The sequence below is a fragment of the Podarcis melisellensis genome, assembly GCF_964234715.1.
Source record: "Podarcis melisellensis genome assembly, chromosome: 1".
NCBI lineage: Eukaryota > Metazoa > Chordata > Lepidosauria > Squamata > Lacertidae > Podarcis > Podarcis melisellensis.
The window spans coordinates 4543597-4760259 of record NC_138528.1 but is presented as its reverse complement, the minus strand read 5'-3'; the positions used below and the strand labels follow the sequence as shown (position 1 = coordinate 4760259).

Here is a 216663-nt window from a genome sequence, read left to right as displayed (position 1 = left end):
TGTCATCCCTGTTCTACTGGAACAGCCAAGGTCATCCTTGCCGTCACGAACTGATAAAGGAGAGGGCTCTGAGCACTTGTTTATACAGCCTGGTTTTTGTTTATACATTGACTCAGAGCTCAAGTTAATGGATTTTAGCTAAGGAAAAATAGGGATTTTGGTGCCCGTTTCAAACTGCCTGCACAGTCAGTTTTGGGTTTGGGAAAGCCATTCCTCCACTACAGAGTAAAAATTGGCAGGCAGAAAGTACATTCCTGGTTTTTCCTTGACAATCAAGGCTTGTGTTTGGTGCCTTTTAAATTTGAAGGCTCTGCTGGGACTGCATCCATTCTGGAGGTTCTCCTGGTTGGATCCAGTCTCTGCAGAACGTGGGGTTTTCTGACAGGCTGTTCTGGTCCCGGGGGGGAAGGTACTGTTACCGTAGCCAAAGTTCAGTCCTGAGGCACTAGCCTGGTAGAAGTTCACAAGATGAGAGGCGAGGTCCGAAACAGGGAGCCGGGCGGGGTAAGGAACACTCAAAGATCAGAAGCAGAAAGCCGGGCGGGGAACAGGAACGCTGGAAGGTCCGAAGCAGGAAGCCGGGCAGGAAACAGGAACACTGGAAGGTCCGAAACAGGGAGCCGGGCGGGAACAGGAACGCTGGAAGATCAGAAGCAGGAAGCCGGGCGAGGAACAGGAACACTGGAAGTTCAGGTCTAGGTCCGGGTAAGAGCAGGTACTCCACAATGACGTTGCTCCCGCAACCTGGGACTGGGCTGACTGACCTTTATCTTCTCTAAGGCCGGGGGCGGCCCCGGCCCCCAGGAGCCCCGCCTCTCCTGGCCTTAAGGCGAGCACTCCTCCTGGGAGCAACCAGTTTCCTTCGCCTCTCTGCCCTAAGCCTCTGTAGTTCAGGAGAGGCCGAAGGGTTACTGGGCCCCGGGGGAGGCTCACCTGTAGACACTGAGTCCTCAAGCACCTCTGGGGCCAGAATGGTTTCACCTGGTGCCTGCTCCTGAGGATCTGACACAGGTGCGGGCTCCTCAGAATCTAGGCCTTGCCCCAGTTCAGCCGGCCCTGGAGGCGGGGACTCCTGTGCAGGCGGGGATTCCTCTGGTTCAGCCTCTGAATCGGAATCCCAGGCCATCACACTGGCCCTCGTTCCACACAAGCCTTCTGAGAAGGGCAAAGCACCCACAACACGTAACACAATAAGAATATTATCTATAACACAATTTAGAATGTTATCAGGATCATACTGTGATCCCTGATTGGCTGGGAAAGAGGAAGGAGATCCACCCAGGAAATAAAAGTGGGGCAGAAAGCTGCAGGTGAAACAATATTTGACAGCAACACATAGCCTTGAAGAAATGTGGCTCTTAAGGGATTCCCTTCCACACACACCAAGAAATATCCCCCTCCTTCTCAAACGCTCTAATTGCTACTCTGATTAAACTAGGCAAACGTTAGTAGACTACTGCCTATTAATAGTCTTCTTCTGCATGCAAAGACAGGCTCCCGTGGATTGAAGATACAAGACCAATAGGGAGGTCAATGATCAATAAGGTGGTTTCTGCATTGAAATATACTCGGAGTCGAGAGTGGATTTCATGCTCTTTATTCAGCTCATAGTGGTGAGGAGGAATGGAAGTTCCCCCACAATATCTGCTTTATATACATTATTTACACAATGGGCCCCACGTGATTGGCTAATTCCAGGATTCTCCTGTAGGCCAATCGGGTTGCGGATTCACTTCCACCTGTAGCTGGATTGGGTGGCTCCTGTGGACCAATCAGACTGCTGCATTCTGGATCCTATTGTTCTAGGACCAATCAGACTGCTGCATGCTGGATCCTATTGTTCTAGGACCAATCAGACTGCTGCATTGTGGATCCCATTATTCTAGGGCCAATCAGACTGCTGCATTTTGGATCCTATTCAACTCAGTACATAACATGCATATTTTGTAGACGGAAGTGAGGGGCAGATGGGGCTTGTCAACCTGGGAAGGGAGCTGACTTAGGAGAAGGAAAACTCTGATCCTAAACATCCGCTGCCTTGAGGGATATCTTCAGGAGAAGGAAAGGTTTTGGAATAAACCATACCAAAATCCAGAGTGGAGTTCCAAAGACCATGGGATGGCTCCATGTACACCCCCTTCCGGCAACTCCTGAAGCCCAGCTAGTGTCAAACATCTTGCCCTGCTTTCCTTTGGACCCCATCAGCGAGGCCAAGAGGGGGGTCTTGTCATCCGGGCAGCACCGAGGTTTGTGCCCCAAGGAGGTCTCTTCAGTGCTGCTAAACACAGCAGTTTGACTTCACCCCCGGAAGCAAACTCCATTGCCTCTTGTGGCAGGCGGTTGCCAGCCTATTAATGTGTCACAAGAGCCAGGAGAGGGCAGCAGTGCTCTTACTATCCTGGAACAAATCCTTTGCCTGCCTTCTGTTCCCCTGAAAGGGGCCTATCTGTGCCAAGAAGTTTTCACAGAGCTGCCATTTAAAATTTCTTGCAATTAGTGAGTGGAATGTGGCCTGCACAGCTTTAGCAAAAGTTGCTAAGGGGCTAAGCACCATTAAACTCTCCAAAGGTCTTACCTTTGAGTAGATTGTACAGCATTGCACCGTTAGACCTTTGCCTCTAGGTAAGTCCAGGAGGGACGCGGGTGGTGCTGTGGGTTAAACCACAGAGCCTAGGACTTGCCGATCAGAAGGTCGGCAGTTCGAATCCCCATGACGGGGTGAGCTCCCGTTGCTTGGTCCCTGCTGCTGCCAACCTAGCAGTTCAAAAGCACATCAAAGTGCAAGTAGATAAATAGGTACCGCTCCGGTGGGAAGGTAAAGGTTCACCAGAAGCGGCTTAGTAATGCTGGCCACATGACCCGGAAGCTGTATGCCGGCTCCCTTGGCCAATAAAGCGAGATGAGTGCCACAACCCCAGAGTTGGTCACGACTGGACCTAATGGTCAGGGGTCCCTTTACCTTTACCTTTAAGTCCAGGAGTGCAGGGAATCCATTATCCTGGAACTAATCAGTTCCCTTCTCCAAGGGCCAATGCTTGTATGGTCAAAACTGCACCATTCACCCGCAAGAGAGAGTTATAGAAAAGTCAGAAAAACCCAGCCATTCACAGTAGCACACAAAATATTTGGGGGCCGGGAAAATTCACCAAAGAGCACGCAAACCCTCAACAGCCCAATCAGGAATGAGCATGCTCAGTGGCCAACGATTGCTGGAAAGATAGTTGGAAAACCACAGAGGAGAGGGAACGGAATGGAGTCGCCTGGAAATGGGCATAGCTGAGTGGCTGGCTGGAGCCAGAGCCCTCCATGCTGTATTCATTTGAGTTCAGGTCCCACTTTTCTGTCGATGAATCCATTTTTCAGGCAGAGAATGTCATTGCTTATGAAACCAAGACACCACATCTCAGGCAGGCTGATAAAACTCCAATGTTTGTGCTGATTGACAGTTGGGTGGAACAAAAAACAAAGGGAGAGGGGGAATGGAATGGAGTGTCCTGGAAGGGTAACAGGGTGCCAGCCACACAATATTGTTCCGCACTCATACAAAATTGATCTTTTACTGAGGCAGCGCCTACCCTCGGAACTCACTGCCAATTGACATAAGGAAGGTGCCTTTGCTATATTCTTTTCAGCACCTGCTTAAAACACTTTTGTTTAGGTAAGGCTATCCAGGCATGCAGGACGTGGGTGGCGCTGTGGTCTAAACCACTGAGCCTAGGGCTTGCCGATCAGAACGGGAGCTCACCTCGGGACGGGGTGAGCTCCCGTTGTACGGTCCCTACTCCTGCCAACCTAGCAGTGCGAAAGCACATCTGTGCAAGTAGATAAATAGGTACCACTCTGGCGGGAAAGTAAAATGTTTCCGTGTGCTGCTGTGGTTCGCCAGAAGCGGCTTAGTCATGCTGGCCACATGACCCAGAAAAACTGTCTGCAGACAAACGCCGGCTCCCTCAGCCAGTAAACCTTTGTCCAGGCATGCAGATGTTGGTGTGTTTTAATCTCTCTTTAGTTTTAATTGTTTTTACTTGGGTGTGTTTTTATTTATTTATTTAAGATTTCTTGGTTTACAAAAGTATGTGCAATGTCTCTTTTTTCGAGTTACATTTTCTACAGATCAGTTTCATTTGCTGAGACATGAGGGTTACATTAGGAAGAAAAGGGGGGAAGAGGTGGAGGGGGCCATGGTGGGTGGGGGTGGGGGTGGATGGCGATATTTCTATTTCGCTTAATGTATGTGTGGGGTTTTGTGTCAACATCATTTGTGCAGGTTCTCTTTGCTATTGGCTTGTGTTCCTTTGGTGGTGAGAGAGGTTGGGGTTGGCCATGGGTGTGGTTGTTCGTTTGTGATTGGCTGTGTTGAACTTTGTTTTCGTGTGTGAGTGGGGTGGGTGGGTGTTTTGGATCAGGTTAGCCATTTTGATCCATATGCTGTTGGTGGATTCTTGTCGTTGTCTTGTTGGGCTGTGTATGTGATAAAGGGGAGCCATACCGGGGTAAAGGCGTCTTCTTCTATTTGTCCCCGTGTCAGTTTCAGTTTATTGGTTAATTTTTCTAGTAAGGCTGTTTCCCATACTATTTGGTACCATTGGTCCATGCTTACTCCTGACAGGTCTCTCCAGTGTCTGGCTATGATGTTTCTGGCTGCTGAGAGTAGGTGGGTTATGAGTTCTTTGTGATGTGAGTGGGCATTTTTGTCTTGGAAGATGTTTAGTAGGCCCAATTCTAGGGTGATTTCTAATCCTTGGACATTATTAACCATTTTTATTGGCCATTGTAAATCACTTAGAGGTATGTGCATTTTGTTCAACCAACCAACCAGTAAACAGGACAACTCAGTTATACAAGGTCTTGATATAGACCCACTTATAAGAATAATAATAATCATGTTGTTGTTTAGTCGTATCCGACTCTTCGTGACCCCCTGGACCAGAGCACGCCAGGCACTTCTGTTTTTCACTGCCTCCCGCAGTTTGGTCAAACTCATGCTGGTAGCTTCGAGAACACTGTCCTACCATCTCATCCTCTGTTGTCCCCTTCTCCTTGTGCCCTCCATCTTTCCCAACATCAGGGTCTTTTCCAGGGAGTCTTCTCTTCTCATGAGGTGGCCAAAGTACTGGAGCCTCAGTTTCAGGATCTGTCCTTCCAGTGAGCACTCAGGGCTGATTTCCTTCAGAATGGATCAGTTTGATCTTCTTGCAGTCCATGGGACTCTCCAGAGTCTCCTCCAGCAGCAGAATTCAAAAGCATCCATTCTTCGGCGATCAGCCTTCTTTATGGTCCAGCTCTCACTTCCATACATCAGTACTGGGGAAACCATAGCTTTAACTATACAAACCTTTGTTGGCAAGGTGATGGCTCTGCTTTTTATTTATTTATAATAATCATAGTAATTTATTATTTTTACCCTGCCCATCTGGCTTGGTTTCCCCAGCCACTCTGGGCAACTCCCAACAGTATATTAAAACCACGATAAAACATCAAACATTAAAAACTTGAACGTAAGAGGTGGGTCTTCTCTGTGGTGGCCCCAAAGTTGTGGAACTCCTTCCCCATAGATATGTGTCTGCCACCCTCATTGCACAGCTTTTGGAAAATGTTGAAGATACCCCTCTTTCCCTGGTTTTTGACACTTGAGGTGAATATTTTTGGGACCCACCTTTTTAAAGAATATAAATAAATTGCTATTTTATTTAAAATTGCATTGGAGAAGTTTTAAAAAATAGCAGCTGAATGGGAGCCCTGCTGGATCAGGCCCAGGGTCTGTCTTATCCAGAGTCCTTCCCACGGAGTGGTCAGCCAAATGTTTCAGGGAAGTTAACGTGCAGGCCATGGAAGACAACAGCTCTTTTCGCTCAGAAACTAAGCGGCTCCTCCGGGCTGACATTGTTCAAAATATTGCACCATCCCTATATGTAAATGGTCTTGTAATAAGTCTTGTCGAACACTGCCGTCGATGACTCGGTTAACGGAGAGGCGATATATTTCCGTTCCAGCTGGCAGTGTCTGCCGCAAGCTTCAAAACAGGCAAATGAAATACAGATTTGCAAAACGGAGAGGGATTGTTTGGAGGGAAGAATGGAAATCTCTCCAATTCATGTATCTTATACAAGTTCATAAATTTGGGTTTCCAGTGCCAAAAGCTGATAGCTCTGCTCAAACCTACACATTTGTCTGTACAGTGGGCTTGCATTTTACATGATGGTTCAGTTCTGGGGGTCCGCATGCAAATCGTGCAACGTCAGGAACCTCCGGGAACCCCCAGCCCACCTCGTGCCATGAGACAGAGGGCTGCTTACCAGGGTCTGGGAAGGTCAGGCTAACCAGAGATGCTTCCAAAGTCCTTGGCCCCAGTAAGTGAGTAAAAGCTCCTGAATGAGGTGAGATGGGATTTATTTATTTCCCCCCACCCCCGTATAAACTGTCTTCTCCTTGGCGATCCCTCTTAGCAGAGTAAGATTGTCTTCCATAAACACAGTCTTAAAAGTGAATCCGTAAGTGACTGTGGAGGCCAATTCTGGATCCACACGTCCTTCCACAGTGGGGACATTGGTTCCCGGGCGGGAGTTGATCACGGTGTGGATTTGCCAAGCGTGCCTTCCTCAGCGTGTTTCTCCCTTGCGTCCTGAGTTCAAGTGTCTTCAAAGTCCATGACACGTTTGGAAATGGCTGTTCTCCAACTGGAGCACTCGCAGGCCAGTGTTTCCCGGTTGTCGGTGTTTATACTACATTTTTTTAGATTTGAGATTCTTTAAACCTCTTTTGTCAACCACCAGCACTACACTTTCCATTCTTAAGTTCGGAATAGAGTAGTTTCTTTGGAAGACGATCATCAGGCATCCGCACAACATGACCGGTCCAATGAAGTTGATGTTGAAGAATCATCGCTTCGACACTGGTGATCTTTGCTTCTTCCAGTACACTGGTATTTGTTCGCCTGTCTTCCCAAGTGATGTGTAAAAATTTTTCGGAAACACCGTTAATGGAATTTTTCAAGGAGTTGGAGATGGCGTTTATTTGTGGTCCATGTTTCACAAGCATACAGTAAGGTTTGTTGTACAATAGTTTTGCAAACAAGCATTTTGGTTTGGTCCTGGTCCTCAAACACTCTCCACTTCAATCAGGAGAAAGCTGCACTCGCAGAGCTCAGGATTTCACATAAATTGTGACCAGTAAGTGAAAGTGGTAGGAAAGGGAATGTTTCATTGCACATGTCCTCACGTCAATGAGATGATTTTGTTAGCTGCAACTCAAAGGGAATTATTTTCTTTTTAGATTTTATTTTAAAGATTTGTTTATGTAAGGCAACAGACATCATCAAGACTGCCCCCCCCTCTTCCTTTCCCCTCCTGGCAGAACCCAAGCATAACCCATGAAAATAAATGCATGCGTTAGAAAAGGAAAATCACTTCCAAATGATATTTTGTATGTCTGGAAAGAAAAATGGTGGAATGTCTGAAAAATTATTGTAAGCAGCTCAAAACATTAGAAGGATTAGAATAAATTTAGTAGTAGAATTAAAAACTGAGGGGGGAAATTGTAAAAGAAATAATAAGGAATAATTAGAATAGGCAGCAGTAAAAGAAAATTGAAAAGAACCATGGAAGGGGGGAATTCAGTGTTAAGCATAAGGTTTGCTTTCTTTGATGTGTGTGAATGTTGTAAAATTGAAAATGCTAAATAAAATTTAAAAAAAAAAAATCATTCCTTGCATTCCTAGGAATTATTTTCTAAAACCTCATTTCAGTCCCAGAACACAAATTAATGCCAGGCCAACTTCTATAACCGTGACCAGAAGTGACTGGTCCCATCTGGTCCCATCTGACAGCTAAAGAAGATTGGCAAGTCAAATTAATGGAATATGCTGAAATGGCAAAAATGACAATGAAACTAAGAGAAAGAGGCGACAATGAATTTAAGGAGGAATAGAGGATGTTTTGTTGTGTATACAGTGGTACCTTGGGTTACAGACACTTCAGGTTACAGACGCTTCAGGTTACAAACTCCACTAACCCAGAAATATTACCTTGGGTTAAGAACTTTGCTTCAGGATGAGAACAGAAATTGCGCGGTGGCAGCAGCTGGAGGCCCCATTAGCTAAAGTGGTGCTTCAGGTTAAGAACAGTTTCAGCTTAATAACGGACATACAGAACGAATTAAGTTCTTAACCCGAGGTACCACTGTATACAGAAACATTGTACAGAGGTTAACACATTAGCAGGATTTTAGGCCTGGAAACGATGCCTTATGAGGAACGGCTAAGGGAGCTGGGCATGTTTAGCCTGGAGAAGAGGAGGTTAAGGGGTGATATGATAGCCATGTTCAAATATATAAAAGGATGTCACATAGAGGAGGGAGAAAGGTTGTTTTCTGCTGCTCCAGAGAAGCGGACACGGAGCAATGGATCCAAACTACAAGAAAGAAGATTCCACCTAAGCATTAGGAAGAACGTCCTGACAGTAAGAGCTGTTCGACAGTGGAATTTGCTGCCAAGGAGTGTGGTGGAGTCTCCTTCTTTGGAGGTCTTTAAGCAGAGGCTTGACAACCATATGTCAGGAGTGCTCTGATGGTGTTTCCTGCTTGGCAGGGGGTTGGACTCGATGGCCCTTGTGGTCTCTTCCAACTCTATGATTCTATGATTCTATGATTCTAGGACTACTTGTAATTTTGTTATGAATAGGTAATTTAAATGGTTTTCAAACTTAACAATGGACATGCGATATGTTGATAAATAATGAAACCAAGGAAGGGACTAGGGGGAAGTTCAATTTATTTTGTTTTGTTTTGTTTTGATTGTGTATTTTTGTTGTTTTTATTTTTGTCGTTCTTGGAAAATTAATAAAATGTTATCAAAAAAAACGAAACAGAATTGACTTGTCCCTTCAATCCATGCTCCCTTTATAGCCTCATCTCAACATCTTCGTCATTCTGGACTCACAGCTGTCCATGGAGGCGCAAGTCAAATCTGTGTCCAGGGCAGCCGTTTACCAGCTCCATCTGGTATGCAGGATGAGACCCTATCTGCCTGCAGACTGTCTCGCCAGAGTGGTGCATGCTCTGGTTATCTCCCTCTTGGACTACTGCAATGCGCTCTATGTGGGGCTACCTTTGAAGGTGACCTGGAAACTGCAACTAATCCAGAATGCGGCAGCTGGACTGGTAACTGGGAGCGGCCGCCGAGACCATAGAACACCGGTCTTGAAAGACCTACATTGGCTCCCAGTACGTTTCCAAGCACAATTCAAAGTGTTGGTGCTGACCTTTAAAGCCCTAAACGGCCTCGGTCCTGTATACCTGAAGGAGCATCTCCAACCCAACGTTCTGCTCGGACACTAAGGTCCAGCACCGAGGGACTTCTGGTGGTTCCCTCACTGCGAGAAGCCAAGTTACAGGGAACCAGGCAGCAGGCCTTCTCGGTAATGGCGCCCTCCCTGTGGAATGCCCTCCCACCAAATGTCAAAGAGAACAACAACTACCAGACTTTTAGAAGACATCTGAAGGCAGCCCTGTTTAGGGAAGCTTCTAATGTTTGATGTATTGTAGTATTTTAATATTTTTTTGGAAGCTGCCCAGAGTGGCTGGGGAGGCCCAGCCAGATGGGCGGGGTATAAATAATAAATTGTTGTTGTTGTTGTTATCCGTGTGATTGTGGCTTTGCTCCCGGTCACGATAATCCGCCCTTTGCTTTAATTCATCCGGGATCTATCTGAACTTGATCGACTGCCCTGTCACGTCCTTGCCTGTGGACTTTTCACACCTCCACTCCCTCCATCTGTCTGAATCGAAGCTCTTATCTACTTGAGGAAACAACGAGAATCTGCAGTGGGACTTGTCAGCAGACGCCAAAGTACAGCTACAATTGCCATTAGCAGACCTGGGCAGAGATCCAGGGGGCTATTTGGGTAAGTCCAGTGGGGTTTCCTGCTCCATCCTCTTAAATCAAGATGACGGAGATTGAACTCCAAATTTGCTGCATGCAAAATGATTGCTCTATCACAGAGCTGTGCTTGGGGAGAACCTCTTAGCTTCAAAACTGATTTGCCAAGTAGCATAAAGGACCACCATCCGTGGAGCAACAGCTTAAAGCAGCTCTCCACTGCCTGTTGCTCTCCCAGTATTTTTAAATATACAGTGGTGTCTTGGTTCTCAGACTTAATCCGTTCCGGAAGTCCGTTCCAAAACCAAAGCATTCCAAAACCAAAGGCGCACTTTACCATAGAAAGTCATGCAAAACAGATTAATCCATTCCAGACTTTTAAAAACAACCCCTAAAACAGCAATTTAACTGGACAAAATACAAAGACTTATTAGAAAATAAAACTCCGAGGTGGCTTTCACCCTTGGAAGCTAAGGCTTGGAAAAGAGCCAATATGGAAGCCTACTGGCCGAAATATTGGGAACTGTTAGAAAAAGATGGGGACAACTGGAAATTGCAGAGTATGGAGAAAATGAAGGATAAAGTGCGAGACTGGTTACATTACGCTCAGATTAAGGAAATTTTTAAAAGTGATAAAAAGCTAGGATTCCAGGTGGAGAAATCGAAGTTGGAGACAGAGCTGTTAGAACCTAAGACTAAGGTACTTTCAAGAATGTATAATTTGCTGCTGAAATGGAATACGCAAGACGAAATGGTTAAGTCGGCTATGATAAAATGGGCACAGGACATTGGGCATAACATTATGTTTGAGGACTGGGAAAGGTTGTGGACCACTGGGTTGAATTTCACTGCATGTAATGCTTTGAAAGAAAATGTAATGAAAATGATATACAGATGGTACATGACCCCAGTTAAACTTGCCAAAATATACCATTCGTCTGATAACAAATGTTGGAAATGTAAAGAAAATGAAGGAACAAAGAAAATGAAGGAACAAGCCTCTGGTGGACTTGCCCTAAAGTGAAGGCCTTCTGGGAAATGATATATAACGAGTTGAAAAAGGTGTTTAAGTATACCTTTACCAAGAAACCAGAGGCTTTTCTTCTGGGCATTGTCGACCAGAAGGTGTTAAAGAAAGATAGAACATTTTTCATGTACGCAACAACAGCAGCAAGGATACTACTTGCTAAGAACTGGAAAATTCAAGATCTACCCACACTGGAAGAATGGCAGATGCAACTGATGGACTATATGCAATTAGCGGAGATGACCGGCAGAATCCGAGACCTGGGAGAAGAAAGGATTGAAGAAGATTGGAAGAAATTCAAGACCTACCTGCAGAAATATTGCGATTTAGTGGAATGTTAAGAAGGATGCTTGGTTATAAATAATTGGCCATCATTAAAATAGATTAAGAATTGATATTTAAGCATGTGGTTATAGATTTGGAAATAAGATGATAATTTGCTTGACAAAAATTATTAAAGATGTAAATGGGAGCGGGAGACGTGAGGAAGCTCAAGAATATTATGAAACTTTGTTAAAACAAAGCAATAATGTTTATTATTATTGTATTCTCTTTTTTAAAAAACCTTAATAAATATTTATAAAAAAATAAATAAAAATAAAACAGCAATTTAACACAAATATCTAACGAGACCACTGATCCATAAGACGAAAGCAATAAACAATGTACTGCCGTCACACAATCAGTAGCTGAACTGGGTTCCACACAGTCACAAAACCAAAACGAAAAAGCCGCAAAAACAAAAACGCAAAAGAAATAGCAAAAACAGACAGACCTCAGCGTAGCACTCAAATCGGAAGCGTGGCACTCAAAATGGAGCATGTTTGGCTTCCAAAAAAAGTTCTCAAACCGGAACACTCACTTCTGGGTTTGCAGCGTTCTGGTTCCAAGTTCAAGTACCACGGCGTTTGAGAACCAAGGTACCACTGTATACTACAAGTCCCATCATCCCTGACTAGTGGCAATGCTGGCTGGGGTTGATGGGAGCTGTGGTTCAAAACATCTAGAAGACAACAGATTGGGCAAGACTGAGCTAAAGCATGCAGCAACCACGTGTCAAATTCTACAGAGGAGGTTGTGAGACAATCCAAATCTGGTTTAAAGATGAAGAACTCTAAGGAGGAAGATAAGTTAGGAGGGCTTGAAGTTCCTCAGAAACAGGAAATAGCTGGTCACCATTTTGCTCCACACTATGGTGAGATAAAGACTTAGACCATGTCAATTTAAAAAAGAATCTTTTAAGTTTTTCTCCTATGTTAACTCACGTGGAAAGGCTTTATTGAGTAATGAAGTGACTTGCCTATTTTTCTTTTTAAAAATATATGTGATAGTTAAATTCTGTGTTGTATTCTCAATTATTTGAAATTTTCCCTCCCCATTTCCCCCCCCCCCTGTTTCTGCATGCATTTGCATTGGTTATGCTTATCACTTTTGCTGTATTTTGTATGATACACACACACACACACACACTGTAAACTGCTTTAAAGTTTTATTACATTCAAGCAGGGCTATCAGTGGCTACTGGAGGGATGCGGGTAGCATTGTGGTCTAAACCACTGAACCTAGGGGGTCCCAATCGGAAGGTCAGTGGTTCGAATCCCCGTAACGGAGTGAGCTCCCGTTGCTCGGTCCCTGCTGCTGCAAACCTAGCAGTTTGAAAGAATACCAAAAAGTGCAATTAGATAAATCGGTACCACTCCGGTGGGAAGGTAAACGGCGTTTCCATGGGCTGTTCTGGTTTCGCCAGAAGCGGCTTAGTCATGCTGGCCACATGATCCGGAAAAACTGTCTGCGGACAAACTCCGGCACCCTTGGCCAGTAAAGTGAGATGAGCGCCACAATCCCAGAGTCGTTCACGACTGGACTTAACTGTCAGGGGTCCTTTAAAGGCAAAGGGACCCCTGACCATTAGGTCCAGTCGTGGCTGACTCTGGGGTTGCGGCGCTCATCTTGCTTTATTGGCCGAGGGAGCTGGCGTACAGCTTCCGGGTCATGTGGCCAGCATGACTAAACCGCTTCTGGTGAACCAGAGCAGCGCACGGAAATGCCGTTTACCTTCCCGCCAGAGCGGTACCTATTTATCTACTTGCACTTTGAGATGCTTTTGAACTGCTAGGTTGGCAGGAGCAGGGACTGAGCAACGGGAGCTCACTCCGTTACGGGGATTCGAACTGCCGACCTTCTGATCAGCAAGCCCTAGGCTCTGTGGTTTAACCCACAGCGCCACCCACTACCTTTTTATCAGTGGCTACTAGACAGAATGGTTCTGCTCTTCTTCCACAGTTGGAGGCAGTGGTGCTTCTGAATGCCAGTTCCTGGAAACCACAGAAGGAGACAGGACTCTCGGGCTCAAGGCCTCCTTTGCAGGCTTCCAACAGGCATCTGGTTGGCAACACTGACAACAACATGCTGGACTATGTGGGCCACTGGCCTGCTCCAGCAAGCGCTTAGGTTCTTCGGTGTTGTATACAAAGGGGTGTGAGGAGCAGCTCCGGTTGGAAACAGCGGTTTCAGCTCTCTGCAAACTTCTGGAGAGGTTTGCAGTTCATCGCCTGCAGTCAAGAACGCCTTCGTTGCAAAGGCAGGAAGAGAGCAGATCCCCATATGTTCGCCTTGATGAATTGGCATGGTAATTTGCTCGGTGTGGCAGAAAACGCCGCACTTTCCCGTTCCTGTCTCCCTTTACGACTTGCACATCCTCCGAGGACGTGGCCAAGGTCAGGTGTGCAATGGTGAGAGACTGGGAGACTTCGCACGTACTGCACCACACAGAAACTGGATGGGAAATAAACTGGATGCCACAGATCTTTTAGGAACACAGTGCAGAAGCTGACCTCTTAATTCAAGGACCAAGTAATCTTCAGATCAGAATATGGAACATTTAGCATTTTGGATTGCACCACACACTTCTAGGGGTTCCGCATAGAATTGTTGAGCTAGAAGTGATGCCCAAGTTCCAAACCCTTGCAATCTAATTGTGCTGGGCCTGGGGGTAACCTGTGAAACACGGTCCAGGATCAGACCAGAGATTCCACTGGGAGTCAGCCCGACAGGGCCAAGGCAGGAAACCAGGCAAGGACAGGTACAGGATCTCAGGCAGGATCTGGCATACAGCAATGTTGCTCCTGCAACCTGGGGTGGGGTAACGGCCGGTCCTGATCCCCCGGCGACTCACCTCCCTGTTTTGCCCAGAGGTGAGCACTCCTCCTGCGAGTACTCAGGTCTCTCCTCCTCTCAGACCTCAGTCTCTGCAGCTCAGGAGAGGTCGGTGGGTTACTAGACCCAAGGGCCGCCTCAGCCTCCCCTGACCCAACCGGTAGCGGAGCAGCTGTAAGTGATGGCCCAGCTGGAGGCAACGAGGTCATCCCCGCATCTGGAGCCAGAGCAGGCTCAGGCCCCTGACTCAGCCCAGCTGGCACTTGTTGCAGGGGAACCTGTGCGGAATGGGGCTGTTCAGGATCAGGCCCCAGACTTGGTTCAGATGATGCCTGAGGCAAAGGATCCGGTGCAGACTGAGACCCCTCTGGGTCCGAGCCCGAGTCCCAGGCCATCATACTAATGAATATTTGTTTAAAAACCTACAATGAAGGAGAGTCCACCACCTTCCAAGGAGGTCCATTCCACTGTCAAACAGCTTTTACCACCAGAAAGTTCTTCCTAATGTTTAGCTGGACTCTCCTTTCTTGTCATCTGAGTCCATGAGATCCTACCCTCCAGAGCAGCTGAAAACACACTTGCACCCACCATCCATGAGACAGTCCTTTGGATATTTGAAGGTGACCATCACAGCATTTCTCAGTCTTCTCCAGGCTTATCCCAAAATCCCTCAACCATTCCTCATAAGGCTTGGTCTCCAAGTTGGTTTAGTTGTGTCCGACTCTTCTTAACCCCATGGACCAGAGCACGCCAGGCACTCCTGTCTTCCACTGCCTCCCACAGTTTGGTCAAACTCATGCTGGTAGCTTTGAGAACACTGTCCAACCATCTTGCCCTCTGTCATCCCCTTCTCCTTATGCCTTCCATCTTTCCCAACATCAGGGTCTTTTCCAGGGAGTCTTCTCTTCTCATGAGGTGGCCAAAGGATTGGAGCCTCAGCTTCAGGATCTGTCCTTCCAGCGAGCACTCAGGGCTGATTTCCTTGAGAATGGATAGGTTGGATCTTCTTGCAGTCCATGGGACTCTCAAGAGTCTCCTCCAGCACCAGAATTCAAAAGTATTGGAGCCTCAGCTTCACGATCTGTCCTTCCAGTGAGCACTCACACGTTGGGATACAGTCAAGTAAACCTACTATACCAAGGGTCTACCTCTATAGAATGCTTTGTGTGGCTTAATCCAGCGCTGAATGCCCAGGTGCGCCAAGAACGGGCGATGCTCAAGTGCCTTGTTGGCAGATGGCAGGGAAATGTCTTGGGTAACCGCCCGCAGAGCTCATCCTTTGTGTTTGCCAGGTGACTGGGTCAAGACAGACAGGTTTGGACTTCGCAAGAGCGCGTGAGTCATGTTGTGTCATCTTCTAACCAGGTGAATGAATGCCTCTTTTTTTAGGATCACTAAGGCAAGGCAGAACCTGCTCTCCAGCAGACAAAACTGACAGCGTGCAGGGTGGTTTTATTGCCCTGGGTAGTAAACTGGCTTGGCTCTCTGAGGATGCTCTTGCAATGGAACCCAACCCATGCAGTCAAGTCCTAGTTGCTATCAGCAGATGCCTCCAGTGACAGCCATATGCTGTGGCTTTCATCAAGAGGACATCTAGCCCAGTATCCTGTTCTCATAGTGGCCAAGCAGATACCCCTGGGAAGCCTGCAAGTAGGACCAAGTGTCAGGGACTGGACTGAGGAGGAATGGTATTGATTTAGAACAGTGGTTTGCAGAAGGGCATAGTCCAGAGGGGAAAATACTGGGAAATACTGGGTGACAGACAGCCAGAAAAGGAAAAGTCAGTAGAGAGACAGCTGGCAGATTCGGTGTCCTTGGACCGCACTCCTGAATCCCCCCTCCCTTCGCTGAAGACTAGACGGGCTTGGAAAGTGATAGAACAGAAAGCACAACGGCAACAAGCTCAGATTACCCAATGTAGCAGTGACATAGATTAATGGGGACGGAGGGGGTAAACCTTTATTAGGAGCACCGCCATTTTTAGAGAGAGATGCATTCCTTTGTCTCTCACCATGATTATTAAAGAACTCATCTGGTAAGAAGGCTCCTTTCGTTTGATCTGCTTATTTACTGCCACTGGGGGAGGGATCTGATCCCCCAAAGCCTGACACCAAGTCATGCAAGGATCCAAGCCATATTGGATTGTGTGATGACTATCAGCTTGAAGGAGAATTAGACAAATTCACAAAGATTAAGGCTCTCGATGGCTATTGACCATGATGTCTATGCTGTGCCTCATAGGCGTCAACTCCTAGGGACCGAGGTTGGGGGCTGGGGGCCCGCAAAGTTGACGACCGTTGCCATTCAAATGGGAAGGGTGTGCTGCATCTTATGATTGATTATGTGGGGTGGGGCTTACCTGGGGCCCCCAATGTTTTATTCAAGTTGCCCCCCCCGCTGCGCCTCCACAGTTGGAGGCAGCAATGCTTCGAAATGCCAGTTGCTGGAAACCAAAAGAGGGGAAAGTGTTCATGTGCTCAAATTCTGCTTGCATGCTTCCTGGAGGTATCTGGCTGGCCACTGTGAGGAGGAGGAGGAGAAGAAGAAGAAGAAGAGGAGGAGGAGGAGGAGTCTGGATTTGATATCCCGCCTTTCACTCCCTTTAAGGAGTCTCAAAGCGGCTCACATTCTCCTTTCCCTTCCTCCCCCACAACAAACACTCTGTGAGGTGAGTGGGGCTGAGAGACTTCAAGAAGTGTGACTGGCCCAAGGTCACCCAGCAGCTGCATGTGGAGGAGCGGGGAAGCGAACCCGGTTCCCCAGATTACGAGTCCACCGCTCTTAACCACTGCACCACACTGAGAACAGGATACTGGTCTAGATGGGCCTTATCCTGATCCAGCAGGCTTGTCTTGTGTTCTTATGCTAAGGTTACCAGATTTTTTTCAATGAATCACTTTAATTAATTAATTAATTAATTACACAAATACCACACGTTCGGGACGTTGATGCTGCAGCGATGGCAGTGGCAGAGGAGCGGCCGCCACCTTGACCTCAACCGTCACGTTTCCCCTCCCTCCTAAGCTTCTATCTCCTTTCTCCACGAGCCTGGGCAGACCCTGAGTTGTTGGTTCTTCGGTGGTGGTGAAGCGGTGCGCGGTGGGTCAGGCATGGAAGGCGGAGAAAGAGGGCCGAGAGCTGCGGCAGTGAGGCTCGGGCAGCGCGATGCCTCCCTTCCCATCGGAGCAGCCCCAATCCCACTCCTACTTGCGTGCAAGCAGAAGGGGGCAGGGATCTCTCAGGCAGCATGATGCCTCCCTTCACAGCTGAGTTGCTGGGGTCAGGGAAGGTGGAGGCAACCCGGAAGCTGCATCTTGGAACCCCTGCACCACCATCATATGGGGACTTCCCAACAGCTCCTGAAGCCAGCCAGAGCCAACTGCTCCTGGCTGCTTAGACAGCCGCTGCTGCGTTTCCCGGGGACATTAGATGAAATCCGGGGACATTCCGGGGATGGAATTTGTCCGGGGAATTATTCGCAAATCCGGGGACTGTTCCTGGGAAATGAGGACGTCCGGTAACCCTATCTTATGCTCCCCTTGTAACCACAATGGCTATATTCGAGGCAGTATGCTTACAAATTCCAGCTGCCGAGAATTGCAAGTGAAGGGAATGCCTTTGCGCTCAGGTCCTGCTTCCAAGTTCCCCATCTGGTTGGCCACTGTGAAATCAGGATGATGCCCTTGGCGTGATTCAGCAGCCGGGGTTTCTTAAGTTCTCAAATCACCTCCTCACTCATTGCTCCACTTCAAGATAAACAGCCAAGGCACCACGAGCAAACAGAAGAGCTTTCGGGCCTTGCATCAATTTCCAGGCAAACCATGTAATCTCGCAAGTAACTGCTAGTCATACCATATATCTATCATTGGGCTCTCAATGACTGGTTGTCTTTCTCAAAATTATGCTCTGGTGGAGAGTTTTCGGCTGTCAACAAACCAGCTGTGTTTACTGATTTCACCACAATGATGCCATTGCAGGTCCCACCCATCCCCCCTCAATGTTGTAATAAGGATGCCCTGCTGGGTGTTGACTTTAGGACATGTGCTCTTCAATGGGGGCAGGGAATGAAGGCTTCTCCCCCTTTGAAAAGGACTTTGACAAACCACCTCAATTATCTTTCTTGGATGAGCAGCTGCAGCACCCAAGCTGAGCATTTCATCATCATCATCATTTATTCTTTATACCCCGCCCATCTGGCCGGGCCTCCCCAGCCACTCTGGGCGGCTTCCAACAAAATATTAAAATACTGTAAAGCATCAATCATTAAAAGTTTCCCTAAATAGGGCTGCCTTCAGATCTCTTCTAAAAGTTAGATAGTTGTTTATTTCCTTGACATCTGATGGGAGAGCATTCCACAGGGCGGGTGCCACTACCGAGAAGGCCCTCTGCCTGGTTCCCTGTAACTTGGCTTCTCACAGGGAGGGAACCACCAGAAGGCCCTCGGCACTGGACCTCAGTGTCTGGGTAGAATGATGGGGGTGGAGATGCTCATTCAGTACCTTTCCATTGCAAACCATTTCTTTCTTTCTTTTAAAAGGATTGGATTTCTGGTACGTAATGAAAAATATATAGCATCCCCCAATCCTCAAACCATACAACAAGAAGAAGAAGAAGAAGAAGAGTTTGGACTTGATATTATTGTAAACAAAATCTGCCCTTCCCTTATGGGGTATCCAAGAGCCCATATAGAGTCCTTAAGTGGGTTCTCTATCAGCAGAAATAAATAACAGAGGCCAACCAGAGAATATTGAGAAGCAAAGCAGCTAGTAAACCTGATCTTTATTAAAGCTGTTGCAACAGGGTGCTCCCCTCACACTCAGGAAAGTAGGAGGACCCAGAACCCAGGTGTGCCTGCCTTTATATAGACATTTTACATTGCCCACCCTGGAGCTCAAGACCACCCCTCCATACATCATACATCCATCACAGAAGGGATGTAACACAAGACCACCCCCCAAAACATCATACCTATATCACAGAAAAGGTGGTCTACAACAGAAATTTGAACATTGTTGTTTTTCCTGTCTGCCAGGTGATCTGATAATGCCTTATCTGATTGCCTTTCCTGGTAGTCTGCCCATTCCTTTGAAATGGTGATTACCCAATTCCTGAGAAAATGGGAAGGTTCCCTCCCTCCTTGCAGAGAAAACATTTGATCAGTTTGGGAGTCAAAATGGTTTCAGAATGGTCCTCCTGTGTTGCTTCAGACATGTGGTTTATATATTTATGTACGTGTTTGCTCAGTACATTTATGAACATTTATTATATATCTAAGACCTTAAAATTCTTATTACACCTCAAGTCATACAAGAAGAAGAAGAAGAGTTTGGACTTGATATCCCGCCTTTCACTCCCTTTAAGGAGTCTTAAAGTGACTAACAATCTCCTTTCCCTTCCTCCCCCCCAACAAACACTCTGTGAGGTGAGTGGGGCTGAGAGACTTCAGAGAAGTGTGACTGGCCCAAGGTCACCCAGCAGCTGCAGGTGGAGGAGCGGGGAAGCGAACCCGGTTCACCAGATTGCGAGTCCACCGCTCTTAACCACTACGCCATGCTGCAAACTGCCCAAATGCCCAGCATAGAGGTTCTTGGGGAACAGTACAAAAATTGCTCTATCCACTACAGGCAGACATTCCCAGAGAGGGACATATAAGAAAAGCCTGCTGGATGAGGCCAATCTAGCCCAAGGTCCTGTTCTCACAGTGGTCTATTCTGCCTTGGCCAGAACTCACCTGGAGTTCTGTGCCTGGTTCTGTGCACCACAATTTAGGAAGGATATCGACAAGCTGGAACGTCTGCAGAGGAGGGCAACCAAGACGATCAGGGTTCTGGAAACCAAACCTTATGAGGAATGGTTGAAGGAGCTGAGTATGCTGTATGGAAGTGAAAGCTGGACCATCAAGAAGGCTGATCGTCGAAGAATGGATGCTTTTGAATTCTGGTGCTGGAGGAGACTCTGGAGAGTCCCATGGACTGCAAGAAGATCAAACCTCTCCATTCTGGAATAAATCAGCCCTGAGTGCTCACTGGAAGGACAGAGCCTGAAGCTGAGGCTCCAAGACTTTGGCCACCTCACGAGAAGAGAAGACTCCCTGGAAAAGTCCCTGATGTTGGGAAAGATGGAGGGCACAAGGAGAAGGGGACGACAGAGGACGAGATGGTGGGACAGTGTTCTCGAAGCTACCAGCATGAGTTTGACCAAACTGTGGAGGCAGTGGAAGACAAGAGTGCCTGGCGTGATCTGGTCCATGGGGTCACGAAGAGGCGGACATGACTAAACCACTAAACAACAGCAACAGAGAAGACTGAGGGGTGATATGAGAGCCATCTTCAAATATCTGACAGTATGAGTTGTTCAGCAGGGGAGTGTTGAACAAGCTGGCTTGAAACTCCCACTGTTGGCATCAGAGGCTCCACAGCCACAAATACAACACAATAGAAACAAGACTTCCAGCCAGGGATCACCTCCAGAAGAAGGTGCCTGCAAGAGGCATTTCAGAACTGTGCTTCCTGCTTTGGAACACAAGATACTTCTCTCCTGAAATATCCAAACCAGCTTAATGCATCTGGGCACCCTTTGGAGGTCAAAATATCAGTGCTCCAGTCCTTATCACCCAGAGTGATGATTCAGGTTCTGCATCACACATACTAAAAGGTTATTCACACTCGCCTGCCATGTCTGGACTTAGCAGCAGTCAGGCATGCAAGTTCTTATCAGGCAGATGCTTCCAGACTCTTCCTCTCAAACGAGCAGCACATGTGAAAAGGATCTAGGAGTCTTGGTTGACCACAAACTTGACATGAGCCAACAGTGTGACGCGGCAGCTAAAAAAGCCAATGCCATTCTGGGCTGCATCAATAGGAGTATAGCATCTAGATCAAGGGAAGTAATAGTGCCACTGTATTCTGCTCTGGTCAGACCTCACCTGGAGTACTGTGTCCAGTTCTGGGCACCACAGTTCAAGAAGGACACTGACAAACTGGAACGTGTCCAGAGGAGGGCAACCAAAATGGTCAAAGGCCTGGAAACGATGCCTTATGAGGAACGGCTAAGGGAGCTGGGCATGTTTAGCCTGGAGAAGAGGAGGTTAAGGGGTGATATGATAGCCATGTTCAAATATATAAAAGGATGTCACATAGAGGAGGGAGAAAGGTTGTTTTCTGCTGCTCCAGAGAAGCGGACACGGAGCAATGGATCCAAACTACAAGAAAGAAGATTCCACCTAAACAGTAGGAAGAACTTCCTGACAGTAAGAGCTGTTCGACAGTGGAATTTGCTGCCAAGGACCATGGTGGAGTCTCCTTCTTTGGAGGTCTTTAAGCAGAGGCTTGACAACCATATGTCAGGAGTGCTCTGATGGTGTTTCCTGCTTGGCAGGGGGTTGGACTCGATGGCCCTGGTGGTCTCTTCCAACTCTATGATTCTATGATTCTATGATCCTGTCTGCATCTGCTTTGGGACCGCAGAGCAGGATGAAAGCCCCCTCCAGGACTCCTGCTATCAGCCAAGTGGAGGGCAGAGGTTGCCATGAGGCTGAAAGCCCCTCTGCCTTCCAGAATGAATATCAAGGCAAGGGGAGACCAGCCTGGTCAGATCCATCAGTCAGAGATCTCACTAGATTCCCCTCACCAGATTCCCTCCTTGCATTGTGTTCCCAGTTAGGAATGTGTCACTGGAATAGTGTGGCAAGTTCCTGCCCCCCCCCATGTAGAAATAATGACACATGACACAATTATTAAGGTTAATGGGCTAAATAAGGCCACAACTTTTATTGGTTACAGGTAATGAGTGGTATTGGCTTAGGCATTGGTCCTAACCAACTATATCCGACTCCAGCCCGTCCGCTTGAAGTCCGGGAAGGGTTAACCACCAGTAGGGGGAGTCCTGCTGATGCACATCAACTAGGAACTCCCCCGGGGTCACCAATAGGGGGCGTGCTTTAGGCCCTCACCTCCCCAGGCTTTGGACAGGGCCACGCCCCCAGAATCCTTTAACGGACTACCCTTCAATATGTAGGGCAGGTGATGGTGCTACCTCCCCTTTCCCCATCTATAGAACTATTCCAATGCCTAACCGCCAATACCCAGAAAGTTGTCATGATTTGCTACGTGGTAGGCGAAAACCAAGTGGCTGGTGCCAGTTTGCCAAGTGGAAAAATTCCTACCAGGCCCCTGAACGGTGACCAACCGAGGTCCATAGCAAGGTCAAAGGAAGCAAATCTTTTTTCTTTTTCTTTTAATAATATACTTTTTAATTTTATTTTCAATGCAAAATTACAACAAAAATTACAAACATTGAATCCAAAATAAAACTATACAAACAACAAAGAAAAACAAAACACGAAAAAGGAGGGGAAAAGCACACAACTACAAATAAAACCATATCTTTATTCTAATCTAGTCGTTACATACGCGCATGCGCAGACGCAGTGAATCGTGACCTGCGCACACGCAGACGCGGGTTGCGTTCTGCTCATGATGCGAACGGGGCTCCAGAACGGATCCTGTTCACATCCAGAGGTACCACTGTATTTGCAAAGTAGGAGCTGACTACAATTAAATCCAGAGCCCCCTAGTGGCTAAACTATGTTGATGACGTTATCCACATGCTGCTCAACAGTGGGGTAGGTGTTTATTTTTATCTCCAACAGAGCTTTCCCCCCTTCCTTCCTTCCTTCCTTCCTTCCTTCCTTCCTTCCTTCCTTCCTTCCTTCCTTCTCTTTCTTTCTTTCTTTCTTTCTTTTTCTTTTTTTCTTTTTTGCTTTGGTCATGTTCAGAAACATTTGCAAACAAGAAGGGACAAGTCGGACGAAGGGGAAATGAAATGCAACATGCTTTTATAAAGAATTTACAGCTCTGGTTTAAGCGTGGAAAAAAAGAGAGAAGCAGAATGTGGAAACTTTCGTCCCTTGAACGATTCCCTTCCTTTTCAAAAGCCACTTGTGTTTGCAAATGCTGAAAGCTTCTTATCGGCATGGAAGGTTTAAACATTAATAAGAAACACAGAGACTGCTTTACAGTTTCCTAACCTTTTGAACTTTCCCCCAAAGCCGCAGGAGCACTCGCTGGTGTGCTCAGACATTATTTCTCTCTTAAAATGTAACATTTCTATGCTGTGGCTTTGTTGAATTTCATAGAATCGAAGAATTGTGCAAGATGTAGGAATCTTTTTTGGCCTATATGGGACTCGAACCCAGAGCCCTGAAATAAAGAGTCTCATGCTCTGCTGACTCAACCATTGATCATTTTGATGAATGCTTTCTGATATTTTATGACGTTTTTCTGATATTCTGAATTCTGATGACATTACTGAATCCTGGTGAATTCATCATTTTGAATGAATTTGCTGTTTTTTGCTTTATTTATGCGCTGTTGTGCTTGATAGTTGTAGCGATTGTACTGTCTGTTCTTTTTTTTAACGCTACTGCAATCGTTGTGAGCCGCTTTGAGTTTGGCATTTGTCACTGGAAAAGTGGGATGCAAACATTCAATCGAATCAAGTCCATTTCCACTGAATCAATTTCCATTGAACTGCCTCAATGGTCTGTCCTGGATTACATCTGTAGAACTTGGGCAGTGCCAGGTTTACGTATAAACTAAACAAGCTGTAGCTTAGGGCCCCACTCTAAAATAATTAAAGGGGGAAAACAACCTGGATGTACATTTCCAAAATATAAGATAAAAAATAAAAATAAAACCTGCATACAGCAACAGTGTTTTGTGTTGTGTAGGCTCCTATGATGTAAGTCATGGATCCCGCCTGCTAGTCTGGCTCCCTAAAATATCACTGGTTTGCTCCTTTCTGTATATAGGGTGCCCACATTCTGCATGGACTGGTTGCATGCCAACATGGGCAAATGGATTTAGATACCTATTAGGTCCATAAATTACCATATAGCATATATTCAACACAAAAAACAGCGACAATTTGTTGTTGACAGCTGGACATATAAAGGACCCCATTACCTTCAGTAGCTTAGGGCCTCATCAAACCTAAATCCGGCCCTGGCTCTCCTGCTTGTGAATTATGTTGCTGGAGGAGACTCTTGAGAGTCCCATGGCCTGCGAGAACATCCAACCTCTCCATTCTTAAGGAAATCAGCCCTGAGTGCTCACTGGAAGGACAGATCCTGAAGCTGAGGCTCCAATACTTTGGCCACCTCATGAGAAGAGAAGACTCCCTGGAAAAGACCCTGATGTTGGGAAAGATGGAGGGCATAAGGGGACAACAGAGGACAAGATGGTTGGACACTGTTTTTGAAGCTACAAACATGAGTTTGACCAAACTGAGGGAGACAGTGGAAGACAGGAGTGCCGGGCGTGCTCTGGTCCAGGGGGTCACGAAGAGTCGGAGACAACTAAACGACTAAACAACAACAACATTCTGCATGGACTGGTTGCATGCCAACATGTGCAAATAGGCTTTAGATACCTATTGGGTCCATAAATTACCATATAGCATATATTCAACACAAAAAACAGCGACAATTTGTTATTGACAAAGGACAGCTGGACTAATAATAGTAATAATAAATTTTATTTCTACCCTGCCCTTCCTGGCCGGAGCCAGGCTCAGGGCGGCTAACACCAGTAAAATTACAATAAAAACATAATAGGGGGAAAAGCCACCAATTTGAAATACAGGTTAAAATGCAATTTAAAATGCAGCCTCATTTTAATAATAGCCCATAGATCAAAACCATAAGGGGAGGGAAGACATAAGGGTCAGACCAGGTCCAAACCAAAGGCCAGGCGGAACAGCTCTGTCTTGCAGGCCCTGCGGGACTTGACATCTTTCCGCATCTTCCCTAGTCTCTTATGACAGAGCGTTCCACCCAGTCGGGGCCAGTACTGAAAAGGCCTTGTCCTAGTTGAGACCAATCTAGCCACCTTATGACTTGTGACCTCCAAAATGTTGTCATTTGTGGACCTTAATTTTGTGGGGCAGACCAGGAGAGGCGATCCCGTAGGTACGTGGGTGATAGGCCTACGTTACCTTCAGTAGCTTAGGGCCTCATCAAACCTGTATCCGGCCCTGAAGTTTGGGAAGATAATAAACATCGCCTCTGAGAACTTGGAGATGATGAAGGATTGGGCCAATGGATGGCTACTGGGCACTGTCTATGCCCTACCTGAGCTGTCAGATACCGTATTTTTTGTACCATAACACTCACTTTTCCTCCTAGAAAGTAAGGGGAAATGTCTGTGCGTGTTATGGAGGAAATGCCTACGGGTGGCATGCCTACGGATTTTCCTCTTCTAAAAACTACGTGCGTGTTATGGTCGGGTGCGTGTTATAGAGCGAAAAATACGGTACATTGTTTTTCCAAATCAAAGCAAAGGAAGAAAGGGAGAGGGTTGGACTCGGATGCCGCCGGTCTTTGAAATACCACTTTTCTATTTATAACAGCCACACTGCAGGCTGCGCTTGTGTGTGAGCTGACATATCTTTCTCTCGGCCTCACCAGGGAGCCTGCTGGGAGTCTATGCCATCAAGCCAAATCTCCCGGGAACCGCAAGGAAGTCTCGTCCTCAGCTCTGTGCGTCAGGACAGCCAGTGCCTGTTGTGAGCCTCAAATGCACTTTGGGTTCAACGTGGAAGTGCCATTTATTTCATGCGCCTGCTATTCCCAGAACGTGAGCGGCGACGCCAGCCGTGACTGCTTTAGGACCATGAGGCAATAAAGAAATTTGGATGGATCACAAAATGCTATTTCTTTTTTTAGATATATAATTTTTTATTGGTTTTACATTTTAACTTTAACCATTTCAAACATTAAAATACAAGGTTCTTTTGAACCTTTGGCCCTCCTAACCTCCCTCTATGAGTTCCGTATTTAATATAAAGTTTTCTACATCTTTTACCCATCTGTTAAGGTAAAGGGACTCCCAACCATTAGGTCCAGTCGTGGCCAACTCTGGGGTTGCTGCGCTCATCTCGCTTAAATGGCCGAGGGAACCGGCATACAGCTTCCGGGTCATGTGGCCAGCATGACCCGGCTTCTGGCGAACCGGAGCAGCGCATGGAAACACCATTTACCTTCCCGCCGGAGCGGTACCTATTTATCTACTTGCGCTTTGACGTGCTTTCGAATTGCTAGGTTGGGACCGAACAACGGGACCGAACAATGGGAGCTCACCCCCTCACAGGGATTCAAACTGCCAACCTTCTGATCAGCAATTCCCATCATCCCTAGCTAACAGGACCAGTGGTCAGGGATGATGGGAATTGTAGTCCCAATTGCTTCAGGTTAAGAACAATTTCAGGTTAAGAACAGACCTCTGGAACGAATTAAGTACTTAACCCGAGGTACCACTGTATATATGGGACGTGGGTGGCACTGTGGGTAAAACCTCAGCACCTAGGACTTGCCGATCGCATGGTCGGCGGTTCGAATCCCCGCGGCGGGATGCGCTCCCGTCGTTCGGTCCCAGCGCCTGCCAACCTAGCAGTTCGAAAGCACCTCCAGCTGCAAGTAGATAAATAGGGACCGCTTACCAGCGGGAAGGTAAACAGCGTTCCGTGTGCTGCGCTGGCTCACCAGATGCAGCTTGTCACGCTGGCCACGTGACCCGGAAGTGTCTGCGGACAGCGCTGCCTCCCGGCCTCTAGAGCGAGATGAGCGCACAACCCTACTGGCCCTTTACCTTTACCTTACAACTGTATTATTATTATTATTATTATTATTATTATTATTATTATTATTATATGACCCGGAAGGTGTCTACGGACAAACACGGGCTCCCACGACCTATAGAGCAAGATGAACGCCGCAACTCCAGAGTCGTCCCCAACTGGACCTAAGGGTCAGGGGTACCTTTACCTATAGTCAGAATGGCTCATCTTATGTTCTTACACTCTTAAAAAACGTGCTCTGCTTGTCCTGAGTTTGGATGCTCCTTTGAGCATCATAGAATCATAGAGTTGGAAGAGACCACCAGGGCCATCGAGTCCAACCCCCTGCCAAGCAGGAAACACCACCAGAGCACTCCTGACATATGGTTGTCAAGCCTCTGCTTAAAGACCTCCAAAGAAGGAGACTCCACCACACTCCTTGGCAGCAAATTCCACTGTCAAACAGCTCTTACTGTCAGGAAGTTCTTCCTAATGTTTAGGTGGAATCTTCTTTCTTGTAGTTTGGATCCATTGCTCCCTGTCCGCTTCTCTGGAGCAGCAGAAAACAACCTTTCTCCCTCCTCTATGTGACATCCTTTTATATATTTGAACATGGCTATCATATCACCCCTTAACCTCCTCTTTTCCTCCCTCCTCCGTACAGTCTAGATTGGGGGACTTTATCTGGCTCCCGAGTCGCCTTGTGGCTCAGCGCTGAGCCTAATGACAGGCTGGAGAGTCTGCCTTAATGGAAGCTTCCCTGGAGGGATGGCGGAGAGTAGACGGACCACTTTAAAAATGAAAGGGACTCATTCATAATGGAGGAGCCAGATGGGACCCTCCCTTCCTTCTGCTCTCTATTATTCATGCGGTAATGACTTCGGACTGCAGGATCTCGGGGAGGTGATCAAAGCCGAAAGGTTCAAGTGTCTATGTTTACACTTAGGCAGACACGCGGCAAGGAATCCCCCATCAGGGTTACCCACCATTTCCCCCCCATCTTAGTTCATGAATCCATTTTGTCCCGTTTATGGATCTACGATTTTTACCCCCAAAAAATTCCAAATAAAAATGCATATTTTAATATGTATTTTGAACCTGCTTTCTCATAACAACAACAACAACAACAACAATTTTTTATACCCCCCCTCCCCAGCCAGAGCCAGGCTCAGGGCGGGTAACACCAGTAAAATTACAGTAAAAACATAAGGGGGGGAGACCCAATTTAAAATACAAGTTAAAATGCAATTTAAAATGCAGCCTCTTTTTAAAAGTAGCCCATATATCAAGACCATAAGGGGAGGGAAACATAAGGGTCAGACTGAGTCCAAACCAAAGGCCAGGTGGAACAGCTCTGTCTTGCAGGCCCTGTGGAAAGATGTCAAGTCCTGCAGGGCCCTGGTCTCTTGTGACAGAGCGTTCCACCAATTCGGGGCCAGTACTGAAAAGGCCCTGGCCCTAGTTGAGACCAATCTAACCACCTTGCGACTTGGGACCTCCAAAGTGTTGTCATTTGTGGACCTTAAGGTCCTCCGCGGGGCATACCAGGAGAGGCGGTCCCAATGTATTTCTAAATGTATTCTCCCCCCCAAAAAAAAGTACAGGTTTCTAAATGTATTACCGCCGTAAAATATGCATGTTTTATATGCATTTCGGTACAGGGCTTTTGAGCGAAAAAACTTCAGCACAAAACCACACTAGCTAGAACTCAGACTAGCCATCTAACAAAGCCGAATGTTGTTTCGTTCCTTTAACAGGGAATGGGGAAAATTTATAATTTATCTTAAAAACCACTGTAAACAGTTAAAATTGTTAGCGGGATTGCAATACAACTTGTAACGAAGAACTATGAATAGAATGGAGATATAAAAATTTGGATTAAGGGGTATTTAGAAGCAGCATGATGTGGGCTACCAGCACCAGCAGCCTCAATAAATAACTTAGGGGGAAAATCCCCAGATATTGTCAATCATCATCAGCAGCAGCATCATAAATTGTATTTATACCCACCCTCCCAGGCCAAGGCCGGGCTCAGGGCAGCTAACACCAGATATATAATACATTAAAAACACAAAATCAAACAACTGATTAAAACACAGCTCAAAATCACAGTAAAATGAAAATAAAATTAAGTGGCCAACCCACCAACTTGACGTGAGTCCACAGTGTGATTGTTATTTAAAAGCCTAATAGTTATTGGCTTCCATCCAGCTCTCAGGTTTAACTGGTTTGTGGATCAGATTGGAAGAGGCTCATTATACAGTATACAGTCTGGGAGAGCTACACAAATGCATTTCGCGAAGGAGTGCAGATCCCACGCAAACAGCACAAATAGGTGCTGTTCAAGCAAGGAGTTGTTTGGGCTGGGGAGACTCGGAAAATGGTTGCCCCACATATGGGGCACTCTAAAGCTACTTCGGGGACGCGGGTGGCGCTGTGGTTTAACCACAGAGCCTAGGGCTTGCCGATCAAAGGTCGGTGGTTCGAATCCCCACAACGGAGTGAGCTCCCATTGCTCGGTTCCTGCTCCTTCCAACCTAGCAGTTCAAAAGCACCTCAAAGTGCAAGTAGATAAATAGGTACCGCTCCGACGGGAAGGTAAACGGCGCTTCCGTGTGCCGCTCTGGTTCGCCAGAAGTGGCTTAGTCCTGCTGGCCACATGACCCAGAAGCTGTACGCTTCTCCCTCGGCCAATAAAGCGAGATGAGCGCCGCAACCCCAGAGTCGGTCACGACTGGACCAAATGGTCAGGGGTCCCTTTAACCCTTTACCTTTACCTAAAGCTACTTCACATTAAAGGGGGAGAAATCTTCATCATTCTGGGGGAAAGTGACAAGTGGGGTGTCACAGGGTTCTGTCCTGGGCCCATTGCTGTTTATAAATGACTTGGATGAAGGAATTGAAGAAGAAGAGTTTGGATTTGATATTCCGTTTTATCACTACCCTAAGGAGTCTCAAAGCGGCTAACATTCTCCTTTCCCTTCTTTCCCCACAACAAACACTCCGTGGGGTGAGTGAGGCTGAGAGACTTCAGAGAAGTGTGACTAGCCCAAGGTCACCCAGCAGCTGCATGTGGAGGAGCGTGGAATCGAACCCAGTTCACCAGATTACGAGTCCACTGCCCTTAACCACTACACCACACTGGCTATCCAGTGTGAATTGAGGGGATACTCATCAAATTTGAGGATGACACCGAACTGGGAGGGGTAGCGAATGCCGCAGAAGAGAGAATCGAGATTCAAGATTACCGTAACAGATTGCAGAACTGGGCACAAGGTAGCAAAATGAATTTCAATAGGGACAAATGTCAGGTTCTGCCCTTAGGCAGGAAGAAAAGGATGCACAAATATAAGATGGGGGACACCTGGCTTGCCCAGTGCCGGATTTATGTATAAGCTAAACAAGCTATAGCTTAGGATCCCACTCTCTTGCCCCCCCCCCAAATTTAAAGGATGTACATTTCCAAAATATAATATTAAAAAAAACAAATAAAATAAAACCTACATACAGCAACAGTGTTTTGTGTTGTGTAGGCTCCTATGATGTAAGTAATGGACCCCGCCTGCTAGCCTGCTCCCTCAAATATCACATAGAAAAGGCCCCATTACCTTCAGTAGCTTAGGGCCTCATCAAACCTAAATCTGGCCCTGGGCGTGACAGTAGTATATGTGGAAAGGTTCTAGGGCAGGGGTCCCCAAACTAAGATCCGCAGGCCGGATAAGGCCCTAGGGACTCGTTTATCCGGCCAGCGGTGCCCCCTGCTGCCCACTGCCGCCGCCCACTCTTACAGCGCTGCACTGCGCAGCTGCCCACGTCCGGGTCGGAGGAGCACTGGAAATAGCTTGCGCGCATGCGCAAGCATTATTTGCGCATGTGCAAGCGTTATTTCCGGTGCACATCCAGGTCGGAGAAGGTCTGTGCACATGCGCACAAGCTATTTCTGGTGCTCCTCCAACCTGGAAGTGCGCTGGAAATAGCACATGCGCATGCGTATGGGCACATGCTCCCCCGCCCTCCGGCCCGCCACGCGATCGGCGCTGGAGACACCGGCCTGAGGCGTGGTAATTTTGCTGATCCCTGATCTAGGGGTCTTAGTGGAACACCACCTTGACATGAGTTCACAGTGTGATGCAGCAGCAAAATAACACAAATGCTATTCTGTTGTTGTTTAGTCATTTAGTCATGTCCGTCTCTTTGTGACCCCCTGGACCAGAGCACGCCAGGCACTCCTGTCTTCCACTGCCTCCCGCAGTTTGGTCAAACTCATGCTGGTAGCTTCGAGAACACTGCCCCACCGTCTCATCCTCTGTCGTCCCCTTCTCCTTGTGCCCTCCATCTTTCCCAACATCAGGGTCTTTTCCAGGCAGTCTTCTCTTCTCATGAGGTGGCCAAAGTCTTGGAGCCTCAGCTTCACGATCTGTTCTTCCAGTGAGCACTCAGGGCTGGTTTCCTTCAGAATGGATGGGTTGGATCTTCTTGCAATCCATGGGACTTTCAAGAGTCTAGGGAAGTAATAGTCCCACTCTAATCTGCCTTGGTCAGACCACACCTGGAATACTGTGTCCAGTCCTGGGTGCCACAATTAAGGAATCTGAAAAGCTAGAACATGAGCAGAGGAGGGTGACCAAGATGATCAAGGGTCTGGAGACCAAGCCTTATGAGAAATGGGTGAATTGACCCAATATTTATTGAACTGCTCAAATAGAACAACAGAGCGTAAGATGAGCTTGCTGGATCAATCCAATTGCCCATCTCATCCTGCATCCTTTTTCTCACAAGGGCTAGCCAGGAGCCTGTGGGAAACCCACAAGCAGGATTTGACCCAAAGAACCCTCTCCCTTCCTGTCACTTTCAGCAACTGGTGCTCAGAAGCGTTCCTGGAGAACATTGCCATCGGTAGCCATTCCCTCCCTGAATTCGTCCAGTTCTCTTCTAAATCCATCTTTGTATCCTCACTAAAGCAGTTCCGCTGTTCAGTGCTTGTTATGTACTGAGTTGAACAGGATCCAGAATGCAGCAGTCTGATTGGTCCTAGAACAATAGGATCCAAAATGCAGCAGTCTGATTGGTCCTAGAACAATAGGATCCAAAATGCAGCAGTCTGATTGGTCCTAGAACAATAGGATCCAAAATGCAGCAGTCTGATTGGTCCTAGAACAATAGGATCCAGAATGCAGCAGCCTGATTCGTCCTAGAACAATAGGATCCAGAATGCAGCAGCCTGATTGGTCCTAGAACAATGCAGCAGTCTGATTGGTCCGCAGGAGCCACCCAATCCAGCTCCAGATGGAAGTGAATCCACAACCTGATTGGCCTACAGGAGAATTCCGGAATTAGCCAATCATGTGCAGCCCATTGTGTAAATAATGTATATAAAGCAGATACTTTGGGGGAACTTTCATTCCTCCTCACCACTATGAGCTGAATAAAGAGCATGAAATCCACACTCGACTCTGAGTATATTTCAGTGCTACAAGTTGTGTCTGCGATTGCAAAAGTGACGAGGTGTCCCAGTTTCTCCAAAGCTGATCCCAGCCGTTCCGGGAACAAACTTCAGCTGGGATGATGGAATCGCCCAACAGCTAATGTGTTTACTTATTGCCAATTACTGTGTCATATTTGCTAATGATGCTGCAGAACCGGGGATGGAAATATAACAGCTCGAGGGGAAATGGCACAAAATGGGACTTGAGGAAAACGTCTCAGGAACAAAACTTGATACGTCATGAGCAGTGCCCAGCAGGTTCTCTTGAAAGCAACGGCAAAGGAGTTGAAAAAGAAGAAGCTGAGAGCCGCGTTTACCTTGGCTCCAGCTACAAAGGCTGCTGGGGGTGAAGGGGCCAGAGACCATCTTTGCTGGGCGTCTTGCAAGACCTGCCCCCTGCTTTGCTGGCTTGTTTCTACCTGGCCTGGGAAGGTCCTGGGGCGCTGAGTGACTCCAGCCACAAAATATGCTGCTGCTGTTGCAACAACAGCAGCAAGAATACTCATCGCAAAGTACTGGAAGACACAAGATCTATCCACTTTGGAAGAATGGCAGATGAAGGTGATAGACTATATGGGTCTGGCAGAAATGACCGGCAGAATCCGAGACCAGGGAAGAGAGACGGCGGAAGAAGATTGGAAGAAATTTAAGGACTATCTTGGGAAATATTGTAAAATTAATGAATGTTAGAATGATGTTGGTTTAGAAATTAAGTGGTTTTCAGCTGTAATGATTAAGTAAAAAGAAAAGAAAGGTTGAAAATTAAATGAAAATTAAGGGTGAGGATTTCCTGAATTAATAATTAGAATTGGAATACAAAAAGAGGAGGTATGAGGAGGTCTGGGAAGTAAGGTATAAGAAAACAAGGGAATGAAATTTTACTTGTTTTTAAATTGTTTTTAATTTTGTATTTTTTTATATTTGATATGTTTTTTGTTTGTGTTTTGATTTTATTATTGTTTTTTCTGTATAATTTTTGAAATGCTAATAAATATCTTTAAAAAGAAAAACAACAAAAGATGCTGCTGTTGAAGGACCATCTCCAGTGTAATGGTACACTGGCTCCCAGTACGTTTCCAAGCACAATTCAAAGTGTTGGTGCTGACCTTTAAAGCCCTAAACGGCCTCGGCCCTGTAGACCTGAAGGAGCGTTTCCACCCCCATCGTTCAGCCCAGACACTGAGGTCCAGCTCCGAGGGCCTTCTGGCGGTTCCCTCCTTGCGAGAAGCCAAGTTACAGGGAACCAGGCAGAGGGCCTTGTTGGTGGTGGCACCCGCCCTGTGGAGCCACTCTGGGCGGCTTCCAACAAAACATTAAAATACAGTAATGCATCAAACATTAAAAGCTTCCCTAAACAGGGCTGCCTTCAGATGTCTTCTAAAAGTCTGGTAGTTGTTTTTCTCTTTAACATCTGGTGGGAGGGCGTTCTACAGGACGGGTGCCACTACCGAGAAGGCCCTCTGCCTGGTTCCCTGTAACGTGGCTCCTTGCAGTGAGGGAACCACCAGAAGGCCCTCGGCACTGGACATAGCGGTTTGCCATTGTCGCCGCTCGAGTGCCATATGGACAGTACCTCTGCTTGCGGCTGTAGTGGCGAGCGACGGATCACACCGCCGTCCATACGGCGCTCAAACGGCGCCTGCAACAAACCGCTTTGTACAGCGCATTTGCAGCATCGTTACGTACAGTGCATGTGTGCAACACTGCACATGCGCTGTACATAGCAGTTTGCCACTGGCGCCGGGTTGCCTTCTTGTCACCCGCCTTCCCAAGCAAAGCACCTGGGGCGCACCGCCCCCGCCCCCCCCCCCCGTTGCGACGCCACTGACCACAAATACAGCCCAAGTACAGCACACTGGCTCACTCATAGGTTGGTTTACGGCACTCGGTCAGCTGAGCAGGAGGGTATCTGTGCTCTGCATAGCAGCTCAGTAATAAACTGACCATTTTGCAAAAATGAAAAATCATTTTGCGGACAGGCTTGTATGTTCCCATTTTGGAGACAGGGAAGCTGAGACCAAAGATGCCAACTTGCTCAATTGCACATCGGGTCCTTTTTGCCAGGAGCGGCAATTCTCCCAAATCAAAGCCCAGCCCTCCACCCATTACTTCACACTGCCTTTCCCCTGCATCTCCAGGCTTCATGCACGACCAGGCTTTGTATTCCAGAGGCTGTTGCGTAAGTTCCTCCTCCTTGCCATAATTTAAATCCACCCCCCCCAAACCATGGGAACGGCCTGTGTCAGCCAAACCGAAAAAAGTATCCACAACTCTCTCTGTGCAACATAAAACTGTAGTTGTCTTGAAGCTGTGTGTGTTTTGGCTCAGCCTCCTTGGCCTGGGCCTGAAACCAAATGGTTTGAATTACTGAGCGCAAGATGCATTGCATATGTGCCTGGATTGCAAGCGACTGGCTCTTGTTTCAAAGGACAGAGCAAAAAATGTCCTCTTCTTTGCACGCCTGGGCTGGCCCCGCTGCAGGGCAGAATAAGCCAGCTGCTTCGGGCGGCGGGTGTTGGAGAGGTGGGCAGCAGCAGGGGGGTGCAGGAGCTGTGTGTTTTCCCTCCAACCTCCCCTTCACCCCGTAAATTAGCTTACAGCCTCCAGGTGCAGCAGAGAACACTCTGGACTCAGCTTGTTGTTGTTTAGTTGTTTAGTCAAGTCCACCTCTTCGTGACCCCCTGGACCAGAGCACACCAGGCACTTCTGTCTTCCACTGCCTCCCACAATTTGGTCAAACTCATGCTGGTAGCTTCGAGAACACTGTCCCACCATCTCGTCCTCTGTCATCCCCTTCTCCTTGTGCCCTCCATCTTTCCCAACATCAGGGTCTTTTCTAGGGAGTCTTGTCTTCTCACGAGGTGGCCAAAGTCTTGGAGCCTCAGCTTCAGGATTTGTCCTTCCAGTGAGCACTCAGGGCGGATTTCCTTCAGAATGGATGGGTTGGATCTTCTTGCAGTCCATGGGACTCTCAAGAGTCTCCTCCAGCACCAGAATTCAATGTCTTGCATGGCAAAGGGGCTTGAATAACTCAGAGAAGCCGGACTCAGCTATACAGCTACAAATAAAATGTTTTAAGTGTGTTGTAAAGTGCAATATACAAATGTGACACTAGATGGTGACAGTGAGCTATGGGAAATTCAATCCCCACAACGGAGTGAGCTCCTGTTGCTCGGTCCTGGCTCCTGCCAACCTAGCAGTTTGAAAGCCCGTCAAAGTGCAAGTAGATAAATAGGTACCACTCCGGTGGGAAGGTAAACGGTGTTTCCGTGCGCTGCTCTGGTTCACCAGAAGCGGCTTAGTCATGCTGGCCACATGACCCGGAAGCTGTACGCTGGCTCCCTCGGCCAATAAAGCGAGATGAGCGCCGCAACTGGACCTAATGGTCAGGGGTCCCTTTACCTTTACCACTGTATAAACACTGACAACTGGGAAACACTGGCCTGCGCTCCAGTTGGAGAACACCCTTCGCCAAAGGTGTCATGGGCTTTGAAGATGCTTGAACTCAGGACGAAGGGGTGAAACACGCTAAGAGGAAGGCACGCTTGACAAATGCACACCGTGATCAACTCCTGCCCGGAAACCAATGTCCCCACTGTGGAAGGACGTGTGGATCCAGAATTGACCTCCACAGTCACCTACAGATACACCGCTAAGACTGTGTTCATCTTACTCGGCTACGGTGGGTGGGGTATTATAATTATTTTCATCGGAGAACTGTTGCAGGGCAGGGAACCAACCCCTCCTGCCAAGCAGTGGCATAGGAAGGGGGGTGCGGTGGGTGCGGTTTGTCCTGGGTGTCATCAGTGAGGGGGTGACAAAATGGCAAAAATATGAGTTTTTAAAATAATTTTGGGGGTGGGGCTCACGAAACGTTTTAGTTAACAAACACAATGAAATGCAACTTGCACTGGGTGCCACACTGTGGGGGCTGGCACTTATCACGGGCCTGCAGCGTGCCCGAGCCACGCATCTCTCCTGGGAGTGACATGATGGTTTGGGTGCCTGCAGGCTCCACAGTGCCTGAAACGGCGCATGGGGCTTGCGTCTGCCCATCACCTCTCCCTTAGCTGCCCTACAGCTGAGGGGGGGCAGTGGCACCCTGCCCTGGCTTGCTCCGCCCCCAGGTACAGGGCGTGTATGCCGCCCTGGGCACCAGAGCGGCTAGCTACGCCGTTGCTGCCAAGGCCTTTCAATTCAACCTTCCTAAACAGAAGGCAGGGAACAATTAATAATAATAATAATTTATTATTTGTACCCTGCCCATCTGGCTGGGTTTCCCCAGCCACTCTGGGGGGCTTCCAACAAAGGTTAAAAATGCATTAAATTATCACACATTAAAAAGCTCCCTGAACAGGGCTGCCTTCAGATGTCTTCTAAATGTCAGGTAGTTGTTTATCTCTTTGACATCTGATGGGAGGGTGTTCCACAGGGAGGGCGCCACCACCGAGAAGGCCCTCTGCCTGGTTCCCTGTAACTTGGCTTCTCGCAGTGAGGGAACCGCCAGAAGGCCCTCGGCGCTGGACCTCAGTGTCCGGGCAGAACGATGGGGGTGGGGACGCTCCATTAGGTATACTGGGCCGAGGCCGTTTACGGCTTTAAAGGTCAACACCAACAATTAAGACTTCCGGGGGGGGGGTAGAGGGTGATGGAAACAAACATTTTAGTAACGGTGCCCTTTGCCAAAACGCCGGGGAGAGGCCTTGGACAGTCTGTGCCTTGGACAGCTCTTTCTCCTCCAAAAGTGAAGAAAACAGTTTGGTGGCAAGTCAGTTTTGTTTATTTGGCTGTGCATGATTTCTATTGTGACACTCACCATATCTCCCGAAGGATCAGGGCGTGGGGTGCTTTTGAAAAGCACCATCAAAACACCATCGTTTCCTGATCGTTCCCAGAGGCGGAATCGCATCTGTGAAGTGGGGTGTCGCAGAAATACTCATAACAAAGTACAGCTGTACAGTGGTACCTCTAGATGTGAACGGGATCCGTTCCGGAGCCCCGTTCGCATCTAGAAGCAAACGTAACCCGTGTCCGCGGGCCTGCATGTGCGCGGGTCACGTTTTGCCACTTCTGCGCATGCGCGCGACGTCATTTTGAGTGTCTGTGCAAGCGGCAAAAACTGGAAGCAACGTGCTCCATTACTTCCGGGTTGCCACGGAGCGCAACTCGAATGCGCTCATCCCGAAGCACATTCAACCCAAGGTATGACTGTACTTTGGTATTTGAACGGCTTGGCTCCCAAACAAATCAGCTCCCAAACGCCGGAAACCTGGAAGTGAGTGTTCCGGTTTGCAAATGTTTTTCGGAAGCCGAACATCTGGTGGGGCTTCCGATTGAGTGCAGGAAGCTCCTGTAGCCAATCGGAAGCTGTGCCTTGGTTTTCGAACAGTTTTGGGAGTCAAACAGACTCCCGGAATGGATTAAGTTTGAGAACCAAGGCTCCACTGTACAGCACTTTTAAGTTTAGTGCAAGGATGGGGGAACAGGTACCTTCCAAGCATCATTCAACTCCAAATCCCACCAGCCCCACTCAGCCTGGCCAAGAGCCAAGGGTGATGGGAGTTGTAGTACACTCCTTTGAAGTGTTCAAGTCCTGTTCAGTCCAGAAAAAAAACATATAGCAGCAGAATGGGGAGGAAGCATGTTTTTTCTGATTTCTCCTCCCTCACACTTCTCCAGGGTCCCAAGCCCACCAAAGCAGTTTTTTTGGGAGGGAGGGGGCGTGCTGGATGCAGTGAGGGGGCGAGAAGAGGAACTGGCAAGGATGATCTCCCTTCCCTTCTAGCGACAGGAGCCTCCTCTGGATCAAAGGAGTCGTCACAAAGGAAGGACGTGCTGTTGGATACGATCCAAGGCGTTTCGTCACGTACATTATTTCGCAACAAACCTGTAAGGTAGGCCAAGGTACTTACCCCACATTTCGCAGCTCGGGAGAATGAGGTTAGGAAAGAGCAGCCTGACTCAGGACTGATCCTGCTCTGAAGCAAAACGCAGGATTTCCTCTCGGCGCAAACAGAGCCTTCAAAGGAGCTATTCCCTTTACACCCGGAGCGCATCAGGGGAGCAAGGGGTTAAACTGCCCCTCCTCGCTCTTGCTGAATTCCTGATATTAGTTGGACACCCTCCCCCCAAGGGATGCAATTTGCATTTGGCAAAGATGCATTTAACCTCCATGGCTTTAAAAAAAAAAAAAAAAGGAAAAACATTTCCAATGTGTTTTATCATCTTAGTTTTCACACCTTTGAAGGGACAATTGCTCCCATTTTACAGTAATTAGAGAGGCAAATAGTGACTAGTTCATGGGAAAGCTGTCCCCACACAGTGCACAGGTGAGGAAAAACCAGCTAGGTTTTTTTTTTTAAAAAAAAAAGAAGAGACTGCAACAACCTGCTATAAACTTGACATGCTTCTGCAAAACTTTTCCTTGAAACTTCCTTCCCTGCTTTTGGAAACCCTACAAGGAGGTCTCCAGAGGCAGATGTTAAGTCGGTGGCTCTGGAAACCTAATTGCTTAATGCTAGAGAAATTAGCAAGCAAATGACTGCTTAGGGTGACTTTTGTGGTTCTCGATCTCGTTGCAAGCGGGGTTCGGATTGAGCATGCGATCCCGGGGTATTAGACATGAAGGGGCTGCGATTATCCATCTGTCATCGTGCGACTCTGCCTCCGTACAGTATGAGGCTCATCAGGACCAAGCAAACCACATTCCTCCTCGGCTCCTTAATCCCAGCTGCTCCTCAACGTCTCTGGGGAAGACGAGTTGCAGCTTGATTTGAGGCCGATCTGCACTGCGGGAAGCCAAGCCCGTAACAGGCTCCCCACATCCCTGTGCTCGTGTTGGGTCAGGTATGCAGCCCATGTCAACATATTGGCTCTGTTCCCCCTACATCCACACACACACTCCCCATTTCAAATAGGGAAGCATCCAGGCTCCCTTGCCTTGAGCCTCACCTCCAAAACCAACCAACTTCAGATTCCTTCCCAACCCCCATCTTCTATGCTTCAGAGCTGCCTCCTTCACAGCAGGTAAGGACATGTCTAGCGAGGCTTTGGAAGCCAACCAAATCAGGGTAGGTCTCTTAATAGTACAGTAATTCCCAGTGAGTAACACCCTTGCCTTTGCTAGCAGCAGAGGCTGGAGTGGGCGTCTTCTGACGCCTCCATCCTCTCAGCCGTTTCTGTCCTACCAACCACCTCTCAGGCGACCGAGTCGAGAGGACGTTGTCCCCTGAGGGACATCTGAAAAGCTTCTCTCTTGGTGGCCATGGCTCTCCATCTCGCTCGACTGGCGGTCTGGGATTAAGCATGGAGCGGCAGCGAGGACCCGGCACCTAAACTGCTCTGGCGCCAGGTAGGGAACGATTTCAGGGCTTTGTTTTGGAAAGCAAGCAGGCCGGAGGTCTTCGCGCACAGTGCCTTGTTCGCATCCCGTAAAGATGAGAGATGCATTTCCTTCAAATCTGATGACATAAACACTAGGCAGAACTTTCTGGTGGTTAGAGCTGTTCGACAGTGGAGCAAACTCCCCTCGGAAGGTGGTAGGGTCTCCTTCCTTGGAGGTTGGGTGGCCCTCTGTCATGGATGCTTTATCTGAGATCCCTGCCTTTCAGGGGGTTGGCCTAGATGACCCTCGGGTGTCCCAAGTCTACAACTCTCTGATAACCCAGGAATCCAAATCGAGCAACTTCACTGACAGCAGGGGACAAAGCTGGCATGAAGGGTCAGTTAGGGAAATGTAAAATTTATTTCATAACTCAATTTGGTGTGCCCGTTCAGATTTAAAACTTATTCTGAATTAGTGATTGCCTTTGGGGGGAAAAGCAGGGTTTGCAAATCGTCCGAGGTAGTAAGGCTGCAAGCTTCCAATTAATTTGTGCAATTAATTTGATGAGTGGCCCCATACGGAGCCCAGCTCCTGTCTCGTTTACTGGGTTAGGAAGCACAGCTACAAACTAGACATTCACTAGGCACTGAATACCTTTTATTTCATATTTGCAAAGCCTGTTTGTGCAGGCAGATGTTCCTCGTTGCTTTACTTTCTGGGTAACTGCTGGTGCACAGTCAATGCATGTCCCCTTCTGCTTCTGACTGGTTACATCTAAGCAATATTTTCAACGGCTGTTTGAGTGGGATTGGGGCCCAAAGCTCAAACTGAAGATTTAAATTTGCTCCTAAGGCCTTTTAAATGTTTCTGTGGGGGGGTGTGAAGTATTGGTTTGTGTTTGTTCTTGGTTGCATTTTGCATTTTGCGTTCTCATTTTGTATTTTTATGTTGTGATCTTCGGATGAAGGGCGAAATACAAATTTAATAGGTTAATTATAATGGTGGTGATGATGATAACATAGGGCAAGGCTCCAAGTTTCATCTAATCTGTGGGTTGCCATCTGATTGGATGTCATTCTGATCCTGATCTGATTTGAGGATGTATTTTAATTGATTGTCTGATTTTATGTTAATTTGTTATACATTTGATGTTAGCCGCTCTGAGCCCGGCTTCGGCTGGGGAGGGCAGGATATAAATATTATTATTATTATTATTATTATTATTATTATTATTATTATCTCTTTGAAAGTCAATGTTGGGGATCTTCTATAGTGATGGAAGAGGTCAGATGTCTTGGAAGCCCATTTTGACTCAGATATACAGCCTGGCTAGGAATCATGGGAGTTGTAGTCCAAACATCTGGAGAAAGGTTGTTTTCTGCTGCTCCAGAGAAGCGGACACAGAGCAATGGATACAAACTACAAGAAAGAAGATTCCACCTCAACATTAGGAAGAGCTTCCTGACAGTAAGAGCTGTTCGACAGTGGAATTTGCTGCCAAGGAGTGTGGTGGAGTCTCCTTCTTTGGAGGTCTTTAAGCAGAGGCTTGACAACCATATGTCAGGAGTGCTCTGATGGTGTTTCCTGCTTGGCAGGGGGTTGGACTCGATGGCCCTTGTGGTCTCTTCCAACTCTATGATTCTAGGATTCTATGACTCAAAGTTGGTTAAGGCTCTCTTTACCAACCTGGAGGTTATAGCAGGTTATAGAGCCAATGGTGTGGCGGGCTAAAACCTGGGAGGCCAGGGTTCGAATTCCAACTCAGCCAAGAAGCTCTCCCTGGGCCAGTCCCTGCCCCTCAACCGAACCTGCCTCACAGGATTGTGGTGGGGATTAAATAGAACCGTAGAGGTGGAAGGGACCCTGAGGGTCATCTAGTCCAACCCCCTGCCATGCAGGAATCTTTTGCCCAAGTGGGGCTCAAACCCACAAACCTGAGACTAAGCGTCTCATGCTCTACCGGCTGAGCAGGGATGAGTTTGTGGTGTTGTTTGCTTACAAAAAGGACCAGTGTACCTACCAGCTTTCATTGGAAAGAAATAAAAGGGAACTCTGAGGCAGTTCAGACAGAAGAATGACAATATAGTGCCGTGAAACCAGTTCAGTGTGGGGCTCAAGTCCATGATATGCACAAGATATCATGAAGTGTTTGGATGTCTCTTCGATGCTCTTGCGATGTTGCTGAAGGTTCTGCAAGCGAAAAGTCTGAATTTAACTTACGGGCCTTCATTATGTTTTTATTCCAAAAGGACTCCTGTCCCTTCAAACTGTGCAGTATTAATATCTGAGTAGAGTAGAGAACGATCAAAAGTTAATTATCAAGCTGGAAAAAGCTTTTAAGTAGCCCCATGGAATCTTCGGCCCAGCGCAGGGTTCGAACCCACAATCCTGTGATTATGAGTCTCGTGCTCTACCGACTGAGCTAATGAGGAGGGAGAGAACCACCTTGAGCTCCATAGGGGAAAGGGTGGGGTATAAAAGAAAGAAAGAAATGTATCGTATAATGTCACATTCCCAAAGTTCATGGAACGGGAACCTAAAGGTTGACCTGTCATGCCTTAAGATGATCTCAAGCTTTCTGAATTCTCAAAAGGACACATTTTTGGAGATTTAATACTGCAAATAAAGTATTTTTTAATTGAAAGTTTATTTAAATGAACAGGTTGGACAGTCAGTGACTAGGTTTTATGGGGGTCTCATGTTATGGAAGGTGATGGGTCGGGGAACCCCCCAGGTTGGACCATCAGAAAGCCCCACTGCCACGATCACAAGACAAGCCATGGAGTTCTCTTCCTTTGAATTTTTCCAATGTGGAAGGCAGAGAATTGGCACTCAGCAGAAATCTGGATTTTGCCCACATACCTTCTGGTCCATAGCTGCAAGGCTATGAGTAGGTTATGACTGGATCCCATCCACCTATTTTAAGAAACACAAAACAGGCCTCTTGATCTATTTTGCTAGGGTGAATTCCATTGCTGTTGGAGCATGCGGTCACCCAGGTGGTGCGTCAGAACAAAAACACAGTTTCTTTGCAGCTACTGGGATAAAACAATGTTGTTAACAGATGCAAATGCTGTTAGTCACTTCAGGCAGGCAAGGTCTGACTCACAGGCCAACATGGGGTTCGGTCGGTCTCTCAATGCAAACCTACCAGATTTGCAGTGCCGTTAACAATACAAAACACGTCTTGCAATTGAATGTTGAATTTGAATTTTGTGGTGCAATTTGAGATCCAGAAAATGCATGCAAAAATGTGTACGTTAGGGGGAAGTCTGTGTGAAATGCGTATATTCGTGAAAATAGCATGTGAAAATTTATTGTATAAGAGGGAAACTCTGGCAAAAAACCCACACCACTGTGTAGTGAAATTTAAGGGTGGGAAGGTATACTGAAATGCATGCCAATTGTGCTGTCTTTAAAAAATAAATCAATCACATACTGATGCGGAAATCAGGTGAACTGAGTTGGAGAACTGAGAACAGAAAGGAAACTGAAATGGACAGATTTGCCCATTCCTAATCGCCATCTGCCAGAAAAATTCCCCTGGGCATCCTGAACTGTGATGAAAGGCAACTTTGGCCGGCCTGACAGCCATTCTGCTCCAGCACAGTGCTGATGGCAAGCTCTGAGCTCGTAAGGGATTTATTCATGCAAATGCAGGACATCCAAATTAAATTTCTCTTCTGGGAAGGATCTGGAAGAAACGTCTCTGGGATCTGGGCTTGCAAACTGTCTGGTGCCAATTTCTGAACGCCTCGCTGAGCTGCATGCTAGAGCAGCCCATAATTGCCAGCTTGGGAAGACCTTGCCTGCAGGAAAACATCCCAGCCCCTTAATCTTCGCAGGGTCCTAGAACCATCTCCCAGTTTGTCAACAACCTTAGTCAAGCTTTTCGCACCTGCAATGCTGCCTTTCCCTGTCAGGCTTGTGTTAACGGCTAAGGGGAGCGTTTTCCAGCGAACAATATATATATAATTTTTATTAGTTTTCAGTTACAATAATTCAATAATAGCCTCATTATAACAATGCCAAATTAGAGTACAATTGCTAATGCCAATCATTCAGACGCCACATTATATAATTTAGGTGTCATGTCCCCCCTCATGCTAGAATTGATGGCTTGATGATTTACTGTATTTTTCGCCCTATAGGATGCACTTTTTCCCCTCCAAAAATGAAGGGGAAATGTGTGTGCGTCCTAAGGGGCGAATGCAGGCTTTCGCTGAAGCCTGGAGAGCGAGAGGGGTCGGTGCGCACCAACCCCTCTCGCTCTCCAGGCTTCAGGACGCTATCCCCCCTGTTATGTAGTGTAGTTGTTGATTGACTCCCCCTCTGCCTGGTTCCGGTGGTAGAACGATAACACCCCCAGCCCGGCAAGCTCCGGGAGCGATGGCGAGGTTGAGCGCAACTTCGCCATCGCTCTCGGACCCGTTCTGGGGGCTGGGGTCGGGGGAAGCTCAGGCTTCCCCCGCCCCCAGTCCCGCAAGCTCCGGGAGCAATGGCGAGGTTGCAGAACCTCGCTTTCGTTCCCGGACCCCCAGCCCCAAGGCTAAAAATGAAGCCAGGACAGCTAGCGGGATCCATCTTCATTTCTTCATTTCTGCTTTCCAAAATCTTATTAATTTCAATTACACTCCAGTCAAAAGAGCAATCCCTTATACAACAACTGCAATATTAATGACTTCCATCCATATTGACACATTAGATGATTTATAAAGCTACAGGTGAAGCATTCAAACTATATTCTTGTTCTTCCCGTGTGTGGCAATTATTCTGTCCATGATGTTTCTTCCTGTCCTTGTAAAATATTATGTCTATCTTTTCCTGGTTGTTGCTGTTCTCCATCATGCCTTGGTAAGCAGTTGAAGGATGGATGGCAGCTAACAGATTAAGGTTGAATCCTGACAAGACAGAAGTACTGTTTATGGGGGACAGGAGGCGGGCAGGTGTGGGGGACTCCCTGGTCCTGAATGGGGTCACTGTGCCCCTGAAGGACCAGGTGCACAGCCTGAGAGTCATTTTGGACTCACAGTTGTCCATGAAGGCGCAGGTCAATTCTGTATCCAGGGCAGCTCCATCTGGTATGCAGGATGAGACCCTCCCTGCCCATGGACTGTCTCTCCAGAGTGGTGCATGCTCTGGTTATCTGCCGCTTGGACTACTGCAATGTGCTCTATGTGGGGCTACCTTTGAAGGTGACCCGGAAACTGCAATTAATGCAGAATGCGGCAGCTAGACTGGTGACTGGGAGCGGCCGCCAGGACCATATAACACCGGTCTTGAAAGACCTACATTGGCTCCCAGTACGTTTCCAGGCAGAATTCAAAGTGTTGGTGCTGACCTTGAAAGCCCTAAATGGCCTCTGCCCAGGATACCTGAAGGAGCGTCTCAACCCCATCTTTCAGACCGGACACTGAGGTCCAGCGCTGAAGGCCTTCTGGTGGTTCTCTCCCTGCAAGACGTGAGGTTACAGGGAACCAGGCAGAGGGCCTTCTCAGTGGTGGCACCCTCCCTGTGGAATGCCCTCCCATCAGATGTCAAGGAAACAAACAACTACCAGACTTTTAGAAGACATCTGAAGGCAGCCCTGTTTAAGGAAGTTTTTAATGTTTGATGTTTTATCGTGTTTTTAATATTCTGTTGGAAGCTGCCCAGAGTGGCTGGGGAAACCCAGCCAGATGGGCGGGGTATAAAAAATACAATTATTATTAGTAGTAGTAGTAGTAGTAGTATTTGGGTGGAGGATGGAAATCTATATGGGTGTGATTTGAAAACCCTGGCTTTTGTGTGGCCAAAATATAGCTGCATTCAAGAGTCATCTGAGTTATTTGGTCCATTTTTGCACCTGGCCCCTACCCTCCCTGCCACGCGGCCCCTGGAAAGCTGACCTGGACAGAATGCGGCCCTAAAGCTGGAAGGAGTTCCCCGCCCCAGGGGAAAACTCTGCCAACTAGCTGGGGCAACGCCGTGTCTCCATGGGAGGCAATTGCAGATTGCCTGGTGAGCGTCTGCCTGCACCCAAACAACATATTGCTTTGCCTAATGAGCCAGGCTGGAGCCAGCTGCTCTGCATTTCTCCCTTTAATTGACTCTGCAACTTTATATGCCGGCACAGAACTCGAGGAAGCGTAGCATTCTCCCGTCCAGACACTAACCAGACCAGACCTGCCCAGCTTCAGCAGGCTGCGGGGCCGACCCGTCCTGGTTTGCCGCCTGAGGCCAAATGGGACAGTGCTGCCTCCCCTCTGCCGCTGCCTTGCCAAAGCCTCACTTCCTGGGGTTGTGTGGCTGGGGTGGCTTCCGGCCAGTGGCGTAGCGTGGGTTGTCAGCACCCGGGGCAAGGCAAGTAATTTGCGCCCCCTAACCCATGCATTAGGGACGCGGGTGGCGCTGTGGGTTAAAGCCTCAGCGCCTAGGACTTGCCGATCGAAAGGTCGGCGGTTCAAATCCCCGCGGCGGGGTGCGCTCCCATTGTTCGGTCCCAGCGCCTGCCAACCTAGCAGTTCGAAAGCACCCTCGGGTGCAAGTAGATAAATAGGGACCGCTTTCTAGCGGGAAGGTAAACGGCGTTTCCGTGTGCAGCTCTGGCTCGCCAGAGCAGCGATGTCACGCTGGCCACGTGACCCGGAAGTGTCTTCGGACAGCGCTGGCCCCCGGCCTCTTGAGTGAGATGGGCGCACAACCCCAGAGTCTGGCAAGACTGGCCCGTACGGGCAGGGGTACCTTTACCTTTACCTTTTAACCCATGCATTTGCGCCCCCTAACCCATGGATTTGCGCCCCCTAACCCTAACCCCCAGATGTTGCGCCCGGTGCACCCCCCACGCTACGCCACTGCTTCCGGCGAGACCTTGCAAGTTCTCACCAACCGCTCGCCAGACTCTCATGAAATCTTGCAGAGCTCTGGGATTTCTCCTGGGACTGCTGTCCCGTGGGATTCTGCCGCCAAGGTGGACTTCTTCTTCTTCTTCCTCTTCTTCTTTGTGATTTTAAATTTTGTACATTTCAATAACTTTACCATCATTTTAACATTTCAAAACTTGCTTCCTTCCCCCTCTTTCTGTGGTTCCTTACATCTATTTCCCTGCATATTCCAAATTAAGTTAATTTGAAGTTAGGTTTATTCATTTATTCATCTACTTTAAATACATACTGCGGGTTATTACAATAATCCTGCCAATGTTCTTATCTGTTTACTGTTTATTTGTAAATATGCAATAAACTGTTTCCACTCTTTTCTAAAAAGTTCGTTATCTCGATTTCTTATTTTCCCAGTAAGTTTCGCCATTTCTGCATATTCCGTAAAGTTTTTGCGTCCATTCTTCTTTTGCTGGGACTGTTTCACTCTGCATCGTGAGCAGGCCGTCCCTGGCAAGCTGGGGGCATCATGTGCCCTCGGACGGGGCCCCGGTCCCCTGTTGCGCCTCCCCTCTCACATTTTGCTTTATGGATCATAGAATCATAGAATCTATGATAGAAGAGACCATAGAAGAGACCCCAAGGGCCATCGAGTCCAACCCCCTGCCAAGCAGGAAACACCATCAGAGCACTCCTGACATATGGTTGTCAAGCCTCTGCTTATAGACCTCCAAAGAAGGAGACTCCACCACGCTCCTTGGCAGCAAATTCCACTGTCAAACAGCTCTTACTGTCAGGAAGTTCTCCCTTTGCCCAGTGCTGAAAACTTTGGCCGGCCACCTTCCTCCTTACATTTTAATCAGGGTGCCAAGCCAGAAGGAATTTAGACTCCTGGCTGTTCAGGTGACGTGACAAGCAAGTTTGGAACGGAAGGACAGGCTTGAGCATGCCAGAGTCGGGGCAGCTGGAGTTCTGTGTTTTGCCGTGCCTTCCTGAGGGCAGGAGACCTCGAAGAAGAAAGGGGCTGCTTGTAGGTCAAGGAGATGGGGTCCAGAAAATCGGGGAAAGAGGAAGAGGAGGAGGAGAGAAAGAAAGGAGGAGGCCTGGATTTTTATTTATTTATCTTGTTTTCTTTTTAGCTCCACAGCTTTTTATCCTACGTTTTATTAAGTTGTCCAAAGTTTAACACATATATTTCAATACGTAGTAATTTTATTTCTTTGTTTTGTCAGCTTCCATGGTCTTTTCATTTCTCTACCTCCACTGCACCCTATCTTCTCTCTCTTATACCACAACAATACTACTATAATCTCTAATTTCTTCTGCTGCTCATAGTCCGAATCCTGCTGGCTTGTTCATCATATTATAGTATTTCTTTTGTCCGAAAAAGGCTCCTCTTCTTCCATGAAACAATCCTCATTAAGTTCTCTTATTTTGTCTGTTAACGTTGCCAATTCCACATAGTCCATCACCTTACCTATCCTTTCTTTTTTGGTGGGAAATTCTGCTTCTTTCCATTTTCGAAAGGAAACTTTTTAGCTCTACACTTTTTCCACCTTAGACAGGGGACACAGCTACATTAGTAAAAAAAACACTTTGAATGTGTTATGAACATATAATACAACAGATGGCGTCGGAGAGCAAACTAATTTTCGATGTGATTTTTACATAGTGTTTTCTTTCCTTTTGTTATAATGATTTAATTTCTGACTTATTTATAGTGGGGGGTTTTCCTGTGCGTAGATCCACCCAGGTATGAGGACTCTGCACCCCTTTCAGTTTTTGGTGGACTCAAGCTCCCATGATCCCTGACCACTGGCCTTGCTTCTTGAGGCTGATAGGAGTTGGAGTCCATGAGCACTGGGAGGGCCACCAATTCCCTGCCCCTACCTGGGGTGAATAGGCAGGTCTTGAACTGGGCTCTGCCCTCAAACCTGCAGCGCAGGCAGGTCAGGCAGGCTCAGGCTGCTTCTCCATCTAACTCCATATAGTCTACTCTGACCGGCAGCCGCCTTCCGGGGCTTCAGGCAGACATTTTCACACATCACCAGGATTCAAAAACCTGCACGGCCGGCCCTCCCCAAAGCCATGCAGCAGGGACAGGAGCCCTGAAGTGTTGTTCCATCAGGATGATGGGAGTTGTGTTGTTGTTGTTTAGTCGTTTAGTCGTGTCCGACTCTTCATGACTCCCTGGACCAGAGCACGCCAGGCACTCCTGTCTTCCACTGCCTCCCGCAGTTTGGTCAAACTCATGCTGGTAGCTTCTATGACACTGTACCACCATCTCGTCCTCTCTCATCCCCTTCTCCTTGTGCCCTCCATCTTTCCCAACACCAGGGTCTTTTCCAGGGAGTCTTCTCTTCTCATGAGGTGGCCAAAGTAGTGGAGCCTCAGCTTCAGGATCTGTCCTTCCAGTGAGCACTCAGGGCTGATTTCCTTCAGAATGGAGAGGTTTGATCTTCTTGCAGTCCATGGGACTCTCAAGAGTCTCCTCCAGCACCAGAATTCAAAAGCATCAATTCTTCGGCCATCAGCCTTCTTTATGGTCCAGCTCTCACTTCCATACATCACAACTGGGAAAACCATGGCTTTAACGATACGGACCGCCAATACAGGATGAGATGGTTGGACAGTGTTCTTGAAGCTACAAACATGAGTTTGACCAAACTGCGGGAGGCAATGGAAGACAGGAGTGCCTGGCATGCTCTGGTCCAGGGGGTCATGAAGAGTCAGACACGACTAAACGACTAAACAACAACAACAATATCCTTGTCCTTATGTGTGTTATTTCCCATCGAGGGGGTGGCTTTGGGGTCTCGACTCGCAAGTGTGGTCCCGCCCTGCTGAATTAACAGCAACCTCGTCCACGCAGAGGCTGTTGCAAAAGACTTTGTGAAGCTTCCCTGCTTTCTTCCTGCCTTCCCTCCTGCCGCGCTACTGCCGTCCCGCCACATCCCTGCTGGGTTCCTTCTCCTGGTGCATTGCAAGGAATGTCTGTGGGCCGGTTTTGTTATCATTGCTTTGCTCAGAAAAATAGTCAATGTATAGAAGCCGTGGAGCTGTCCAGAGAGAGAGAGAGAGAGAGAGAGAGAGAGAGAGAAATAAAAACATGAGGTGTGACATGTGGAACTGAGTGCAGGAGGACGAGGTTCTCCCCTTTTAGATTATCACTATAATGATTGCTGGACGCGGGTAGTGCTGTGGGTTAAACCCTCAGCGCCTAGGGCTTGCCGATCGAAAGGTCGGCAGTTCGAATCCCCGCGGCGGGGTGCGCTCCCGCTGCTCGGTCCCAGCGCCTGCCAACCTAGCAGTTCGAAAGCACCCTCGGGTGCAAGTAGATAAATAGGGACCGCTTTCTAGCGGGAAGGTAAACGGCGTTTCCGTGTGCTGCTCTGGCTCGCCAGAGCAGCGATGTCACACTGGCCACGTGACCCGGAAGTGTCTTCGGACAGCGCTGGCCCCCGGCCTCTTGAGTGAGATGGGCGCACAACCCCAGAGTCTGGCAAGACTGGCCCGTACGGGCAGGGGTACCTTTACCTTTACCTTTATAATGATTGCTATTATAATAATAATTATAATAATTGTATAATAACTAGAATATGAATACACACACACACCAAAATGGCTTCTAAGCAGTTTACGACCGTGAAATCAATCTATAATTAAATGCACGAGAGCATGAAAACGTCCTAAATTAAAATATACGATTAAGCGAACACTTTAAAAGCATAAAAATGAAAGCATTACAAAAAGTTAAAATACAGTTAAAACAGTAACATTGCAAGTTAGGGGAAATGCTTGCTGGAAGACTTGCGTGTTCAGGAGCCGACAGAATGCCAACGCCTCCGCAGGAGAGAGGACGTTCCACAACACTGGTGGAAAAACCCACCCCAGCCCCAGTGTCGTCGAATCAACGGGAGAGTTGGAGGGCACCCCAAGGATCATCTAATCCAACCCCCAGGAATGCAGGAACGAAACTGGTTGCGCTCCCCGAAATCCATCTCTGATTCGAAGTGCTTTATAAACATGTGCTTAATTTCCCCATTTTTCAAACTGTACATTATCAGCTTTCCAACAGCACACACACAAACAACCCAACTCCACATTTAGTGCCCAATTGCACACTAAAAAAACACAACAACAACCTTGATTCCATTCTGACACCTTTCCTCCCAGATCAGGGTGGTATTGTTACAGACTCATCACTTCTTTGCATTTCTGAAAAGCAAAATTCTGGCTACGGGCAGAGCTGGCCTTAGACCAGAAATGGTGCCCCAGGTGAGACTGAACTTTAGCAGATTCCTTCCTCCACTTGCTCTGCTTCTGAATACCTGAATATTTTGTTATTACTTTTATCGCCCATTTCACAACTTTCACGCCCAAGATGCATGCATGATTTATCCCTGCCAAACAAAAGAGGATAAACTGGAACAGTGGATTAAAATCACTCACAAGCACCTGCCGCTTGCTGGATGTGTCAAATTTTCATGCAAATTAAAACAACAGCAACAACGCAAGGCTAACATTAACCCAGCGCGAATCATGCAGGACCAGTCTAGCAAACGAAGGTGTCATATTCGCCCAATTTGTTTCAGATCTTCGGAGGATAGTTACGCAGGGAGTGAGGACAGGAGAGGAGAAAGTTGGTTTGCTTCGCATTTTAAACATTTGAAACACAGCCGCTCTCTGAAATTCACATTCCTTTTAATTTTGTGATGTGGTTCTCTGACAAAGCAATGTGTATATTAGGGTGATGTGTGCATTTTTAAAAAATGCATGTATTTGTGAAAATGACATCCAATAATGCATTAGATTAAGGGGAAATGTTTTGCGGGGGAGGTGTACTAAAATGAATTGCAGGGGGTTGGAATAGATGACCCTTGGGTACTTCCAACTCTAAAAAGGTAAAGGTAAAGGACCCCTGGATGGTTAAGTCCAGCCGAAGACCACTGTGGGGTTTGGCACTCTTATCGCTTTTGAGGCCAAGGAAGCTGGCATTTATCCACAGACAGCTTTCCAGGTTGTGTGGCCAGCAGGACTAAACAGCTTCTGGCACAACGGGACACTGTGACGGAAACCAGAGCACACGGAAACACCGTTTATCTTCCTGCCACAGTGGTATCTATTTATCTACTTTCACTGGTGTGTTTTGGAACTGCTAGGTTGGCAGGAGCTGGGACAGAGCAACAGGAGCTCACCCAGTCACGGGGATTTGAACCGCCGACCTTCTGATCGGCAAACCCAAGAGGCTCAGTGGTTTAGACCACAGCACCACCCGCTCTACGATTCTATGTTGATACATCTTTTTTGAGGACACTGCTTTAATATATCAAAAATCACAAAGCAATGTGAACTGAATTTCAAAATGGAAAGATGAGAAACTAGGAGACAGTCCCAGGACAGGGAAGCTCCAAGCATGGCGCCCTTGGCAGTTGCATGGATCCAGCTATTGAACTTTAAGTTAGGGTTACCAGACGTGATTCCTGAGCCTCCCCCCGATCTCCTGTCCCCTTCCCCCTTTGTTTTGACTGATCGGGGGGAGGCTCGGGAGTCGCGGCCGGCCAGCCGTTGCCCAGTTTTTTAAAAACTCTGTGCATTTATGTTTCACAGGGTGCAAAAAAGGGCTTTGCACCTTTATACAGTGGTACCTCTAGTTAAGTACTTAATTCGTTCCGGAGGTCTGTTCTTAACCTGAAGCACCACTTTAGCTACTGGGGCCTCCTGCTGCTGCCGCACCGCCGGAGCACGATTTCTGTTCTCATCCTGAAGCAAAGTTCTTAACCCGAGGTACTATTTCTGGGTTAGCGGAGTCTGTAACCTGAAGCATCTGTAACCTGAAGCGTATGTAACCCGAGGTACCACTGTACAATGTGCATGTGTGCTTGGGCTCAGGGTCTTTTGCCTCACCATCCTCACTACTGACTCCCTGTTGCTACTCAGCTTCAAAAAAAAAAAGTGTCCCCGGATTCACTGAAAAAAATATCTGGTAACCATACTTTCTTTAGAGGCGAGAGAGTATTGAAGAGACAAGCTTTCAACATCACAAGTCCAGCTGATTCCAGCTTGATATCTCTCTCTCTCTCTCTCTCTCTCTCTCTCTCTCTCTCTCTCACACACACACACACACACACACTCAATTCCAACTGCTATAAACTTCCTTCTTTATCACCTCCTCTGCCTCCCCATCTCCTCCACTTTCTCCTTGCTCCAGTGGATATCTCATTCAAGAACTGCCCCCAAGCTATCGAGACTCCATCCCCTGCCATTATTTTCCCAGCGATGAAGCATCAGCCGCCACCACCGTCTTAGACTATTAGCCAGCGATCTGACTAACAAAGCCAGATGCTGTCATTATTTATGTGATGCCACTCACAAGGCCTGGGGCAAAGGTAGATCTGCAAAAGCCACTGGTGTTGAAAGGGGGGGGGGAGGACTGTCGTAACTTCCGCCAGCACTTTCTGCCATATAAAATTGCAAAGTGTTTTGAGGACTGTCTGTTTTGGGTGAAATTCTAAGATAGGGGGAGATACACTGTAAGGCTGTTAACATTTGCCCACTCACAACCCAGGAGGTTCAGACCCTCCGAGTGCTTCTATTTTCCAAAGATAGTCCTGGATTTTCAGTAATCCCAGTTTCTGATTTGATCCAGGAATGTCCCACTTTGGCCGATTCTGGCATTGCGGTGCTCATCTCGTTTTATTGGCGGAGGGAGCCGGCGTACAGTTCCCTCAGCTAATATGCAGAATTCTGGTTGGCTACTTCGAGAACGCGGGTGGCGCTGTGGGTTAAACCACAGAGCCTAGGACTTGCTGATCAGAAGGTCGGCGGTTCAAATCCCCGCGATGGGGTGAGCTCCCATTGCTCGGTCCCTGCTCCTGCCAACCTAGCAGTTCGAAAGCACATCAAAGTGCAAGTAGACAAATAGGTACCGCTCCGCCAGGAAGGTAAATGGCATTTCCATGCGCTGCTCTGGTTCGCCAGAAGCGGCTTAGTCATGCTGGCCACATGACCCGGAAGCTGTACGCCGGCTCCCTCAGCCAATAAAGCGAGATGAGTATCGCAACCCCAGAGTCGGTCACAACTGTACCTAATGGTCAGGGGTCCCTTTACCCTTTACTTCGAGAACAGGGTGCTGGACCACCCTAATCCATCAGGACTTTTTCTTCTGTTCTGATTGAATATTGCTGTGAAAACTGATGGGTTTCCTTGCATCCGAAGTCAGCTTTCAAATTTGGTAACCAGAGGGTTTCGGTTTAAGAGATCTGCCAAGCATAACCCGTCGTCTCTGTGACTGGGGATCTCTTGGAAAGAGCCGCAGAATGAGAGGGTCGCCTGAATGAGACAATGGGCCATTGAGTTTGCAAGCCATTTCAACCACCAGATGGGTCTCAGCGGTGGCTCCGAGCGCAATTTGTTCCGATGGCTGAAATGTGCTTGTTACCTTGAAATATCCTGGTGTTTTCTTCTCAAGGCATTTTAATTAAGTGCATTCCTTCCTTGGGTTGAAGAGACAGGAAAGATAATGCGTGCTCAATATTAGGAAGAGCTTTCTAATTGCAAGCAGGGAAGGAATGAGCTTCCAGGGAAGGTTGTGGTGAAGGAGAAACTTCAAACATCTCCAGAGAAAGGATGGGTGGGAAATTGTTTGAAACAAGGGTATCATCAAGGCTGTGATTCAGCTGGAGGGCGGAATGAGGCTTCTCAAACAGAATTTGGCTTCCTGGGAATGGATTCAACTTCCTTTTTCCTTTCTTTCTTTTTGAAAGGGACTTTTCTCACCCTTATAGAGGTAGTAAAGGTAAACGGACCCCTGACCATTAGGTCCAGTCGTGACCGACTCTGGGGTTGCAGCGCTCATCTCGCTTTACTGGCCGAGGGAACTGGCGTACAGCTTCCGGGTCATGTGGCGAGCATGACTAAGCTGCTTCTGGCGAACCAGAGCAGCGCACGGAAACACCGTTTACCTTCCCGCCGGAGCGGTACCTATTTATCTACTTGCACTTTGACGTGCTAGGTGGGCAGGAGCAGGGACCAAGCAACAGGAGCTCACCCCGTCGCGGGGATTCGAACCACCGACCTTTTGATTGGCAAGTCCTAGGCTCTGTGGTTTAGAGCACAGCGCCACCCGCGTCCCTTATAGAGGTAAGGTGGAGGTAATTCTGAAGGCCATGTATATGGACAATCTCTGCTGAAATTCCCAGTGTTTGGCAGTATCAGGTCTTTATTATTTTATTCACATAATACACATTCTTTACAACAGACAACTCCAAAATAAAATCATATATAGCAAAACCATGTTTTCAGTGGTTGGCATTACATTGGTCTATGTCCCTCTGTACCACCAGCAAAGCTCTGGTAGATAATGCAGAAACAGAATGCAGGGGAAAAGAGAGGTTGCTTAACTGTGGCTTGCACAATTTATGTCGGTTGCAGAATCCTGCTTTTCTAGGTGCAGAATTTGGATTACCTGTCTGGCATTTATGGCGTTTTGCTTGCAAACATGAAGGGTTAAACCGAAGTAGCCACGCAAGCCCTATGCACTATGACCCTTTGTGTGGTTGCTACAGTGTTCTGAGGGGTTACAGCTTTCAGAAACCTCTATAAACCCTGGGTCATATGTTGCAAGGAGGTTCTGAGCACATTCGCTCCTTCAGACCTTCACATAAATTGTGTGAAAATCTGAGAAGCACATCAGGGACACTGTGGGTGAGTCTTGCCTGTGCACTGCCACCCCCTTTCCCTTCCCCCCCAAAAAACTTTTTATTCATTTTATAACACAAATAAAGAACACAAACAAAAAAAACCCCAATACAAACATCTTCTTGTCATATCCTTATTTTTCTAAACATTGTTAAGTGCTTCCCCAGGTCCCACCTATCTGATTTTCATTTTACTTCATCTTTAGCAGTTTTCATATATCATAGTTTCTAACCATCTTTTTTTTATATCACACTTAAAATAACTTCACATTTTATCACTTACAAATAATACTATTTTTAAATACACTATCTTCAACTTCTAACCCTACAGCCTAGATCCACTTCCAAAGCTATTCAAAGATTTAAATATTAACATATTTTTTTCAAATATTCCTTAAACTTCTTCCAATCTTCTTCCACTGGCTCTTCTCTCTGGTCTCGGAGTCTCCCGGTCAGTTCGGCAAGCTCCATATAGTTCATCATCTTCAACTGCCATTCTTCGACAGTTGGTAAATCTTGTTTCTTCCGATTCTTTGCTAGCAATATTCTCGCAGCTGTTGTGGCATACAGAAAAAAAGTAACATCCTTTTTGGGGATTTTACCACCCCCACTATACCAAGTACAAAGGCTTCTGGTTTTTTAATAAATGTGTTTTTCAACACTTTTTTTCAATTCATTTTAAATCCTTTCCCAGAGGTCCTTAACCTTGGGGCACGTCCACCACATGTGGTAGAAGGTTCCTTCTTTTTCTTTACATTTCCAGCATTTATTATCGTGAATATGATACATTTTTGCTAACTTCACTGGTGTTAAATACCATCTACTGCTGCCCCCTTTCCTGGTTTAAACCTTTCTCTTCTCAAGCAAAGGCCTGACTGTGGCACCTATTTAATATCTATTGATCGTAATGGGCACGTGGTATGGAATATCAGGTTTCAAGCAGGAGCTGGTCTATGCAGCAGCATGTCTAGGGGTTGGCTAGGTTGGCCTCTGCAAAGGGCCCAGTCCCAGGGGGAGTGCCAGAATTGTGCCTCTCCACTCTGGCTCGGATTGGCTAGCAGGGAAAACAGTGAGCGGAGGGAGGGAGGGAGGGAGGGAGGGAGGGAGGGAGGGAGGGAGATGGATGGAGGGTGGGGTGAGGTGGGGAAGGCAGAACAGAGCAGGAAGTCACTGGCAAAAGTCGACAAAGAGCAAACTTGTTGAGTTTCTGGTCCATGGTTTCTCCCAGCTTCAGAGGTGGCAAAACACCTCCTTGCCAAGGGCGCAAGGGGTCCCAATACATCTCCGTGCCAAGGGCGCAAGAGAGCCTCAATACACCTCTTGAGTCTATGTTATATCTATGGTTCTGTCAGGGCAGAAATCCAGAGCTTCATTCAGCAAAAAGGGCAGGAGGGTCTCCAAAAATAGCAGCCTTGGATCATCACCTTTAGACACAAGGGATGCAGTACCCATGGCCATCTGAAAAGGTGGGGCCTGTCAGACTATTAAGTCCAGATTACCTAACTGCACCACTGGATGTTGTTGTTGTTTAGTCGTTTAGTCATGTCCGACTCTTCGTGATCCCATGGACCAGAGCACGCCAGGCACTTCTGTCTTCCACTGCCTCCCGCAGTTTGGTCAAACTCATGCTGGTAGCTTCGAGAATACTGTCCAACCATCTCATCCTCTGTCCTCCCCTTCTCCTTGTGCCCTCCATCTTTCCCAACATTAGGGTCTTTTCCAGGGAGTCTTCTCTTCTCATGAGGTGGCCAAAGTATTGGAGCCTCAGCTTCACGATCTGTCCTTCCAGTGAGCACTCAGGGTTGATTTCCTTCAGAATGGAGAGGTTTGATCTTCTTGCAGTCCAGGGACTCTCAAGAGTCTCCTCCAGCACCAGAATTCAAAAGCACCACTGGATAGAGGACCTAATACAGAAGTTCTCCCCAGATGTTGCTGGACACCAACTTCCAGCAACCCCAGCCAGCAACGCCAATGGTCAAGGACGATGGGAGTTGTAGTTTAGCAGCAGATGGAGGGCATCCCATTGGCTACTCCTGACCAATGAGGCTTGTTCCTTCCATCTTAGAGAGTCTCCGGTTTCTTCTTGCGGCCCTCCAGCTTCCAAGCTCCTGCATCGAAAAGAAGGAGCAGTCATCCCAAGAGAAGTGTGCCGTGAGTCCCAAAGCGTGCTGTTTTCTGGCAAGGCAAACCAACCCAACTGGTCTTCCCAGTTTGGGGGAAGGAGGGGTTGGCACCTCGGGCAGCCGCCTCAGTGTCACCATGAAGACATTAACATTCCTCCGAAGCGATGGCGCTGGAGTTTCTGGCTGCGATGGAGAGCTTGTGGTTGAAACGCTGTAGAAATGCTGTAGCTGAAATGTGACGCAGAACGCAAATATCAGACGAGCTTGGCTGCTCCAACGGACCAAAGTTTCCCTCTGGTCCAACACCTGTTCTCCCAGTGGCCAACCAGAGGCCTAGACGGGAATCTCACAAGCAAAACCCCACAAGCAGGACTCCCCATCTGCGATTCCCAGCAACCAGTCTTGAAAGGCACACCCACTCTGCCAGACTGGGAAGACCAGTTGGCCAGCTCCCTTGAGAAGCTGGTGGTATCTCAGCACCCCAGGAGGCTCGCCCTTCATAGCTGCCCTGGGCAATCCATTAGCAAAGTCCTACCTAGCCCAGGCAGCTCACACAAGATGTACTAATGGACACCAACTTGGGTGGCTTTAAAAGAGTATTAGGACGCGGGTGGCGCTGTGGTTTAAACCACTGTGCTGCTTGGACTTGCCGATCAGAAGGTCGGCGGTTCGAGGCCCGGCAATGGGGTGAGCTCCCATTGTTTGGTCCCAGCTCCTGCCAACCAATAATAATAATAATAATAATAATAATAATAATAATAATAATTTTTTACTTATACTCTGCCAGAGCTGGGCTCAGGGCAGCTAACACCAGTAAAATTACAATAAAACATAATGGGGGGGAACAATTTAAAATACAGGTTAAAAAAATACAATTTAAAATGCAGCTAGCAATTTGAAAGCACGCAGTGCAAGTAGATAAATAGGTACCGCTCCGGTGGGAAGGTAAACAGCATTTCCGTACGCTGCTCTGTCTTCGCCAGAAGCGGCTTAGTCATGCTGGCCACATGACCCGGAAAAACTGTCTGCAGAAGTGGACAAACGCCGGCTGCCTCAGCCTGTAGAGCAAGATGAGCGCCGCAACCCCAGAGTCGTTTGCGACTGGACTTCACTGTCAGGGGTCCAAAAGAGTATGAGAAAAGATTTGTGGAGGAGGGGGCTCTCGGTGGCTACTTGAGACTAGGACAGTGGACTAGATGGCCCAATGGCCTGATCCAGTAGGATCTTCCCATATTCTTAAGTACTTCACCTCCCTAGGTGTCAGGGACTGGACTGAGGAGGAATGGTGGAGACCACCCACCCATTCTTGAACCTTCCAGAGAAGAGGAGGGCAGTAATGATTTAGAATCATAGAATCATAGAGTTGGAAGAGACCACAAGGGCCATCGAGTCCAACCCCCTGCCAAGCAGGAAACACCATCAGAGCACTCCTGACATATGGTTGTCAAGCCTCTGCTTAAAGACCTCCAAAGAAGGAGACTCCACCACACTCCTTGGCAGCAAATTCCACTGTCGAACAGCTCTTACTGTCAGGAAGTTCTTCCTAATGCTTAGGTGGAATCTTCTTTCTTGTAGTTTGGATCCATTGCTCCGTGTTGCGGCAGTGGTTTGCGTGTCAAGACCCCGAAGCCAGCCCCTCACTGAGAAATAACAGACACAAGGACACAGTTATTAGGTTAATGTTATTGGGCAAATTTGGCCACAACTTTATAGATTACAGAATGTGAGCGGTACAGCGGTACCTCAGGTTAAGTACTTAATTCGTTCCGGAGGTCCGTACTTAACTTGAAACTGTTCTTAACCTGAAGCACCACTTTAGCTAATGGGGCCTCCTGCTGCTGCCGCACCGCCGGAGCCCGATTTCTGTTCTCATCCTGAAGCAAAGTTCTTAACCTGAAGCACTATTTCTGGGTTAGCGGAGTCTGTAACATGAAGCGTATGTAACCTGAAGCATATGTAACCTGAGGTACGACTGTATTAGCTTAGGCATTGAATGGACCCGACTATATCTGACTCCTGCCCGATGCGCAAGAAGTCAGGTAAAGGTAAACCACAACCGGAACGGGGAGCCTTGTCGATGCATACCAACTTGAGCTCCCCCTGGTGTTTCCGTTGGGGGTCGTTTCATGGCCCTAGCCCTGCCCTGGGCTTCAGACAAGATCCACACCCCCAGATTCCTTTAACGAAATACCCTTCAGCATGGAGGGGCAGGTGATGGCCACACCTCCCCTCCCCATCACAAGGTCAAACAATGCCTAACCACAACCCTAACAAAGTTGTGACCATTGCTATGACGTAGGCGAAAGCCACATGTTGTTGTTGTTTAGTCATTTAGTCATGTCCGACTCTTCGTGACCCCCTGGACCAGAGCACGCCAGGCACTCCTGTCTTCCACTGCCTCCCGCAGTTTGGTCAAACTCATGCTGGTAGCTTCGAAGACACTATCCAACCATCTCGTCCTCTGTCGTCCCCTTCTCCTTGTGCCCTCCATCTTTCCCAGCATCAGGGTCTTTTCCAGGGAGTCTTCTCTTCTCATGAGGTGGCCAAAGTCTTGGAGCCTCAGCTTCAGGATCTGTCCTTCCAGTGAGCACTCAGGGCTGATTTCCTTCAGAATGGATCGGTTTGTTCTTCTTGCAGTCCATGGGACTCTCAAGAGTCTCCTCCAGCACCATAATTCAAAAGCATCAATTCTTCAGCGATCTGTCTTCTTTATGGTCCAGCTCTCACTTCCACATGGCCAGTGCCAATTTGCCAAGTGGAAAAATTCTACCAGGCCCCTCAATGGCGACGAACTAAGGCCAGTGCCTAAACCTGCAAAATAGGGAGGGAGGAAGCGAGCCAAAGAGGAAGTCCTCCGGCTCACGCCTCTGATTAAATGGTCCCGGCCACACACACCCTGGCCAGTGGATTGGTTGGCCGGGCTTTGACGTGGCTGGGAACCCCCTGGGCAATGGGGGGCTAAGTCCCCCGCCCCCGGAGGGGAGTGGGTGGCCACGCGGGCCACTGCAACTCCTCCACACTGGGAAGTGGAGCGGATTTGAGGAAGGTGACAGCCCAGAGATAGGTGAACAGAAGGGTTGGGAGGGGTTGGGAGAAGAGAGTCGGGGAGACAGAGCAGCCAGCTGACACGTTATCACTGGAGAGCATTCCTGGTCCCCCTTCACCCAGAACTCTGCATGCATTGAATAGTGCAAGAGCAAAAGACTCCATTAAGAGAGAATATTATGAAAATGATTTACAGGTGGTACATGACCCCAGTCCAGCTTGCAAAAATCTATCATTTGCCCGATAATAAATGTTGGAAATGTAAAGAAAATGAAGGTACATTCTTTCACCTTTGGTGAACGTGCCCAAGGATTAAGGTTTTCTGGGAAATGATCTATAATGAAATGAAAAAGGTATTTAAATATACCTTCCTGAAGAAACCAGAGGCCTTTCTCCTGGGCATGGTCGGCCCATTGGTGTCAAAGAAGGATAGAACTTTCTTTATGTATGCAACAACAGCAGCAAGAATGCTCATCGCAAAGTACTGGAAGACACAGGATCTACCCACTCTGGAAGAATGGCAGATGAAGGTGATGGACTATATGGGATTAGCAGAAATGACCGGCAGAATCCGAGACCAGGGAGAAGAGTCGGCGGAAGAAGATTGGAAGAAATTTAAAGACTATCTACAGAAACACTGTAAAATTAATGAATGTTAGAATGTTTTAAGAGAATAGGGAAAAAAAGGTTTAGAAGCAGGTTAAAACTTATTGATAAGGATTTGCTGAATTAACAATTTGAATTGGAATACAAAAAAGGGAGGTATGAGGAGGTCCGGGAAACAAGTTAATGGAAAGTAAGTTCTGGAAATTTTGTGTGTTTTTTTAATTATTCTTATTTTTGTATTTCTTGTTATTTTTTTCTTTTTCTTTTTGATTTTTCTTTTTGTATTAATATTGAAAACTTTAATAAATATCTTATAAAAAAAGAAAAGAAAGGAAGGGGGAGAAGCTCAGTTGGAGCGACCTTCTGAGTGGTTGTAGCTCCGTATCTCTCTGGGAATCTTGAATAAATGCATTGGTAAGACGTCTCGTTTCCTGCTTCTGGCATCCAGTCGTGAGGGGAGGGGATTCGTAATCCCTCGAAGTCTGACACCGGGTGAATGGAAAGTCAAAATCTTGTATCTGGTGGGAGGTGAACATAGCCAGCTTGCAACCTCTGGCCAAGACACACGCAGATGATTGTGTGAAAAGGTCCTTGGTTTGACTCCAACATGGAGTCTGGACTCTGAACATTGAAAGCCAAGCTTGGAATCCCTGCCCAACCAAATAACTCACTAGGTGGTCTTGGGTGTGTCTGCCTCTCTCTCTCCCTCTCTCTCTCTCCCGCTCTCTTTCTTCCTCTCTCCCAATTTAAACTACCTCCCAGGATGCTTAAAGGATTAATTACACAATAACTGCAATTTGCATTGGAAAGCACTCTAGAAATCTATCCAGAATCCGTTTCCCAATGTTCTGTCACACACTAGCAGGACCAGGAGAGAGAACTGTGCGGAACTATGTAGAATCATAGAATTGTAGAATCATAGAAGGGACCCCTAGGGTCATATCTAGTCCAACTCTACATTTGGGCTGACTGTAACAGAGGTGTAAATCAAGACGTAGTTATGAATGGAAGCCGGTTATGTACTGAGTTGAATAGGATCCAAAATGCAGCAGTCTGATTGGTCCTAGAACAATAGGATTCAGAATGCAGCAGTCTGATTGGTCCTAGAACAATAGGATTCAGAATGAAGCAGTCTGATTGGTCCTAGAACAATGCAGCAGTATGATTGGTCTGCAGGAGCCACCCAATCCAGCTCCAGTTGGAAGTGAATCCACAACCTGATTGGCCTACAGGAGAATTCCGGAATTAGCCAATCATGTGCAGCCCATTGTGTAAATAATGTATATAAAGCAGATACTTTGGGGGAACTTTCATTCCCTCCTCACCACTATGAGCTGAATAAAGAGCATGAAATCCACTCTCGACTCTGAGTATATTTCACCACCTGTGATCCTAATAGCCTGAAAGGAGAAGTCGTACCTGTGAAGAGAGGACTTGTTGCACCCTCCTTATTTAGTTTTCCCTTCATATATCCCCTGTGCGCAGATATTTTGGGAGACTCAGATATCAAGAAATGCCATTCTGGCTAACAGAAGCCTTCAAGGATTGACAACATCAATCAATCACGTAATCATTTTATTTGTATGACGCCTTTACAAAGTTAAAACCAAGGCAGCTTACAATAGATAAAAAATTACGGAACTACAAACCTAACAAAAGTAGTCCTAAACAATAAACGTCCCTTTCTGCTCAAAAACAGAAGAATATTCCCCCTGCCACTGTAAAGATCTCGTTCTCTTGTTATGAAGGCAAACAAGGGTTTTTTTTGCTATATCTTTTCAAGTCGCTGCTTGTGAACGACTTTGGGGAAGCTCTCCAAAATTTAAGCAGGAAAGGGGAACTTGACAGATAGGGAGTACCGTATTTTTCGCTCTATATGATGCACTGGACCACAAGACGCACCTAGTTTTAGAGGGGGGGAACAAGAAAAAAAAATCTCCCTGTGCACCGATCCCTCTCGCTCTCCAGGCTTCAGCGAAAGCAACGCGAAGCCTCCGGAGTGCGGAGGGAGCGCTCCCTCTGCACTTCAGAGGCTTCGCATTGCTTTCACTGAAGCCATGGAGCCTGCATTCGCTGCATAAGACGCATACACATTTCCCCTTAATTTTTGGAGGGGGGAAAGTGCGTCTTATAGAGCGAAAAATACGGTACTCTACAATTCTGTGGTTCTGCGCTTTGCAACATGTGGCCACCCTAATTTCAGGCCTGCCAGACCCATTTTCTGACCGAAGCTCCATTTTGCAGGCATGTTTTCCTTTCCCCATCTGCTTCCCATTGCCGAATGACTCAGAGGGCTGGCTTTTCGTCAGGGGAATATCCCTGCCAGAACTGCCAGCACCCAGCTTGAGGGTGACAGCCTCTGCCATGCTGCCCCCTCCCTCTCCCCTCGTGAGTCAACACCGGCAAGCGTTGCACAAGAGCCTTCCAAGGCCAAAGAGAAAGGGGAGAAGTGCAAACAACATTACTCAGCCCCCAGGAACGCCAGGATCCGTTCCCTCCAAGCGCTCGCCCTCTTCGCCTTCCTTCCTGGAAGACTGGCTGGCTCTGTGCCCACCAGGTGTCCCGTTCCCCAGAGGAAGCCAAAAGATTTTTCCATCGCTCTTGCCAGCAAGTTGCATCTGTGCTCTGCCATGGTTGTAGTATGACTCATGCAACACGTTGGCGACTAATATACACACAATAATTACCGAAATACAGTGGTGCCCCGCAAGATGAATGCCTCGCAAGACGGAAAACTCGCTAGACGAAAGAGTTTTCCGTTTTGGAGGTGCTTCGCAAAACGAATTTCCTATGGGCTTGCTTCGCAAGATGAAAATGTCTTGTGAGTTCCTGCGGGGGTTTTTTCCTTTCCCCCCTTTTTTCTAAGCCGCTAAGCAGCTAAGCCGCTTATCCGCTAAGCCGATAAGCCGCTAAAAGTCGCTAATAGCCGCTAATAGCGCTAATAGCGCTAAACCGCTAAACCGTCAATGGGCTTGCTTCGCAAGACGAAAAAACCGCTAGACGAAGAGACTCGCGGAATGGATTCTTTTCATCTCGCGAGGCACCACTGTAATTATACATTCTTTATCAATCTTCTGAGAAAAATAGAAAACCTTGTGCAAAGCCACAGAGACCTGTGAACTACCCAGCCTAAGATGAACTTAGAATGTCTGATTTCAATGGACTTCAACGTGGTTGATTTCAACGTGGCTTTGTTGTGAGCAGCCTGGCTTGGTGGGGGGGGTGTCCTTTCCTTTCCTTCCCTCCCTCCCAACCTCCAGCTCTGCGACGGAGGTATGAAGAGTCCTGTCATCATCTCTTGCTAATAAGTAGGTGAGCCAGAGTCTGGGTAGCTTGCTCAGCCAGGCAGAGAAGAGTCTCAAGGCCAGACAAATGAATAAATGCACAGGTTTATTCAAGATGAATCAGACTTATCTAAGCAGAATGGGCTTGGCCCCGGCAATTTGCAACCCACTAACTAGGCAGGGTGCCTTTCCTAGAGGAGTCGAGAAGCTTTGAAGATCTTTCTCATGGAGGCGATTGTGGGGAACCGTCAGGCGAAAACACTTTCCCTCCCTGGGCTGGGTGGGTGAGCAGAGAAGGATTTAGGGGAGCGTGACCGGTTTACCCACACTGGGTGCCGAGTCGAGAGGGTGTCACGGCGCTGACTTAGAATGGAAGGGAAGAGATGGGGGAGCGCCAAATTTTGGTGTCGCACGGGGAGCCCCTGAAATTTGAAAGCACAAATTCTGCTAGGCGTCCCCTGGAGGCTGCCTGGTTTCTGATGTTGGGGGTCTGGCTCTAGGGCAGTGGTTCCCAAAGTGGGGGGGATTACTGGGGTGGGGGTGCTAAGAGGCAAGGGGGCAGCAAGGGGGGCAGCAAGGACTATCAGGCTGTGAGAAGCTGGCATCTCTGGATCCAGTTACAGTCATACCTCGGGTTGAAGTAGCTTCGGGATAAGTACCGTATTTTTTGCTCTATAAGACTCACTTTTTCCCTCCTAAAAAGTAAGGGGAAATGTGTGTGCGTCTTATGGAGCGAATGCAGGCTGCACAGCTATCCCAGAAGCCAGAACAGCAAGAGGGATCGCTGCTTTCGCTGCGCAGCGATCCCTCTGGCTTCTGGGATTCAGAATTTTTTTTCTTCTTGTTTTCCTCCTCCAAAAACTAGGTGCGTCTAATGGTCTGGTGCATCTTACACAGCGAAAAAATAGGTATTTTTGGGTTGTGCGCTGCGGCGACCCGGAAGTAACGGAGTGTGTTACTTCCGGATTTTGCCACTCGCGCATACGCAGACGGTCAAAATGACGTCACGCGCATGTGCAGAATTCGCGAAAGCGAGATGAGCGGAGCAACCCCATAGCCGCCTTCAACAGGACTTAACCGTCCAGGGGTCCTTTACCTTTCTGTGATTCCACATGCAAATCTAAGGCACAGTGATGCTCAGACAGTATTGGGCACCTGGTGGTTCAGAGAGGAGGCAGGTACTGGCAGCAGGACTATTGCTGAATGAAAGTTGGGTACCAGCCCTAACCCTCAGCTTCATGCAATGCCCAGGACTTGTAGTGCTATGAGAGAGAGAGGAAAAAGCTTCTCTCTAGATGTGCCGACTTGGCCCCCAGACTGCGGGTGTCCAGCGGTGCGCATGCTTGTGTTCATGCATGCATTTGCAGCTTGGCCTCCTTCTGCCACCACTGCTCTCTGGCACCACAGTGCAACTGGGCCAGGGCCTCTGCAGCAACAGGAGCAGGGCAGTGGGGCAGGGTGGCAGGGCATGGGTGCCAGCAGTGGGCAGCGGCAGCGTAGGGCAGAGACCAAACGTGATGGCCGGGCACCCACAGTAGAATTTTCGTGGGTGCCCAGATTGCAAGTTGTTTTTATATGCAATGACAGCAGCAAGAATATTAATGGCACAAAAATGGAAGCAAGAAGAACTACCGATAAAGAAGAATGAAGGACGAAGTTGATGAACTATGCAGAATTAGATAAAAACAAGAAGGATTTGAAACCAGAGATTCTTAGAAGACCGGAGTAAATATATGAACCATTTGAAAAGTAATTGTGATGAGCAAATTACGCTAGTAGGACTGCAAGAAGTTTTGTAAGGTGGATTATTTGAAATGCTGCAAGAAAGACTATGAAGAGAATTATAGTTAAAGATAATTAGATGCAATATAGAAATTAAGAAATGCAGAATAAGTGATAAAGAACAGGAAATCATCAGAGATGTTGACGGAAATCTAAAATACTATATAAGATGAGAAGATATGTTGAATGAAGATATGTTGAATGTGGAATTGATATGTTAAAAAAAATAATAAAAATGTATTTTTTTTAAAAAAGAAATTTTGTGGGTGCCCAGTCCCCCAGAGATGGAACCAGTTCTTTTCCTCTCCTGATTTGCATGTTTCTATCAAGTCTTGTCTCCCTCGCCTTTACTCTTTCCACTCTGGCTCCGTTTGGAGGAAAGAGCGCCGTGGTGTATTTGCAGGATAATGCAAGGGCACGGGAAAAGGGTGCACTGCACAGTCTCCAGAGTCGAACAAGCAGAGGCTGGCCTCTCCTAGCCTGCCTTTCCTGTATCTGCTCCCAGGAGAAAAGCTTCGCCTTCCCCTCCCCTTCCCGCTCTGAGCTGCACAGCCCAAAACGTTTGTCACCGGGAACAAGTTGGGCTTCTTTCGCCTTAATACGACATCAAGGCGCTCCACCTTGGGGAGGAAGAATGTGCAGGTATGACCAGTATACACCCAGCCAAGAAGAAGAAGAAGAAGAAGGGGGAGCTTGAGTTGGCAACCTCCGGCAACAGAGAACCTGGCACTGTTTCATCGTCACTCGGCGAACAGACAGGTCAGGAAGCAGCAGAATCCCAACCTGAAGGGAAACGGTCAAAGGCCGAGGAGGAAGAGCGCTGGATCCCACAGGGCCCCACCCAAAGCAGCAGTGGAGGAGAAGGAATGGCATGGCTAGGCTTGCCGAGACCCAGGTGTTTGACAAGGACATCAGATTGTGTCTTTTTCTCTGCTGAACGAGGAAATGTAGGGGGGTACACAGAGGTCAGGGCATAGCATGAGTCTCATTTCAATCAGGCAGGAAGACAAATGCATGGAAGGTCAGGTCAGGTAAGAGGACACAGCTGCAAAATGGAGCTTCCATGCTCAGAGGAAGTAGACCAGAGAGGCTGGGGATAAACAGCTCCACACTTCTTCTTCTTCTTCTTCTTCTTCTTCTTCTTCTTCTTCTTCTTCTTCTTCTTCTTCTTCTTCTTCTTCTCCTCCTCCTCCTCCTCCTCCTCCTCCTCCTCCTTCTTCTTCTTCTTCTTCTTCCTCCTCCTCCTCCTCCTCCTCTTCTTCTTCTTCTTCTTCAGCAATCACTCATAGCCGAGTAAGATTGTCTTCCTTGAACACAGTCTTATTGTAGGCCAATTCTGGACCCACACGTCCTTCCACAGTGGGGACGTTGGTTTCTGGGCAGGAGTTGATCCCGGTGTGGATTTGCCAAGCGTGCCTTCCTCCTAGCACGTTTCTCCCTTGAGTCCTGAGTTCGAGTGTCTTCAAAGCCCATGATACCTTTGGTCAAGGCTGTTCTCCAACTGGAGCGCTCCCAGGCCAGTGTTTCCCAGTTGTCGGTGTTCATACCACATTTTTATACCACCATCACGCCAACCTGAATGCGACATTTGTCTGCATAGGGACAAAATGCACTAGCGAAGGCCTTTGTGATATACAGATATTTTATAATGAGAAATTGGTTAAGGAAAAACAAGTCCCGCAGCTACCTGCAACGGTTCGGCATCAGGTTTGGTCCTTAGTCATTCGAAGAGTGACAAACTGTGTACTGGTGTGAGGCAATCTCCATTCATGATTGTGGACCTGGACCCACTGTGTTTTCTTGTGGACCATAGAATCATAGAACTGTAGAGCTGGAAGGGTCCCTGAGGGTCATCTAGTCCAATGCCCCCGCAATGCAGGAATCTCAACTAGATCATAAATAACCAATGGCCACCCAAACTCTGCTTAAAGACCTCCAAGGAAGGAGAGTTCATCGCCTCCCGAAGGAGACCATTCCATTGTCAAACAGCTCTTACTGTCAGAAAGTTTTTCCCATTGTTTAGCCGGAATCTCTGTTCAACAGAGGAACGGTCTCCATCAAAAGGTGGTGGGGTCTCCTTCATCGGAGGCTTTTAAGCAGAGTTTGGGTGGCCATCTGTCATGGATGCTTTAAAGCCCTACGCAGCCTAGGACCCACGTATCTAAGGGACCGCCTCTTCTGATATGTCCCGTGGAGGACCTTAAGGTCCACAAATGACAACACCTTGGAGGTCCCAGGTCGCAAGGTGGTTAGATTGGTCTCAACTAGGGCCAGGGCCTTTTCAGTACTGGCCCTGACTTGGTGGAACACTCTGTCACAAGAGACCAGGGCCCTGCGGGACTTGACATCTTTCCGCAAGGCCTGCAAGACTGAGCTGTTCCGCCTGGCCTTCGGTTTGGACTCAGTCTGAGCCTTATGTTTCCCTCCCCTTATGGTCTTGATTTATCAGCTACTTTAAAATGAGGCTGCATTTTAAATTGCATTTTAACCTGTTCAATGCTACCTCGGGTTACATACGCTTCAGGTTACAGACTCCGCTAACCCAGAAATAGTACCTCGGGTTAAGAACTTGCTTCAGGATGAGAACAGAAATCGTGCTCCGGCGGCGTGGCAGCAGCAGGAAGCCCCATTACATAAAGTGGTGCTTCAGGTTAAGAATAGTCTCAGGTTAAGAACGGACCTCCGGAACGAATTAGGTACTTAACCCAAGGTACCACTGTATTTTAAATTGGTTTTTTTCCCTCCCCCCCCTTTCCCCCCTATTATGTTTTCACTGTGGTTTTATTGGTGTTAGTAGCCCTGAGCCCGGCTCTGGCCAGGGAGGGCGGGATAATATTATTATTATTATTATTATTATTATTATTATTATTATTATTATTATTACTTGTCATTCCTGCATCCACGGGGTTGGATCACATGACCCCTGGGGTCCCGTCCATCTCTATAGTTCTATGAGTCTTCAGAGAAAATGCACATAAAAATGTATCTATTCACAGAGATAATGTAAAGGGGGAGACTGTTTCACACAAATGTTCTGTTCCTGTTCTGCCCTCTTTCGGGTCCAAAAGGACCCGTGTGGCAGCAATCGCGTGTCAGTTGGTCGTGCCTAAAATTATTGCTGCCTTTCCAAAAATGCATGATTTGTGTTGCTTGCCCAAACAAATTATGATAGGAAAGATTTATGCACTTTGCAGAATCAGTGGCGTAGCGTGGGGGGTGCAGGGGGGCCCGGCCGCACCGGGCGCAACACCTGGGGGTTAGGGTTAGGGGGCACAAATCCACGGGTTAGGGGGCGCAAATCCACAGGTTAGGGGGCGCAAATTACTTGCCTTGCCCCGGGTGCTGACAACCCACGCTACGCCACTGCGCAGAATACAGAACTTTTGGAGAAATGAGAATGTGTACAAATGTGGAAATGTCGTAAAGCAGACTTTCGGGTGGGGAAATGGGGAAGGAGGGGGCACTGCAATTGAGATGTTTGCCCGCCCCTCGTCTCCTCTAAGCTGGCCAACGAAACATCTCTGATCTCCCTCTGTTTACATCAGGGGGCGACAGCAAGGCTGCGGCCTTCGAGGAACGCTGCAGTTTTAGCCTCCTTCTAAGAAAACCCAGCAATTGTCTTAAGGCAAACAAAAACTTGCAGAAGCCGTAATCAAAATCTCGGAGGCGAGCGCTAGACGCTGCAGAATTCATAAGGGAAGTAGGCAACAACATTGTCAGTGGTATCCAGGCGTGCGGGACATTCGAAAAGCCAAGGCTTTTATATTATTCTACTTATCCAAAATAACTTTAAGACAAGAGCCCTCTCGAGGCAGCTTGCAATTTAAAATCCTTAAAGCAATGGAAAGTGAAGTGAAGTGAAGTGAAGTGAAGTGAAGTAGTGGCAGAAGCATTCCACTTCAATATTTACCATCTATATATACCCTGCTCTTCTGGGCTAAAAAGGGTCCCTGAGCAGCGTATGAAGCTCAGTAGTACGATAGTCCTTGCTCTCAGGTTTGGCATCTAAAAGACACACACACAAAAGGAAAATGGAACTGGGAGGGAGGAGGAAAAAGGCAAACTCAGGCACCAGATCTCAAAGTCGCAAGTATGATCATTATTATTTATTGAATTTGTTAGTCCCTTTATCTTGCCCAGAGCATCCCAAAGCAAATTACAAACAGCTGGGGTGGAAACAGGCTATGTGATGGGATTACTGCTGCTAAGCAACAACAAGAATAATAATAATTTATTATTTATACCCCACCCTTCTGGCTGGGTTTCCCCAGCCACTACTGGAAACTATATGGGTGAGTATGTGTGTATAGACCAGGCATAGGCAAACTTGGCCCTCCAGATGTTTTGGGACTACAACTCCCATCATCCCTAGCTAGCAGGACCAGTGGTCAGGGATAATGGGAACTGTAGTCTCAAAACATCTGGAGGGCCGTGTTTGCTTATGCCTGGTATAGACACACAGATGGGCGGGGTATAAATAATAAATTATTATATTATATTATATTATATTATATTATATAATATAATATTATATTATATTATATTATTATAATATAATATTATATTATATTATATTATATTATATTATTATACTATATTATATTATATTATATTATATTATTATATTATATTATATTATTATATTATATTATATTATATTATTATATTATATTATATTATTATATTATATTATTAGTAGTAGTATTACCTCCAGCAATGCAGGAATCTTTCGTCCAACGTGGGGCTCAAACCTTGAGATTAAGTGTCTCATGCTCTACCGACTGAGCTACCCCAGCAGGATGAGATTATGGTACTATTTGCTTACAAAAAGGACTGGTGTACCTACCAGCTTTCATTGAAAAGAAATAAAAGGGAACTCCGAGGCAGTTCAGATAGAAGAATGACAAAATAGCACTGTGAAACCAGTTCAATGAGAAGTTAAAATATCTGTTGCATGCTCAGAAGCCCTCTTAAATGTCAAGGAAATGGTAAGTTTTCAGACGCCCAGAGCCAGGAGTCTGTCTGATCTCCATGTGGAGCCTGTTTTGCTGAGATTCCTGCATGGCAGGGGGTTGGACTAGATGACCCTTAGGGTCCCTTCCAGTTCTCCAATTCTGTCATTCTAATATTCTGCCACAGAGACGCGGGTGGCGCTGTGGGTTAAACCACAGAACCTAGGACTTGCCGATCAGAAGGTCGGCGGTTCGAATCCCCACGACGGGGTGAGCTCCTGTTGCTCGGTCCCTGCTCCTGCCAACTTAGCTGTTCAAAAATATGAAGTGCAAGTAGATAAATAGGTACCGCTCTGGCGGGAAGGTAAACGGCGTTTCTGTGCGCTGCTCTGGTTCGCCAGAAGTGGCTTAGTCCTGCTGGCCACATGATCCAGAAGCTGTACGCCGGCTCCCTCGGCCAATAAAGCGAGATGAGCGCCACAACCCCAGAGTCTTTAATATTCTGCCACAGAGATAGCTGTCCTCTTCACCGTGAGATGTGCACCTGCAGCCTTCCGTGCAGTTAGCAGGGCCTCCTGCAGAGATCACAGCGAACGAAACGTGGCTGGGGAAGATTAGCGATTTGACTGGGTGAGGGGAGCGTGTTTGGTACTTCTCTGGAGAGATCTGCTCTTCTCCAGATCGTGTCTATAAGGCTTTTTTTGCAAGGAAACAACGCTTCTTGTGAAAGTCACAAAATGGCAGGGCAGGTGGCGTATTATCTGGGCAATGCATTTTTATATATGTTTTTACAGAGAGAGAAGAGACATTTCTGATGACTTCAGCAAGTTGTGGCAACGCAGAGCCGGAATATGAGACTAGGGACTTGCAAGAAACCTTTTGACGTTGTTGTTGGAGAGAGTAATAAAGGAAGATGGATGGTGTGACGAAGGCTTGTGGCATTGTGTGTGTGTGTGTCTACTCCAGCCTCTTCCAGGTGCAATTATCCCTGTCAGTCAATGTCTGTGTTTTAATGCACCCAGAATTAACTTTGGATATGTAGGCAAACATCTCCCGGGGATTTGCAGGAACACACACCCGTTCCATTCCCTCTTAATCAACAGGCGTCGTCGCTATCAATAATGCAGCACTCGGCCGACGGGAGCAATTGCAAAGGAGAAGGGATGCATTTTTCATTAAACGTGAGTGCGCTGCCGGCGCGCGAGGAAGATCTGGCAGCAGGGTGAATCACCGCACAGGCTCGTCCACAGAATTTGCAGCGAAATTTGAAAGCAAGGTTGTTGTTTTCCGTTGGCATCACGTTTCATAAGACTGACACTAGCATGTGTTAGCCGGAAGGGTTTGCCAAAAAATAAGTACTGCTCCCAAAGCTGATTTTGCATCTTTGGGGAATACATATCATTGCTGCTGCAGTAATTCTCTGTGTGTTTGTTGGGGCGTTCTAGTGTGCACCCCTAAGGGAATGGTCTGTGTTGCCTGGGAAATCAATGGATGAAATGGCAGAAGGGTTCGGTGAGCGCAAAACACACCTGCCCTCAACACTTCTCTGCCAGATTTGCGCTTCTAGGTTTGCCTCACGTGGATCAGCCCTGCGCTACAGAAGAAGAGTCGCTTTTGACTACATGAACCTCATTCCAACTCTACAATTCCATGATTTGGGGATCCCAATTGACGGTGATGCATTGGGAGCTGGAGACACAACATTGTGCTGGTTCCACACCAGTTTGCAGAGTGGTTTCCAGAGACCTGTCCTGGTGGGTTGCTGCTTTGCTTTGCATGGGAACTGACCTGTGTAGCCCCAAACGGCTCAATCTTGTCATTTCCCCCATGCGATTTAACTGTCAGCATCGCCCTTGAGCCACCGGCTGGGCTCAGCCACTTCAGCCCCGACTGGGCCAGGCGAGCTGGGGTAGCACTTCCAGAGACCTTCTTCTGCAGGAATAAGTGCTGTGGACTCACAACTCAGAGCTGTGAGCACCGAATTCACTTCCAGAAGACAGCCGTTTCCAGCAGAGTATAGCAGAGCATAAATCACTTGGACGACAGCGCTGAAGAATATCTTCTTTTATTCACTAACAGCTACTGTACTATACAAACTATATACATATGGAGACGCTGGACTGCACTGAGTGTTACAGCTGCTTTCCGCAGGGACCTTATCTACACAGAGATAACACTCAGTCTCCCCTTTTGAAGTGAGGCTGGAGCGGAATACAGTATTGTCTCGGACTACTGCAATGCTACATGGGGCTACCTTTGAAGGTGACTCGGAAACTACAACTAATCCAGAATGCGGCAGCTAGACTGGTGACTGGGGGCGGCTGCCGAGACCACATAACACCGGTCCTGAAAGACCTACACTGGCTCCCAGTACGTTTCCGAGCACAATTCAAAGTGCTGGTGTTGACCTTTAAAGCCCTAAACGGCCTCGGTCCAGTATACCTGAAGGAGCGTCTCCACCCCCATCATTCTGCCCGGACGCTGAGGTCCAGCACCGAGGGCCTTCTGGCGGTTCCCTCATTGCAAGAAGCAAAGCTACAGGGAACCAGGCAGAGGGCCTTCTCGGTAGTGGCGCCCGCCCTGTGGAACGCCCTTCCAGCAGATGTCAAAGCGATAAACAACTACCTGACATTCAGAAGACATCTTAAGGCAGCCCTGTTCAGGGAAGTTTTTAACGTGTGATATTTTACTGTATTTTTGGTTTCTATGGAAACCGCCCAGAGTGGCTGGGGAGGCCCAGCCAGATGGGCAGGGTATAAATAATAAATTATTATTATTATTGTCAGGGAACTGCCATCGGAGCTAGAGGCGGAGGGAAGGCTCCAGAGGGATGCCGGAGAGGGTCCCAGTAGGGAGAGAGGCAGCCCATCTGCTGGGGAAGGAAATCAGCGTAACACCAGTGGAGAAGGGGGGCAGATGGGGGAATCGGAGAGGAGGCTCCAGGACTCTTCGCCGGAGACCAGCGGGGAGAGCACGGGTCCTCCGCTGCCGACACCCTCCCTGCGCAGGGAGAGTAGGAGGAGACTTGGCGTCAAAGAACTTCTTTGCTGGAAGAAGTTCAAGAAACGCCCACTGACGGATTCTGCCAGCGACTGAGACAGCCACAAAGTGAAAGGCTGTCCAGACAGAAAGGGTTCAACCAGGTAACCTAGCCAGGAGTGGCGGCAACTTACACACGAGCAACCCCTAGAACCATTACACGTATTTTTCGCTCTATAGGACGCACCAGACCACAAGACGCACCTAGTTTTTGGAGGAGGAAAACAAGAAAAAAAATATTCTGAATCTCAGAAGCCAGAACAGCAAGAGGGATCTCTGCGCAGTGAAAGCAGCAATCCCTCTTGCTGTTCTGGCTTCTGGGGTAGCTGCACAGCCTGCATTCGCTCCATAAAGACGCACACACATTTCCCCTTACTTTTTAGGAGGGAAAAAGTGAGTCTTATAGAGCAGAAAATATGGTAAGTAGCAAGCACAATCTGCCCCCTCCTCTCTGGAAAATCAGCAGATTCTTGCAATGGGAGGGGTGAAATCTCCTCATTAACATCTATCAGGGCCAGATTTAGGTTTGATGAGGGCCTAAGCTACTGAAGGTAATGGGGCCCATTATATGTCCAGCTGTCCTTTGCCAACAACAAATTGTCGCTGTTTTTTGTGTTGAATATATGCTATATGGTAATTTACACGATATATGCTATATGGTAATTTATGAACCTAATAGGTATCTAAAGCCATTTGCACATAACAAAATATGTATTTTATCAAAGTTGTTGTTGAACTGAAATACAACTGGAGCGCTCACAGGCCAGTGTTTCCCAGCAGTCGGTGTTTATACTACATATTTTTTTTTAGATTTGCCTTGAGAGAGTCTTTAAACCTCTTTTGTTGACCACCGGCATTACGCTTTCCATATTTAAGTTTGGAACAGAGTAGTTGCTTTGGAAGACGATCATCAGGCATCCGCACAACATGACCCGTCCAAAGAAGTTGGTGTTGAAGAATCCTTGCTTCAACACTGGTGATCTTTGCTTCTTCCAGTACACTGGCATTAGTTCACCTGTCTTCCCAAGTGACGTGTAAAATTTTTCGGAGACACCGTTGATGGAGTCTTTCAAGGAGTTGACGTTTATAAGTGCTCCATGTTTCACAAGCATACAGTAAGGCTGGTAGTACAATAGCTTTGCAAACAAGCATTTTGGTTTCCCTGCTACAGCTGTTCCTGCAGAGGACCTTGTCTGTGGTGAAACTCCATCTATGGAATGACACCTCTTGCACCAATGCCCTTTGTTTTTCATGGGCAGGTGAAGACACACCTCTTTGCCCAGGCCTCTGAAAGGTGGTGAGATGCGCTGAGTTTGTAATTACCTGTTTTCGCAGAGAGTGCTGACTGCACTAATTACTGGTTTTCAGGCTTTCATGTGGATTCGGTTTTTGGTGTTGTTGCTACATAAAGGCTTACTGATGCAGGGATTCCTGCCCTGGGTTGGCCCGCTGAAGGATGGCTGACGAACACCGCAAATAAATAAAGGCAAACGTCTCTCTTGCAACCTCTAAATCAGCTAAGATCAGATCCGGGAATGACTCTTTGGGCAGAAAGACAGAAAAATTAGCTGTCTTCAGAGTAGGCTGCCTGTTCAGGGCCTTTAAGGAGGAAGGAGAAATCTTCATCAATACACATTTTGATGTCAACCTCCTCAATTTATGCTTTCTGGAACATGCATAACCTCTAACATTTCTTGGATGAAAATAGGGACATCCTGTTGTTGTTGTTGTTGTTGTTGTTGTTGTTGTTGTTGCTGCTGTTGTTGTTGTTTTGTTTATTCCCTGCTCATCTGACTGAGTTGTCCCAGCCACTCTGGGCAGCTTCCATCATTTACAAAAACACAATTAAACACGAAGCATGAAAACTCCCCTATACTGCCTTCAGACAGCTCGGGGGTCGGGTAACTCCATACCCTCCAACATTTCTCTGATGAAAATAGGGACGTCCTCAGGAAAAGCGGGTGGTGCTGTGGTCTAAACTACTGAGCCTAGGGCTTGCTGATTAGAAGGTTAGTGGTTCGAATCCCTGCGCCGGGGGTGAGCTCCCGTTGCTCAGTCCCTGCTCCTGCCAACCTTGCAGTTCGAAAGCAAGCCAAAAAGTGCAAGTAGATAAATAGGTACCACTCCGATGGGAAGGTAAACAGTGTTTCTGTGCACTGCTCTGGTTCGCCAGAAGTGGCTTAGTCCTGCTGGCCACATGACCCAGAAGTTGTACGCTGGCTCCCTCGGCCAATAAAGCGAGATGAGCGCCGCAGCCCCAGAGTCGTCCGTAACTGGACCTAACGGTCAGAGGTCCCTTTACCTTTAAGGAAAAGTAGGACATTCCAGGATCAAATCAGAAACTGGGACAGCTTCTGTAAATCTGGGACTGTCCCTTGAAAACAGGGACACTTGGAGGCTCTGAACACGTGAACCAAAACACAGCAATTCTGTGAAACCTGAACTTCTCTGAATTTTGCGATGCTACTTTCCCCACAAAAATAAGTATTAAAAGGCATGCTTTTATTAGACAATGGAGGGTTGATATTGAGACCTGTATTTTGGGACTTTTTAATACGTGATTTAGAGTTAGGGGTGAGCATTGGAGGGGGTACTTTTCGTTTGTTATTATGCTGTGTATTTTTGTGTTTTTATAATGCAAACCACCCTGTGATCAGTTGATGAAGGGTGGTATAGACATTTAATAAATAAATAGTAACAACAACAACAATAACAACAACAACAACATATTATTATTATTATTATTATTATTATTATTATTATTATTATTATTATTATTATTATTTCCTGATAATACTCAATTATTCAAAGTGGTTAAAACAAAAAAGTGATTGCAAAGATCAACAAAAGATCTCTCCAAATTGAGTGAACAGGTGGTAAAATAGCAAATGTAATTAAAAGCAAACAAGTGTAAAGTGAAGCATCTTGACACAAACATTTTTAAATTTCACATGATTTTAGTTTCACATTAAAAAATAATAATTTCACATTTAAATGTGAGCCTACCTAATTTGCCCCCTTTCAAAACAACATGAGAACCAAAAAGACATCCATCCTTCAAAATTTGCACATTTTGCAGTACAGTTTCCCAGCCAAGTGGTTATGCACATAACCTATTTGTGACAATCACATGCAAAAATGCATTCTATTGGGGGATATTGCTTTGCAAGCAGGTGTGTCTTAAGCAAAATTGCATGCCCAAATATGTATATTAGGAAATATTTGTGCGGAAATGCTAGCAAAGTTTCACGAGGACCTTTCCGATATAAAAATAAAATAATCACATGCTGATCTGGGGGTGTGAAGAACTGGAGTTGATTGGAAGAATGAGAAACTGCAGTGGCGTAGCATGGGTTGTCAGCACCCGGGGCAAGGCAAGTAATTTGCGCCCCCTAACCCGTGGATTTGCGCCCCCTAACCCTAATCCCCAGATGTTGCGCCTGGTGCGGCCGGCCCCCCCTGCACCCCCACACTACGCCACTGAGAAACTGTGAGAAACCAGTTTTGTCCCTCTCCAGTGGCAAACTTCAGTGAGGGCAGCACACCGAGCAAATACCTGTTGCTCTGCGGCCTGCAAAAGGCTGTCTTTGCACTGAGTGAAATGATCGATTGTGCTTATCTGAGCCATCTTCACAACAGCAGCAGCCGTGGAGCGGCTAGACAGAGAGGCGGGAATGTTTGGAAGACCACCCAGGGCATATCACCTCTGCTTGCTACTGAGCAAGGAGCAGGCAAACCAAACATTCAGTGGAAATAAATTAAAACATTGTCCAGTAGCACCTTAGAGGCCACCAAAGTTTGTTCTCTTTTAAGAACGAAGCCCCAAACTGGTGCTCAAGCTGTCCAGGAAAGCCAGCCTCTGCCTCCTCCTCCTCTGTCCCTTTTCATTGCCCTTACTTTGATTGCCACAATGCTGAATGTGGGAGAGCACTCTGCACATGCTCCAGGACATGCATTCTTCTCTGTTAGTTATTTAGTTATTTAGTTAGTTATTTCAAGACCAGAGCGTGGCACTGAAAAGCAGATCGCAGGCCAAGCATTGCTGAACTGGCCTGTTTGGGGACCATTTAAGCCATGGGTAGGCAAACTATGGCCCAGGGGCCGGATCGGGCCCAATCGCCTTCTAAATCCGGCTCATGGACGATCCGGGAATCAGCGTGTTTTTACATGAGTAGAATGTGTCCTTTTATTCAAAATGCATCTCTGGGTTATTTGTGGGGTCTGCCTGGTGTTTTTAAATGAGTAGAATGTGTGTTTTTATTTAAAATGCATCTCTGGGTTATTTGTGGGGCATAGGAATTTGTTCTTTTTTCCCCCCTTCAAAATATAGTCCGGCCCCCCACAAGGTCTGAGGGACAGTGAACCGGCCCCCTGCTGAAAAAATTTGCTGACCCCCGATTTAAGCCCTTAGTGGAAATCTGAAAGGTGTTTCAGGAATGATGTATCCAAATCAGTAAAGGTAAAGGTAAAGGGACCCCTGACCGTTAGGTCCAGTCGTGGCCGACTCTGGGGTTGCGGTGCTCATCTCGCTTTATTGGCCGAGGGAGCCGGCGTACAGCTTCCGGGTCATGTGGCCAGCATGACTAAGCCGCTTCTGGCGAACCAGAGCAGCGCACGGAAACACCGTTTACCTTCCCGCCGGAGCGGTACCTATTTAACTACTTGCACTTTGACGTGCTTTTGAACTGCTAGGTTGGCAGGAGCTGGGACTGAGCAACGGGAGCTCACCCCATCGCAGGGATTCGAACCGCCGACCTTCTGATCAGCAAGCCTAGGCTCAGTGGTTTAGACCAAAGCACCAACCGTGTCCCGAACATCCAAATCTGGTTCCCAGTACGTTTCCGAGCACAATTCAAAGTGTTGGTGCTGACCTTGAAAGCCCTAAATGGCCCAGCATACCTGAAGGAGCGTCTCCACCCCCATCGTTCTGCCCGGACACTGAGGTCCAGCGCCAAGGGCCTTCTGGCGGTTCCCTCACTGCGAGAAGCCAAGTTACAGGGAACCAGGCAGAGGGCCTTCTCAGTAGTGGCACCCGCCCTGTGGAACGCCCTCCCACCAGATGTCAAAGAGAAAAATAACTACCAGACTTTTAGAAGACATCTGAAGGCAGCCCTGTTTAGGGAATTTTTTAATGTTTAATAGACTATTGTATTTTAGTGTTCTGTTGGAAGCCGCCCAGAGTGGCTGGGGAAACCCAGCCAGATGGGCAGGGTATAAATAAATTATTATTATTATTATTATTATTATTATTATTATTATTAATCACTAGGCTTGTTTTATTTAGCTATTAGATGATGGTTAGTTATATGTTAAAGGTCCACCCCTCCTCTCTGGGTTACAGCAAGCAATTTTCTCTCTGCCTTGTCAGCCAGCATGCTTTGGACCAGGATGTTCAGTCCTGTCCGAGGGAAGAGAGTGACATTAGGCTATTAAAATGTAACGCTGCCCATCGTTTCAGGAACATGCTGTCATCGTGGCTGACAAAAGTGCATTCCTTGCCTTTGAGCTGTAGCGTATTCTTGGCAAGTGAGCTGGATTTCCCGAGGGCGCGCAGGGCAAGGAACAAGACCCAGCAATGCAGGCGACGTACTGTCACGCCTGCTAAATATAGATAATGCAAACCAAATTAAAACGATCGCGAGCCAGTTTCCACCCAGCACGATTTGGGTGGGTGCCTGGCTTGGCCCCATCACGTGGGAGAGTTGCAGGTCAATTAATTAATTGCAATAATTCAGGCTTAGGTTAAGGTGTCTGCTGGAGAGTCCAGTTTGGCCTGCAAGGGCATTTCCCACAAACCACACCCACCTGTCAATCACCTGGCATCACTGAAAGGCACCAAGAGGCAGGGCTCAAGCCTGTTTACCAGCAGTTTTCCTGCAGAAAAAGGTTGGGGAAGCAGACCCCCTTCCCCAAACCCCACTGGTCAGATGCAGCAGGTGGCTGGGATCCCCTGTGAATCAGTCACCTGACATCAACATGTCAGCTGATTGATCGGCGGGGAGCCCTGCCTACCTGTCAGAGTAAGTGGGGGTAGGGAGGAAATATCTTTTTTTATATATAATTTTTTATTAAGTTTTTCTTTTACAAATGATTTTGACAACCATGTTTACAAATTTAAAATTTTTGAACTTCCACCAGCACCTCCCTCAATCATCCATTTTTCATATCTGTGTAGTATTGCCGATTTGATATTAACCTTCCATCTCAGTTTCATTCTTACAATATACCTTGTATTATCACAAAGCCTCTTTAAAACCCACTAGCGTTGTCTGTTCATCACATATAGTTTTCAGATATTCCGTAAACTTTCCCCAGTCCTCAATGAATTTGTGATCTTTCTGATATCTAATTTTTCCAGTCATTTTATCCAATTCTGCATAGTCCATAAGTTTCATTCTCCACTCGCTCAAGGTCGGTAATTCCTCTTGTTTCCATTTTTGGGCCATTAATATTCTTGCCGCTGTAACTGCAAGGGAGTGAAGATCTGGCCTGCTAGATCAAAATGTCCTGTCCTCCATTTCCATATCAGTTTGGGATCTTTTTTTTAAAAATCCTCATGGCAATTCATTAGCATTTTAATGTGAATTTATCGTAATATACACACATCTGCAATTTGGCCTAATGTGCCCGTTTTCGCAAAGCAGTTTCCCCTAATATAATGTCCAGGTTGGGCAAACAATTCCTGCATTGCACTATATATATATATATATATATATATATATATATATATATATATGTTTTACATAAAAGTTAAACACCATAAACATGACATTTTCACACATTAAGAAAAGGGTTATTTCGAACCTTGAGACCTCCTTCCTTCATGAGTTCCAATTCTTTTTAAAAATTCCTGCATCTTTTACTGTAATCTATCTGTTATACTGTAATCTATCTGTTATACAACAGCAGCCACGAAATTAAGAGACGTCTGCTTCTTGGGAGGAAAGCAATGACAAACCTAGACAGCATCTTAAAAAGTAGAGACATCACCTTGCCAACAAAGGTCCGTATAGTTAAAGCTATGGTTTTCCCAGTAGTGATGTATGGAAGTGAGAGCTGGACCATAAAGAAGGCAGATCACCGAAGAATTGATGCTTTTGAATTCTGGTGCTGGAGGAGACTCTGGAGAGTCCCATGGACTGCAAGAAGATCCAACCTCTCCATTCTGAAGGAAATCAGCCCTGAGTGCTCACTGGAAGGACAGATCCTGAAGCTGAGGCTCCAAGACTTTGGCCACCTCATGAGAAGAGAAGACTCCCTGGGAAAAGACCCTGATGTTGGGAAAGATGGAGGGCACAAAGAGAAGGGGATGACAGAGGACGCGATGGTGGGACAGTGTTCTCGAAGCTACCAGCATGAGTTTGACCAAACTGCGGGAGGCAGTGGAAGACAGGAATGCCTGGCGTGCTCTGGTTTATGGGGTCACGAAGAGGTGGACACGAATAAATGACTAAACAACAACAACATCTGTTATACAGTGTAACCATAGTATCCAATATCCATGTTACAAGTGTCATTGTATTCCTGCCAGTGATTTCAGCTGTTTACAGTGATCTCTCAAATACAGTGGATGCTCAGGTTGTGAATGTGATCCGTGCGGGAGGCACACATGCAGGTTGCGATTCAGTGCTTCTGCACATGCGCAAAGCGTGATTTAGTGCTTCTGCGCATGCACAAGCGCCGAAACCTGGAAGTAACCCATTCTGGTACTTCCGGGTTTCGACGCATCCGTATCCCAAATACATGCAACTTGAAGCGTCTGTAACCCAAGGTATGACTGTACATTAGAAAGTTATTCCAGTCTTTTAAAAATACTTGGTCTTCCTGATTTCTGATCTTTCCCGAACAGAGAAGAGTGGCAGACCAAGCTGGTGGAATATGCAGAAATGGCAAGATTCCTGCAATTGCAAGTGGTTGGACTAGATGACCGGCAAAAGCATTTGTGCATGTGTCACAGAGGGAGGGTCTCGAGGGATGGATAAAGAGGGCAGGGGGCCTCATTTGGCTCAATAACTACTTCGCATGCCGGTGCCCCATTGATCCAGACCTCCCAAGCATCCGTCTGGTAAGTCCTGAAAACCTCAGCCAAGAAAGCTTTTTTAGCTCTTTGTGAGGTTGTTCACCCCCTTCAGTCTGGCTCTCCAGAGCTCCTTCTGTGCACACAGCACAGCCTCATATCTGGGGCCCATAATCACCACTTTCGCTTTCGGGTCCTTTTATCTCCCCGCTTCTGCTGCTGGTGGCTCCTCCCCACCCATGATATCTCTGCCGCCTTTCAAAACACGATCCAGACCCACAGCCCAGCTGGCGCTCTCTGAACTGGCCACCTTTCCATCCAGCTCTTTGATGCCCTTGTGATGTTGCTGAAGAAAGTTCTGCAAGTGAAAGTCTGAATTTAACTTACGGGCCTTCATTTTGTTTTTATGCCAAAAGGACTCCGTTTTTATGTATCCTGTCCCTTCACACTGTGCAGTATTAATATCTGAGTAGAGTAGAGAATGATCAGCAGTTAATTATCAAGCTGCAAAAAGCTTTTAATATAGCTCCATGGAAAATCCCCATGTTAAAGCTTTTTCACCAATACATAGCCATTCCCATTTCTGTGTGAATTAAAGCAATTATCCTTAACAGTTCCTGCCTCCAAGAGTGTAGCCATGCAGCTAGTACAGTCAAACCTCGGATCCCGAACGCCTCGATTTTGGAACATTTCGGCTCCTGAACACTGTAAACCCAGAAGTAAATGCTCCGGTTTTCGGATGTTTTTCGGAAGCTCCTGCAACCAATCGGAAGCCGTGCCTCGGTTGTCAAACATTTCAGAAGCAAAAAAAAGGGCTTCCAAAAGGATTATGATTGACAACTGATGTTTGACTGTAGCTGTTGAGAGCCCTATCCCCTATTGACACCCATTTCTCCTTCCACTTTGGCCTTCAGTCCTGCCCTATTCACCGCCATGTGGCCCCTGGAAGATTGCTTAGAAGAAAAAGCGGTTGTTGTTGTTGTTGTTTAGTCATTTAGTCATATCCGACTCTTCGTGACCCCCTGGACCAGAGCACGCCAGGCACTCCTGTCTTCCACTGCCTCCCGCAGTTTGGTCAAACTCATGCTGGTAGCTTTGAGAACACTGTCCCACCATCTCGTCCTCTGTCGTCCCCTTCTCCTTGTGCCCTCCATCTTTCCCAGCATCAGGGTCTTTTCCAGGGAGTCTTCTCTTCTCATGAGGTGGCCTAAGTCTTGGAGTCTCAGCTTCAGGATCTGTCCTTCCAGTGAGCACTCAGGGCTGATTTCCTTCAGAATGGAGAGGTTTGATCTTCTTGCAGTCCATGGAACTCTCAAGAGTCTCCTCCAGCACCAGAATTCAAAAGCATTCATTCTTCGGAGATCAGCCTTCTTGATGGTCCAGCTCTCACTTCCATACTTCACTACTGGGAAAACCAACAGTACCTCTCTCCAACTAAATTGTTAAGGATGTACAAAACAGGAAACAAGAATTGCTGGAAATGTGGGGTGAAAGAAAGCAATTTCTTTCACATGTGGTGGTCATGTGGTAAGGTAAAAACATACTGGGGAAATATATACAATGAGCCAAAGAAGATCTTTAGATATATGTTTTTGAAAAAGCCGGAGGCATTCTTGTTAGGAATGGTAGGAGAATATATAGTTAAAAATGACCAGGAACTGTTTTTATATGCAACAACAGTGGTGAGGTTACTGCCAGCCCAGGTTTGAAAACAGCAGCATTTACCAACAGTAGAAGAATGGCGACAGAAGGTAATGGAAGATGCAGAAATAGCCAAAATAACGGAAAATTCGACAACAGGGCAAGGAAACATTGCAAAATGAATGGGAAAAATTTATGTTGTATATAGGAAAGATAAGATGAAATAGTAAAACCAGTAGAATTGGAAACAAACCTCATAATGGGAAAGTTTAAGAAAAGTGATGGATAATGAAAATAATAAGAAGCAAAATGTATAAGGAAACTAATATAAATAACAGTAGTGGTAAATGAATACAGAGAGACAACAAGAATTGTATAAACATGACAACTTATTTGTTTATGGATACACTATGGACAGGGACACAGGTGGCAGTGTGGTCTAAATCACTGAGCCTAGGGCTTGCAGATCAGAAGGTTGGCAGTTCGAATCCCCATGATGGGGTGAGCTCCCGTTGCTCGATCCCTGCTCCTGCCAACCTAGCAGTTTGAAAGCACACCAGCGCAAGTAGATAAATAGGTACCACTCCGGCAGGAAGGTAAACGGCGTTTCCATGTGCTGCTCTGGTTCACCAGAAGCGGCTGAGTCATGCTGGCCACATGACCCAGAAGCTGTACGCCGGATCCCTCGGCCAATAAAGTGAGATGAGCTCCGCAACCCCAGAGTCGGTCACGACTGGACATAATGGTCAGGGGCCCCTTTACCTTTACTTTTTACACTATGGACAAATATAGAAAATGAATCACAATATATAAAATGGAAGAAAATAATGCGATAAAATTATATGTGATATAAAAAACCAGAAGAAGGAAGGAGGGAAGTCAGCTCTGAAGAGCAAGTATAAATGTAAAATGTTAGTTATGTTGAGTTATGACACTCCTGCAACACAGGCAGGCAGCTCTCGACACAGAGACCCACGGAGTCTGGGCAAAGACCTAGAAGCGTTTCTTGCCAAGCCGGTCCATAACACCCACATGCCCGGAGCCTCCTGACTCAAGTCCTGGCAGCGGGTTCCTCAAGGCTCCACGGCAAAAGTGCCACCCGGAAACCAAGTTGGCAAATTGGATCTGGGAGAACGCCGAGCTGGAACAGGCTGTGTGAGCCTAATTGCACTCTTTGCATGATAATTAGACACTAATGGCTTATTAAAAGCCATCAGCAAATGTTTGCTTTGCCCCCCTCCTTTCCTTAAGACGGAGACCCTGCACGTCACAGCTGCTGCAGCAACATGACTAACGCTTGCGTATATTTAAAGGACAATTAATGCATAATAATAATAATTTTTAAAAACCTACATTTGCCCTGCCTGTTCCATCAGCAACCAAACACAAGCTCCCTTCCTGAGCTTAAAATTTGGAGGGGGTGTGATAAAGTTTCTTGTCTCCCCCTTTAAAAGACGGGTCAACCAACCAAGAAAAATGCCTGTATTTTATTTTATTTTATTTTTATTGATTTCCCATTTGCAAAACAAATATCCAATATCAATACTAAACATTAGTTTTCATTCTTCCCCCACCCCACCCCCCGTTGACTTCCTTCGGCTTCCATTTCTGGTTTTTTACATCAAATGATGAGTTCTGCTGCTTATATATAATACTATGTTATGGAAGTGAGAGCTGGACCATCAAGAAGGCAGATCGCTGAAGAATTGATGCCTTTGAATTATGGTGCTGGAAGACACTCTGGAGAGTCCCATGGACTGCAAGAAGATCCAACCTCTCCATTCTGAAGGAAATCAGCCTTGAGTGCTCACTGGAAGGACAGATCCTGAAGCTGAGGCTCCAAGACTTTGGCCACCTCATGAGAAGAGAAGACTCCCTGGAAAAGACCCTGATGTTGGGAAAGATGGAGGGCACAAGGAGAAGGGGACGACAGAGGACGAGATGGTCTGATAGTGTTCTCGAAGCTACGAACATGAGTTTGACCAAACTGAGGGAGGCAGTGGAAGACAGGAGTGCCTGGGGTGCTCTGGTCCAGGGGGTCACGAAGAGTCGGACATGACTAAACGACTAAACAACAACAAATGTTATCTCAAAAGTGCTTGTATTTTTTGAAGTCGTTTCCAGGCACCAGGCAAAGCTCTCTCCCCGGTTGGTCTGTGTGCAGAGGGAGCTGTTCCTGAAGTGCCCACGCAGTTTGTTCAAACGGTTTCTTAACCGGCCTCCATCGAAAGGTTTCAGGGTTGGCGTGGAAGAGTGTGTGGCAGCTGGTGTTCGCTGGGACTGGTAGGGCGGAAGGCGGGAGGCCAACAGCAGGTGGCGCCAGAGCCAATGGCAGGCGGAGTCAATGAAGCGCTCATCTAGGCTTCCTTTTGTACCGCATTTCTCAGCACAGGTCCAGGCTGCATGTCTGGGTGTTTGGATGTCCATCTGTCCTGGATGCTTTAGCTGAGATTCCTGGACCTTCTGTATCCATCTTCTTCTTCTTTGGCGATCCCTTGTAGCCGAGTAAGATTGCCTTCCATAAACACGGTTCTAACAATGAGTCCGTAAGTGACTGTGGAGGCCAATTTGGGATCTACACATCCTTCCACAGTGGGGACATAGGTTTCCGGGTGGGAGTTGATCATGGTGTGGATTTGCCAAGCGTGCCTTCCTCCTAGCACGTTTCTCCCTTGCGTCCTGAGTGCGAGTGTCTTCAAAGCCCATTCCTTCCAGTAGCCCCTTAAAGACCAACTAAGTTAGTTCTTGGTATGAGCTTTCGTGTGCATGCACACTTCTTCAGATACACTGTTGATCTTGTTTTGACTAGTAGCCTGTAGGTTGGAAAGGTTAAAGAGTTTCTTGTTTTTCTGTTTTTTCAGTAGCTCCAGTTGAGAGTGGTAAATGTTTTGTTTTTCCTTTTGGAACTCTTGCCAAGCTTGGTGGTTCCTGATAGAGTTGTCCAATACAAGGAGTTCCTCCTTTATTAGCTTCTGTTTAGAGTAGAGAACGCTGATCAGATGTTTGAGCAGCTTCTTAGAGAAAGTGTTGCATAGTTTTCTTGCATATTCAGTGGGATACGTGGATTGTAGAGGGTTCTTAATTTTAGACCCTTGGGTATAATGTCCAGGTTCTTGCATTTAGTAAGAAAGAAGATATCAGTCTGTACCTGTGCAAGTTTCTTGGTGAGGTTGATGGACTTCCATTTCATGCGGCTCAATGTGGTGCCTTCCATAGTTCCAGTTACAGATAGGTAGCCGTGTTGGTCTGCCATAGTTCAGTAGCACCTTAAAGACCAACTAAGTTAGTTCTTGGTATGAGCTTTCGTGTGCATGCACACTTCTTCAGATACACATCTGAAGAAGTGTGCATGCACACGAAAGCTCATACCAAGAACTAACTTAGTTGGTCTTTAAGGTGCTACTGGAAGGAATTTTTTTGTTTTGACTATGGCAGACCAACACGGCTACCTATCTGTAATTCAAAGCCCATGACACCTTTGGTCAAGGCTGTTCTCCAACTGGAATGCTCGTAGGCCAGTGTTTCCCAGTTGTCGGTGTTTATACTACATTTTTAAAGATTTGCCTTGAGAGAGTCTTTAAACCTCTTTTCTTGACCACCAGCATTACGCTTTCCATTTGGTCCCTTCCTTCTCTATGCAGTGGCGTAGTGTGGGGGGTGCAGGGGGGGCCAGCCGCACCGGGCGCAACATCTGGGGGTTAGGGTTAGGGGACGCAAATCCACGGGTTAGGGGGCGCAAATTACTTGCCTTGCCCTGGGTGCTGACAACCCATGCTACACCACTGTCTCTATGTTTCTATGATTTTCCCAGGACCTTCTGTATTCATAGCAAGAGCTCTGCCACGGAGTTTGTTTGTTTTTTAAGATATTTATTAGAAATTTTTTAAAGAGATACATAAAAACATATAAGAAATAAGACAATACAAAACATTACAAAACATAAAGTATAGAGTATAAAGAGTACATAAAAAAGAAAGAAAAGACATTTTTCTTTTGAAGTTCTGAGTTTCTTAACCCTATTTCCTGGCTTCCCCGCACCTCCCTTCCCTGTGTTCCTGTTTACCATCAAATTCAGCAAATCCCTGTCCTCTTTCAAATCCCATTATCTGTTAAGATATTTAAATAAGTCTTATTTCCATATTTTCATCCCTATTAGATTCCTTATTACATAGTCATCACTTATTCACTAATGCCATATTATTTTATATCTCACATCGTTTTAACCTTCATAGATTTTATAATGTGTCTGCAGGTAGTCTTTACATTTCTTCCAGTCCTTTTCCACCAGATCTTCACCCTGGTCTTGGATTCTGCCAGTCATTTCTGCCATCTCCATATAGTCAATTACTTGCATCTGCCCAGAGTTTGTTGAGTCTACAAACAGACTCTCGCAACCAATGGGCCTCGGAGTTCAGCAAGGACTGCCTTTCTGTATCTCCCTAATCCCTCATAAATATATAATACCCCTTTGCAAGAAGGGAAATGTTGTTCTGTTTGGAGCAGCAGTCCATGAATAAGAGCAGCAAGCCCATCAACACTTCATATCGATCCAGCGCTGCAGGGAACGGTCAGATCGAAGAAAGGAATCTGTTCTCTCCCCGGCTGCTGGGGGGAGGCTGCTGCCCCAATGGTGCTGTCGCCGCACCATCACTCATAATTATTATCAGAACACATTTGCAAAAAAAAACCCACTTCTCGACGCTGTTGCAGGAATTTATGTATAGGTTGGGGGGGTTGCCCCTCCAGCAGATATCATGCACATGCAGCCCACTACCAAAATCAGCACAATCGCTTTTGTGACTTTTGTGATTTGTCCCCACAAAACACTTCGTCACAGTTTCTTCCTATCTATTCAAAGGGCCTCTGCTGCAGAATACCAAATGTAAGAATTCGCTGATAAATGTCTCTATGTACTGGCTCACTGGGAAAACTTCAGAAATTCATATAGATATGTGAGCTCAGCTACTCAGCAGCCCCTCTGCCTGAGGGATAATCCCTGGCATCCTGATACCTGAGTGCCAGACAGGTAGCCATTCCAGAAATAACAAACCCAGATCAAGACAAATGGTGGGAAACAGGGAAATGTAAATATCTCTTTTGTTACACTTGATGGGTGTTTGGTGGAGGGCAAGGAGAACCATGAGGCAGGGTCCAGGATGCTCAGATTACTGCCACCAGACCTCCCCTTTCATGATGTAACCGTGATGTATTAGTGATGTAGTTTGGGGGGGGTGTAACATGGGGATCAGCAGCTAATAAAAGTTTGGGGGCTCTTTTGTTTGGGGCTTCCATCTTGTTCCACCATGTGGCAGGTGGGAGTCCTGTCGCGACAGTCTTCAATAAAGACCAAGCCTACTGGCTGCTGTTTTGCTCTGGTATTCCTGGCTGGTGTCCTTGTTTTTTGTCCATGGGAGCCCTCAGATTTCTCCGTTAACAATGCAAAAGATGAAGCATCATACATTTGGAAAGTAACGCCAACCGTCCGAAAGCAAAATAAATAATTATAATTCGGCGGCCTGTGCAGGAACGAACGTACAAAAGGAGGGGTGGCTTATGGGGAAAATGCGCCATTCTAAATATGACAGTTAAAAAAAGAGTTTTGGTTCTGAAATGACCCTGCTCTGTGATTTAAAAAGCCCCAACACACACACACACACACACACACACATATCCTGGCAGCCCTCCCATTTGGTTCCATCCACTCCCCTTTCCCTGCTGGAATGGTATGATCCCAAGGTCAGGACCACATTCCAAAGGCAGGTAAAAATAAGCATTTGGAGAGGGGCAAACAATGATTCACTGTTGCACATATGAGACAGTTTCCTAGCAGGTCACAAGTACAGCAGTCAGGAAGTGTGTGTGTGTGTGTGTGTGTGTGTGTGTGTGTGTGTGTGTGCATGTGAGTGGGATGGAAAAGTCTTCCGACCCTGGAAAGTCTCAAAGAGACCAGCCAGTGTGGTGTAGTGGTTAAGAGCGGTGGACCCGTAATCTGGGGAACCGGGTTCGCGTCTCCGCTCTTCCACCTGCAGCTGCTGGGTGACCTTGGGCCAGTCACACTTCTCTGAAGTCTCTCTCAGCCTCACTCACCTCACAGAGTGTTTGTTGTGGGGGAGGAAGGGAAAGGAGAATGTTAGCCGCTTTGAGACTCCTCCGGGTAGTGATAAAGCGGGATATCAAATCCAAACTCTTCTTCTCTGCTTGGTCTGCTTGGAAGCAACTCCGCAAAATTGCACTCCGTAAGTGTACAGTCATACCTCGTGTTGCGTTTTCTTCATGATACATTTTTCCAGGTTGCGTCCCACGGCGACCCGGAAGTACTGGAAAGGATTACTTCCGGGTTTCACCGCTCGCGCATGTGCAGACACGCAAAATGACATCACGCGCATGCACAGACGCAGCGAATCACAACCCGCACACACGCAGACACGAGTTATGTTCTGCTGATGTTACGAACAGGACTCCGGAACGGATCCCGTTCGCAACCAGAGGTACCACTGTATTTGGGAATAATTCCACATCGTTTTACTATAGCCCTCAGTTCAGTTGCATGCGTGCAAGCAACAACTGCTGCACTCTTCCATGCAGCTATTTAAAAAATGTGATTCCCCGCATCCTCATTCTGTTCGCTGGGGGAACCTCAGGCCAGTGACCCTCTCTCAGCCCAGCCGCCTCTCAGGGTCGTTGTGAAGATGAAAGGGGTGGGAAGTGGAGAACCATGGAGTAAGTAACAAACGTAATGGGTGATAGCAAACAAACAATTCTTTAGTTCTTAAGGAAGGATCCAAAAATGCTCCTACTAGAAATTAAGTGCTCCTTCCAAAGTATTTATAAACCTCAATATTTTTTAAAGAAGCTGTAAGTGGGGTGCAACTTCAGAACAATGAGCAATAGCATTAAAACAAAAGGAGTTATTGCCAAACCGATAAAACAGTATGATAAAAACATAAGAAGAAAAAGGAATTCGGGGAAAAGGAAAACAGGGTCTGGTCTTATGGGTTAGGGAAAGCCTGGTGAAAAAGGTATTGCTCAATTATTTCTCTGCATTCTTTCTGTCTGTTTTGCTCCTCCAAAGAGGGGCTGCACTCTGCAGAGTTCTTAGAATTTGCCGTAATGCTGAAGCGATGCAGTAATTTCCAGGAATAATTAGGCTGCGACATCTCGCCCGTTGCAGAACATGAGAAGAGCCTGTCTGCTAGATCAGACCAGTGGCCCATCAAGTCCAGCCCCGTTCTCACAGTGGCCAACCACACGACTGTGGGAAACCAGAAACCAGGATCTGAGCCCAAGAGCAATTTCTCTTCTCCTGAGGTTTCCAGAAAGCAGCATTCAGAAGCATCCCTGCCACTGCCTCTTCCTGCCACGCAGCTGCCCTGTTTTGAGTAGCACACCACAAATTTAAAGCAGGCATCCGGTCTCCGATTGGATCCCAGAATGTCCTATGCAACTTCCTTGGGCAGCCCTTGCCAAGAAGCACAACTTCCTGGGGTCTGTTGCTCCGCCCACCTCTGCCTCCGGCCCCGCCCATAACTGCCAGGTGGCCCTCAGAAGGTTGCAAAGAAGGGAGTGTGGCCTGTGGAACACCCTCCCACCAGATGTCAAAGAGAAGAACAACTGCCAGACTTTTAGAAGACATCTGAAGGCAGCCCTCTTTAGGGAAGCTTTTGATGTTTAACAGTTACCTCGGGTTACATGCGCTTCAGGTTACATACACATTCCGCTAACCCAGAAATAGTGCTTCAGGTTAAGAACTTTGCTTCAGGATAAGAGCAGCGGCAGCAGGAGGCCCCATTAGCTAAAGTGGTGCTTCAGGTTAAGAACAGTTTCAGGTTAAGAACGGACCTCTGGAACGAATTAAGTACTTAACCCGAGGTACCACTGTACTTTGTTGGGGAAACCTAGCCAGATGGGCGGGGTATAAATAAATTAATAATAATAATAATAATAATAATAATAATAATAATAATAATAATAATAATAATTTATTATTTATACCCCGCCCATCTGGCTGGGCCTCCCCAGCCACTCTGGGCGGCTTCCATAAAAACCAAAAATACAGTAAAATATCACACTTTAAAAACTTCCCTGAACAGGGCTGCCTTAAGATGTCTTCTGAATGTCAGGTAGTTGTTTATCGCTTTGACATCTGCTGGAAGGGCGTTCCACAGGGTGGGCGCCACTACCGAGAAGGCCCTCTGCCTGGTTCCCTGTAGCTCTGCTTCTCGCAGTGAGGGAACCACCAGAAGGCCCTCAGAGCTGGACCTCAGCGTCCGGGCAGAATGATGGGGGTGGAGACGCTCCTTCAGATATACTGGGCCGAGGCCGTTTAGGGCTTTAAAGGTCAACACCAACACTTTGAATTGTGCTCGGAAACGTACTGGGAGCCAATGTAGGTCTTTCAAGACCGGTGTTATATGGTCTTGGCGGCCGCTCCCAGTCACCATTCTAGCTGCCGCATTCTTATGATTATGATTATTATTATTATTATTATTATTATTATTATCTCGTTGGTTTATATAAAGTGGAGCAAGCCTTGCCGTTTCTGTTTGCAGTCACTTCCCTAAGAAGACATGGCCTTTCGAGATACATTCTCCTGTGCAATGCAAACTCCTGAGCTGCTGCGTCAATCTCAACAGGCTGTAAAAACACCAGGTTCGAGCTCCGGCTTGGGTGTCCACATACCCAGTCAGCAAATACACAGCAAATGTTTTCGGCACAGCCCCATTGCCTGCGCATTAGTCATGCTTCTGCGGACTGAGCCCAGGCCTCCAAGGAGTTGCTGGCAGCGGGTGGCAGAAAGTCTGAAAATGTCCCGGGGCATTTCCAAAAGCCGGCGCAACTGGCATAGGAGCCCTGGCACTGTGAGAGATGTGGGGAATCGCTGGGGTGGCGATCCCAAAGGCACATGAGCCAGTTGGCTATTTGCAGAGCTTCATGTGCCCATTGAGACAGGGCCGGATTTAGGTTTGATGAAGCCCTAAGCTGCTGAAGGTAATGGGGCCCTTTATATGTCCAGCTTGTTGGTTTCTGCTTCCCTCACTGAGCAGCAGAAGTGCTTGTCACGAGACAGGTTGTTTACATTCCACAGAGTCTGTACTGTTGGGTTCCCACGGGAACGGGAGACTGGATGTGACGTACACTGGTTTCCTGTTTTTCACTGTTCTTTGCAGTTTCAGTTTGTGTTTCTCTCTGTGCTTTAGAGGAGAGATGATGCATTTCTCTGCTCCGGCAGAGGGAAAATGTTTTTCTGTAACTTACCAGCTTTGAACTGTAAATAAAGTAGTATAGAGCATGTTGGCTCATACTTTTCATCATTCCGCTGTGCACTGGACACTGCTTATCTCCAACATTTGGTTCCGGGCCCAGAAAAATGCAGTGTTTTGAGATTGGGCTTCAGAAGTCGGGCTCCTGGCAAAGGAACAAAGGAGCACAGAGACGAAGTGCCGGCAAAGCATCGGAAAGCAGCAGAGAGACGGAACGCACGGTATCTGCTCTGCGCGTCAAAATGATTGATGAAGGTATGTGCTACTGCTCCGGGCAGCCTGCCAGCTTCTAATTAATGGCTTTATGGCTGGACTTTGAACTTTTATAGCCGGTTTTGCCGCGGCACAGGCAAATGGCTCAAAGGGACGCTATGCTGGGGGAAAACGAAAGTAAAGTGCTGTTGTTTCAAAGCAGCTGCAAATGTGACGCAGCAGGAATTAGGACATAGAGAAAGCACTTGGGGACTTTCGCTTTTGAACTTGCTTTTGGAATGCAGTTTGAAACAGCTGCAGATAAGCAACGTAGCATACAGAAAGGCGCAGGCTCAAAGGCAGAGGCTGTTTTGAGATTGCCTTTGGATTGAAGCAGCTGTACACAGAAGCAGCATGTATACAGCAGCTTGATTTAAAGCAGCATAGATGATGCAGGAGGCAAATGCCAGAGTCATGATGGCTAGCTGCAGAAGGCTGGATGAGGCAAGTGGGGAATTTCATACCACTGATCAGCCAAATGCTCAACTCACAGTAGCCTGTAATACTGCCATGATTCAGAATGGAGCAGATCGGCGGGGTGATAGCTGCATGGGAAATGGGGAGACTTCACAGACGTCATCCCATAGTGCAGTGGAACCACCAGATGGCGCCAAAGCTTTGAAGGCAGTGAAATGCTACTCGTGTGGACGTCTAGGCCATATGAAGAGGGAATGCAAATATCCCAGGGCCAAGACAGAGCAGCGCAGCGAAAGCTCATCGCGTGGAAAAGGCCGAGGCAAAGGCAAAGGTCCGGTGTCCAGGACAACGCAGCACAAGGCAATGGTCTCACGCTACGCTCCAAAGGTTACAGAGGTTGCAGAGGTTGCAGAGGTCCAGAAGACGTCTAGATTTTTCTTCGTTGTTGATTCAGCTGCAACGCACCACATGTGCAACGATAAGCGACTGTTCGTGTCTTTTACACCGCAGGAAGGTGCGATTCACCAGGCGGATGACCACACAATCCCCAGTAAAGGCTACGGAACTGTTGTTCTTCACAGTTTGGACTTATCGATACAGGATGTTCTTTATGTGCCGGACGCGAAACATAATCTGCTTAGCGTTGGACAGCTGATGGAGCGGAAAATAGACGTTTCCTTTACGAACAATAAGTGCATCATCACCAAGAGAAATGATTATCAATTGTACGCTGAATTTGTTGATCGTTTGTTTCTTTTGTATTATGATGATGTTGTGCAGGATGACACTTGTTGCATTGCAGGTTCTAACAAAAGTTTGCATGCAGATTGTATTCATGCTTTTCACAGAAAATTTGGACATTTGCATTTTGAGGCAGTATCTAAAATGCCTGCCTTGGTTGAAGGTATGACTATTAAACCCTGCAGGTACCACATGAAGTGCAAGGCATGCGCAGCAAACAAGGTGAAAATGGCTGCGAAAGGTAAGGTGTCTAGTAGGCAAGCTACAGAACCATACCAGGTTGTTCATGCTGATTTGGTTGGACCACTAGCGCCCTCTTTGGGTGGGAATAGGTACTTCATGGTTCTCATTGATGCATTTTCCAGGTATATTTTTGTGTACAATCTCAAGCAGAAATCAGAGGCTTTTCCTAGGTTCAAGGAATTCTGTGCTTGGTTGGGAAATGTGCATGGTAAGAAGATACAGATTCTTTTCACCGACCGGGGGGGAGAGTTCACTTCTCAGCAGTTTGAAGCTTTTCTGGCTGAGAAAGGAATTCAACACGATTTGTCTAGTCCTCGCTCGCCATGGCAGAATGGGCTTGCGGAACGAGCAAATCAAACATTGCTTCAAGGGTTAAAAACCTTGCTGCATGATGCAAATCTTCCAGAGAGTTATTGGGCCGAAGCTCTCTCATGTTTCACTTACAGTTATAATCGCAGGTTATCTTCAGCGATTGGTTGTACCCCCTATGAGAAGATGTTTGGCAAGAAGCCATACATCAAACACATGAAAATTTTTGGTTCGGACATGTGGGTTCACTCACCACAACACTCCAAGTTAGACAAGCGTGGATTGCATGGTATCTTTCTAGGTTATCAGAAAGGGTCTTACAGAATAATGATGACTGACTCTAAGGAAATTAAGCTCACAAGAAGTGTTGAGTACAATGCCAAGTGGGGGGAGAATGTGGGAATTTTCCAATGTTATCCTGATGACAGTGATGAGACTGAGGATAGTCAAAAGCAACCGCAACAACCCACACCCACTGATGAAGGTTCTGATTCTGAGTCTGAAACTGAATCAGATGATTCAGAGGATTTCAAGAGTGCGAAAGCCTCTATGCGACCCTCTGAAAGTTCTGATCAAGAATTGGAGGAACCATTGTTCACAATAGGTCACTTTTCTCCTAAGAAGGAAGAGGAGAGTGTTGAAGACTTAAGGCTAATTCGCAGGTCACAGAGAACCACAAAAGGCAGACCTCCAAAGAGATTTGCTGATGAGTTTGCTAACATAGCAGTAACAGCTGTTAAAAGCTCCAAGAAGGTTTTTGAACCTTCAAGTTTCCAAGAAATCCAGGATTTGGATTCAAAGGAAGCTGAGCCATGGTTAAATGCCATGAAGGCTGAGCTTGATTCCTTGGAAAGGAACAAAACATGGGACCTAGTTCCAATAGTTCCAGGAATGAAATTGCTTGGAAGCAAATGGGTCTTCAAAGCGAAGACTGATCAAAATGGCAAGATAGTCAGACACAAAGCCAGATTGGTAGCCAGAGGATTTGCACAGGTACCAGGTGAAGACTATCACGAGACCTACTCACCTACAGTGAGGTATGAGAGCATTAGGCTTATGCTCAAGCTAGCTGCAGAGGAAAATCTACACATTAGTCACCATGATGTGAATACAGCTTTTCTGTACGGATCTCTAAATGAATCACTTTATATGCTTCCACCTGATGGCGTACAGGTAAAACAGGGATTTGTTTGTGCTCTGAAAAAGTCAATTTATGGTCTCAAACAAAGTGCACGGTGTTGGCACACAAAACTCACTGAAGTATTGTTTTCTCTAGGTTTTAAGCAAGGGAAAGCTGATCCATGTGTATTTGTCAAAGAGGAGGGGCAAGAGAAACTGTATTGTTTGTTTTATGTTGATGATCTTTTATTCTTTTGGAAAGATGTCACAATGTACAATAACGCCCTAGCTCAACTGAAAGAGCACTTTGACATGAAAGATCTTGGTGAGGTAAACAACTACCTATCTCTGGAAATAGAGAGAGATCAAGATGGTAACATTCTAGTACACCAGTCACGGAAAATTGCTGATGTGTTAAGCAAGCTAAACCTGATGGATGCTAACCCTGTAGACACTCCGATGACAACAGGTTATCAGGTAGATGACACTGAAGAAGCATTTTCTGACACTACACTGTACAGAAGTGTGCTAGGCAGGCTAAACTTCATTGCCAGATGTTCAAGACCAGACATTGCTGTTAGCTGTAATTTGCTAAGCAGACAAGTCAACAATCCTACTGTTAAGGATTGGAAAGCTCTGAAACGCATAGCGCGGTATTTGAAAGGCACTATGCATTACAGACTGAGATTTAACAATCAGAAGTCTGGTGGTCTTGAGATATTTGCAGATGCAAGTTTTGGAAGTGACACTACAGACAGGAAAAGTACGTCTGGAGTTTGCTATAAGTACAATCAGGGTCTATTTGATTGGTCGTGCAAGAAGCAAACAACAGTTAGCTTAAGTACTTGTGAAGCTGAACTGAATGCACTGTCTTATTCACTTAAAGATTGTGAATGGTTGTTACAATTGTGCAAAGACATGAAAATTCCTGTCAAATGTCCAATCCAGGTTTACCAGGACAACAAAGCATGTTTGGCTTTGCTGAATTCTGAAGGTTGTAAGCAAAGCACGAAGCACTTGCAATTGAAGGTGCAACATGCTAGGGAACGTATTCAGAAGGGACTCGTAACGGTGTCCTATATGCCAGGTAATGAAATTCCTGCTGATGTATTGTCCAAGATTGTATCAAGGGATCAACACTGTACCTATGTGCAGAAGTTGGGTTTGTACTGATATTGTACGAACACGCTGCCCAGTGATGTTCACAGAAAGGGGGAGGATGTTGGTTTCTGCTTCCCTCACTGAGCAGCAGAAGTGCTTGTCACGAGACAGGTTGTTTACATTCCACAGAGTCTGTACTGTTGGGTTCCCACGGGAACGGGAGACTGGATGTGACGTACACTGGTTTCCTGTTTTTCACTGTTCTTTGCAGTTTCAGTTTGTGTTTCTCTCTGTGCTTTAGAGGAGAGATGATGCATTTCTCTGCTCCGGCAGAGGGAAAATGTTTTTCTGTAACTTACCAGCTTTGAACTGTAAATAAAGTAGTATAGAGCATGTTGGCTCATACTTTTCATCATTCCGCTGTGCACTGGACACTGCTTATCTCCAACACAGCTGTCCTTTGTCGACAACAAATTATCGCTGTTGAATATATTGTTGTTGTTTAGTCGTTTGGTCGTGTCCGACTCTTCGTGACCCATGGACCAGAGCACCCCAGGCACTCCTGTCTTCCACTGCCTCCCCCAGTTTGGTCAAACTCATGCTGGTAGCTTGGAGAACACTGTCCAACCAGCTCCTTTTTTCTAGTTGCCTTAGCAGACAAGAATCTTAAGCAACAATTAGGGGTGGGGAGGGGGAAATTCAGTCCATAAGAAAATAAGAAGGGCCTGCTGGATCAGGCCAGGGGCCCACCCACTGGGACACGACAGAGGTGTAGGAAAATTATGCATAGAAATCCGTACCAGGGAGGAATGGCAAGACAAGCTGTTGGAATACGCCGAAATGGCAAAACTGACTGGGAAGCTCAGGAACCAAGAAGACAAAAACTTCAATAAAGTATGGGGGGGATTATCATTTATATAGGAGACCTCTGTAAGCAGACGAAAACATTAGCAGGATTTTAATAACACTTGTAATGTAGCAAATAACATGGATAATATAGAGAGATTTTAAATATGGATTATGAAACAATATGCAGTTGAAAATGTTGACAAAAGGACCCTTTTAGGGGACGATGGGAGGTCTCGAGATTCGGAGAAATCTCTAAATATGGATATCTGTTTTGTATTGTTATAACGTTGCACTTGTAAAATAAATAAAAAAAAATTTCAAAAGAAAAGAAAATTATGCATAGATGTTTGGGGAAACGTGGTTCACATTTAAGGGCGAGCTTTCTTAATTTGGCCTTTTCAAAACAATATGAGAACCGGAACGCTCCCATCCTATGAAATTTGCACTTTCCCGAATTTTGCAATGCGGTTTCCCACTCAAGTAATGTATATGAAAACTCATCTACTGGGGTGTGCAGTGTGAGAGTCTGTTGCTGATCAATTAACTGCTTAAAAGCAAGACGGTTCTTAAAAGGCTTTTAATCGATAGCCACACTTCTGTTCCCACTAACAACCTTTTTGTTTTCCCCAAAATAGGTCCTTGGTGGCCTCCGAGGGAGAGGGCAGAACAAGTGCAGGAGAGGAAGACTCTCGTGTGGGTGTCTAGACGGGGCAAAAGCTTCTTGCCTGCGACCCCCGTGGTATATCTCAGCCTTCCGATTCATCCCTCTGCCACTGAATAAAAACACCAGCCGAGGGGACTCCTTGCAAAGCCAGTCAACAGGTAGAGGCTGCTGATGCATGGAGGTTCGTTGCTAGCCTGGGGCGAGAAAGAAGAGCTAGTTTGTGAAAGAGGCTTTGCATGGACTTCATCCGATTTCTACGTATACAGGTAAAGCATTTTTTTTGCAAATATTTCCACCACCAATCCCTGCCCCCTCCCCCACAAAAAAACAGTGGGGGGGGCACAGTTTTGCAAACGGGTGCAGAAAATGTGGAGAGCTGAATGGGAAAACGAGAAACCGCGAGAAAACAACACAGGCAGATTTTGCAAACTTGATGTGGGGAAAGCGGAGAGCTGAATTTAATAATGGGGGAACGAGAAGCCGCGAGAGAGCAAGACCACAAATCGGGAGCTGGCCTCTGTAAAATAGGACACAAATCCACACACACACACACACCCAACCAGGCTGACCACAAGTGACAGATAAAGAGAGTTCAGAAGGAGGCCTCCGGATCTGATCCCAGTCACCCCCCACCCAAGAGGGTCATAATGAAGTCCTGTGTGTTTTGAAGTGAATGGATTTTTTACAGCGAGTTGTAGGGGCACAGCCACTCTAACACACACACACACCCCGCACACTGTGTTAAGCACCCTCAAGGGTTTAGCTAATGGAAGACATGGAAGCGAGATAAGTGCTCCCCTAAATCTCAGCGTGGGCTTTCTGATTCCCCGCCGGATGGCCTCAGGGGTCCCCCTTGACTGTCAAGTGGATTTCGCTTGGCTGGGAGACAGAAGGGCAGTCCGAGAGGCACTCTGAGGATGCCTTGTCCATCAAAAACACCGTATTTTTCGCTCCTCAAAACGCACCTGACCATAGGACGCACCTAGTTTTTAGAGGGGGAAAGCAAGGAAAAAAATATTCTGCGCAGAGCATGTAAGCGGCTCTCACTTTCCTTGCTTTAAACCCTTCCGTCCCTCCTCCCGCTTCGCTGAGAAGCCAGCCGAGCAAGAGCGATAGCCACGCAGCGCCTCTTCTGCTGTGATGGCCTAGGATTTGGACTCGGAAGCTGAACCTGAGGAATCCCAGCCTGCACAGGAGTCCCCGCCTCCAGAACAAGCTGAGCCGGGGCTGGGGCTTGAGCCTGAAGGGTCCTCACCTGTGCTGGATCCTCAGGTGCAGGCATCAGCTGAGTCTGCTCTGGCTCCTGAGGTGATGGAGGACCCATTGCCTGCAGGTGCTCCACTCTCAGCCCCATCAGAGGAAGCGGAGGTTGCCTCTGTGTCCGGTGACCCTCCAGCCTCTCCTGAGCTGCAGAGGCTCAGGGCAGAGAGGCGGAAGGAACTAAGTTCCCGCAGGAGGAGTGCTCGCCTCCAGGCCAGGAGAGGCGAGTCATCCGTGGACCGGGGCTGCCCTATGACTCGGGGCAGATAAAAGCCAGCCAGCCCCAGTCCCAAGTTGCGGGAGCAACATTGTTGGTAGCCTGTTCCTGCCTGCACCCTGTCCTGCTCTTCTGCCAGAGTTCCTGACCTCACCCGACTCCCTGCCTTGGACCCAGCTTCAGCCTTGACGGAAAGCCTCCATACCACACCCTCGACCTCGGACTGGACTCGGACCTCGCCGCACAGTTAACCCTTGGGACCAGCACATCTGGCTTCCCAGCAAAGCGGGATGAGGGACAAAAGGGAGCCCTTGCAAGGGAGCACTGAGCAGACCCTGGCAGCGGCTCTTGCTGGCTTTTCCGGGAGGTGGGAAAAGGGACAGAGGGCAGCCTGTCAGCCCCCTCTCCCTCCTTGGGGAAAAGCCCCCAAGAGCCACACACACGCTCAGCGCTGAGCAGAGCCTCCCGCCTGCATTCGCTCCATAAGACGCACACACATTTCCCCTTACTTTTTAGAAGGGAAAAGGTGTGTCTTATGGAACGAAAAATACGGTAACCCTCTCCTGCCCAGAAGCGGAAGAAGCATCTTGGGCAACTGGGGCGGTGCGCCAAGGAGTGGGACAAAGCGCCCATAGGGGCAGAACGGGGCATGTGGCGCCCTCAGGGAGGGATGGGGCGGGGCACGCTGTGGGGCCTCAGCTGCCCTACACCTGCAGGCCCCACACCCGCCATTTTGTCACCCCCGTCAGGGTGACACCCGGGGTGGCCCGCCCCTCCCACACCCCCTTCCTCCACCCCTGCTCCTGCCAGCATCACTTTTTCTTGCTCTCTGCCTGTCTTGACATCTTTGTGAACTGCAGATGTTTCTCAAACGGAGCTCTTCGACGTGGCCTTTTACCCCCCTTCCTGCCCCAGCCAAACGGCGGAAAGCCAAGCAAGAAATGCTCACCCCAAGAGCTGCGGCGTTAAGCAGCTTGGCAAGGGTTGGGGGCTGCCTGGTTGGCACTGACCCACAACAGGGCCTTTTTAGTCATGGCTCCCCAGTTGCAGAATACCCTCCCTGATGAGGTGCACCTGCCTGCTTCGTTACTGATATCCAGGAAAATTTTTGAAGCATTCCTGTTTAACCCAGGCATTTGATGGCCAAAAGACACTGTTTCCGGAAACCCTGTGATCACTGGTCGATACATGGTTTTTAAACCGTTTCTAGATTATTATTTTTAAATGGGCACCCCACTGGCGAAGGCTGAAGTAGAGCTGGCCGAGATGGGATCTCCCCTACAAAATGAAGAAGGAGGCTGGATCTAGACCCATCCAAGAAGCGTTTCAGTTTAAAGCGCTGTAAATTTAAACAGGGAAAACAGCTAGAGGAAAACCAGGACTCCACATCGCCATCTGGTGGCACAGTGTTATATCACATATACAACTCATATAAATCGCTTTTTCTTTACCAGTCTAGCTGAGTTCAGAATCTGAATAGCTTGAGCCAGGAGAGGGAGAGGCAGATTGGTCAGTTTGGGTTTCTCGTTTCTCCAATTTTAAGTTCGGACCTCCACATTTTCTCCATCAGTTTGCATTAAAAAAAAAGTTCTTATGGAAATCCACCAGCATTTCAGTGGCAGTTTTTCCTAGTACACAGATTTTTGTACGCAATCTTGCCTCATGTACGCATATTTGGAAAGCAATGTTTCCTAGTGTAGTGCATTTTTTGCATGTTGTTTTCAATAATATATGCATTTTTCATGTGCACTTTAGCGCAGTATATTCATTTCTGTAAGCTGTATGTGGTAGGAGATTGCAAAATTCAGAGAAGCGTGCATTCCAGAGTTTTGGTTTGTGTATTGTTTCAGAAAGTGCAAACGAGGTAGATGCACCTTTGGCTGTGAAGTGAAATGAATCTCTCCCTCACCCCCAGCCCAGAATTATAGCCAGCAGCTGTTTGTTCCTGCAGATGAACTTTTGTTCTGCATTTGCAGATTTAGCATAGCGCAAACCCCAAAGGGTTGGTAGTGGCAGAGAAAGGCTGTATTTCAGGTGAATGACAGCTCCAGCTATGTTCGAGTTTTGAGACACACCAACTCTGTCTATTGGCAACCCTTATTTTCCCTTGTGGGTTCCCATTGCATTTGGGGGGGGGGTATAAAAGAAGGAAAAGAAACAGATTTCATCCAATATCTCATAAATGGGCACGTGGGTGAATGTTTCTTATTAATCCAGACTATGATTGAGGCCTCAGCACTGCACTGTGCTCCATTTCAGCAGCAGTATTCAGGTTGCAGTGCTCTGCACAGTTACTTGGGAGCAAGTAATTTAGCTGTGATGTCTGCATTGCAGGCGGTTGGACGAGATAAGCCTAAGGGGTCCCTGCCGGTTCTGCAATTCTGTGGTTTTAGTCCCACTGAACTCCATGGAGCTTTCTGGGGCGGTCATTTCTGCACCAGCCAGAAAGATGACTGACGTACAATTCCGCCTGTGCTCATTTATGTGCTAAAGGTGCGCAGCCTGGGAGTCTGTTTGGACTCACAGCTGTTCATGGAGGTGCAAGTCAACTCTGTGTCCAGGGTGGCTGTCTACCAGCTCCATCTGGTATGCAGGCTGAGACCCTCCCTGCCCGCTGTCTGTCTCGCCAGAGTGGTGCATGCTCTGGTTATCTCCCGCTTAGACTACTGCAATGTGCTGTACGTGGGGCTACCTTTGAAGGTGACCCGGAAACTACAACTAATCCAGAATGCGGCAGCCAGACTGGGAGCGGCTGCTGAGACCACATAACACCGGTCTTGAAAGACCTACATTGGCTCCCAGGATGTTTCCAAGCACAATTCAAAGTGTTGGTGCTGACGTTTAAAGCCCTAAATAGCCTCGGTCCAGTATCCCTGAAGGAGCGTCTCCACCCCCGTCGTTCTGCCCAGACACTGAGGTCCAGTGTAGAGGGCCTTCTGGCGGTTCCCTCCCTGCGGAAGCCAAGTTAAAGGGAACCAGGCAGAGGGCCTTCTTGGTAGTGGCACCCGCCCTGTAGTACACCCTCCCACCAGATGTCAAAGAGAAAAATAACTACCAAACTTTTAGAAGACATCTGAATGCAGCCCTCTTTAGGGAAGCTTTTAATGATTAATAGATTATTGCATTTTAATATTCTGTTGGAAGCTGCCCAGAATGGCGGGGGAAACCCAGCCAGATGGGCGGGCTATAAATAATAAATTATTATTATTATTATTATTATTATTATTATTATTATTATTGATGCAACAATAAAATAATTGCTAGAATTTACATACAAATGCAAAATATCTCGCCGTAGCAGGAAGGTGAGCAGGTGAACTGCGTGCTTGCTATAGGATTGCCAGACCTCCAGGGTTTGCCTAGCTCTCTCCAGGTAGAAGAGGGAGAGAGACAGACAGACAGACAGACAGACAGACAGACAGACAGACAGACATGTGTGTAACTGGCAAGCTCCAGGCAGGCAGGCGGCAGCAGCAAATTATAGCACAGTCTCTTTCGCTCCCTCCACCCGTCTCCCAATTAACCTCCATCTCCAGGGTTTGGCAGTGGAAGGGAATGCAGAGGATGAGTCTCCAGAGACTGACCCCAGGAGCCACCCCTGGGCATCAGGCTGGGTGTGATGGCCTGGGACTGGGGCTCAGACTCGGAACCAGAGGAGACTCAGTCTGCACCAGATCCTTTGCCTCAGGCATCACCTGAACCAAGTCTGGGGCCTGATCCTGAAGAGCCCCATTCTGCACAGGTTCCCCTGCAACAAGCACCAGCTAGGCCGAGTCAGGGGCCTGAGCCTGCCCTGACTCCAGATGCGGGGATGACCTCGTTGCCTCCAGCTGGGCCATCACTTACAGCTGCTCCACTACCGGTTGGGTCAGGGGAGGCTGAGGCGGCCTCTGGGTCCAGTAACCCACCGACGTCTCCCGAGCTGCAGAAACTGAGGTCTGAGAGAAGGAGAGACCTGAGTACTCGCAGGAGGAGTGCTCACCTCTGGGCAAAACAGGGAGGCGAGTCACCGGGGGATCAGGACCGGCCGCTACCCTGACAAAGATAAAAGGCTGTTGGACCCCGCCCCAGGTTGCGGGAGCAACATTGCTGTATGCCAGATCCTGCCTGAGATCCTGTACCTGTCCTTGCCTGGTTTCCTGCCTCGTGTCCTGCCTTGGCCCTGTCGGAATGACTCCTAACGGAACCTTTGGATTCTGGACCGGCCCTGGACAGCGTTGCACGGGTTACACCCAGGCCCAGCACACTGGGGGCCTGAAATCTTAGGGTTTGGGATGCTCCTGACCTGGCAGTGCTGGCCTTTTCTCCAGCTTCTGCTCAGTTGATGGACAACGCCAAAGGCCTCTTGCAGGACTCAGCGTGCTTTGTCTTTGAACGGGACTTTGACCAGATAGCCCTTCAAACAGAGAATAGTCCTCCTCAGTGTAGGTATATATATATATTCTTATATATATAAGAATATATATATTCTTAAGTACGCGGGTGGCGCTGTGGGTTAAACCACTGAGCCTCGGACTTGCAAATCAGAAGGTCGTTGGTTCGAATCCCCGCGACAGGGTGAGCTCCCGTTGCTCGGTCCCTGCTCCTGCCAACCTAGCAGTTCGAAAGCACGTCAAAGTGCAAGTAGATAAATAGGTACCGCTCTGGCGGGAAGGTAAACGGCGTTTCCGTGCACTTCTCCGGTTTGCCAGAAGCGGCTTAGTCATGCTGGCCACATGACCCGGAAGCTGTACGCCAGCTCCCTCGGCCAGTAAAGACAGATGAGCGCCGCAACCCCAGAGTCGGCCACAACTGGACCTAATGGTCAGGGGTCCCTTTACCTTTATATATATTCTTAGTTAAAAGAAATGCTGAGCCCTTCAGCCTGTGGAGTCATGCAGGGAGACTGCTCCTTGCAAGTCGCTCGCGATGTGATGCTTCGGAGAAGGAGAAAGCTCCTGCAGTGAGTGCCTGAAGCTTTCATATATATAACAGAGCAGCTCCCTGGATTAGAGCCCAGCGTTCTTTTCTTTTTCCCCCCTTTCTAATTTTAAACTAAACCTTCCTTCCTGTAAACACACCACTGCTTGTCTCGCTCTCGCTTTTCCTCCTGCCTCCTGTGTTTGAAAACTGCTGGTATATTCCAGTCTTGGCCAAGCTGGTCCCTTCCAGCTGTTTTGGACTATGATTCCCATCAGCCCCATCCATGGCCTGTTGCTGGCTGGGGGGCTGATGGGAGTTGTAGTCTATTGGGAGCCAGCGTGGGACAGTGGTACCTCTGGTTACATACTTTATTCATTCCGGAGGTCCGTTCTTAACCTGAAACTGTTCTATTTCTGGGTTAGCGGAGTGTGTAACCTGAAGCGTATGTAACCCAAGGTACTACTGTATAGCACATGGGTAGGCAACCTAAGGCCCGTGGGCCGGATGCGGCCCAATCGCCTTCTAAATCCAGCCTGTGGACGGTCTGGAAATCAGTGTGTTTACATGAGTAGAATGTGTCCTTTTCTTTAAAATGCATCTCTGGGTTATTTGTGGGACCTGCCTGGTGTTTTTACAGGAGTAGAATGTGTGCTTTTATTCAAAACACATCTCTGGGTTATTTGTGGGGCACAGGAATTCGTTCATTATTTTTCTTTTCAAAATACAGTGGTACCTCGGGTTAAATACTTAATTCGTTCTGGAGGTCCGTACTTGACCTGAAACTGTTCTTAACCTGAAGCGCCACTTTAGCTAATGGGACCTCCCGCTGCTGCTGCACTCCCGGAGCATGATTTCTGTTCTTATCCTGAAGCAAAGTTCTTAACCTGAAGCACTATTTCTGGGTTAGCGGAGTCTGTAACCAGAAGCGTATGTGTCAGGGGCTCAGGAGCAGAGGCACAGGGGAGAGAGGAAATGGAGAGCGAAGGGGAAGAATCTGAGGGCAGCGTAGGGGAGTATGAAAGTGGCCCGAGAGATTCCATGAGTCTCTCCAGCGAATCAGAAGATTCCCAGAGGGGGGCGCCGACGGCCAGGGCAAGGGGGGGTCCCAGGGGGGACACACCAGAAGCAAGGGGCCAGCAGGGACTCCCAAAGCAGCAGCGGGAGATCAGGACCAGCTTCCCCACCAGAGCGTAGTGGGAGGGAAGAGTCACATGTATCAGGGCCAGCTTCTCCTCCAGCAGGGAGAGAAGATGAGTCAGGGCTGACCACGCCTCTATCGGAGAGTGGGGGAACGGAGGGGAAGTCAGGTCCAGCTAGCCTCCCCGAAGGGGGAAGCAGTGACAGGAGCAGTGTAACGGTCAGGAGGAAGGTGGCCGGCTGGGCGCGCGCGCCAAGTTCAAATGTACAGGCGCGCGGCACAGCAGGAAACCCGGATTGGGAACCAGGTCCTAAAGCCCGCCGGAGGGAGGGGGAAGACTCAGGGGACTCCTCAGCGTCAGAGTTTAGAAGAGGCGAGACCCCAGCGGACAGGCGGGCCCAGAGGAGAAGAGAGCAAAGGAAGAGGTGGAGCAAGGCTAGAGTCTTAATCTGGTGTCTGGGGGGGAGGAGATTCAGACGGAGCTTCAGCGGTCTAGAGTTTGAGACGTAGAGCTGCGCCCCGCGGCTTTGAAATCGAAACTGAACTTCAATAAAGACTTTTGTAAATAGTAACGCACTGGCGTTGGTCCTTTGTGAGCTGGGATCTCAGGCAGCTCTGACAGTATGTAACCTGAAGCGTCTGTAACCCGAGGTACCACTGTATAGTCCGGTCCCCCCACAAGGTCTGAGGGACAGTGGACCGGCCCCCTGCTGAAAAAGTTTGATGACCCCTGGTATAGCACTTACGAGTGTAGGACTAAGACCCAGGAGACCAGGGTTCGAATCCCCACTGAAGCGCACTGAGTGATCTTGGGCCAGTCACTCTCTCTTGGCCTGACCTGCCTCACAGGGTTGTTGTGGGGATTAAATGAGGAAAGAGAGAACCATTTAAGCAGCCTTGAGCTCCTTGGTGACATTGGTGGGATATAAATGCAATAATAAATAAAAATAACCCACTAAAGCGGGGGTCAGCAAACTTTTTCAGCAGGGGGCCAGTCCACTGTCCATCAGGGCTTGTGGGGGACTGGACTATATTTTTTGGGGGGGGGGATGAACGAATTCCTATGCCCCACAAATAACCCAGAGATGCATTTTAAATAAAAGGACACGTTCTACTCATGTAAAAACACACTGATTCCCAGACCGTCCGCAGGCCAGATTTAGGTGATTGGGCCGGCCCCGGCTCCTGGGTCTTAGTTTGCCTACCCATGTCCTAAAGGGTATTACAATGGTTACTCCCTTTTGTAGAGCAGCCTTCCCCCAACGTGGCACCCTTGATATTTCGGACTACAACTCCCACCTGCCCAAACCAGCACAGCTAATGGGCAGAAGCGATGGGATTTTCTGCTTTGAATCTTGGATGAGGCCCTTTTGAATGAGCTCCCATTGGAGATCTAGAGAGGGCCAGCAATGGGGTGCTTTTGAATTTACTTAAAAGATTTCTTGACCGCTTGATCCCTGAGTTTTCCTTTATCGGATCTGGCTGGTGTCATTGTCCAAATTATGCACGATCTGTTCTGATTTTCTGGAGATCTAGAGAGGGCCAGCAATGGGGTGCTTTTGAATTTAGTTAAAAGATTTCTTGACCGCTTGGTCCCTGAGTTTTCCTTTACCGGATATGGTTGGTGTCATTGTCCAAATTATGCACGATCTGTTCTGATTTTCTGGTTTTAAAAGTTTTTCAAAAACGTCTCTTGAGAACCACTGTGAGATTGATAAAAGTGGTAAAGGTAAAAGTAAAGGTACCCCCTGACCTTTAGGTCCAGTCATGGCTGCTCATCTCACTTTACTGGCCAAAGGAGCCGGAGTACAGCTTCCGGGTCATGTGGCCAGCATGACTAAGCCGCTTCTGGAGAACCAGAGCAGTGCACGGAAACGCCGTTTACCTTCCCGCCGGAGCGGTACCTATTTATCTACTTGCACTTTGACGTGCTTTTGAACTGCTAGGGTGGCAGGAGCAGGGACCGAGCAATGGGAGCTCACCCCATTGCGGGGATTCGAACCACCGACCTTCTGATTGGCAAGTCCTAGGCTCTGTGGTTTAACCCACAGTGGTAGATACGTTTTAATAAACAAACAAACGAATCAATGCAGCCCAATTAACGGGTCAGACTGATCACTTCAGAAGTGGCTGGTTATTACAAAAAGTGTTGCTAAATAAAAAGGCAGGCAGGCAAACATGCTCGCTTTATTTGTTTGAGTTACCCCTTGGAATACTAGGCTTGCAAGCGTTGTACACAGGTTAACACATTAGCAGGTTTTTAAAATCACTTCTAATTTTGTTATGAATGGATAAGAAGTAATTTAAGTAAGGTTCCAACTGAACAATGGACATGCAGTATATTGATAAATAACGGAACCAAGGAAGCGACTAGAGGGAAGTCAATTTGTTTTGCTATGTGTCGTTTGTGTATTTTTATTGTTTTTATTTTTGGAAAATCAATGAATTGTTATACAGTGGTACCTCTGGTTACATACTACTTAATTCATTCCGGAGGTCTGTTCTTAACCTGAAACTGTTCTTAACCTGAAGCACCACTTTAGCTAATGGGGCCTCCCGCTGCCGCCGCTCATCCTGAAGCAAAGTTCTTAACCTGAAGCACTATTTCTGGGTTAGCGGAGTCTGTAACCTGAAGTGCATGTAACCTGAAGCGTCTGTAACCCGAGGTACCACTGTATTTAAAAAAGGGAATCCTGGGCTTGCAATTTAACAGCAGCAGCAGCAACAACAACAGCAACAGATCTCGATCAACCGACTCTTGTTTCTTCCACCGATCAGCAGCTCCAATTCCCCCTGCGCCCCCCCCCACGGCAACAGGAGGGGGAGCCAGGGTGCCTCTGAGCGCGTGCAGAGCGCCCTCCCTCCCACTCCCCCGCGGAGCAAACCCCTCCGCCTCCTGCCCATCTCTGGGGTTGAGAGGATGGGGCGAGGGGTCTCCCGAGCGCCTCTCCCTCCGCCCGTCCCACCGACTCCGCACCGGCTGCGCAGCGAGTGACGCTCCTCTTCAAAGAGTGCGGCAAGTTGGGCGCGCGGAGGGGGCCGTACCAAGCAGAGGGGGGGAGTCGAGAGGGGGGAAAGCGGCGGGAAGATGCCCCCCCTTTCCCCCTCACGCTCTTTCTCTCCTCCTCCTCTTCCTCCTCTGGCCCAAGCGAGATGAAGAACCTGAGCGTGTGCGAGAGAGAGCGAGGCCGGCTTTCCGCGGGCGCGGCTGCCCGGGCCACCCCCGCGGCGGCTCTTGGTACGGTCTGGCTTTCCTCCCCCCCCCCCCAGTCCATGTGTTGCGAGCGCAGCAGCGCCAGTCGGCTGCCGGGCAGCGCGAGGGGAGGAGCGGACGAGGAGCTGCAGCTGCGGGAGCGGCGCGCGCGGGAGGCTCGGACGGGCAGCCGGCGAGGGAGACGCGGGAAGAGGCGAGGTGAGCGGCGGCGGCAGCGCCGGAGGGGAGCCGAGAAGCGGAGGCGCCCCTCCAAACTCCCCTCCTCTCGGAATAAGGGGGTCCCGAGCTCCCCCCTTTTTTCCTGCTTCTCTCCCGGCTCCGAGGTTGGGGTCCCTTCGCTCAAAGTTGGAGGACTTTTCCAAGCTGTGGGGCTGGGGTTATTTTTTTTGGTGGTGGGGGTTGCGTTTCTGTGGGGCGCTCAGATTTGGAGGCGAGCGTTCAAACTCGAGGGGGTCTCCCTTTTGGGAACCCCGGGTTGTTTGGAATCAAGGGGGGTGCTGCTTTTCTCTGGGGCGGCAGCAAAGCTTTTTGCAACCCCCCTCCCACAAGATCGGGGGCTGGGCTTTCTTTGGAAGGGACGCGGGGGGGGCTCTAACTTTGTGCCTTCGGAGAGCCTTTTTGCACGGGGAGTTGTGGGGCAGAGTGGGGGGCTGGCAGCTCATCCAGCCAGGATACAGCGCTCCCCCCCCCCATTTGTGTGCCTGGAAACAGAGTTGCAATATGTGGGGTGCCTCTGTGCCCCCCACGAATAGGCTGTGCCCTCCCCCCAAATTGTGTGCTTGGAAACTGGGTCTCTGGAAACAGAGTTGCAATGTGTGGGGTGCCTCTGTGCCCCCTCCAATAGGCTGTGCCCCCCTCCTCCAATTTGTGTTCCTGGAAACTGGGTCCCTGGAAACAGAGTTGCAATGTGTGGGGTGCATCTGTGCCCCCCTCCAGTAGGCTGTGCCCCTCTATTTGTGTGCTTGGAAACTGTGTCTCTGGAAACAGAGTTGTAATATATGGGGTGCCTCTGTGCCCCCCCTCAGAATAGGCTGTGCCACCCCCCAAATTGTGTGCTTGGAAACTGGGTCTCTGGAAACAGAGTTGCAATGTGTGGGGCGCATCTGCGCCACCCCTACCCTCCCCATAGGCTGTGCAGTCGCTTGGCTGGACTCCTCCGGTCAAGCAGCCAGGGGAATACGCCGAATTTCCTTCTGTCTCCGGCTTGCTTGGATCAGCTGTGATGGCGCATACTTGGGTGGCATCCTTTGGCTGCCTGGAGTTCCATGGAAATAGAAGCCCACGGAGGAGCATCTCTGCCACGATGCTTCTGGCTCGAAATCCTTCCTCCCAACGGGATGGGGCTTGGCTGAGGTGGCTGGGGGCTCGGAAACGGCCTGTGGGTGCCCCCCAGACGCTAGAAACTCAGATACAGGTATATAAGCCATGCGCCGATTGGCTCCTTAAAACCAGGGTTGCAGCCACCAAAACGCAATGCCTAGTTGCTAGTTTGGGGGCCAGACAGCTCAAAAGTCATCTTTTTCAATACATTTCGCTTCCTGAAATTTATTCTGATTGTGCTGACAAAATACAGTCATACCTTGTCTTAGTTGACAAACAAAATCGGTTCCCAAATGCCGAAAACCTGGAAGTGTGTGTTCTGGTTTTCAAACGTTTTTCGGAAGCCAAACGTCCGACACGGTTTCAGATCGAGTGCAGGAAGCTGCTGCAGGCAATCAGAAGCCGTGCTTTGGTTTTCGATGGTTTCAGGAATCGAACGAACTTCTGGAACGGATTAGGTTCAAGTACCAAGGTGTGGCTGTATCACGAGTTCTACAGGATGTGGCGTAAGCGTGTGAAAACAGTCTAGATCCCATGTTCCCCAGGATTGTGCCTCCCGGGCATCTTCACTTGGTCACAAGTGGCCAATTGTTGTTGTTTAGTCGTTTAGTCGTGTCCGACTCTTCGTGACCCCATGGACCAGAGCAGGCCAGGCCCTCCTGTCTTCCACTGCCTCCCGCAGTTTGGTCAGACTCATGTTTGTAGCTTTGAGAACACTGTCCAACCATCTCGTCCTCTGTTGTCCCCTTCTCCTTCTGCCCTCCATCTTTCCCAGCATCAGGGTCTTTTCCAGGGAGTCTTCTCTTCTCATGAGGTGGCCCAAGTATTGGCTTCACGATCTGTCCTTCCAGTGAGCACTCAGGGCTGATTTCCTTAAGAATGGATGCGTTTGATCCTCTTGCAGTCCATGGGACTCTCAGGAGTCTCCTCCAGCACCAGTCAGGTGCAAAATGCGCCTGGCAAATTTCGAACACTGCTCCCACCATCCCTGACTGTTGGCCATGCTGGTTGGGGCTGTGGGGTTTTCCCCATCCTGGGTTTAATGCTCATGACATTTTGGGGCTCAGTTGTGGCATGGAAAGCCTGTTGGCGGACAGTGTGCAAGGCTGGGCACCAATTAAATGGCGCTGAATGTGCGCATAGGGTTAGAATAATTGCAGCAGGGAGCCCCCTTTTTCCGTCTGTTATTCTCACCCCCCACCCCCAATTCTCAACAGCTTGGTGGAGTTACACCAGCAGCCCTTCCCCTTTGTGTTTTTTGGGACTTGGTGACCATGCTGATAAGGGAGAGGGATGATAATGTTGCAGCACACATGGACCCCGAGGGATTTTTGGAGACTCCAGGACTGGCCCTCTGATGGGGAGATAAGGGGAGTTATTTCCACTTGTGATTTGTAAGAGTTTGAAGGGAAAATTGGTTGCAGGGCTGGGTCTGCGTTAAGACCGCACTCTGCTCTAGTGTGCCGGGCCAAAGTTTTGCCCTGCAAATGACCCTTTAATGCAAGTAGGGCTTCACTCTGCACCAGGGATGGGGAAAAACCCTGGCTCTCCAGATGTTGTTGGACGACGACAAGCATCAGCCCCAGCCACAGTGGCCAAAGGTCATGGGAGTTTTGCCTCTCCAGATGTTGCTCCAAATTCCCCATCGCTGCTCCGCATCTAGAATGCAGAGTTCAACTTGTTGGTTTTAGGTGTTGTGCAATAGTCCTGAAATATCTGAGATCCTGGTGCAATCTTGCTCGCCAAGACAGATCACTTTTAGCTGCCCTATAGGTTGGGTGCTGAGGTTTATGGGATGGTCTCCCCACCTGTATCAACTTCTGTAAGCAGCAATATATTGCGTTCAGTTTTGGGGGAGCTTGGATAATGGAAGTTTCTATAAACCAGGTGGTCCCTCCCACCTGGATTCCCTAAGTCAGTGTTTCCCAACCTTGTGCCTCCAGATGTTTTTGGCCTACAACTCCCATCATCCCTAGCTAGCAAGACCAGTGGTCAGGGATGATGGGAATTGTAGTTCAAAAACAGCTGGAGGCACAAGGTTGGGAAACACTGCCCTAAGTAGCCTTGGGCAAAGCACTGTCTCAGCCTCCAGCTAACCCCCTGCCTTACAGGGTTGTTGTACCGGCGACGTGCAAAGTGCTTGACTTGCAAAGTGTAGTAGTAGTAGTTGTGGATGTTGCAGTCTTTGGAAGTAGGTGGTTGGGCTAGCACTGAAAGCACATTTCTCCTCTGTGGAATGATAGTATGTGTGCAAGTTAGCCTGTTGCATCAAAAGCAACAGAGTTTTGCAGTAACCTAAAATGAAGTTGGCATTTTCCAACCAAGAAATACCAAAGGGATGCCCCATGTGACATTAGAAGTTATTTGAAAGTTTGATTCTGTCCATTTGGGCATGAATCGAGACAATGGTTTCCTGTCCCACTACAAGTGTTAGCAATGATAAGATAATTGTGCCAATTACTGCTATTGTGATCAGTTGGTGTGCTTGTTTTGCCTACATTTAAGCTTTAGTTGAGTTGCCACAGTTGGTTATTTTCTGCATTCCATTGCTATTTGAGTCTGTTTTACATTCCCCATTCCCCAGTGTAAATTTTACACACATGAACATGCCTCTGTGAACTGAGGATAAGACTTCATGCACCTGAGGGAGTGGACTCTGACCTGCAAAAACATCTGCTAAAATACAATACAGTCATACCTCGGATGTCGAACGGAATCCATTCGACTTCCAAAACATTCGACTTCCAAAGCGAGGCTTCTGATTGGACGTTTGGCTTCCTAAAGAACATTCAAAAACCGGAACACTCACTTCCAGTTTCTGATCGTTCGGGAGCCAAAACGTATGAGTTCCAGGGTGTTTGAGAACCAAGGTACGACTGTATAGGTGTTTTTTATATTGTTTTGCACATTGGGGGCAGAAAGGCACAATTAATAAATACTTTTGCTAATGGCCATAATAATGATGGCCCCAGATTAACTTCTGTGGCCCCCACTGCTAATTATTATTTATTTCATTTACTTGTCACTTTTCTCACAGTGGCTCAACTGTTAGACACACAGCAAAGCTGAAAAACCTATAAACCTATAAGCCTTGTTCCGCTACTACAGTGGTGCCCTGCAAGACGAACGCCTCGCAAGACGAAAAACCCGCTAGACGAAAGAGTTTTCCGTTTTGGAGGCGCTTCGCAAAACGAATTACCCTATGGGGTTGCTTCGCAAGACGAAAAAAATCTTGCGTCCCCCCGCGGGTTTTTTCCGTTTTTTTCGCCCTTTTCTTAAGCCGCTAAGCCGCTTATCAGCTGTTCCGCTGATAAGCCGCTTAACAGCTGATCGCTGGAAGCCGCTTGACAGCTGTAGCGCTAATCCGCTAAGCTGTCAATGGGCTTGCTTCGCAAGACGAAAAAACCGCTAGACGAAGAGAATCGCGGAACGGATTCTTTTCGTCTAGCGAGGCACCACTGTACTATGCTAATAAGATCTACTGTCCTGTGATATCATATATGAATTTGTACTACTGATGAAGCCCAAGACAGCAAAACAAGGCTAATATTCCAGAAATCCTTGTCTTAGACTCTGTGAAAGGATTCTGTGGAACTGCAACAACCTTTCATGTGGATTGTTGGACTCTATGAACAGGCAGGTGGAATAGACATTTTCACATGTACGGACCTTATGCATAAACTGATTAGAGAAAGAACTGATCCACTGGGTCTTCTACTTTTTATGAGCTACTTCTGTTGAAATCTGCAATTCAATACAATGAATAGCATACTGTATATTATTTTTTCAAACGTACAGCCGGTTACATCTTGTGTGTTTATTATTTATTTATTGGGTATTTGTATGCTGCAGGTGAGAGATAAGAAACTTCAGGGGTCCAGAGACCAGATGTGGCCCCTTAGACTTTATCTGTTTGACTCTAGGAACTCTCCCCAGCGGCACTTTTCTCTAACCAAGCTGTCGTCTTTAAGAGTTCTTGCCTGTCTGGAATGTGGCCTTGAACTCTGTTGAATGCTACTTGCTTGCCAGATTGGACGGGGGAGCGTGCAAGTTTGTGTAGAGACTAGCCTGCTGTGCAAAGGTGAAATTCCCAGGTGTGGCTCCTCCCACTTCCTGGCCCCACCCCCGCCCACCACTGGCATGGGACCGCTGGGAGATGACCCAGAGGGAATGCAGTTCTCAGGCTGAGAAAGTTCCCCCATCGCCGCTGCAAGTAACTCTACCAAAGTACGTTGTATTGTGCACAGCTGTGACAAGGGCCTTTGCCTAGTCCTCAGGGCAGTTCTTCTGGCCAAGCCCAAAGGAGCGAAAGGTTGCAGCTGGTCCCTGCCCCCTATATCCCCTCTGCTTCCTCATGTCCTGCAATGTTGCTCAGTTCTGTTTTCAGGTGGCAACTGTGCTGACTTGGCGATTGATGCCACACATTCATTAACCCGCCCTCCCAAAAAATAAATCCCAAGTTCAGTAAAGCAAAGTGGGGGTTTTTGCTGCTTGCCTTGTGAAGGGTAGATCTGGGCAGGGTTTGCTTTTAGAATCATCAAACTGTAGACTTGGAGGGTGTCACGGTCCGATTCTTGGGCGGTCGAAGTCCCGGCTGGGGACGTCGGGACCGGGGGCAAGATGGCGGGGTGGGAGCAGGAACGGGAGTCGGGAAGCCAGGAGTCAGGAAACCAAGAGTCCGAGGGTGAGGAGGCAAGGAGTCACGAAGACATTTAAAGGCAGCCCTGTTTAGGGAAGTTTTTAATATTTAATGCTGTACTGTTTTTAACATTTGATTGGGAGCCGCCCAGAGTGGCTGGGGAAACTCAGCCAGATGGGCGGGGTATAAATAAGAAATTATTATTATTCTCCCTCCACAGGGGCAGAGTGCGATGGCGGTTTCACCAGCGATATACCGCCGAGCGAAGCTGTCATCGCGATCTGTCCCTCCATACTGGCCCTGGGCCATATATCGCTGTATCTCCCAGGCCTATGCCTCCAGCTTGACAATATCTTTCCTAAACTGAGGTCCCCAGAGCTGGGATGGTAACTCTCCATCTTGTGAAGGCATCAGCAGCTTCCTAGCACCGGGGGAACATTCTGCAGTTGTAGACCGCATGGCTGGATATGCTAACTGGCCCTGGACCTAAAGCGCAGCTAGGATTTAAAATGAATTTGAAGGACTGCAGTCTTGAAGTGGCTTCTGTTCCCAAGGCAGGTGTCGAAGGGGCCGTTCCAGAGCTAGCAGATTGCAGACTGCAGGGCTTGTTCGTTTTTTATTGGATTAATAGATCATGGCAAAAAGGAGCCCTTGATGAAGATTAATAGGAAGAAAAGGGGTTCCCACTGAGAAGAGTTAATATCTAGTTATTTTACCAGCAGGGAACTTCATCCAGGAGCTGCCAGCCAAATGCTCAGGAACTGGAAGTGTGTATTTGTGTGTGTGTGTGTGCGTAATTGGTTGGCAAGCAGGTTTGGGTTGTGTTGCCTGATGAGCATCTTTGACATCTAATCTCCAAAACTCGGGGCAATTGCATGCAGGACAGGGAGAAGTTAAGCACATTTTCCTGCTATAACTGCTTTGCAGCTGCACAGTGGTCTGTGTTGAAAGGGGGGGGGGAGGAAGGGAACTGTTGCAGTGAATTTATATATTTAAGAAATGCAAATGTGTATCACGTTGGATGTGTATCATCCAACTTTACCAGCTGGATTCCTTGCATGTGAATTTGGGTACAAAAAAGAGCTTCAATCCCATATCCTGAAGAAGACTTGTCCGTGCTGATGAAAGATACAAGGCTATTTTCCTTTTCTTGTAGCTTGTTTTGGTCATTGTGGCATCATTTTAAAGCTTCACAGCTACTTCGAAAAATGGACAGATTCTTCTGTATTTATCTCTTCCTACATTTGGCCTTCAGGAGAGTATTTTTACAACCGAGCCTTTTATTTTCCATTAGGCTTCATTTTCTGGTGCGCCCATCGCGTTGTGATTCATTCTTCCCCTCTTTTTTTCTGGTGTTCCACTTCCAAGAGAATTCTGGGTTGTGTTTGACTTCCTCCTCCTCCTCCTCCTCTCCCTCCTTTCAAAATTCATGTTTTCGAGAGAGCACTGAAGGGGAGGAAGAAAATCCCAAATCTGTAAGCAATTATCCTATTACATGCAAGGCAGTCCTATGGAGAGTTTAATTCAGAGCAGATGTAGAAAAAGGCATGTAGATTCCAAATTTCAGATGATCTCAACTCCTTCCTCCCCTTTTTATTTTCCAAATGCGCTCGAAACTGGACGGGGTTTTACAAATCATGAAGAGGTCTTTTTTCCTTTTCAGAAACGCCCTTTTAAGATCTTCCACGTATCGTGTGAAATGTTTGTAATGGGGGCCTTTGTCCTGTTCCCTTCTCTTGCCACACACCCCTATCTCCCAAGGACGTTCCACATGTAAATGTGGTCTGCATAAGGGACGGGTGATTTTTGTCAACTTCAGTCTTAAGGACTCCATTCCTCTTCATTCGATATACAAGTTTTTGTACATGATTTTGCCTTGTAGACATATTCTGGCCAACAGTTTCTTCCAAAATAGTTCACTTTCACCCCTCTGACGTGTGAATTTTGGTCCGTATACACTGCTTTACATGCACTTTTTGGTTGGCGAACTGCAACCCGAAAACTTTGAAGAAGTGTGAATTTGGAGGGATAGCTGTGTTTCTATAAATGTATTGCTTCAGTATTTCCACCCGCCATCCCTAGGCCAGAAGCACATTTTTGTTTCATGTCCTTGGGCGATGCCTGTATTTTTTTCCCTGTTGCGAATCTTGCATCTCGGAGCATGTGGACGTTAAACTTAAATACGATTGAGGGAAATTTAAGAACTGTTTTATTGACTGCCTTGCAAAGGAAGCATTGCAGCGCTGTTCAGGGGTTGCCTTCAACCACAAACCTTAATCGCCCTTTCCACCAAAATCTACCTTCAGGAAAGTCTGCTAAGCAGGGATGCTGGAGACAGTAAAGCTCATGTAGTCCAAAATCCCGTTCTCTCAGTGGCCAGCCAGAAGCCTATGGGATGCCCCCAAAAATTATCTCTGCATCATTCTCTCCTCTTGAAGTTTCCAGCAGCTCATATCAATTCAGAAGCATTTTGAGACAGACAGTGGAGGTAGGAGAATAGCCATGATGGCTAGTAGCCACCTGTAGCACTTTCCTCCATGAATTTGTCTAATCTTCCTCTAATGCCATGTTTCCCAACCCCCGAGCAAGACGTCTGAAGACAGCCCTTTTTTAATGATTGACGTTTTAATGTATTTTTAATCTTTTGTTGGAAGCCGCCCAGACTGGCTAGGGAAGCCCAGCCAGGTGGGCGGGGTACAAATAATAAATTATTATTATTGGGTCGCCAGCTGTTTTCGGACTACATTTCCCATCGTCCCTGACCACTGGTCTTGCTAGCTAGGGATGATGGGAGTTGTAGTCCAAAAACAGCTGGAGACCCAAGACTGGGAAACACTGCTTTAAAGCCCATCTAGGTTGGTGGCCTCTATTGCCTGCTGTGGAAGTGACTTCCATCGCTTAACTGTGCACCACATAAAGTACTTTCTTTTAACTCTCTGTAATCCTCCAATATCCAGCTTCATTGAATGACCACCAGTTTTAACGTTAAAGAGAGAAAGGGAAATACGTCTCCGGCCGCTTTGTCCATGCCATGCATTGTAAAACCAATGTTGACTCTTTAACGAAGCATTCATTAAAAAATCAGTATGCAAAGCTGAATTAATTGTATGCGCTTTGAACTTGCTAAAGGTAAAGGGACCCCTGACCATTAGGTCCAGTCATGACCGGCTCGGGGGTTGTGGTGCTCATCTCGCTTTATTGGCCGAGGGAGTTGGCGTACAGCTTCCGGGTCATGTGGCCAGCATGACTAAGCTGCTTCTGGCGAACCAGAGCAGCGCACGGAAAAGCCGTTTACCTTCCCGCCAGAGTGGTACCTATTTATCTACTTGCACTTTGATGTGCTTTCGAACTGCTAGGTTGGCAGGAGCAGGGACCGAGCAACGGGAGCTCGCCCCGTCGTGGGGATTCGAACCGCCAACCTTCCAATCGGCAAGCCCTAGGCTCAGTGGTTTAGACCACAGCGCCACCTGTGTCCCCTTGAACTTGCAAATGTAAGAGCAAAACTTTTTTCAATCTGTGCGAATGCATTGCCTCGGCCTCTCCGATTCTCCCTACCAGAGGCCTCATTCCTCCAACATAACGGCATCTGAGAGGGCAGCTGCTTGAAGAACGATTGGTGGTGGTCAAGAGGAAACAGGAAATACCCCATCAAAGAGGCACTTCCTCTTCAGGGCCTTTGAGAGTTGCTGTCATTGTTCTGGGGCAGTGGGCATTTCCTTTTCCTGTGCCAATTTGCTGCCGGCATGTCTGGACTATCGGCAATCGGAACGAGGGTTCCTCTCCTCCTGAGAAGGATGAATGAGAAATTTGGTTAAGATTGCATTTAAAGGCAGACTTGCCTGCTTCACCCTTTTTGAAATAACGTGCGCCAAAACTCAACCATCTTTCGAAATTTTCATTTTCTGAATTTTGCAATGCAGTTCTCCAGGCAAGGAATGCATACAGAAAATGCATATACTTAGGTGGACAGAGGTGAAAATATTAGCCAAAATAAGTGCACAAAAATGCCGTTCATTGGGGAAAATTGCTTTGCAGAAACATGCACGTTAGATGAAATTGCATACAAATTCCCAGGACTAGGAGAATTTTGCAGTAAAATACTGATGAATTTTTATGTGGACCGTTGCTTAAGAAGAAGAAAAGCAAACTATTGTAGGAAACTGGGGGATTAAACCTAAGACTGGACATGTAGAGAAAAAACTAAATTGACGGATTCATCCATTCTCACCTCCTTCCCACTACCGCTGTGGGAATTGTGGCCTTTGGGTGCTGCAATTTAAATGCACACTTGAAGAAGCAGCTTTAACCTTCAGTCTGTGGAAGGGAAATGGAATTGCCCTTGTATATGGTGCTCTAGAACTTCACCGTCCAAAAAGAGGAAGTCTCTGCTGCAAGGAGCATGCAATCTCTGTTTTGATAAAGGGGACAGAAAAGAGATGAATGAGCTCAGTTCCTTTCTGGTGAATCCAACTGCTAACATTGGCAGCAAAGACATTCAGCGGTGTGTGTCTCCTCTCCCCCCCTCCCCCCCCCGGTTGGGTGTTATCTCTGCTGTAGCCTTGGGACCGGAAGCCTTTAAATCTTTTTCATTGTTCAGATCAAATCTCTCTAACTGGAGCTCTGAGCACATGAAATCCCGTTGGGGTCGATGCCACTGCTTGTGTGCTGCACAGCTCCTGGAATGCTCAGCTTTGGTTGAGTCCAGCAGGGAGCAACAGTATCGGGGAAACAAACGGTTAAAGAAGATCTCTTGGCATCTAGCTGTCATGGACAGGGAATTTGAACAAAGGAAAAGACAACAGAGGTTGATTCTGTGATGCTCAGGAGGATTTGTAATGAACAAACAGCCCAGCAGTTGGAGGAGCACATTTAAAGATAGATAGATGATAGATTGATTGATTGATAGATAGATAGATAGATAGATAGATAGATAGATAGATAGATGATAGATAGATATTCAAGGACGACAGGAGCAGAGTGTGATTAATAATAATAATAATAATAATAATAATATAATAATAAAAATTATTATTTATACCCCACCCATCTGGGCCGCTTCCAACAAAACACTAAAATACAGTAATACATCGAACATTAAAAGCTTCCCTAAACAGGGCTGCCTTCAGATGTCTTCTAAAAGTCTGGTAGCTGCTGTTCTCTTTGACATCAGGTGGGAGGGCGTTCCACAGGGCGGGCACCACTACTGAAAAGGCCCTCTGCCTGATTCCCTGTAACTTGGCTTCTCGCAGAGAGGGAACCGCCAGAAGGCCCTCCGCGCTGGACTTCAGTGTCCGGGCAGAACGATGGGGGTGGAGACACTCCTTCAGGTACTTCTAAAAGTCAGATAGTTGTTTATTTCCTTGGCATCTGATGGGAGGGCATTCCACAGGGCGGGCGCCACCACCGAGAAGGCCCTCTGCCTGGTTCCCTGTAACCTCACTTCTCGCAGGGAGGGAACCGCCAGAAGGCCCTCCGCGCTGGACTTCAGTGTCCGGGCAGAACGATGGAGGTGGAGACACTCCTTCAGGTACACTGGACCGAGGCCGTTTAGGGCTTTAAAGGTCAGCACCAACACTTTGAATTGTGCTCGGAAACGTACTGGGAGCCAGTGTAGGTCTTTCAAGATTGGTGTTATGTGGTCTCGGCGGCTGCTCCCAGTCACCAGTCGAGCTGCCGTACTCTGGATTAGTTGTAGTTTCCGGGTCACCTTCAAAGGTCACCCCCTTTAGAGGACAGTGTTTGTGAATTGCTATCTGAGCAGAGATTGAGGGGGTTTGGCTTAGGTGATTCGTCCCACCCCCAGAACAGATAAAAGTAGAGCTGGGGGGGGGATATTTGTAGGAAAGGGAAACCAGGATATTCTTGGTTTTGTGCAGCCGCTTCCTTAAATGGCAGGTTGAATCGCCTGAGGCCTTTTTAAAGTTTCAAGTGGTTGACTGAGGTATGTAAAAATGTGTTGGAAGAAGGGGGTAGGTGGACCTTTTGCTCTTTTAAAAAGAGAACTTGGGAACTTCCATCCAGTGAGACTGATTGATAGCCGAATCTCGCCCAACCAACTTGCAATGCAGGAATCTTTTGCCCGGCATGGGGCTCGAATTCATGACTCTTGAACTTAAGAGTCTCATGCTCTACCAACTGAGCTGTCCCACATGTGGAACAGAGGAAAGTTGTTTTTCACAGAAGGAGCCATAAATTAGGAGGCTAATTCACCAGTGAAGTGAGAGCTGGACCATCAAGAAGGCTGATCGCCGAAGAATTGATGCTTGTGAATTATGGTGCTGGAGGAGACTCTTGAGAGTCCCATGGACAGCAAGAAGATCAAAGATTCGGAAGGAAATCAGCCCTGAGTGCTCACTGGAAGGACAGATCGTGAAGCTGAGGCTCCAATACTTTGGCCACCTCATGAGAAGAGAAGACTCCCTGGAAAAGACCCTGATGTTGGGAAAGATGGAGGGCACAAGGAGAAGGGGACGACAGAGGACAAGATGGCTGGACGGTGTTCTCGAAGCTACCAGCATGAGTTTGACCAAACTGTGGGAGGCAGTGGAAGACAGGAGTGCCTGGCGTGCTCTGGTCCAGGGGGTCACGAAGAGTCGGACACGACTAAATGACTAAACAGCAACAACAATTCACCAGTGGCTATTCTGTTTCTCTGTGGCTGGAGGCATCAAGCCTGTTGATTCTAATTCCTGGTGGACAGAATTGACCCCTCTGTTAGGCTGGGAGACTATAACTGGCCCAGGGTCAGCCAAAGAGCTTCATAATGGCCCATGCTAGTCCATCATCCTGTTCTCACAGTGACCAACCAGATGCCTGTGGGAAACCCACAATCAGGATTCGAATACAAGATCCCACTCCCTGCCTGTGGTTTCCAGCAACTGGTGTTCAGAAGCATTGCTGCCTCCAACTGTGGAGAACAGGACCGCCTTCATATGGCCGACGTAGGATCTGAACCCGTGTCTCCCAGGTCCTAGCCCAACGCTCTCTAACCACTCCAACCACGCTGATGCGTTTCTTCATGAAAACCCCTTCCCACTGGATGCAAGGCCCAAGGCTGCTTTCTGCATTGTGGTCGGCGATCACAAGCCATGCCTCCTTTTCCAGTAAATAAAACCCCAATAAAACACTTAATTCAGAGCTTGGAGGTAGTTGTCTGGGCAGCTATACAAGGTTGGCTTCAGGACGTTCTCCTCCTGGGCCAGCTGGAGACAAAAAGAAACATTTCAGCAAAAAAATAATAAAATCCTCCAAGGAAATTTGAGTCATCTGATTTAATTCCATTCCCCCCTCATGGAGGCCGGTTCTCCCATGTTTGGGAGTTGGCAAATGGTTTTTAATTAATTGCATTTGCTGCATAGCTGCCCTGTTCCCTCACAGCAGGGCTGCGCAGTAGCAGGGCAGGCCAAACATTTTCATGCAGCGTGATTAAATCGGAAAGAGTCCTCCGTTACATCTAGGAATTGGGGTGTCCCACATGCCCTGCTTTGCAGAGGGCAGCTGAGCTTTTGAAAGGCTTTAAAAAAGATTTTTAAAAGGATCCCAAGAAGGGAGGCTTTCAGGGGCCCTGGCTTTCCCATCACCAGGTTCCCTATCACCTGGACAGCAGGTAGGGACACCCCACAGCTGGCCACAGTCTTCCCCACTAGGGAGAACGTGCATTGCGTTCTTATGTAAACTATGGCGATTCTTCCTAAGTTTTGCACCTGTGCGTATAAATTGGCATGCATGCAATTTTCATGCAGACCTGAGTCCTCTTTCTCGATAATGCATTTTATCTCTTTTTGGATGTGCAATTAAGGGATGGATCCAAAACTACAGCGAATGCTTTTGTTCCGAATGTGAGTTATTTACACGACAGGCTCAGCCCGGTTGAGGAGTTGTTCATCTCTGAGGATTCATGGTTCTATAAAACAGGAGCAGCGGGACCAATAATAATAATAAGAATTTATTATTTATACCCCACCCATCTGGCTGGGTTTCCACAGCTACTCTGGGCAGCTTCCAGCAAAATATTAAAATACAATAATTCATCAAATATTAAAAGCTTCCCTAAACAGGGCTGCCTTCAGATGCCATCTAAAAGTCAGATAGTTGTTTATTTCCTTGACATCTGATGGGAGGGCGTTCCACAGAGAGGGCGCCATTACCGAGAAGGCCCTCAGCGCTGGACCTCAGCGTCCGGGCTGAACTATGGGGGTTGAGATGCTCCTTCAGGTATACTGGGCCGAGGCCATTTAGGGCTTGAAAGGTCAGCACCAACACTTTGAATTGTGCTCAGAAACGTACTGGGAGCCAATGCAGATCTCTCAGGACCGGTGTTATATGGTCTCGGCGGCCACTCCCAGTCACCAGTCTAGCTGCCGCATTCTGGATTAGTTGCAGTTTCCGGGTCACCTTCAAAGGTAGCCCCACGTAGAGCGCATTGCAGTAGTCCAAGCGGGAGATAACCAGAGATGCACCACTCTGGCGAGGCAGTGCACAGGCAGGGAGGGTCTCATCCTGCATACCAGATGGAGCTGGCAAACAGCTGCCCTGGACACAGAATCGACCTGCGCCTCCGTGGACAGCTGCGAGTCCAAAATGACTCCCAGGCTGCGCACCTGGTCCTTCAGGGGCACAGTTGCCCCGTTCAGGACCAGGGAGTCAAGTGGATCATATGGTACAGTCCACCCGAACCCCACCAGCAGAATGTGTGCTATTCTTGCACCTTCCACACTTGTATCAAAGAAACACAAGGAAATTGCCTAGCGGATTGTGCCCCGTATTAATTTGCGGGAGGGAGCATCATCTAGACTTTCTCTGTCGGGTCCCACAAAAATGTCCCACGTTGGCCGAGATCCAAGCCATTCTGTGCCTCAAGCGAAGAGCAGGTGTGCCAGGAAAATGTACCTGTGCAGCAAATCGTTCCAGATGGCTAGAGAGAGAGTCCTTTGCCTTTACATCCCTGTTGCTTTTCTTCGAGGTATAGAATATTCTTAGCCAATTAGGGCCATTTAATTCACAGTTTTGCTGTGTTTTGGGGAGCAGGCTTTGATAGAAATTTATAAAACAATACATGGCACGGGGGGGGGGGACTTTTCTCTCCCTCTCTCGCAACACCAAAACTCATGGACATACAATGAAGCGGAGCATTGGAAGATTAAGGACAGATAAACAAATTTATTTGGGCAGCACATAGTTAAACTCCCCCCCCCCAGGTCAACTTCACTTTATTCCCCACCCCAAGAAAGGCAACAACCCCTCAGTTGCATATAAATGGGCAAAAACAAACCCCGAACGAACACACATGCAAAACCTCAAAACACAGAACAACTGTTAAACAAGTATATCCGAAATCTTCCCATTCACCCCACTAGAGGCAAAAGAGTCCTAGCAGGGCAAATAAGGAGAAGAGTCGTTTGCTATCTTTTCAAATGAACTATCACTCAAGGGAGGAAGCAACCCAGAACAGACCCTTTGACGTTGGGTAACCTGCCCCACGGCACGTGGGTGGCGCTGTGGGTTAAACCACAGCCCTGCTGATCAGAAGGTCGGTGGTTCGAATCCCCGCGACGGGGTGAGCTCCCATAGCTCGGTCCCTGCTCCTGCCAACCTAGCCGTTTGAAAGCATGTCAAAGTGCAAGTAGATAAATAGGTACTGCTCCGGCGGGAAGGTGAACGGCGTTTCCGTGCGCTGCTCTGGTTTGCCAGAAGCGGCTTAGTCATGCTTGCCACATGACCCGGAAGCTGTATGCCGGCTCCCTCGACCAATAAAACGAGATGAGCGCCGCAACCCCAGAGTCGGTCACGACTGGACCTAATGGTCAGGGGTCCCTTTACCTTTACTAACCTGCCCTGCTTTGGACCACGACTCCCAACAGCACCCAGCCGGTGGGAGTTGTAGTTCAGCAGTTGGAGGAGCACATAGTTAAACTTTGGAACTCTCTGCCACAGGAGCCAGTGATGGCCAGCAGCCTAAAGGTGTCTTTAGAAGAGGATTGGACATATGGGCGTCAAAGCCTACTAGCTATGCTCTGCATCCATAGTCAGAGGAAGCAATGCTTCTGTGTTTTTTTTTTTTAAATGATATTTATTCAATGTTTCAAATATACATGGAAAAAAGAACAGTATGGAAAAAAGAACAGAAAAATACAGTATGGAAAAAAGAACAGAAAAATAAAAATAAAAATAAAATGCTTCTGAATGCCTGTTCCTGCAAACCCCAGGAGGAGAGGTGCCTTTTGTGCACGGATCCTGCTCGCTGGTTTCCTATAATGGGAATCTGGTTGTCCACTAAGAGAACAGGTCTACGTGGGGCTACCTTTGAAGGTGACCCGGAAACTGCAATTAATCCAGAATGCGGCAGCTAGACTGGTGACTGGGAGTGGCCACCAAGACCACATAACACCGATCCTGAGAGATCTGCATTGGCTCCCAGTATGTTTCCGAGCACAATTCAAAGTGTTGGTGCTGACCTTGAAAGCCCTAAACAGCCTCGGTCCAGTATATCTGCAGGAGTGTCTCCACCCCCATCGTTCAGCCCAGACACTGAAGTCCAGCTCCAAGGGCCTTCTGGCGGTTCCCTCACTGTGAGAAGCAAAGCTACAGGGAACCAGGCAGAGGGACTTCTTGGTGGTGGCACCTGCCCTGTGGAACACCCTCCCACCAGATGTCAAAGAGAACAACAACTACCAGACTTTTAGAAGACATCTGAAGGCAGCCCTCTTTAGGGAAGCTTTTAATGTTAAATGCTGTATTGTTTTTAACATTTGATTGGAAGCCGCCCAGAGTGGCTGGGGAGACTCAGCCACATGGGCGGGGTATAAATAATAAGTTGTTGTTGTTGTTGTTGTTGTTGTTATTCTGGACTAGATGGGCCATTGACCTTATTCAGCAGGCTCTTCTTAAGAACCAAGATTTGTAACTTGGGGTAAGGGAAAGGGCTGAACTCGCTTGCCTCTGTGGTCAGGAATATCTTCTGCACAGGATTTGCTCCTCCTTCCGTCTGTGGTGGGGAGTTAGGAGACGCTCCAGATGCCTGGTGGAGGGAGGCAGGAAGTGGGTCTCCAACCAACCACAGCCTCCTTCCTCCCCCTTCATCCAATTTAGCTTTGGTAGTTTAGGGAAAACCTGAAGGCCGACTTGGGGATTGGGGAGAACGGCGGTCGGCTTTCTCGTGAGTAAAGTGGTGCGCAGCGCCTGTATCGCTGTGCACAAAACAAAGGGAGCTGAGGACATGCCGGATTTGAAAGCACAGCACAGAGTCTTGGCTTCAAACAATCGCCTTCAGATGGATTCCTTCTGAAGAACGTTCCCAGGAACGCTGAGCCAAATTCCTTCGCAGCATAACTGTGTGGCTTTTTCCACTGACATTTACAACCCAGATGTCTCTCCGTGTTGAATCTTTTTGAGTCTTCCTCCCCCCCCCTTCTCCTCCCCGTCTTCCCTTAACACATAGTGCATTCGAACGCTCCAGAACTTCAGCTCTCGCCATGTCCTTCAAACATACAATGTGTAACTTTTCTCTCCTTTGTGGAAAGCCGGGTGCTGTCCCTGCAAAACAAGGGTCAAGTTATGTGATAGGTAAGGGTAAAGGGGCCCCTGACCATTAGGTCCAGTCGTGACCGACTCTGGGGTTGCTCATCTTGCTTTACTGGCCGAGGGAGCCGGCGTACAACTTCCGGGTCATGTGGCCAGCATGACTAAGCCGCTCCTGGTGAACCAGAGCAGCGCACGGAAATGCCGTTTACCTTCCCGCTGGAATGGTACCTATTTATCTACTTGCACTTTGACATGCTTTCGAACTGCTAGGTTGGCAGGAGCAGGGACCAAGCAACGGGAGCTCACCCCGTCGCGGGGATTCGAACCGCCGACCTTCTTATTGGCAAGTCCTAGGCTCTGTGAAAACAAAAAAATTTCCTTCCAGTAGCACCTTAAAGACCAACTAAGTTAGTTCTTGGTATGAGCTTTCGTGTGCATGCACACTTCTTCAGATGCACTGAAACAGAAGTTTCCAGACCCTTCTATATAGTGAGAAGGTGGGGAGGGGTATTACTCAGAAGGGTGGTGGGAATGGGTGATTGGCAGATAGCTGTGATGAGCCTGTTGACGACTCTTAACGACTGCAATAGGTTAAGGTTAAGAGTCGGTTAAGAGTTGCACACCTATTGCAGTCGTTAAGAGTCGTTAAGGAATTTTTTTTTGTTTTGACTATGGCAGACCAACACGGCTACCTATCTGTAACTAGGCTCTGTGGTTTAACCCACAGCGCCACCCGCGTCCCTTCGAGTTACGTGATCCGACATAGTAAAACCCACCTCTGACCTGTTTTGGGGATCTGTTCTCTGGGCATTCTGAACTTTCTAGCCCTTTCTGACCCAGGACTGGAGAAACTGCAGAAATGCCTTGTCTTTGTATGTGCCTATCCTATTCATTCTGATGCAAAGCTCCAGCGGCAGTTTATTCCGATTTGTTTGCGGGGAGGTTAGATGCAAGAGAGAGCATTTATCATGTATTCATCTTGGTTTGCTTGTTGGGGGTGTTTATATGTCTTTCCTTTAGACAGTCGTTCATCCATTACTTTCCAAGCATTATAGTCAATGGCAATTTTAGGTGCGCCCAATATGTGTGTGACTGTGCCGAACCCAGAAACGACCTGTAAATATTCATAAAAAGGAGCAGGGAACAGGGTATTTGTGGGCTTTTTCAATGGTGTTTCAAATACACATGATTTCACTTAAACGCTTGGTGCCATGGAACATAACCCCCCTCCCACCCACTCCCTGGTAAATTGAGAGTTGCCTGTACATAATCACTTTCCTAATATCTAAAAGTCTGCTTCTTCTTTTAAAACGGATTTGTTGCAGTAGGACAGCAGTCCCCCAATATATACATTCACTATTCAGAATAGCAGTTTGCACAGCCAACTAAAGCAGATAGCAACACAGTGAATTTCAAAACGGTAACAACAAATTGTACATTGATCCAAAATCCAATTAAGGCAATGTAGTTTAATTTAATTAATTCAACAAAATGAATGGACTTGATCCAGTGATGTCAGGTTTTTCAAAGGTGGAGACTCAGCACTGCAACAGGAGACTTAGGAGTACATTCAGTTTGGCGCAGGCTCCAGCACTGGCAAAAAGGACCTATTTTAAATCCTGGAGAAACGAGGTTCCCAAATTTAGCCTGGAACAGGAAACAAGCGGCAACGTTTGGCCCAGGACTGTTTGCGACAGCAGTTGTGGCCTCGCTGGCTATGGGGGACCCGACCAGATTCTTCTCTAATCTCCCAGGGTCAGGCAAGCATTTCTCCATGGAGAAAGCAAAATGTTTTGTGCTGCGTGCGGTAATGAAAAGAGTCCAGCTTCTACTTAACAAAATAAATCTGAGCAGCTCGCAGCTGATGCAGAACGGAAAACCCTTGCAGTTTTTTTTCCAGCTCTTCTCCCCCCCCCCCCCCGCCCTGACTTGTACACTTGAAGGGTGGTTGAGTGAGGAGAGAAGAGGGCGAAAGAGCAGGGAGGGTTTTTTCGGGTGGTTTTTAAGGAGGCAAATGTGGAGTGGAAGTTGGTAATATCAACCCCGCCGTGTGGGAATCCCTTGCAGACGACCCTTGCAGTGACTGGAGACAGAGCATCCCTGGTTGTGCATCCCTGACCACTGGTCCTGTTAGCTAGGGATGATGGGAGTTGTAGTCCGAAAACATCTGGAGGGCCAAGTTTGGCCATTACTGTTCTAACCTCTCTTCCACACTGGCCCCAGGGACTGAGAGAGAGAGACCCCTCCTGAGGCTTTTCTGTTAGGGATTACGTATGGGGAAAGACCTGCCAAAGAAATTTAAAAACATTTTTGTATGCGACAACGGCGGCAAGAGTCTTAATAGCACAAGGATGGAAGAATGAAGAAACTCCGACGAAAGAACTGTGGCAAGAAAAATTGATGGACTATGCAGAATTGGCAAAACTGACGCACATACTACATGACAAGAATAAATGTGACTTTAAAGATGAATGGGAACCTTTGACAAAATATTTGAAGAAACAACAATATGAACTGGACTCTTTGGCAGGTTTTGAATAAACACTCACAAAATCTTTATTGGTAATATTTGTTGTTGTTTAGTCGTGTCCACCTCTTCGTGACCCCCTGGACCAGAGGACGCCAGGCCCTCCTGTCTTCCACTGCCTCCTGCAGTTTGGTCAAACTCATGCTGGTAGCTTCGAGAACACTGTCCAACCATCTCATCCTCTGTCGTCCCCTTCTCCTTGCGCCCTCCATCTTTCCCAACAGGGTCTTTTCCAGGGAGTCTTCTCTTCTCAGGAGGTGGCCAAGTCTTGGAGCCTCAGCTTCACGATCTGTCCTTCCAGTGAGCACTCAGGGCTGATTACCTTCAGAATGGAGAGGTTTAATCTTCTTGCAGTCCATGGGACTCTCAAGAGTCTCCTCCGGCACCAGAATTCAAAAGCATCAATTCTTTGGCGATCAGCCTTCTTTATGGTCCAGCTCTCACTTCCATACATCACTACTGGGTTATATACTGGGTCATACATAGTAATAGACAGACAGATAAATTAAGGATCTTTACAATTTTATAACATGCAGACAAAAATACATGTTGAGAAACCAGAGATAGGAGCAGAGGGAAGTCGGGGGGGATGGGAGGGGGGCATATATTGGGGGGGGGAATGGGGGGACGACAAGGTGGATGACGTATTTTTGTTAAAAGTATTGTGTTGAAATTCTTAATAAAAATATTTTTTTTAAAGAGAGAGAAAGAGACCCCTGCCAAAGACCCAGGATGACCGCTGCTGGGCACTAACACAGAACTAGGTTGACCAATTTTCTGACTCTGAATGAGCCAGATTCAGATGTTCCCGAGGGCGAGGCAGCTGAACAAAGTCTCCTAATGTAGCAGAGCTACAAATGTAAGGAATGGCTCTCTCTCGGCCCTCATCCGCTCTTGTTTTTCCTCTCTGTTCAGTGATGATGTAATCGGGCCTCTGTATCTGGGAGCCCTTGTCTCAAGGGAGCCCCCTTGCAACGTCTGGGAGGCTGTTCTCTCTGTGTAAACCTGCAGAGATCTCTGGATAAAAGAGGCTTCTAGCGATTATTTGTTTCATCCCCGCGTCCGCGATTATGGCATGAGAGAAGCCGTAAATTCAAGGCCCGACTTATCGGGGTGTGAAGGGTCTGTGGAAGCTGTGGTCCCTCCAGTTCTTGATGGACTACAAAGCCCATCATCCCTAGATCACCACAGGCTGATGGGAGTCCGACAACATCTGGCGACGCTACCAGTTCTACATCCCCAGTAAAGGGTGGTAAATTTTCTCTCCCAGTTCCTTTGTTTCCTAGTGGAACAATATTAATTGCAATATGTTTGTAGGACAGGACATGGGTTCCATTACATGATCCAGATTTTCCAGTACTTTCCCCACAGTAGGGCAGAGAAATACTTATCTGAGTTGAATCCACCTTTGTTTTCTACAAAGCACTTATAGAATCATAGAATAGAATAGAATCATAGAGTTGGAAGAGACCCCAAGGGCCATCGAGTCCAACCCCCTGCCAAGCAGGAAACACCATCAGAGCACTCCTGACATATGGTTGTCAAGCCTCTGCTTAAAGACTTCCAAAGAAGGAGACTCCACCACACTCCTTGACAGCAAATCCCACTGTCGAACAGCTCTTACTGTCAGGACGTTCTTCCTAATGCTTAGGTGGAATCTTCTTTCTTGTAGTTTGGATCCATTGCTCCGTGTCCGCTTCTCTGGAGCAGCAGAAAACAACCTTTCTCCCTCCTCTATGTGACATCCTTTTATATATTTGAACATGGCTATCATATCAGGGACGCAGGTGGCGCTGTGGGTTAAAGCCTCAGCGCCTAGGACTTGCCAATCGAAAGGTCGGCAGTTCGAATCCCTGCAGCGGGGTGCGCTCCCGCTGCTCGGTCCCAGCGCCTGCCAACCTAGCAGTTCGAAAGCACCTCCGGGTGCAAGTAGATAAATAGGGACCGCTTACCAGCGGGAAGGTAAACGGCGTTTCCGTGTGCAGCTCTGGCTCACCAGAGCAGCGATGTCACACTGGCCACGTGACCCGGAAGTGTCTTCGGACAGCGCTGGCCCCTGGCCTCTTAAGTGAGATGGGCGCACAACCCCAGAGTCTGTCAAGACTGGCCCGTACGGGCAGGGGTACCTTTACCTTTACCTTTATCATATCACCCTTTAACCTCCTCTTCTCCAGGCTAAACATGCCCAGCTCCCTTAGCCGTTCCTCATAAGGCATCATTTACAGGCCTTTGACCATTTTGGTTGCCCTCCTCTGGACACGGTCCAGTTTGTCAGTGTCCTTCTTGAACTGTGGTGCCCAGAACTGGACACAGTACTCCAGGTGAGGTCTGACCAGAGCAGAATACAGTGACACTATTACTTCCCTTGACCAAGCCCTGCTGAAATATACTCGGAGTCGAGAGTGGATGTCATACTCTTTATTCAGCTCATAGTGGTGAGGAGGAATGGAAGTTCCCCCAGAATGTCTGCTTTATATACATTATTTACACAATGGGCCCCACGTGATTGGCTAATTCCAGGATGCTCCTGTAGGCCAATCAGGTTGCGGATTCACTTCCACCTGGAGCTGGATTGGGTGGCTCCTGTGGACCAATCAGACTGCTGCATTCTGGATCCTATTGTTCTAGGACCAATCAGACTGCTGCATTCTGGATCCTATTGTTCTAGGACCAATCAGACTGCTGCATTCTGGATCCTATGTTCTAGGACCAATCAGACTGCTGCATTCTGGATCCTATTGTTCTAGGACCAATCAGACTGCTGCATTCTGGATCCTATTGTTCTAGGACCAATCAGACTGCTGCATTCTGGATCCTATTGTTCTAGGACCAGTCAGACTGCTGCATTCTGAATCCTATTGTTCTAGGACCAATCAGACTGCTGCATTCTGGATCCTATTGTTCTAGGACCAATCAGACTGCTGCATTCCGGATCCTATTGTTCTAGGACCAATCAGACTGCTGCATTCTGGATCCTATTGTTCTAGGACCAATCAGACTGCTGCATTCTGGATCCTATTGTTCTAGGACCAATCAGACTGCTGCATTCTGGATCCTATTGTTCTAGGACCAATCAGACTGCTGAATTCTGGATCCTATTGTTCTAGGACCAATCAGACTGCTGCATTCTGGATCCTATTCAACTCAGTACATCACATAGTTTCCAGACTACGAAGTCAAATTTTCTGGAGGGGAGATGTAAGAAAACCCCCAGAGATTGGCACTTCTGCATTTGCTTGTGAGCAGAGGGCCCCTATACCGTAAACTGCATGAAACACCTAGACCCAGTTATTTAGAGAAACCTTCAGTGGTGGTTTGCTACCCTCAGGGATACAGATAAGATTAAAAATGTGTTGTGTGGTTCAGAGAGGTCTGTAATGTTTACTACAGCTAAATTCCCAGCGGAGGCTGCTCAACTTACACAGGGTCACACGGCCTCCTCTGAAACTTAAGAATCTGTTCATTATACATTTTGGGTTCATGTTTCTTTTTGAGTGCAAACTTGTACTTGGTTTGCCTTATTAATAAATTTGAATACGGGTTGTACGCCAGAACAGATACAGCCGTCTCTGGGATTTACAAAGGCTATTGGAAGGTCATATTCAAATAGCCAGATATAACATCCATAGCAACATTGCGTTTTCTAGGCATGAGATTTGCTTCAGATTTTGATGTGTCTGTGCTTAGGTTGGCCCCGTATTTCCTGCTGGAGTTGCCACTTCGAAACTCTGAAAGCCTCCGAGTTTCCAAACAAGGGTGTTTTCAGTTCTCCCCTTTCCGAGATCTGCCTCCCTTTGTTGTGCTAAAGCTCTTTTTGATTCATTAATTCCTAATTGCCTAATTACAACTCTTTGGTATTAAGTAGCGCTCCTGGATCTCGTTTAGCTCCTTTGATCCATTGATCTCGGAGTGAAAAGCCTGGAACGTGTAATTTGAGGGCGTGTGGGTTGCAGCGATTTGCCCAGAGTCTCTGCTATTGCAGTCCTAAAAGGTGCCAGCAACTATAGGAGAAAAACACTGCTTTTCTGGGACCGCTTCGTATCTGAACAGAGGGGAACGATAGTGTTCAAGTGCTCCCCACATGTAGAGAGCTAGCACACCAGGGAGAGAGATTCTAACTTGGCCTTCTCACTTAACTGCTAGCTTTCCGCAGACAAGGTGGGCTTCTGTGCCGGAGCCAGCAAATGGACTGTATCAGGCTAGGTAGACAGATGCTCTGAGGACCCTTTTATTACAATCCCACTTCCAGATGTTTAAGGGTGAAGATACCCTTTTAGAATGTGGTTCTTTTTTTGGAGGGGTTATTGGGTTATTTGTTTTCGTTTTGATTTTATATGTTGTGGTCTTGTTTGTGAACTGCCCCGAGACCTCCGGATACAGGGTGGTGTATAAATTGAATTATTATTATTATTATTATTATTATTATTATTATTATACTGTTTCGTTTCCACTTGGGGCAGCTTCCTGCTGAAATCTGTAACTTTCTATCCCACAATTGTTCCGAGTTTGTTTGGGCTTTTTTTGGTCACACTGTAACGCAGGAGCGCCCTTCCAGGTGGAAATACTGCAGTAACATTGGGGAAGTTGCACAGAACAATCCATAAAGCTGAATGGTGGACAGTCCAGTATAAATCGGCTGCTAACGTGCTATTATCAGTGACTGGTTCACCACTGTGGGAACAGGGTGCACAGCCCGTTAATGAAGATTATTACCCCCCAAAATTAAAAACAGTAGCAATTCATTGCAGGTGTGTGTGTATGTATATGTATGTATGTATGTATGTATGTATGTATGTATGTGTGTATATCTATATATATCTATATCTATGCTCTGATCTAATCTTGTAGCTGAAAAGAAAATAATATACAGCAAAGAATATTGCATGAAATACCATATTTTTTGCTCTATAAGATGCACTTGGCCACATGACGCACCTAGTTTTTAGAGGAGGAAAACGAGAAACAGCGAAAGCAACGCAAAGCCTCTTAAGCACAGCAGGAGCTTCATTCGCTCCATAAGATGCACACACATTTCCTCTTAATTTTTAGGAAGGGAAAAGTGCGTCTTATAGAGCATAAAATACGGTACATTTTTGCACATTCTTACTAACAGAAATGTAAGGGCGAAGGAAATTGTGTGTGTGTGTGTGTGTGTGTGTGTGTATATAAACTACCTACCAAACATGCACAAACCTTTGCCGACCACAGATGTACAGTAACTAATTCATAACAAAATCAATTGCTGTTGCCTATAATTGCCTGTCGTGTGATTTGTGACAGTTCAGAATCGCAAACGCAAATGAACGTCAGCAGAGCAAAGAGCTTTGAAAGTGATAAGAAGAGCAGTAAAAGGAAATACAAAGTGAGGAAGGTGTTTTGCTCTAGGCTCTAGCCTGTTCAGTTGCTTTAAAAAGGGGGCCCATTTCCAGCGCCCCCCTGCCGCCCCCTTGCCTCTTAGCACCCTCCTACTAATCCGATCATCTCTCTGGGTGCAGTAACGCCCCTTTGGGGAACTACTGCTTTCGCTTTCTCCCTTGCAGAGAAGGTGCTCTGATCTTCCTGCAAAAACAGCAGGATGGAATATGCTGCAAATTCTCTCTCTGGTTTGCAGCCAGGCAGCAGCGCCAACCCCTCCTCTTGCATTCAAGGCCCAGGTGTGGAAGTGTGGTCCAGCGCTGCTTTGTCAAGAGGCGTGGCCCTATTTGAACTGGCCAATGTGCCGAAGGGCGGCAGCATAGGCTCTTCCCATTGGCTGCTCCCTGAGGAAGAAAAGGGCCAAGAACTCTTTAACCCTCTCCTCTCTGATGCTTGCCAGAAGAGGTGGCTTCAGCAGGGAGCTTATGAGGCACACTAAGGATCTGGTCCTCTTTGCGGACCGAGACACGGATGGGAGCAAAAAATGAAATGAAGGAGAGCAAGGCTCTGTTTACAGTCATACCTCAGGTTACGTTCTTTCAGGTTGCGACCAGGACGTACCGGAAAGGGTTACTTCCGACTTTTCCAATATGCAGTAACAGCGGCAAGAATATTAATGGCCCAAAAATGGAAACAAGAGGAACTACCGACTCTGGAAGAGTGGAGAATGAAACTTATGGATTATGCAGAACTGGGTAAAATGACTGGGAAAATTAGATACCAAAAGGATCACAAGTTCATCGAGGACTGGGGAAAGTTTACGGATTATCTGGAAAACATATGTGATGAACAGACAATGCTAGTCGGTTTTAAAGAGGCTTTGTGGTGTTAAAGGTGTATTGTAAAAAGAAAGAGAGACGAAAGGATATTATTAACTGGCAATATAAGATGTTGAAATTGCGTAACAAATAGAAAATATGGATGATTGATGGAGGAGCTGGTGGAAGTTCAAAAATTGGAAATTTGTGAATATGGTTGTGTTGACTAATTTGTAAAAGAAAATTTAATAAAAAAATTATTTAAAAAAAAAGGAAAGGGTTACTTCCGGGTTTTGCCGCATGCGCAGAAGCACAAAATGACGTCACGCACATGCGCAGAAGTGCCGAACCGCAACCCGTGCGTGTGCAGACGCGCCGCTGCGGGTTGCGCTCTTTTCATGTTGCGAACGGGCCTTTGGAAAGGATCCGGTTCGCAACCAGAGGTACTGCTGTATTTGGGGGGGGGGGTTGAGAGAGCTGCCATCCCTTGGCTATTATCCTCCCTTGCTCAGGGGACCAAAGGCCCTCTGGGGCCCCAAACCGAGCCCCCAAACTGAGCCCCCAGATTACCAGTTCCCTGTCTAATTTTGGCCGTTCCCGGGTCAGTTCAGCAAAAGCAGCATCTCTTCTCGGACGCAGGAGAAACATCCCGGACGGACTGAAGAACAGGTTCCTCCCTTGACTGCTCCATAATAGGAACTTTCTCTCTTTTTTTTCTGCTTTTGAGTTTCTTCTGAGTATTTAGCCACAGCATTTAAGGGAGAGATCTTGGCTGCTCTCTGTGTGAAGGAATCAAAGATTTCTTTGTGGAAATGAGAAGCAGATGGTTGAAAAGGAATTTTCCCTGACTCCAGCACTTTTCCTCTCTTTCTTCCCCCCCATCCCTTGGGTATGCATTGCTAGGAATGCATCAAATGACAGAACTTACCCTGCTTGCTTAAACGGGCAGGCCTCTGTTTACAAGATCCATTTTGAAAAAGAGTTGATCCCCTGCATAGGTTTTTTGTGGCATGCGACTGTTCACCTCGGCTGTCGACTTTTTACAGAAGAGGCCAAAAGGCAGTGTGGTGTGTGTGTGTGTGTGTGTGTGTGTGTGTTGGGGGTGAAGTTCTTTAGCTCTAAACTTCCTTTTTGGGTCCAGGAAGACCAAAGGAAAACTAAGGGAGGCAGGTTTCGTGTGTCGGCCACAGTTCACGCACCCAATCGCGTCACTTGATAAGGGCCAGTGTGGTGTAGTGGTTCAGAGCGGTGGACTCGTAATCTGGTGAACCGGGTTCGGTTCCCCACACCTCCACCTGCAGCTGCTGGGAGACCTTGGTCTCTCAGCCCCACACACCTCACAGAGTGTTTGTTGTGGGGCAGGAAGGGAAAGGAGAATGTTAGCTGCTTTGAGACTCCTTCGGCTAGTGATAAAGCGGGATATCAAATCCAAACTCTTCTTCTTTATCATCATCATCATCATCTATTCCTATTTTGTGTTAGATCCCCTTTTCGATGCATGAATAACCCGCAAATTCTTGTACAGATGTTTCCTCTCCTGCAGGAGAGGGCTTGAGCAAATAATAATAATAATAATAATAATAATAATAATAATAATAATAATAATAATAATTTGTACCCTGCCCATCTGGCTGGGTTTCCCCAGCCACTCTGGGCAGCTCCCAACCGATTATTAAAAACAGAATAAAATGTCACACATTAAAAACTTCCCAAACAGGACTACCTTCAGATGTCTTCTAAAAGTCAGATAGTTGTTTATTTCCTTGGCATCTGATGGGAGGGCGTTCCACAGGGCGGGTGCCACCACCGAGAAGGCCCTCTGCCTGGTTCCCTGTAACCTCACTTCTCGCAGGGAGGGAACCGCCAGAAGGCCTTGGAGCTGGACCTCAGTGTCCGGGCTGAACGATGGAGAGGAGACGCTCCTTCAGGTATACTGGACCGAGGCCGTTTAGGGCTTGAAAGGTCAGCACCAACACTTTGAATTGTGCTCGGAAACGTACTGGGAGCCAATGTAGGTCTTTCAAGACTGGTGTTATGTCATCTTGAAATGTTGGTATCTGTCTGTCTCGGGAGACAATGGGGGAGTGAACCTTTGGAGGTGAAGTCAAAGAATCGGAGAGTTACAGCATCTGCTGTGGCTGTAGAGACCGATACTGGAGAGACATGTTTTGTTGCAGCTGGGGCAGAAAAAGGCATCTGGTTTCACTGCCGCAGATGCACCAGGGCTTTTTCTTCTCTCTATGCTCCTCCTCTGGTCACTGCTATGGACACACAACCTGACTGTCTGTCTCCAGGCACTGTGGTCGTCTGCAAGGGATCCCTACGCAGCAAAGGACTGATGTTGTCAGCCTTCACGCCACATTTGCAGAGATCTTTTTAACGCAGAGTTGGTCTGACACTGGGCCTGGTGGCTGAAGCCAGCTTCCCGTAGTTCACGTCCTTGGGGATCCTGCCATCTTCCATTTCTGTGGACATGACCAAGGCAGCACAAACGTCGCTGAGACAGGACTGCAAATGCAATAAATGTGGGTTATCTTGAGAACTTATTATGAAGGGTGGTATGTTGTTGTTGTTTAGTCGTTTAGTTGTGTCTGACTCTTCGTGACTCCCTGGACCAGAGCACACCAGGCACTCCTGTCTTCCACTGCCTCCCACAGTTTGGTCAAACTCATGTTCGTAGCTTTGAGAACACTGTCCCACCATCTCGTCCTCTGTCGTCCCCTTCTCCTTGTGCCCTCCATCTTGTCCAACATCAGGGTCTTTTCCAGGGAGTCTTCTCTTCTCATGAGGTGGCCAAAGTCTTGGAGCCTCAGCTTCATGATCCGTCCTTCCAGTGAGTACTCAGGGCTGATTTCCTTAAGAATGGATAGGTTTGATCTTCTTGCAGTCCATGGGACTCTCCAGAGTCTCCTCAAGCACCATAATTCAAAAGCATCAATTCTTTGGCGATCAGCTTTCTTTATGGTACAGCTCTCACTTCCATACATCACTACTGGGGAAACCAGAGCTTTTACTATACGGACCTTGAAGGGTGGTATACAGCTCTAATAAATAAATAAATACAATTAAAACACTCTCTTGCCCCAGCACAACAAATGCACTGGAATGTGTGGGGCGAACGGTTAGCATGTGGACTTCCCACAATCAAATCTGAATGAATACTGATTATAACTGCCCCCAAAACACTCAACTAAGACTGGATTTAGGCCAACAGAGAAAAGAAAGGCATCGATAAACTGCGGAACTCCCTGCCACATGAGGCAGAGATGACCAGCAATCTGGATGCCTTTAAAAGATGACCCGGCAAATTCATGGAGGAGGAGAGAGGGGCTACAAGCCCAGGATGGCTGTGTTCTGGCTCCACAATCGGAAGCAGCGATGCTTCTGAACACCAGTTGCTGGAAAAACCCAGGAGGGGAAAGGGTTGCTCTTGTGCAAGAGCAGCCAAGGGGGTGAAGGGCAGGAGGATTTTTTTATTCGTGGCTTAGGGCCCTTGTATCTACAGGACCGCCTCTCCTGGTATGCCCTGCAGAGGACCATAGAGGTCCCGGGCCCTAAGGAAGTCAGACTATCCTCCACCAGGGCCAGGGCCTTCTCAGTGATGGCTCCGACCCGGTAGAATGCTCTGTCCCATGAGACCAGGGCCCTGCAGGATTTAACCTCCTTCCGCAGGGCCTGTAAGACAGAGCTATTCCACCTGGCCTTTAATTTGAATTCAGCCTGATCTTTTATTTCCCTTTTCTCCCCCCCCCCCCTTTTATGAAGATCACCCGCTCTGAGACCCCACAGCTACTTCTCCCCTGGCCTCCTCGCTGGCCCAAGTAGGACCAATTCAGCCAGCTAGCCCTGGGGATTATCTAATGCTTATTTCCCCTAAATTGATTTCTGAATTTTATTGTCATTCATGTTTTTACACTGTATTTTATGCTGTCTTTATAATTAAGTGTTTTAAAGTGTTTTAAATTTGATGTTAGCTGCACTGAGCCCAGTTTTTGAACTGGGAAGGGCAGGGTATAAATAATAATAATAATAATAACAATAATAATAATAATAATTAATAATAATTTCCCCTTCCCTCCTCTGCCTCTCCCTCAGAGGGATTGGGGATCATGAGAGATGCAGTTTCCCCAAAGGCAGCTGCAGTCGCACTTAATCTCTCGCAAGCGCTGGGTAGCTCACACATCCCTGTAACGACACAAGGTTTAGATACGCTACTGTTTTAAGCACAGAGCTGTTTCGCTTGTTAGCTGAAGGGAGGCTGCGCATTTTGGAACGAACCATATAGCAACAGTTAACCTGTCCTTGTGGGAGCGCAGGAAACTGCCTTGTATCGAGTCAGGACCATTGTCCCATCTAGTCCAATATTGCCTACACTGACTGGCAGTAGATCTCCAATGTTTCAGGAAGGACCCTACCTGGCAATGCTGGCATTTGAACCTACGTCCTTCTGCATGCAAGGCAGATGTTCTGCCACTGCCCTGTAGCCTTTTGTCTTGGGAAAATGCCAGTCCCTGCCCGCAGGAGCTTACAGTCCACATTTTTGGAGGGGTATATGTGACAAGGGGAGGCAGGTGGCGCTGTGGGTTAAACCACAGAGCCTAGGGCTTGCCGATCAGAAGGTAAGCGGTTCGAATCCCCGCAAAGGGGTGAGCTCCCGTTGCTCAGTCCCTGCTCCTGCCAACCTAGCAGTTCGAAAGCACGTCAAAAGTGCAAGTAGATAAATAGGTACCGCTCCATCGGGAAGGTAAACGGCATTTCCGTGCACTGCTCTGGTTCACTAGAAGCGGCTTAGTCATGCTGGCCACATGACCCGGAAGCTGTATGCCGGCTCCTTCAGGATGAGCACCGCAACCCCAGAGTCGGCCACGACTGGACCTAATGGTCAGGTGTCCCTTTACCTTATATGTGACAAATAGTCTCAAGGACTGGAATCCTTGTAGTGAAATAAGAACCTGGTGGCGAACAGCCCACTGTGAAGGCTCACTGATGACCCCCAAAACTGCAACATCTGGAATACCCCCAAATTTAGTGGGTTGTGTGCAGCATAGCGCTAAGGTGAATGTCCCACTAGTGCAAGAATTCTTCCTGGTGCAATGTAGTGTTCTCCCCTTTTCCTCCTTCAACATGCCCCATAAATCTATTCTGGGGGTTCATCCAACCCTCCGGAGCAGATCTAGGGACAGACGGGGGGGGGGTGGACCTCATTGCACGAGCACTGATCCTTGCACTAGCACACCTATGTAATTGCACACTGCCCATTGTCCATACGCCAACATACATTTATGTGTACTTAGGTAGTGGGGCCTGCAGCAAAATGTTGCAGCATGGAGTGCTTCCGTTCAGTTTTCTGGTCAGCTGCTCTTATACAGGATAGTCCATTTTATTTCTCAACCCCAAGAACCTCAGAACAGCCAGTCCCTCTCAACCAAAACTACATGAGAGTGTTGTGAGGGTAAAGGGGATGGGACCCTATACACTACCCTCAGCAATTTGCCACAAAAGAAGATTTTTTAAAAGTCAAAGGTCTTGCACTGCAAACTAAATAGGATTTCATGTCATTAGGAAAGGTCTTCAAAATAAGTTCTGCTTAGAGTAGCCTCACTGAAATGAATGAACCTAAGTTTGTTGTTGTTGTTTTTTAGTCGTGTCCGCCTCTTCGTGACCCCCTGGACCAGAGCACGCCAGGCCCTCCTGTCTTCCACTGCCGCCCGCAGTTTGGTCAAACTCATGCTGGTAGCTTCGAGAACACTGTCCCACCATCTCATCCTCTGTCGTCCCCTTCTCCTTGTGCCCTCCATCTTTCCCAACATCAGGGTCTTTTCCAGGGAGTCTTCTCTTCTCCTGAGGTGGCCAAAGTCTTGGAGCCTCAGCTTCACGATCTGTCCTTCCACCTAAGTTAGTCATGTCCATTAATTGCAAGGGGCCTTTTCTGAATAATTATGAATATGACTGTCCATTGTGATTCCAGCTTCCTGTTCTCCCCCCCCCTCTCTCTCTCTCTCTCTCTCTCTCTCACACACACACACACACACCCCATGAACGGACTCCTTCAGAACACAGAGGAATCTTCTTCCTTGGAGGTTTCTAAACAGGTCAAAGGGATTCTTTATCTGTGATTCCTACATTGCAGGGCGTGGACCAGATGACCTTGGGGTCCCTTCCAACATCAGTTCTAAGATTCGGTATCCACAAACCCGCTGGGTAGTTTTGGCCCCGGCGCTGGGTTTTCCGCTGGCTTCAAATGCAGAAGCGGCACCTCCTCTTCCTTCGTTGCCTGAGACACCTCCCGTCTCTCACCTGCCTCTTCTGCAACTTCTGCCTCTATTTTTAACCTGCCCAAATTGAAGGCTGGCGTAAGCTGATCAGACATGACAGGGACGCAGCCTGAGGTGCTACAACTGCAGGTATTTGGCAGGAGATGGTGGCAGCTCTCTTCTCTCCCCCCCCCTTCCCCAACTCCTCTCTCCCCTCCTGCACTAACACATATTGAAAGGAGGAACTGCATAGCTTTGCTCTAATGTGAGATCCTGCCTTTGTGCAGGTCAGAATGCTGTGGTTAGCCGGCTGAACACTGTCTGCTCTTGTCCAGGGTGCAGAGCGTTTGAGGACCGGGACATTCGCAGGGAAACCCAAATGCTTGTTTACAAAGCTATTGTACTACCAACCTTACTGTATGCTTGTGAAACGTGGACCACTTACAAATGCCATCTCCAGCTCCTCGAAAGATTCCATCAACAGTGTCTCTGAAAAATCTTACACATCACTTGGGAAGACAGGCGAACTAATGCCAGTGTACTGGAAGAAGCAAAGATCACCAGTGTTGAAGCGATGATTCTTCAACATCAACTTCGTTGGATTGGTCATGTTGTGTGGATACCTGATTATCGTCTTCCAAAGCTACTACTCTATTCAGAACTTAAAAATGGAACTGTAATGCTGGTGGTCAACAAAAGAGGTTTAAAGACTGTCTCAAAGCAAATCATAAAAAATGTAGTATAAACACCAACAATCAGGAATACTTGCCTGCGAGCACTCCAGCTGGAGAACAGCCTTTACCAAAGGTGTCCTGGGCTTTGAAGATGCTCAAACTCAGGACGCAAGGGAGAAACGTGCTAAGAGGAAGGCACGCTTGGCAAATCCACACAATGATCAACCCCTGCGTGCGGGAATCCCTTGCAGACTAAAGGAGACAGTTTGTGCATCCACAATGGTGACCAGATGGAGTGTGTTTGCAGCCTTCCTCTGCCCCGGCTGGAACGGAACATGTCTCTCCCGTATCGGACTCTACAGCCACAGCAGGTGCTGTAACCTCCCAGCATTTGGGCCTCAACCCAAATGAAGGCGCACTCCTCCATTGTCTCCTGAGACAGACGGAAGCCAAGGCTTCCCTGGTTAGAGATGGCGATGCTCCTGAATGCCAGTTCTTGGAAACCGCAGGAAGGAAGAATTGTTCTTGTGCTCGGGTTCAGCTTGTATGTGTCCCCCGGGCATATGCTCAGTCACTGGGAGAACAGGAGGCTGGACTAGATGGGCTATTGTCTTGAGCCAGCAGGTGCTTCTGGTGTTCTTTCTTGTTGTTGTTGTTGTTTAGTCATTTAGTCGTGTCCGACTCTTCGTGACCCCCTGGACCAGAGCACGCCAAGGCACTCCTGTCTTCCACTGCCTCCTGCAGTTTGGTCAGACTCATGCTGGTCTCTTCGAGAACACTGTGCAACCATCTCGTCTTCCGTTGTCCCCTTCTCCTTGTGCCCTCCATCTTTCCCAACATCAGGGTCTTTTCCAGGGAGTCTTCTCTTCTCATGAGGTGGCCAAAGTATTGGAGCCTCAGCTTCAGGATCTGTCCTTCCAGTGAGCACTCAGGGCTGATTTCCTTCAGAATGGAGAGGGTGGATCTTCTTGCAGTCCATGGGACTCTCAAGAGTCTCCTCCAGCACCAGAATTCAAAAGCATCCATTCTTCGGCCATCAGCCTTCTTTATGGTCCAGCTCTCACTTCCATACATCACTACTGGGAAAACCATAGCTTTAACGATACGGACCTTTGTTGGCAAGGTGATGTCTCTGCTTTTTAAGATACTGTCTAGGTTTGTCATTGCTTTTCTCCCAAGAAGCAGGCGTCTTTTTATTTCGCGGCTGCTGTCACCGTCTGCAGTGATCATGGAGCCCAAGAAAGTAAAATCTCTCACTGCCTCCATTTCTTCCCCTTCTATTTGCCAGGAGGTGATGGGACCAGTGGCCATGATCTTCGTTTTTTTTGATGTTGAGCTTCAAACCATATTTTGTGCGCTCCTCTTTCACCCTTATTAAAAGGTTCTTTAATTCCTCCTCACTTTCTGCCATCAAGGTTGTGTCATCTGCATATCTTAGTTATGCTAAAAACTAGGTGCGTCTTATGGTCAGGCGTGTCTTATGGAGCGAAAAGCACGGTAAATCAAGTCTTACTGACGTGTTTTAAATCAAGTCTTACTGACCACTAGTCGTGATTTAAATCGATTTGATTTAAATCAAATCCACCCTGACTGTAACCCATGTTTAAGGTGCCACTTGGCTATTAGCTTATATATCCAAATTTCTAACACTGGACACGTGCTCTGCAGGCAGAAGGCCTTTTGCAGGGATGCTGTGCAGGTGTTACAAAACAGAACAGCTTTCTCTGGCGTTGACCCGCAGAGCTGCCTGGCTGTGTGTCGCAGGTCAGAAGGATCAGTTCTGCCTTCAGGGCTGCTTCTGAAAGGATGAATCTCCTTCTGTTCTCCTGCTGCCTCCTTTGTGTGGGATTGACGAAACACTGCTTTGCCTCCATCCATGGAGTCGGATCTCTCTTGCCTGACGTTCTTTTAGTCCCTGAGCGGCTGGGAGGAGCATGAGAGGCTTAAGCAGAGATGATGGGGAAGGGATCCTCTGTCCTGAATCAGTGCTAGGTAAAGCAGATCAAGATCCTCAGATTAATAATAATAATAATAATAATTATTATTTATACCCCGCCCTCCCCGGCCAGAGCTGGGCCCAGGGTGGCTATCACCAGTAAAATTACAATAAAAACATAATAGGGGGTGGGGAACCAATTTAAAATACAGGTTAAAATGCAATTTGAAATGCAGCCTCATTTTAGTAGTAGGCCATAGATCAAAACCGTAAGGGGAGGGAAGACATAAGGGTCAGACTGAGTCCAAACCGAAGGCCAGGCGGAACAGCTTTGCAGGCCCTGCGGAAAGATGTCAAGTCCCGCAGGGCCCTAGTCTCTTGTGACAGAGCGTTCCAACCAAGTCGGGGCCAGTACTGAAAAGGCCCTGGCCCTAACTGAGACCAATCTAACCACCTTGAGACTTGGGACCTCCAAAATGTTGTCATTTGTGGACCTTAAGGTCCTCCATGGGGCAGACCAGGAGAGGCGGTCCCGTAGATGTGAATTATTATTATTATTACTATTATTATTACTACTACTGTTATTATTATTATTACTATTATTATTATTTCAATTTATACACCTTCCTGCCCTTCACCTCCTTGGCTGGTCTTACAGAAGAGCAATCCTCTGCTGTTCAGAAGCATCACTGCTTCTGATTGTGGAGGCAGAGCACATACCTGGAGGTCTCAGGTGGTTCACAAACAAGACCACAGCATGTAAAATCAAACAAAAAAACAATAACCCAATAGAAAACCCTCAAAGAGCCACATTCTAAAAGGGTCTTGGATGTCCTCCCAAGGTGATGGTAAGTCCGGCTTGGCCTTGGCTCAGCGTGGATGAGCTGATCCTATTTCCTTGTTGTAGTTCACTCAGACGAACCCCCACAGAAAACACATTTTAAAAAGGGCATAGGATGTCCATCAGATCAATCAAAGGCCTGGTTAAAAAGGAATGGCGCCTAAAGGTATATAATGAAGGCACCAGGCAAACTTCCCTGGGGAGAGCATTCCACAGACGGGGAGCCACTGCAGAGAAGGCCCCGTTCTCGTATTGCCACCTCTGGTCCTCTAGAGGAGAAGGCACACGAATAAGGGCCTTAGAAGAAGATCTCAGGGTCCGGGCAGGTTCATATGGGAAGAGGCAGTCCTTGAGGTATTGTGGTCCTGAGCCATTTAAGGCTTTATAGGTCAAAACCAGCACTTTTAATTGGGCCCGGAAACTAATTGGTAGCCAATGCAGTCAGACCAGGATCAAGAATTATTATGGACTCATTGTTAAAATCTTGTTAAAACCTTGACAGTCTTACTCTGCTACAAGTGATCGCCAAAGAAGAAGAAGAAGAATATGCTCAAACCGTCTTGCTCCAGTTTTAATTAGAGGTTCCAGTTGCCTGTAATCCAATACTGAACAACTGACATTGGCCTCCTGAGAATTTCTGCTCTGCTTGCTTTAAAAATGTTCCAAGTTGCTAGCCCTTATGATTGCAGCTTTTCCCAGCAACAGCTGCCTGCTGGACACCCCAAGCTATGGAAACTGTAGAAACAACCAGAGGTAGATAAATTACTGGTGGTTACTAATAAAATCACAGTCAGTTATTTAAAAGATTTGGGTAGTGAATTTTGATTTTCTTGTAAATCGCTAAGGGACTTAGCTACAGATTTGAACAAGAAAATTACAAGTCAAATTGGGTAACTGGAGTGGATCCAGTCCAATCCAATCTAACTAAATCTAAAATCAAAGCTTCTTTTCCCAGCTAGCTATAGCTAGGATGTCTGCCCTTAAGATATTGATGTTCACAGCTGTTCAAGCATGCTAAAATTAGTATGCTACCAATTTTTTTGGTGCCTTCATCTCCCCCCCCCCCTTAAAATTTAAATAATGTAAGGGGAATGTTTTGAGTTTCTACATCTTAAAATATTTATGAGTTTTCCACCCAAAAAAAAAAAAGTTCAAGTAAAGCTTTGATTTTGATATGAATATCACGTTGAAAACTGCACTAGGTGCAATGGGTTGTGTAGACTTTAGCTATCCATGTCCATGGATTTCAATGGGGCTACTCGTGAGTATGACAGGATTCAGAACCAAACTAGGATTCAGAACCACTTCTGCCTCTGGCTATGGAGGCAGAGCCATAGCATTTGTGGCTAGTAGCCATCGGTAGCGTTTTGGCTCAAAAAGTTTGGCTGGCCCTTTATTGGGGTTGAATTCAGCGTGTGTTGGTAGCGTGTAACCGAACACAAATAATTATGCTTATATTAAGGACATTCAGAGAGCCTCTATGTCTGTGTGCGTTTGTGAGCAAGAAACAGGGCCGGCCCTCCCATGAGGCAAGGGGAGACGACCACCTCGGGCAGCAGAATCCACAGGGGCAGCAGATTCCAGGTAGATCTTCGTTCCCTCCTTGTTCCTGTTGTGTGGATCTTCACTCGGCCCTCCTTCTGTGGCGGGGAGCGAGGTGGCATTTTGTGGCTTGCCTCAGGTGCCCAAACATCTCGGGCTCACGCTGGCAAGAAAACCTGAACTTCCTTGTATTCAACGAGGCTTTGGGTCCTCCGTAGCAGGAGCTTTTGGGTGATTAAGTGGATGGCAAAACACAGATCGGTGAAATGTTTTGCCTCCCATAAAGCTGAAGGTGGGGGGACGCGGGTGGCACCGTGGGTTAAACCACAGAGCCTAGGACTTACCAATCAGAAGGTTGGCGGTTTGAATCCCCGTGACAGGGTGAGCTCCCGTTGCTCGGTCCCGGCTCCTGCCAACCTAGCAGTTCGAAAGCACGTCAAAAGTGCAAGTAGATAAATAGGTACCACTCCAGCGGGAAGGTAAATGGCATTTTCGTGCGCTGCTCTGGTTCGCCAGAGGCGGCTTAGTCCTGCTGGCCACATGACCCAGAAGCTGTACGCCAGCTCCCTCGGCCAGTAAAGCGAGATGAGCGCCACAACCCCAGAGTCGGCCACGACTGGACCTAATGGTCAGGGGTCCCTTTACCTTTACCTAAAGCTGAAGGTTTTAAAATTGGGCCTTGGGAGCGCCCAGGTAAAGGGTTGTAAAACACCGAGAGATGGAGAGAGTTTTTGGGAAAGCTTCGCCTGGCGTTTAATAGGTGCAAGAAGAGCTTAAAATAGACCGAGACACGGATGAAGCGACGTTGGCTGAGACATAGCAATGTTAGTCAGAAGTCCTCTCAAGCTCTGTTTCGGGATTGAATTCCACACTCCTGAAAAGAAAAACACAAGCTGCTTGATGGCGAGTTGACAGCTTTGGTGTTTGTCATCACTAGGGCTAGGCGAATATCTGGTTTTCGGCATCATGATATATCACCAGCTAAACATCGTGATATACCAATATGTCCTGATGTCTGAAATAAGGATGGAGGTTTTGGCTGGCTTCACAGTTTCACCCACATTGTGATTTTTGCGCTATATTGCCAGCGCAATGATGAGCGCCACAACCCCAGAGTCGGCCACGACTGGACCTAATGGTCAGGGGTCTCTTTACCTTTACCTTAGAGACCAACTAAGTTTATTCTTGGCATGAGCTTTCGTGTGCTTGCACACTGTACCAAGAACAAACTTAGTTGGCCTCTAAGGTGCTACTGGACAATTTATATATATATATATATATATATATATATATATATATATATATATATATATATTTCTACTGCGTCAGACCAACACGGCTACCTGCCTGAATCTAGAACTGAGTAAGATTGTCTTCCATAAACACGGTTTTAACAGTGAGTCTGTGAGTGACTGTGGAGGCCAATTCTGAATCCACACATCCTTCCACAGTGGGGACATTGGTTTGCGGGTGGGAGTTTCTCCCTTGCGTCCTGAGTTTGAGTGTCTTCAAAGCCCACAACACCTTTGGTAGAGGCTGTTCTCCAACTGGAGCGCTTGCAGGCCAGTGTTTCCCAATTGTTGGTGTTTATACTACCTTTTTGTTAGGTTTGCCTTGAGATCTTTAAACCTCTTCTGTTGACCACCAGCCTCAGCTTTCCATTTAATAGAGTAGTTGGTGCATCTTGATCTCTTTGGGGATGTAAATGTAATGAATGGGTAAGTGGACAACCAAGGCGAGCAACCAAAGTCCATAGCAAGGATATTGCCTAACCTGCAAAATAGGGAGGGAGGGCGGGTGATTGAGGAAGAGAGCCAAAGAGGAAGTCCTTTGGCTCGCTCCTCCTTTTAAACGGCTCCGGCCACGCCCCCCCACGCCCCCAGCCAGCGGGTTGGCTGGCCGGGCTGTGACGTGGCCGGGATCCCCCAGGCAACGGGAGACAAAGTCCCCCGCCCCCGGTGGGGGAGTGGGTGGCCATGCTCTCCACCGCAACTCCTCCCCACTGGGAAGTGGAGTAGATCTGTGGATTGCAGGGTGGGGAGAAATGACTGGTGGCAGGCAGGGTTAAGCATCCCCCCCCCATGCACTACTCGGCTTCAACATGCCTTCCTTCCCTTGCCAGTTTGTTTGAGTGGCCATTCAGGCTGCAGGAGAGAGAGAGAGAGAGAGAGAGAGAGAGAGAGAGAGAGAGAGAGAGAGAGAGAGAGAGAGAGAGAGAAGGAAGGAAGGAGGGGGGCACTGAGAAACCCGCCCCTTCCGGCTTCTCCCTCCATCACTGCCAGGCCAGCAGAAACCACCAACTCCCCTCCTCCCCTCCCTGAACTCCTCTTCCATTCCAGCTTGGTTTTTAAAAGAACTTTACAGTGAAGAACCAGAGTTTGCTTCCTTTCCTCCTCCCTCTCAAGCTCCTTTCCTTTTGTGTCGCGTCTTCTATGCTGGGGAGCCATATTTGCTGATGTAAGAACCTTTTTTTTTCTTCTTTTGCTGAAGGGTAGGCCCCAAATCCTTTCAAGCAAAATAAATAATTTGCAGGAATCGGTTTTGCCCATCTGCTACTAAACATGTAATTTCTCCCCCACCTGGGAAGTGTATTTACACCTGGTCTATACGTCCAATATAATAAGGCACCAGTATGGACCCCACCCCAGTAAATAAGCTGGCAGAGGGTTGTGGTTTTTTGTGCTTCCCTGCAAATACAAACCTGGCACAGCAAGCAGCTAGGACATTTCTTCCTAATGTCCCGCTAGTTAGCACCTCAGCAAAATCCACTTTTGTACCACTTTGTTCTGGTCCTCTGCATGCTTTTCTCCTCTATTGAAGTTTTGGGGCTTCTCAGCACAAAGAACCCTTCAGTTTCACGGCGCCTGCGTCGAAGCCCTTGGAATTTTACACCGGATGGAGCCCTTCATTTAGTTTTGGAAAGAAGGCGGCCGCAAGGCTGAGGCAGCCTGGGATAAAACAGCCACAGCGATGTTACAAAAGCCGTTCTGGAATCCTAGCCTGAGCCACAAAGCACATTGACACCTTACCGGCACAGAAACCCCTCTCCCACCTTCAGCTCCCCTCCTCAAAATCCACGTTTTCCCGCATATCTGTGGCCTTGCCACTTCAGTCCTTCTTCCCAGCTGCAACCAACTTTAAATTCCTAGCCTGCTAAGTACCTAGTTTAAGACAAGCCTACCCAGACGCTTAGAAAGCTGAGATAATTTTAATCTGATTAAGGATTTAACTTTTGTATCTTTTAAGAGTATGGCTGTGATTTTTTTTTCTTGATTCTACTGTTTTATCTTTCGTAAACCGCTTTGAGGTTTTTCTTTTGTTTTTTGCAAACAAGAAGTGTATAATTTTTATGAAATAAAATATGCGTTTTCCCATATTGTTCCCTCTCTCCATCGTTCCTTCTCCACTCTCTGTTTCAGATGGTTAGAGCCTTCCTGTTAAGGAAATCGCTATTTTTGCCCATGTCAGGGCACTGTGTGTGAAACACGACAGATAAAAGAATATGGCCCAAATATGAGCTGCACTTTTTTCCCCCTTCCAAATTCCGACCGTGAAAAGTTAAAAGTGTGGCTTAAATTTGCGACCTTACAAAAATTGGCTTTTACGGTATCGCTGCTGAAACAGACATACAGTAAAACGGAATGGGTGTGAGTGCCTGTGGAATTTGGGTCTTGTCTTTTTTTCTCTCCGCCCCCCGAATTTTAAAGGTGCTGCTTATATTCGGATGCGGCTTATATTTGGGCCAATACGGTACTTTTTCACACAGTACGTGGTTAATCTATGGAACTCCCTCCCACAGCATGGGTTTAAAAGGAGATTGGACAAATTCAAGGAGGAGCTTAGGGCTATCAATGGTCCGAGGCAGCGATGTTTCTGAATCCCAGTTGCTGGAAACCAGCAACTGGGGGTTTGGGCTGGGTCTCCATCAATATGCTTATGATACCCAGCTCTACCTCTCAAATCAGAACCAGTGGAGGTGGTGAAGGTCCTGTGTGAGTGTCTGGAGGCGGTTGGAGGATGAATGGCGGCTAACAGGTTGAGGTTGAATCCTGACAAGACAGAAGTACTGTTTTGGGGGGACAGAGGGCGGGCTGGTATGGAGGACTCCCTGGTCCTGTATGGGGCAACTGTGCCCCCGAAGGACCAGGTGCGCAGCCTGGAAGTCATTTTGGACTCACAACTGTCCATGGAGCCGCAGGTCTATTCTGTATCCAGGGCAGCTGTTTATCAGCTCCATCTGGTATGCAGGATGAGACCCTACCTGCCCAGGACTGTCTCGCCAGAGTGGTGCATGCTCTGGTTATCTCTCGCTTGGACTACTGCAATGTGCTGTACGTGGGGCAACCTTTGAAGGCGACCCGGAAACTACAACTAATCCAGAATGCGGCAGCTAGACTGGTGACTGGAAGACCACATAACACCGGTCTTGAAAGACCTACATTGGCTCCCAGTACGTTTCCGAGCACAATTCAAAGTGTTGGTGCTGACCTTGAAAGCCCTAAACGGCCTCGGTCCAGTATATCTGAAGGAGCGTCTCCACCCCCATCGTTCTGCCCGGACACTGAGGTCCAGCTCCGAGGGCCTTCTGGTGGTTCCCTCCCTGCGAGAAGTGAGGTTACAGGGAACCAGGCGAAGGGCCTTCTCAGTAGTGGCACCCGCCCTGTGGAACACTCTCTCACCAGATGTCAAAGAGAAAAATAACTACCAAACTTTTAGAAGACATCTGAAGGCAGCCCTGTTTAGGGAAGCTTTTAATGTTTGATGTATTACGGTATTTTAATATTTTGTTGAAAGCCGCACAGAGTGGCTGGGGAAGCCCAGCCAGATGGGTGGGATATAAATAAATAACTTATTATTATTATTATTATTATTATTATTATTATTATTATTATTTATTATTATTATTAACCACAGGAGGGGAGAGTTGCTCTTGTGTTCGAATCCTACTCCCTGGTTTCCCACGGGCACCTGGGTGGCCACTGTGAGAACAGGATGGTCCTGATCCAGGAAGGCTCGCCTTATGCTCTTAACGTTCAGAGATGAGAAATGTGCTTACCTTTGGACAGCCGCTTAGTGCACATGGAAGAAAGCCCTGCAGGCTTTCAGGAGATGAATTTCCAGTTGATTAAAAAGATCCAGAGCCCCCTCTGTTCAATGAAAAGGAGGCGCTGGCTTGACTAACCCAACTGGGAAATGTACGCTTAATAAAAAGGTGCCCTCGTTCACGTTTGTGGCGGCATTTTCTTTGGTGGTGGAGGGGGAGAGGATAATTAAAACGGTGTTATTGGTTGTTGCAAATTCCAGAGGTGGGAACCCAGTGGCAAAAAGGCCTCGTAGCAACTTTGAGGGCACACGAATGGACTGTGGCGCCAGCTTTCGGAGATGGGAGGGCAGGTGACGAAATGTGCTCTTTCCCAGGAAAGCAAATATGCCGCAGCATCCTTCAAGGGATGTATGAGTCTCGGGTGCAGTCGCTGGCATCTCCAGGTAGCGCTTGTCCGAAACCCTGGAGAGGCGCTGCCAGTCAGTGTTGGAAATACTGACCTACATAGACCAGTGGTCCAACTCTGCACAGGACATATGTCCCTAAGCAAATGAATAGTAAGCCAGACTGAATATAGTTTGAACCTAGGAGCAACAGCTTAAGCCTTTAAGAAAAATGAGGAAGGGCTGTAGAGCTCAGTGGTGCAACATTTGCTTTCCATGCAAAATGTCTTAATAATAATAATATTTTATTTATACCCCGCCCTTCCTGGTTCAAAAACCGGGTTCAGGGCGGCTAACAACAAATTTAAAACACTTAATTATAAAGACAGCATAAAATACAGTGTAAAAACATGAATGACAATAAAATTCAAAAATCAATTTGATAATCCCCAGGGCTAGCTGGCTGAATTGGTCCTGCTTGGGCCAGTGGGGAGGCCAGGGGAGAATTAGCTGTGGGGTCTCAGAGCAGGTGATCTTCATAAAAGGGGGAAGGAAGAGAAGGGAAATAAAAGATCGGGCTGAATTCAAATTAAAGGCCAGGCGGAATAGCTCTGTCTTACAGGCCCGACGGAAGGAGGTTAAATCCTGCAGGGCCCTGGTCTCCTGGGACAGAGCATTCCACCAGGTCGGAGCCATCACTGAGAAGGCCCTGGTGGAGGATAGTCTGACTTCCTTAGGGCCCGGGACCTCTAAACTATAGTTATTCATGGACCTTAAGGTCCTCTGCGGGGCAGACCAGAAGAGGCGGTCCCATAGATACGAGGGCCCTAAGTCTTGTGTTTGGTACTAGTCATTTCCATGTAAGGAGGGGCAGGGGAACTCCTGTCTGAATATTATTATTATTATTATTATTATTATTATTATTATTATTATTATTATTATTCCTTGTTGCCCTGGGCATTTTAGACTAATAGTTGCAGCCTCTTTTTTCTCTTTCGTTAGCTTCTCTGTTTTTAGCCTGCTTTTTCGTTCACACTTTTGTGTGTGTGTGTGTGTGTCCCAAAGAGAGGGAATGATCTCATCCCTTGCATTTGCGTGCAGCAGGAACTGTTCTTGTACTTTCGTCCGGCAGCCTGGAATCCTCGGCTGAATCACAGTTCAGAAACATTTTACGCAAGTAACAACTTTGTTTTATCCGCTGGCGCGAAGGCCGCCTTCTTCTGAGTGATGGTGTGCCTGAGTTGAGGGAATTTTTGTCGTTCTCGACTCCTCCACCAGCAGAGGAGAAAATGGTTGCGAGTCAGGTCAGGGGTAGAAATTCGATCCAGTTCCCCTTTGAAGCCAGTTCTGCCCCATTCACACTTTCTGAGATGATACATGAACCAAACACGCAGCCATCTTTCAAAATTCATGCGTTGGCGCATTTTGCTGCTCAACCCTCCAGCCAAGTAATGATGAGAGGAATGCGTAGAATGGGTTAAAAGGTTCCTTTGAAAAAATGCTCACATTGACGACTATAACATTGAAAACACGCTTCCTTGTTTTTTCCTCACCTGAAAGAACTGTACAGTGGTACCTCGGGTTAAGTACTTAATTCGTTCCGGAGGTCACTTCTTAACCTGAAACTGTTCTTAACCTGAAGCACTACTTTAGCTAATGGGGCCTCCTGCTGCTGCGCCGCCGCCGCCGGAGCACGATTTCTGTTCTCATTCTGAAGCAAAGTTCTTTTTTCTTTTTTTATAATAATTTTTATTAAAGATTTTACATTACAAAAAATAAAAAAACAGAAAAAAGAAAAAATATCCAACAAAAATTGTTAAAAACAATCCTTCTTTCCATCTCCTTAACTTTCATTTACTTGTTTCTCGGACCTCCTCATACCACCCTTTTTTGTATTCCAAATCAAATTATTAATTCAACAATTTCTTTCCCTCTTTTTAATACCCAAATCTTATTCTTAAATTGTTACAATCTTAGATTTTTACTTATATAAACCCATTTTTTCATATTCTTTTAACCCATCACAGCTAGAAACCGCTTAGTTCCTATCCAACATTATTCTAAAATTCCTTAATTTTACAATGTCTCTGTACTTAAGCAAAGTTCTTAACTTGAAGCACTATTTCTGGGTTAGGGGAGTCTGTAACTTGAAGCGTATGTAACCCGAGGTACCACTGTATGGTGAATATATCAAAAACAGCAGCGGCAAATGTTTGGCACACGAAGGGGTATGTTTTTAGGATACACCTTATTTTTGCGACTATAGGTTGTTTCAGACCGCTTTTACTGTTGCGTTTTTAGTCTTGTACTATGCCCTGGTACCTTAGGGCAAGGGGCAGGGAATAAGTAATAATAGGGACAATATTAGGGATAGTGTGCTTTGCAAAAGTGTGTCTATTGGGAGATAGGTAAAGGTAAAGGGACCCCTGACCATTAGGTCCAGTCACAGACGACTCTGGGGTTGCGGTGCTCATCTCGCTTTAGTGGCCGAGGGAGCCGGTGTACAGTTTCCAGGTCATGTGGCCAGCATGACTAAGCCGCTTCTGGCGAACCAGAGCAGTGCACGGAAACGCCATTTACCTTCCCGCCAGAGCGGTACCTATTTATCTACTTGCACTTTGACGTGCTTTTGAACTGCTAGGTTGGCAGGAGCAGGGACCAAGCAATGGGAGCTCACCCCGTCACGGGGATTCGAACCTCTGACCAGTCACGTTGAAATGCTGAAGAATTTTCATGAGGATTTTAAAAGAAACAGAGAATCTCAAACTTATATGTAAATGTGGAGAACCAAACTTAAAGATTGGGGAAATGGGAAACAGAAATTGAGAGGGCTCTCCATTCCTAGTTGCATTCTTTATTTTTCTTTTAAAGGTGGGATTAAAACAATAATCATCGTAATTATTGGTTTGGGTGCAGTGTTTCTCAGCTGTGGTTGGACGACGTCAGGGATGATGGGAGTTGTAGTCCAACACTGGGGGTAGGCCATGGCGAAGTTCTTCTCCCATCTTCTCGTGGCCAGCGGCATCTGAAGTTGCGTGTGTTTCTCGTCCTTTCCAGTGATGGTACCCGTGGGAAGAGATGCTCAGATGCCCAGCCTGCTGGGCCGCAGGTGAGCAGGAGGAGGTGGAGCTGCTGGTCTCCGTGTGCCGTGACCCCAAGGTTCCCGCGCAGTCTCCAAGCGGCTCGCTCAGATGTCCACGGGGAAGGCCCGGAACACGATGAACAAATTGAACTTCCACAATAACAGAGTCATGCAGGACCGACGCAGCGTGTGTGTTTTCCTCCCCAACGACCATTCCCTCAACATCATCATAAACGTGAGTGAGCCGTCTCAAGGCTGCCTCTTTCTCTCCCTTCCTCGGGGGCCTGTCGCAAGTGTGTGCCCCCCAACCTTTCCCTCCCCTTTCTGAGACCTAGGCGAAGTGGACCTTGCTCAAGGAACTGTCTTGGTGCATGGGGGGGCATTACCCCCCAGTCCAACTGTCTAGAGCAAGGTGGGCTCTTCTGGCAGGTCTCTGGGAAAGGGGGAAATTTGCAGTGTTACCCTGGGCTTTGAAAGCTATGTGTGTTTGCAGGGCCCACCCTATTCCTGGGGCTGCAATCTGTTTTAACTGCTTTTCATTCTGAATTTTGAATAGCTCTGGGACCTGCTGGCGAAGGGCAGGTAATAAAACCATTGTCGTTGTCATTAGTCCGTCCCCCCAAAAAAAAACTTGAACTCAAAGCAATTTATAAAAGCAAAGGTGATAAACAAATATAAAAGCAGGAATAAAATCAACCTAAAATAACAGTAACATACAGTGGTGCCTTGGTTCTCAAACTTAATCCGTTCCGGAGGTCCGTTCCAAAACCAAATCGTTCCAAAACCAAGGTGCTCTCTCCCATAGAAAGGAATGCAAAATGGATTAATCCGTTCCAGACTTTTAAAAACAACCCCTAAAACAACAATTTAACGTGAATTTTACTTTCTAACGAGACCATTGATCCATAAAATGAAAGCAATAAACAATGTACTGCAGTCACACAATCAAACAATCAATCAATCAATCAGTAGCTGAACTGGGTTCCACACAGTCACAAAAACAAACAAAAAGAGCCGCAGAAACAAAAACGCAAAATGAATATCATAAACAGACAGACCTCAGCACCACACTCAAATCGGAAGCGTAACACTCAAAACGGAGCACGTTCGGCTTCTGAAAAAAGTTTGCAAACCAGAACACTTACTTCCAGGTTTGCAGTGTTTGGGTTCAAGTTATTTGAGTACCAAGGCGTTTGAGAACCAAGGTACCACTGTACATAAAAGAACAAACCCAAATACCCCCCCCCCCAAAAAAAATACACCAAGAATTAAACTCCAAGGGCTTGGGTGTGTAAACATGTTTTTCCCTGACGCCTGAAAGCAGACAGTGAGGGACCCAGGCATGCCTTCCTGGAGACAAGCGGTCCATAAATGGGGGCCACTACTGAGAAGACCCGTTCTCATGTTGCCACCCTCCGTTCCTCCCTCAGAGGGGGCATGTGGAAGGGGCTCCGATGAAGAGCATGTGGTCCAGGTTGGTTCACGTGGGGCAGCTTCCAAACCGCCTTTGAAGGCAGCCCCACCTATAACACATTGCAGTAGTCTAACCTAGAGACCATAGATGATAGATGTTAGGCTGTCCCTGGCCGGTAGACAAGCAAAGAGTTTCTTACTTCTTGATAGTTTAATTACAACAATACAATATGACTTTCCCCAGCCTGAATTATTAGGCTGCCGAAATGAAGAGCTGACGGTTTAAAAGGCCTGTCTCTCTCAACCCTTTCCTGGCTGGCTTCCGCAATAGCCAGCCTTCTAAATTTTATCCAGAACAGTTTTGCTCCTGTCCTTTCTTTCATGGGGTTTGGACCTGTGACCAGGGCTGGATTTAGGTTTGATGAGGCCCTAAGCTACTGAAGGTAATGGGGCCCTTTATATGTCCAGCTGTCCTTTGCCAACAACAAATTGTCGCTGGTTCTTGTGTTGAATATATGCTATATGATCATTTAAGGACCTAATAGGTATCTTAAGCCATTTGCACATTTTGCTATGTGACCAGTCTATGCAGAATGTAGGCACCCTATATATAGAAAGGAGCAAACCGGTGATATTTTAGGGAGCGGGCTAGCAGGCGGGGCCCATGACTTACATCATAGGAGCCGACACAACACAAAACACTGTATGTAGGTTTTATTTTATTTGTTCTTTATCTTATATTTTGGAAATGTACATCCAGGTTTTCTTTCCCTGTATATTTTTTGGGGGCCCCCAGGGACGCGGGTGGCGCTGTGGGTAAAACCTCAGCACCTAGGACTTGGTCGGCGGTTCGAATCCCCACGGCGAGGTGCGCTCCCGTCGTTCGGTCCCAGCGCCTGCCAACCTAGCAGTTCAAAAGCACCCCCGGGTGCAAGTAGATAAATAGGGACCGCTTACCAGCGGGAAGGTAAATGGCGTTCCGTGTGCTGTGCTGGCTCGCCAGATGCAGCTTGTCACGCTGGCCACGTGACCCGGAAGTCTCTGCGGACAGCGCTGGCTCCCGCCCTCTAGAGTGAGATGAGCGCACAACCCTAGAGTCTGGCAAGACTGGCCCGTACGGGCAGGGGTACCTTTACCTTTTTAAAGAAAGTGGGGCCCTAAGCTATAGCTTGTTTAGCTTATACGTAAATCCGGCACTGGGTGTGACCCAGAGAGGCCTGTGCTGTTCATGCTTGAAAAGAAGGAAAAGTTACAATTTTCACCCATTATATCCTTGCCGCTCACCCAAAAGCTCTTTATCTTGGCTGTGTGACTTCCTTTTGGAAACGACAGGCGTTAAATTTAAAGGATCGCTGCATTGCATGCCCACCTCTCTACCAAATTTCTCTCCCCTGGCAGTTTGATGTCCTATTTAGAAGTTCCCCAGCGATGATCCTTTAGAGCTTTTGCCTTCCCTTTGTTTCTCCGACAGGCCATTTCTCCCACTCCACCCCTTCCTCTATTTTCTTACATGCAACATTTTTTAGAGAGTTGCTTATGCGGCTGTTTTGAATTCTTCAATTATTAAGTCTCTGGCTTGGTGCCTTCTTGGCGAAGCGAGGCGGCCCTCAAAGCATCCAGAGCCTTACTGGAAATCAGAATATTTTTTGCAGCGGATCTGCAAGCTTTATTTGCACGCCGACTCCGTAATTGCCGCAAAATGGGCAGAAGCCGAGGCCTGACGACCGTGAGCAAATTACGGTCTCTCTAGACGTTTGGAACGGCTTTCTACCTACCATTCTTCAAGCTTCTAAACAGAGCTGTTGAAATCGCAATGGGTTAAGCAAAATGGAAGCCCTCTTGGGTCCGATGGATCTTGCAGTTTCCCCCCTTCGCAGTTAACTGCCTGGAAACGATACAGTGGTGCCCCGCAAGACGAACGCCTCGCAAGACGGAAAACCCGCTAGACGAAAGGGTTTTCCATTTTGGAGGCGCTTCGCAAAACGAATTTCCCTATGGGCTTGCTTCGCAAGACGAAAAAGTCTTGCGAGTTCCTTCGGGTTTTTTCCCCTCCCCCCCTTTTCCTAAGTCGCTAAGCCGCTTATCAGCTGATCCGCTGATAAGCCGCTTAACAGCTGATCTCTAAAAGCCGCTAAACCGCTAATAGCGCTAATCCGCTAAGCTGTCAATGGGCTTGCTTCGCAAGACGAAAAAACTGCTATACGAAGAGCCTCACGGAACGAATTAATTTCGTCTTGCGAGGCACCACTGTATTTGAGATTCTAGTTATTCTAGTCTGGAATCATTATTTTCCTTCTTGTTTTCGATGGCTTTGGAATGGAGAACGGCGTTGTGGCTCTGTGTAGCTCTGCGACATTTCCCTTAACCATGGTTTTTTTTTATTATTATTATTATTATTATTATTATTATTATTATTATTATTATTTGTAGCCCGTCCATCTGAGTTTCCCCAGCCACTCTAGGCGGCTTCCAACAAAGATTAAAAATACCCCAAATCCTGGGTAGCTGCTGTTAATTTCATGATTAACACTCCGCTTGGCAGCGGACCCAGGGATCAGGAACCCCCAGATGTTATTGGACTACAACTCCCATCATCCCTCAACCTGCTGCTGGGGGATGATGGGAATTCTTATTACTTAACTTGCGGATAGAAAAGGTTTCTTGCTCTCTCATCTAACTAAGAAGCCTAGAGAAGAGCAAGGCAGCCGTGCTTGCCCATTGGTTCTTTCAGATAGTAAAAATAAAAATATTTTTTAATTATTATTTATACCCTGCTGTTCTGGCTGCCCCCTCGTCTCTGAGAGAGAAACGCGAGGAAGAAGTTATGCCAGCGTGGTGCATGCTCTGGTTATCTCCCGCTTAGACTACTGCAATGCGTTCTAAATGGGGCTACCTTTGAAGGTGACCCGGAAACTACTGGTGACTGGGGGCAGCCGCCAAGACCACATAACACCTACATTGAAAGACCTACATGGGCCCCCAGTACATTACCGAGCACAATTCAAAGTGTTGGTGCTGACCTTTAAAGCCCTAAACGGCCTCAAAGGTCCAGTAGACCTGAAGGAGTGTCTCCACCCTCATCGTCCAGCCCGGACACAGAGGTCCAGCGCCGAGGGCCTTCTGGCAGTTCCCCCATTGCGAGAAGTGGGGTTACAGGGAACCAGGAAGAGGGCCCTCCCAGCAGATGTCAAAGAGATAAACAACTACCTGACATTCTGAAGGCAGCCCTGTTTAAGGAAGCTTTTAATGTGTAACATCTTAGTGTATTTTTGGTATTTGTGGAAGCCTTCCAGAGTGGCTGGGGAAAACCAGCCAGATGGGCGGGGTACAAATAATATATTATTATTATTATTATTATTATTATTATTATTATTATTATCAGGATGCAACCAAAGGTGTAGCCCTCTAAACAACAAGGAGGGAGAGGTTGAAGGTTCAGGGATGGTCTGGGAATCTTGCAAGTTCCTCCCTCTGTTTGCCCATGCAAAGCCCTGATTCGGACATAGTGATCCATGTGACGGTCACCTCCAGGCTTGATTATTGTGACTCGCTCTACGCGGGACTGCCCTTGAAGCTGACCCAGAAACTCCAGCGGGTGCAGAATGCCGCGGCGAGACTCCTTACAAGGTCCTCACTGCGGGATCACATTCATCCAGTGCTTTACCAACTGCGCTGGCTCCCGGTGGAGTACAGGGCAAGGTTTAAGGTGCTGGTTTTGACCTTTAAAGCCCTATGCAGCCCTCGGACCTAGGGGACCGCCTCTCCTGGTATGTCCCACAGAGGACCCTATGGTCTTCAAACAAAAACATCATGGAGGTCCCAAGTCGCAAGGTGGTTAGATTGGTCTCAAAAAGGGCCAGGGCCTTTTCAGTACTGGCCCCGACTTGGTGGAATGCTCTGTCACAAGAGACTAGGGTCCTGCGGGACTTGACATCTTTCCGCAGGGCCTGCAAGACAGAGCTGTTCCGCCTGGCCTTTGGTTTGGACTCAGTCTGACCCTTATGTTTCCCTCCCCTTATGGTTTTGAAGTACGGGCTACTTTTAAAATGAGGCTGCATTTTAAATAGCATTTTTAACCTGTATTTTAAATTGTGTTTTTTTCCCCTTCCCTATTATGTTTTTATTGTAATTTTACTGGTGTTAGCCACACTGAGCCCGGCTTTGGCCAGGGAGGGTGGGATATAAATAAAAATTTATTATTATTATTATTATTATTATTATTATTATTATTATTCTGAAAGCTCAGTTGCACCCATGCGTCTTACAATTATAAAACTGCTTTTACATGCTGTATTACGTCTTGTGTTCTTTTGCTGTTTGCTGCCTGGGTGTTCTCCGAATTCTGAACGTCTTACAAATCCTGAAATAAATAAATGGGTCTTCCTGTATCATCCCTCCAGAAGTCGCTCTCCAAATAACTGCCTTTTCCTCCACCACCCTCTCCCCCTTGTAGGTCAAAATATTGTGCCATGAGTTACTGGTCCAGGTGTGTGACCTCCTGCGGCTAAAGGACTGTCACCTCTTCGGACTCAGCGTCATTCAGAGTAAGTCCCGAGAGGAGAATTTGGCTTCCTTCCACTCTCTGCACCTCGGCCATGCTGCTCAGTGACCTTCAGCTAGACCCGTTGCTGCTCCCTTGCTCAGTGAGCACTCAGCACAATATTTCTGCCGCCACAGCCGATGTGCGGAAGCGCCTCTCAGTAAAGGATGTTGCTTGTCGAGGTCCCCAGGGCCACCCCAATAACTCACACATCACACCAATATTTTTGTTTAAGGTTTCTGGCATAATTTGGACACAACTTTATTAAAATACAATCATGTGAGTGGTTGCTTAGGCATTGGTTGCGACTAGCTGCCCCCACCGTGGGGGACAGTCTGACATTCCGCACGCCTGCGAAAGTCAGAATAGGGGAATACACTTGGGGCTAGCGATGGAGCAGGGAACCTGCCCTCAGCCCACCTCAAATGCAGCCAGGAGCTCTTCATAGAATCATAGAGTTGGAAGAGACCCCAAGGGCCATCGAGTCCAACCCCCTGCCAAGCAGGAAATGCCATCAGAGCACTCCTGACATATGGTTGTCAAGCCTCTGCTTAAAGACCTCCAAAGAAGGAGACTCCACCACACTCCTTGGCAGCAAATTCCACTGTCAAACAGCTCTTCCTGTCAGGAAGTTCTTCCTAATGTTTAGGTGGAATCTTCTTTCTTGTAGTTTGGATCCATTGCTCCGTGTCCGCTTCTCTGGAGCAGCAGAAAACAACCTTTCCCCCTCCTCTATGTGACATCCTTTTATATGTTTGAACATGGCTATCATATCACCCCTTAACCTCCTCTTCTCCAGGCTAAACATGCCCAGCTCCCTTAGCCGTTCCTCATAAGGCATCGTTTCCAGGCCTTTGACCATTTTGGTTGCCCTCCTCTGGACACGTTCCAGTTTGTCAGTGTCCTTCTTGAACTGTGGGGCCCAGAACTGGAAGTGGCCCGAGCCCCCTTGACAGGGTGGACAAGCAATAGTTAGCCCCCGATTCCTTTAACGGAATCCCTTGCAGCAGCAGCATTAGAGGGGCAGGCACAGCCAATCCATGCCCCTCAACCAACCAAACCATAAACCAATGCCTAACCGCAACCTTACAAGTTGTGACGATTTGCTACGCAGTAGGCAAAAACCAAGTGGCCCCAGCCAATCAGCCAGATGGACAAAATTCCTACCGGGCCCCTGCCCTAAGAGCAGACGACCCCATGACAGGCATAGCAAGGTCAAGCGAACAACCCTAATTCTAGGGGGGGGGGGAATCCGATGCACGGGCGAAAAGAGGAAGCCCTAGCCTCGTGCAAGGAGTTTTAGCATTTCTGGCTGTCAATCAACAAATGGCAACATTAACTTCTTCCTAATGACAAGGGAAGCCCAATTGCATCATTGGCAACGGTCAATTAGCCCACCCCACAACTTTGGAGTGTCCTGGTGGCCCCCACCGCAACACGTGCTCTCCATGAAGGAGAACACGCTTTCTCGGATGTAGTGCGGCTGTAGATCTGAATCACCGCATTTGCTAACCGTAGTTACCTCGAGCCACGGTCCATAATTATCATTAGAAGCTGGTTTCTGGCTAATCCTGTAGTTCAGGAATGGGGAAACGGTGGCCCTCCAGATCTTTTGTTGAACTACAATTCCCACCATCCCTGGCAATTGGCCATGCTGCCTGGGATTGATGGGAGTTGAAGTCCATAATAGTTGGGAATTGGCAAACCACAGTTAGCACCTGAGTGCAGTTGGAACCCTAAACCATGGGTAGGCAAACTAAGGCCCGGGGGCCGGATCCGGCCCAATCGCCTTCTCAATCCAGCCTATCAGCGTGTTTTTACATGAGTAGAATGTGTCCTTTTATTTAAAATGCACCTCAGGGTTATTTGTGGGGCCTGCCTGGTCTTTTTACATGAGTAGAATATGTGCTTTTATTTACTGTATTTTTCACTCCATAGGATGCACTTTTTCCCCTTCAAAAATTAAGCGGAAATGTGCGTGCATCCTATGGAGCGAATGCAGGCTCCTTGGATTCAGCGATAGCAACGCAAAGCCTCCGAAGCGCAGAGGGAGCGCTCCCTCCGCTCTCCGGAAGCTACGCGTTGCTTTCGCTGAAGCCTGGAGAGCGAGAGGGGTCGGTGCGCACCGACCCCTCTCGCTCTCCAGGCTTCAGGGATAGTCACCTGAAGCCTTTGGAGCACAGCAGGACCTCGCGCTGTGCTCCAAAGGCTTCGGGTTCGTTTCGCTGAAGCCGGGAGAGAGAGCAAGACTCTCCTGGCTTCAGCAGAGAGGGAGAGCTGCGCAGCGCCCCTTCAGCCAAGCGGGAGGAGAATTGAGAGGGGCTCCATTTCTCCTGCTGCTTCACTGAAGGGGCACTGAGCAGAGAGGGGGAGAATTTTTTTTCCTTGTTCTCCCCCTCTAAAACAAGGTGCGTCCTATGGTCGGGTGCGTCCTATAGAGCGAAAAATACGGTAAAATGCACCTCCGAGTTATTTGTGGGTTATAGGAATTCATTCATATTTTTTTTCAAAATATAGTCCGGCCCCCCACAAGGTCTGAGGGACAGTAGACCGGCCCCCTGCTGAAAAAGTTTGCTGACCCCTGCCCTAAACTGTGGCTGATTCCTAAAGTGGAAAGGAGAGAGAGTTAATTGCACAAGAGGGGAATTAGAGGAGTTTGGTTAGCATTGTACTCCATTCAGCGTACCAGCATCAAATCAAAGGCACAGGAAGTTTGACGTTGGGATATCACTTAAAAGGGATGAGGCATTTTGCAGACCTCTCTTGGGCAAAGGCATCTAATTGTCCCTGTGCCATTTCCTGTTGTTGTCTCATATCAGGAACGAGTAAACATGCAAAAAAAAAAAACCCAAAAAAACCTGCAGCTAAGCTTGTTTATTTTTGTTTTAAAATATTTTTAGTGAATCAATTTTTACTTAAAAATATTAAAAATATTAAAAAAGAGCCTAGGACTTGCCAACCAGAAGGTTGGCAGTTCGAATCCCTGCAATGGGGTGAGCTCCCGTTGCTCGGTCCCTGCTCCTGCCAACCTAGCAGTTCGAAAGCACATCAAAGTGCAAGTAGATAAATAGGTCCCGTTCTGGCGGGAAGGTAAACGGTGTTTCCGTGCGCTGCTCTGGTTCGCCAGAAGCGGCTTAGTCATGCTGGCCACATGACCCAGAAGCTGTACACCGGCTCCCTCGGCCAGTAAAGCGAGATGAGCGCCTCAACCCCAGAGTCGGTCATGACTGGACCTAATGGTCAGGGGTCCCTTTAACCTTCCCTTTACCTTACCACAAAGAGCAGCTCGTTGGGGAATCTGCCCCCCCCCAGCAGAAACTGCTAAAATGCTGCCTTTGTGAACTTCAATACTGTGGTTCTTGTTGGCTGCGGGTGCTGAATTGTCCCTGCTTTTTAGAGGAACGTCGGGAGGGTCCTTGCAACAGGCCCACTGTCTAATCTCAGCTTCCCATTTCTTCCCACGGCACAGACAACGAGCACGTCTATATGGAGCTGTCTCAAAAGCTCTGCAAGTACTGTCCGAAAGAGTGGAAGAAAGAAGCCAGTAAGGTAAGGACTCTGGTTTCACCTCCCCGTCTGAATGCCAGTTGCGTGGCGAGTTCCCGCCTCCCCCTTTTCCCGCCCTGTTCCTCATAGGAGGCCATGGTCTGGGCTGCAAGCGGGGGCACGTCCTGGCCTCCCTGTTGATCCTCATCGGAAGAGGAACCAGAAATCTCTTCCGCTGTTGCGGGCTGCAGCGGCGGTTCCTGAAACATACTGGGTACATCTATATCATGCTGATGGTTATTACCGGATGATCCCTTGGGAGGCGCCCTACCGCCTGAGGAACCCGATTTTGACCTGAGGGAGCGAGAAAACTGGGATCAGGTTAGGGGGCGGGTAGCAGAAGCAGTTCCCGGCGGGGCAGTGCCGGAACCTGAGGTACTAGGGAAAAAACCTGGCTAGCTGCGGCGCGGGAAAGAGGGAGAGCCTCGGCCGCACCAGACCTAAATGCGCGAGGCCATGCCCCGGCTGGCCCAGGGATGACGCGTCCGAGGATTCCCTGGCATTGCGGGGGCTGGAGGCAGCCCCCGCGAGTGTGGGGGAGGGGCGTGAAGCCCGCAACCCCACCTCCTCTCTAGCTCAGAAGTAGCTTTGCCGGAAACTGCAGGAAGGGGAGAATGATTCTCTTGCACTCAGATTCTGCTCACCGGTTTCCCAATAGGCACATCTGGGCTGGCCCAAATGGGACACCGGCCTGATCCTGCGAGCTCTTCTTGCTTGCTCTTACGTTGCCATAGCGTGAGCTGGCCACCGGAAGCGCCTGTTTCACCTTATCCTCACCAGATTTAAGCAGGAAGAACCGGCGGCTTCGTTTTAGCAACCTCTGAGAGCTCTCTGACATCCTGGAACAAAGATGCTTTTTCCCAGAGCAAAGGAGTTGCAATTAGAAGCTTAAATTATCTGAAGCCAGTTTGCAGAGCTTTGAACAGGCATGTTTTTTTGGGACTACAATTCCCATCATCCCTGACCACTGGGCGTGTTAGCTAGGGATGATGGGAGTTGTAGTCCCCAAACATCTGGAGGGCCAAGTTTGGCCATGCCTGCTTTAAAACAACCAGATGAGAGTCAATACAGAAAGTATCTTCTTCCCCTCTCTAAGAAAGGATGGCTGGGAGCTCTGAGCTGCTTAGCCGTTCAAAGCCCGGATCTTTGGAAACATATAGCATCCCGTAGCCTCAGCTGGTGTTGAAACTCCAGCCTGCCCCTGAGACAAATTGCCGACGTATGGGGGACGTCTCAGAAAACTGTCTTTAAGGACCTCTGAGATTTAGCCGTGGCCCCGAAAGACAGCGTGGTCTTTCATCCATCTGCTGCCTCCTCCTCCAGACAGATGGGTTTCGTGTCAAAGCAGCAAAAGGTCGGGTCTGGTTTTCTGGTAGCAGATAACGAAAAGGGCACACAGATCAAGGCTGAACCTGAAGCTCAGGTTACCGGCAGATCTGAAGCTCAGGTTATACCCTCCCAGTGTAGCTGGTGGTGCAAACCGTTTTTGCAAAACGCCAGATCCCCCCAGGTCCTTTGGGTCTCCCATTGCAGCCAAGGTGACAATTGCTCCTTCGCCAAATGCATCCCAGCATTAACACACTGCTCCTGCTGGGGCTCAGTATTTTTAGGGGGGGAGAGAAGATGTCTTCTGGGGGGGGTCCTTCTCCCTCCCGGCCTCCAGCAGAAGGCTGATCCTTTATTTTTGCCTTTGGTTGCAGGGTATAGACCAGTTTGGGCCCCCCATGATCATTCACTTCCGAGTCCAGTATTACGTGGAAAACGGCCGGCTGATCAGGTAATGGGGAAGGGGGGCTTTTGCGAGATTGGGGGGGGAGCAGAGGGAAATTGTTGCCGAAAGCCTTGTTGGCAAAGAGCCACACGGAAGAAAAAGTGGGCCTTATGGTGGCCCACAATTTATTTATTTTAAAAGCTGCTCCGTCTGAGTTCTTATTGATAAAACAGTTGCATGTCAATTGTTTTTGTTTTCTTTTTAGTGTTTATATTATTAACTTGTATGATATAGATTTGTTTTTAATGTCAGTTTTTGTGTTTTGTGTATTGTTACTTTTCAATATTTTTCATGTTGTTGTGTGGAAAATACTAATAAAATAATAATAATAATGTTTACAAGGAAGAAGCAACTGACCCCAGCGAAACACATCCATGGTTTCTGCCTGTCCTTTTCTCCCCTGCCGTTCTTCGTTTACATCCCTCTTCCTTTCTCTCCCTCTCCTTCCAGCGACCGAACCGCCCGCTACTATTATTACTGGCACCTGAGGAAGCAAGTCCTCCGCTCGCAGAGCCTCCTTCGCGAGGAGGCCTATTTCCTGCTGGCAGCCTTCGCCCTGCAAGCCGACCTGGGCAACTTCAAAAGGAACAAGCACTACGGGAAATACTTTGAACCCGAAGCCTACTTCCCCGCCTGGGTAGGAGCACCCTCTTCCTTTGAGCCCAGGCTCTCTCTCTCTCCCTCAATCCCCTTCGTCTCTCCCCCAGTGCCTAAACACAAGCTGTGTTGCCATAGCTCTGAAGGCCACCCGTCCTCCGAGCCGTTCCAGACGGCACGAGGGGTTTGTGGGCGAGTGCATCTGTCAGCCGGAAAATATGCCGAAGTGGGGCTTTCCAGCTTGGCTGGGATCGAGTTGCCTTTTGCAGAAAACTGGCAGCGCTGTCTGTTTTGGCTTTCCCCTCGGAGGAGAGCGCCAATACCATAGCTGTCAACTTACAGATTTGAAAAGAAGGGACCAGCAGCCTCGAAAATAAGGGATCAGCAGCCAAAATAAGGGGTTTTCAGGCCACGGGTATGTTCAACTTCTGAGCCCCTCCAAGCCAAAGGCAGAAAGCCCAGCCAGCAGCCAAACAAAGCCTCAAGGGGTGGTTCCCACAGCGCAGCAACCCGGCAAAGGGGATGCAGCAAGGAAAACCACCATCACCTCTCCGCTGGGAAGCGCTGAGCAAAGGCAAGTCCCCAGGCAACGCGGCCGATTTGATCGGCACAAGGCATGCAAGCTCCACCCCCCAGTCGTTCTTAGCAACACAGTTGGAGCCTCCTTCCTCCCTGCCCGGCAGGGAGGGAGGGAGAGGAGCTGCTTCCTTTGAAACCTGGGAAATTTAAGGGACATCATCAATAAGGGACAGCAGCGGGACACGGCGCTGGGATAAGGGACTTTCCCGCCAAATAAGGGACAATTGACAGCTATGGCCAATGCGCCTGTTGGTTTTGGTGTATTGTTTTTCGCCGGCTCCGTTCGCAGCGACCAGGCTCTGAGGGTGGAGCCATAGCAGTGCTTGGGGACTGGATGCGTGAACATAAGAACCTGCCCGAGACCCTTGGTCCATCTAGTTCAGTGCTGCCCGCACTGGCTGGCAGCAGCTCGACAGGATTTTGGGCAGGAGGCTCTCCCCGACCCTGCCTGGGGGTGCCGTTGAGGGTTGGTTGGCTCTCTGTTCACGGAGGTTCCTGCATTGTAGGGGTTGGTCTAGATGACCCTCAGGGGTCCCTTCCAGCTCTACAATTCTATGGTTGAGCCTGCGACCTTCTGCTTGCAAGTTCTGCCCCTGCGCTGTGGCCCTTCCTGCCCTGCCCTCCAAACTTCCTAGGGACATGGGAAGCTGCCTCATACCCAGCCAGACCGTGGGTCCATCAGTGGTTTGCATTCCCAACCAGCATTTAATAATAATAATAATAATAATAATAATAATAATAATTTATTTATATCCCGCCCTCCCCAGCCAAAGACAGGCTCAGAGCGGCTAACAACAGTAAAAGGAACACAGTTTAAAGCACTACAGTCACTGCTTCCCCCGAAAAATTCTGGGAGCTGTAGTCCGTTAAGGGTGCTGAGCATTGTTAGGAAAGCTCGCCAAACTACAATTCCCAGAGTTCCCTGGGAAGAGGCAGAGCCAGATTTAGGTCTGATTTGGCCCTAAACTCCTGAAGGTAATGGGGCCCTTTATATGTCCAGCTGTCCTTTGTCAACAACAAACTGTTGGCTGTTTTTTGTGTGTTGAATATATGCTATATGGTAATTTATGGACCTAATAGGTATCTAATGCCATTTGCACATAACAAAATATGTATTTTATCAAAGTAATTGTTGAACTGAAATACAATTAAGAAGAAGTATATTTGGGGGGGGGCAAGAAAGTGGGACCCTAAGCTATAGCTTGTTTAGCTTGTACGTAAATCCGGCACAGGGAAGAGGGGTTGGTTTTTAAGCCACTCTGGGAATTGTAGCTCATTCAGGGAAAGGGGGGGGTCTCTTAACAACTCTCAACACCCATAACAAACTACAGCTCCCAGGATGCTTTGCAGGAGGCCATAGCTGTTTAAAACGGGATAGCAGTGCTTTAAATGTATTGTAAGTGGCTCTCAGGAAGGGCTGTGTGGCTCGGGGGCAACACACTTGCTTCTCCAGTTGAGGCCGGGGCCCTGGAGAAGGTGCTGCCGGTCAGTGTAGACAACACTAAACTATTCGTACCAATAAGTCTTTCTGGGCACAAGGCAGCTCCCTCTGCATGTTCTATGCTCTTATGTCTCCTTCGGTCAGTCAGCTCCTCCTTGGAATTCCCACCCATAAAATTTATCCTGGCTGTGTATATCTGTCTGTGGATGAACGGTCATTTGGAAACCCAAGTGTGCACTTTGTACAAGCTTGTCTTCCCTTGCTCTGGAGGGTAGGACTCGAACCCATGGCTTCAAGTTGCAAGAAAGGAGATTCCGGCAGAGGTTGGGGGTGCGGGCATCGGTCATGGATGCTTTAGCTGAAATTCCTGCATTAAAGGAGGCATAGCTGCCAGCTCCACGGGTGCCTGGGCACCCACAAAATTCCCCATGATTGGGGCCGGGCACCCACAAATTTCAGTGCCAGGGCCATGCACGCTGCATGACACCCATGGGCCCAGGCACCCATGGTTGCAGGGCCAAGCTGGCTCTCCTGGCAGGGGGTTGGACTAGATGGCCCTTGGGGTCCCTTCATAGCTGTCAACTTTCCCTTTTCTTGCAAGGAATCCTATTTGGAATAATGGAATTTCCCTTTTAAAAGAGGGAAACGTTGACAGCTACGGGTCTCTTCCAACTCTACGATTCTATGACACACCAGTAAAACACAGCAGACCTGCAACTTTCGCAGGATTTACCTACCTACATCTTAAAAAGTAGAGACATCACCTTGCCAACAAAGGTCCGTATAGTAAAAGCTATGGTTTTCCCAGTAGTGATGTATGGAAGTGAGAGCTGGACCATAAAGAAGGCTGATCGCTGAAGAACTGATGCTTTTGAATTCTGGTGCTGGAGGAGACTCTTGAGAGTCCCATGGACTGCAAGAAGATCAAACCGACCCATTCTTAAGGAAATCAGCCCTGAGTGCTCACTGGAAGGACAGATCGTGAAGCTGAGGCTCCAATACTTTGGCCACCTCATGAGAAGAGAAGACTCCCTGGAAAAGACCCTGATGTTGGGAAAGATGGAGGGCACAAGGAGAAGGGGACGACAGAGGACGAGATGGTTGGATAGTGTCTTTGAAGCTACAAACATGAGTCTGACCAAACTGCGGGAGGCAGTGGAAGACAGGAGTGCCTGGCGTGCTCTGGTCCAGGGGATCACGAAGAGTCGGACACGGCTAAACAACTAAACAACAACAACCTACACGATTGCAGCATTGTGCGAGTAAGCTGGCAGCGACCATGTCGTGCCTGTTGAGGCCTCCCTGTGGATATTGGCGCAAGGCGAAAGGGCAGCTTGGTGTGTTTGACCGACCCGTCTCAGGCTTCAAGTTCATCCGATTCCCAAGCCAGCCCTCACTGCAAACGTGCCAGCTAAGAGGATTACACACTTGCAGCAACGTTGACTCACTATTTCCATTTTAAGCATTTCTTCCCCAGGAGTGTTTAGCATCTCCTCTGCATTAAGGGGGGGAGAGAGCAACAACTCAGACTTCAGATAGCAGACACAACCGCTGGGATGAGACAGGCGTTCTGAAATGAAAACACATTCCAGAATCTAAAATGCCACTTAGCAAAAAAAAAAAGCACCCTCTGTACCTTCACTCTCCAGGAGGAATATAAACATGTAAGTGTTCTGTTGCACGCACATACCCCAGAATCCAAATTCTGCATTTTAGGAAATGCATGCTCTGGGTTGCATAAACAGCCTTGTCATTCACCAACCCCTGAATGAAAGGCAGTACAGTACAATGGCATCTTACGTGGGGGTTTGGTTCCAGGGGTCCCACATGTACACAAAAAGGCAAATAATAATAATAATAATAATAATAATAATAATAATAATAATAATAATAATACCCCGCCCATCTGGCTTAGTTTCCCCAGCCACTCTGGGCGGCTTCCAATCAAGTGTTAAAAACAATACAGCATTAAATATTAAAAACGTCCCTAAACAGGGCTGCCTTCAGATGTCTTCTAAAAGTTTGGTATTTATTTTTCTCTTTGACATCTGGTGGGAGGGTGTACCACAGGGCGGGTGCCACTACCAAGAAGGCCCTCTGCCTGGTTCCCTTTAACTTGGCTTCCGCAGGGAGGGAATCACCAGAAGGCCCTCGGCGCTGGATCTCAGTGTCCGGGCTGAACGATGGGGGTGGAGATGCTCCTTCAGGTATACAGGACCGAGGCCGTTTAGGGCTTTAAAGGTCAGCACCAACACTTTGAATTGTGCTCAGAAACGTACTGGGAGCCAGTGTAGGTCTTTCAAGACCGGAGTTGTGTGGTCTCGGCCGCTGCTCCCAGTCACCAGTCCAGCTGCCACATTCTGGATTAATTGCAGTTTCCGGGTCACCTTCAAAGGTATCCCCACGTAGAGCGCATTGCAGTAGTCCAAGTGGGAGATAACTAGAGCATGCACCACTCTGGTGAGACAGTCCGCAGGCAAGGAGGGTCTCATCCTGCGTACCAGATGGAGCTGGTAGACAGCCACCCTGGACACAGAATTAACCTGCGCCTCCATGGACAGCTGTGAGTCCAAAATGACTCCCAGGCTGCGCACCTGGTCCTTCAGGGGCACAGTTACCCCATTCAGGACCAGGGAGCCCCCCACATACTTGAATAATGCCGTGCATTATTATAGAAGTATCCCTTCACAAGGATACTTGCCCTTCTGGAGCTGGCGTGCTGAGTGGGCCTTGCCCAAAAGCAAGGGAGAAATCTTTAAAGCCATCCTTTTTGCTCTGTGCCTTGCTCACCTGGTACGGCTTGCTCAGCACACCATCTCCAGGATGCTCTTGCGAGATCTCGTGGGACCGTGCCCATTCTTCCAGAGCCGGCACCCTAAGGGCTTTGCACACCAAGCAAGGTAGATAAGCTCTTTCCACACTGGCGGAAAAAAACCTCGTGTGCATTTAATTTTTGCTGTTTTAACCAGCCGAAACTGTGCGATAGATAAATAAAGCTGCTTGCTTCCCCCAAAGCAATGCTGTTGAGAATTGCAAACATTTATTTACACGCTGAAAGCCTTGCTGTAGACACTCGTGACTTTAGAAAAAGGGAGGTAAGCTGGAGAAGAGGGGACGCGGGTGGCGCTTTGGGTTAAGCCACAGAGCCTAGGACTTGCCGATCAGAAGGTCGGCGGTTCGAATCCTCGCGACGGAGTGAGCTCCTGTTGTTCGGTCCCAGCTCCTGCCAACCTAGCAGTTTGAAAGCACCTCAAAGTGCAAGTAGATAAATAGGTACCACTCCGGCGGGAAGGTAAACGGCGCTTCCGTGCGCTGCTCTCGTTCTCCAGAAGCGGCTTAGTCCTGCTGGCCCCATGACCCGGAATCTGTATGCCGGCTCCCTCGGCCAATAAAGCGAGATGAGTGCCGCAACCCCAGAGTCGGCCATGACTGGACCTAATGTTCAAGGGTCCCTTTACCTTTGTGCTGGAGAAGACTTCAGCTGCTCTTTTAAAGGAAAGGAGAAGAACCTGTGGGAAGAGGTGTTCCCTATGACAGGTAGTTGAGGACTTGTGCCCTCTAGATGGTTCTGAACTACAACTCCCATAATTCCTGGCTACCAGGGACGTTGGCTGGGGTCGTACAGTAAGCCTGCAAGTGCACGCATTTAACTTGTGCGCATTTATCTCAGTGAAGACCTTACTTGGAAGATCAATACAACCCAGGTGTTTAAGAAAGCCCAACAGAGACTCCATCTCCTTTCGTATTGCGAAAGAACAATGTCAATCAACATTTGACGATCTCCTTCTGCCGGTCCACAATAGAGTGTCCTTTCCTACTGCATCACAGTCAATCCGCTGGTTTGACATCAACTGATAGGAAGTGCCTACAGAGGGTGGTGAATACAGCACAAGATATTATGGGCTGTCCCGTGAATCCGCAGGATGACATCGCAGAAGAAGGTTGCCTCAGGAGAGTGAGGAAAATTCTCAGGGATGATTCACACCCTGGCCGGCACTTTCTTGATCTCCTGCCCTCGGGCAGAAGATATAGAAGCAGGATTAGTCGCGCCAACAGGGTAAAGATCAGCTTCTATCCATGGGCTGTTAGGCTGCTGAATGAAAAGATAACAACAGGGCAACTGACTTTTGGGTTTGGCGGGTGTGCGTCAGTAAAGGAGGGGAATTAAGACTAAGAGAGCTGAGTGGGGAGTGCTCGTGTAATCTCACTGTATACAAGTTGTAGAAGTGACAATAAAGTATGACAATAAAGTATTTCAATTTAGCTTGGCGCATGTGGTAGGGAAAAAAATATGGAAAGGGTGAAGGTTCTGGGGAAAATGACTTGGGCAGTCCCACTTGCCATGTGTTTTGAGTGCATGCTGTTTTGGCTTTAGGTGGCATCCACGGAACGTAACCCCCACATAACTTGCGGGCTTGCTCCAGTTGGAAGCATCTGGAGGGCACTGGGATTTGGGAAGGCTGCGTCAAGTCGTCTCTGGTCCACTGTTATTTCGCCTAGCAAACCTGAGACTCCCAGCCAGGCGCAATTAACGCTCAGCACCCCTTCTCTCTCTCTCTCGACAGGTGGTGGCAAAGAGAGGAAAGGACTACATCCTGAAGCACATTCCCATCATGCACAAGGACCAGTGCACCCTGACGGCCTCCGAGGCCCATCTGAAGTACATCAAGGAAGCTGTCCGGCTCGATGACGTGGCCGTGCATTATTATAGATTGTATAAGGTACGGGGGAGGCAGAAGCAAACGGGTCCAGTTAAGCAAGGCAAGAGCCGCTGATCAGTTTGTGTCCTCCATTTGGGAAGGCGAAAAAAATTTCGTGTCCCTGGTCATTATTCTCTCTCCCCTTCCTGGCCCCAAAACAATAGTTTTTGACCTATAAAGCCTTAAACGGCTCAGGACCGCAATACCTCCAGGACTGCCTCTTTCCATATGAACCTGCCCAGACCCTGAGGTCATCTTCTGAGGCCCTTATTCATGTGCCTCCTCCTCTAGAGGTCCGGAGGGTGGCAACACGAGAAGGGGGCCTTCTCTGTGGTGGCTCCCCGTCTGTAGGATGCTCTCCCCAGGGAAGTGTGCATGCACACGAAAGCTCATACCAAGAACTAACTTAGTTGGTCTTTAAGGTGCTACTGGAAGGAATTTTTTTTGTTTCTCCCCAGGGAAGTTTGCCTGGCGCCTTCATTACACACCATTCGGTGCCAGGCAAAAAAGTTCCTTTTTAAACAGTCCTTTGGTTGATCTGATGGACATCCTATACTCTTTTAAAATGTGGCTCTTTTTTGGGGGGGTGTTAATTGGGTTGTTGTTTTTATTTTGATTATATATGTTGTGATCTTTTCTGTGAACCACCCTGAGACCACCAGGTATAGGGTGGTATATAAACAACAACAACAACAACAACAAAAATAATAATAATAATAATAATACAGTCATACCTCTTGTTATGTTCGGTTCAGGTTACAGTGGTGCCCCGCAAGACGAATGCCTCGCTAGAAAACCCGCTAGACGAAAGGGTTTTCCGTTTTGGAGGTGCTTCGCAAAACGAATTTCCTATGGGCTTGCTTCGCAAGACGAAAATGTATTGCGAGTTCCTGCGGGGTTTTTTCCTTCCCCCCCTTTCTCCCAAGCCGCTAAGCCGCTTATCAGCTAAGCCGCTAAGCCTCTTATCAGCTGAGCCGCTAAGCCGCTAATGGGCTTGCTTCACAAGACGAAAAAACCGCAAGACGAAGAGACTCGCGGAACAGATTCTTTTCGTCTTGCGAGGCACCACTCTACGTGTTTTCAGGTTGTGTCCCACGGTAACCCGGAAGTACCAGAAAGGGTTACTTCCAGGTGTCACCGCATGCACAGACGCTCAAAATGTTGTCATGCGCAGAAGCGGCAAATCGCGACACGCGCAGACGCTCATGTTGCGAACGGGGCTCCGGAACGGATCCTGTTCGCAACCAGAGGTACCACTGTAATAATAATAATAATAATAATAATAATAATAATAATAATAATAAGGTTGCAAGGTCTGATGACGGAGGCCATTATTCATCCTGGCCACCAGGCTTTAGCCCTCTCTTCCGGAGGACAGCTGCATTTCAGAGCGGGGGGTGTTGCAAAATCACAGGGGGTCGTGCTAGAGGACTTGGGGTCCTTTGCAACCCTGCAGTTCTGTGTTTCTGTAAAAAGCTGGGGCGCTAGCAGCAAGCAAACGTCTCCCAGACCAATCTTCATATCCAGGTACTGGTCCTTGGCTAACCTGATGCCTTACAGATGTTTACAGATGCTTACAGCGAGCCCGGCTGGGTAGTGGAGAGGTGCTTCTTTGAGGATTTACGGCCCCAGATCCTTCAGGGCTTTATCAGTAACCAGTGATAGCTAGAATTTGGAACGGGAGTGTGAGGGAGGCCAGCGAGGTGTGGCCCTTGTGCTAGCTGGTCTGACGGGATTTGTAGTCCGAAACATCTGGAGGGCGCCGGGTTGGGGAACGATGCTCTGTTAATCCACACACAACCTTGCTCTGAAGAATCAGGGGCCCCCTCTTTTTTCTCCTTGTCTGAACGCTCCTTTTCCCAAGTAAAACAGCCGTTCAAATTGTGTGTGCGAGGTGAGGGCTTTGTAAAAGAGTCATTATCATTTCTTTCTCGCAGGACAAGAAGGAAATCGAGGCCTCCCTCACACTAGGGCTTACCACTCGAGGCATCCAGATATTCCAGGTACGCGCCTCCAAAACATTACATACCGTTGAGATGGCTTCTTGCGTTCCCAGACTTAAGCCGGCTTGCTTTCAGCAGGCTAAACTCTGCATGGAATCTGGGATTTGTATTTCCGGGGTGGGAGATGATGATTCACAGTCCTTCTGAGTTTTGAGGCTTGCCTGAAAGCAGGTAACTCATCTCTATGCTGGAGAGTCCAGGTTTTGGAGAGTAGATCTGCAGAAAGAGATGGGGAGAGTTTTCTAAAACCTCAGATGTGCACAGATGTACCTTTTTAGAAAAGATGTACCTTTTTAGGAAAAAAAGACCACCGACATTTCTGCTCCCGTGGGATAACACACACACACAAACACTTTGCAGTCATTCTCCTACTTGCCTGCCTGCCTCGAACCTCCCATTTTATATTGTAAAATTCTGCAAATGGTAAATATATTCAGCTATCGTGGCTGCAGGGACGCGGGTGGCGCTATGGGTTAAACCACAGAGCCTAGGACTTGCTGATCAGAAGGTCGGCGGTTCGAATCCCCGCGACGGGGTGAGCTCCCGTTGCTCAGTCCCTGCTCCTGCAGATCAACAGCACGTCAGAATGCAAGTAGATAAATAGGTACCACTCTGGCGGGAAGGTAAACATCATTTCCGTGCGCTGCTCTGATTCGCCAGAAGCGGCTTAGTCATGCTGACCACATGACCCGGAAGCTGTACGCCGGCTCCCTCGGCCAATAAAGCGAGATAAGCGCCGCAACCCCAGAGTCGGCCACGACTGGACCTAATGGTCAGGGGTCCCTTTACCTTTATCATGGCTGCCAGTTCATTTCTGTACCCAGTTCAAGCTACTCATACCTGTCTTTAAACCCCTGAGCAACTTAGGCCCCAAATAGCTGGAAAAACCCCTTCCCTACAGACCCCCTTGGCGGTTAAAATCATCAGAGGGGTCTCTCGGTAGCCCCAACTCCCTCAGAGGTTCACAGCCGTGGTGGCGGCAGCCCAGGAGAGGGTCTTCTGTGTGGTGGCCCCTAACCTGTGGAAATTCCTCCCTACGGAGGTGCGTCTTTCATTGTACGCCGAAGACACATCCCTGGCGCCTGAGATGTGTGTTTTCAGGGCCTGTTCCTGTGGTTATAATCTGCTTTAACTGTTTTTTAGTTTTACATTGCCGTAACCCACCATGAGGCATGAGAGCAGGTAATAAATATAATGATTGTCGTTGTCTCTCTCCCCCCCTTTTCTTCCTTCCCAGAATGTCAACAGCGAACGGCAGCTGCTTTATGACTTCCCTTGGACGAACGTGGGGAAACTCGTGTTTGTGGTGAGTAGGGAGAGACCAAAGTCAGCCTCTCTGCTCAGTTCCTCGCGAATATTCTGCCTGTGGCATGGATTTGCACGACGGGTTTGCCTGGGGCGCACGCTTGGGGTAACCTCGTGCAATTTCGGTCACTTCACCTCAAAATGGAGATTGTAGGAAAGGTCAAGGGGGCAGGATGGTGAGGCAAGCTAACATATTTTTTTGGAAAGGTTTAGTTTGGCCGGGAGGGGCGGGAAGGCAAGTAAAGTTGGGGACGCAACCGGAGAGTATAATGTGAAGAAAATACAAAAGAAAGTGGTTATGTGCAAGGAAGAAGAGTTTGGATTTGATATCCCACTTTATCACTACCCTAAGGAGTCTCAAAGCGGCTAACATTCTCCTTTCCCTTCCTCCCCCACAACAAACACTCTGTGGGGTGAGTGGGGCTGAGAGACTTCAGAGAAGTGTGACTGGCCCAAGGTCACCCAGCAGCTGCATGTGAAGGAGCGGAGACTCGAACCCGGTTCCCCAGATTACGAGACTACTGCTCTTAACCACTACACCACACTAGCTCTCAAGGGACATGGGGGACGGAGTGGTCTAAATCACTGAGCCTCTTGGGCTTGCCGATCGGAAGGTCAGCGGTTCGAATCCCTGCGACGGGGTGAGCTCCCGTTGCTCTGCCCCAGCTCCTGCCAACCTAGCAGTTCGAAAGCACACCAGTGCAAGTAGATAAATAGGTACCGCTGCGGCAGGAAGGTGAACTGTGTTTCTGTGCGCTCTGGTTTCCATCACGATGTCCCATTGCGCCAGAAGCGGTTTAGTTCTGCTGGCCACATGACCCGGAAAGCTGACTGTGGACAAACGCCGGCTCCCTTGGCCTGTAAGTGAGATGAATGCCACAACCCCATAGTCGCCTTTGACTGGACTTAACCGTCCAGGGGTCCTTTACCTTTACCTGCAGTCGCTACCAGCTTGCCCGCATGTGGTCCAAAGGAAATATAAGCAACTCGGCCAATATCAACATTGCGTTGGAACACCGTGATGGCCACCTCATGAGCCGACAGTGGCAGGGAGAAAGAAAGAAGTCTAATCCTCTTTTAAAACACTCCAAGTTGGAGGGAGTTCCGTAGTTTGTGCAAAGAACTCCTTTCTTTTTATCTGTCCTGAATTTTCCAACGTTCAGCTTCATCAAACATCCAGGAGAGGGAGAGAAACGTTTCTTTGTCCACTTTCTCTGTGCCATGCATAGTTTTATAAACTTCTGTCACGTCGCTTCTCCTTCGCCTTTTTCCTAAACTAATAAACCCCAAATGCTGTAACTTTTCCTCTCAGTGGAATTGCCCGATCTCTTGGATCATCTTGGCTGCCCTTTTACGAACCTTTCCTAACTTTACAATATCCTTTTTAAGGCGACCAGAACTGTAAAGGTTTTAGTATTGGACTGGATCGTCGTTGTCGTTTTTCTGCTGACGCACCTGAGAAGCAGTGCATTTTAATTACGGCATATTTTAAATCCCGCATTTTAACAGTGTCGTGCAGTCTTTGGTAAACTGCTTCGAAGCCACCTTTAACAAATAAAGATAATTTCAAGGCAGCGCCTTAGAGAGGCTGCTTGCTTTTTTAAAGATTCAGCCCCGCTAGCGAGCTCTGCAGCACTTTGATTTGGGGCCTTGCATATCCAAAGCTTCTATTTTTTGTTTTGTTCTTCTTTTACGAGCTCCACTTCCTGGCAAGAAATAAAAAACCCTCTCAAAGCTGCTTGCGATAAAATACTTACAGAATAATAAAGCGGCAACAAATAAAACAGAGCAGCCAAAAGTGTTTAAAAAAAACCCCAAGTCAGCTCTGCTAAGGCAGGCAGGTGATAAAAGTCTTCCTTGGAAGACGGAATTGGCCTTCAAAGGATGAGGAAGAGCAGGATTCTTGCAGAGTCTCAGTAGTGTCTCCCAAAAAGCAGGTGCCACAAGGACCCTTCCCCCTGAGGGCCACATTCCTCTCTGAAAAGGCATCTAAGGGCCACATCCCAGCAGGAGGCAGGGCCAGCAGGAAGAGTGGGTGGAGCAAAAAAATGTACATTTTTCCTTCATACTGTTGCCATTAGCAGCCCTCTCCTCCACAAATTTGTCTAATCCTCTTTTTTTTTTTTAAGGACATAATTTTGTATTAATTTTCACAGGTTTTACAAATTTACTTACCCGTATTTTTCGCTCTATAAGACGCACCAGACCACAAGACGCACCTAGTTTTTGGAGGAGGAAAACAAGAAAACAAATATTCTGAATCCCAGAAGCTAGAACAGCAAGAGGGATCGTTGCGCAGTGAAAGCAGCAATCCCTCTTGCTGTTCTGGCTTCTGGGATAGCTGCGCAGCCTGCATTCGCTCCATAAGATGCACACACATTTCCCCTTACTTTTTAGGAGGGAAAAAGTGAGTCTTATAGAGCAAAAAATACGGTATATTTCAATATAGTCGTACCTTGGTTGCTGAATGCTTTGGAACGCATACATTTCGGCTCCTGAGCAATCAAAAACCGGAAGTGAGTGTTCCGATTTTCAGACGATTTTCGGAAGCCGAATGTCCGGCGCGTCTTCCAATTGGCTGCAGGAGCTTTCTGCAGCCAATCAGAAGCGGTGCTTTGGTTTCTGAATGTTTTGGATGTTGAACAGACTTCTGGAACAGATTCAGTTCGACTTCCAAGGTACAACTGTATATGTTTTTCTTAAAATTGTTGACTCCCCACCCTTACTTCCATGGTGTTTTTATTCCACCTTATACCTACTGTTTTATATGACATACTTTAATCTAATACAAATTAACCTCAATAATAATAATAATAATAATAATAATAATAATAATAATAATATTTATACATACATACATACATACCCCGCACATCTGACTGGGTTTCCCCAGCCATTCTGGGAGGCTTCCAACAAAATATTAAAAATACATTAAAACATCAGTCATTAAAAACCTCCCTAAACAGGGCTGCCTTCAGATGTCTTCTAATACTCTTATTTCCTTGACATCTGATGAGAGGGCGTTCCACAGGGCAGGCGCCACCACCTAGAAGGCCCTCTGCCTCATCGTTGTTTTCATTCCACTGCTCATAATTTGGACGCATTTTCATTTGTCTACAGCAGTTCTTCAAATAGTCAAGTCCAAGTTGGGGGATATCGCTGCAGGAGGGAGTTCCACAGTTTAACTCTGCGCTGCGTACAGAAGTGCTTTCGCTTTTGCATCCTGAATCTCACGGCAGCATCCGGTCTCCAGGCCCCAGCTGACTCCCGAATGCGCTCCTTTCTCTCCGCAGGGCAAGAGGTTTGAGATCCTGCCCGACGGCTTGCCCTCTGCCCGCAAGCTCACCTACTACACCGCCTGCCCCTTGCGCTCGCGGCACCTCCTGCAGCTCCTGAGCAACAGCCACCGCCTCTACATGAACCTGCAGCCCGTCTTGCGGCAGATCAGGAAGCTGGAGGAGAGCGAAGGTAGGAACGGCCCTGTCTCGGCTCTTCCTTGCTTCCGCCTGTGTCTCTCGCCTGCCCAGGGTGCTAGTCCACAAGGTTTTGAGCAGCCAGGAGAACAGGAAGCTGACGTCTACTGAGTTTTAAAGTGCAGCTGTGGGAGCGGAAGCTGCCGTGACCCCCTTTTCTAGGGACAGGGGGACATGGAGGATCTGTGAGATTATGGGGGGGTGGGCTTGGTTGAGTTGTAAAGGGAAATAAAGGTAAAAAGTAAAGGGACTCAGGTGGCGCTGTGGTCTAAGCCCCTGAGCCTCTTGGGCTTGCCGATCAGAAGGTTGGCGGTTTGAATCCCTGTGACGCGGTGAGCTCCCATTGCTCTGTCCCAGCTCCTGCCAACTTAATAATAATAATAATAATAATAATAATTTTATTTATACCCTGCCCTCCCCAGCCAAGAGCGGACTCAGGGCGGCTAACACCAAATGTAAAAACAATTGATTGAAATACAGCTTAAAAAACAAGATTAAAATACAACATTAAATCATTAAAATGCAACCTCGTTTCAGTGGAACTCAATCAAATACTTTTGGGGGGGATAAAAAGTCAAGTCTTCACCAAGGCTAACCATCCAGACTGGTCCTACATTGGCCAGAAAAAAGCCAGGGAAGTCCTTAGCAGTTGGAAAGCACGCCCGTGCAAGTAGATAAATAGGTACCAATGCAGCAGGGAATCAAATTGATTCCAGTTGATAACCCAGCTGGCGGCTGGAGAAAGAAAGAGGTGTGGTGCCGTGTCTCTCCCCTGACCTTCCCCGGCTTTCCTCCCCAGAGAAGAAACAGTACCGCGAGTCCTATATCAGCGACCTGGAAATGGACCAGATGGAGAAGCGTTCCCGCGCGAGCGGCAGCAGCTCCGGGAGCATGAAGCACAAGTGCCTCTCCCGCCTCTCGACCGCCAGCCACAGCAGCTCGCACACGTCGGGAATTGAGGCTGACCCCAAGCCCAGGGGCGAGCAGGGGGGCGAGGACGAATTCCTGCTGCCCTCCGCCCACCACAAACTGAGGGCCTGCAGCTCCCTGACCAGCCACGGCAGCTCCCACACTTCGGGCGTTGAGAGCAGCGAGAAGGAGCGGCTGGAGGAAGAAGACTCCTCCCAGGATGATGGTGAGTCCGGCGGCAGGGGCAGCGCCGAGCCTGCAGGGCAGGCCCCCTCCCTTTGGGGACAGATGGGCTGGTTATATTTCCACGCTGTAGTTCGCTCAGCCAAACCCCCACAAAAAAAGCACGTAGGGCATAAGATGTAAATCAGATCAGCCAAAAGCCTGGTTAAAAAGGAACGTTTTTGCCTGGCGCCTAAAGGTGTATAATGAAGGTGCCAGGCGGACTTTCCTGGGGAGAGCATTCCGCAGACGGGGAGCCACTGCAGAGAAGGCCCCCTTCTCGTGTCGCCACCCTCCAGACCTCTCGAGGAGGGGGCACACGAAGAAGGGCCTCAGAAGATGATTTCAGGGTCCGGGCAGGTTCATATGGAAAGAGGCGGTCCTGGAGGTATTGGGATCCCGAGCCGTTTAAGGCTTTATAGGTCAAAACCAGCACTTTGAATTGGGCCTGGAAACGAATTGGTAGCCAGTGCAGTCGGACCAGGATTGGTGTAATAATGCTCAAACCGTCTTGCTCCGGTGAGCAGCCTGGCCGCTGAATTCTGCACCAGCTGAAGTTTCTAAACCGTTTTCAGAGGCAGCCCTACATATTGTTGGGATACTGCCAGGGAGACATAGGCCATCACTGCCTCCACGTCGACTCCGAACTCCGGACGTCCATCGACCTCCCGTAGATACAGTATCAGCAATTAGCGACATGAGCTCCAGAAAATAGCCTTCCACATTCCAGAACTGATGCACGCTCTATCAGCAGATAATGCACAGCGAAAGTTGCACTCAGGAGAGCATTATTTAGAAAGTTTATTCAGCGTTGGTCAGAACAAAGAAAAACATGACTGCCTGCTAGCGTGTTCTGGCGACAGAGAGAGAAAAACGAAAGCAACAGAAAACATAAACATCCTGTGAACAGGAAATACGCAGGCCGTGACACACAAAAGCCTGCTCCCTTTTAAGGTGGAACAGAAATATCCTAACACATATAACATATTGTAGTAATCTAACCTTGAGGTTACCAGAGCATAGACAACAGTAGTTAGGCTATTCTTGTCCAGATAGGGGCGTAGCTGGGCCACCAGCCAAAACTGATGGAAGGCGCTCCGGGCCACTGAGGCCACCTGAGCCTTGAGTGACAGCAAAGGATCCAGGAGTACCCCCAAGTTGCGAACCTGCTCCTTCAGAGGAAGTGTAACCCCCTAACAGAACATCACAAATCGTATCGTAAAACCTTTATTGGCATCACGTACAACATCCAAAACAAATCAATACAGAATTTCCACTTCCCCAGTGGCACAGAACATTTGCTAAAAGGAAGGAGGCAGAGCAGTCTATTGTCACATCTCTTGGTCTCCAGGGAGATCGGACGTCTGCAGTGTATTTTGATGACAAAGAACCAAATACAGATATTTAGCTACTAACTTTGTGAGCTCCTGCTCATCCCCCAGTGTCAGAGCTGCCTCTAGGTCCCAGCTCACAGAGGACCAACGCCAGCCGGTGGTAATGTACAAAAGTCTTTATTGAAGTTCAGTTTCCATTTACAAGCCGCAGCGTGCAGCTCTACGTCTAGAACTTAGACCGGCGAAGCTCCGTCTGAGTCTCCGCCCCCTGTACACCAGTTTAAGACTCTAGCCTTACTCCACCTCTTCCGTTGTTCTTTCCTCCTCTGGGGCCTTCTGCCCCCCGGGGTCTCCTCCTTTCTGGACTCTTCTGACGCTGACCCCCCTGACTCTTGTCCCTCCTTCCGGCGGGCTTTAGGACCTGCTTCCCTATCCGGGCTACCTGCTGTGCCGCTCGCTTGTACATTTGAACTTGGTGCGCGCGCCCAGCCTCCAACCTTCCTCTCGACCGTTTCCGCGCTCTCCGATGGAGGCGTGGTCAATCCTGACTCATCTCCTCTCGCTGGTGGTGAGCAGCCTGATCCCGATACCTGGGACTCCTCCCCCCCACTGCGCTCTGGTGGGGAAGCTGGTCCTGATTTCCAACTGCTGCTCTCTGAGTCCCCTCTGGCCCCTTCTTCCTGGGGTGTCCCCCTAGGCACCCCCCTTGCCCTGGCCATAGGCGCCCCCTTCTGTGAATCTTCCGATTCGCTGGAGAGACTCAGGGAATCCCTCGGACCACTGTCATCGCCTACGCTCCCCTCGGATTCCTCCCCCTCGCTCTCCATTTCCTCCCTCTCCTGTGCCTCTGCTCCTGAGCCCCTGACACACAGTAATAGAAAATGTATGACCTCCGCCTCTGGTTTCCATTTGGGAATACAAAGTTGATCTAGAAATTGCTGACGGAGATCAGCATATAGTTTACAATGAAGAACCATATGTGTGAGGGTTTCTAGCAGGTGGTCTTCACCAGGTGGGCAAGTTCTTTCTCCTTCCACCCTGCCTGAGAACCTTCCCCAAAGGAGGTTTGATGGATTTGAATTAAACCTGGCCAGCCAAAATGCCCTTTTTCTTGAGAGTTAAGCAGAAATTCAAGGTAATTGTGGTTAGTTTCGTGTGCCCAAGAAAGTTGAAAATAAAGAGGGGAACATGTTTTCTCTGCTGCTACTGTTAGTTCTTGGCATTCAATTACCGAACGTCACGTTCTTGTCTCCATTACCGAACATCACAAACCCTATAGGATCAGTGAAACAATTGCAATCTATGGTCAACGAAGCAACAACTAAAAAGGGGGGAAATGTTAAGCACCCCCTCCAACTGCAGTTTCTCGGTTTCCGGCTGCAGCCTTGCACCTCCTTTCAGTTTTTGGAAAGATCGCAGTCACTTTTTTCTTGTCTGCTTTGACGCAGAAGCACCTGCAAACACAGTGCAATGAAAATGTCTTTGTTTTTCCAAAGCCCACACGTATGAGGATGGGCAGGGCCAAATTTAGGTTCAGTGCAGCCCTCAGCTACTGAAGGTCATGGGGCCCTTTATATGTCCAGCTGTCCTTTGTCAACAACAAATTGTCGCTGCTTTTTGTGTTGAATAGATACTATATGGTAATTTAAGGACCTAATAGATATCTGAAGCCTATTTGCACATGTTGCCCTGCAACCAGTCCATGCAGAATGTGGGCACCCTATATATAGAAAGGAGCAAACCAGTGATATTTGAGGGAGCGGGCTAGCAGGCGGGGCCCATGACTTACATCATGGGAGCCTACACAACTCAAAACCCAGTTGCTGTGTGTAGGTTTTATTTTATTTGTTTTTTATCTTATAGTTTGGAAATGTACATCCAGGTTTTTTTCCCTTTAAATTTTTTTGGGGGGCCCCCAAGAGAGAGGGGCCCTAAGCTATAGCTTGTTTAGCTTATACAGTCGTGCTTTAGGTTACAGCCGCTTCAGGTTGCGTTTTTTTGGGTTACGGACCGCCAAAACCCAGAAGGACCGGAACGGGTTACTTCCAGGTTTCGGCGGTCGTGCATGAGCAGAAGCGCTAAATTGTGCTTTGCACAGAAGCGCCAAATCGCAGCCCGCGTAGATGAGGGTTACGAACATTGCAAGCATGCATCCCGCACGGATCACGTTCGCAACCCGATTGTTCATTGTACGTAAATCCTGGATGGGGGAATCCCAAGGTCCTCTGCATGAGGGATGAGATGATGCTCTGCTGTATCCTCAGTACTCTTCCCCGTACTGCAGCCTCCCTTCCCTTCTCCCATCTCACACCCCTCCATCTTTGGTTCAGAAATAGAGATGCTGGTTGATGACCCCCGAGACATTGAGCCCACAAGCGAAAGGTCCCTGGACGACGTGAGTCCCGATGTCTGCATTTACATCACCGAAGACATGCTCATGGCCAGGAAGTTCAACGGGCACTCAGGTAAACCTCCCAGGAGCTTGGCATAAGCATGGAAGGAATTAACAACAACAACAACAATTTATTACCCATACCCTGCCCATCTGGCTGGGTTTCCCCAGCCACTCTGGGCGGCTTCCAACAGAATATTAAAATACAATAATCTATTAAACATTAAAAAGGGATGTGGGTGGTGCTGTGGGTTAAACCGTAATCCTTGATTTGTATAAGCATATTTGGATATATATATTGAATATATTGGTTACTGATAACTGATTATATAGATAGCATAGGGGTAGCCCTTCTTCCTTGCCTCATTCCCCCCTTTTCAAGCTCAGAGAGAAGATTCATCTGACCCCTGAGCTTGAACACCACTCAGGACATCAGAATAAACCGTTGTTTCCTGCAATGGGGCCTGTTCCTGCACTGGGACCTGTTCCCCAGGCATTGGGACCTGCTCCCTATGCATTCGCTCGTAACCATCGTCTTCCTCTGGCTCATCTGGCACTGGAGGCAAAGCTCTGTATATTGCCATAATATGAGGGTCAGTGAGATGCTTAACATTGCGGGCTATCATTCCCCTAAGCAAAGACAGACAACAAGGGATTACAGAAAGAAACAACAGAAAAACAATTCCTCCTATGGTTAAGGCGGTCAGAAGGCCATGCACCCACCCCTCTCCTGGGATCCATGACCATATCTTTCCCCAGGGATCCTGAGTGGGTGTGTTGTCAAGTACCAGAGACTGCAGTTTTCCCAATTCGTCCTCGATCGTCTTGTTGAGGTCGTGGAATTTAACCTGGCATCGACCCTTTGGGACAATTTTACAAAAACTGCCTGAGCGTGCAAGGAGGTAGTCCAAACCCAATCTATGGGTCATCGTCAGTTGGTTCAAATCCTCAACCTCTGACTGCAAGGAGCGCAAGACATGGGTGGTGGCATTGATAGTTTTCTCCAGCCTGCATGTAAGAGCAAACAGTGCCTTTCTATTTTGCTCAGCAACTATTCCTGGGTAAATCCCCATTGAGAGGAATCCTATAAATCCACGTATGGCCCTCCTTGGTTCCCCTGGCATGTACTTTCCCTGTAACTTGCCTTCTCGCAGCGAGGGAACTGCCAGAAGGCCCTCAGTGCTGGAGGCTTGGTGGTAGAGTGTCTGCATTGCACACAGAAAGTCTAGGGTTTGTGGAATCATAGAGCTGGAAGGGACCCCCAAGGGCCATCCAATCCACCCCCTTGCAGTGCAGGAATATTGGCTAAATCTCAGAATCACTCCCTGCCCGGTAGCATCTCCAGAAAAGACTCGTGTCTGGAAACCCCAGAGAGTCGTGACTCAAAATCAGGCAGCTTCCTGTTTGAATCAGCTCCTTCTTCAGAACATCTTCAGGTGGCACTGGAAACGCTTCCTGCCCCTAAAGCCCAGGGAGGATGAAATTTAAAGAATATTTAGTTAAATATGCTAAGATAATTTATATAGAAATACTTTCAAATACCAGATTGGCTTAGGATTTAAATATGTGATTTTATATAATAATATGTTTAAAGTTTATATGAAAAGAAGTTAATTGACTAAGTAAATTTTATGAGAAATTAGTCTTGGAAAACTGTTACAATGATATACATGGACATTCAGCCAGGGGGATTTGAGGAAGTCGCCTAACAATGTTAATAATAGTGGAATAATTACAGTTAAGATTTATGTGTGTTTGTTTGTTTATAAATTTGGAAAATCAATTTTTAAAAAATTGAAAATAAATAAATAAAGCCCAGGGGAGCTGCTGCCAGTCAGTGTGGGTAATGCTGAGCACTTGGCAATAGCCTCGGCGTGATCGACTCCTGCCCAGAAACCTATGTCCCCACTGTGGAAGGATGTGTGGATCCAGAATTGGCTTCCACAGTCACTTACAGACTCACTGTTAAAACCGTGTTCGTGGAAGGCAATCTTACTCGGCCACAAGTGTTTGCCAAAAAAAGAATACTGAGCTAGATGGACCAAGAATCTGTCTTGGTATGATAATAATAATAATAATAATAATAATAATAATAATAATAATAATAATAATAATAATAATAATAATAATAATAATAATTTATTATTTATACCCTGCCCATCTGTCTGAGTTTCCCCAGCCACTCTGGGCGGCTCCTAATCAAATGTTAAAAACAGTAAAGCTTTCAATATTAAAAACTTCCCTGAACAGGGCTGCCTTAAGATGTCTTCTGAATGTCAGGTAGTTGTTTATCTCTTTGACATCTGAAGGGAGGGCATTCCACAGGGTGGGCACCACCACCGAGAAGGCCCTCGGCCCTGGATCTCAGTGTCCGGGCTGAATGATGGGGTTGGAGACGCTCCTTCAGATATACGGGACCGAGGCCGTTTGGAGAAAGTTTCCTACATTCTTAAATATCACAGAATCACATATTTGTAGATTTGGGAAGGGACCACAGTCCAAGCCCCTTCAATGCAAGAATCTTTCTCCCCACGCGAGACTCGAACCCACGGCCCTGAGATTACGGGTCTCGCTCTCTGCCGACTGAGCTATCCCTCAGAAATCAAATAAACATCTTTGATTTCTTCTGAGAATCCCTGCCAAGCTGTCGAAGAAATAATACTCAGGTAAGGTTGTATCTGGCTATGCCATGCTCAAAGGTGAATCGTAGAATTGCAAAGTTGGAAAGGGGTACTAGGGGTCATCTAGTCCAACCCCCCCGGCAGTGCAGGAATCTGAATATAGTGCACCGCACAGGGATAAATAAACAATCTGTGCCGATTTCCCAGGAAAAATAAGTAACAAGCAATAGCCACATCATCTCACCATCCATTTGAACTGTAATGGCTACAGTCAGTTTAATCAATACCCTGAAACGGAAACTGAAATTGTGTTTTGTCTTAAAAAGCTATCGGATGATAAAAGAGTGGACGGGGTTCTAATATCACGTCGGCACTTCTTGTTCCAAGGCGTGATAAATGTGGACCGTCTTTGCACAAAATGGTTTTCGGGGATATATTACCAGTTCTGCCTCTTGAGCCACATTCGCCCATTCCCACATTCTGACAAAGCAGGCAGATGGTGGCGAAGCAATCGGATTTTTCCATTACGCTAAAAAGCAGGCTTCTGATGTACTGTTCCCTAAGGGATGCTTAGCGGTTCTGTTAAGAACTGGGCCGCCCTTGAATAATGACGAATTCTTGGCTCTTTGCTTTCTTGTTTCCAACACAGGATTAGTCGTCAAAGAAGTCAGCTCGTCCACTTCCAGCTCTTCGGAGACTGTGGTCAAGCTTCGTGGCCAAAGCATTGATTCATTGCCCCAGGTTTGTAAGTTCTGCATGAGTCCATAAAGTTCTGCATCCGAGGCCATAAAACCATAGAATTGTGGAGTCTCTAATTCAGGGGGCAGCAAACTTTTTCAGCAGGGGGCCGGTCCCCTGTCCCTCAGACCTTGTGGGGGGCTGGACTACATTTTGAAAAAAAAAGATGAACGAATTCCTATGCCCCACAAATAACCCAGAGATGCATTTTAAATAAAAGGACACAATCTGCTCATGTAAAAACACCAGGCAGGTCCCACAAATAACCCAGAGATGCATTTTAAATAAAAACGCACATCCTACTCATGTAAAAACACCAGGCAGGCCCCACAAATAACCCAGAGATGCATTTTAAATAAAAGGACACAATCTGCTCATTTAAAAACACCAGGCAGGCCCCACAAATAACCCAGAGATGCATTTTAAATAAAAGCACACAATCTACTCATGTAAAAAAACGCTGATTCCCGGACTGTCCGCGGGCCGGATTGAGAAGGCATTTGGGCCAGATCCGTCTCCTGGCCCTTAGTTTGCCTACCCACGCTCTAGTGCAGGGATGTTCGAAAGGTAGATCGTGATCTATTGGTAGATCACGGGGTGTCTGTGGTAGATCGCTGGACCCTCCCCCCACCCAAACTGGTAGAAACTGGTAGATCACTGCCAGTTTTTTTTAATAGCGGGAGCAGATCTCAGTCTCTTGAAAGCTGGATGTGCCTGCTCTAGTGTTTCCTTAAGCCAGTGGTTTTCAGCCCGTGCGCCGTGGCACCTTGGGGTGCCTTGAGGGATGGTCAGGGGTGCCGTGGGCAAGACTGGCCTCTTTCCTCCCCTCCCTCCTCTGATGCCCTCTTGCGTCTCTGCCTCCCAAAGGCTTGCAGGGCTGTTTGAGTTTTTTTAAAAAAATTTATTAGTTTTTATTAAATATTACAAGAAAATAAAAAGAAAAAAGAAACAGAAACAAAAATCAATACATAACACTGTAAACTCATTTGTCTACGTATTTTCCAACACGCAGACTAGAAAAGAAAAGAGACGAAAGCTAAAAGAAAAGAAAAAAATACTTTTCATAATCAATAATGCCAAATTTATACTTCAAACATTACAATATATATATATATATATATATATATATCCCAGTTAAAATATTCTAAAAGACTTCCACCACATTCACCACGCTTCTCTTAGTTTTTCTTAGTTTCTAGTTCACCTTTACACCTGTTCTTCAGTCACTCCCTTTCCTTGAGTTCTTTCATAGTCCATCAAATCTTTGTGTTCTCTATATTCTTCACAAGGTTAGTCTAAGCACAACCAAACTTTCATATTTGAGGCTTGCAGGGCTGTTTGTTGCAGCAGCGCAAGCTGCAAGCTCCGCAGGCGAATGGTGCCTCTGGGGCTGGCCGGGGCGGCTGCTTGCCAGGAGCTAAGGCAGACTCAGAGTAAGTGGGGGGGGGGAGCCCAGTCGGCCAGTCCACCAGCCCTTGCTGTTGGAAATGGACGGACAAGTCCCAGGCCTCTGTGGGGCAGTGTGAGAAGGCACGTCTCTTTGGGGATGCTCAGAGACCAGGGACAGCAGCGGCAGCAGCTGCCCAGAGGACTCCCAAGGAGAGGGGAGAGGAGGCTGAGGGAACCCTCCACAAGGGAGGGTGTTCGGAAAGGGGTGAGGGGCTGCCAGTTCTGCAGGCAAGGGGTGGCCTAACTGGGCTCCTGAGCCCCACAAGGGAGCCACAGAAAGAATGTAGTTGGTCAAGGGAGCCATGGACTCCAAAAGGTTGACAGCTGCTGCCTGAAACCCTTCGATGGTTATATTTTCTGAGAATCCTCCGGAAAAATAATCTCTCAAAGGACCTGTTGATGGCATTTTACCATTGTACTGTGGATTTGGATTGGATTTGATATCCCACCTTTCACTCCCCTTCAGGAGTCTCAAAGCGGCTCACAATCTCCTTTCCCTTCCTCCCCCACAACAAACACTCTGTGAGGTGAGTGGGGCTGAGAGACTTCTGAGAAGTGTGACTGGCCCAAGGTCACCCAGCAGCTGCATGTGGAGGAGCGGAGACACGAACCCGGTTCACCAGATTACGTGACTACCGCTCTTAACCACTACACCACACTGGCTCTCTGCGGAGAGTGTATTAACTTATGGTCTGTGTGTGTGGTTTGGGAGCTGCATGGTCAGGGAAAAAAGAATGCTGTCCAGGGTTGTAAAGACTGTGGAGAGAATAATTGGATGCACTCTTCCCACCTTGGATCAAATCTATGCTTCCAGGTGTCATAAGAAAGCTGCAGAGATAGTGCAGGATAGTGCGCACCCCGGAAATGATCTCTTTCAGCTTCTGCCTTCTAGAAGAAGGTACAGGGTGAGCTCCTGTTGCTTGGTCCCTGCAACCTAGCAGTTCAAAAGCACGTCAAAGTGCAAGTAGATAAATAGGTACCGCTCCAGCGGGAAGGTAAACGGCGTTTCCGTGCACTGCTCTGGTCCGCCAGAAGTGGCTTAGTCATGCTGGCCGCATGACCCGGAAGCTGTACGCCGGCTCCCTCGGCCAGTAAAGCGAGATGAGCGCCGCAACCCCAGAGTCGGCCACGACTGGACCTGATGGTCAGGGGTCCCTTTACCCTTTACCTTTAAGGTGGTCTCTGTGGAAGCATATTGTATTTAATTATGGTATTTTTAGGGGGATAGCCAGGCTGGGATAGCAGGCTTGTTGGTTTTTGAAGGTCTGATGCGGATTTTTTTCAATTTTGTTGTTCTGTATGGGACAATAACAATAAAGATGACCGTTTCCTCTTTCCTGCAGACGGCCTGCCGGAAGCCAAAGACCTCCACTGACCGGCACAGCTTGAGCCTGGACGATATCCGGCTCTACCAAAAGGACTTTCTGCGACTCGCCAGCCTCTGCCAGGAGACCGCCCAGAGCTACACCTTCGGCTGTGGCCACGGCCTGGCCGAAGAGGGCCTCTACTGCAACGGCTGCTTGGCGCAGCAGTGCATCAACATTCACGACGCTTTCCCCGTCAAGAGGACCAGCAAGTACTTCTCTCTGGATCTCGCCCACGAAGAAGTCCCGGAGTTTGTCGTCTGACGCTGCCTCTCCAGAAACGCCTCCGGAGCTGGGTACTCGGGAGGGAGGTTGACCCAAGAAAGAGGACCGTGGATTCCCTGGATTATTTCTGGTGCCATAGCAGGGGTATATAGCGATATATATTCCCCGTCAGTTTTTCTTCTCGGATACTACACAGATCCTGTGTGTTGCACTTTGACAAAAATGTGCCTGCCCCAAAAGCTGGTTCTTTCCGAATCGACGTCTGGAAACACGGCGGTCTTCTGTTCTCGGAAGCCAGCCTTGAGCACTTGTTGGCTCTCTCGTTTTGACAAGAAAAAAACGATGCACAAAGATTGGCTTTTTAATTTTATTTGCCTCACGCCAAGCTGCCGTCTTTGTTCCGCGCTTCAGGTGGCCGTGGCTTCTTCCTGCATCAAATTTTGCAGCTTTCTTCGGGTCGGCCATCGTGGCATCAATGCTGAAAGCGAGGACATCGGTCTATATAGTATTCTTTCTCCCCCCCCCCAAACCCTTTTTACTTCCTGCACTGTGTCAAGCCAAAGAAATCGTCCCAAACAGGAAGCCATCGAGACCACAGGTGTGAGCAATAACTGACCAAAGGGACTTTGTCCTCCTTCGGTCGAGAGGCCTGGGGGAGAGCGGCAAGTGTGTCGCGATGCCGTCGGGCCACCATTTTCCTGTTCTTCCCCACCGAAAGGAAAAGGACTGCGGTGACATCATCTCCCATCTGATATTTTGTGTTGTTTACAAAAGAAAAAGGGGAAGAAAAAAAACAGGCCTAAAAACAGATGTTCAGAAAAGTGGGATTTTGAAAGCTGCTGGAAGCGTTTTCATTTGAGGTGGAAACAACCTCACGAACAGATAATCTGTCAGGATGTAGCAATACGGTTTACTGACCAAAGTACCTTAAATTTGAGAGAGAGAGAGAGATTATATATAAAAAAATGCGTATATAAGTATAGAGAGGAGTATTTGTTTATTGTATGCTTGAACTTGCAGATCTCCCGTTTTACGTTTTGTTTTTCTGTTTTAAATGCCTTTTGTAGAAAAAGTTAACTACCCCACCCCATGTTACATATATAGACAATCTTATAAGCTCTACTTACACACAGGGAAGAAAACTTGCTCCCCTTTTCTTATTGCTGTCGAGGGAGGGGGGGTGTTGTTGCTGCGTCGTAAGCATGGCTTCTTCCTCACCCCCATAGTATATCTTTGCTGTTTTCTTTTTTTGAACTGGGTATTCTGTGTATCCTGAGATGCTCCCTTCTGCCATCCTCTGACCACAGGCTCGTTAGGAGAATAGTTTTGCCCCCTTACCATTCAGCATAGCTCTTATAAAACAAACACACCAAATACTTTACAAATACAGTAACATTTGTGGGCAGCAAACACATCTTTGACCTGACCTCCTATGTGCAGCTATAGCAAGATTGCATCTTACGTGCGTTGAGCTTGCACGATTTCGACCATACGCGGTCGGAGGCAGACCGGTTGGAATCGGCCCCCCTGAACTCCAAACGAGGTAGAGATCTTTATAGAGCTCCTTACCTTCTCCGCCTTGCTTGAGGGGCAAGGCCCGCTCAGGGCGCCACCTCGGGGATGCTCGTGCAAGATCTCGCAGGGCCATCTGGGTTCCTGCGAGATTTCGTGTGAGCATCCCAGAGCCAGTGTTCTGGGCTGGTCTTCATCCCCAAGTTAAGACAGAGAGCTAAGCTGTCTTAAAAGCTTTTTTTTGCTGCTGGATCAGTGTGGTTTACCCGGCACAAAAGGAGCTTTTAATCTCTCTGCCTTACTTGCATACACCTGGTAACTGCAGACACGACTCCAGGGGTTTGGGTATATATGATTTCCGTATATATGCAGAACCCTTGGAACCAAACCTCCACTTAAGATGTACAATATTTATTAGTCTTCCGTGGAATAAAGGTATGTGCACTGCCAGAGAGCTGAAATTGGCCGTGACTTCTGCTTCGTGATCCAAGCAGTAGCAAACATATTTCGGGGGGGGGGGCAGCCCCATATTCTGTGCTGAGCAGCGTTCCCCATAACCTGAACTTTGAGCCGAGAGCTTTAGAAGGTGATGCTCAGCTTCTCCGTTCTTCTGGAAAAGTTGTGCCTCTTCCTCCAAGGGGAAGGAGGCTGGTGTTCAGAGGACGGCCGTCTTGGAATTACGTCTTTTCAGTAAACGGGTCTGGGTTGTCCCCTATCTCAAATTGTCCCAAAACCTTCAGCCGTTCTGCGGGAGCGGGGGAAGCAAAACGATTTAAGTTTCTTAGCACAATGCCTTTTTAAAAAAGCACGCGAACAAATATTTTTTGAGAGGTTTTGTATTCACAGCCATACAGCATCGCCATATTTTGATACACTTGTCTTTTTTCTAACTGGAGCCTTCTTAAATATATATATGTACCTGTATATATATATATTATTTTATAAAGCTGAAAGCAAGGATATTTTTCTAAAGAGGCAGAAAATTTCCATTCTTTCCTTTCCCTCCCCACCTTCCCCCTGTTTTGGTATCCAAATAGGCTGACCAGCTAATCAGTATTAAGAGTTGAGCCAAGAGAAGTCTCAAGTTGGGCACGTCTAGATTCTGCCAATTGCTTCATATGATCTTTCACTGGTACCTGCGCTCCTCAGCATGTCAGCACAAGATGTTTGCAGCTTCCTTTTGAGATTTTGCTTTGTGATACAGGCAGGGGTGTGTATGTTTGTGTGTCGTAAAGCAGCAGTTGCAGTGAAACTGCATGTCCTTTATGTTGTGCTTTGCCATTGGCACTGCCCGTTTGGCACAGGTGCCAACCCCCTTCTCCATAGCATTCTGGTACCAGCCATTGCAAATTGCAGACTCCACCCCTGGCAGGCCAATCTTAATCCCTCCTCAACCAAGGATGGCAACCTGGGGATTCAAGCACCTGGTAGGCTGCAATACACAGAGAGTGGACCATGTTGGGCTTGGAGGACTGTATATAAAGGAGCAATGTTGCCGTTGCTCGCCCTGTTCCTCGCTTCCCATTGGACAGCCCTCTTGTCATTTGACGCAGCATCAGAAGTTGCCCACCCAGATCTGTGGACAGAGGCCGGATCTAGGTGAGACAAATTTCGGCAAGGAACGTGGCTGACCTTTCACTCTGGTGTGGTGGTCAGGGTGTTTGAGAAGGGCAGGTGATACTACCAATAAGCTTGGCTGGTTTACCCTGGAGACTTTATTTTGGAGAAGGAAGAGGAGATTTTCTGAAATTAGCCGTTTCCCAGTCTCCCGTGAATGCCCCAGCACCGCACAATCGCACAAGCCAGCCATCGCGGTTTGCGTAACACTTTCCTCTGTGTCTCTTGAGACACAGGTAATAACAGCGACAGCTCACCTGAGGTGACCCTTTCGTCCGTCCCGGATGCCTGGCTGCAGCCAAATTCCTTGATTTTGAATTCTTATCGATCAGCTTTTTGTTGTTGCTGTTCCTGAGCTGAACTGCTGAACGATCTAAGGCAGCCTTTGCTAACCTGGAGCCAGGCAGAGGTGTTTAAACTACAGTTCCCATGAGCTTCCAGCATTATGCTGCCATGCAGATGGGAACTGCAGTCCAAACACCTTTGCACGACACCAGGATAGCCAAGGCTGATCTCAAGTCATAATATCAGGCGGCAGTCAGTTTGCACGGTGAAACTGCAGGCTGATATTAAATGCAGATGCACGCACACACACCCTGATCTAATCTGAGTTGGATTCAGATGAGCATCTGTGTCATGGAGGAACACCTGTGAAGTCACTATGCAGTGATGAGAACTTTCCTCCATAGGGTCTAGCCGCATGTGAGGGCCAAGTCTCGGCACGCTAACTCAGCTGATTTGAAACATGAGGGAGGTGAGCTCAAAAGTGCCTTATTCCCAAATGCCACAGGTGGGCACACGGCTTCAGCTGTGCTTGCCTTTTGGTGAAGTTTGAAGCCGCCTCCGTCACCCAGCCTGTTGTCTTGCGTCCGATCAAAAATGGAGAAGCTCTGTAGATAAAACAGTTCTTGCCATTAGAGGGCAGTATCACCCTGGCGACTGAGCGCAGGAATGTTCCGGATTTCGGTTCACCGCTGTGTTGACGAAGGCGAGTGTTGCGCCTTGCGAGACTGAGCTGTGTGATTGGACAAGCCATCTCATATCTCGTCTTTCTGGCTTTTGGTGTAGAAGTAAAGACGCTCTGCGGACATCATCGGAAGCCGTATCTCACAGTTGCACAAAAGCCGAGGCTGGATCTGTGGGTCTGTGTTGCCGCTGCTTAAAATAAGACTTAAAACAACAACAATAGTTGACCTGGTGTGCGGTCTGTTGTCTGGCTTCTGTGTGATAACACTTGCTTTGCGGGGAATGCTCGCTTTGTTTTATAGAACCAGCTGTGAGGGTCTTTGTGCATAAGCTTTCAATTTATTTGGACGGTTTCAGCTGAAAACCCACTGCTTGCGCGTAAGTCTTGCATGGCGGCATAAGCCAGGGACAGAGACCTTGAGGAATGAGTGCAGGGGAAATTAGACGCATATGCAGAGAGCCCACCAGCAAAAAGTTGCCTTTGTGAGCCCAAATCTAGCTTTGTGTGTCTTCAGAGATGTGCTGGTGGGTCCCAGTGGATGTCGGCGTGTGTGCTTTGTCCCTTTCCGATCCCCACAGCAAATTGGGGCAGAACTGCCTGGCTCTAAGGGTGGGCAAGGCCTTCGGATGGCAGCAGGGCCTGCCAGGTAGTGGCACCGTCCTTGAGAAGTCCAAGCTCACGCCTGAAGAGAGGTCAGCTCTGGGGACGGGCCTGCACCTCAGTGCTTTCATCCAAAGCAGCGTGAAGCCTCTCCTTCCGTTAGTGTAAGGATTTGTGCCGTGGGACGTCCCCCTCGCCTGCACCCTCCCCAAATCTGCTCCAGATTTAGCAGGCCAGAGAGAGGGGAAAGTGCCAAGCGAACTCCTTGCACTAACTGGACGGGGGACTCAGCACCACTTTGGATATGAGTCCCTGCTTTGCACGCCTCGCATCCCAGCTTCTAACCCTGGCATCTCCAGCGACGGGATCCCAACTTGCAGGGCGGAAAGCTGCTGCCAGCCAGAGCGAGACACTATATTCCCAGGTAGACCAGTGGCTTGGCTCAGCGTGGTTGAAGGCAGTCTGTTCGTACTTCTGCATGCTTCATGTCTAAAGCATGGGTCTGGTTTTCAGAGAAGGTGCCTTACAGGGAGTCAGGCCAGCTCAGAATTCCCTACACCAGCGTTGCCCAAACTTGGGTCTCCAGCTGTTGATAGACTACAACTCCCATCATCCCTAGCTAGCAAGGACGGTCAGGGACCATGGGAGTCATTGTCCAAAAAAAGCTGGAGACCCGTGTTGGGGAAACACTGCTCTACACTGACCGGCAGTAGCTGTCCGGGGGCTCGGGCAGCGGACATTCCCAGCGTGACCCAGAGGTGCTGCTTGAAATTGCACCTGAGACCTTCTTTCTGCAAATCACTGGGCTTGGCGGCCTCTAATGTGCAGCGATGCTCAAACTCCTGACCCCTTCCTCAAAAGGAGACGTGTTGGTTCCTTGCCACATGCCCTCCCCTTTCCATCAGCAAAAGACTTACGGGGTGGGAACTGCATGGAACCAACCCCTGCCCCACTCTGCTCCTTTAGACCTGAGCAAACCAGAGCCGCAGAGGTCCCTTCCGGGGGCACGAATGTCATGGCAGCCGCCAGGGTCCTCACTGTGCGATGGGGGCGGCACTGAATTGTGCCACTGGGGAAGATAGCCTTTGGCCCGTAACGTGTTGGTAACCTTCGGGGTGAGGTTTAAGGGAAGGGGGTATCGAAGAAGCAAGTCCTTTTGTATTATAGATGTCCAAAGGAGGCCGTATGCTACCAGCCTGTATTTTTATATATATCTCTATAGTATATACTTTTTGCATTTCTGGGAACTCTTTAGCGGGTCTGGGTGGTGCCCCGGTTGCTGTCGCCGCAGAGCCCCAGCTCTGAGCGCCGCACCACTCAGACAAGCCCCTGCTCCTTTCTGTGAAAGGCTCTTCCCCGTCCGGGCGGTGGGCAGTGGTGCGCCAGCAGCCGGGAGCAATGCGCTGAAAGGAGCATAGCCAATTTGCGTTTGTCACGCGGGACATTTGCGGTGTGCGGCCTTCTGTTCGAAGAAATGACAATAAAAGTCGCAGTTTACATTGCCGTAGCTCCTCTGGTTTTTGTTTGTTTTTGTTTTTTTGTTTTATTGAGCGGAGCATCTCCCTCCCCACACTAAGGGGGTGGTGGGGAAACCCAGCCGTCAAAATAGCACATACATATCTGTATTCTCGACTGGCGACCCAGAGAGAGGTGAGTCAGAGGTGGAGCCATAGAGTCCTCGGGAAGGTGGAGCCATAGAGTCCTCGGGCTCCGTAAACACCTTGGAGATCCAGCATAACAAAGAGGGGCATGTTTGCTGTTGTGAATTCTTCCTTAAGTCCTGAGACAGCCATAGGAAAGCTATAGTCCCTCTTCCTCACTTACTCACATAAACTGTGGAACTCTCTGCCACAAGAGGCAGGGATGGTGGAGACCAACCTAGATGGCTTTGGAAGAGAATTAAAGGTAAAGGGACCCCTGACCATTAGGTCCAGTCGTGACTGACACTGGGGTTGCGGCCCTCATCTCGCTTTATTGGCTGAGGGAGCGGCATACAGCTTCCGGGTCATGACTAAGCCCCTTCTGGCGAACCAGAGCAGCGCATGGAAACGCCGTTTACCTTCCCGCCGGAGCGGTACCTATTTATCTACTTGCACTTTGAGGTGCTTTCGAACTGCTAGGTGGGCAGGAGCAGGGACCGAACAATGGGAGCTCACTCTGTCGCGGGGATTCGAACCGCTGACCTTCTGATCAGCAAGTCCTAGGCTCTGTGGTTTAACCCACAGCGCCACCCATGTCCCTTACGTAAGAGAATTAGACAAGCTCTAATTCTGAATTCTAATCTATGAGTGGCTGGAGAAACCCAGCCAGATGGGCAGGGTGGTATTGGTATTGTTGTTGTTGTTGTTGTTGTTATTCACAGAGAAGAGGGTTATCAATGGCAACCAGCCACAAAGGCTATGCTCTGCATTCCCAACTGGCCACAGCAACACTTCTGAATACCATTTGCTGGAAACCACAGAAGGGGAGAGTTGCTCTTGGGGGTTTTTTTGTTTGTTTGTTTTTTTTAATTAATATTGAACTTTCTTAAGTACAAATTAGAAAAACATACTTATTTACAACAAAAGAAAATACAAAAGAAAAAGAAAATACATATAACCAAGGAAAAAATAAGAGAATATTTTATCTCTTTTCATATTTACAGTTATTTATACCTCTATAAAATGCTATTCACAATAAAGGAGTGAAGTGAAAGGTAAAATATCAGAAAAAAAGAACAAAGAAAAAATAAAGAAGTAGAAGAAAACGATCAAAAGTGAATTTTTTTAAAGTAGATAAGTATTCACTATACATAAGCCATTTCCAATCTATATTTATATTTGACTGTATAATTTCATCTTGCTCTTGTATTCGAATCCTGCCTACGGGTTTCCCACAATGGGCATCTGGTCAGCCACTGTGAGAACAGGACGCTGGACTCAATGGGCCCCCTTTGCCTGACCCAGCAGCCAGGCCTCTTCTCCTGTTCTTAATGCAAATGTCTCCCTGGGTGGTCCTGAAAATGATGCTTGCTTTATAGAAGGAACTTCCAAGCCGAACTGCATCTGCAAATAGCGAAACCTCCCTTCAGAGGAAGTGATTTGGGTGCCTGCTGCCATCTTGTGGCAGGATGCGACCACGAGAATCTGAGCAGCCCAGCTTAGAAGCTGGGTGAGTGAGGAGAATAATACTTGAGGGCATGACAGACAGCCAAACACGTTTCATGCACACATCCCTGGTTTCGCCTTTGCTTTCGGCATCAGAGCAAGGACTCTAGTGGAGCTCCTGTAACTTCACTGTGGATCCCTAGATGGCGATGGAGGGCAAGGATTCTGAGTGGGAGACCTAATGCACTCCCTGCCTTGGTGATTGACAGCTTAGGCTGGCAGGGGCTGATGGGAGTTGGAGTCCAGCAGCACCTGTCGAGCAACAGGTTGCTTTTCCCCATACACAGGACATTGTCATCAGCATACTGAAGCTCTATGACGGAAGTTACAGTAACCTTACTCTTTGCTTTCAGCCTGCTCAGATTAAAGAACTTTCCATCTGTCCCATACATGATTTCTACTCCAGTGGGGAGTTTCCCTTCGACAAAGTGTAGGATCATGGCAATGAAAATAAGGAATAGAGTTGGGGCAATAACACAACCCTGTTTAATACCTGATCCCACTGTTTGTTGCTGTCGTTATCATGGAGGAGCCGAAGGATGTTCACAAATTGATCTGGGCAGCTGATTTTCAGAAGGACAGTCCACAGGGCAGTGTGATTTACAGTGTCCAAGGTCTTAGTCAAGTCAATAAACGCCATGTACAGCGGTTGGTTTTGCTCTCTGCATTTTCCCTGAAGCTGTTGAGTGGTGAAAATCATGACCACTGTCCCCTAGAAAGTCGAAAACCATTTTGGGATTCAGGAAGGGTAGCCCCGGATATAGTTAGGAGACGGTTTGCTAAGATCCTTAAAATAATTTTGCAAGCTGCAGCTACTAAAGAGATTGTTTCCACAATCCATTCTATCACCTTTAAAAAAAAAATTGATAATTTTGGCATCCCTAAAGTCTGCTGGGATCTCCTCTCTCTCCCATATTTTTTCAATAGTGTAACGTTGGAAAGTGTCAATCACTTTTCCTACCCTCATTCCACATGGGTCAACACTGATGCCAAAATCCAGCATCACCTGAGCTCTGTAAGTGCAGCTTTCTCCCAACTGAAGCGCAGAGTGTTTGAGGATTGGGACATCCGCAGGGAAACCCAAATGCTTGTTTGCAAAGCTATTCTACCAACAACTTTACTGTATTCTTGTGAAACATGGACCACTTATAAATACCATCTCCAGCTCCTCGAAAAATTCCGTCAACGGTGTCCCCAAAAATTTTTACACATCACTTTGGAAGATAGGTGAACTAATGCCAGTGTACTGCAAGAAGCAAAGATCACCAGTGTCAAAGCAATGATTCTTCAACATCAACTTCGTTCAACTAGTCATGTTTTTCAGATGCCTGATGATCGTCTTCCAAAGCAACTACTCTATTCCCAACTTTAAAATGGAAAGCATAATGCTGGTGATCAACAAAAAAGGTTTAAAGACTCTCTCTCAAGGCAAATCTAAAAAAATGTAGTATAAACACTGACAACTGGGAAACACTGGCCTGCGAGTGCTTCAGTTGGAGAACACCCTTTACCAAAGGTGTCATGAGCTTTGAAGATGCTTGAACTCAGGACGAAGGGGAGAAATGTTCTAAGAGGAAGGCATGCTTGGCAAATCCACACCGTGATCATCCCTTGTCTCCTGGGTCCCCTCCTCTCCTGCCTCTGAGTCTGGACTGCTATCTGCCCCAGCCTCTTCCCGCTCACTAAACCCTGTCGCCTCTTCAACCTCCGACACCACCTCCTCCCAATCTGCTCCCTCTTCTCGCTCTGACCACTCATCACCACCCCGCCACCAGTCCCCTGGCTCCATGCCTTATTCCTTGGGGGGGGGCCAAGCTGGTCTCTCCCACCACTCCTCTGCCTCCAGCCAGTCCACGGCAGTTTTCCAGCAACTGCAATATGGAAGCATTGCTACCTCCAGCTTGAGTCAGAGCAAACTAGTAGCCATTGATTGCCCTCTCCTCCACGAATTTGTCTGTTCCTTTCTTAAAGGCAGGGACGCGGGTGGCGCTGTGCGTTAAACCACAGAGCCTAGGGCTTGCCGATCAGAAGGTCGGTGGTTCGAATCCCCACGACGGGGTGAGCTCCCGTTGCTCGGTCCCTGCTCCTGCCAACCTAGCAGTTTGAAAGCACATCAAAGTGCAAGTAGATAAATAGGTACCGCTCCAGCGGGAAGGTAAACGGTGTTTCTGTGCAGTGCGCTGGTTCACCAGAAGCGGCAGAGTCATGCTGGTCACATGACCCGGAAGCTGTATGCTGGCTCCCTTGGCCAATAAAGCGAGATGAGCGCCAAAACCCCAGAGTCGGTCACGACTGGACCTCATGGTCAGGGGTCCCTTTACCTTTACCTTCTTAAAGGCATGTGGCTGGGCAGCCATCATTGCTGGTTAGTTGCACAAGGCCTCCCACTTTGCTGTTGTGCAACCTGAATTTGCCAGCGCATGACTGAACGCCACCCCTAAATAGCATCAGTCTGGCAGATCCTGAAGACTCCCAACCCTCTTATATTGGGGAGATGGTAACCCCGTTAACCCCAAAGCAAACCAGCCCTCTCAGTTGCTTGTCAGGTGTTCTTAAATGCGCTGCCTGCCTGCGTTCTGCACTATTGACACCCAGACACACATGAATATACAGCAGCCCTCTGACAGATGACAGATTCCTTTTCCCTCCTGTCTTCCTTGCAAAGTCTCCAATCCCCGCTGACGGGTTGCTTGCAATCAGCCAGGGAGCAGGTTTCTTCAGCTGAATGACCCTGGCTTCCATAGGGCAGAAGGGTGTTTGCCAGGAGCTGGTGGATCAAAGGAGGGAGATGTGAATTTTATTCAGCGGGGAGATGGAGACATGAGCCAGCTCAACAGAATGCCAGGCGTTTTTCAAAGAAGGAAGATTCCCAGAACCTCCGATCCCAAGGATACAATGGCAATGTTTTTAGCCTTTTGGCTTGCTGATCAGAAGGTCGGCATTTCGAATCCCCATGACAGGGTGAGCTCCCGTTGCTCGGTCCCTGCTCCTGCCAACCTAGCAGATCGAAAGCACACCAGTGCAAGTAGATAAATAGGTACCGCTTCAGCGGGAAGGTAAACAGTGTTTCCGTGTGCAGCTCTGGTTCGCCATAGTCATGCTGGCCACATGACCCGGAAGCTGTGCGCCGGCTCCCTCGGCTAATAAAGCGAGATGAGCGCCGTAACCCCAGAGTCATCCACGACTGGACCTAATGGTCAGGGGTCCCTTTACCTTATGTTTATAATACATTCAAAACACTGTTTCTTGACTATTGTAGGCGAGTCCCAATTGGGCCAGGACTTGCCATTGCTTCACTGGCCCAGATGATAGGTGGCAACTGCCCAAATTTTACAGATAGTTCTCTTTTCTGGGCTCAGCACCCGAAACCCACAGATAAGGGTAGCCTCAAAGCAAGCCAATTAGCTTATATCAAAGTAAGTGAATATGTACATATATGAGCTCATTGCTACAACTACCAATTAACTATGGGGTAACCCTAACTACCAATATGGTGTTTCCAGGGCATCTGAAAAAGTTCACCTTTGGTTCAACGCACCACCTCACTCACCCCAACCACTCAGCCACAGCACCTCTCCAATTTTATTTATACCCCGCCCTCCCCAGCCAAGGCCGAGCTCAATTAGTGCCATTGCCTTCCGTTAAGAGTTTGGGTGTAATCCTTGACGCCTCCCTTTCCATGGAGGCGCAAGTTACAGCAACAGCCAAGGCGACATTTTTCCACCTTCGCCGCATCAAGCAGTTGGTCCCTTACCTTTCCCGCCCTGCCCTGGCCACAGTGATCCACGCGACGGTCACCTCCAGGCTTGACTACTGTAATTCGCTCTATGCGGGGCTGCCCTTGAAGCTGTCCCAGATACTCCAGCGGGTGCAGAATGCTGCAGTGAGGCTCCTCATGGGGTCTCTGCCATGGGAGCATATTCACCCAGTGCTTTTCAAGCTGCACTTGCTCCTGATGGAGTACAGGGTCAGGTTTAAGGTGCTGCTTTTGACCTTTAAAGCCCTTCACGGACTAGGATCCTCATACCTACGGGACCGCTTCTCCCGGTCTGCCCCGTGGAGGACCTTAAGGTCCATAAATAGCAAGACCCTAGTGGTCCCGGGCCCTAAGGAAGTTAGATTGGCTTCAACCAGAGCCAGGGCCTTTTCAACACTGGCCCCGGCCTGGTGGAACGCTCTGCCTCATGAGACCAGGGCCCTGCAGGATCTGATTTCTTTCCGCAGGGCCTGTAAGACAGAGTTGTTCCGCCTGGCCTTTGGCTTGGAGCTGATTTGATTCCCTCCCCCTCTTTCTTTTTTCTTTTTCCTTTCTCTTCCTGTGACGAGGCTACATTTTAATATTTTAATGTTTCAATATTTTAATGTATTTTAATCTTGTTTGTAAGTTGTATTCATTCAACTTGTTTTTATTATTGCTTGTTAGCCGCCCTGAGCCCGGCCTTGGCTGGGGAGGGCGGGGTATAAATAAAAATTATTATTATTATTATTTCTTGTTTTCTAACAGTTGCGCCCAGCAGTTTCTGCTTTCAAGCTATATTTAGCCCCACTTCCTCTTTATTTACATAAGACGCTGTCTTGTGCTGAGCCAGACCATCGGGTCCACCTAGCTCTGTGCTGTCAGCACAGGCTGGCAGCAGCTCTCCCAGTCCTACCCGGCTGAGGATTGCGCCAGACGAGCCACTGCCTGGTCTACTCCAGCTTAGCAGATAGCTCAGTCGGTAGAGCAGGAGCCCCTTAATCTCAGGATCCTGGGTTCAAGTCCTGCGTTGGGCAAAAATATGGGGGGGGGGGAATTGGACTAGATCACCCTTGTGGGGGGGGAACGTTTCCAACTCTACAATTCCAATCTCAGGAAACATCCCTTTGAAAGGAACCCAGCGAGATGCCTTCTACTGGGCGAGTCAGAACATGGGGTCCGCCCGGCTCAGTGCTGCCTGCACGGGCTGGCAGCAGCTCTCCAGGATTTCAGGCGCGGGAGAGCACAGCTGAACAGAGAAGGAGGCTGCAAGGGAGAAGTATCACGCAGCAGCTCAAGGAGGAAGCGGTAGTTGCCGTGTTTCCTGTACAACGGGGAACTGATTTCACACACACACACACACACACACACACCCCGAGCAGACTGGGTGGGGACTCGCATCTCAGCTCAGCTCTCTAGCGATCCAGCTGTTGCTGCTACTCCCGGCTCTGGGACTCAGGAAAGGAGGGGGGCATTTTGCTTCTGACCACATCTGGATCCAGGAGGGGAGGAGAGGGACTCCGCTGTGCGCTCCGGTTTGTGAAATCTCCGTCCAGGTAAAGGAGAGGGCGAAAGCCCACTAAACGTGCTGGGGGGGGTCTCTATCCCTTCTCTTCCTGGGCTGTAGGTTTTCTTCCTTTTTCTCCAACGCGATGGTCAAAGGGGCAGCCTCGTTTCCTATGCATGCATCTCATCGATCTCTCCAATTTTCCACCTTTGGGTTTGTGGCGCCTCCGGGCGCAAACGGGGTTTTCACAGGGGACACCAACTGCGATGGGCTGACAAATCCTGCCCGAATTTCTTGCAAGCAAAATATGATCCTCCGTTTGGGAAAGGAATCTTGCAAGCGGGGAATGTGTCGAGGGAGGGAGTCTAATAACACGTCTCTCCCCGCCAGTGCAAGAGAAATTGATGGGAATGTGTGTGGTGGTGGTGTTTTTTCATTCAGCCAGAGAACAAAACGCACATACACACTTTACGCCTCACGGCTCTTTGCAAAAACTGCATTTAATTTAATTCGGCGTCACTCCGGAGTGCTTGCATCGCCAGCGCTCTGCCTAATTTGTAATGCACCGTGAATATATATATATTTAAAAAACACCTTCCCCTCCTTTCTGCGAGGGATCTTCCTGGGTGGGCGAGGGACCCCTTCCCACCTGGATCTGTTTGCAATCTCTTTGTTCGGAGCAAGTAGCATTTTCTGGCACGCCTGGACTCCCCTCCCATGTCTCACGCTGGGGGTGATGTTGATCCGGAGAGTCGAGTCTTGTCTGATTCAGATACTAAAACTCATGGCAAGCATTGGGATCCCACCCAAAATGTGTATATATTAAATCCTTCTGCTCGGCTTTGTTTAAAGTTGTTTCCTCCTTCTGTCTTTTTCAATTCTTTTAAGTTGGGGGGAGAGGAAAATCTGCGTATTGGCTCCTTCTCCTGGAAACATTTCTCTTGTGTTAGCAGATTTTTTAATTTTTATTTTTAGGCAGTGGTAGGTGGTATTACTGCTCTGATGGCAAACGGGTGGGCGAGGGTGGGCAGCTGTGTTCTGCTGGCAGCGTGCAGGAAGGCAAGATTGCCAAACTGCCGAGAGAAAGACTCTGGTGTTTATTTTATTTTTTTAAGATGGGTGGGTGGATGGACAGATAAGCATTAAAACTGGGTGGGCAGACTGAACGGGCAGTCTGACTCAGGGCAAACCAGCCCAGCCTACTCTTTTACCCCTCACCTCCACCCCACCAGCCCATTCATAAAATGACCTGGGATGGGGACTCTACAGGATGTTGACATTGTAGAAGGAAGCCCAAGCCTTGCAAAAGGGTGAGTGGCCATTGACAAAGCAGGTCATGCCACAGGGTCCAGCCTCTGGGAACAAAGACTGAATTTAGAAGACTTTGGCCTGCCTGCTAATCCAGGATGAATTGAGAGCTGGCCTTTCATTTTTTTGAAATCATTTTTTTTTAAAAAAAGAACAAAAACTGGAGACCAGCTTTTCAACCAGCTCCACCACAAATATATGCAAACACACACACACACAGCATCCTACAGAACAAGGCAGAACAGTCCAAACTTCACCTTTCTACTCTTTTTTCTTAAAGGGGAGAGATTCATTCTTAGGTGGGTGTAGAGTAGAAGATGGTTGAACCCAGGTCCCTGAGATGGGGAAACGCTTTGAATTCTGGTTTCGTAAGGGGCAGAGATCTAAGAAGGAAGAAGCGACTGCAGGGAAAAGAGAAGTGAGCTCTAGCGAAATAAGCATCTTTTCTTTTGAATGCTGAGAACTCAGCTTTGCAGAGGTGAGGCAGGGCTGGGAGAGGGGAGGCAGATATTGTGACTCTCGAGATCGGCGGCAGAGATGGGAGTGGGAGGGAAGAAACTCGGGTGGGGACTCAACCCCCACGTTTATGAGGCAATTAAAAAATGACACTCCCTCCGCCTCGTTTGCCGCCCCCCATTAATTTTGCGCTAATCGACTGCTACAACCCATAAAGCGCAATGGTCCTTAGCCTCTCTGCTCACAAGTTCATCCCAAGACAAAGATACCTGTTGTCTCTTAGGAGGAGAGTTTTATTAAGGCCTCGGGGGGGGGGTCTCTGCTTTATTTTAAAAGCCTGGGATCCTTTTTGCTTCTCGGCAAGGATTGCCTGGCAAGGTTCTCAAACTCGCTGGTCCCTTTGATCACCTCTCCTTCAGTCCAACCACCATCCAAAAGGAACTCATTAGCTGTTCCCTGGGAGAAAAATCCAGCCTGTTATTTCAGGGTACATGCTCTCCGTGGGGTGGTTTGGCACTGCCAGGTGTCTGCGTGGATCTCGAAATGGCAACATCTGCCTCTTGATTTCTGACTCTGCGACGGGGGGTCCTATACCACACCCATTCGGCCGTTCCTTCCATATTAACCGGATTTTATGGAATCCTCTGATTCAAATCCTCTTTTGTGCCATATGGCCGTGCATGGAACTGAAATGCAATTGGCTTAAAGATGAGGTAGAAAGCCACTTGCTTTCTCTGTATTTCCTCCCCTTTCTGCTTTCCAGAGATGCTTTGCATCACCTCGGTGGGCGTGGCATACTCCGAAAGCCTCCATAATGGAGACAGTGGTAGAGGGGTTTTTTGGTTGGGGGGGGAGACAGCTAAGGAAGGCTTGATAAACATTTGTAAAATATAAGTGCTCTGGAGAAAGTAACAACTCTCCCCACACCTCTGCTGGTTGCATCTCATAGTAAAAAAAAGGTAAAGGACCCCTAGACGGTTAAGTCCAGTCAATGGAGACTATGGGGTGGCAGCACTCATGTCGCTTTCAGGCCGAGGGAGCTGGCGTTTGTCCGCAGACAGTATACCTGAAGGAGTGTTATCACCTCCATCGTTCTGCCCGGACACTGAGGTCCAGCGACAAGGGCCTTCTGGTGGTTCCAACCCTGTGAGAAGCGAAGTTACAGGGAACCAGGCAGAGGGCCTTCTCGGTAGTGGCACCCACCCTGTGGAACGCCCTCCATCCAGATGTCAAAGAGAACAACAACTACCAGACTTTTAGAAGACATCTGAAGGCAGCCCTGTTTAGGGAAGCCTTGTAATGTTTGATGCATTACTGTATTTTAATATTTTGTTGGAAGCCGCCCAGAGTGGTTGGGGAAGCCCAGCCAGATGGGCGGGGTATAAATAATAAATTATTATTATCATTATTATCATTATTCCGGGTCATGTGGCCAGCAGGACTAAACCACTTCCGGTGCAATGGGATACCGTGACAGACCAGAGCAGCGCATGGAAACACTATTTACCTTCCCGCCGGAGTGGTACCTATTTATCTACTTTCACTTGTGTGTTTTGGAACTGCTAGGTTGGCAGGAGGTGGGACAGAGCAATGGGAGCTCACTCTGGTGCGGGGATTCGAACCGCCAACCTTCCGATCGGCAAGCCCAAGAGGCTCAGTGGTTTAGACCACAGCACCACCCATGTCCCCGCTTGTGATAGTAATTCATGTTGGGATGGCTCAATTGATGTGCCCCCAAAGGCCCAAAAGAACATATGCCCACAAGACGGGGTGATGACAAGGATTTGAAAAGCTGTAGGTCTGTGACAGAGCATCCGCTTTGCAGTCAGGAGGTCCCAAGTTCAATCCCCGACTTCTCCAGGTTGGGCTGGGAGAAAAAACCAAGGGAAACTGCTGCCTGCCAGTGTAGGCACTGATGGTGGCGCAACCACCGAGAAGGCCCTCTGTCTGGTTCCCTGTAGCCTCACTTCTCGCAATGAGGGAACCGCCAGAAGGCCCTCGTAGCTGGACCTCAGTGTCCGGGCTGAACGATGGGGGTGGAGACGCTCCTTCAGGTATACTGGGCCAAGGCCATTTAGGGCTTTAAAGATCAGCACCAACACTTTGAATTGTATATTTTAGTGTATTTTTGGTCTCTGTGGAAGCTGCCCAGAATGGCTGGGGAAACCCAGCCAGATGGGCGGGGTACAAATAATAAATTATTATTATTATTATTATTATTATTATTATTATTATTATTATTATTATTATTACTACTACTAGGAAATGTCCTAGGAGCCAGCTCCCATCATCCCTGACCACTGGTCCTTCCAGCTAGGGATGACGGGCATTGTAGCTGGGGGCCCCTCAACACCTGAGGGCCCAAGGTTGAGAAACATTGCTCTAACCATTACACCACACTGGGGGAGGGCAGTGACTTCCAGGCAATTCCTAATGCAGGGATGAGGAAGGAATGAGGAAGCCCAGACTGGACACGTCAGTTATCTTAGTATGTTTTGACAAGCTTATAGCTCAGAGATCAGGGAGGGAAAACTCTGCCCCCCCCCCCGAGGTTGCCAGACCCCAACTCTTATCACATAACCTCCAACAACAACAACAACCATTTTTTTATTTATACCCCACCCATCTGACATGGTTGCCACAGCCACTCTGGGCAGTTTCCAGCATATATGGTAAAGTGACCCCTGACCATTAGGTCCAGTCGTGACCGACTCTGGAGTTGCGGCGCTCATCTCACTTTATTGGCAGAGGGAGCCAGCGTACAGCTTCCGGGTCATGTGGCCAGCAGGACTAAGCCACTTCTGGCAAACCAGAGCAGCGCACGGAAACTGCTAGGTTGGCAGGAGCAGGGACTGAGCAATGGGAGCTCACCCCATTGTGCAGATTCGAACCGCCAACCTTCTGATAGGCAAGTCCTAGGCTCTGTGGTTTAACCCACACAGCTGTGGTTTAACCCAACACTCTATGATTCTAGGATTCTAAGCGCGTGATGCTCTTGACCAGGTCTGCAATTGCCCTCTGCTTTGTGGCTTCCCTGCCAGAGCCACAGCTGTCTTTGTGGGACCCTCTCCATTCTGCGCACGTTGGCCGGCAGAGCAGGTGCGGCCTTTTGAGCAGCGTCTGAAGGAAATCCCTTCGCTCGTCTGTCAATCTCTGAACAGGCTGGCTTCACCCAAGCTCTCAGGACTGCATCTGAATGGCGCACACAGATGTACACAACTGTTTCAGCAGGGCAAAACTGCACCAGAGCCTCAGCTAGGGCTGAGGAACCTCCAGATGTTGGTGGACCTCAGCTCTCATCATCTCCTTTGCAGCCAACAAGGCCAATGGCAACAGACCCTTTCAGTGGCCCTATTTTCCAGGGACAGTCCCAGATTTACAGAAGCTGTCCCGGTTTCTGGTTTGATCCCAGAATGTCCTGCTTTTCCTTAGGATGTCTCTATTTTCACAGTAGAAATATTAGAAGGTGTGGAGTTGTGTAACCCCTGAGTCAAGGAGATCAGTAACTATAGAACCTTCAGAACACATCTCAAGGCAGACCTGTAGAGGGAAGTTTTGTAATGTTTACAGCCTTATTATGTTTTTATATATCTTAAAAAGCTGAGACATCACCTTGCCAACAAAGGTCCGTATAGTGAAAGCTATGGTTTTCCCAGTAGTGATGTATGGAAGTGAGAGCTGGACCATCAAGAAGGCTGATCGCTGAAGAATGGATGCTTTTGAATTATGGTGCTGGAGGAGACTCTTGCCTGGCGTGCTCTGGTCCACGGGGTCACGAAGAGCTGGACACAACTAAACGACTAAACAAATGTTAGTTCTGTGCGTTAAGAATATAAGAGGAGCCAGCAGGATCAGGCCAGTGTCCCATCTAGTCCAGCATCTTTTCTCACAGTGGCGAACCAGTGGGAAATTGGGAATCAGGATTCGAACACAAGAGCAATTCTCCCCTCCAGTGGTTTCCAGCAACTGGGATTTAGAAGTTGCTTCCAACTGTGAAAGCAGAACATAGCCATTGACTTCATTGGGTCTACTCTGAGTAGGGCTAGCATTGCATACCACCTGATATCTCTGGAAAATATCACCACCATGACTTATGAACTAATCACCTTCTATGCATGTCCCAAGGCGACTGACGAACTCGCAATCTAAAACCCCGCTAAAAATAGTTTTTAAAACAGGACAAAGCAACAACTAAACTATAGGTTTAAAGCCGTGCAAAATGAACACCTTAAGTCGGAGACCTTTTCATCCTGGAAAAGCTTGTCAAAGCAAAAAAAAAAAGGTCTTCCACCCGGCTGTTGTAGCTCAACAGGGTTAGATGAGCGAGATCGGAACTCAGGGCAGCAATTATCAGGGAAGGAAATTATCCGCAGGTGCTCAGAAGACACATTGCGGCATGAAAATGCCCAGTTTTCAGATGTCCATGTCAGTGTCCGCCCTGAAAACAGCCTGCAAATTGTGCAACTGCCGTCTTTCCAGTCTTCCACTAGGTCCGTCGTTCTTGAACTTTTTTTGGTGCCATGAACTCAACTCAACACTAGAAGAAGAAGAAGAAGAAGAAGAAGAAGAAGAAGAAGAAGAAGAAGAAGAAGAGAAGATTTTATTTATACCCCGCCCTTCTCGGCCAGAACTGGGCTCAGGGTGGCTAACACCAATAAAATTACAATAAAACATAAAAGAAAAGGGAAAAACAGTTAATTAAAATACGGGTTAAAATAGAATTTAAAATGCATCCTCATTTTAGTAGCAGCCCATAAATCGAAACCATAAGGGGAGGGAAACCTAAGGGTCAGACTGAGTCCAAACTGAAGGCCAGGTGGAACAGCTCTGTCTTGCAGGCCCTGCGGAAAGATGTCAAATCCCGCAGGGCCCTGGTCTCTTGTGACAGAGCGTTCCACCAAGTCGGGGCCAGTACTGAAAAGGCCCTGTCCCTAGCTGTGATAACTAAAGAATTACTAGACTGTAATCGATAAAAATAACAGCCAAGTGACGAAAATCCATAAAACAATATATAAAGCCCATGCAAAAAGACTGAACTGAGCAACCAAGTCACATAGCAGAATATAATATCTGGATTTTCAATCTTGTATCGTTTCCCCCACATCTCTGTTCCAAAAGAGTGTGTCACTGAGTGCTGGCACTATTTTCGCCCCCAAGGCTGTTTATAATGGGATCTTTCTAACAGCACACAGTTTTCTGTATCATCACGTTCCTCCATGCCAGGGCTGGGGCTGCTGGATCTCTGCTCCATTGTTCCTTGTGAAATCAGCATCATTTAAGGGGGGGGGGGGAATCTCAATTTCTGTTGGTGCAAGTGGTGGCTTTCTTCAGGGGGACAGGGAGTTGGCAAACGGATGCTATTCAAAGTACCGTATTTTTCGCTCTATAAGACGCACCAGACCACAAGACGCACCTAGTTTTTGGAGGAGGAAAACAAAAAAAATATTCTGAATATCAGAAGCCAGAACAGCAAGAGGGATCGCTGTGCAGCGAAAGCAGCAATCCCTCTTGCTGTTCTGGCTTCTGGGATAGCTGTGCAGCCTGCATTCGCTCCATAAGACGCACACACATTTCCTCTTACTTTTTAGGAGAGAAAAAGTGAGTCTTATAGAGCAAAAAATACGGTATGTTTTCTTGGATCTAAGAAAGCAAAAACATAAACAAATTTTGTGGGACTCGATGGACCATCGGTCTGATCCAACAGGCTCTTCTTCAATTTATTGTAGTTATGTGAACCACCCAGTAGTGTGTTGCAGATCACTCTTAGAGAATCACCTGTGATTTTTTTTTAATCACAAGTATGGGCCCTTCCCAGTGTCCCTATTTTTCCAGGGACAGTCCTGGATTTACAGACGCCATCCCAGTTTCTAATTTGATCCCACTTGGGTAAAACCTCAGTGCCTAGGACTTGCTGATCACATGGTCGGCAGTTCGAATCCCCTCGGCGGGGTGAGCTCCTGTCTTTCGGTCCCAGCTCCTGCCCACCTAGCAGTTCGAAAGCACCCCCAAGTGCAAGTAGATAAATAGGTACCGCTTTATAGCGGGAAGGTAAATGGCGTTTCTGTGTGCTGCACTGGTGCCGGTTCGCCAGAGCAGCTTCGTCACGCTGGCCACGTGACCCGGAAGTGTCTCCGGACAGCACTGGCCCCCGGCCTCTTAAGTGAGATGGGCGCACAACCCTAGAGTCGGACACGACTGGCCCGTACGGGCAGGGGTACATTTACCTTTATCCTTAGGACAGGGGTAGGAAAACTAAGGGCTAGGGGCCGGATCCGGCCCAATCGCCTTCTCAATCCGGTCCGCGGACGGTCCGGGAATCAGTATGTTTTTACATGAGTGGAATGTGTCCTTTTATTTAAAATGCATCTCTGGGTTATTTGTGGGGCATAGGAATGCATGCATTTTTTCCCTCCTCAAATATAGTCCGGCCCCCCACAAGGTCTGAGGGACAGTGGACCGGCCCCCTGCTGAAAAAGTTTGCTGACCCCTGCCTTAGGACATCCCTATTTTCATCAGAGAAATGTTGGAGTGTGTGGAGTTATGTGACTCCTGAGATAAAAAGATACAGCCTTTAGAAGACATCTGAAGGCGGCCCTGAACAGGGAAGATTTTTTTAAATGTTTGGTGGTTTATTATGTTTTTATCTATTTTGGAAGCTGCTCAGAGTGGCTGGGGCAACCCAGTCAGATGGGTGGGGTATAAACAACAAAAAATTATTATTATTATTATTAACATCCCTATTTTCATTGGAGAAATGTTTCAGGGTATGCGAGTACAGCTAATTTTAAGACTTATTCACAACTTCCTTCCGTTTACCTTTGCCTGGAAAGAATGGGGCAAAAGTTAATTTTCGATAAGTTCTTCATTTCACCCTGGATTCCATCTGAAGTGATGCCCAGGACCTGGTGTGAGATGTAAATGTTACTGACCTGAGCAGGAACAGTGACTATAATCCTATCAGATTCAATATATAGAAGCATAGAATTGTAGAAGTGGAAGGGACCGCAAGGGTCATCTAGTCCAACCCGTGTGGAACTCGAACCCACAACCCTGAGATTAAGAGTCTCGTGCTCTGTATCTGCAAATAGACAGTTGCCAAGAAAGAGCAGCAGAGTCACATTTGATGTCAGGAAGAGAAACTTCCCAGAAATGAAGGGAGTGGGAAAGAGGAAGCTGAAAAGAAAAGACGAAAGTAGCTAAATCTCTCCAGAGGGCTGGAGGGCTATTCAGTTAATTGAATTAATTATTTCCATCTGTCTACACAATGGAAGATGCAGGGCGGATTCCTGTATCTGTGCAAACTTTCTCAGGAAGAGCAACAGTCTGAGCAACTGTGGTCATGATATCAGGCAAAGTTCTGAGCTTTATTGACAAATGAAAAACAAACTATCGGGTTTGGTTGGTATCAATCCGAGAGGTCATAAAGAACTCAGAAGTGAAATTGCTTCCAAAAAAAAGTGACTATTCGCTAATTTCAGATTCCATATCTGAGGAATGGAAAACATATAACAGCAGTTACCGTATTTTTTGCTCTATAAGACTCACTTTTTCCCTCCTAAAAAGTAAGGGGAAATGTGTGTGCGTCTTATGGAGCGAATGCAGGCTGCGCAGCTATCCCAGAAGCCAGAACAGCAAGAGGGATCGCTGCTTTCGCTGCGCAGCGATCCCTCTTGCTGTTCTGGCTTCTGGGATTCAGAATTTTTTTTTTCTTGTTTTCCTTCTCCAAAAACTAGGTGCGTCTTATGGTCTGGTGCGTCTTACAGAGCGAAAAATACGGTATTTAAAAGGGATTCAGGAGCTCACAGGTTGGTGAGCTTAATGTCTGTTGCCGGAAAACCCGTGAAAAGCATAATTAAAGATAGATTCCACGAGAAAGAAGAAGCAGCATTGCTTCTGTAAGGTTAAGACCTGTTGCACTGGGAAAGGGATTAGAAATGAAAGCGTTGCTATAACAACGCCGTTATACAAATCTGCGGTGCCGCAGCATTTGGAATATCTCACCTCAAAAAGGGTATTGTAAAAGGTTCAGAAAATGACGGCTCAAATGTTCAAAGGGATGGAGAGACTCGCCTATGAGGAAAGCTTGCAGCATTTGGGTTTTTTTTAGTTTGGAGAGCAGGCAAGTAGAAATTTACGAAATTATGCATGGCACAGAGGAAATGGATGAAGGAAAGGTTTTTCTTCCCTTTCTCAAAACACTAGGGCTGAATCTAGACTTATATAAAAAAAACGCTCTGAAAAAAAGTTTTGAAAAAATATATTGAATTTGCCATTAGCTCACCATCGCCATCTAGTGTCACGTTTGTATAATGGACTTAAAAGGTTACATTTGCAGCTGTAGAGCTGAGTCCTAGGACTTGTAGACATCGAGTGAAGCTGAATGTTGGAAGATGCAGGACAGACAAAAGGAAGTACAGGCAGCCCCCGTTTCGTGCAAGGGTTACATTCTGGGTCATTGTCGGTGGAGAGCACATAAGTTTACCCCACCCCATTATGCCACGCCATGCCCCCTTCTGAGTCCGAAAAAGGCCCGCGCATGCATAGCTGCGCATTCTTTGAATGCATGTGAAACTGGTGTTGCCTGTACATCTTCACGCATAGCGGGGAGTTAAATTATAGGAGACAAGATAATAAGGCCACGTTGTTCTACCTCAATAGAAGACCGTCTGCATCTCCAGAGGTGTTATGCCTTTGAAAACCTTTTCTGAAAGGAACCACAAGCCATCTGAGAACAGGATGCTGGATCTGAGGAGCCTTGGGTCTAATCCAGCCCGACTCTTTTGTTCCTGTGCAGGACAAAGTCTTTCTGCACCAGGTCACATGCACAAATTCCATTTCTGTTGGGACAGGGTTTCCCCTCCTCCTCCTCCTCCTTTTCCTTCTTTGGCAATCACCTGTAGCTGAGTAAGATTGTCTTCCATATACAGTGGTACCTCGGGTTACACACGCTTCAGGTTACAGACTCCGCTAACCCAGAAATAGTACCTCGGGTTAAGAACTTTGCTTCAGGATGAGAACAAAAACCGTGCTCCGGCGGCACGGCAGCAGCAGGAGGCCCCATTAGCTAAAGTGGTGCTTCAGGTTAAGAACAGTTTCAGGTTAAGAACGGACCTCCGGAACGAATTAAGTACTTAACCTGAGGTACCACTCTACACAGTTTTAACAATGGGTCTGTAGGTGACTGTGGAGGCCAATTCTGGATCCACACGTCCTTCCACAGTGGGGACATTGGTTTCCGGGCAGGAGTTGATCACGGTGTGGATTTGCCAAGCGTGCCTTCCTCTTAGCACGTTTCTCCCTTGCGTCCTGAGTTCGAGTGTCTTCAAAGCCCATGACACCTTTGGTCAAGGCTGTTCTCCAAGTGGAGCGCTCGCAGGCTATTTTTTCCCAGTTGTCAGTGTTTATACTACATTTTTTTTATATTTGCCTTGAGATGGCTGGCATTGCAGGGAGCAGGTACATTTGACCATTCCCTGCATGCAGAAAAATAGCTCATCAAGGACCTGCTAATCTACCAGGTGATGCTGAAGTTCTAAATCAGAATGTGATTTCCAGGAATAAAGAACTGGGCACAGGGATTTGAACAGGAGTAGCCAACCTGGCACCCTCCAGAAACTGGCAGACTACAACTCCCGTCAGCCCCAGCCAGCAGGACCAATGGTCAGGGTAGGGGGTTGTACTAGATGACCTTCAGGGGTACCTTGCAACTCTACAATTCTATCATCCTCTTATTCTGTCCATCTGAAACCAGATTTTTCCACTTAACAGGAAACAAAGGAGATGGGGGGGGAATGTGGCGACAGGTCTTCATGGGTAGCATCTTTATTTTATTTTTTTAGTCATTGCAGACTCAACAAAAGCGTTGCACCTTCCCTCAGGAGGCTTCCCTCCGGCAACGCAGCCTGTCCGTGCGAAATCTCCGAGGGCTCCAGCAATTGTTGATAATTGTGTTGCGTCTGCATTGCTAGACGCAGAATGCGGCCTGGTCTCCCGAGAGCCCAGGTGGAGACTTCCATGAGACTTCGCCCTGGCGGCCTCTCACTGT

At 47.8% G+C, this 216663-nt stretch overlaps 1 protein-coding gene across 3 annotated transcripts; it reads left to right on the top strand.

Moving 5' to 3' along the window:
- The first annotated feature begins 39245 nt into the window (after positions 1-39245).
- FRMD6 (FERM domain containing 6) lies at positions 39246-197968 on the top strand. Of its 3 annotated transcripts, none has more exons than XM_081911687.1 (15): positions 39246-39508; positions 98453-98639; positions 155123-155382; positions 161014-161104; positions 164570-164649; positions 166347-166423; positions 166868-167054; positions 173600-173755; positions 175672-175737; positions 176975-177043; positions 180336-180510; positions 181315-181650; positions 185311-185445; positions 188643-188734; positions 191524-197968. In XM_081911687.1, the coding sequence occupies exons 3-15, from the start codon at positions 155257-155259 to the stop codon at positions 191806-191808; spliced, it is 1875 nt and encodes a 624-aa protein (XP_081767813.1). In that variant the 5' UTR covers positions 39246-39508; positions 98453-98639; positions 155123-155256; the 3' UTR covers positions 191809-197968. The 3 variants fall into 3 exon arrangements, with proteins under 3 accessions (XP_081767813.1, XP_081767812.1, XP_081767814.1); XM_081911686.1 differs by having other exon boundaries at positions 98453-98747; XM_081911688.1 differs by lacking the exons at positions 39246-39508; positions 98453-98639 and adding an exon at positions 109306-109410.
- Positions 197969-216663: the final 18695 nt, after the last annotated feature.

Bases quoted from the DNA above. Each gene is read 5' to 3' on its own strand.
- FRMD6 (XM_081911687.1), top strand. From the start codon at position 155,257: ATGTCCACGGGGAAGGCCCGGAACACGATGAACAAATTGAACTTCCAC. The intron at 166,424-166,867 runs GTAATGGGGAAG...CTCTCCTTCCAG, and splicing joins GAAAACGGCCGGCTGATCAG to CGACCGAACCGCCCGCTACT. The intron at 173,756-175,671 runs GTACGGGGGAGG...TCTTTCTCGCAG, and splicing joins ATTATTATAGATTGTATAAG to GACAAGAAGGAAATCGAGGC.